Source organism: Gambusia affinis, linkage group LG09 (assembly GCF_019740435.1).
Source record: "Gambusia affinis linkage group LG09, SWU_Gaff_1.0, whole genome shotgun sequence".
Classification (NCBI taxonomy): Eukaryota; Metazoa; Chordata; class Actinopteri; order Cyprinodontiformes; family Poeciliidae; genus Gambusia; species Gambusia affinis.
The window spans coordinates 29178541-29464746 of record NC_057876.1 but is presented as its reverse complement, the minus strand read 5'-3'; the positions used below and the strand labels follow the sequence as shown (position 1 = coordinate 29464746).

The 286206-nt window shown below is 40.6% G+C and overlaps 12 protein-coding genes and 5 long non-coding RNA genes across 39 annotated transcripts in view; 8 read left to right on the top strand and 9 right to left on the bottom strand.

Annotated features, from left to right (window-relative positions):
• Positions 1-17850, bottom strand: part of slit3 (slit homolog 3 (Drosophila)) — a 178945-nt gene extending 161095 nt beyond the window's left edge. The window contains exons 1-2 of the mRNA XM_044127829.1: positions 17423-17850; positions 1285-1356 (exon numbers count right to left, since the gene is read on the bottom strand). Of these exons, the coding sequence (XP_043983764.1) occupies positions 1285-1356; positions 17423-17610 (260 nt within the window). The 5' untranslated portion in view covers positions 17611-17850. The remainder of the gene's footprint in view (positions 1-1284; positions 1357-17422) is intronic.
• Positions 17851-37834: 19984 nt separating this feature from the next.
• LOC122837010 lies at positions 37835-42908 on the bottom strand. The gene is made up of 4 exons (XR_006371678.1): positions 42870-42908; positions 42537-42794; positions 40083-40178; positions 37835-38740 (listed from the first exon to the last, which is right to left on the bottom strand). It is a non-coding gene; the product is annotated as an uncharacterized LOC122837010 (long non-coding RNA).
• Positions 42909-42922: 14 nt separating this feature from the next.
• On the bottom strand, positions 42923-45419 carry LOC122837009. Its single transcript, XR_006371677.1, has 3 exons — positions 45218-45419; positions 44522-44678; positions 42923-42961 (listed from the first exon to the last, which is right to left on the bottom strand). It is a non-coding gene; the product is annotated as an uncharacterized LOC122837009 (long non-coding RNA).
• Positions 45420-54941: 9522 nt separating this feature from the next.
• On the top strand, positions 54942-111681 carry fgfrl1a (fibroblast growth factor receptor like 1a). 5 transcript variants are annotated; one of them, XM_044127313.1, is made up of 8 exons: positions 54944-55249; positions 57085-57183; positions 76380-76652; positions 98576-98653; positions 105012-105305; positions 108158-108330; positions 108401-108581; positions 108837-111681. In XM_044127313.1, exons 2-8 carry the CDS (start codon positions 57120-57122, stop codon positions 109214-109216), a joined length of 1443 nt encoding a protein of 480 aa, XP_043983248.1. In that variant the 5' UTR covers positions 54944-55249; positions 57085-57119; the 3' UTR covers positions 109217-111681. The 5 variants fall into 5 exon arrangements, with proteins under 5 accessions (XP_043983251.1, XP_043983248.1, XP_043983250.1 ...); XM_044127315.1 differs by having other exon boundaries at positions 54945-55068; XM_044127316.1 differs by lacking the exon at positions 98576-98653 and having other exon boundaries at positions 54942-55249.
• A 6417-nt stretch (positions 111682-118098) lies between these two features.
• Positions 118099-125257, bottom strand: LOC122836838 (probable E3 SUMO-protein ligase RNF212). 5 transcript variants are annotated; one of them, XM_044126750.1, is made up of 13 exons: positions 125164-125257; positions 124777-124899; positions 122646-122707; positions 122494-122568; positions 122336-122392; positions 122099-122157; positions 121961-122020; positions 121302-121336; positions 120236-120296; positions 119916-119958; positions 118929-118983; positions 118573-118642; positions 118099-118337 (listed from the first exon to the last, which is right to left on the bottom strand). In XM_044126750.1, exons 2-13 carry the CDS (start codon positions 124883-124885, stop codon positions 118226-118228), a joined length of 798 nt encoding a protein of 265 aa, XP_043982685.1. In that variant the 5' UTR covers positions 124886-124899; positions 125164-125257; the 3' UTR covers positions 118099-118225. The 5 variants fall into 5 exon arrangements, with proteins under 5 accessions (XP_043982685.1, XP_043982684.1, XP_043982687.1 ...); XM_044126749.1 differs by having other exon boundaries at positions 125159-125253; XM_044126752.1 differs by having other exon boundaries at positions 119916-119955; positions 125124-125250.
• A 43-nt stretch (positions 125258-125300) lies between these two features.
• On the top strand, positions 125301-164931 carry LOC122836840. 5 transcript variants are annotated; one of them, XR_006371624.1, is made up of 8 exons: positions 125301-125387; positions 125686-125788; positions 126901-126994; positions 127079-127163; positions 127357-127448; positions 128070-128225; positions 129168-129287; positions 130211-130289. It is a non-coding gene; the product is annotated as an uncharacterized LOC122836840 (long non-coding RNA). The 5 variants fall into 5 exon arrangements; XR_006371625.1 differs by lacking the exons at positions 127079-127163; positions 130211-130289 and adding an exon at positions 162004-164931; XR_006371626.1 differs by lacking the exon at positions 127079-127163 and having other exon boundaries at positions 130276-130335.
• Positions 126919-129236, bottom strand: si:ch211-255i20.3 (transmembrane emp24 domain-containing protein 11). Of its 2 annotated transcripts, none has more exons than XM_044126753.1 (5): positions 129107-129236; positions 128128-128219; positions 127364-127489; positions 127137-127283; positions 126919-127068 (listed from the first exon to the last, which is right to left on the bottom strand). In XM_044126753.1, exons 1-5 carry the CDS (start codon positions 129234-129236, stop codon positions 126919-126921), a joined length of 645 nt encoding a protein of 214 aa, XP_043982688.1. The 2 variants fall into 2 exon arrangements, with proteins under 2 accessions (XP_043982688.1, XP_043982690.1); XM_044126755.1 differs by having other exon boundaries at positions 127137-127280.
• Positions 130463-139216, bottom strand: spon2b (spondin 2b, extracellular matrix protein). The gene is made up of 6 exons (XM_044126743.1): positions 139120-139216; positions 135921-136186; positions 135011-135234; positions 134505-134696; positions 133637-133823; positions 130463-130646 (listed from the first exon to the last, which is right to left on the bottom strand). The coding sequence occupies exons 2-6, from the start codon at positions 136153-136155 to the stop codon at positions 130468-130470; spliced, it is 1017 nt and encodes a 338-aa protein (XP_043982678.1). The 5' UTR covers positions 136156-136186; positions 139120-139216; the 3' UTR covers positions 130463-130467.
• LOC122836832 (C-terminal binding protein 1) lies at positions 163041-177889 on the bottom strand. Of its 3 annotated transcripts, none has more exons than XM_044126739.1 (11): positions 177724-177889; positions 171521-171675; positions 170376-170520; positions 169981-170084; positions 169525-169627; positions 169166-169290; positions 168840-168929; positions 168583-168713; positions 167807-167934; positions 167574-167703; positions 163041-166805 (listed from the first exon to the last, which is right to left on the bottom strand). In XM_044126739.1, exons 1-11 carry the CDS (start codon positions 177761-177763, stop codon positions 166610-166612), a joined length of 1347 nt encoding a protein of 448 aa, XP_043982674.1. In that variant the 5' UTR covers positions 177764-177889; the 3' UTR covers positions 163041-166609. The 3 variants fall into 3 exon arrangements, with proteins under 3 accessions (XP_043982674.1, XP_043982675.1, XP_043982676.1); XM_044126740.1 differs by having other exon boundaries at positions 167592-167703; positions 177724-177886; XM_044126741.1 differs by lacking the exon at positions 177724-177889 and adding an exon at positions 177227-177379.
• Positions 169985-171572, top strand: LOC122836841. Its single transcript, XR_006371628.1, has 3 exons — positions 169985-170107; positions 171247-171341; positions 171483-171572. It is a non-coding gene; the product is annotated as an uncharacterized LOC122836841 (long non-coding RNA).
• Positions 177890-181954: 4065 nt separating the features above from the next.
• Positions 181955-191170, top strand: maea (macrophage erythroblast attacher, E3 ubiquitin ligase). The gene is made up of 9 exons (XM_044126742.1): positions 181955-182124; positions 185320-185502; positions 187272-187475; positions 187558-187680; positions 188312-188388; positions 188485-188593; positions 189741-189874; positions 190121-190316; positions 190803-191170. The coding sequence occupies exons 1-9, from the start codon at positions 182056-182058 to the stop codon at positions 190896-190898; spliced, it is 1191 nt and encodes a 396-aa protein (XP_043982677.1). The 5' UTR covers positions 181955-182055; the 3' UTR covers positions 190899-191170.
• Positions 191171-193151: 1981 nt separating this feature from the next.
• On the top strand, positions 193152-196094 carry LOC122836837 (heterogeneous nuclear ribonucleoprotein A0-like). Of its 2 annotated transcripts, XM_044126747.1 has the most exons (3): positions 193152-194314; positions 195590-195671; positions 195988-196094. In XM_044126747.1, exon 1 carries the CDS (start codon positions 193254-193256, stop codon positions 194157-194159), a length of 906 nt encoding a protein of 301 aa, XP_043982682.1. In that variant the 5' UTR covers positions 193152-193253; the 3' UTR covers positions 194160-194314; positions 195590-195671; positions 195988-196094. The 2 variants fall into 2 exon arrangements, with proteins under 2 accessions (XP_043982682.1, XP_043982681.1); XM_044126746.1 differs by having other exon boundaries at positions 193152-195671.
• Positions 196095-197924: 1830 nt separating this feature from the next.
• LOC122836836 (heterogeneous nuclear ribonucleoprotein A0-like) lies at positions 197925-199513 on the top strand. The gene has a single exon (XM_044126745.1). It carries the CDS (start codon positions 198012-198014, stop codon positions 198924-198926), a length of 915 nt encoding a protein of 304 aa, XP_043982680.1. The 5' UTR covers positions 197925-198011; the 3' UTR covers positions 198927-199513.
• A 2183-nt stretch (positions 199514-201696) lies between these two features.
• Positions 201697-214250, top strand: klhl3 (kelch-like family member 3). Of its 2 annotated transcripts, none has more exons than XM_044126738.1 (15): positions 201697-201830; positions 203384-203524; positions 204231-204337; positions 204406-204527; positions 207603-207765; positions 207876-207985; positions 208401-208517; positions 208828-208977; positions 209046-209163; positions 210109-210306; positions 210723-210824; positions 210969-211097; positions 211858-211998; positions 212152-212295; positions 213253-214250. In XM_044126738.1, the coding sequence occupies exons 1-15, from the start codon at positions 201781-201783 to the stop codon at positions 213279-213281; spliced, it is 1821 nt and encodes a 606-aa protein (XP_043982673.1). In that variant the 5' UTR covers positions 201697-201780; the 3' UTR covers positions 213282-214250. The 2 variants fall into 2 exon arrangements, with proteins under 2 accessions (XP_043982673.1, XP_043982672.1); XM_044126737.1 differs by having other exon boundaries at positions 201719-201830; positions 203360-203524.
• A 1783-nt stretch (positions 214251-216033) lies between these two features.
• fam13b (family with sequence similarity 13 member B) lies at positions 216034-276082 on the bottom strand. 6 transcript variants are annotated; one of them, XM_044126730.1, is made up of 24 exons: positions 275837-276082; positions 261713-261864; positions 260382-260600; positions 256628-256840; positions 255425-255602; positions 255199-255343; positions 237494-237615; positions 229647-229691; positions 227896-227967; positions 227369-227507; positions 224328-224422; positions 223335-223386; positions 222545-222671; positions 221974-222045; positions 221370-221634; positions 221159-221297; positions 220972-221053; positions 219603-219755; positions 218482-218696; positions 217889-217972; positions 217715-217810; positions 217311-217648; positions 216997-217098; positions 216034-216914 (listed from the first exon to the last, which is right to left on the bottom strand). In XM_044126730.1, exons 3-24 carry the CDS (start codon positions 260545-260547, stop codon positions 216791-216793), a joined length of 3024 nt encoding a protein of 1007 aa, XP_043982665.1. In that variant the 5' UTR covers positions 260548-260600; positions 261713-261864; positions 275837-276082; the 3' UTR covers positions 216034-216790. The 6 variants fall into 6 exon arrangements, with proteins under 6 accessions (XP_043982665.1, XP_043982666.1, XP_043982668.1 ...); XM_044126731.1 differs by lacking the exon at positions 275837-276082 and adding an exon at positions 271044-271063; XM_044126733.1 differs by lacking the exon at positions 275837-276082 and adding an exon at positions 264171-264188.
• Positions 249324-253809, top strand: LOC122836831. The gene is made up of 2 exons (XR_006371622.1): positions 249324-250002; positions 250224-253809. It is a non-coding gene; the product is annotated as an uncharacterized LOC122836831 (long non-coding RNA).
• Positions 276083-278415: 2333 nt separating the features above from the next.
• On the bottom strand, positions 278416-283789 carry cxcl14 (chemokine (C-X-C motif) ligand 14). Its single transcript, XM_044126756.1, has 4 exons — positions 283499-283789; positions 282062-282167; positions 280030-280143; positions 278416-279440 (listed from the first exon to the last, which is right to left on the bottom strand). Exons 1-4 carry the CDS (start codon positions 283560-283562, stop codon positions 279425-279427), a joined length of 300 nt encoding a protein of 99 aa, XP_043982691.1. The 5' UTR covers positions 283563-283789; the 3' UTR covers positions 278416-279424.
• Between the last annotated feature and the right edge of the window lie 2417 nt (positions 283790-286206).

Below are 286206 nucleotides of genomic sequence, written 5' to 3'. Positions count from 1 at the left end.
TCATCTGATCACGATCTGAATAAGAACAGGTGGATGAAGCTCCTTGTCCTTGTTTTTATCTGTTGAGCAGCTTTTTATTCAGCTGAATGACCGTTAGCTCTGAATCTTCGCTTGGTGTGAATATTTTTGGTTCCCCGTTTTTCCCAGGACTTCTCCTCCCAGATTGGAGGCGAACGTCGCAGCAGTTTGTCTCTGACCACAAGAAACACACCGCTCGCCTCTCACAAAAACACACAAACACACACTCCCATCACTCGCCCCTCTCTCTCTCTGCACCGACACACACACACACACACACACACACACACACTATTTATTGTGTTTTAGGTAAAAAATTAGATGAAGTGAAATAGTCGTTTTGGAGGAACTCGTTTCTCTCCTCTGTGTATTTTTATCTGTCGCTCTGGTTAAAATGGAGCGCATGCAGCCAGCAGTGATTATAGTTATTAAAGCCCTTCCACACACACACACACACACACACACACACGCACACACACACACACACACACACACACATGTTGGCGTGGCTATCTTTGTGGGGACTTTCCATTGACTTTCATTCATTTCTGCAGCCTAAACTTTACCCTAACCCCCAACCAAAACTCAATTGACACCTTAGTCCTAAATCTGCATGAATGCAGCCAGTCGTCTGGTTGCAGGTCTTCTGGGAATGTCTGCAGACAAATCCAGGTGGGATGGAAAACCAGTTCATGATGCTGCCACCACCATGTTTTACCATGGAGGGGTTCAGGTTTCATTTATGTTTCTTAAAATTCCAAAAGAACAAATTAACAGGAGAAAATGTGCAGAGTCTAAAGGGTGTGAATACTTTTTATGAGAGATTTATTCAGAGCAGAATTTCTGGAAGCTTCAGGATCTTAAACTGGCAGCAAAAGGAGAGCAGAGCAGATATGATGTGAAGTTATTAAATGTATTTCTGCCTGAAGAGTTGTTTGATTTAAAGCAGGAAGATGAAAGATGGCTTCCTAATGGAGAAGCTTTTAGACTGAAAAACAAAATAGAGATAATTGTTTCCTGCAGGTCAATGTTTCCCTTTGGCTTCAAAGCTGCTCAAATAATGTATTCCCACTATTAGATGATTGCTCAGATTATTTAGCTTTTTGAGATCAAACTGGACTTTAAGCATCTTTGAAGGTCTTTAATTCTTCTTTAATCGATCCATAAAAGGTTCATTTCTAATAAACACCAAATCTGCCACCACATTTCCCAGGAGCTATGAACATTTTCTATTTTTAGTTACTGAGAAAAAAGAACCAAACTTACAGAATCCTGAGGTTCTTCAGTCCAGAAAAGTCCACTTTAGTAATTCTGGTGATGTTGTTTCTGTTTAAATCCCTGCAGAGAGAAGCAGAAGGTTATAACTCTCACATGAAACAAAGCAGGTGCTAACGGTAATGCTAAAAACTCAATCAATGTTTTCCATTTTCTCTGAAAAGTGTTTAACTGAAGGCTAAATGTGAAGAAACAGTTTGGTTACATTTATCTTAAAAGAGAAAGGTAAGTTTTCATCAATGTAGACTGACAGAGCAGCATGAAATCAAAAATGTGATTGCTGCACAAACAGGACGTAACATTAGATTTGGGTAATGTGGTTCATTAATATCTTCAAACCTCAAACCCATAGCAGCACAAACAAAATATGTGCAGCACAAATTTTTTTGTCGGGACCGGGAGTCGAACCCGCGAAGTCCGTGTCAAGGACTGAGGCCTCCAAGTGTGGGGCGAGCTAACCCCCTGCACCACCACAGCACGCCCCAAACCAGTAGAACGTCTACAAATGCTTCTAAAATGATAGTGGCAAAAACAAAAAATGTTGCTGCAAAAAAGCTAAATTTTTGGTTATTAAACTAAATATTTAACTTTAAATATTTAGTTAGCTAGCTTAGAGCTAAAAAAATCTTTAGCTAGCTCTGACTTAACTACATATTTAGTTTGAAACTGTAACATTTATGACTGAATTAATAATATTTATAATTGAATGTACGTAATTTTTCTCTCTTATGACTAAATAATCAACTGACTTTCTAACTTCACCATCGAGCCCCATGAACACTTGAGTATTTGAACATTGGTGACGTTTATGGCTTTAAGTTTTCAGCATGTGCATAAAACCCTGGGCTGATTCTGTTCTGGTACCAGTCCGGTTCCGGTTATGTTCCAGTTGTGTTCCGGTGTTTTTCTGCATCTCTCTGAATGCGGCAGCGGAATGAGCGTGAGAACGGCCGGGAGCCCACACACATGCACAGAAGCACACTAACATGCTAACACAAACAGGGTGACGCCAAAGCACACAAACACTCCAACTGCTCTGATGGCAACAACATTTTGGGCAAAACTTCCAAAAACCCGGAGACGTGAACGAGGGAAACAATCATCTTCTCCTTCCATCAACAGATTAAAAGCTTGTCGCGTTTCCTGGATGCCATTGGAGCAACGGACACCGCAACACGAACCTACACCCTGTGAGTGTGTGTGTGTATACTGGCTCCCTGTAAAAGAGTCTGATGTTTATTGAGAGGAAATCAAAACACACACACACACACACAGTCGTGTTTTAGTATCTTGTGGGGGCTTCATATTGACTTCCATTGATTTTCAACAGCCTAAACCTAACCCCTGACCCAAAAACAGCATTTCCCCTCATGGACCAGGATTTGTCCCCACAAGAAGCAGTGGTCCCCGCAACCCGTCAATGCAGCCAAATAATGGGTCCCCACAAAGATATAAAAACCAGGTTCACAGACACACACACACACACACACACACACACACACACACACACACACACACAACATGCTTTCATAACACACCTAAACATTTTGAAATATGATTTAGGACCATATTAGGTTTCAAAATGTGAGCTCTAACAGGAGCCAGGCTGAAACTGGGAGTCGGCCCGGCCCAGTCTGGCCCGGCCCGACCAGAACCGAACCGGAGGAGGTCCTGGATCGGCCCGGGTGCCTCCTGATTCCCACGCTGAGCCAACCAGTGGTCCGGCTCCTGTCTCAGGATTCCTGGCGTGTTTTCCTCTCAACGTGGCGATAAATCAGCAGCGTCACGCTTCGCTCGCGCCGCTTTCATCACCCTGATTTCCAAAGACACATGACGCCATTTCTGTGAGAAACTCGACGATCAGACGTGAATAGGTTCGCAGCCAGATGGGGATCTGGTTCTGGTTTAAACAGCCGAATAGTAAAAAGCTTTCCGATCAACCGGCCTCATGTTTACTGCTGCTGAACGCGACAGCAGGGCAGCTTTCGCGTCTTCTCACAGCCAAAAACATCAGAGCTACACCTTTAATCGCTTTGATTGAGCCCAGCCGGGTCAGAACCAGAACCAGGCCCAGCTGCAGGTCTCTGAGCACCTGCACAGCAGAAGAAACTCAATCAGATCGGTGAAGGTCAGAAACCTCGGCTTTGAAGGAGGCAGTTAGTGATACTTTAGTATATTAGAGGGCGTCAGAGTAAAAGGGGCAGGATGCATGAAATTCGACGGGTCAGGACACTGCCATGCACCACCGTGTCCTGACCCGACTCCAGTCCGCTTTAATCCGACGCCAGTCCGCTTGTTTATAAAGTCCGGTCCGGTTGGTGAGGTGTGAATGCTACATGACCTCTGACCTCTGGTCCTCCAAGCCTCGATCTGGGTTTGGTTTGAATGTGAACACTAAGCGGATCAGAGACCGTTCCTAAAGCAGGAAGTGGACTACAGCACAGGGCATTCTGGGTAAATCCAACCAAAGCTAACATGCTAGCCTAGCGCTAGCAGCAGAAATGTCTCCTGGTCTTCAGCCAAAGACTAAAGAGAAATCCTCCAACACTAAAATTTGACGCCTCCATCTTGTTTCCATCTGGTGAAGAAGGAAGTTGCTCTCAGTGTCTTCAGAGGTTTTTGTGTGGTTTCCTTCAGTGGTTGTTGGTGCAGCGCCCCCACAGGCCAGGAGGGGAACAGTAATCCAGAGTAATACTTGAACAAATAGCAGCCAATCACAACTAGCAAATTTATGCTGAACAAAAATGGTAATTACAAAAACAACAGAACATTTACCTCCATAAATACTTCAGTTTTGTATCCAAAGAGTTTTTAGTAAAGAATAAAGAAATGCTAACTCACCGTTGCCCATTTCAGGTAATATTTATTTTCATTTATTTTACTTTTAAATGTGATTGGCACAGATGGTTTTAAAATATTTAGGATGTAATGTAGGTGCTAACATTTGACGTTTACTTTGCATATTTGTGTTTTCCTTTTTTCAGACTCCAGATGGATAATTTCTTCCAAAGTCAAATATTTATTATTTTTTTTCTCATTTCCTGTCAACTTTTAACATTTTTCACATTAAAACACGGCGGCTCCAGCAGCTGCTGCCAGTTTTCATCCATGATGAACTCCGTCTTTCTCTCCTCTTCCTGTCGCGTCTCGTTCATCCCTCCATCCACTTCCTGTCTGACCTCTCTCTTTCTAGTTCATCTCTTATCGCTCACAGCTTCACAGTTGACCAAACTACTTTTTACGCCTTCCTCTTGTCTTTTATCTCCTTCTCTCCTTTGTTGTAACCGCTGGCTGTTTTCCTTCCTCTCCTCAGTTAATCTCTCCATCTCTCCGTCGCTCGCAGTGGAAACGCCTCCTTCTCCAGAGACGCGTCTGCAGACGGACGCCGTGCAGCACCAGGTGAAGGAATCGGCTCTGTCTGATCCAACCTGTTGCTGATTTAGTGGATTATAAAGTTATGCTGAAGAAATTCGATCTGCAGGCAGGAATGAACAGTTCAGAGTTTTATACAAAGTCTATGAAGAAGAACTGGTTCAATTCATACAGGTTCAGAATGAACCAGTTCATTTTCACAGTTCACTGCTGTGAACAAAGTCATCTGACCGGTTGGGGTGTAACGATGTTTGAAACTCATCAAACTAGACGAGAAACGATACTAAGATTATAAAACTTCAAAGATCTGCAGAAAAATTATTTTATTCGGCATTTTGACCAAAAGTCAACAAACTGACAACTTTCTGATCTGTTTTCTGACCTGCTGTAAATTCCCCTCTGGGATCAATACATTCATCCATCCATTCATCCATCCATTCATCCATCCATTCATCCATTCATAATCTGCCACTCTGTCACTATTTATCGCCCCTACTGGAAACCCAAAATGCTGCCCAACAACTGACTTTAACCAGACTCCAGTCCGTCTGCCCTGGAGGTCCGGTTCCGGTTCAGCAGTGATGAACCTGGAGGTTCGGTTTGTCCAGTAGGGGGCGTGTACTTCAGGACAAACTGTGACTGCTGATTGGTTAGCTGCTTCATCCTCAACATCCTCAGGGTCGGGTCGCCGGTCGGCCTCTGGGAGAGGAGAAATGACGAGTCCAGAGAGTTTAACGCAGTTCAGGTGATCCAGGTGAACCACGGATCCATAGTTTATCTGGATCCAGGTGTTTGGACCCTTCAGGTTTGACTTGTTTCTGTTTTTCTAACCTCTGTTGTCCTTCTACTGCGGCCACAGCAGCAGTTTCCTGTCCTCCTCCCTCCATCGCTCTCTGAGTCCGTATCTCCATCTGACCCGTTTTTATCTTCTCGCCATCCTTTGTAGTTCTCCATCCAACGCCTGGTTTCCAAATGCATCCACTTCCACTGCTAATCTCTTGTTATTTTCCACCGGGCCCTTGTGGAGCCGCGCCGGTCGATAGGTAAGCCCAATTGGGCTTTGAGCCTCCCAGCTGCGCCAGGAATCCTAATTGCCTTCTTCCTTTTCCCTCTGAGCTCCAAAGCGCGGAAACCCCCCGCTTGATGCTCGGACCATCAGCCTGACGGGAACCTGATCGGAAACTTTAACGACAGGAAGCGAGCGCCGACGCTCCAAGACGGAGACACGGCAACCGGTTGACTTGGAACAGATCCGGTTCTAAAACGTACATAATATTCATAACAAAGATGGAAAACTGGTTGTTTAAGGACCAAAGAAACAGAAACAGACGTTTCTAGACTTTAATCAGATATCCAACCATCAGATTCTGATCTGACCGCTCAGCTGACAGCAGTTCGTTCGCTCCGTCATCAAATCCAACAAACTGGGGCCAAACGTTGTGCAGCAAACATTTTAGAGACATCTGTAAATGTCTCCAGAGGTCATGAAAGGTCAACCAGTCCCCACCAAAATCAGACTAAAATTAAGGGGGGGGCTGACCTTTCACCTTTCATGACCTCTGGAAACATTTATTAATATCTCTAAAAAATAACTTTATTTGCTTTATTCTTGCTATATTATTTCTTGTCTTATTTTGAGCAGGTGAACCCTGGTTTACCCCGAATTCGCTCTGGGAGTTTCAGCCAATCAGCATCAAGGATGGGCTGGTGTGTCTGAGTGAGGTCAGGCGGTCACGCCGCCTCCACCGCCAATAAAACACACGAGACACGCATCCAGGTGTGGAGGGGAAAAACTGCAGCGCTGCAACCAGCATTTAATGTGTTGCTTTGGAGACCAAACACAACATGGCTGCCCTCATTAACACACACACACACACACACACACACGCACACACACACACACACACACACACACACACACACACACACACGCACACACTCTCTGCTCCAGCACAACGACACGTCACAGTTTCTGGTCTCATGTTGAATGCAACATCAGCTGTGCTGCAGGTCAGGAGATTTTACATTTCACTGCAAAAACACAAAATCTTACCAACAATTTCTGTTCAGCTTCTGGTGCAAAAACCTTCAAATACTGAAAATAAAACAAAACTAACTAAAGTAACTTTTTAGGAAGATATAAAAGCTTATTTTAAGGCAATAATTTCCTAATGCTGACTTTAAAGGTTCTAGTTATATTGGTAGATTATTTATAATAAGATATTTTTAATCTGCCAGTGAAACTAGAAACTTTAAAAGTCAACATTAAGGAATTCTTTACTTAGAATAACCAGCTTCCTAAAAAGTTACTTGTACGTTACCAACGTTTTATTTCACGTGCCTGAAGATATTTACAGAAATATTTGGTAAGTTTTGGTGCTTTTGCAGTGCTAGAACATGAATAAGCAGTTTTTGGTTGGTGTGTGTGTGTGCGTGTGTGTGTGTGTGTGTGTGTGTGTGTGTGTGTGCGTGTGTGTGTGGCCTCAGTTTAACTCTGTCATGCAGGAAAATTTGGCCGCTCCTCCTGACATCAAAGGTTTGTTTGAAGTTTAAAATAAGATGAGATTTTCCTCCAGCCTGTGTTTATCCGAGTCGTCGTCATCATGCTGATGGTAACCAACAAAACGTCCTACATAAAGGCCCAAACGGGTCACATTTAACTGGTTTGAGCTGCAGAATCACAGAATCTCAGTTGGATTCAGGTCTGGACTTTGACTAGACCAAACCATTGCTTTCCATGCGAATAGTGATCCAATAACACTTAGTCTGGATTCAGGCCAGCCACGTTTAATCAGATTTAATCCAACTCCAGTCCGGTTTGGTTCAGTTGGCATAAATGCTAATCGACCTCTGACCTCTGGCCCTCCAAACCTCAGTCTGGGTTCGATTTGGATGTGAACGCCAAGCGGACTGGAGACCGCTCCAAAACCAGGAAGTGGAGTACAGTGCAGGGCATTCTGGGTAAATACAATGAAGGCTAACATGTTAGCCTAGCGTTAGCAGCAGAAATGTCTCCTGGTCTTCAGCCAAAGACTAAAGAGAAATCCTCCAACACTAATTTCTGACGCCTCCATCTTGTTTCTATCTGGTGAAGAAGGAAGTTGGACGTCCAGCCCGTGGAGAGGATTTCTGGGAAAGTTCAGAGGTTCGGACATGGAGGCCTCAGATTGGCGTTAAACTGGTAAACCCAAGGTAATCTGAGTTTGCTGCAGATTATATGTTAGCATGTTTAACTAACATGCTAACCTTCATGTTAAAGCCTTCTGAAGTTTTCATGTGGTTTCCTTCAGTGGTTCTTGGTGCAGCGCCCCCACAGGCCAGGAGGGGAACAGGTTGGTTTGACTCAGAACCAGCTGGAGGTGAAGCAGATGATGGAGTTCCAGTAGAACCGGGTCGACCGGGCTGAAGGAGGAAAACAATCTAACTCTGTCCTGATGTTTTCATGTAACGTTGCGGGAATGCGGCCACCCTCAGAGGTCATGTAGAGGTCACCCTCTGACCCAGGGCTGCAGCCTAAACTGGTTCCCTGCACAGCGTGACGACAGCAGGACGACATCGTGACGACAGCAGGACAACATCGTGACGACAGCGTGACGACATCGTGACGACATCGTGACGACATCGTGACGTCAGCGGGACGACAGCAGGACGACAGCAGGACGACATCGTGACGACATCGTGACGACATCGTGACGTCAGCGGGACGACATCGGGACATGATAACAGTGATGTGGGGCGACTGTGGCTCTATGGTAGGGTAGTCGTCTTGCAATCGGAAGGCTGTAGGTTCGATTCCAGCTTCCTTCTGCCACTTGATAACAGTGAATGACTCCGCTGGAGGATGGCGCTAATTCAACACGTACCTAAACGTGTGCTAACTGAAGCACATCTGCACGCTAATAAATAGATTCTCAAGAAAAAAAGAGGTAACAGTTGAAGTGTAGCAGGAAGTCTGCTTGTCTGATGGCTTTTCTTCATTTTTCTTAAATAAAATCTGATCCAGAGAAGAGGAAGAAATCTCAGCAGCTACCTGACCTCGGGGATGTTTCATAACCATGTTGACAACTAATGATTTAAGTAATTTTCTGTAATTTACCAACAGTCTACAGAGAGGAAATGTGGTTGTGTGTCTCCAGTAGAGGCTCTCCAGCAGCAGCGGTTTGTTTTGAGGTATTTTGGTTTAATCAGGGAACCTAATCCATCATATTTCATCAGACTCATCAAACACAGATCACAACCAGAATCAGTGGAAACAAGAAATAACATCATATCTGCAAGAAAGTAAGACGGAGCAAATTAAAACGCAGAAGGTTTCTGAGCATTGTCAAGATTATATGTGTTTCATAATAGCAGAAGTGATCTGTGTACGAAACTCAGATTCAGCAGCTTTACGTCCATCCAGATTTCAGCTAACATCCTCTCTTAATTTTGGTTTTAAAAAAGAGACATTTCCATATTTGGCTCTGTTGATGCACAGCCAAATATGGAAATCCATACCAACATCATACAAAACTGATTTTATGAGAAAAAGTGATCAAAGATAGTCCAAATAAGATTAAAACTACTAATGAATGTTATGAAATATTTAATAATGAAGTATGATTGGTGCTTTCAGGTCTTGACACCAAAAATCTCCAATAATACAGAAAAGTTTCTAGATTTGTTGCTTGAAAAACGATGTTAAATGGGCTTCATGTAGCAGAAAGTCGTTAAGCTAGCAACATAAAACACCGACAGCTCCACTCATGGTGCATTCAGGTACATCAGGTACATCTGTATGACTGACCAGCCGTCCACTGGCGATTCCTACTTACACTTTACTAATAAATGAAGTTTTTTCTTGATTGGTTTGTGAACCTAATAACCATAAAATCAATAATCAAAATCAATGACATGATCAACACCAACAGACGATACATTTAATTAAATATTCACTGGTCCAGAACCGCACAGCATTCTGGGAGATGTAGGCAGAGGAAAGATTTTAGCCTCTCAATGTGAGCTAAGCTAGCTGGTAGCATCAACTAATTCACTAATTCTTCGGTTGCCTAGCAACAACCTGCCGGCTAACTTAACACAGCAACAGGTTCACGTTACTCCATTGTGACTCATAAGAGCCAAAAAATAAAAAATCAACGATGTGAAGAAAAAACTGAAGATAAAAAAGGAAATTAGTCCGGAAGGATTTCAGATATTTAAAACAAAAAATAATCATCAATAAAATATGAAATGTCTGCGACAGACTGGCGACCCATCCAGGTGACCCGTCCAGGCGACCCGTCCAGGTGACCCGTCCAGGTGACCCGTCCAGGTGACCCGTCCAGGCGACCCGTCCAGGTGACCCGTCCAGGTGACCCGTCCAGGTGACCCGTCCAGGTGACCCGTCCAGGTGACCCCGCCTCTCGCCCGAAACGTTGGCTGGAGAGACAGCAGAACCTCCGGACCCGCCAGGGACAAGGTGTTAGAAAATGTTTGCATGGTGATCAGTTTTTTAGCCCAACTGGAACGTGTCCTAAAAACATCAGGTCAAAGGTCACAGGAGTGATCGGATGGCTACTGGTTTCTATTCCATCAGCTGCAACTCAGTTTACCAAACTGGATCTGTTAGACACACACACACACACACACACACATTCCAGGAGCACCACAAACCATCGTCCCACAGCAGAGGGTGTGGCGGCTACACCGTCCACTGACCAATCACAACAAAGCTTTGATAAGAGCCAGAAGCAATGGCTGGACCTGCTCGATCCGTTCTCTCCTCTCTCTCTCTCTCTCTCTCACACACACACACACACACACACACACACGCAGGCAGCAGGACCCTACTGCTGTGCGTTCAGCGGTTGGTTGGCACGCGGAGGCGGATGGCGGCTGTGAAAACTCGAGTGGAGATGCTTCTGGCAATCTGAGCAGCTAAGTGCTGGAGACGGAGCTGGAGGTCAGGGGAAGTGGCGCAAATTAGCAAAGAAGAAAAGCAGGAAGAAAAGATGTCAGAACGAGCCATAGGTGACAAAAACAGAAAGTTAATCACAGAAAAGGCCGACGACGGAGAGCAGGAGCAGAGGAGGGGCGCAGCGTCTGGACGGAGATGAAGAGCTGGAAACAAAGCGAGGCAGAAAGAGGCCGGGCGAGGACACAGAAAGCCGAGAAGGTGTTGCTTGTAAAAATCCTGCCAGGAGTTCCACAAAAAGCCATTAATGATGGAACAGAAATTCAAAAACCCAGCTTTCTGTAAGAGTTGGTCCAGGCAGCGTGCCACGTCCCGCAGCGAGGCTGTAGACACACTCCGGACCGGGCCGACGCTCAGACACTCAGGAAGGTTCAGGGAGCCTCTGCAGAGTCACAGTCAAACATTCGCTGCAATAATCTGCAATAATCTGCAATAATCTCACAGGAGGACAAAGTGGAGGCCAAGTTTCACCGCAGTAAAGTCACTGTTTCAAACTAAATATTTAGACAGTTAGCACACTAACTAAATATTTATCTCAGAGATAAAATATTTATATTGGTGCTAATAACTTGCTAACCAACTATTTAATTTCAATTTAATATTTAGTTTCAAACCAAATGCCTGGCTTGATAACTAAATATTTAGTTTGGAGCAAAATACGTAGCTTGAAGCTAACGTTTAGCTCAGAGCTAATTTGTTAGCTCCTAGCTAATTAGTAAGCTAAGAGCTAACTAATTAGCTAAATTAGAGTTAGCTTTATGCTAAACATTTACCTCCCTGAATGGCTTCCCAGGGAAGACGTTAGCTTAATGCTAAACATTTAGCTAGGAAACTAAATATATGTTAGTATTACTATTTAGCTTCTGGTATTCAGTAGATAATAATTCAGCTGCTAGCTAAATATATTTACTTTGGAGCAAAATATTTTGTTTGAAGTTGAACATTTGGTTTGGAGAAACTAAATATTTACCTCACTAACTAAATACTTCGTTAAACCTCTGATTTGAGCCAATTTTTAGTTTGCAGCCAAATAGTTAGATTCATAACTAAATATTCAGGTTGGAAGTTGGTATTCAGTTGGTAAACACTTTACTTGAAACTAAATATTTAATCAAATATTTAGTTTGACACTGTGATAATTATAGATGAATGACTAACATGGTGAAAATATCAGCCTGAATATGAGTGATTTCTGCTCTTATGATGAGCTGAATAACTAAATATTTGGAGTTAGTTTGTGACTTTAGGAGCCTTAAAACAGGAGCGGCTCGGCCCGATCCGAGCGTTCCCTCCGGAGTTCACGGCACCAAGTCCTGACATTTCACAGCAGTTAGCAAACAGTTTGCAGCGCCAGAAAAAAGCACATTAAAGTAAGCACTGCGGGGTGTGTGTGTGTGTGTGTGTGGGTGTGTGTGGGCGTGTGTGTGTGTGTGGGTGTGTGGGTGTGTGTGGGCGTGTGTGTGTGTGTGTGGGCGTGTGTGTGTGTGTGTGTGGGTGTGTGTGCGCGTGTGTGTGTGTGTGTGTGGGCGTGTGTGTGTGCGTGTGTGTGTGTGTGTGTGTGTCCCAGTAGAACAGGTGTGTAGTGAACCCCGGGGAGAAAAGCCGTCCTGTTTTCGCTCCTTAAGGGGCCCTCCACTCAAATTAGATGCAAATGAGGTCTGGAGTGGCTTCCCAGGGAGGACGTTGTGGGATCGACGGGCCTGAGGAAAAGTGGGCGAGCAGCTGAGGTCAGCACTGTTTTTCTCTCATTAACCTCCCCAAATGTTGTTTATAATGGAGCGGGGGAACCGGGCCGGTTCTGACAGCCGCTGCTCAGAGGGTGAAGGAGGATGTTAAATCAGGAACCAGTTTAATGATTTCAGAAGGTCGCTGACGGTTTCCACGGCTGATGCAGCCAGACGTCTCCCTCTCCGCTGATTTCCTGTAGGCCTTTTCGCGTTCTTCTCATGGATTCCAACACTTCAAACCCAATTTCCTTCGACTTGTGTCATGACACTTAACTGCGGTTCTCAGCGACCTTCACAGTCGGCCTGAATTAGTTTGATTCAGTAGAAACGTCTTCAGAGAGCCGTAAAAACCAGCAGCAGGTAAAAACCCCTTCAACACCTGAAGGCTCTTATTATTATTATTAAATCATGTTATTGTTGCCAGTCTGCAGGCTTTGCTCTTCATAAATACAACGCTATGCTACTTTGTGACACAAACATTAACAGGATGCAGGAGGTTACATCTGCTTAATGAAATCTTTGCTGCTGTGTTCAAACTGGACCAGAACCGCTTCTGGTTCTGTTACGACTGCAGTGTAAACCCAACAGGTTGTCCGGTTTACTGCCAGGTTTATGGCCCTTCAATTTAAACCAATCAACTCTGCAGCGCTAAAAGACGTCTGGACCAGGCAGAGAAAAGGTTTTCACTCCTCAGTCCTTCAAAATAAAATCCATAAAAGATAAAAGTTGTTCCGGTTCAAACCGTTAGCAAAGCGCCGCTCCGTCCTTCACAAACTCAGACGGATTTATCAGACCAGATTTAAGCAGCATCCACACCTGATTCCTCTTCGTCCTCCTGCCCCTCATCGGCAAACAAATTGCTCTCACTCAAAAGTTTCCTCTTGATTTGTTTGGTAAAACAGAGTCACATTTTGGACCCGCTGCATGTTGTCGCTAACATCCACAGCAGCGCTGCAGGAAAAACATGAACAACGTGAACCCTGGAGGTGAAGGAGTTAACTCAGCGCCACAGCAGGAAAATAACGCAGAAATGATGCAACATCCTTCCCTTTCCTCACTCTCTGTCAGCTACGCTACACACAGAGCCGTTTCCATAGCAACTGACAACAACAGCACTGTATGTATCAAAAACACGCAAACAGAACATCCAGTCCGTTACGGCTTTATGCTTTTAGGCTTGATGTTTATTTTGCCATTAATAAGTGATCGCTGTGGGAGATTAGCTACTGCTGCTATTAGCTAAGCTAAGCTAACACAGCGGTGGATGTTTAGCTAATTTAAGCAATTACTCTGCTGATGATCTATCAGACTTGATGTGTGGGTCGCTTTTTAAATTATTAACTGAACCAAAACACCAAATTCTGCAGCACATCCACATGTTAAGGTTGTCAAAGTTAAGTTAGCGTAACTGAACTGCTTCCCTCTCCCTGGCTTTTTGTTTTTAATTAAAACTTTTCCCTGACCTTGCTATCTAGTTGTTGATCATTAGCAGTAATCATTTTATATCGGGCGTACATTTAAAATTTCATGTCGACAGCCAGCAGCTAAAGCCAATGCTACTCATCGTTTGCTAGCAGTTGCTTGCGCTCCAGCAGGAAGCTGTGGGCGGGATCTTGTGCACCGGCGCCAGGCGGTGGATATGATTGGGTCTGGAGAAGAAGTTTTTTAGGCTGACATGAAAGCAAACTCATCCGAAACGTTTGGCAAAGGCTGTGCAGAAACGTTAAGAATGATCTGTTGACTAAACGCTGTTCTTTTAAAGCTTTCTGGTTGCTTTGTCTCGTATTTTCAGGCTAAAACACCCGGATGGAGAACCGACCACAGCCAGTCCAGCCCAGTTTCAGGTTCCCCGAGCGAAACGTCACCCAGAAGGAGAGAACTGATTGGCTCACCAGTCAGCGGAACCAGTTAAACCCATCAGAACCTTTGGGAAACATCCCACACCATCACCAGAACCCAAAATGCTGCTCCATCCCTTCAGTCCAGTTATAAAAAAAAATGTTTCTCCAGCATTCATGGAAACTTCCTCCATGTTTGTTTTTCCTTTCAATCGACCACCATCTGTATGTTTTCCCCTAAAATGATGCATACCAGTCTGACCAGTTTAGACCTGACTTCAATAGTTATAAATATCCTGCTGCCAGAAAACTATTTAAACACACATTCCTGACATTTATTCACATGTTCAGCTAAACATAGTTTGTCCAAACGTAGCCGGTCTCTATATAAACTGATATCTACAACGTTTAAAACCAACATGGTACACACCGAATCGCTTTCAGAAAAGGTTTCATCAACAGGAACCTGAACAAATCCACCTCTGAGTGATGTTTTCATGCCAACCCACAGGGGGCAGCGCAGCGCGGAGCTAGAACCTGTCAGCCAATCAGATGGCTCCAAAACGACCATCACTTCCTGTTAGGGATTAAACATGGCTGCCTCCAGGCAGGTTCAGGAACAGCTTTAAACGTTGGAATATAAAGTTACTAAAACAGACATTGATCAGGAATCGTGTCAAAGGCAGAATGTGAATTTATCGGACAGCGTTTTATTCGTAGCTTTATTCATCGTTTTATTTTTTGTTTTATTTTTTGTTTTATTTTTCGTTTTATTCGTCACAAACTGCAATGCGCAAACATAAATACGTCATTTCCTCAAATCTTCACTTTGGTTTGAGTTTTTATAAATATTAATTTTATTGATATTAAACAGTTTATTGTGTCGTTGAAAAGATAAAAAGATTAAAAATATAAGAGTTTTCCCAAATATCAAATTGAAATAAATGTTTCTTCTGCTTTAATTTGTTATTTTGTAAATAAATTATTAATTTCTCCATCTGATGACATCATCAGTTACACATTATTTAAATAAACATTTTATAATACACTATTATAATATATTATACACTTTTTTGGGTACTTTGACCACCTCAGATTATTTTCATAACAGGATAAAAGTTAGATCACACATTGTTTTACTCTGGTAATCAATTCTTCTATTAATTATTCTGATGATTAATCAAATTCTGGGATACAAAATTCTCAGGTTTTTCATTTAATCCCTTTAGCTTTTTTTTATTTTTTAAATAAAACTTTACATTAAATTAAAAGATGCAAATAAACAATTTGACGTACTTTAGAAATTAGTAAATAAACATTTTATTGCCTAAAATACAATAACTTGGCATTATTTCAGTGAACGTTTGATCATCTGTAGATAATTGATTGACTTTTCCATTAACTGATTAATAACTTAAATTGTGATTTATTAAAATGTGATTTATTAAAATGTGATTTATTAAAATGTGATTTATTAAAATGTGATTTATTAAATTGTGATTTATTAAAATGTGATTTATTAAAATGTGATTTATTAAAATGTGATTTATTAAATTGTGATTTATTAAAATGTGATTTATTAAATTGTGATTTATTAAAATGTGATTTATTTTACAGAATGTGAAACAGGTGAAGTTAACAGATTAGTTTATATCTGAAACACTTTGATCATTTGTTTGGTTAATTTCTGCTCTGATTGTTTTGCTCTTTCAGTAAATTAACAATTTTAGAGTTTTAACTCCAGATATCAATTAATCCATTACTAAATTAGTGGATTCCAATTATTGATTAATTGTGATTAATCGTTTGAGCCTTAGTGAAGTCAAATCAAAATATGTGTTCATTTTAAATGAAAAACAAGTTAATAACCCATTTCTAGCCAGAGTGTTTCTGTATGTGAAGCTGATAAATTTGTTTTATTTAATTTGCTGAAGTCCATATTCTCCTTATCTCAGCTCGCAAAGCCAAATCTCTGCCTGGAGCAACGGAGCTCATCTCCTCTAAAAAGTTTCCCATCTGCCCTCACCTTCCAGCGCAGAGCTCATCCATTTTAATGCTTCCCACCTCCGACGCCTCACATTTATCTGCAGAGGGGGATAGAGATGAAGGCCGGCCGGGGGAGGGAGCGAGCAGCTCGGATAAATCAGAGGAGCAGAAACAGACGGGCAAATCTCCCGCCAGGGGGGCAGAGCGACACCCGCCACCACCCTAATTATTTATTTTACTGGGGTGTAAACGTCCTGGGGGGGCGCCGTGTGAACGCCAGCAGGTCCTGGGGGGTCAAACAATCACACAAATCTGCAGAAGGAAAACAATCACCTGAACAAAACACGCTCCGACCTGCAGAGACGCAACCAAACGCAAACACACACAGGTGCTGAACGGCAGATACATCAGACAGAGCTACAGCTGCAACGCATGCAGCTGCAACACATGCAGCTACAGCAGCAGCAACGCATGCAGCTACAGCAGCTGCAACGCATGCAGCTACAGCAGCTGCAACGCATGCAGCTACAGCAGCAGCAACGCATGCAGCTTGAGTTTGTTGTGTCAGAGTTTGTTCTGCTGCTGACCCCCTGCAGGGCTTCAACCACTCCGTTATCAGAAATAATCACTTCCATGATTATTTCCCTCAAGTGTGTGTGTGTGTGTGTGTGTGTGTGTGTGTGTGTGTGTGTGTGTGTGTGTGTGTTAGGAACATGTACACACATCTGTCTGAGGAATGAAATCGCTCTGAAGGGTCAACAGGTTGGATAAAGTCTCAGCTCTCCAGATTTCAGTTAAAACACAAAACTGGATCAGAAACTTTTGGGTCCAGATCTGGTTCTGGTTCTGGTTCTGGTTCTGGCACAGAACCTCAGATACTGGAGGTTCTGATAAATGTTTTGAGTCAATATTTATCTGATTGAAATCAGGTTTGAATTATGTTCCATCCAGCTGGGCTGACCAGAACCGAGCCGGTACCGATATCCAGCCGTCTCTGAGTTTGAATTATTCGAAGATGCATAAAAGAGAAAAATTTTAAGATTTGTTAAGATTATTCACATTTATGCATCAAATCAAACATTCCTCATATTGTTCAGTTAAAAAGTGAATCAAAGTTCACATCTCAGTTTTAATGAATTGATGGGAAAAAACTTTAACAATCGGTGCATCTTTAGTTAAATCTCATGAACTGACTCTATGGTTCTGGTTCCGGTCCATCCGACCCATCCCGGGTCAGGCTGGGCTCTACTTACAGGCGCTCTGCGCTCCGCGGGACTCCTTTGGGTACCGTCTTCAGACCCAGACCCTGGCAGTCCACATGCGACCCGGAGCAGCTGCACTTGTGTGGGCATCCATGCGCCGCGGCGGCCCACAGCAGCGCGGCGAGCAGCGGAGCCCAGACCCGGGGTCCGGCGCGCCTCTCCGACCCGCTCACACACATTCCGGTTTCGACAGGCTGGGTTCACAGCAGCGACTCCGAGGAAGGAGGATCGGTTCGGTTTCCTCCAAGTGAAAACTTTCTCCCGTGGGTTTGGAAGTTTCTCCGCTTTGAAACAGAAAGCTGCGCGTAAAATCTCCCCAAAGCGCCGCGGAGCCACGGAGCCACTCACAGGACGGTCAGAACCCGGTTCGGACCCGAGCCGACCCGGTGGAACCGTTCTGCTGGACTGGGACCTCCGAACTGAACATCCTCCGCTGCTGCAGGAAAAGTTCCGGAGCGCAGCGGCGCGGCAGACTGGAGCGACCTGCGCGGATCATGCGGGTCCCCCGCAGCAGAGCGCCTCCCCCCCGGCTCTCTCTCTCCTGATGTCACCAGAAACGGAGCGGGAGACTTCCCCAAACTTTCACTCGCTGCAGCTTATCAGCAGCAGGAACCGGACCGAGCTCTGGTTCCTCTCCAGCAGGTCGGACTGGACCCAAAAACCCCGAACCAGCCAGCAGAGAAACCGCCACAAACTGAACAAATGCAGCAGTTCTTATAGTTTCAATTAACACGTTCAAACTAAAGATGTTTTCTCTCAAACTCAGGTACTAAACCCTTAGAAGGAGTAGTTTATGGTTTTAATATAAATCATGCAGATTTGATCAGAGTGGCAGAGAGCCGCTCATCCAGACAGAAATGTTTCCAGATTTATGTTTCTGGGGGAACACCAGGACCACCACAGTAGATCAACTTTCTAACTTTGTCACATCTGCAGCAGCCTGGTGGAACAAGCCGCAGACGAGCTGCTGCCCTCTGTTGGTGGAGGAAGGCTGGAGAAAACTCGGTTCAGACTAAAAAGTCTATTTATCTTTAGTTTCAGGTGTTTCCTCTGACGATGAGACGGAAAAACCAACAACTATCTGGATATAAACTTAATATTTCTGATACCGTGCAGCTTCCTGCTCTGCAGTGGAAAACCTGAAACATCCAGCAGAAACATCAACGTCTGGTTCTGAAGTCCAGAACCGGCCTTCTGCAGCGGATCCAGCCTAAATGTTGCAGCAGAGAGCAGAAGACTCCGCTGCTGCTGCGAGGCGTTCACAGTTAGTGGAGTCCCAACGCAGCGCTTTCAAACGATAACAGGAATCACGACGTTTCTGCAGCTGCACCGACTCAGACGTCAACGTTTGTGCATCAACACACAGACGTGGAATAAATTTGTACCTACCCACGATGGCGGTAAAGGAGCAGCTAGTTAGCATTAGCCTCAGCTGCCTTGAGCCAGAACACGATGAAGATGCTTTCACTGGCGACTCAAACTAACAGAACAAGAGATTCTTGACCCGCCATGACATCAGGTCAGAGATGTCAAGAATTATCAAGGCCAACTAAAATCAACACCTTGAAAAAGACATTTTAAGGGCTTGAAGTTGATTCTAAGACTTTTTAAAACATTTTTAGGACCATTATGAATGAAAGTTAAGACCTGTATCACCATTGAAATGTGCAAAAGATGATAAATCGGTGATAAATTTTAGATTACTGGTTTTTTGGCTGAAATCGGTCTGATTTCCTACATCAACATGTGATCAGACAAACCCAATCAAATCTTGTTTTTACTCTCAAATATTGGCTCAACTTCCTAAACATCATTTTTAGTAGCCAAACCTATGTTCATGTAAAAATAAAACCATCCAAATATTAAATCATTTTAATAATCTACACTTTTTAAAGTTGTAGAAAAGGAGAAAATCCAATTATTTTCTCATTTTTAACCTTTTATTATTTAACGCTAATTGTCTTATTGAAGTTGTTTGCACTGAGCTGAGTTTATTCTCCAATTAATCTGGTTTTTATCCGGGATAGAAAACCTTTCCACAGAGCAAAGCCAGCTAACGTAATCAGGCACCATAAACTCTGCTTTTATTTAGATCACTGAACATCTAAATTGGTCATTAGTAATATTTATTTAATCCAAAAGAGTGAGAACATTTTATGATTTGGATTTAAAATGAACAGACTGTTTTTCTTGGAGGACCTGAATATTTCATTTGCTTTATTAAATGCTGTTCAGTTAATGGTCAGATGTTCAGTTCTAGGCTGAAAGCTTTGACTTCATGACCCATTTGGTTCTGTCTAATGCTGTAATCCCCAGAAGTGGATTTGTCTCTGGGGGAATAATCTGAGCGATGCTTTCAGTCTGAAACTGTTACAATTCATGGAGAAAGACTGAAAATGGCAGATAAGCATTAATAATCGATCAGAAGTCAGTTCAGAAAACAACATGGTGAGAACGCTGTAGAAACACAAAATCTTATTTTGGAACAAGTTCTACTGCAAATAGACTTAAAATAAGACAAAACCGACTCATAAATAACTTTCAGCAAGAAACTTTTTTAGGCAAAAATGAAAAAGTGCAGATTGTTTCACTTATAAAAGTTTGGCCTGCTGAATAAATCCCATAATAAATTAAAGGAAGCTCAATTCTTTCCATTTGCATGATTTATTGTTTTTCTCTTTCTACAAAAACTGGATGATAAAGTCGTCAGTTTGGTGTTTTTCTTCTGAAGGATCATTTTGTTTACAGAGACTAAATAATTCATTTTATTTGTTGTTTAGTTATTTTGGATATTTAAAATATCTTCCAGTTCCTGCCTTAAATGTTCACAAGAAATTAAAGTTTATTGACCTTTGAGAATGAGTTCTTGCATTACATTATCTTACTAGAAAATGGTCTCAAAACAACAATATTATCATTTATCATAATTTATGGGATTATTTATCGTCCAGCAGCATTTGCTACTGTAAGGCCAAAAAGACATTTTTCCATAATATAGACCACAAATCCACTAAAGTAGAGAAAAATACTTGGTAAGATTTAGTGTTTTTGCAGTGAAGACCTGAGTTTAGTACTTAGTAAAAATTATTTAAGTCTGACCTCTGAAATGAAGTCTGGAGGAGAGTCTGCCAGCGTCAGGCTGATGGCAGCAGAGGGGAAGTAGAGCAGAACAGCAGCTAATTTCAGGAGCTTCCTGGGGGATTTGCAGGGCCTGGAGTTTCACTAAGGTTTCCTCCACCACCGAGCCAGCAGGTACCTGAAACAAAGCCAAGACCTTCCTTCATGAACCACATTTTATCTCAAAGGTCCTGGCTTTTCACGGAGGGAACGCGCCAAGGGAAGAGCAGAACCGCAGAAAATATCAAAGAAAATGACCAGCAGGATCACAATGTAGGTCTTCACTCCGAAATACAGTCAGAGAATGATTGGGTTGAGACATTAGTGGACCTACTGCCAGCAGAACCAGGACCAGTATGGATCCAGTATGTAGAATGGGACCAGTATGGATCCGGTATGTAGAATGGGACCAGTATGGATCCGGTATGTAGAATGGGACTAGTATGGATCCGGTATGTAGAATGGGACCAGTATGGATCCGGTACGTAGAATGGGACCAGTATGGATCCGGTATGTAGAATGGGACCAGTATGGATCCGGTAGAATGGGACTAGTATGGATCCGGTATGTAGAATGGGACCAGTATGGATCCGGTATGTAGAATGGGACCAGTATGGATCCGGTATGTAGAATGGGACCAGTATGGATCCGGTATGTAGAATGGGACTAGTATGGATCCGGTATGTAGAATGGGACCAGTATGGATCCGGTATGTAGAATGGGACCAGTATGGATCCGGTACGTAGAATGGGACCAGTATGGATCCAGTACGTAGAATGGGACCAGTATGGATCCGGTATGTAGAATGGGACCAGTATGGATCCGGTACGTAGAATGGGACCAGTATGGATCCAGTACATAGAATGGGACCAGTATGGATCCGGTATGTAGAATGGGACCAGTATGGATCCGGTATGTATAATGGGACCAGTATGGATCCGATATATAGAATGGGACCAGTATGGATCCGGTATGTAGAATGGGACCAGTATGGATCCAGTACATAGAATGGGACCAGTATGGATCCGGTATGTAGAATGGGACCAGTATGGGACCAGTATTCGGGACGTGAACTAGAGGCCATAAATGGAGAAGCAGTATTCAGGTTTTCTCTTCTTCAAATCTGGAACAAACTTCCAGAAAACTGGAGAAAACTGAAACACTGAGTTCCTTTAAATCTAGGCCAGTGGTTCCTGACCCGGGTTCTACCGAACCGTAGGGGTTTGAGGAGTCGGTCTCAGGGGTTCGGTGGATCCTCTGCCTCGGAGGTGAAGCCTGTTTAAAGTCGTGACGACGCCCCGCTTGGCCATCGCTTGATGATGATCAGGTTACATCGATCATTGAGTCGGTGCTGCGGGAAGTTAGAGCCCGCAGTATTCAACGGCTGTGTATGTCGTGTGGTTTCTGTCTTAATATCTGAATCCATACTAAATACGTCAAGCAAAAAAAGAAGAGAAGGAACAGACTTTGCTGTGAAGGTGACATGAGAGCAGCTCTTGCCAAGGTGAAGCCACGGCTTTCTGAACGGGTCTCCCTAAAACAACAGAGACTCACTGATTTGCAGGTGTCATTTGGGCAACACTTTGTTCTGTGGATTCAAAACGACAAAAAACTAATACAGTTAAAATAAAAATAATAAATGATTAAAAATGTTAAATTCTTGAGATAAAATCCAAATTTATTTTTAATTAGTAAAATAGTAAAAAAATATTTTTGGGGGCTGAAATCCATTTATGGGGCCTAAATATTTTTGGGGGCCAGAATAAAGTTATACAGTAGTTTGTTGAGTTCAGGCACTGTGTTGGTTTTGTTCTTTGAGCAAAGTGACGATCATCGGCTCATTTTGTGCACCATTAAAAAACATATATCTGTCTTGAATGAGAAAAAAAACAATCATTTTTCATTTATCACTGAAGAAGAGTTCAGTGAATGAAACCGGAGGGTTCGGTACCTCAAAGAACCACTGATGTAGACTAAACCAGGAGCCTACTAGAGTTTCTGTTGAAACTGAAGAAATCAACATATTTGATGAGTAAAGATGATTTTAACAATGATACTCAGCAGAATATAATGTCTTTTAGTGGTTTTCACAACTGCAGACTGTATGATGTGTTTATGTTTTTATGATGTGCAAATAAAGTTGATTGACTGAGTGACTGATAAAGCAAAGTAATTTCCATGGAAACAAACTGCCTGTATTAGCTAGCGTAAGTTCAGCAAAACGACAAGCATCCTGTTAGAAAAAAGCATAAGGAGGACAGAATGGCCTTAAGCTCCAAAACTTGGTTCCCCAACACAACTTTGGGAACTGCTGGTGTCATTTCTACCTCATACCTTCAAAACATTATAGGACTGAATGGTTGTTTTTCACTATAATGGAGCTGACCCAATCAAGGAAATGACCTTTAACAGAAAAAAGAGAAAATAAAAAGACAAAAACAGTCAAAGACAACTCTGAAGTTTGGGCCATTTCACAACACATAATGACTGTAAGTTAGCTCTTCCCTTGGCGCTAGGTAACAGTCTGGGCTTGGCTGAGGTTGCTAGGTAACGGTCTGGGCTTGGCTGAGGTTGCTAGGTAACGGTCTGGGCTTCTGATTTGAAATGTTACATTCTGGAGATGTCAAACAGATCATTTTCCAAGTACCAAAAAACATGAACTTATTGTCAGAAACCCAAATGGGAATACAAAAACATGCTAACTTATACAATTCAGTTACTTCAATCATATTTGAACAATATTGCTATTCTGAACCGTAGAAAACATTTTCTTAATTTATTTGATGAAAATATTTCTAGGGAAAAAACAGAAACTGAAAATATTTAGCATCTGTGATCACAGAAATATTTGACCCCAACTCATTTTTCCATGAGTCGATGCTGAGTTATAGCTCTTAATGTGATTAAGGACTCACACTGACTCAGAAGAACGAAACATAAATAGTTCCCTGGGTAGAAAGTCATGAGGAGCTCTTTGATATTTGTATTGGAGGGAATTTAAAAGAGCTTATAGCTAATCTATTTAATCAGTCCCTCATGCCATTCCAAGGCATACTTCATTTTATTTGCAACAGGAGAATAACTCCTGGTGAACTCCTCATGAACAATAAAATGAATGCAATCCAAATCCATTTCCCCTCATTATTCTCTTTAAAACTTTCTAACTTTAATGTCCTTCATTTCTGCTTCATCACATCACCATCATAAAAACAACAAACTGAAAATAAACGTGATCCTGAAACTTTTAGCTGGATTTCTGGTCCAATCACATGGCTGAACTCCTCATCAACGCTCAGTCAGCAGCCATGTTTCCATCCTACTGTCAACCAAAATATGAGCGAACTTTTCAAACCTCAGAAAAACAAAAATTAAGTCAAATGTAAATTAGTCTTGTTTCCATCCACTGGTTTGGAGCGAATTAACAAGAACAAGCAAAGTGTGTTCATCCTGGAATAAACAGGAAGTAGATGTTGCTAGCTAGCATGAACAACACATCAGGTAAGCTTTAATTGTTTTGTCCTGTTGGCTGTTAAGAGAAAGAAATATTACCTCATTAACGTTTTTTGAGAAAAGCCAGAAACAGCCTCATCCAAACACAAAAATGTTTTTTGCAAAATTTAGGAAGTTATTTGAAACACATTTATCAATTGAGTTCTAATGTAGCAGATGTTCCCATCTGAAAAGGTTCTGTGCCTTACCAGAGGCACAAGACAGAAAGTTTCAGTCAAATCTTCCAGCATGGAGGGAACGGCTCATCAACATCAGATGACTTTACGTTCTGCTTCACTTGTTGACCAGTAAACGAAGCGCCTAATTCACATTTTTGTTCTTTTGCAACATTTTAAAAGTTTGCTCAAAATTCACAACAACTGGATGAAATCATATCTACAGAGTATTTCTGCAGATCAAAACCATTAATTGGACTAATCGTGATGAATCGATTATTGAAATAATTGTCAACTATTTTTAAATTTGTTTCATCTGAAACTTGCCAAGTGAATGTTTTAGCTTCACCCTGTTCAAATTTACTAAAGGAATGCTGTTATTGCATTTTAGGGAATAACTTGTTTATTTTTTTATTAAAAGGCACAATTTTTTCATCCAATTAGATTAATCTTCTGAATAATTGATTGATTGCTAACTAAATGAACAGGAGTCTGTTTTGTAGCTTCAGAGGCACATAAAGATCCGACTTTCTGCTTTTCTTTGCTGATTCTGAGTAAATATGGATTTCTGATGACCGTCAGTTTCATTCATTCCTGACGGTTTCTGGTGTTTCTCTGTAGGTGCGGCTGCCTGGCTGACTCACTGATTACTCATTCCTCTCACGTGAAGCTAATTACCATCAACAGGTTGTGGGAGCTGCTCTGCTTTTCACTCATCACCACTTCATCAGCTCACTTTATGGAGTCTTGTTATCTGTTTGGGTTTCAGTCTCCATTAAAGCAGCTTTCTGGTCACCTTGGAGGCAGATGGCAGCCATTTTTGGCCCCTGGACTGCATTCAATATAATCTAAATTTATTCCTCCTAGCACAGGTGGTTCATGCAGATGGAGACTTTTTATTTTTAATGGGGGCAACATTATTACCAGATCTTGCAATAGAAAATGTTGGTTGCAGCTCAAAGCATTCTTGTATTGCCTTGTGAGGAATGGCAGCTGGATGGAATGATAAAAGCTACTTTTACCAAAACTTAGCTTTATACGTTTCAATAAAAGTTACCTAAATCTTGTTTCTATTGCTTGGAAATGATAAAAACTGATTTATTATTTCTTCTAAAGAGACAAACCTGAAAAACTCTCTTTCTGACAATTCATTCTGATTTGACATGTGGCATAAAGTTAGAGATAAAACTTGAAAACTGAACTTCTTAGATGTTCTCCATGCATCCTGACTGAACTGGAAAGGTTTCAGAAAACCTGCAGGTATAAAAATGACAGAAGCACCCCACACTTTTCAGATTTTAATTGTAAACAACTTAGTATGAATAATTTCAGTTGCACAGCTACTTTGAGTCAGTCTGACCTAAAATCTACATGAATAAAGTGAAGTTTGTTGTGTAACGTGATGCAACATCAGAAAGTTTAAGGGGTGTGAAAACTTTTGTGTGTCAGTGTAAAACCCAACAGATTTCAAATTGAAAAAAAAATCTAATCAAATTTTATTTGTATAGCACATTTCAGCATCAAGGCATCTCAAAGTGCTTTACATCAAATCAAACACAGAAACACAATGAAACAGAGAATCAATAATCAAAACACATCATTAAATCAGATTCCATCAATAAATTTGTAATTGATTATGTTTCTAATAAAACTCTAATCAAGTGGGTTTTTAGTTGAGATTTAAAGGAAGTCAGTGTTTCAGCTGTTTTACAGTTTCCTGGAAGTTTGTTCCAGATTTGTGGTGCATAGATGCTGAATGCTGCTTCTCCTCGTTTGGTTCTGGTTCTGGGGATGCAGAGCAGAACCAGAACCAGAACCTGAGAGGTTCTGGAAGGTTGATACAACAGCAGCAAATCTTTAATGTATTGTGGTGCTAAACCATTCAGTGATTTATAAACTAACAGTATTTTAAAGTCTATTCTTTGAGCGACAGGGAGCCAGTGGAGGGACTTTAAAACTGGTGTTATGTGCTCTATCTTCCTGGTTTTAGTCAGCTGCAGCTGTTTGATTGATTTGTTGGACAGACCTGTGAAGACGCCGTTACAATAATCAATACGACTGAAGATAAACACATGGATGAGTTTCTCTAGATCTGGCTGAGACATTAGTCCTTTAATCCTGGAAATTTTAGAGGCTTTCGAGTCCAAGCAGAGCTTCAATTTAATCTCAATCTGGTTGGAAAATAGTTCACTTTGCTGAATGAAAACATACGCTAACATTAAGGCGCAAACACACACACACACACACACACACACACACACACACACACACACACACACACACCCCTACACATGCACGCAAAGAGGATTCTTAGAGGCGGTTAAATAATGCCATATGTTTCCCCAAAAAGGATATTTCTCTCCTGCTGCTTCTCATGTTGTGCTTGATTGATGGCGTAATTTACCAAAATATCACGCGTACACACACACACACACACACACACACACACACACACACACACACACACACACACACACAACAGCAACACACAAAGCAAACAGTAACACACACACACCCAAATCAGTTGATGGTGCTGTTTCAGGATTATTTTGTCCAGGTAGCTTAAGGCTAAACTAGTTATCTTGCATCCACATTTGCAGTTTAGTGGAAGGAAAAACTCTCGCTTCATTTCAAACCTCCTTCTCCTGTCTTCTTCTTCTCCTACTCCCAAAGCGCTGGAAGCCCTTAGTAAGGCCCGGCAGCACTCTGTGGAGTATTTTCTGTTTGGTTGTGTACTGAACACATCACACATAATGAGTGAGCCGCCATGTGTTCCTGTGATTTAGGGTTCAGTAACAATAACTCATTAACCTCTAACCTCTGTGATTAAACGACTGATTGAGCAGCACACCATCTGCACAGCTGACCCCGAGAGCAGCAGCAAAGCCCTGAGCTATTCACCGCCGACTCCACTTATCTGCAGCAAACCGCTCTGAACCAGCATACAGGGTGGAATTATGCTAATAATGTAGCAATAAAGCTTTTAATCCAGCAGGAAACTGAAATTCCAGGAAGTGCTGGTCATGTCAGCGTGAAACTGCTTAACATCAGGATAAAGTCTGAAACGACACAATTACACATCCAACTGCGATCCAACACCAAGGCTTTAACAAAACATAGTTCAATAAAAAAACAGGTAAATTAAAGAAAACTGTTCAAATTGAAGCTGAAACCACAAATCAGATTAATCACAATCAATCATGATTAATCTGAAATAAAAGTTTGAAACTATCATCAATAATGCGTGTCAAGATAAATTTTGCTGGACGATAAATGACCTCAGAAGTTATTGCGATAAATAATAATGTTGTTTTGAGTCATTTTTTGAAAGACAGTCTTGATCACAGAGACTTTGTAATTCAACTTATTTGTGGTTTATTTATTTTGGATATTTAAAATGTCTTCCAGTTGCGGTGTTAAATACAATTAATATAACTAGTCTGTAAAAGAACTTGAACAAATAATATCTAAAAGAAACAATGAGAAAAAATCTGTCAAAATTTAAACAATAAAAATCTCCTAAAATAATGTAAAAAAGAAAATCTGAAAAATAAAGAAATTTGTAAAAGAATTTAAAAAAAAGTAAAATCTAAAAAATTGAAAAAAGATCTCCATAAATTAAAATAATAAAAATCTGAAAAGAAAATGAAATTGTAGAAGAATTTGAAAAAATAAAATGTGAAACCATTTAGTCTCAAAAATAAAATGTATCTAAAAAAGTAAAAATAAAATCTGACATTTAAAAAAAACATGAATGGATTGAATATTTCTAAAACAAAAAATTTCAATAAATAGCAGACAACATAAATGTAGATTCAACTATTGGATACACATCACAACTTACTCTCAAAACATTTTTAAACCATTTTATTCAAATTTCAGTTTGAAACATGTTCTTTGTTTGCCCCAATACTAAAACAAATTTCTTTCCAGAAAAGATAACAAACATTTTTGAAAGTAAAATTTCAAAAAGGCATCGTTTGTCCACTCAATAAACAAAAGAGAGCAAAACAACAAGAAACACATAAAACCCTTAAATAATGTTTATGTTGAAACAGCAACATGGCTGAATGTGTGTGAGCTTTTTCTAACAGTGGACATTTTAATTCAGGCCAAAAGATGCAATGATGCAAAACCTGGAGGGTCACAGAAATGGCAGCCAATAAGCCATTCACACAACCAATTATCATAAATATGTTTTGTTATCATTAACTTCAAAATACCCAAAATAACTCAGTTATTATGTGTAAATCAGCCTGCTTCATGTTGAGTTAATTAAAGTGAAAATTAATTAATTCTACATTTGTGGGTTAAACTGTAGGAAAATATGTGGGACAATGAAAAAACATGCAGTGGTTCAGTCCAGAGGTTAACCTCTTCCTTTTCCTCCCCAACAAGAAAAGGTCAGAGGTCATGATACAAATGAAGGAGTGTAGGAAAGAGGAATGAAAGGAGAAATAACAAAAAGATGTAAGTAAGGAGGCCGGACTGATTGGAGCCCAGATGTCTAATAAGGTCCATTTATAACCCAGAGACAAGTGAGTGGCTCACTTTCTCTGCAATGTTTTAACGTTAAGTCTAATCTGTCCAAAACAAGTCGTCACAATAGTTTGTATGAATTATCTACATTGAAAGCCTGATTGTTTTCAGCTTTTTCTACTTCAACACTTTTTCTTCTTTCCGTTAGCCTATCTTCTCTGCTGATCCACCATAACAAGGCATTCCTTCCTGCTGTGTTTTACTTCAAGCTATGGAGGCGACGCTAAAGCAGTAACAGAGACCGGCTCTGTTTCTGTAAGGTGCGGGTGTGTGTTTTCACTGATATGACAGTGATGCAGAAATAAGCTCAGAAATGTGTGTGTGCGCTTAGCGGGGGGTGGGGGGGTAAATTCCTCTCCGCCATTTAAACCCGCCTCGCTCTGCCCTGACGGCCAATCAAAACAGGAGTAAATCACTGCAGGATGTAACAGCGGTGCCAAAGAAAAGGAACAGTTTGTGAATTTAAATGTTTTCTGGACATTTTTGGGCTCGGAGATTGATGGAAAATATTATTTAGTTTTTATTTAGCAGCAAGAGATCAAATTAGTTAATTGAAAAAATGGACATCAAACCTTTTTTAGATTTTCTGTTGTCAGGCATCATTTTACTGTAAAGTCCAACCGATACCAAGTCAGAAAACATGAAATGGTTCTGGGACGAAAGCATGTTTTCCTCATGACTATTTTAGTGATGGAGTATTCTATTGATTGTTCTATTGATTATTCTGATGATTAATGGTATCAGCTGCACCAAGCTTTGAGTGTTTTGATTTTTTGCCATAGCTAACCATAGCTAACCACTTTTCTCTGTTAGTTTAAACCCGAGTCAAGACCCGCCCGCTCAGGTGACAACACGTATGGAGGCCTGTAGCGGCCAAAATGCTTCAGACACTCACTGATACACATTACTGAACTGGACATGGCCAAGCCGCTACAGCTACACATTGAGTTCTACTCCATAAGCTAATCTGAGAGATTCTGCATTTTTCTTTATTGGTTAAATTCTGCAATTATGTCTTCTTCTGCATCGTAGAAATCACTACTTCAGTCTAAAAAGTAAAGACATCTTCTGGGTTTTAGCACATAAATAAGTTCTGCATTCATTAGATTCAACAGATATTTAAATCCTACTATTAATCTCAAAAATTTACATCATATATTCATCAATATGCTCATTAGGGTAGTGGAGTGATGACATCAAATATGGAAAACTGAAAAACTAAGTACACCAAATCTCCATCATTTTTAGAGAGTATACTTTCTTTTTTTAATGACTGTATATGGAAGCTGAACAAAGTGAAGTTTTTATGTTTCACATTATAGAGCAGAGCTGCTGAGACAGGAAAGAGATTGTTTCTTTGGGACCTAAATTACCAGAGACCCGGTCTGCTGAGACGGAACCGACCCGTGAAACCCAAATCATTTCAGTCCCACCTTTTAACGTCAGAACCGGTTACCAAATCATAGCACATACGTTCATGACTGATGCACTTCAATATTCTATTACATATATTACGACTTATAGGTAAATAAAAAACCCAAAATAATTGAGTCCTACCAGGTCTTGACTTACTTTATTAACTTTATTTATCCCTTCCTTTAACTATTACCAACACAGGCCTGACAATAATCTTAACCAAAGCTTGATACACAACATGTTTCTAAAAACAGGATCTGTCACAGTCCCCATAAGGTCCATTATTCTTCATTTCCTCAGCATGCAACATAAACAAGTATGCACACACACACAGTAAAAATTTAATTAGACGTGTATTGATGATTTTAACAATGGATCTTGAGAAAATGTGAAGATATACGGTCTTCAATTAAAATGTGATTAATTAAGGGCCCTGAAATAAACTTTAATTTCATTTTAATCGAGTCCCAGCACTAATAGTAGTACGTCTGGAACACTAGCTGGCTCAGAAAGCAGCAGGTCATGCTAATCAGAACTATGAAATACTGTTCTGACACCATAAATGGGTCCAAACACACAATCTGGTTTCCATTTTAACATCTTAAACGTCTATGCCTAAATGATTCTAGTTTTTGATTGATGCTTAATGGAGTGAATGTGAGGCTGACTCGATTTGGAGACGCTGTGGTCCTGACATCAAAGCTGCGGTCCTGCTGGTACCGGGCAGCACCAGCGCACCAGGAGGCTCCCACGCATGCAACACGCTGCGCTCCACGCTGCGAGCTTATCTCTGATCCATCGCCCTTCCTGGAGTTTCAATCTGATCAAAGTTTCAATCCAGCAGTAATGGAAAGCACCTGCATTCATTCAGGTATTTAGACTAAAACAATGAGGAGATGTGGATGAACGGATGAGAAAAAAACAGGAGAATGAAAGAATGAATGAACATTATATCTTTCAGAAGTAGTATTCAGGACAGAATCACTGAAGATCAAATAAAAAGGTCAAATGACGAGATGGAGGTGAAGATAAGGACTGAGGAGAAAATGGCTGAAAAGGTTCATTTCTGCTCAGGAATTAAACAAAACCAAACAGAATTTACTGGAGCAGAACTGCAAAAATTTCAAAAACGGAAAAATGTACCTGCGACAGACTGGCGACCTGTCCAGGGTGACCCCGCCTCTCGCCCAGAACGTAGCTGGAGAGGAACCAGCAACCCTCCCGACCCCATTAGGGACAAGGGTGAACAGAAAATGGATGGATGGATGGCAAAAATGTACAGTTCCAAATAAATGTGAAAGAATACAAATATTTCACAAATGAACATAAATAACTAGATGCAGAGAAAATACAACTATTGATGAAGAAGTCTGGTCCAGTAATGGCTGACTTTGGTTTTTATTAACTCATCTATTTAGGCTACTGTATCAATACCAGAAAGTAGTGTTTGGTTCTCTGTTGGAGCAAAACTCCAACAGAGCCAAAATCCACCCACATTACAGACAAGATTGCATTGAAGCTGCACTCAGCTGAGTAAAGATGTTTTTCCTACTGATAGTCCAGAAAACCCAGTTCGATTGTGAACTAAACTATGACATTTGTCCTATTTTCTGCCAAAGTAAAAAAAAAACCCTCTGAGCAATCTGTTCCCCTCCCGGACTGTGGGGGCACTGCAACAAGAACCACTGCAGGAAACAACACAAACTACTCTGAAGACACCGAGCGCAACTTCCTTCTTCACCAGATGGAAACTAAATGAAGGTTAGCGGTTGGAGGATTTCTCTTTAGTCTTTGGCTAAAGACCAGGAGTTATTTCTGCTGTTAGCGCTAGGCTAGCATGTTAGCTTTGGTTGTATTTTTGGTGGGGTTTCTGGTTCGCTTGGCGTTCACATTTAAATCAAGCCAGAGTTCACTTCAATCAACCCTGTCAAGACCAAAGAACCAAACCGAAAACTTTTATCATCCAGTTTTGGTAGAAAAAGAGAAACAACAAATTATGCAAATGGAAATTATTGATCTTGTTTCAAGTTATCAGGCAATTAATTGATTTATTGCAACACGCCTATGCACTGATAGCAGATTTCTGGCCGATCACAGGTTGCCAATCTTTAAAAAGCCAAACCTGCCGTTTCTAATTTTGGTTGTTACTAACTTTCCTTATCTGAAATGTCGCTAAATACAGCAAAAAATTCACTGAGTTGGTAACAGTGAGGTGACTATTGTTAACTGCAAATGTAAATATCCAAAATAAATAAACAAATCAATAGGAACAACAAATAAAATTAATTATTTGGACTCTCAACAAAGCTGCACTTCAAAAAGAGATTTAGTTGAGATCAAAGCACCAAACTGAAGACGTTTATCCTCCAGTTTTAGGTAGAAAATCAATAAATGATGCAATTGGAAATGATTGAGCTTATTTTGATTTGTCATGTGATTAAATTAATTATTTATTATTGTGACAGGTTGATACTGATGACAACACACCAACAGACTTGGTTAGCAGCTATTCTGGGTCAGGGTCCAGTTGGTTCTGCAACAAGGAGCTGAGAAGTCAAAGTATTTGAGAGAAAAAGACAGAACGCAGAAAGTTTCCTCTGGTTTCCTTTCCCAGGATATTAATGAGGAAATGACACACACACACTTGTAAAGAGAAAAAGAAAGAAAGAGAGGAAGAAGCAGGAGGGAGTGAGGTATGTACGTTTTTGTGATTAATCCCGCATTGAGTTGATTCCGCTGGGATTTCCATCAAAAGAAGGATTTAATTGGCGTTCTGTCCCAAAACGCTAACCTTCCTCCCCCCAACAAGCCGCTTTCGCTCCACCATCCTGCTGGTGGTTGGGGGGTTACCCCTGGAACACACACACACACACACACACACACACACACACACACACACACACACACACACTCTGAGAATTACTTTCAGATGTGCAAGGAAAGCAAAGGAAGGTGAGTTTGCCCCATCCAGTTGCACATTCTTATATAAAACACGTTTTATTGCCAACATAGTTTTTTCTGTCCTAAATATCAACACTTTCAGTTTTGATACTAGGCTTTATAATAACGTTATTGCATTAAACAATAAAACTGTTGTTTTCAGAGTAAAATAACAAAAATGGCATAAGAAGAAAATATTCTCAAAGGTCAGTAAATTTTAAATTCTAATGAACATTTAACTCTGGAACTGGAGGACATTTTAAATATCCAAAATAAAAACGCAAAACAACAGAAACAACAAATAAAATTAATTCTGAAGTTTCTGTAAAAATTGTCCTTAAAAAAAATGTATTGAGACCAAAACATCCAGTTTTTAATTTTACTGTTGACCTTTTTTCTCAGAATTTTGACTTTAAGAATTCTATAAAAATTTATTATTCTAACTTTTTTCTCCTCTTAATTCTGGGTTTCTGTGTTGACTTTGGTGAACTGCGATACCAAGGCGAGCGTGTTCGTTCTCTAGTTTTATTTTAAATTCTACTTTTTTCTCTCCTTTTGTTGAAAAAAAAAAAAACGACCACTAAAAGGGACTGGAACTGGTCCATTGTATTGCATTTTTTGTCAGAATTATATTGTTACAGAACTTCCCCCAGTGCATCAGCCTGGCAGGCGCCAGACTTTACCCCGCCAGGCTAAGTATTGTTTATCTATAATAATTATGTTATAAACTAGTAACAGTGATAAAAAAAGACGGATTAAAGAGTCTTTTTGATTAAATCATTGAAAGTTATTTTCAAATTTCCACAAAAACACACAAGTTTTCTGGTGGAAACCCAATAAGTGTATATGTACAGTAAGAATTATATATTACAATTTGTTTGATTGGCTTTAATAAAATATTAGAAAAAAAATACAGGTTTTTATGTCTTTATGACCTGCAGGCTGTACCTGATTGACCCCCAGAGACGGTTTGGGCATTTTCTGGGAGATTTATTTGCTTTTTTATGGGTAAAACTGCCAGCTGAGAATGTTCCTGCCACATGTGGTGAAGGTGTTTGGTTGCTCTGCTGCGGCGGCGGCGGTCGGACCGGAGCCCAGAGACTCATCCAACATCCTGCAGAGAAGCGCTGGGCTTCCCCAGTAAAAATGAGGAATAGTTTCATCTCACCATTTGTTATTTCACCAACCAGTTAGCTAAATCATCGACTGGACCGGACCGGTACCATGCGGCTGAGGAGCCCACTCCCATCCGTCAGAGAAAATTAACAACGCCAGCAAAAATTTATTGACCTTGCATGCGTACAGTCAAAGGTGGAAGTTACCTATCAGGTTTCTGCTGCATAAATATAACGGAGCAGAGAGCAAAATGCTCCTTCAGCGCAACAAAATGACTTTTTAACCTTTAAACATGTAAAGAAGTTGATGGTGAAAATCGATGCGTCTCCAAAAACAACTCATCAAAATCTGGACCAGTTTACAGCATCCGGCGAAAAGCAATCAGGTACATTCAAATAAAACATCTGACTTCTTTCTGTCGTTTTTTCATGGAGTTCTGACTTTGAACTCAGAAATTTGACTTTTGTCTCAGATTTTTTTTTCTAAGCATTTTGACATTTTTCTGCCACTTTTGTCTCAGATTTCTTAGGGTTTTTGTTCATAATTCAGATATTTTTCTCAGAATTCTGACATTGTACTTGGTATTCTGACTTCTTCCCTCTTAATTATAACTTTTCTTCTAAAACTTTTAACTTGATTTGAGAATTTTGAAATTTTTCACAGAATTTTGACTTAAATTTCAAAATTCTGATTTTTCTCTCTGATTCTTTAGTTGTCTTTCTCATAATTTTGACTTTTTTCTTAGAAATCTGACTAAGAATTCTGGCATTTTTTTTCCTCTTAATTCTGACTTTAAACTTAAAATTTTAACTTTGGACCGCTGAGCAGCAGTCTGGTCCTGGTTCAGCCCGGGTAATCTAGAGGTTCTGACTCCACCCTGTGCCACTCCTTGTGAAATTCCCCCAAATCTTTTTAAAGGATTCTCCTTGGACCAAAGTTATCCATCTTGCAGATGGACCTATTCCTATCACACCTTTTCCATCCACTCAACTTTCAATGAATATTCTCTCTTTATATATAATTTCATATTCTAATTTTTCAGATGACTTACATGAGGACGTTTTGCATTTCTCTTGTAAACCAGTATTTTATGTTTAGATGTAATCTATTCACTCACCTAATCGCCTACTCTCAGAGTACAGTTTCTCTGGTGTTCAGGTGTAAAAATATCAACAAACATAAACCACTAAAATAAATATTTTATAAAGAAATATGAATTTAGCTGTCTAAGACTGTTCCTGGGGTAGCATTGGCATGTTAGCATACAGCAATAAAGCGCGTTTTCTGCTAAAGTCTCCTCGTAAAAGATCGATTCAACAAATTGTTCGGCTACTAACTAAATATCATATTTAAATTTTAAAAGTCTGTAGTGTCCAAACGCTAATAGCTGCTGTTACTGACCTGTGATACGAAGTTTAGATGAGACACACGCCGAAGGCTGTCCTCTTCTTCTACGGCTGTCCTCTTCTTCTACGGCTGTCCTCTGCACCGCCAGGGCGAGAGGCGCCCTCTGGCGGCAGAAACAAGTTCATGGTTTATTCATTTACTTGATTCAAACCCTCTGCAGTGACAGAAGTTGGATTTCAAAACCAGGACCTGTACCAAATAAAGAGCAACTCTGTCATCCAGATAACAGACAGAAATTTTCCACTTGTTCATTTTAAAACCAGCAGTTAATTAACTCTTTAAATTTATTTACAGCAGTGTTTAGCTTATATTTACGTCTGACTTTTGTTTCTGTGTTAAAACAATCTAAATGCAAATTGTGGGAATGTATTATTCATTCCATTGTTTCTACATTATTCTGTGTATTTATTGTTGCTGTATTCTCTGAGCCTCCTGTTCCGTTTTCAACATTTATCCTTCAGGTTCCCATCGGGATTGACTGATTTTGGAACCCCCACACACACACACACACACACACACACACATCTAATAAAGCATATATAATTAAACAATTGCTTTAATAAAATTCTGCAAATGTGGTGCCAAAGCATGTTTTGCTGCATTTTAATAACTTGTAGAATGTTTGCTTTTAAAACATCAGCTTCCATTTATTTTATTTTTTTTCCCTCCCCTCCCTGGTCTTTTTGTGGGCTCTGGTGTCCCTTATTTGAAAGTGGGCTGACAGGAAAGGGGGAAGAAGAGGGGGGAAGACATGTGGTAAATGTTGCTGGGTCCGGGAATCAAACACCTGACGCCTGCATCGTGCTATCCCCTACGCCACTACAGCACACCCCAGCTTCCATTTAGTTTTATCATCATGTATTTTGTTTTAAAACCTTCATCAGATTAAGACTGCAAACACAAAACGATGAATTTAGCGTCTATGGAAGCGTTTCTCATTCTGCATCATGTTTACAGCTGAAACAAACCAAAACTCATTATTGTTGGTTTTATTTAAAGTAAACACAGCCTGGAAACATATTCTTCTTCCTGTTTATGATCACAGTGTAAATATTAACCCAACTAGAGGAAACTTGATCTATAGTCCTGCTTATTAAATGTCTCTTTCTGTTCTTGAAGTGAGAACAAACATTTATTGTTTTCTTTACAAAAGCCAATTAAATGTATAAGCAGCAAAGAATGACAAGAGAGATGTAAATTAAATGTTGCATGAGCAGATCTCTGCAGCATATAAATAACAGTTTTTTTTTCACCTTATGTCACATAATCTAAATCAATGTTAGGGAATAATTAAAACTTTTTAAGTTTTACAATATCTTGGCTGGCATTCATAGTGGGGACTGAACCCCTGTGTTACATCAAGCACTATAGCTAATATTAGCTGGCATTTTGTCGGTGGACATAAATACAGTATAGTAATATTCTATTCACAAAATATAAAGAGTCCATCTTTCTTGTGAAACGTTTTCCCTCCGATATCTCACGTCAATATTCCATCGTTCTGAACAAAAATATCTGGCATTGTTGAGGCTTCTGCTACATTCAATAGTAGCCACACAGGCACACCCACTAGAAGGAAACAAACGCACCCAGCACAACGCTTTCATTCTATTGGCTGAGAGGTTGCTAGGTGACTCTGCCAAAATGGCAGTTCCATGTTTTGTAAGCGAGCAGAGAGTCCGAGCAGAGACTAAGTGTGAGCTCAAGGAGAAGTTTAAGAAGAAAGACATGAAAATGAAAATGTGTACTCTTGGATTATGACTGATTGTTACAGTTTTATGCTTTGAGGCTTGTTGTGTATTTTGTGGTTATTAATAAGTGTTCATCTGGACTCAACTAATTTCCTAATTTAAACACCTGATTTACTAATGATCAATCAATTGGTGTGTGGGTCACCTTTTTAGGATTTTCAACTGAAACACACCAAATTCTGCAGCTCATCTACATGTTACGGTTGTCAAACTCCAGCTAGCATAAATGATCTGACCGTTCGTTACGTCTTGTATTTGTTTATGAAAACCTTTTCTGATTTTATTATCTAGTTTATGTAGTGTTGACAATCAGTAGCAAAGCACTGGGTCTCTTTATATTTTATATAGCAGCACACATACATTTAAGATTTAGCATGTTATGTTGACAACTTGACAGATAAAACCAATGCTACTTGGCTAGCAATTTTTTGGATGGTTGCAATGTGCCTATTCTGGCAGAAAAAAATAGACTTGGAAACATGATCTCTTCGTTCAATACTTCCATCCCTCATTTCTGGTCCAATGAAGTAGTTATAAAGAGTCAATAGAAAGACCTGCACTATCTGCCCAGTAGGTGGCAGTATGTGGAGGGACAGAAAAAGGTTTGAGGATGCTAATGTGTGTTAAGCTAACTGGTTTGCTTGTGGTGTCATTAAGAAAATGATTTGTTCTGAGTGACTGCAGGTAACCTTCGTCATCTTCCTCATCTTCAGAAACCTCTCACACAATAGCAACCCCCGTGGTTCGTATTTTACAGCTAACTGCTGTTTTGTGCAAACAGCAATGCCAACATGCGATGCGCAGGAACATTTTATAGAACTCTGTGCGCACAAACACTCACAGCCACACAGGCAAACACACAATAATAGTCCATAAAAGCCTTTTAGGATGCTCAGGAGAGCCCAGCTTTAAGACCTGCTTCCTGTTTTCTCCCTAACACTTAACATTTCAGGACTATTGCTCTCTCTCTATGTGTGTGTAGCGTGAGTTTCCTCCAATATAGAGCACAATTAACGAGCTCTGCTCCTTGGTAGCTGCCAGCCTGACTGGAATGGTTTGAGTTAAGAGGAAAAACGGTGTGAAAACAAAGCAAGTCCAAGAGCTGACAGCAGGAGCCAAACTACTGAATAAGCATCATTTCCACCACAGTAACACGCTGTATTTAATGCAACACTTGCGCTACAATGTAAATCCTTTCTTTCATTGAATACTCTGATTTGGTAACTTTCAGAGCAGGAAAAACCCGCCGGGCTCTTGTTGCTGTTGGTTCATGATTCAGTCAGACTTTTGATGCGTCTTCTGCCTTGTTCTGGAAACATGGCCGACGGGTCAGCGAGGAAAGAGGAAGAAGAAATGTCCTGATGACCGGTGAGGAGACACAACACAAGGTTAGAGTTTTAACTGAGCTCCAGAGTGATTCATGACATTTTCATCATTAGTTATCATAAGAGACTATTCAGCCACAGCTCATGATCATTTACTGTAACATGTTGGTTAAATCAACAGTCAGGTGTTATTAGGTTTACTCTCAGGGTGGCCTGAGAAATGAGTGAACTTTGCAAACTAATAGTAAAATGTAACAAATGATAATGTTTCCAGTAAGTTCAACTAAAGTCATGTCACTCAGTCAAATCAATCCAAAAAAATACTTTTGTGTAAATATGGCAAGTAAAGCCCATAATTATCATAACCAAAACTAAAATGAAAGAAGACGCCGACATAAATGAGTAAAAACTATTCCTACGTCTCACCTCATTCCCACCAGGCCTGGGTTTAATCCAACTCCATTCCGCTTTAACCCGACTCCAGTCCATTTTAACCTAACTCCATTCCACTTTAACCTGACTCCATTCCATTTTAACCTGACTCCATTCCACTTTAACCTGACTCCATTCCATTTTAACCTGACTCCATTCCACTTTAACCTGACTCCATTCCACTTTAACCTGACTCCATTTCACTTTAACCTGACTCCATTCCATTTTAACCTGACTCCATTCCACTTTAACCTGACTCCATTCCACTTTAACCTGACTCCATTCCACTTTAACCTGACTCCATTCCATTTTAACCTGACTCCATTCCACTTTAACCTGACTCCATTCCACTTTAACCTGACTCCAGTCCATTTTAACCTGACTCCATTCCACTTTAACCTGACTCCATTCCACTTTAACCTGACTCCAGTCCATTTTAACCTGACTCCATTCCACTTTAACCTGACTCCATTCCACTTTAACCTGACTCCATTCCATTTTAACCTGACTCCATTCCACTTTAACCTGACTCCATTCCATTTTAACCTGACTCCATTCCATTTTAACCTGACTCCATTCCACTTTAACCTGACTCCATTCCATTTTAACCTGACTCCATTCCACTTTAACCTGACTCCATTCCACTTTAACCTGACTCCATTCCATTTTAACCTGACTCCATTCCACTTTAACCTGACTCCAGTCCACTTTAACCTGACTCCATTCCACTTTAACCTGACTCCATTCTGCTTTAATCTGACTCCATTCCTACAGCGCAGGGCATTCTGGGTAAATACAACCAACACAAATGTGCTAGCCTAATGCTAGCAGGAGAAATGGATTGTGGTCTTTAGCTAGAAACAAAAGAAAAATGTTCCAACCGCTAAAATCTAACGCTTCTCCATTTTTATTTCCATTTGGTGAAGAAGGAAGTTGCGCTCACTGTCTGCTTCAGAGGTTTTGGTTCTTGATGCAGCGCCCCCACAGGCAAGGAGGGGAACAAGTTGCTCAGAGGGTTTGGTTGGTTTGACCGCAGCAGCTGGAAGTGGAACAAATGTTGAAGTTTTGGTCCCAATAGAACCGAATCTACCAGATTATCAGATGGAAAACATCCTAAATGTGTTCTGTGTGTCCGTCACATAAAGTCCAATAGAATACTTTGTAGAGTAACAAAAAGTTTAAAGGGTAGAACTAGTTTTTCAAAGTGAACTAGATGTCAAATCCAAACATTTAGAAGACGAGGTCAGTCTTGCAGCCAAACAGAACCTCAGATCAGGTTCTCCCATCTATGGAGAGAAAAAAACATGCAGATAACGGTTCAAATAATGGCAAATAATGCAAAATGCAGAGTAGTAGGAGAAGAAAGTGACTTAAAGGGTCAGCCTCCAGGTGACCTTTGGAGTCTGGTGGAGTTTCATAAACCTTCATCATTCCTTCTTCTCTCTGTGTTTCCTCCTGTTTCTCTCTCTGACCTCTGACCTCCATCATGTGATGACTCTCAGAAAACCCAGCAGTGTTTAAACACAGAGGCTGCCTGGCTGGCCTTCAGTAGCTCTTCAGCTTGGGGCCATGAATGAAACCGCCGGCCACATAATGACGCCAAGGAATGTAATCTTCCACTAAATCCTCTCCTATAAATTCACTTAAACAATACGTGACGTGTTTTTAGCATCGGGGCATTATCTGTTTTTCTGAGCTGCTCCTGTTGCCAAATGGAAGAAGAAAGCGGCGCATGGGGACGCGCTGTTTGGCTAACCGCTGTTTGTTTGTCTTTCTAGGCACCGTCCTCGGCTCTAAATGATTTATTTGACTGCTTCACAGCGTTCAGCTCCGGTTTCTGGAGGCTCGGCCAACATAAACCTTGTCACAACTCTGAATTCCTGACTGAACTACAGCTTCCAGGCAGAGCAGCACCGGATCAGCGCCGCATAAATACACGACAAAAAACGAGCCCAGAGCGGCCAAAGCTTCGCCTGTTTACTTGTACACTTTGCTGAATCATCTGAGTGCATGTAGCGACAGTGGAGAGGAAAAACTACCACCAGTAGTAATCCTCCAAAAGTTATGAAACTTGACACATCTGTTGTAAAAAAGCACATATATTAATGTAACATCTGTCTCTGTGATAAAGTGGAGTAAACTGGGATTTAAATAAAATCAGACCAGCAGCGATGTTTGAGTTTGAGCAGTCCTTTAAAAAGTCCAGAGACATTTTAAAGAAATTTCTGTTTTGTGCTGCTGGTAAGGCAGAGACCCACCAGTAGATGGCAGCGTTTGGTTTGTGAGCCCTTATTCATCTGGTGTCTTTCTATTTCCTCTTTAGCTCGTCAATTTTTTCTCTGAAAAATGTAAAACTACCTGAAGTGAAGGTAAAAACTTATTTTTTTGCAAAATTGAGGAAATTATTTCACATTTTTCTGTTTCCACCAACTTTTTCTAATGCAATACTTTGAAATATGCATAAAAACATCGATATAAACACGGCTAATGAAATAAAATTAATTTATGGTGATGCTGCAGGAGTGAGAACCAACTAATAATTAGGTACACATTAAATTACTTAATATACATTAAGTTTGCATTTGAAGACATATTTAATAAATTGGCAAATAAATAAAACGTATTTAAAAATTTCAGATTTATTTATATGGTACATGTAATTCGTGATTTAGTAAAATACCTAATAAATTAATATTCTAGAAAGCAAAAAATAAACATTTATTTCATGGTATATGTAATTAATAATGTTTTTAATGATTTTGTCCCTTTTGGCCCTCCGTACACAGAGATGCGGCTCATCCTTAATCACTAGACAACGGTGATAAACCCATCACTCTCAGATTATAAAATTATAGCTCGTGTTTATGCCGATGGCTTAAACAGTAGATTATTATGATTATTAATGAATGCCAATCAGCGTTTTTAAAGGGAAGAAATATCCATCACCACATATGACTGATTATCGTAGCTTTATTGATCGTGACAGTTTCATTTTATTTCTGGATTTCTTTGAGGCTTTTGGCTCACTGAAACGCTGCTTTATAATAAAAACCTTAAAATATTTTGACTTTGGGGAGAAATTTTGTAATATAATCAGATTATTTTATAGCGATATAAGTAGCTCCGTTTCCATGGGAACCAGTTTGACCCCTAGTTTCCTTATGGAAAGAGGAATCAGGCAGGGCTGCCCAGTTTCACTTAAATTATTTATATTAAACTATGAAGAGACATTAAAAATTATTGTAAAATTAAATATTGTCTTTTGGATTTTTTTCATGAACAATTTAAACTGTATTACATTTGAAATCTGTTTACACACAAAAAAAAGTAACTGCCAGTATTTCTGCTTTTCCTTTGTTTTAAATTTTGCTGTTTTGATTCATTTTCCTACTGTTACCTGTTAGTCTTTAGTATCAGCTCCATGCTTTGTTTCTTTTCTTCCTGAATATGTTGCAATGTTCTTTGTACCTCAACCAGTGTTTCATACTGTTTGTTGAATAAACAAAGACGTTCAGACTGATCAGGCTGACTGTGCTCCATTGTTCAGGTCTGGATCCTTAACTCTCTGTGACTGATTGCTTCTTGCTCCAGATTTACAGGTAATCCTTCAGATTATCTTTTATTTTCTCAACCTGAACACAGGAAGTCAGGAACCCTGCAGCCAGAAACACACGTTAAAAAGACGTTTACTCGGGCGTGCTGAGGTGGCGTAGCGGATGGCGCGACCCACGTTTGGAGGCCGTCGCGGGTTCGACTCCCGGACCCGACGATATTTGCCGCATGTCTTCCCCCTTTCCTGTCAGCCTGCTTTCATAAGGGACACTAGAACCAGAAAATACCCCGTGGAGGGGTAAAAAAAAAAAAAGACATTTACTCATTTATTGAACAATTTCTCCTTGAAGAAGCATAAAGTTGAGTTGAAGAAGTTCCTGAACTGATTCCTGCGGGCCTCTTGCCATGGCAGCTGATTAGCACAAGTGACACTGTACTTAGCTAACAGGAAGCGTGTGTGTGTGTGTGTGTGTGTGTGTGTGTGTCTGTGAGAGAGAGAGAGAGAGAGAGAGAGAGAAAAAGAGAGAGAGAGAGAGAGACGGCCACGCACGTGACCACGTAGAATGGGCATCAGCCAATGAAAAGAGGCCCCTGTGGTAAGGTCCGTTTCCTCATTAAGTGTCGCGGAGATGCTACAAGCTAGCAGCTAACCGGGACCAGACTGGTTCTGGTTCCTCCTCAGGCTAACCGCTAACTTACAAACCTAAACGTTTTAACTCAGAGACTCAAGCTGAGTGTGAAATGAAAGCAGAGTAAATATTCAGGCCAAATCAACTCCGCAGACTCTCCAGTTTTAAAACTATGGAGAAAAATGAAGCGGTTGTCATAACATCTGCAGAAGGAAACATGTTTCTAAATGATTCTGGCTGCTCTTATCACACGCTGCTGTTTACCGTGATGTCAGGATGAAGAGCAGACTGCATGGAGATATGAAACATGTTTCCGGACGTTAATAAACTGAAAACATCATTCTTCCCAGTATAAACTGGTTTCTCCCCTTTAGTGCGTACTTCTGCCCCGCGTCCTCCTTTTCTGTGCCTTTCTATTAAATTTATATTAGTGTAATTTTCCAGCTCACATCATTTTATTGGGTTGTATCTGGCTCTAAGTGAAACCATCGTTTTTTTTATCACTGCATGACGTAAAGTTTAAACAAGTTTGAAAACTGGAACTATGATTAATTCTGGCTCACAGACGGTTTTTATACATTTTCCAGACAGAGAAGAACAAAATAAACATGTGTAACATTACAACGTCACTGTTTTAAACACTCTGTTGAGAGACGTTTTTTCTGCATAATTAGGCAACTTCTTATGATTTCTGCTGCTTTTTGGCTCGTTTAAAAGAAAATATGTTCATCGCAGATTGTTATTGCAACCAGAAAATCCTGCTGTCCACAAAAAAATCAAGAGATCTGATCAGATCTGCTGTTTGCTCAGTTTTAATTTCAGAAATTGTACGTAGTTTGTTGTCCTTAACGCACAAATATACAAACAGTTTTATGAAATGATGATACTCCATTGCACATTCCTTAGAATGTGCATAATATTTCATATCGGGCTGAAACAACCAGATTAATCTGTTACTTAAATACGTATAAACTAAATTACTAATCAGCTAACTGTTAACTGGCAGGAGTTCATGAATAAATATGTAGTTAGAAAACTAAATATGTAGTTAGCAGGACCTCTATTTAATTAATAAATATTTAGCTGACAGGCTAACTAAAATATTTAGTTTAAACTGTCACGATCCGTGTTTTTCTGTGTGTTTATTTGGAGTTTTCTGAGTCTCCGTGTTGTCTCCAGGTGTGTCTCGTTCCCTGATTACCTCCCGTGTATTTAGTGTCTGTTGAAGTCAGTCGAGTGTCACAGGTTAGTGGAGCCGGTCCGTCTCTTCTGTCCAATGTTCGACCTGTTTCCACCAGTGCTGAGTTCTGGCTTTCCGCTCTGCTGTGCCGCCGGGTTTTGGACCTTTGTTGGACGGCCTGTTATTTGGATCATTTTGTCATTAAATATCCTCATGTCCCTTTGCCTGGGTCTGCTGCGTCCTGCCTCACCTCCTCACGCCGCAATTCATGACAGAAATGGGACTTTTATAAATGAATTGAAATGAACTAACAGAAAATCACAGAAATTTTGAGATTAATCTCAGAAAGATTTCAGAAGAAACTTGTAAATTTTCAAAGCTCGTAAAGTAGAATTTTTTTTACCTTGTAAATTTTCTGACATTTAAAAGCTGAAATGAGACGCAGCTGGAATAGAAATGTGAATAAAGGAGAACGTTTCTGCCAAAACTCAATTCTAAAAAAAAAAAACTAAATTGGACTTTTTTGAGCTTCCAAAATTTGCAAAAATATAAAAATACAATTAGATTAGAATGAAAGATACAAAATTTGTTGACTTTTGTACATTTTGAATTTTATAGTTTTGATACAATAATTGTAAACTTTCGATCTCAGAAATTTACAGGTTTTTTTCTAGAAAATTTCTGAGATTAATCTTCAAATTTCTGAGTTTTTCTCACATTTTTAACCTCTTGAATTCAGAGTTGTCCTGTTTTTGTATTCGTGGCCCACAGTGATGTTCTCTTGCTTTAACCGGCTGGGGGAACATGAGCAGCTGCTGCTGGTTCAGATTTCATCTCTAATCTTCAGATCTGCCACGTCTGTTCCTGATCTACGTTCCTCTTTCTGCCCCCATGAGATCAACAGCAAAATGTTACAAATCTGATTTCGCTCGCGTAAACCTCACATTCTGTCCACTTGCATTTGTCTTTTAACTGCCATGTAACCGAATCTGAGTACAAACAACATGAAACCAACAGAAAGACCAGCAAACGTCTCAGTTTGAAGATGTTCAAACCCCAAAACACCAGGGATCCAATGGTGCTGAATACAAATTCACACCACACTTTTCAGATTTTTAAAGACCTCTGACACGTTTCCTTTTACTTCACAGTCTTTACCGCTCTCTGTCACAATCCAAGCTTTTTATCGATAATTGTGGATTAAATTTTAGTTTGAAATAAATGAAATCCTCCCTGCTGGTGAGGTGACATGTCCTGTTTTATCCTGTTTTCTCTTCACGCCGTTATTTTTAAGTTTTAAGCAGTTATGAGGAAGAAACTTGGAACTGCTGCCGGCCAGGTCACCCAGCAGGCCGTTGCTAAGCAACCAAAGAAAGTTTGTTGGTTGATTCCATCAAGCTAGCTCAGCTAGCTGTGAGCGGCTAAAGCCGTTCCTCTGCCTACATTTCACCGATATTAAATATTGAACGAATTATCTATGGATATCGATTAATTATTGATTGATTTTCCAGCTTTACTCTCGCCTGATAAACATTTAACAGATGCAACATGTTAAAGATTTTAATCAGAATCTTTTCTGCTCCCTGATTTTGACCTTCAAAGAAAAATGATCAATCAGCCGCTGGAGGAACCGGAGCTGGACGGACCCGACCCGAACTGGACCCGACCCGAACTGGACCCAGTTACAGACACAGCAGGAGCGTAAACCCAGGCTGATGTCACAGTTCTGATCGGGAACTGAGCGGTCCAATTGGGGGTGCAGCCCGGTCCGATCCGACCGGAGTAACGCTTCATGACGGAGCGGACCGGACCGGAACCTCCTGGTTCTGTTGGACCGTTGATGAATCCCTGCAGAGCGGCTCAGAAGAATCTCAGCTCTGCTCTTCTTTCCTCCCCAAATATCACAAAAACAAACATGGAGAATAATCTGTAAGATTAAAGACAAAATAATATTTTTGTCTGTGAATCACAGCGTGACTCACCTGGATTTTTGATCCGGTCTCCGTCTTTTCCTCGGCAGCAGGTTTGTGTTTCTGCTCCGTAGTTTGTTTGTCTAAATGCCTCCAGTGTTTCCTTGGTTACCAAACGTTTCCGTCTCCAAGGAAACGAAAAGTTTTAGCTGCTGCTGGGAAACGATCAGAGGGCGAAGAGAGAAGCTGATCCCCGAGAAACACGGTTCTGATAGAGGCGCTGGTCGGGTCGGGTCCTGGGCCTGACCCGGTCCGAGATTCGACCCGGTCCGAGATTCGACCCAACCCGGGTCTCTGAGGTTCGATGCGCCTTTACTGGATTCTTCTTCTTCTCTGCTTGTTTGTTTGTTTTGCAGAGATGAGAATCAGAATCAGAGAATCAGAAAGGGGGCGGGGTCATAAAGGGGGCGGGGTCAAACAGAAGGAGGATCGAGGGAAACAGCAGCAGGTCAAAGGTCAGGAAGTTTCACCTGAATGTTTAAAACTCAGGTGATTAAAGTTAAAACTGCAGCGATTTAAAGTTTTACTCTTCCTGTCACTAGATGATGAGATGTTTTTGCTATAGATATTAATGTTGTTTTGAGATCATTATTATGTTATGATGAAAATATAATAATGCAGAAACACTGGGAACCATTTTCAATATCCAGAATGAAACAATAAATAAAATAAATGATAAAGTCTCTGTTAACAAAATCATCCTTCAGATAAAGGTTTAGTTGAGACCAAAACTCAGACTGAAGTTTTCATCGTCCAGTTTCAGTTAATTGACTCAAACAGAAACGACGGAGTTTATTTTAATGAACCTGATTTAATCTCTGCTACGCTGCAGCTAGCATTATGTGTCATAAATGCTAAGGCTAGTTAGCACAGATGACAGCGGATTAACAGTCTTCCTGTAGCAGTGAGTTGTTTCTCCATCAGGAGCTCATTTAGCAGTGAGTACATGAGGATGATTGACAGCGCTAAGCTGGCTCTGATTGGTTGATTTGGTGGAGGAGGAGATCAATCTGGTTACAAAACAACTGTTTGAACAAAGATCACATTTCTTTTAAAAGTTTCATTCTGCAGCTTCAATTTTTTACTTAAAACCCAAAAACTCCTCAACCAGCAGAAAAACGTATTTCAGAAAGTTATTAAGAATTTTGCAGTTTGCATCAATGTTTTCTGACGTGACAATTCAAAATACGCATCAAAAGAAAACGGAAACTGAAACTGATTTAAACCGAGGAAACAAAGAAACAGTGAGAAATGAAATAAAAATGTATTTGGATTTAATAAAGAAACCATCAAAGCAGAAACAGAAATCAAACTAAACGTCCAAACAGCAACCAATCAAAAATGACACTAAATTCTCCCAACAGACGGAAAAAACTCGACTTTGTGCCTGAAATAAGTCAAATATTGTGTCTTCAGTTCTCGGCTGTCGTCAGGGAAATAATCAGGGATCAAAACTTTAATATTAAATAAATAAATTAAACCAGAGAGTCGTGACCCAAAACTCTAATAAAGATCAACTTTGGGTTTATTACAGAGTTTCTGTTTCTGTGTTTGGTTACTGAACGTCCCTGATGACCTGTATTTTTTATTTTTTTGATCTTTTAACTTATTGATTCATCATCCTGAGTGAGTTTATTATTTTGGCTTTCTGACTCGGGTTTAATGTAAACTGATACAGTGAGTCAGAGAACAGACTGTTTCCTACTTATCAAAATGAAAACAGCTCAGCGTCCAAATTAGCCCATAAAAGCAAAACGCAGCAGAAAGTATGAGAGGAGAAATCGGGCCGCCGCGGCACAAACAGCATAAAATTAACAGCTTTCCATACGGGAACATGCGCATACCTGCAGGACTTCCTGTGGACCTGCAGGCCGATAAATTCAGCACCAAGAAACTGAAGCTGAGCGTGAAAATAACAGATAAAACTGAATTTACTGTTCGATAAACAGAGCAGATCCAGAAACCACGAAAACATCGACTCGGCTTCTGGAACCAAGAAGAAACAGATTTTATTTGGTGAAGATCAAACCTCAGTTTGAAAAGGTGAAGAACAGAAGTAAACAGGAAGTTGGAGGCGATGAAGTGATGCGGCCAGAGGTCGTGACCCCGGGAACGTTTGGAGGATGAGAAGCTTATAAAACCGTTTTCCTCTCATTACCTCAGGAAAAACCATCACAACGCTGCAAAAAGTTCTGAATGAAAATTAGAAAAACACACACACACACACACACACACACACACACACACACACACACACACACACACACACACACACACACACACACACACACACACACACACACACACACACACACACACACACACACACACACACCCACACACACAGCGCTGTAAATACTTTGACTATGCAGGAACAACTCAAACAGTGAAAACTCATCGAATCAGAAAGAAAAACTTCTTCAGTGGTTAAAATCCGACTTTAACTTTAAACTCCAATAAAAATATTTCTGTTCAACAAAAACTGAACTTTAAATCTGAGGTTGATCAGATGAACCAGGCAGGAAAATCAACTTCTGGTGACCTCTGACCTGGAAGAGGAGCCTCATTACTGGTTACTCTTTGAAATAGAAACTGATTACTTGAATTTTGTAAAGTAACTAAGTTACATTACATGTTACTTTATTGGCAACTTTTCCAACTTGCTGGTTAGAAAAAAACTCAAATTTTTCCAAAATGTTTGAGAAAAAAACTCAAACATTCTGAGATTAATCTTGAAAATGTTCTAAAAATACATCATAAAAACATTTAAAACAGAAAACAAACATTAAAAATATAAAACTCAGAAACTTTCAATACAAAACATGGAAATTTCTGAAGTTAAAAAGTTCAAAACTTTCAAGAAAAAAATCTCTGAAATCTTAAGTTTAATGTCATAAAGTTTTTAGAAAGGTCAAGGAAATTTCTGAAAAGCTGAAAGTTTGTCAGAAAACATCTCAATTTTTCAGAAAAAAGCTTGTAGATTTCTGAGCTTGAAATTTTTGGAAATTTCAAAAGTTGAAAATGATCTACTGCTGGAATTTGAAAGGTATTTTATAGAAATTTTCTAAGATTATTTTCAAAATTTCAGTTTTTTCTAATAAGGTTCTGACTTTTGAAGATTGAAGATTAATCAGAAATTTTCTAGAAACGAACATGGAAATTTCTGGTTTGGAAAAGTTAAAAATCTGAGGAAATTGACGTAAAAAACTTTTAGATTAATCAACATTTCAGTTTTTTGGTAGAATTTTATTCCTGGTTTTTTCCGGGTTTTGGACTGCAGGAATCTACATTTTTATGATTCTTCACTGAATCACTCCAAAAACGGTCCAACGGCTAAAAACTGCCGGACGGAAACGTCACGCCGCCGTCTGCAGAAAGGTGGCGCTCTCTCCAGATTTATTCGGGATGTTTCATTCTAAGTTCATCATTTCTGTCTGTTTCTGCTGCTGGAGCTTCAGACATTTAACCGAACAAATGAATCGATGTAATTCGCTCTGATTTCTAGTCGATAAAGTCACATGATCGTCTCCCATTAAATGTGTCATTCGGTTCTGATTCTGTTCGCTGAACACGGCCTGCCTTCATGCCTGTGTGTGTCTGGGATGAGAGAGAAGCTGCTGGAAATAACGCTCTCAGAGAAAACTGCAGAAAGCTGCGTGTCGCTCCGCAGCCGTTTCCCATTATCAGCGCCAAAAGCAGCTTGTTAAAAACAACCAAACTCAAACCGCAGTTTTCAAAATTACAGAATTCCTTCATAAATCGGCCGCTCCGCGTTCAGGCTGGAGGAGAGACAGAAAGCAGCACAGCAAGCAGGCGTCACGATGAGATACAGGAAAACTCACATTTATGCTCCAAAAACAAAAACATGCATTTATACTCTGTAAAATGTACATTTACCCTGAGAAATGGGGGAAAACGTTGCTAAACCGTCATCAGAAGTAGAAAACTCAAACTGAAGGTGTTGATGGGAGGAACATGAAGGCCACTGTAACCTGGTTGTATTTCTCTTTTGCTATAATTACACAAAATGTCTTTTTGTGGTTCTTTGTGTTGTTTCTTACGTCTAAAAATCTCTTTGTTTGAACTGTGTTACTTTAAGAGCGGAAGCCCCGCCTTTTTATTTCTTCTTCTGTGGTAGAACATTTCACTTTAAAGTAAATGGATTATTTGAATTAAAGATGAATAATTATTATATTCCTATAACGTCGGGTTTCACTTTCCTTAATTTGGAATTCAGAAAGTTTCTGAGATAAAACTTTGTTTTAAATCCTGCAGATTTCCTCTGATTATTCACGTCACTAGAGGGCGCCGTCGGTCACTAGAAAACGGCAACAATCTGCATTTATGCTGTTGTGTCAGAAATATTTATTATGGAGCTTCAGCAGCTCCTTTTTCACCCCATGGACCCAGTTTACCGTCAGGATTCAGACCAGCAGACGGATTGGGATTACTGGTTCACAGAAACACGCAGCGACTTTACCGATAATCCGTCTGTTCTCAGATTAACGACACAACTTGGAGAAAAAATCAGAAATTTTAAAAAAAAGTCTAAATGTTCAGGAAAAAATCTCAGATAAAGAGAAAATGATATGTATTTTAATTGTCTGTAATCCTCTTAAAATATTCATTAATATCAACGATAAAAATAAATCAGATTTCAGCAAAAACAGAGAAATGAGCCTGAAGAGCTGCTGGTTCAATTCCCCACAGCGAGAGAGAGAGAGCTGTGTGTGTGTGTGTGTGTGTGTGTGTGTGTGTGTGTGTGTGTAAACTGTAATCACTGTCAGCTGCTGCAGCCAGGCAACATTTACTGTTTAATACGAAGACAAAGCAACTGAGGCCGGTCCAGAGCAGAACGACCAAAACCACAGACACACACACATACACAGAGACACACACACACACACACACACACACACACACACACACACACACACACACACACACACACGCACACACACACACACACACACTCTGCTGCTCTCCATGAATAATTCTGTTTTGCTTTGTGGGGAAATTGCTGCTCTTTGGCCATAATTGTTTGAAAACTGGCAGCTAATTCTGACCTTTAGAAAACAAAGTCTGCAGATTAAATGTGACGTTTTGCTGCGCCTGCAGAATATAAACGCCTCCAAATCTAATCCAGAAAACGATCCGTGTCCGACCGGGAGCGCCGCGTCTGCCCTGTGACCCCAAGAATGAAACGTTTTGCTTTTGATTTCAGCAAACAGAGCAGGAAAATCTGAGAAAACACTCAGAGTTTTGGACATTTCTGAGCTCCAAAAGTCAAAAATCTGCAATAAAGAAACTCAAAAATGTTGAGATTAAAGATGGACATTTTCCAGAAAAAAACTTTGAATTTTCTGATTTCAAAAAGTCTAAAATTTGTGGGAAAAAACTGAACAATATTTATGTTTAATGCAAAATGTATTATTATGAAACATGTTGGTGGCAGCATCATGATGTGGGAAAGACAGATGGAGCAAAGTCCAGGATCCTAGAAGAGAGTTTTGGGTGAGAGGATGCCCGTGCACACCACACTATTCAGATTATTTTAAAACGTTTCTATTCTTTCTACTTTGTGAATTTGTTCTATTTTCTGTCCATAAAATTTGAATAAATTCCTTTAAAGAGTCTTAAAAAGTTGGAGGCTGGAGTTTCTGCCCTGCTGCAGCATAATTAGAGTTTAATTAAACAGAAATACAAAAAAGTATTTAGTATTTTTATAAAAGTATTCAGTATTTTCAGCAGTCATTTGATGCGGTCCTCTGCTGCCATCTGGTGGTGGAAGTGGAGTTTGACATGACTTCAGTTGAATCCAAATCGCCCGATTTTTAAAAAAATCCCAAATAAGTTTTTCAATTAGAGAAAAGGTACAAAAATTTCTTCATAAACTAAAAAAGAAATAATTTTGGTAATTCTATCTGAGATAAAACAAGGAAGAAATTGGTTTGATTTAACTTCAGACATTGAGAAAAAAAATCTCACTGTAAATATCTGGCTTCAACTGTAAATAAAACCCATTTAGAGTTTAAAAACTTCACCAAACCTTATTAAAAACGGGTTATAATTCTTTATAAATATCTACTAAGATATTTTTTTAAATTATTTTTATAGAAGAAACATTATATTTCTGCAAAAAGAGGACAATTTATGTTCCTAAAATGAAAGCAAATAGTTTCAAATTAAATGGGAAAATAGATTAATAATACTGGTTCTTTGAATGTTTTTCTGATGTGGAATTTTACTCTATTTTTTCTAAATAAACTGAAAATCTGAATTTAGTATTATATCGGAAGCATAATTTGATTATTTTATTCAGAGGGCTGCTGGTGCCTGTCTCTAAGGTTCGAGAGGCCGGGTCACCCTGGACAGGTCACAGGGCAGCACAGAAACAGACAAAACACACAACCATTCACACACACCTTTGAACATGCAAACTCCATGCAGAAAGGCCCCGGGCCGGGAATCGAACCCAGGACCTTCTTGCTGTAAGGCAACAGCTCTACCAACTGCACCACTGTGCAGCCCCCAATAAGTTAAATTAAATTAAATTAAATTAAATGTAAAAGAAAATATTTTCTATTTACATTTTCTTTAAAAAATACAAAAAGATTTATTAAAATGCTTATCTTTTAATACCTAATTATTCTCTTTATCATACACATAAAGGAAACTACATGAAGGTTTGTGCAAAATTTATGAGCCAAATATTTCAAAAATGAGTCTAAATTCAAATGAATGGATTAGTTTCAGTTTAAAATTGAATTATTTGGATGGGAAAATAAGGATTTTGTGATTTTTACAGTTACTCAAACAGTTACTGCTTTTTTTGCGAAGACACGTTGTAGCTGCACGTCATCAGTGACGTGCGGTCAGGGGAGGCTGGTGAGGCAGTGCCTCATCAGCCATCATGGAAAGAAAGAAAATATATAATCATAAAGTAATTTAAATTGTTATATTCATCCGGTGGTTTGTACTAAAAAATATTTATTTTTCATGTAGCTTCACCAATTTCGATTTTTATTTGTTCAAAATCGCTGAATTTTCTTATTTTCCCATTCAAATGCTTGGAAGCGATGCCGGTGAGGCAGCAGCGAGCTCTGCCTCACCTTGGATTGCGCAACCCCTGGCTCTGCGCTGGCTGCTAAGCGGAGAGAGCATGTTGCTGTACGGCGTCAATAAAATGGTTTAAACAAATTTAATATGTGAACTTATTTCCAATAATTTAGCTTATGTATATAATGTACAGTGCTTTTTGTCACCAACTGTGTTTGTGTAACGTGTTTCGTGTAATGAGCGATTATAAACGGCAGAGAACAGGTTCGAGGTGAGGCAGGCAGTTCTCTTGCCTCATGGCAGGGGGCGCTCAAGATCCCAGACGTTCGTCTTGTTCACTCCTCAACTGCCGAGTAAGTGACAGCGAGCTAGGCTAAACGATTCGGGAAGCAAGTCAAGTGCAGCGGTAGATTATAATAGAGATAGTGATTTTTTTCCTCTCGCTTATCCCGACTTTCGACATGGATGACTACATTACAACACTAAAAAGTTTTCTCAAGTGGACTTTCAATCGAAGCAGGAGATGACATGTGTGTTTTGTGAGCTACAGTTTGTATGTGTAAGGATGCAGAAGTGAAACATAACCTGTAAACTGCTGTCAATCTATGCATCTATTTGCAAATCTGATTCTGATGACGTCAGTGCCTCACCAGCTATGAACCTCACCGCACGTCACTGCACGTCATGTAACAGCTAGTAACCACCACCAGGTGGCGGTGTTGCTCTGTGTTACCTGGAAGTACCGTGCGCTTTTACCATAGAAACAAAGAAAGGAAGGAAGGAAGAAGGAATAATTTTAAGCATTTATTTCTCTTAACTTTGATTTTCTGCTTACATCCAATGAAAACACATTTAAGATTTAAATATTACACCAATGAAAAATCAGTAAACCAAAAAACAATAGAAAACAGGCGCATATTAGTGCAAAAATAGCAATTTTCTATCGGTATATTGAAAGTATCAAAAGTATGGAAAAATGTAAAAGTATTTACAATTATGAATAAAAAATGTTAGGAAAACAATTATGGAATTAATTTTCAGTATCAAAGATCACCAATAAATAAACATAACGTAGCCTAATAATTAAACCCACTAAATAGCATTAATTTTCACAGAAGTTAAATTGTTTTTCTTAATTTAGCTAATAAAATAATAAAAATGATTTTAATGAATAATTTTATATTAAATGCCTTTAATTTAATAACAGAATATCCGTTTAATAACTCATGTTTGAAGTACTCGTATCTAATTTATTAATTTTAGTCTTGGTTCATTTTTTCCTCCCGAACCGCTCCAAATTCGTCCTCCACCTTCCTGCTCTCTGATTGGTCGGCTCGCTGATTGAACCGCTCTCTGATTGGCGGAAAGTTCCGGGCTGAGGCGGGTCTCTCCACGGACTTTTGTTTTCTCGCCTGCGGCTGAAATTTGGACGGTGCGGATCTGCTGGAGGCGGTTTGGACTCTTGGTTCCGCTGTTTGGTTGTGGACTTATGAGGCGTTCGGTTCCGTTCTGGTTCCGTTCTGGTTCCGTTCTGGTTCTGTGAGTGTTTCTGGGCCTCTGCCTGCTCTCTGTGAGCGCTTTCCTCTCGGACTGTCATTGAGAAAGTCCACATGTTGGCTGGCTGGAGACACTTTCTGCATCTTTTTCCATCTGGAAATCTGATTTTTTTTAAGGAATTTGTTAGAGGTCAAAATTTTTGCGCTGCTTGGATAAATTTACAGTAAGTCTGACTTTATTTAAAATATATTAAGCAGATTAAACCTCATTTTTGTGTATAATTTCCCTGAAAGCAACTTTGTTTGTTGTAAATAAAGATTGTACACATTTGTCCTAATTAAATTCTCATTTGAAAAGTTTCCCAGACACCTAAAGGTCCTCTATAACCTGTCAGACCAATAAAGAAACTCGAATCTAAACGGTTATTTAATCCTGATTGAAAATAACAGTGAGACAACCTGGACAACAGGCTGGTAAAAATCGGTACCGACACCGGATCTCCTCTAAGTTATGGCTGAGAATTTATGTTGCATAAAGACTAAAAGTGTCTGCTGTAAGGAGAGCCATATGGACGGGATAAATCTGCTACTTCCAGAACATCTGGGCGATTTATCTCCGTAATAAACCCATCAGCCTCTTCTGACCGGGAATTTTAAAACTCTTTAGAACCTTTAACTTCGGAAGCTTTACTTTTTACTCTTTATACTTTTACTATTACACAAAGAAAGAAGCTAAAACGTGACATAACTGATAAACCTTTATTTATTTAAAACGGTGGGTGGAAAAAATGTACTTTTATTACAGTTATGCTATAAAATTTAGCTACACAGAAAACATTTAATTGTTGGCCATCAGGAAACATGTTTATTGTTCATAATTTATTGTTTATTCAATATATTCTGCTTCTATCCTATTATTAGCTGCACTAGCCTGCAGGCTGCTGCTTTACAAAAATGATTTAAAAAATTAATCAAACATGTCAGCATCTTTTCACAGCGTCCGCTGCAGGAAATCTGCTTTTAACAAACATTTTACTTTAGTTTTAAGGGAAAGGAAATTATGAAAACAATAAATATGTTCTACAGTACAAAAGATAAATTTTGATAGAAGTTATGCTAAAAAAGCACAAAAAATGACTCCATAACAAAATAATGTTCTTCAAAGGTTGCTGATGTTATTCCTTGTAGAAATGAAAAGAGAAAAAACATTTTTAGTAAGCTAAGCAATAATGTTAGCTCTGCTAATGCTAAACTGCTAAATCATAGAGATATGAGCAGAAGCTAAGATTTAAGTGCTAGACATGTAAAAATTAGCAGAATCAAATGATAAACCGATAAACACCTTAAAAAATTACTCAACACAAAAAGTACATAAAAATTTAGCCGAAGCTAACACTAAACTCTTAGCAAAGAAATTAGCTGAATCTAGCGTTAAACTGCTAAACATGTAAAAAAAACCCGCTAACGCTAATGCTATACCGTCACATATAAAGTATCATGTGCTCGCATCAAACCTCAAAACACGTAAAAAAAAAATAAGCAAAACAAACAGACACGTTAAAAAAAATTAGCGGAAGCTAACGCTAACCAGGAAGACATCTGTCTCTCATCTTTGTGTGTGAAACTCGCTAACAGCAAAGTCCTCAGATTCCTATTATTACTTTAACGTCATATTCACAGATGACAAACATTTAATGTCACATAAAGTCTCATGAAAATGAAGAACATTTTTATGGCAACAACTGGTTAAAAATGGAGGCCGAATGTCTAAATGTCTGTTGTGCACAGAAAACATCCAAACGGAGGGGTTAGCATATATTAGATGATTTTATTCAGACTTGGTAGATTTTACAGTAACGTGCTGCAGTCTTTAGGAAGAGGAACAGTGTGAAGGTTTTACCTGGTTCAGTTTGTAAAGGGCAGCGGCTCTGAAGGTTTTAGTTCTGTTTCTCTGACTTCGGGTCAAAGTCCGGAGGTCAACGCGGAAGATGACCTTTTCTTGGATCAAGATGTTGTTTCTCTGCATCAGTATGAACTTCTGCGTCTTCCTGCCGTCCAGGTCACCTCACCTCGCCGCTTCTCCGTAAAAACAAAATGGAGGTTCTGTGGATTGGTCTGCTGCTGCTGGAGGTGATCATGATGTCATCGGCGGCCAGAGGTGAGTCCGCCACAGGACATGAACACGGAGATACTTCACCGGGAAGACAGACGGTCTGCATAGTTATGCTGACTAACCTGATTACTTCTTACAACTTGAGCCAGTGGGAGCATGTAGACAGTTAAAGGGCCGGTATCAGATTTACCTCATATTATAAAGTTTTTCCCTCATCAAAAACAAACCTGGAGTTTTGCTGTGATTCTTTCATGTTTGAGAAATTCTTTAATCTCCATGGTAACCATTCACCTGCTAAACGTCTGGTTGGACCTAACCCCACCATAAAGGCGCAACTCCTCCCCCACTGAGCTCCTTCAGACTAGCCAGCAGGAATTATCAAGCAGCTAATTGCTGTTTGTTTTTCTGCCTCCTGCGTGATCTGCAGCTGAAACAGAGGAAAGCAGCGTCAGGTGGAGCGTCAGGCAGAGGGTCAGGTGGACGGTCAGGGTCAGGCGGAGCATCAGGGTCAGTTGGAGCGTCAGGGTCAGTTGGAGCGTCAGGGTCAGTTGGAGCGTCAGGGTCAGTTGGAGCGTCAGGGTCAGGCGGAGCATCAGGGTCAGGCAGAGCGTCAGGGTCAGGTGGAGCGTCAGGCGGAGGGTCAGGGTTAGTTGGAGCATCAGGCAGAGGGTCAGGGTTAGTTGGAGCATCAGGCAGAGGGTCAGGGTTAGTTGGAGCATCAGGCAGAGGGTCAGGCGGAGGGTCAGTTGGAGCGTCATGGTCAGTTGGAGTGTCAGGGTCAGGCGGAGCGTCAGGGTCAGGCGGAGCGTCAGGGTCAGTTGGAGCGTCAGGGTCAGTTGGAGCGTCAGGGTCAGTTGGAGCGTCAGGGTCAGGCGGAGCGTCAGGGTCAGGCGGAGCGTCAGGGTTAGTTGGAGCATCAGGCAGAGGGTCAGGGTTAGTTGGAGCATCAGGCAGAGGGTCAGGCGGAGGGTCAGGCGGAGGGTCAGGGTCAGTTGGAGCGTCAGGGTCAGTTGAGCGTCAGGGTCAGTTGGAGCGTCAGGGTCAGTTGGAGCGTCAGGGTCAGTTGGAGCGTCAGGGTCAGTTGAGCGTCAGGGTCAGTTGGAGCGTCAGGGTCAGTTGGAGCGTCAGGGTCAGTTGGAGCGTCAGGGTCAGTTGGAGCGTCAGGGTCAGGGTCAGGCGGACTTTTGAGAAATGTGCCTTTCAGCAATCTGAAACTGAAGGCAGCACTAGTTGTGCATCTTAGTTTGTTTTGCGCTGATACAGATTTCAGCCGTTTCTGATTTCTCATCATGTTGGTTTTTATTTCCGTGTTTCTTTCTTTCACTCTGTTATATTCTTCATCTGTTTCTTCTGTTGTTTATCTTTGCTGATAAAGAAAATATGGAGAAAAATTAATACAAACCATCAGATTCCTGCAGATTTTAGCTGCTTTTATCCAGATTTAACGTTGCGTTCAGGATCAGCGCGTCCAATTGAGTTTAATTCATGAAGCCAAACTAAAAGTTAGAAATTTAGAAAATGTATTTTTGAAAAATTTGTTTTGTAGTGATTCTGATTCCAGTCGCTTCTCTGTTTGTGTTTGTGCTTTTACACTCTGCATATCAGTAGATTTAGCCAGCCGGTTGAACTCGAGCAGCTCTTATTTCTCACACATAATGTAAAATTATTGTTACTGCAATACTCAGAAATATTTTTATTTCACAATAAAATGTTGATTTTGTTTTTAAAATAGTTACTGAGCTCCACAATAAATTCTGTTTTTACCCAAATAAAGATATTAATCTCTTTGAAGTACAGATTTAAAATCTCTCTCTTAGATGATTAATTATTGATTGATGAATTGGAAAGTTTGAGTTTTCTGTCTGGAGGTCAGTGGAGGACATGTTGACTCGGCGAACCGCAGACCGAACGAACAAACAACAAACAAACGACGAACAAACAACGTATGAACATCGAATGAACAAATGAACGAATGAACGAACGAATGAACGCATGAACAATGAACGAATGAACGAATGAACAATGAACGAATGAACAATGAACAATGAACGAATGAACAATGAACGAATGAACAATGAACGAATGAACAATGAACAATGAACGAACGACTTCATGGCAAACGTCAGGAAACGTCTTCTGCTGTAAATTCCCTCCGACACGCCGGAGGTGTCGCTCTGCTGCTGTCACAGGGGTCAGAGGTCATTTTAGCTAACCTATATCTCCTCCCGTCAGCGGGTTGGGTTAGGGTTAGGTGGACCGGAGCCGGGTCGAGGCGGTCTCTGATTGGTTCTGTTCTGTTTCACTCGTACCGGGTCATAAATTCAGTCGGATCCAGTTCGACTTGTTGAATCCGGTTCGTCTGGGCCCAACATGGCCGCCCTGAACGGGACGCTGCGTGGGACGGAGCGGTCCGTCTTCATGCCGTCGGATGTCCAGGTGTGTCCGAACCGGACGGTTCTGCTGCTGCTGCCTTCCTCTGTTTTACGGTTCTGCTAACGCTGCCTCCTATTAGACCCGTTTAGGCCGAGACTCTGTTTGCTTTGGCTCCAGTAATGGGGCCGTCAGGGTCCGTCTGGCTCTGCGGGGGGCCGCCGATGTTTGCACAGCAGGAAGAAAAGGAGATAACACCACCGATGACTTTAACCTCTTCAGCTCAGAGAATCTTCAGAGATGTTAACAGACCGGCTGCTGAAAACTTTCTTTCCTGACTTTGATTGAACCCATCATCACTAAAATCAAGATGAACAAATTATTGACTCAAAATCAACTCCTATATTTTGCTGAAAAGTTACTTTTAAGTTAGTTTTGTTAGATTTGAAGTGTACTAAGATATTTGTAATAGTAAAGAGAGAAATTTGTTCCAACATTTTTAGAGCAAAGAATGTGTTCAAATAATTTTAATTAGAAAAAAGAAGCATTTCACACTGACCAATAGAAATGCATCTTCTGGCTGGGACTTCAGAGGAAGTCCCGCCCCCAAAAGTGTGAAACAGTATCAGGAAAATGCAATTAAAAAAATAAAAATCCATTAGTAAAACCTTAAATTTTTAAAAGTTTTGAAATAAATAAAAAAACAAAAAAAATAATTAGAAAAAAATAAATTAGAAAAAATAGCAAACTGCATAAATGAGGTTCAAGTACTGCCCAAACATTGTAAAATACTAAATATATTTTTTTTTAATCAAAAAATTTTCAAAGTTTCATTGTTACAATGTATTTCTTTCCACCTGTCCGTTGCTTACAATAATATTGGCACCAATTTTTCTCCATACTAATAAATCAGACGCCAGTATTTGGTAAGATTTTGTGTTTTTTGCAGTGTTGCTCCTCCATTTCATGAACCTGCAGCACATTTAATCCTTAAAACGGAGTTACAGATTTCAAACGTCCATATTTAGTCAGCAGGAATATTAAAGGAGGTTTGGACGTAATTCCTCCGTATCTCGTTTCTCAGCCTCCGCCCCGACATGTTCAGAATATTCTGATGCATTTTTCCGTTTACTGTTTTTCAGAACCAAACCTGAGATTCATCAGAGTCTCATCATGATGAGAAATGTGACTTTTTGTTGATTTCAATAAAATACATCTTTCAGTTGATTATTGAGCAGAGAAAATGAAAATGCATCAACAAACAGTTTTATTCATGGCTAAAAATCAATCAGTCAACTCCTTCATTTCCCATTTCAGTCTAAAATCTAATCCTGCAGCTGGTTTATTTTCCCTTTTCCTGAATTATTGGAATTATTGCTGGACAAACCGGATCAAACGTGTTATTTTATAATTAATTACTTTAAATTAATTACTTGAAGCTGCTACCCCCGCGACCCGACCCCGGATAAGCAGAAGAAGATGGATGGATGGATGGATGGATGGATGGATGGATGGATGGATGGATGGATGGATGGATGGATGGATCTCAGAGGCCTGAAGGTCCAGAGATGAAATCCTGGAAGAAGCAGAAAAACCCAAATAAAAGTCAACAGAACCAAATCAGAACCAGAGGAACAGAACCAAATGAAAAGAACCAGATCAGCAGAACCAGAGGCCGTGGGTCCGGCAGCTGTCCGTCTTGGTGTTGTGTGAGAGTTCTGTGAGAAATGTGAGTTGGGTCCAACGAACTAAAACTGAATCTGTTCTGTGAACCAGCTGCTAACTTTTCCCTTCATTTAAGTTTCTCCTTTAACATTTAAGTTTTAGAAAATCTACTTTTTTAACCCCTTTGAATAACAGAAACAGGATTTCTGTAGTTCAAATTGATGTAAAAACAGTTTTTCAAAATATTTTCTATCGTCTGTAATTTATGTTTAAGAAAACTGGATTTGTTATGAAGAAATGTATGATTTTAATTTTCTGACTTTCCCCAACGTCAAGAAGCTGTTTGGTTGTGAAAGTCTCTGATTTCATGAATTTATGAAATAATTCCCAGTCTGAGGAGCGGACCCACAGGGACCCACAGGGGACCACAGGGGACCAACCGGGATCCACAGGGGACCACAGCGGACCAACAGGGGACGAACAGGGACCAACAGGGGACGAACAGGGACCAACAGGGGACCATCAGGGACCAACAGGGGACCACAGCGGACCAACAGCGACCCACAGGGGACCAACAGGGGACCACAGGGACCAACAGGGGACCACAGGGACCCACAGGGACCAACAGGGGACCACAGGGGACCAACAGGGACCCACAGGGACCACAGGGACCCACAGGGACCACAGCGGACCAACAGGGGACCACAGGGACCAACAGGGGACCACAGGGACCCACAGGGACCCACAGGGGACCACAGGGGACCACAGGGGACCAACCGGGATCCACAGGGGACCACAGCGGACCAACAGGGTCCCACAGGGACCAACAGGGACCCACAGGGGACGAACAGGGACCAACAGGGGACCATCAGGGACCAACAGGGGACCACAGCGGACCAACAGCGACCCACAGGGGACCAACAGGGGACCAACAGCGGACCAACAGGGGACCACAGGGACCAACAGGGGACCACAGGGACCCACAGGGACCAACAGGGGACCACAGGGGACCAACAGGGACCCACAGGGACCACAGGGACCCACAGCGGACCAACAGGGGACCACAGGGACCAACAGGGGACCACAGGGACCCACAGGGACCAACAGTGACCCACAGGGACCAACAGGGGACCACAGGGACCAACAGGGGCCCACAGGGACCACAGCGGACCAACAGTGACCCACAGGGACCAACAGGGGACCACAGTGACCCACAGGGACCAACAGGGGACCACAGGGACCCACAGGGACCAACAGGGGACCAACAGGGACCCACAGGGGACCAACAGGGACTCATAGGGGACCATCAGGGACCAACAGGGGACCACAGCGGACCAACAGCGACCCACAGGGGACCAACAGGGGACCACAGGGACCAACAGGGGACCACAGGGACCAACAGGGGACCCACAGGGGACCAACAGGGACTCATAGGGACCCACAGCGGACCAACAGGGACCCACAGGGGACCAACAGGGACCCACAGGGGACCATCAGGGACCAACAGGGGACCACAGCGGACCAACAGCGACCCACAGGGGACCAACAGGGGACCACAGGGGACCACAGGGACCAACAGGGGACCACAGGGACCCACAGGGACCAACAGGGGACCACAGGGGACCAACAGGGACCCACAGGGGACCAACAGGGGACCACAGCGGACCACAAGGACTCACAGCGGACCAACAGGGACCCACAGGGGACCAACAGGGACCCACAGGGGACCATCAGGGACCAACAGGGGACCACAGCGGACCAACAGCGACCCACAGGGGACCAACAGGGGACCACAGGGACCAACAGGGGACCACAGGGACCAACAGGGGACCCACAGGGGACCAACAGGGACTCATAGGGACCCACAGCGGACCAACAGGGACCCACAGGGGACCAACAGGGACCCACAGGGGACCATCAGGGACCAACAGGGGACCACAGCGGACCAACAGCGACCCACAGGGGACCAACAGGGGACCACAGGGGACCACAGGGACCAACAGGGGACCACAGGGACCCACAGGGACCAACAGGGGACCACAGGGGACCAACAGGGACCCACAGGGGACCAACAGGGGACCACAGCGGACCACAAGGACTCACAGCGGACCAACAGGGACCAACAGGGGACAACAGGGGACCAACAGGGACCAACAGGGGACCAACAGGGGACCACAGGGGACCAACAGGGGACCAACAGGGACCCACAGGGGACCAACAGGGACCCACAGGGGACCAACAGGGACCCACAGGGGACCAACAGGGGACCAACAGGGACTCACAGCGGACCAACAGGGACCCACAGGGGACCAACAGGGGACCACAGGGACCCACAGGGAACCACAGGGAACCACAGCGGACCCACAGGGGACCAACGGGGGACCCACAGGGAACCACAGCGGACCCACAGGGACCCACAGGGGACCAACAGGGACCCACAGGGGACCAACAGGGACCCACAGGGGACCAACAGGGGACCACAGGGACCCACAGGGAACCACAGCGGACCCACAGGGAACCACAGCGGACTCACAGGGAACCACAGGGGACCAACGGGGGACCCACAGGGAACCACAGTGTACCCACAGGGACCCACAGTGTACCCACAGGGACTCACAGCGGACCAACAGGGACCAACAGGGGACCACAGGGGGCCAACAGGGACCCACAGGGGACCAACAGGGGACCACAGGGACCCACAGGGAACCACAGCGGACCCACAGGGAACCACAGGGGACCAACGGGGGACCCACAGGGAACCACAGGGGACCAACAGGGACCCACAGTGTACCCACAGGGACCCACAACGGAACGACAGGGAACCACAGTGGACCCACAGCGGACCCATAGGGAACCACAGGGAACCACAGCGGACCCACAGGGAACCACAGTGGATCGACAGTGGACCCACAGTGGACACTACGAAGTGTTGCCCTGACTTTATTACTGTAAATAAATCGAAGAGCAACAGAGGAAAACATGGCCGACATTTCTGGCATTTTTTCCCAAAGCGAGAGGCCAAACATTGACCAGATCTGTAAAAGATTATAAAAACAGATACTGGGTCCGGTCTCCAGTGAAAGCGGGGGAGGCTAATCCCTTGCTATGCTAACGTCTAGCTGTAAGGCCAGCAGACCAGTAAGCTGCGTTAATCATTCTTGCTGCTCGACCCTTCACACCGCCGGCTCAGTGTTCTGATTATCAGAGTAATCCCAGAGTTGTGCTGGCACCGTCGTCACGCTGGGACACAACAGGCCTTTTCTCTGCATGTAATTAGCATCGCTACTTACAAGGCTAATGCTTTCTGCTAATACTCTTTGCTAATGCTTTCTGCTAATACTCTCTGGGATTTAACCGCTCAGCTGCAGGGAGGGACAGAAATCTTGAGAAGAGTCTGAATTGATTCAGTTTCAGGGGAGAAACTGGATCGATTCAGACTATCGAGAATCGTTTAAACTGGACCAGATTGATCTCGTCTCTGATTGGTTGAGCTTCCATGATGTCACCCAACAAGGAGGTGAGCTACAGGTGAAACAATAAAATTTATTCATTGGTCTTCTATCCATCTGTTCATCAATCAATCAATCAATCATGGATTCACATGTTGATTTAAAGTCTTTCATCTTTAAATCCCTCCCAGCGTTTCTCGTCAGACGGTGAAATTCTTATTATTTATTATCTGCTGGAAGTCTTGCTCTCTCTCACTCTCCGGCAGCCTGAATTTCTCTGACTTCTTTTCTAAACACAGCAAGTCTTCTTCTCTCGGTAGCAGCTTCTGCACTGTAGAGGGTCGACAGCGCTGCCCGGTGGCCAGACAGTGTAGTTCAATCACAGGTCATTCTGTCTGTGTTTGATTTAGTGTGAAATAAATCACTGGAAAGTATTTCTGAACATTTTCTGAGTATTTTACAAAAACACTAAATATCACGAGGTAGTTTTGGTCTGCTGTCTCATTCACATATCACATATCACATGAAAAACTTAACTTAACAACAACTTTTCTACCAGAAAAAGGAGCTTATTTTATGCAAATTATTATTTGGATCTTATTGTAATAAGGTATTTGCAGTAGAAACCCGACCAAAAATACTTTAGTGTTTTTGCAGAGTTGGAGTAGAAATGTTGTCCATCAGATTTTACTGCAGAGGAATAAATGAAGGTAGTAAAACAGAAGCTGATTCCTCGGTTATTTCCGGAGCGTTCAGGTCGGAGTGAACGATAAACAAGGTCATTCAAGGTCACATCTGCTTAAAAACTACCCAAGTTTCTTTTGGTTTCTGTGTTAGCATGTGATAGAGGAGCTGCTGTTGCCCCATTCAGGCTCAGAGACGCTGATGACAGGAAATGAAGAAAAGTGACAGGAAGTTCCTGCCGTACCTGAGCCTGAAGCTGATTGGTTATTATTCAGCTGTTTTACGGTTTTCCTGTAAATAACATGTGGAAACAAACGAGCATTAGCATGCTAACCACTCAGGTTGGAGGTTTTCATATTTCCCAACAGCCACTTGAATTTCAGGAGGACTGACATTTCTCAAGATGGCCGCCGTTTTGAGCCTTTTAAGTCAGTCACTGGTGTGAAATGTTCCCCATTTTTATGAATTAATGAATTTATGTCTCATCATGTTTTCCTCTTCGCTCGTCATGTTCATAAAACTTTAAAGTGATGAAATGCAACAGAATCGGAAACTGAAGTTTTGACTGCTAGCGAGTCTCAGACCAGGAAGGAGATGAAGATGAGAAACGGTCGACTTAATGGTTAGCGTTAGCTTCCATTTATTGTTTTATGTGTTTAACAGTTTAGCGTTAGCTTCTGCTAATGTTTTTTTGGTTTAGTGGTTTAATGTTAGCATCTGTTGATTTTTTTTATGGGAGTTTTGCATCATTTGTTATGTTTATTGCTTTAGCATTAGCTTTACATAGTTTCTTGTCTGGCTAGTGGTTTAGCAATAGCTTCTGGTAATCTTTTTATGTGTTTTGCCATTTAGTGTTAGCTTTTGCTAATTTTTTGTCTATTTTGTGTTCTAGTGCTAACTTCTGTTAATATTTTTATGTATTTAGTGTTTTAGCGTTAGCATAGCAGAAAGGACATATTCATGAAGCATTTCTCTGCTTCTTCATTGGGAGATATTTGAGATTAAATGAGCATGTAAAGGTCTGGATTAGCATGTCACACACACACACACACACACACCCACGTGCGCGCGCACATACACACACACAGAGTAGACTAAGACAGTGACCAGAGCTGAACAAATGGACTTAGTCACGGCTGAAGATTGGTGTGGAATGTGGGAGGGGGGCACGTGTGTGTGTGTGTGTGTGTGTGTGTGTGTGTGTGTGTGTGTGTGCATGCCTGGAATGTTTGACTCCCCACCCAGTGAACCAGAAAACTCACTGGTGGAGGAGAAGGAAGTACAGGAGGAGGAGGATTGAGACGGAGATTTTATTTTTGTTTCAGGTTTGACTTTTTTTCTCAGCATCAGTTAAAGAGGAAACGGGATTAAAACCAATTAAATAAAAAATGTATCAGCTTCAGGTAGGAATATTTTTAATACAGGCTGATAAAGTAGATTTCTGATGAATTAGTCAAATAGGTGAAATAAATTAATCTTACAGCTTTTCTCTTTAAGCTTTAACATTAAAAGTGACAATTAATCATATTTTACAAAACCCAACCGGAAGAAATGGGAACAAACTCCCAGTTTCCTCTGGTGGGAATCAACAGAAACATATTTGGAAGAAACCAGTTTAAATCTAATCCTGAAGTAAAAACTTGATATGGTAAACCAAAATGGTTCAACATTTTATTGATTTATATTTAGGGTTTCTTGTGAACGCTCTGCTAAATGTGCCAATGGCAGAGAAATGACTTACAGTTACAAAAAAACCATTTGTCCACCATCGGTGGCTATGCTAACTAACCTTAGCATTCAAAACACTACACTGGCTGCAGCCGAAGGACCCGCCTCCTTGCTCTGATTGGTTGTTTCTGGTTATCCTTTGGGAGAAGGTAAAGGAATCAGATTTCTCAGATTTTCATTCTGGTACCAAACTGCCACAGTTTGAACAAATCATTTTTATTAAAGCTACAAACTTAAAAAAAACGTTAGAATGGGAATAAACATGAGCTGATGTCATCATGACAATCTGATCTCTGATTAGTGCGTCTCTATAATCCGCCTCATGCATGTGGCAGTGTTGCAGTTAAATATTCCTCTGGAAACGATTATCGCTTCCTCATCTGTATCAGTGACTCCCAAACACCAAATATCCTCCTCTGTGTGTGTGTGTGTGTTATCAGTGTTAATGAGTAGCAGCGTTGGCTGCTTATCTAAACATTTCTGCTGCGGCCACTTTGACTGGAAACCAGTGGAACCACAGAACCCGGTGGTGTGTGGTTCAGTGGGTTCCTGCTGAGACGGATCCACAGCTGGTGACTGAAAACCAAATCTGACCCGGCTCAGGTTTCCTCTGCACCTGCTGCTCCACATGCAGCCGGACCAGAAGCGGCTGGGTTGCTGCAGACAGCAGCATGCTAGCAGCGCTAGTCCTTTAGCTAGCTATTTAAGCTAATACCAGTTTAGCTTCAGATGCTTTGATTCGATTTCTGCATCTTTGCTTCTTGTTTTTTTCCTAATCAGTCAGGATTTTCAGAAGTTGGAAAAAAAAATTTTTCGTCTGAAACCGTCAAACATTTATTTTTCTAAGTGTTCCAAGGTATTGCAAAAAGAGATAAACATTTATTTGGCTTCCAGGCCGGAATAATAAACTAAATCCTTCATAGCAGCCTGTTTAGAAAAGTAAGAAAAGTTTAACATATAAATCGAACAGAGGAAATGAAGAATAATAAAAATACAAACAAATACAAAAAATTAAAACTAATAAAATTCTCACAATGGTAATGCAAAAATATAAAACATATAAAAATAAATTCTTACTGTAAATTTAGAAAAAAAAAGGAAAATAGGAAACATAATCTTGTAAGAAAAGAAAAATGCACAAAATCCTAATAAAGAATGATAATGAAAAGAAAAAGAGGAAAAAAGAAAAAGGAAAAAGAAAAAATTCCTTTTACAGAAAAATAAATAAAAATAAAATTAATTTAGAAAATTCTCAGTCTAAAAATCAAATAAATAACTTGAAAGATATTTGGTTTTTCAAAAGAAAGCAGAAACAAATAATTCTAGAGATGAAGGAAAAAAGTAAAACTTTTTTACAGAAAATAAAAAATAGTAAAAAATACATTGTGTACAAATAAAATGAAAAGAAATTTAAAAATATATAAACTGAGAGACAAAAAGAAAATAAAATTTTAAACATAAAATCTTAAAAGCTTGTTGGTCTTGTTGGTTCTTGATGGTTCTTGTTGGTCTAGTTGGGTCTTGTTGGGTCTTGTTGGTTCTTGTTGGTCTAGTTGGGTCTTGTTGGGTCTTGTTGGTTCTTGATGGTTCTTGTTGGTCTAGTTGGGTCTTGTTGGGTCTTGTTGGGTCTTGTTGGTCTTGTTGGCTCTTTTTGGGTCTTGTTGGTCTTGTTGGTCTTGTTGGGTCTTGTTGGGTCTTGTTGGTTCTTGTTGGTCTGGTTGGGTCTTTTTGGGTCTTGTTGGTCTTGTTGGTCTTGTTGGCTCTTTTTGGGTCTTGTTGGTCTTGTTGGTCTTGTTGGGTCTTGTTGGGTCTTGTTGGTCTTGTTGGGTTTTGTTGGTTCTTGTTGGTCTGGTTGGGTCTTGTTGGGTCTTGTTGGTTCTTGTTGGTCTGGTTGGGTCTTGTTGGGTCTTGTTGGTTCTTGATGGTTCTTGTTGGTCTAGTTGGGTCTTGTTGGGTCTTGTTGGGTCTTGTTGGTTCTTGTTGGTCTAGTTGGGTCTTGTTGGGTCTTGTTGGTTCTTGATGGTTCTTGTTGGTCTAGTTGGGTCTTGTTGGGTCTTGTTGGTCTTGTTGGCTCTTTTTGGGTCTTGTTGGTCTTGTTGGTTCTTGATGGTTCTTGTTGGTCTAGTTGGGTCTGGTTGGGTCTTGTTGGCTCTTTTTGGGTCTTGTTGGTCTTGTTGGGTCTTGTTGGGTCTTGTTGGCTCTTTTTGGGTCTTGTTGGTCTTGTTGGGTCTTGTTGGGTCTTGTTGGTTCTTGTTGGTCTTGTTGGGTCTAGTTGGGTCTTGTTGGGTCTTGTTGGCTCTTGTTGGGTCTAGTTGGGTCTTGTTGGCTCTTTTTGGGTCTTGTTGGTCTTGTTGGTCTTGTTGGGTCTTGTTGGGTCTTGTTGGTTCTTGTTGGTCTTGTTGGGTCTAGTTGGGTCTTGTTGGGTCTTGTTGACTCTTTTTGGGTCTTGTTGGTCTTGTTGGTTTTTGATGGTTCTTGTTGGTCTTGTTGGGTCTTATTGGGTCTTGTTGGGTCTTGTTGGGTCTTGTTGGCTCTTTTTGGGTCTTGTTGGTCTTGTTGGTTTTTGATGGTTCTTTTTCGGTCTTGTTGTTCTCGTTGGGTCTTGTTGGCTCTTTTTGGGTCTTGTTGGTTCTTGATGGTTCTTGTTGGCTGTTGTTGGGTCTTGTTGGTTCTTGTTGGCTCTTTTTGGGTCTTGTTGGTCTTGTTGGTTCTTGACGGTTCTTGTTGGTCTAGTTGGGTCTTGTTGGCTGTTGTTGGATCTTGTTGGTCTTGTTGGTTCTTGATGGTTCTTGTTTGTCTCGTTGGGTCTTGTCGGCTCTTTTTGGGTCTTGTTGGTTCTTGATGGTTCTTGTTGGTCTAGTTGGGTCTTGTTGGGTCTTGTTGGTCTTGTTGGTTTTTGTTGGTCTTGTTGGGTCTTGTTGGGTCTTGTTGGTCGAGTTGTGTCTTGTTGGTCTTGTTGGTTCTTGATGGTTCTTGTTGGCTCTTGTTGGGTCTTGTTGGTTCTTGTTGGTTCTTGTTGGCTCTTGTTGGGTCTTGTTGGGTCTAGTTGGTCTTGTTGGGTCTTGTTGGTCTAGTTGGTCTTGTTGGGTCTTGTTGGTTCTTGATGGTTCTTGTTGGTCTATTTGGGTCTTGTTGGTCTAGTTGGTCTTGTTGGGTCTTGTTGGTCTAGTTGGTCTTGTTGGTTCTTGATGGTTCTTGTTGGTCTATTTGGGTCTTGTTAGTCTTGTTGGGTTTTGTTGGTTCTTGTTGGTCGAGTTGGGTCTTGTTGGTCTAATTGGTCTTGTTGGTCTTGTTGGGTTTTGTTGGTTCTTGTTGGTCTGGTTGGGTCTTGTTGGGTCTTGTTGGTTCTTGATGGTTCTTGTTGGTCTATTTGGGTCTTGTTGGGTCTTGTTGGTCTAGTTGGTCTTGTTGGGTCTTGTTAGTCTTGTTGGGTCTTGTTGGTTCTTGTTGGTCGAGTTGGGTCTTGTTGGTCTAATTGGTCTTGTTGGTCTAGTTGGTCTTGTTGGTTCTTGTTGGTTCTTGATGGTTCTTGTTGGTCTATTTGGGTCTTGTTGGTCTAATTGGTCTTGTTGGTCTAGTTGGTTTTGTTGGTTCTTGTTGGTCGAGTTGGGTCTTGTTGGTCTAATTGGTCTTGTTGGTCTAGTTGGTCTTGTTGGTTCTTGATGGTTCTTGTTGGTCTATTTGGGTCTTGTTAGTCTTGTTGGGTCTTGTTGGTTCTTGTTGGTCGAGTTGGGTCTTGTTGGTCTAATTGGTCTTGTTGGTCTTGTTGGGTTTTGTTGGTTCTTGTTGGTCTGGTTGGGTCTTGTTGGGTCTTGTTGGTTCTTGATGGTTCTTGTTGGTCTATTTGGGTCTTGTTGGTCTTGTTGGCTGTTGTTGGATCTTGTTGGTCTTGTTGGTTCTTGATGGTTCTTGTTTGTCTCGTTGGGTCTTGTCGGCTCTTTTTGGGTCTTGTTGGTTCTTGATGGTTCTTGTTGGTGTAGTTGGGTCTTGTTGGTCTAGTTGGTCTTGTTGGGTCTTGTTGGTCTTGTTGGTTTTTGTTGGTCTTGTTGGGTCTTGTTGGGTCTTGTTGGTCGAGTTGGGTCTTGTTGGTCTTGTTGGTTCTTGATGGTTCTTGTTGGCTCTTGTTGGGTCTTGTTGGTCTATTTGGGTCTTGTTGGTCTTGTTGGGTCTTGTTGGTCTAGTTGGTCTTGTTGGGTCTTGTTAGTCTTGTTGGGTCTTGTTGGTTCTTGTTGGTCGAGTTGGGTCTTGTTGGTTCTTGATGGTTTTTGTTGGTCTATTTGGGTCTTGTTGGTCTAGTTGGTCTTGTTGGGTCTTGTTGGTCTAGTTGGTCTTGTTGGGTCTTGTTAGTCTTGTTGGGTCTTGTTGGTTCTTGTTGGTCGAGTTGGGTCTTGTTGGTCTAATTGGTCTTGTTGGTCTAGTTGGTCTTGTTGGTTCTTGTTGGTCTTGTTAGGTCTTGTTGGTCTTGTTGGTTTTTGTTAGTCTTGTTGGTTCTTGTTGGTCTTGTTGGTTTTTGTTAGTCTTGTTGGGTCTTGTTGGTCTTGTTGGTTCTTGATGGTTCTTGTTGGTCTAGTTGGGTCTTGTTGGTCTGGTTTGGGCCGTCGGGGATTTTTCCTCCAGGGAGATGCCGGCAGGTGCAGCAGAGAGAAGAAAAGAAACGTCAAACAATGAAACCAGTAATTACAGTTGCTGCAGAAGAGAACATTCACATTTCTCCCCCAGTGTTTTCCTGAAACATGGTGACCAGGGTTTGCATGTTGATGAGAGTTCTCAGAACCGAGCGGTCCGGGCTGCACGGGTCGGGTTGCAGAACCAGCCACTCAGCAGATTCCTCCAAGTTTTTCTGGCCTCTGTGTATTTTTCTTTTCTGAGTGCTTGAGAAGAAAGAGAGAAAGTGAGACAAGTGTGTGTGTGTGTGTGTGTGTGTGTGTGTTGCAGCCTCAGGTTCAGTGTAAAGTGTTGGAGGAACAAGCAGCAGTTGACCTGCTGACAGACTGGAAGTGAGAGGTCAGGGTTACAAAGTGTAGGAGTCGGCCTGATGGTGGCACTGCAGCCGGCGGCCGTCTCACTGCAACTGTCGCCTCCGGCTGCAGGAAGGAAGTGCTGGTTCTGGAGACGAACCCGAACCGCTCAGTGAACAAAAACACGAGAAACTGAAACTGTCTTTAATCATGGGACGATTTAATAAACCTTGGGATTACAACTCACAAACACTGCAAAGAAAAAAAATTCCAGCCAAGTATTTTTCTCTGGTTTCTGGTGCAAATATTTTGGTAAAGTTGAAATAAAACAAAACTAACTTGCAAATAACTTTTCAGGACGATATAGGAACTTGTTTTCATGCACATCGGGGGCAGTTCCCCTGGATTGGCAGACCGGGGTGGTGGTCCCCCTGTTCAAAAAGGGGGACCGGAGGGTGTGTTCCAATTACAGGGGGGTCACACTCTTAAGCCTCCCTGGCAAGGTCTATTCGGGGGTTCTGGAGAGGAGGGTCCGTCGGATTGTCGAACCTTGGATTCAGGAAGAGCAGTGTGGTTCTGGTTCTGGTTGTGGAACACTGGACCAGCTCTACACCCTCAGCAGGTCCGGGAGGGTTCTGGGAGTTCACCCAACCAGTCTACATATGTTTTGTGGACTTGGGACACAAAACACATGTAGACAAGGGACACTTCGACTGTGTCCCTTGGGGAGCCCCGTGGGGGGTTCTCCAGGAGTACGGGGCTGTCAGGTCCCTGTAGGACCGGTGTCAGAGTCTGGTCCACATTGCCGGCAGTAAGTCGGGCTCGTTTCCAGTAAGAGTTGGACTCTGCCAGGGCTGCCCTTTGTCACCAATTCTGTTCATTACTTTTATGGACAGAATCTCTGGACCAGCCAAGGTGTTGAGGGGATCCGTTTTGGTGGCCTTAGGATCAAATCTCTGCTTTTTGTGGATGATGTGATCCTTTTGGCTTCATCGGGATGTGATCTGCAGCTCTCACTGGAGCAAGTGTGAAGCAGTCGATCTACGTTCCCACCCTCATCTATGGTCATGAGCTTTGGATCATGACCGAAAGAACAAGATCACGGATACAAGCGGCCGAAATGGGTTTTCTCCGCAGGGTGTCTGGGCTCTCCCTTAGAGAGAGAAGCTCAGTCATCCAGGAGGGACTAGGAGTAGAGCCGCTGCTCCTTCACATCGAGAGGAGCCAGTTGAGGAGCTTCTGGTCAGGACGCCTCCTGGACAATCACTGAACAGATGCTTAGAACAGATAAATGTGTGGATGTGCCAAAACTTCCTCCAGCTGAACAGAAACAAAACTGAAGTTATTATTTTTGGACCTAAAGAGGAACAATCTAGAGTTATAGTTATAGATCTAGAGCTATAGATCTAGAGTCAGTGCACAGCTTCAGTTATTACAACTAAAAACCAGCGATCAGCCCAAAACCTGGGAGTAGTGATGGACTCTGACCTGAACCTTCAGAGCCACATAAAGACGGTTACAAAGTCGGCCTTCTATCACCTGAAGAACATTTCCAGGATTAAAGGACTAATGTCTCAGCCAGATCTAGAGAAACTCATCATCGTTTATCTTCAGTCGTATTGATTAATGTAACAGCGTCTTCACAGGTCTGTCCAACAAATCAATCAAACAGCTGCAGCTGATCCAGAATGCTGCTGCTGGAGTTCTGACTAAAACCAGGAAGATAGAGCACATAACACCAGTTTTAAAGTCTCTCCACTGGCTCCCTGTAGCTCAAAGAATAGACTTTAAAATACTGTTGTTAGTTTATAAATCACTGAATGGTTTAGCACCACAACACATTAAAGATTTGCTGCTGTTGTATCAACCTTCCAGAACTCTCAGGTTCTGGTTCTGGTTCTGCTCTGCATCCCCAGAACCAAATGAGGAGAAGCAGCATTCAGCATCTATGCACCAAAAATCTGGAACAAACTTCCAGAAAACTGTAAAACAGCTGAAACACTGACTTCCTTTAAATCTCTACTAAAAACCCACTTGATTAGAGTTTTATTAGAAACGTGATCAATTATAAATTTATTGACGGAATCTGACTATGTTGTGTTTTTAATGTTGATTCTATGTTGCATTGTGTTTCTGTGTTAGATTTGATGTGAAGCACTTTGAAATGCCTTGATGCTGAAATGTGCTATACAAATAAAGTTTGATTGATTGATTGATTGATTGATTGATTGATTGATTGATTGATTGATTGATTGATTGATTGAAGAAATTCTGGCAGATTCTGCTGGTTTTTCATTAAACCTTCAGCCTTTTTATGCAATATTAGAAACACATTCAAAATGTAAATAAACAAATAATTTATTTGAAAAATAAACATTTTACTGACTAAATTTCAATGACATTGATTCTTTTGTCAACTTTAACGTTTTGTAGTAAAAGATGTGTCTGCAGCTAAATGTGTGAAAAACTGAAACTGATCAGTAGTTGGATGGATTGCCACTCTGTCCTCTTTCAGCAAGTTTGAGTCCGTTTAATTGATCAATTGTCAATTAATTGATGACTAAATCGGTTGACAATTATTTTAACAAACAATTAATCTCGATTAATCGTCTCAGCCCCAAACTAAAATCTCAACAGAAACTCAGAACCTTCTTCAAACTATTTCAGATCACTTTAATAATGACACACACACACACACACACACACACACACACACACACACACACACACACACACACACACACACACCGTCAGCCTCCATCCCAGCTATGTCCCGCTGTTAGCTCCTCTCCATCAAAAGCATTCCTCGGCTCTCCCCTCGCGCTCCGTCTGGCCCTGATGCCAACAGCAACACCGGGCCAGGCGGGCCAGGCCTCCAGAACCAGAACCAGCCGATTGAAGGAGCGGAGGAACGTTTGGATCTTTAAAAACCTTCAGGGTTTCTCTGCTCTCCCAAAATGCCAAAAAACATAAAATAACTAACGGGTTTTCAGCTTTAATCACCGTCTGAAGGACAAGGGAGCTCCAGGTTTCTGCTGGCTTATGACATCATACTTGGTATGACATCATACTTGGTATGACATCATACTTGGTATGACATCATAAACTAACAGAGCTCAAGGGGAAACTGGCCCAGAGCATGACAGATCCTCCAGATCAGCAACTGGTTTTACGCATCAGGTTTGTTTTCCATGCGGGACCAGACAGATGTTCTGTGATTGGTCAGAAATGGGAAGTGGGAGTGGCTTATGCATAAAGGAATGGCACAGTGAGTTTTGACAAGGGGTCGGTTCTGACCAGTGGGTCGGTTCGGACCTGCACTGGGATTTGAACTGGGATTTCCCTTCAGCTGTCTTTTGTTTCGTTCTTTTCCTCCCGTGACCTCGGTATTGTTCCAAGCTGAGCCGCCTTAACGGGTCAGGCTGCCCGGTCCGGCAGCCAGCGGACTGCCGGTTCCGTCTCGCCTCCCTCCGGTTTCCTCCCTCGTTGTTTCCCATCATTTCCTCCCAACTTTCCAGTCCAGCCGCCCGCTTTGTTTCTACAGTCCCACAGTCCGGCCGGTATGACGTCATATTTGGTATGACATCATAAACTCGAACAGAGCTCAAGGGGAAACTGGCCCAGAGCATGACGGATCCTTTTTTGAAAAGAAATTTTTTCTTTTAAAAAACAATCAATAGTTTCTTAAAGGAAAAAAAGCACGTTTGAAAATGTACTTTGTTTTTTTACTCTGACTGTAATATTTGAACGTCTATAACAATCTAAGTTTTTCAGACTCATTTTAATAGTGAATTGAACTCAGGTGGCACAGAGGGACTGTTGGAAAGTTGTGGGTTTGATTCCAGCGTCCTGCTGACACATATTGATGATCTCATGAGCAAGGCACTCAACCTCCAACCGATCTGTGTTTGCATGCAGTTTGATGAGCTCAAAGCAGAGGTGCGGATGTGTGGCTAATGGTTAGCGTTAGCTTCTGCTGTTTCTAAAACGTGTTTAGCATTAGCTCCCACTAATTGTTGAGAATAGCTTCTATTTGTTTTTAGCCTTCACTTCTGGTGAAACTGTTATGAATCAAGAGGTTTAGAGTTAGCTTCCAGTAAATTTTGTGCATTTACGGGTTTAGCGTTATCGGAGGTAATATTTTGTGTTTATTGTTAGCTGGTGATTTGAGAGCAAAAATTAATTTGTTACCTAGACAACCACAGTGGCCATCTTGAAATATCCAAAAATAATCTGTGAACATGATTTCTGCGGGTCCAGTTATGAATTTACAACAAATATATTCCTCGGTGATAAATAATTTTTTTTTTATGACCATTTTTTAAATTAGCGTCCATCTTGAATTTCCCTCAGCGGCTAAGGTCTTTTTGTTCTTCTTCTGCTGCAGGTCCTCCCAGGGTGGCGGGGAAGGTGGCCCATCGTCAAAGCGTCCGTCTGGGTCGCACGGCCAAACTGGCGTGCCCCGTGGAGGGCGACCCGCCGCCGCTCATGATGTGGACCAAAGATGGCCGACACATCCACAGCGGCTGGACACGGTTCCGTGTGCTGCAGCACGGCCTGCGCATCAAGGAAGTGGAGACGGAGGACGCCGGCACCTACGTCTGCAAGGCCACCAACGGCTTTGGCAGCGTCAACATCAACTACACGCTGATTGTCATCGGTGAGTGCAATGCCAGTTATGATTTCAGATGAAACGGAGGAGCTGGTTTACGTTTTCATCGACGAATCGTTGAGATTGTTGAGACGTTTTAATAATTTTATTCTTTGGCGTTTGACTAATGGCAGCTCATTGTTTTGTTTTAACTTTTCCTTTAAATATATTTTTCTTGCCTCACATTTATTGAGTCCTGCAGAATTTGGTCTGTTGTTTTCTGGGTGAGTTTGAGATCATTTCAATCAGTAGCAGCTGGTCTTCAGGGTTCTCCTCCGATTTGCACAACTCACCAGCATCTGGCTCACAGCATGATGCTGCCACCACCAGGCTGGACACTGAGGTCTGAAAGCCTCACAGCGACTCCTCCAAACAGCTCAGTGATATTAAAAATAAAACCTCAGATCTTTTCATACCAGATCTGATTTCTGATTTTAATCTATTTTTTTCTTGCTTTGTTTTTTAAACATTTAATTACAAATGCCAAAAATATTTTCCAAAAAGAGGATTTTATTTTGATCATCCTGTCTTTCCGTTTCGTGACTGAGGCTTCGAGAATTTACATTTAATCACGAGAAAATTGTCATAAAACAGGGAGAATAAAGACAGAAAAAGTGTCAGAAAAAAAGTCATTTTAATGAGAAAAGTTTTCAGAATCTGATGTAACTTAATGCTGATGTTAAAGATGAAACATTTATATTAAAATATTAAAGCCGAGACCAAAGTATAACTTCACAAGATGCTCAACATTTCTTATTTTAATTTGTTGTGATTTTTTGTTGGAGTTCTCATAAAATTACGTCTTGATTCCTGCATCATTTCGACCTACAGAGTAAAAATAATTTCTGAAGGTTTTCATCATCCAGTTTTTGGTAGAAAGAGAAAAATAGCAAATCAAACTACTGGAAATGATTGAGCTCATTTTAATTGATCATAATTAATTGATTATTAAAGCTGTAAAGAGGCTAAGCTAACACTGTAAAGACGCTAAGCTAACACTGTAAAGAGGCTAAGCTAACACTGTAAAGACGCTAAGCTAACACTTTAAAGAGGCTAAGCTAACACTGTAAAGAGGCTAAGCTAACACTGTAAAGAGGCTAAGCTAACACTGTAAAGACGCTAAGCTAACACTGTAAAGAGGCTAAGCTAACACTGTAAAGAGGCTAAGCTAACGCTGTAAAGAGGCTAAGCACAGTTTGGGGGCTGTTGCATGTTTTGGCTAACAGCCTGGACTCGTCTCTGTAGTTCTGTAGACTTCTGGTCCGGCCCGTTGCCGTGTCGACAGCTCCGGCACAGGTGTGTTTTCTTTTCTTTCGCTGCCTTAAATAGCCGCTTCCCTCAACCCGCGTCCATGTAAACAAAATACCTGCAGAAGGACATTGTGTCAGCAGACTGCCACAGTGTGTGTGTGTGTGTGTGTAGGTGTGCCGGTGTCGGTGTGTGTGTGTCAGGTTTCAGCCAGCAGAGAGATTAGAGCTGTGAAGCGTCCCCCAGAATCAGAGTGAAGCATCTCCGGCGGTGCTTCAAATGCAGCAGGAAAACGCTGCGGCAGGAAGACGTTCGGCCGCCATTCCTCTGTTCTCCAGGCTTTATTTGACCTGACGGCCGTGTGACGAACTTTATGTTTCAGTGTGAGACAGAATGATTGAGGTGATGAACATGTAGACGTTTGGAGCAGAGTGGTGAGGTGGCGCGGCGCCAGCAGATGATCTGCTTTCATGCAGGGCAGTAATCAGAATCGGTATGTGATTCAAAGCTTCATCGGCGCTGAACTGAACTTCAAAGCCACGCTGCCACACAGAGGAGGGGGGGGAACAGCTGCCGCTGAGGTCATCCAGGCAGCTGCCACCCCCCCACAGCCTCGTTCACTGTCCCTTTCATTCACACACACACCCCAACACACGTACACCCATACACACACCCTGCTGTGTGTATGGGTGATCACACAGCAGTCGGTGTCGGTGGGCGGAGCCTGAAACGAGTAGCAGGTTTTATTAAACGGAAATATTCACAACAGAAACAAAAATGTATCACCTGTTGGATACCAACAGCCACAGAGATGAAGACGCAACCCGAGTTTTCATCGTCTGTCATTTTAACCAACATGGCCGAAAAAAATGCTGACAAAAAAAATCCAAACGACTTTCAGCCGTCAGTATTTAAAGGGCCGGTACCTCAGAAAAATATCTGGTTAAAAATGTTTCCCTCATCAGAAACAAACCTGCAGCATTGCTTTGACTTTTTCATGTTTGAGAAATCCTTCAGTCTCCATGGCAACCATCCAACTGCAAAACGCCTGGTTGGACCTAGCCCCGCCTTCAGTCGCAGCTCCTCCCCCGTTGGTAAAAATGTTAAAGGGTTAAATAGGAGCCATGTTGGGATGACTTCCTGGAGGCGGATCTTCAGAAAGAGCAGGCACTTCTTAAAGAGACAGAGGCCCAATTTGAAGGCTTTAAATCAGGAAGTTAAACTTTTTTCAATGTCAATGTCAAATTTATTTATATAGCACTTTAAAAACAGGCACAGAGCTGCACCAAAGTGCTGTACAAGAATGACAACAACACAAATTAATAAAAACAAAGTATCAAAACACGAGTTCAATTAAATGCCAAGGAATAAAAATGAGTTTTAAGAAGCGATTTAAAATGATCCAGGCTGTGGGCAGATCTAATTTGGAGAGGTAGATTGTACCATAGAAAAGGAGCAACAGCAGAAAAAGCCCGATCTCCTTTCCTCTTAAGTCGGGTCCGAGGAACTGTCAGTAAAAGCTGATTATTAGAACGTAGGGTTCTGGACACGGACTGAGATTTTAAAAGTTCCCGAAGATAAGGGGGAGCTAATCCATTTAAAACTTTATAAGTTAATAAGAGAATCTTAAAATCTATTCGATAAAAAACAGGCAGCCAATGTAAAGAGGCCAGTATGGGCCTTATATGGTCACGCTTCCTGGTTCCTGTAAGAAGTCATATAATATTTATATTACTTTTTATAACTACTTTTATTATAGGATTGTTTTATAAAATGACTATATGCCAGGAAAACACAGAATCCTCCCTCTTTAAAATAACAATATAGACATTTTCAGTTTCGTCCACAGTGATATGAACCACTTCCTGTGGCAACAGAAACTACAGAAACCTGAGAACTTCCTCCTGGTTGGACGGACCCGAATGATTCTCCTTCCTGAGATTTAATGAAATAACTTCTGATGAATCACTGCAGTTAAAAACGCCTCTGCAGATAAAAGTTTTAAACTGAACCACCAGCAGAGTCAAGATACCAAATCAGGTTTCCTCCTCCTGATATTATTTAATGTTGTTATGGTTACTGAACATCCAGACTTGTTGGAGCCGATACCTGTAGGAAGGGAGTGTCTAAACTTTTTTAAATATTATTTTTAAAACTAAAATCACCAAAAATGTGATTGTTTTTTAAGCTGTAAACAAATATAAACAATTTGATTATGCATAAATGTTAATGCAAACATAAACATTTGGGGTTTTTAACATAAACAAACTATGACCTATTTTAACAAAATAATCAGATTTTTTTCAAAGGAACATCATCATAGATGCAAAAGTAAAAAATAAAAATAAATAAAAATCCTCCAGTTTGCAAGGAAACCAGATCATCATTTTGTGTTGCGCCTGACATTTTTATAAGAAGATTTTAGTGATATTTTTGTCCTATGTATTCTTGAATTGTGGTTTGGAGACCGTGCAGAACCAGTCTGTATGCCATAAATGGCCCCCGCGCCTCACTTTGAACACCTTTATTCCAGAGTATAGGGAAATTTCGTGTAAAAAGCAGCTTCTTGGAGCTGTTTATAGGCCTAAAGATGCAGCTTTATGAGTAATTTCTCCCTGTAACGTGGAACATCCGGGTTGGAAAATTAAAAGGCAAACATGCTAGAGCCCCAGTTAGGATCCAATATGGCCGCCATTCTCATAAAATATCTCCAACATTAATCAGAACAACAGCTGTTGAAAATTAAAAATCTGCTCTTATTTGCTTTTATTGGTCATAGTGGTTAATTTGGTTATAAACCACAACAATCACCAAATCCCAGTTGTTTAATGAAACTAAAAGCTCAACACAGTTAAAACGTCTCAGATCTGAAGTTTATGACTTTAATTGTTCATTTACTTCTCTATGAGACGGATTCAAGGTCACTAACTCTGTTTCAGTATACCTGACAGTTCATGTGCACCAGGTAATCCTCAAAAGCAGGAAGTGGACTACAGCGCAGGGCATTCTGGGTAAATTGAACAAAAACACACTAGCATTAGCAGGAGAAATAACTTGTGATTTTTAAAATTTATTTTTTATCAAAGACTCAAGAAAAATCCTTCAACACTAAAATCTGACGCCTCCATCTTGTTTCCATCTGGTGAAGAAGGAAGTTGCTCTCAGTGTCTTCAGAGGTTTTTGTGTGGTTTCCTTCAGTGGTTGTTGGTGCAGCGCCCCCACAGGCCAGGAGGGGAACAGGTTGGTTTGACTCAGAACCAGCTGGAGGTGGAGCAGCTGATGGAGTTCTGGTTCCAGTAGAACCGGGTCGACTGGATCACGAGATGAAAAAACACTTTAAGTTTCTCACTGATTGAGAGCAAAACGATCTGATTCCAGGAACAAACCGATTTATTTGTTTTACAACAAACCTACGTTGGCATTTGTTGAAAATTCACCAATTTTGTCATCTTTCTGTAGAAATATATGAAATATTTGATAGAAATGCTAGCTAACACACTATTGGCTAGCGTTTGCAAAGCAGCCAATCCAGGAGCAGCAATCATTTCTCTTTGTGCCCATAAACTGAACATAAGCTGAATTATGTGTTTTGTAGTGAGTGAGTCCAGAATCTACACATTAAGAGATTAAATGTTTAAATCATGCTAACACCCTGAAGTAACACAGCTCAGGTTAGCATGCTGTTAGCATTATGTTATGTGCTTGCTAAATAATTAGCTTTGCTTTTGTTTTAGAGCTGGTGGGTTGCAGACCATGCTCCTCTTTATGCTAGTTTTCTTCTGCTTGTGTGGAGCTGCAGCTGTCTTCCTGCCAGCAGTGCAGCATCGGCTCAGGTTGCAGCGCCGCGCCGCGCTGCTCTGCGGCCGGCCGGCCGTCCCTGCGCTCCTCCCGGTTCCTCCGCTGCTCTGCAGGTTTTAATTGAGATGTCTACCGCCTCAACTGGGAGGATGTGGAGGTGGCCCAGGGTTTTAGCTCACACACACACACACACACACACACACTCACAGAGCATGAATATCAAATAAGCCGCTGTCAGTCAGCCTCACATGCGAGCACCGGCCGCCTGCTCAGGTTTCGCTCTGCAGCTCTCGCTAATCGTAGAAAAATGCGTGCAGAGAACATGGAGGTCGGAGTCATTTTATAAGTATTTACACATTATGAAAGTTTTAGTCCAATGCAAATAAAGAAAGTTGCTCTTTAGCAAAGTGTTAAAAAGCATTAGCATCATTTTAGGGCTATTTGTAATTTAGAAGCAGAATGAAAGAAAAACAGGTTCGAGTTACTTTGGCAGAAACAAAAATCCTCTTAAATATAAAAATAATCTATCCATTTCTAGCTATTTTATTTATCTATTGTATTTAGTTTAATTGGATTAAATAAAAACAAAAGCTGTTGACGTGTGAGCAGAGCATTATAAGCACGCAGTCGTAAAAAACAAAGAACAGTTCCCACTAACTGACTCGTTCAAAGGAATCAAATCTCTTGATCCTTTTCTTTCCACCGGTTCTTCAGTTTTTTCCGGTTTAACCCACTTATCCATTATTATTTTTTAAACACAAGCGTTTGATAAACTAATTAAACTCGTCAAACTTTTAGCCCACGTTTTGGTAAATTAACGGTTGCTTACATGCAGTACCTTGTGGGCCAGTAGGGGGCGCCTGACCGCAGCCTGCCCATTCTCTTTATTCGGATCTCAGGAAATTCCCCAGATCTGAAGTTCAGTTCTCCTCCGATTCTGGGCCAAATTTATCACTTGTGGACATTTGACTCAAAGGTTGGAAAAGATTTTAGTGAGAAACATTTATCTAACGTTACAATTTTATTCTTGTAATTAAGCCAAAATTTGTAATTATTTCTCATAGCAAAAATTATCATAGCATCACAGCCACTTTGTGAAAATATTTCCTGTATTGATTAAAATGGGATATTATTTTTTAGCCGTCTTATTTTTATTTTTGGGTATGAAAATAAAGAAAGATGAGCACAAATCCAAGCCACACTTTTCAGATTTTACTTGTCTTATAATAGTAAATACTTAAAGCGGGTGTGAATATTTTAGCTGCTTTTGGCCACTTTGTTTCATGTTGACGCTGGATGTAAATGTGTGTGTGCGTGTGTGTGTGTGTGTGTGTGTGTGTGTTTGTTTCTAATACCTTGTGGGGACCATTGTCCTGACATATACCACATTTTGGGGACCAACTGCTCCTTGTGGGACCGAAGCCTGGGCCCCACAAGAGGAAACGCTGTTTTTGGGTCAGGGGTCAGATTTAGGACTAAGGTGTGAATTGAGTTTTGGTTGGTTAGGGTTAGGTATGTAATGGATAGGGTTAGGATAAGGGTAAGGTTTAGACTGTAGAAATGAATGGAAGTCAATGGAAAGTCCCTGCAAAGATAGCTGCGCAAATGTGTGTGTGTGTGTGTGTGTGTGTGTGAACATGGAGGTCCAGATGGGAGAGACAGAATCGGAGTCAGATTTCCATAGTTGTTTTCTGGCTGATAAACACACAGATGTGTATGTGTTTTGCTTTTTCATATCAACAAAAAGGACAAGAAAATATGTGTCCTTTTGCTCACAAACACACACACACACACACCCTCTGTCTGTCCCACATCCTCTTGTTCTGCCTGGTTTCACCTGCAGCAGGGAGGAAGACAATAAACGATAAACGAAGGAGGATTTAGTTTTTCTCCCTGCAGTTGCAGATCCAGAATAAAACTTGGCAGGCAGAAAGTTGCAGCGTCTGAACAAAGGAGCGATTCTTACCTGACACACAGGTGGTCTCTGGAAAACCATCAGATTTTTTTCACCTTTTTTTTTTCAGATTTCTTCGTCTTTCATTTTGTTTTTTAGTTTTGTGCCTCATCATCTTTCAGCTCCTCATTTTTCCCTCCTGTTTGCCTTCATGCTTCACTGGTTGTGTGTGTGTGTTTTCTGTGTGTGTGTGTTTTTTATGGATTGCGTAGCGAGTTGAGCTCTAGCAGACCCTAATGGCTCTTAAATACCCGCGGCTCGCTGGCTGCCATCTGTCAGTCAGCAGGCCGTCCTCCGGAGGCCGCTCCGCTGCACTGCCGCGCGCCGCACCGCGCCGCTGCACTGTCAACAGGAAGTTTACCCCCAACAGACCTTTGGCGCCACTTCTACCATCAGACAAACTTTCGCCACTTTCCACCTCCAAAGTCAAGACACAGCAACTTTTAATGCAACATCATCCAGGCTTTAATTGAGCTTTTTCAAAATAAACGTCTGAAAATGCGGCATGCTTTTTTATTAAAGCCCCCTTGAGGTCAAGTTCAGTCATACTGGGTCAGTTTTCAAGTTTTTCTTGGTCTGAACTTTGACTAGGCCAGGACTTGTCAACCTTTAACCAAACCAAACCAAAACACATTTTGCCACCAGTCCAGAAAAATAAACCAGCGGCCGACCGAGCGCTCCAACGCAGCTCTGCTGTTCATGTCTGGAAGTGATGAACTTTAAAAACTAAATACACCCTGAGTGAAAACTAAACCCTCCTGGCTTCTTGCTGAAGGAGTTTCTCATTCGGGTTGGGATTTGTCGCCCCACCGGCTGCATTGTCCCTCTGTAACGCCCTCCCCTGCCCCACCTGTTGCTGAATGGACCCGAGTGCGGCGGAGGGCAGAACCGGGCCCAGCAATTAGTGAAGACATGTTTGAAGAGAGCAGAAAGTTCTCTTTTGAAGTTTTAGAAACTTTTGTTTTGCTGCGGCTCCATCATCAAAGCCGACGGCCGGTCCTTCAGCACACAGCGCCCCTCCTCATCCTCCTCTTCCTCGCTCTCCGTCCTGTCGTCTTTTCATGTCTCTCCCCATTCGCTGCTCTCCTCCACAGCGGGGCAATCGAGCGTAAAAAGCCCAGAATCTTCTACAGATGCTTTGATGAGGAAACTTTTCTCAGTCACAGAAATGCTGCAGGTTTTGATCCGAGTTTCATAAAAACTTTATTTTTTGTTGAAGGCACTGCTGTTGCTCCATATCTCAGCTGTGCTTTGATGACTGACTTTCTCACCTGAACCCCTTTGCAGAAATATTCACTTGTTTTGATATTTTACAGAGCCGATAATTGAAAACATTTTCACTAAAACCAAATAAAAGGTGCAGCATCTGTCTGTTAATCTGCTCAGAGTCAGAACTCTGCAGAAACATCTACAGCTCACTCATCTGATAGCATCACTTCACTGCAGGATTCAGGTCTGAACTTTGACTAGGCCATTCCAAACCTGCTCTGTCCAAACTTTTTGTCACGTTTGCCAAAATAATTGAATCAAAAAGACCTGAGAGACAAAATGTCCTCAACTAATAAGTGCAACATTTAATTTTTCTCAGTTGAAGATTCAACAACTTTTCTTTTTTTAAAATCATTTTTTAGTGGATAAAAAGGAATTAAATGATTTCTGATCCAGAAGATCAAGATTTTCCTTGATGTTTCCTGTATTTAGTTAATTTATCAAATTAATTAAAAGCAGATTTGGGTGCCAAAAAGTCTTATTTTGAAAGTTTCTGATTGAGAAAATAGAAACTCTGTTTACATCAAATGATGCATTGGAGCCATTATAGATGGAAAAAATTAGACATTTCTATCTAACAACTCAGAAATACTGAAATTAATCTCATAAATAAAATTTTAAAAAACGTGGAAATTTCCAATGCCAGAAAATTCAGTTTTTTGTTTTAGAAATCTTTCTGAATTATTACTAGAAAAGTTTTATTGTCTGAAACTTTCCACGTTTATTTTTCTGGAAAATTACAAATTTTTCAAACTCAAAAATATCTTTGTAGCCTAATTTCATAATAGGGACACAAAAGACCCGTTGGAGGGGTAAAACAATAATAAATAAATAAAATGTCTTTGTTTTTCCTAGAAAAGTTCAGAGATTAATCTTAAAGTTGTTTTATTTAGTTCAGACGTTTCTGAGTTTTTCTAGGAAATCTTTTAAATCAGGGGAATCAAACTCCAGTCCTGCAGGTTTTAGATGAACCTCTGGAATGAAACGGTTTAATTTCCTCCTCCTGGTGTGGATCGGTTCTCCAGAACCTTCATGACCCAATTATTCTGTTCAGGTGAAGCAGCAGAGGCTCATCTAAAGGTTTCAGGGCAGCGGGCCTCCAGGTCTGGAGTTTGACTCTCCAGTTTTAAATAGCTTGGCAGAAAATTATTCCAGTTTTTTTTCTCTCTGCAGTGAACATAATATCAACACTGCAAAACTTACATCTGTCTTGAACTGAAGCAAAGGGCCACGTTCAGCGCAGGGGCCACCAATGGACCCCCCTGACCTAAAACATCTCAATGTTCTCCACCAGTCTTTCTGCAGCCTCCAGCAGGTTTTCCTTCTGCATCTTCCCATAGTATGATGCTGCCACCACCATGCTGCAGCATCAGAACCAGTAACAAATATCCAGTGTTGGTTTGTCTAATTTAAAACCAAAAAATGTTTATAAAAGCATTTTATTGTGAAGCATCAAGTGTGTGTGTGTGTGTGTGTGTGTGTGTGTGTGTGTTTGTGTGCGTGTGTGTGTGTGTGTGTGTTTGTGCTTGTACTCACATGCAGAATGTTGCTACATTCCTGCGCGTTATGTTTCACATAAGTGTATTCATGGTATGTTATGGTGTGTTTCAAGGTAAAGTGTGTGTGTGTGTGTGTGTGTGTGTGTGTGTGTGTGTGTGTGTGTGTGTGTGTGTGTGTGTGTGTGTGTGTGTGTGTGTGTGTGTGTGTGTGTGTGAGTTTCTTGTGCAAACAGAACGATGGTTTTGTGGTGCCTCTAGCAGGCTGAAGTTTGATCACAGTGACAGCTCGCTGAAAACCAATATATGTGCAGAAACCCCCACCACACACACACACACATTGCTGTCTTATTTGTCTTTTTAACACTTTTCTTTTCTCCATTTAGACACTTTTTGTGCTTAAGACATAAACTCCTCTGCGGGTTTCAAACATGTGGGATCAGCTGATCGTTCTCAACGTTTTCCATCCAACAGAAACGTTTCAGATTGTTTCTCTGAAGCAGAAACGACCAACGTCTGGCTGGAAGCCGCTGAGGATACAACAGCTGGCCCACATCTTAGCAGACAGGAGCTGAGCTCTGATCGGCCAATCAGAAAGAAACTGAGCTCTGATTGGCTGAGCAGAGGTTTGACTGTTTAGAGTGTTTGAGGTGGTTTGTATTTCACAAATCAGTAACAGAAAGTCTTTTTTGCATTACACCAGTCGTGACCATCTACAGGAAGTTACTACTGACGGAAACACTGAAACACGACAGGAAGTGGTAGGAGGATTATTCACATGGAGGATTTTAATTGCATTTCTAATTTAGTGTAAACACAAGTTGTTTTTGCCACATTAGTGAAATATTGACAACGTTTTGCTCATATTTGTAAAGGAAATAAATTCCAAAGGAAGTCATGGACAGAGATATTTCAGTTTTTATTTTATATTAGTTTATTAGTTTTACAGCCTGGATAATCCAGTTAACGATTACTTGATTACTAAACTACCTGATAATTATTTTGGATTAATCAAAATTAATCTGATTAACCATTTCAGCCTAACTGTAAATAAAAAGCAGATGTGAATTTGTTGCATGTCGCAGAGTGTAAACCTGCGCGGTAAAGTTGTGACCTGCACGCGTGAGCTGCAGCCGCCATGTTTCTGAGGGAAAGATGGCTGCCGTCGGGCTGAAGCGGCACAGCTGTGCGGTGTGATGAGCTGTTTTACTTTGCTGTAAATTGTCGTTCATCAAAGGGAGTCTGTCCGCGGGATGCGCCCTTCGCCACGCGCCCTTCGCCACGCGCCCTTCGCCACGCGCCCGGCCGCGTCCGCCACACGCTGCATCTTTGAACCTCAGCAGACAAACACAGACATGCAGCAAGTAAACTTGAGGAGCTCACACCAACAGGTTGAAGAAACAACTTGGAGAGCAGAACAACTTTATGAAAAAGTTCCTTCCTGCTGCAAAAACTGAATGAAACCCATCAGATGGTAACGGGGTCAAATGGGGTCAAACGGGGTCAAACGGGATCTGAATCAGTAGACATTTAACCGGAGGATCTTTTGGTACGCGGAGCCATGATGGAGAGTTGAAAGTGGGAGCCGAGGCCAGCGGTTTGTGTTTCAAAGGCGGCACGTGGCGATGAATGTGAGAGATTTGTCAGTTCAGCGAAGTGAGCCGGCGCCTTGATGTTAGCTAGAGTTACAGCAACGCCGCATGCTCAGGTGGAAAGGCTCCGAGACACACACCCCTCCAGGCAGCTACATGACATTTAATGTTTCACTTTCTGTCACATTAAGTCTAGGGGGAGGACTTCAGCACATTCATTTAGATTGACTACTGACGTGTTAATCATTTTTAAATAAATACATTTGGGGGTTGTTGTTTTGTTTTTTAAATAAAACTATTTGAAGTGGGTCAAATGTCTCTGTCTGCATTACAAACTTCTGCGGTTTGAAATTAAGACTAATTCAGTACAAAGTTGACATTTTAAAGCACTTTGGCTCCTTACGTTAGCTGTTAGCACTGATAGTGTAGCTGTCACAGTAATAAATCAGGAGTTTCTGTATTTGTAATATTCTGTTCCTTCCCCCTGAGATGTTAAACAGAGAATTACTTCACCCTAAATGGAGCCAGAGCGAATCAGAGAGTTACTTCAGAGCGAATCACGCTGCTGCGTTGGCAGGTTGTCTGCAGCGTGTCAGAATGTAGCTTTGTTTTCCTCAGCCTTCCTGTTAGTTGCTGTAACTCTCGCTCTCTCCAGCCCTGAATGAGCCACAGTCCAGCTTCTCATGCTCGCTGCAGCTTCTTGTGCCTCTCTGCTTCGTCTGACTTCATCTTAAACAGGAAGCAGCCGAATCTTCAGTCAGCAGCAACTTTCTCACCGATCCGTGTTATAAACCTAGCCTGCTAAGTGTTTTGCTTTCACCGATTGGGAAAAGGTTGGATTCCTGAGTTCATGAGCTTCAATTGCCAATCGAGCTGAAAACCACCTGAGTCTGGTTAACAAATGATTTCCTGCCGTTTCTCAGTTGAAAACAACCTCAGGATGAGTCAACAGCCTCTGAAACTCGGCGGAAACGTCGAGTCGTGCTGTGAGACGTTGGCTGCGTGACATGAAGTCTTTCTTTAGCAGCCTGTTTGCAGCGTTGGCCTCGCAGCGCCCCACCTGCACGGCTGAACACTGCAGACGACCTGCGAACGCAGCAGCGTGATTCGCTCTGAAGTAACTCTCTGATTCCTCTGGATCATTTCTGACCTGGACTCGCCTCCTGATGGTCGTCGCCTGACCCATCCAGGATGGAAAACCGCCAGCGTAGCTCAGCTTCTGGCATTTATCTTCTTTTATTCTCTGTCTCTTATCAAAATATTCCTGTGGATTAATAATAAGGAAAAGAGAATAATAATAATGCAAATGAGATTTCTGTACGTTGCACGACGTTATGAGAGGAAGAGACTTTTTGAGCATGAAACAAAAAGTTTTTAAAAATCTGAACTTGTCAGTGTGAACTCAACCTGCTTCACTCTCAGGTTTCTTAAATGTCCTTATAAGGATTCCTGGCTGCAGCGAGACGAGTTTCATACCTGGTAAAAAAAACCCAGATCTGAAGAAGGACGGAGAGAAACTCTCATCTTCCTCCTCAGTGTGACGCCGCATCGTTCATTTCCCGAAAACGTGTGTAAAAGCCGGTGTGTGTACGGAGTAAAAACAGCAGGTTGCTTTTGTTCATGACTGTACAGTCAGCCTCCGCCCTCATGCCTCACACACACACACACACACACACACACACAGACACACACACACACGCACACACACAGACACACACACGCAGACACACACACCCACACACACACCCACACACACACAGACACACACACAGGTGGCTGTAATTAGCGTATAAAGCCCATTCATGGCTGAGGATCAAACCTGCGTGCCGCTCGGCTTCAGGAAACACAAAGCTCTGTTCAACGTTGGATTCACACACTCGCTCGCTTTCAGCTGCTTCGCTCTTTATTTCTCTTTCTTTGTTTTGGTTGCAATGATTGCATGAAGAAAGGTTTCCCCGTAAACGTTTTTTTGTTTAGTCTGTGAGTGAAACGGGCCTCTGTTCTTCTGCCCTGCAGGAACTAAAGAGTGCTCCATGTTTATTCCTGAGAGTGGAGAGAAAACACGGGATTATGGGTTAAAACCCTCAGCTTATCCAATCACACAGCTTGTATTTTTGCAGCCGTGTGCAGATTTGTTTCTGTTGAAAACACTGAACTGTTCAGTGCAGCAGGTTACTCTACAAATCTGACTTGATTCAGTTTCAGAATGGCAGATATTTTTCAACATGGCTGCCTTTTTTTAAACCAGTTATTGTCAGAAAATGTTCCCTATTTTTCATGACTTGGAGAAAATAAATGTCACATCATATTTATTTGGTATCACTGGACTTTACTGGTTTCAGACCAGTTGTCAGCTAGGTGGAGATGAGAGAGACAGTTGTGTTAATGGTTAGCATTAGCTTCTGCTAATTTGTTATGTTCTGTGGTTTAATGTTAACTTACACTAATTTTCTATTTGTTTAGTGTGTTAGCTTTAGCTTCTGCTAATATGTTTATGTTTTAGCATCAGCTTCCTCTCATTTTCTATGTGGTTAGCTTAGCATTAGCAGAACTACAATTCTTGTTTAGTGAGATAGTGGTTAGTAAACTTAACATTTTGGTTAGCTGCTCCCACAGCTGACAATAAATGCAGCTGATTTTAGTGCAAACATACATTCCCCAGTACAGACATGGCGGCCATCTTGAAAAAGGTCCACCGGAAACAGAAAAGAAGAAATTAAGAAAATAGATATAATTTCTATAATTCAAAAATATGTAGGCTATGATTTCAAACCAAACACATTCGTCTAATTTAGCTAAGTTTTTTATTCCACAACAGCCTTGGCGGCCATCTTGAATTTATTGGTTGTTGCTGATCAGTGCTGGTCAGCTGGCTGAAAGAAGGCTCCTATATGTTTCCCAAACATTCAGCTGCTTGGAAATGACTCTGCTTTGGAGAAACGTGGAAATAACAGCAGTTGGCTCCGTTCAGGGAAAACTTTCACATTTAGACGATTTTCCACATCAAACATTTGACTTTTGAGGATTTCTTAAATCGGTGTGGGTAGAGCATGATTTAATTAAGCCACTTAGTCATACAGAAATCAAAGAGCTCTGTTTTATTCAGCTGTTCTAAACTCAACATTTCTAAATGTCAGTAGAAGGTTTTGTATTTGTTTTGTTTAAATATCGTCGCCTCTGTTTAAAGAGACTTTTAGAAAAGTCAGGATTTATTCCTTAGAAAGTTTAAGAACGAAATGATTTCTTTCTTTTCAGAAGTTATTAGAGTTAATACAATTATATTTGTCTCTTTATTGTTATATTTGTTGAATTTTCTCAGTATTTTATTTAGAAAAATTCAAACGTCTCTTTGAAGTCATGGATTCTCAAACATTGGAAATGAATCAGTTTTTCTCTTTTTGGTGAAAAATTTTCTGACATGAATAAAATAATGTCCATAAAACTTAGAATTTCTTGAGATTCATTATCATAATTTGTAATTAAAGAACAAACATTGTTAAGAGGTGAAGCACAACTCACACATGGAGGCCTTTGTCCCGACGCAGGTTCGAATCCCGGCCTGGTGACCTTCATCGCGTGTCTTCCTCATCCTCTCATTACGGTAATCCTACTCATTACCGTTTTCCTGTCAATCAAATAAAGTTCCACTGAGCCAATAAAACCTTAAAGAAAACAAAAACATTGTTTAGAGTTGACTTTAACGTAGAAATATTCTTTCACTGCTGTGACAAAAGCCCAGGTTAAATAAGCTTAATAATAATCAGTGCTGATTAATTCTTAGTTTTAAATATATAATTGTTCAAGCCTGTCCATTTCAATCAATTAAAATGTATGAAATTATCTGATTTTAGCCATTTTAATGGTTTAGCATTAGCATCTGCTAATTTGTTACATATTTAGTGGTTTATTAGCTTCCACTCATTTTTGTGTTTGGTGGTTTGAATTAAGTTCTGGTATTTTATTTTATACGTTTAGCAGTTTAGCGTTAGCTTCTGTGTGTTTAGCATTAACTTATTTTTGTATGCGTTTAGTGGTTTTGTGTTAGTAGAGCTAAGATTATAGCTTAGCAAATTAGTGTTTACTGAAAAATCACTTTTTCAGCTATTACAAAAATGTATGTTAAATAAGATTAATAATATAAAAACCTAATTAAATAAGTTGGGGCAGCATGTTGTTTTAGTTTCTCAACTTATTCTTAGTTTAATATAGTTGCTAAAGACAGTTAAGTCAACTTCGAGTTGTTATAATCTGACAGTCAGCAGATTATAATCCTGTATTTTTCAGTGTAATCCTGCTTTTGGAGAATTTTAGCGTTGGATCCTCTCTGACTGAGAAGTGATGCATCGTCTTGTTTTCCCATCCCAGCGCACCTTGAAGCTCTCGCAGAGAGGAACTCTGGGTAATCAGTCGCATGTGATTCACCGTGTGTGCGTGCATGAGTGCGATTTGCTCATTCTGTCGATTTTCTTGACCAAATAAGCCGGAAAGCTGGAAGCGCCCCGGGCCGAGCGTTGCCGTGTGTTCATCATATTTCAGAGCCGGAGCCCAGAACGGCACGTCGTGTAATCACATTTGTAAATAGCATCGTAAAGTTGTCCTCGTAAATGCTTGTTGTTTTCCTGGCGCTCCTCAGGGCGGTGGGCGGGGCTACAGGTGTGTGTGTGTGTGTGTGTGTGTGTGTGTGTGTGTGTTTGTGTGTGTGTGTGTAAGACGTGTTAATGAGCTCACATGTTCCACAAAGCGGGTTGAGCGTTTTTCACTCGGAAACAGTTTCTGTGTGACGGATTCCTGTTCAAATGGAGCTGGAAGATGTCATCGCCTGACTCGCCTCTTTAACACGTCCAGTCAGTAAACCTGCAGCGCTCGCCGCTCCGGGCGGCCGCCGCTAGTAAATCTCTGGCCCTGTTTCCAGTCCAGCGCCGCGTTTTTACCGCCGCCGCCTCTTGACCTCTCTAAAAACGCCGTCACATCCCGACTTGTTCGCTCTTTCTCTCTGTCGCCGGCGCTTTCAGCGTCTCTCCCTCACGCTGCTAATGGCGGTCTGTGCAGCGGCTCGGCCGGTAATGGCTTCCATACGGCGGGCGGGAGGCCGGCCCACGGGACCCGGGGGTCCAGATGTGGACCGCGCTCCAACACGGGTCCGGACAATCTGACGGCTTTAGGGAATGCGAACTTTTCCATGTGGAGCTCGTTTGGGAACAGATGGTGTTTACATTTTTATTGAGAAGGTTGTTTAGATGTTGTGTAATTGTTTACAGAAAGGAAATCTGTTGGATTGGAGATTAAGGGGGATTTATACCCCAGATTTCCTTCAAAAAATCCCAATACTTCTTCATAATGTTCAGTTATCAGGTGGAAAGCCAGAAACATCTGATGTTGATGAAGGAGAATGTTTCTCTTTGTTTTACTGTCGATGTAGGAGGAAAACAAAGGAGTAAATTTCCTCCAAATAGTTGGAAAAGTACAAACTTTACTAGAAAAACTGTGAGACTTTGAGGTTAATCTAAGAAATTTTATAGAAATGGATTTGATTTTGAGTTTGGAAAATCAAAAAATTTCCTAGCGAAACATTTTCTTAAAAAAAAAAAAAAACCTGCATATTTCTGAGTTTGAAAAGTTAAAATTTAGCTGGAAAACTAAAAATTTTGAGATTGATCATGGAAATCTTTGAGAAAAAAGAACATTTATCAGATTACTAATAATCTGAGGTTTTTTGGGGTAAGTTTACTCGTCTGATACACCGTCGTAGAAAACAACATATTTAAAGCAGTTTTTTAATCAACTTTTACTGTAATTTCACCCTTTTGATTTTCTGACTATCCAAACTTTCTGCTGATTCTTTTATTTTGAAAATTTCTACATCCCAGACAGACGTAATAAACTGAGAATAATCCAAGTTAAGACAGAAATTAAGGCAGAACTCTGCAAAATAAGTTTAAAAATCTTTCTTGTGTAAATCAGATCTCCATGTTAGCAGCTTTAGCTTCACCACAACTAAGGTTGATTGTAATACAGCAGGATCCTCAAACATCTTTCATATTTATAGTTTTCAAGCTTAAATTAGTTGAAAAAGTCTTAAATTTGAGCTGTAAAACCTGCAGACAGCTTTTTGTAAAATTAACTTCAACTTTAAGCGACGGTTGATTCTGGTCATGAGAATATATCTGTAACGTTTACTAGCTCAGGTTTTGAGGGTTTTTATTTTAACCTTTATTTCACCAGGATAAAAAGTGGCTCAGATTAAAAGCCTTTTCTCTGAGGGGGTCCTGGCCAACAGGCAGCAACAAAACACAACACAGAAAATACACAGTTAAAAGAAAATGTTAAGCTACAAAAACAAGTAGGTGTCATTGAATTTGCCTCAAGAGCTTTTAGTTTGGATGTAAAAGCATCAAATGAGATCATTTCATTCAGTCCCAGTGTCTTTAAGCAAGTTCCAAAAAGAGGGCGTTCTCATAGATCTACAGCACATAGACATAACAAGAAACCAACTGATTTATCTTCATATCTGAGCTTAGCAGTTTGGTGGAGCTACGGCTGGAAAATAAATCAATAACGATATATACTGCAATAATCACGTGACCCGTATCAATAGGTAGTGTGTCTCATAGGATATTCAATATATGGAATATTCAGTGAAGCCCGAGCCAGAACCGCACAGCATTCTGGGAGATGTAGGCAGAGGAAAAACGATCAATGTGAGGTAAGCTAGCTGGTAGCATCAACTGACTCACTAATGCCTCGGTTGCCTAGCAACAACCTGCTGAGTAACAAGGAGTTTCAAGTTCCTCTCTAATTTTGGTAACCTAGCAACGACTTGTTGAGTAGCTTGCACAGTAGCAGTTTCAGGTTTTGGAAAAGAGCCTGATAACTTTTTAAAATTAAATATAAAAAACAACACCGTGAAGAGAAAGATATAAAAAGCCCTGAATCAATAATTATCAATATGCACTGATATAAAACATGGCAGTAGTGATAAGTTTTTCAGCCATATTGTCCAGCCGTAGCCGGAGCTGCTGGCCGTTTATGACCGCCGCGCTGTGTGTGATGATCCAAGCCTTGCTGAACGGACTCGGGGAGGAAAGCAGGAAACGCCGCGTCGCCCTGCAGCGCAGAAACATTCTGGATCTTTCCAGATCCCACAATAACAGAAACCACACAGAACGGCTTTCATTGTTTCTACGCTGTAATTGGATGATGGAGTTATAATGATAGTGTGTGTTCTGGTGGGGGGTCGCTGCTCTGACAGGCCGAGCCGCTGCTGAAGGACAAATGGTGTTTACTCTGCTGGTCAGGCTGGAGGATGGCTTCCAGAGGAGCGATCTGCCTCTCTGCTGCAGGAGTTCAGGTTTTAACGCTTTATTCTCCCCAAACGTCAGCGGTTCATCAAACCTGGACCAATTTTTACCCCAAAATAAAAACCAGCATGAGTCAAGTCTCTGTTGATGAAAAAGAAACTTTTAAAGCCTGAATGAACAGGGAAGAAGCTGATTGGTGGTTGGGGTTGATCAAACGTCCAATCAGGTTTGGTTTTTATCATCGTTGTTAAAGTTTCCTTTAAACTGAAAAAACCTTAAATAGCCTTGAACAGATCTTTGGCTACATTCACAAAAAAGGTGAATGCGACACGAATCTGACTTTTTCACAGCAAGATCAACCAAGTTCTGATCTTTTCACCCCCAAACAGCCGATCTGCTTCTCGTCCATAAGTCAGACCAAATCGTATTCAAAATTTTTAAAAGCGTTGCAGTTAGTCCGACATTCACGTCATTTACGTGAAACGTGCGTCATAATTCTGCATCAGAGGGAGCCAGGCGCTAAATCTGCATGTAAACAATATTTTAAAAGCTTCCAGGCCACGTTTTGGTCTCAACTGGCCTTTTTCAATTACTGAGACTTTAGAATTTATTTCATTTGTTGTTTTGTTTTATTTTGAATATTTAAAATGTCTTCCACTTCCTGTGACAAATGTTAGTTATAATTTAAAGTTTTTAGACATGTTGCATGGAAATTTCGTGGATGTGCACATGCGGCTATGCAGACTCGTTGCCATAGCAACAACAATGGCACTATTTCAGGATTCAGAGCAGAACATTCAATCCATTCATACAGTTTTATGTTTTCAGGCTGGATGTTTATTTTGGGATTATTAATAAGTGATCACTGTGGTACATTAGCTACCAGTGCTACTAGCTAATCTAACACTGGCGGTCAATCAGCTCATTTAAACACTGACATTGATGATATGTCAGAATTGTTTAGGTCGCCTTTTTTCATTTTTTTGCTCAACTGAAACACATCAAATTTGACATCACATCTACATGTTACAGTTGTCAAAGTCAAGCTAGCGTACCTGCGCTACTTCCCTCACCCTCACTATTTTTTCTTGACCTTGTCATCTAGTTGTCTTACTGTTGTCAATTAGTAGCAAAGCACTGTGTCCCTTTTTCTTTTATATATCGCATGTGAATTTAAGCTTTAATAAGTTATGTTGACACGTTGACAACACCAATGCTAGTTATTGTCAGTTAGCAGTTTTTTGCCCTCCAGCAGGAAGCTGAAGGTTTGGCCTCTCACTGCAGGGGCTCTATTCATCTTTGAGAATCTCACATTATTGTTACTTAAAAACAGCCCCAAAACAACAATATCATCGTTTATTGCTGTAACCTCTGGGATGATTTATCGTCCAGAAATATTTGTGACAGTGACAGAACTGCGCACAGATCTGGTTCTGATCCCGGTAAAAACTTGTGCATCTTTTTCAGCCGCAGTCATGTATATCTTGTGTGTCTGTGTTAAACCTTGGAGGAACCGGAGCCTCTTTGGATCCAAACGGACTCCTATGAACGGGACAGCTGGGACTCGTATTTCTGGCTTCTCTCTGCAGACCTGAAAGCAAATATAAGAAGAGGTTACACAAACACGCTGCCTTCCACATGTGGCCGTGAATCTGTGAGCCGGAAAGCCGGTTAGGAGAGAGGAAGGCGAAGGACGCTAGAACGAGGCAGAAACCGAGAAAGATGGAAAGCCCCAACAAAGCGTTAAAATCTGGAGCTAAACGCCACAAACTGAACTTGGAGCCGGGCAAGCCGTGCTGCCAACACCCGGAAACGTCTCAACTTAGAGATTTCTGGAGTTTGTTCCGAATTCTCGCTGAAGCAAAACCAGCAACCATTTGTTGTATTAATGAATGTGGATGCTATTACTGAGAGTTTATGAGAAATTTATTAAAAACAGCTGGGAGGAGGAAGAAATCTCTGCTCTGTGAAGCTGAGCCTCAAACCCAACTGTCAGGTTTTATCCCAACAACCAAACCTTTGGGAAGAGTCAGCAGAGCTGGAAGACATGTTGAAGTCCAACCGTTCATCCATTGGCATCTTATTATTAAACTTTTACATTGTCATCATTTTTGCTGTTTTCTCTGTAATCTGAATCATTTTCTTCTCTGTGTGGAGGATCTCTGGCTGATCTGGTTTACAGTCGATCCTGAGGGGAGGGGTTCGCTAGAGGGGATTTCATTTCTACAGCCTAACCCTTATCCTAACCCTAACCAAAACTCAATTCACTCCTAAATCTGACCCCTGACCCAAAAACAGCATTTCCCCTTGTGGGTCCAGGCTTTGGTCCCACAAGGAGCAGTGGGTCCCCACAGCGTGGTATATGTCTGGACGATGGTCCCCACGAGGTAGTAGAAACAAACGCACTCACACACACACACACACACACACACACACTGCGGGGCTTCAAACAGCGGCCCTCCTCCGTTCGTGCGGCGGTACTGAGGGAAAAAAAAGGTAGAGAAGATGGCGGTGTGCCGGGAATGCTGAGACCTCAAGTTACGTCGGAGTGGAGCGATGCAGGACACATGCAGCCCCTCATGTGACGCCGCGCCCTGCAGTAACTTATAGCGGCCCTGCTGGCAGGACGGGAGCCATGCAGGCTGCAGGATGCTATTAATATTGGTCCTCATGAACCAACAGAGCTCCTTCAATACGTCAGATTAGCTCACTTCATGTCTGTTTGGAGCTGAAATGGAGAAAATTCAGTGGAAAGAAGACCCAACGCTCCTGTGGCGAGTGAAAGGTTGGTGGGGACACTTTGCATTCATTTCAAGGCTTTCATCACAGAAACGCTGCAGGAGGTTTGATCTGGTTTAAAGGTCAGAAGAGAAGTACCTGACCTGACCTGACTTGACCTCACCTGACCCTACAGCTGAGCTCCCCTCTCCTCCAAATCTTCTGCTTTTTAAACACAGCCGATGATGTAACAAGATTTCTGATCCAAATGAGAATTTCTTTGGTTGAACCAATAAAAATGCAGCTTTCAAAGATCACATTTGTCAAGATGGCTGCTGATTTGATTCTTTCAAGCCAATAAAATTTTCCGATGTTACTGGAAGGGGACTTAATGGTTAGTGTTAGCACTGCTAATTTTTTATGCTTTTAGCAGTTTAGTTTTTTGGTTTGGCATAAATAAAGCAAATTTTTTTGCATTTTGTTTAATTTTATGTGGATTTTACCGTATGAAAGTTAAAAATTAGAGAATATTTAGTCGCTTCTGTCTTTCTGCCACCAGATGACTCCAGTTTGAGGAACGGAGAAGGCAAACCTGCCGGCGGCTCCATGCAGCCCCCAGACCTGGCTGGGAAACCGGGTAAAAACTCATTAATTATTCATATTAATGTAGGAACATTGTAAAAACTCATATTCATATTGACAGCATCGGGATTCTGAGTCTGAGGAAATGTTAAGTTTTGCACAAAAACTTCAAAACTGATCAAAGTAATAAATTATTGGACTTTCTCTGCTGACTCTGCAGATTCTAATAGTTTTGAGTTTTTAATTCTTGTTTAGTTTTGATTTGTTGTGACTTTTGTTAATTCAGTTTGTTTTAATTAGTTTTTACAGTGCGTTTGCTAGTTTTTATTAGTTAAATATTTTTTGGTGTTAAATAAAGACAATAAAGTTACATTAGACCTATTTAATTAATTTGTACGGAATCTTTTGACAAATTCAAATTTAGTAAACTAGAAAAAATCACGTTGATTTAAGAAGTTTATTAGCTGATTTAAGGCAAATTTTAGCTGTTAAAGTAAAAAAAATTGTTTATGTTGAATAAAAAAGCAAAGTAAGTTCAGAAATTGTCAGACTAACATAAAGTAACTTTTTAATCCAAAGTGATTTGGGTTAATTTATTAATGTTATTTTAGTTAAAAGTCATAAATTTCTTTTTTACTTTCCATTAACAAAATAAAGTCATGTTGTAAGTTTTTGAGTGTAGTTTCAGTTTTTAGTTTTTTCATAGTTTGGTTCATTTTAGGTGCAGAATTGATAAAGGTCAGCGAATTGTGATCATGTTTCCATCGATTGGTCAAACAGAAGATACTCATTTTGAAAAATTGTATTTAATATTTCTTGGCCAACTGGCTGATTCTGGGGTTTTATTCTGACTTTTACTGTTTTATTTTCAACACATCAGTTCGAAAGGCTAATAAATAGACTCAGAAATGAAGGACATTATCCATAAAGTCAGTATGTTTTAGTTTCATAAACGTCCAGTTAGTCTCTTTCTTTCCTTCGGTTAAAACATTTTGCTCCGTTTGGGGATTTAGTTTCAGTTCGCTGTAACCTCTGGGCTCAGGTTGAGGTTTTGGAGCGTCTCCAGCTGACGCTCTCCTCCTGATGGATGATGCCGTAGCTGAAGGTCCAACAGGAACAGAACCAGAGCCAACTTTCTCTCTGCAGCTACCTGGAGGAACCCAGGCTTACATAAGCTCTCAGCTCCTATTAACACAGGAATCACTTCTAACTGGAGCGCCGAGGTCCAGGTTCTGTTGGGCTGGAGTCTGGATCTTTTCCTGCAGCGTTGGGAATAACGTCACGGTTCCTTCCTGACTGAAACATGAAACCTTCGCTTACTTCACATTACCTTTAGATGCAAAATGAAACGAGGAAATGTAAATCTGTGAAACGATTAATCGGATTAAGAACAATTAATCGTTTTTTTTAAAACATATGAAAAATATATAAAAAAATAATCAGAATTGATTAAGAGTTAATTGACTCAAAAATGTGGTACACACACATTTTTGAGTCAACACAATATATATATATATGTGTGTGTGTGTGTGTGTGTGTGTGTGTGTGTGGGTGTGTGTGTGCGTGTGTGTGTGTGTGTTCCTGGTACAAATTCAGTGAAAAAAATCTGTTGAGCAACTTTTGCATCCAATTATTTACCCGTTGTATTGATGTAAAGTGCAGCAGCATCAGGTCATTATTTTTTAGCTGCAGATGCATTTTATGCTACAAATATTTTGCATTCCATATATCCATTTTCTTTACACCCTTGTTCCCTAATGGGGTCGGGAGGGTTGCTGGTTCCTCTCCAGCTGCGTCCCGGGCGAGAGGCGGGGTCACCCTGGACAGGTCGCCAGTCTGTCGCAGGGCAACACAGAAAACAGACAGGACAAACAACCACACACACACTCACACCTAGGGAGAATTTAGAGAAACCAATTAACCTGACAGTCATGTTTTTGGACTGTGGGAGGAAGCCGGAGAACCCGGAGAGAACCCACGCATGCACAGGGAGAACATGCAAACTCCATGCAGAAAGACCCCGGGCCGGGAATCGAACCCAGGACCTTCTTGCTGCAAGGCAACAGCTCTACCAACTGCGCCACTGTGCAGCCCCATATTTTGCATTCACTGAAGGAATTTAAGTTTTTATTTAAAAAAAATGAATGGAGTAATTTATTTGCATCTTTTTTGTTATTTAGTTGCTTTATTATTTTGTACAATGTTGTTCTAACGTTGTACAAAATAAGCTTAAGTGCAGAAAGTGGCATTCTATATGATCTATTCTTTTGATGATTAATCATCAGAATAATTGATTATTCATGAGAATAATCGATTAATCGTCAGGAAAAATCAGCTGAATACTTGATTAGGAATATCTTCCATCTAACAGATGCATCTCCATCAGCTCCTCTGTGATTTAATTTAATTGCTTCATTCTGCAGATTTTGAGGATTATTTATGGGTTCTGCAGCAGAGATCGGACTTCTTGCTGCCTGGCTCTGTCAGAAACTCTGCTGGGTCTCGGACCTCTTCTCCATCCCAGCATGTTCTCGTCCGTCAGTGATGTGTTCCAGCCTGGCCTTCCCCCTGGAGACGCTCTGAATAGTTTCTGTCCTCCTGGGTTTTTTTCCTCTGAAATGAGCTCACATCCAGGAAACCCAGCAGTCTTTCTGCACCGACTTGCTTTATAGCTTCCTGCTTTTCTAAAACAGCTTCAGGTTTCGTTCCTCCGTGTTTCGTGGCTGACAGCGGCTCTCTAAGGAACCGTCAAACCGTCCGCCGGGCCCGTTTGGACCGCGGAGCAGCCTGAGGTCGTCTGCGTCCAGCAGGAAAACTTGGAGCGGCGCGGATGTTTCAACAAACCGAAAAATAAAACCAAGAGCCACAAACCGTTCACTCTGGATAAAACTGAACCGTTGGTTGTTCCCAGTCTGGACTTTGACTAGACAAACCTCCAATAGGTTTAGATTTTTCTTTGCACAACATTTCAGACCCAGGTTGGATGGAGAGCATCTGAGATTCTCATCTGGACTTTGACTAGGCCATGGATCTTGAGGGTTATCAGTAGCAGGAGTTTGAAACAATCATGCAAACAATTTTCATTTCAAAGCCTGAGCTGCTCACATCAACTCAAAGCTTCTTTCCCATTAAAACAACTTTTTTCTTTTAGGATGTTGTTTTGGTTAAAATGCGTCTTTATTCTGACCATTTTACGACTATTTTCTCATAATTTAACAAGATTCTCATAGCCTGACCCTGATATTCTCTTGTAAACCTCAGAGGAGATCCTTTCTGAAATAAAACGATTTGAAAATATTTCATTGACAATAAAAAAATTAAAAAAAATCAGTTACAATCAGAAATTGAATCTGGTGTGAAAAAAATCTGAAATTTTCCTATTCATCCTATTCATCTTTCCAACCCTAAAATGTGTTTAATTGCATTTTAAAATTTAAGTGCTGGTCGTGTTATTGTGTGGAGTGAAAGCTGAACTTCAGGAGACTCTCTCTCTTTCTTTTTCTCTCTCTGTCTCTCTTTCTCTCTCGCCCGCACTCCCCCCAGCCAGTAGGGGGCAGCAGTATTTTTATCCTGTGATGTGTGCCGTTGAAGTGACCCCTGAGCCCCAGGACAAGCTGCCCTTTGGCTCGCTCTGCCTCTCACCTTGCCTCTCTCTGTTTCTCATCACCTTCACATTTTACATTTTATTGTTTTTTTCAGTCTTTTTCTTCTGTGTTTGGATTTAAATGTGTTTTACCCTCAAAATGAACTTTATTCATGTTTTTCCTGAAGTTGTTTGTTTCCTTGGTTTATTATTTCTCCCTCTCTCTGCAGTAATTTCCAGTTTTCACTAGAGTCTTGCATCTCTTCCTCTGGTTCTGCAGGATTTATTGACTCAGGCTGGTCACAGTTCAGTTCTGCTCCAGTAGCTTTTCCCAGACAAAGGCGAAACTTAAAAGCCCTCCCTGCATGTTTGCTTTGTCGTCCTGCCCGGTTCCGAGTCGCTCGTCGGAGGCCGAACTCCGCTGAGTAATCTCCGTCACATAACTCTTGTCCGGGTTTGTTTACCTTGTGCTGCAGCAACAGCAGCGTCTGCAGAGAGAGACGCAGCAGTTTGTGCTGATTTATTCTCCCGGCCGATGGCTATCTGCTGCGGTTGGGACGTGAGGGCCATAAAATCAAGCGCTCCTGTGAGTGATTTCCTCTCCTCCCGGCCTACTGGATCGTTTTCCGCTTTGATCTGGTTTTACTGATGGCTTTTCACTGAGGACGTTTTGTGTTCAACAGATCCTGGGGTTCAGATACGACCAGGTCGCAGTTCAACCGTTTCACCTTTTTATTTACATACAAAACGATCCCAGCTTGTCATTCTGTGCTTTAAAAGCACGAATTCATGTTTATTTGAAGCTAAATGATGCAAATTACAGTCAGTTAGATAAAGTGAGAAATGATTCTGTGACTTTGAATTCAAGATTTCTGACCCAGGAATGTTTTTTCAAACGTTGAACATTATTTTTGGCTCTTTTGAGGTTCCGTAGGGAACAACCAGCACCATGAACATTCATTCAGTTTGAAGTGAAAGTTGGTTCTGGAAACGCAGATGGATCCCACACTTTGTGTTTTTACCGTTTTTATTTCTTTCTTTCCTTTTTTGTCTTCACATTTTTATTGCTATTACTTTTATTTTTTTAAATAATATCCTGTGTATTCCTTTTTTGATTTTTTAATTTTCTTTTTAACCTCATTTTTCTTTTTATATTTTTTTCCACTTTTTTCCTAATTTCTTTCATTTTGCTTTTTTTCTTCATTTCTATTTTATTTCTTTATCTTATTCCTTTACTTTCTTCTTTAAATTCTGTTTTTATTAATTTTTTCTCATTTTTTTATTGAAATTAGAAAAATTTTAATAAAAGAATACATTTCTTTTTAAATTTTACTTAATATATTTAGTTTTCTCCATTTTTCTTTTTCCTTAAATTTTTCCCTTCTTTTTAAATGTTCCTTTTTCTTTATTTGTTCAATTGATTGATTTTTGTTTTTTCTCCTGTTTTATAAATTATTTTATTCCTTTTCCTCCCGCCTCTCTCTCTCTTCATGGTGTTTGTCAGAGGAAGTCTCGCCGGTCTCTCGTCCTTCGTTGCATCATTTCATCCTAACATCTCGATGGTTTGATGCCGTCAGTAATTCATTTGTCATGTTGTCATATTTTCATGGAGTCACGCGTCAGGATGATGCAACCGAACCCTTTTTGACTCCAGCGATGTCTGCTGATGTTTTTGGACTCGGATTGAAATTAACTTCAAATCGGCGCACAAAGACGAGCTCACGCAACAGCAGCGGCTCTTCCAGAGCGGAAAATGAGTTTCTGATCGCAGCAGCTGCAGAAACAAAAGCTCCAAAGAAAACAAGACGAGGAGTCAGAAAATCTGACTGATGGACGTTTTTCCTCCCAGTTGCAGCAGCTTCTGCAGCTGGAAACCAACCCGTTGTTCTTCTTCCATGTCTGTTTGCTGACAGAGTTATTAGTTTGGATGAAATCTGCGATGTAGTGACATTCCACCAACTTCCTTTCCGATCCAATATGGGGTAACATTCAAGCGATATCAATCCGATGCTTTGTGCAAAAACACCAAATGTGCTTTTTAAATAACTAAAATAATGTTGTAATTCAAATGATGGCTTCATAAAGAACAAATCACTGTAGCATTTTCATTTTACAGCCAGAGTAAGTTAACAACAAACAATCATACGAAATCTGACAAAATGCTATGCAAACTAAAAAACAAAGAAAATCAATAAAGTAATAATCTACTGGAATGTTGAATTATTAAGACTTACAGTAAAATGAAATTGTGACTTTTTCTGCATCTGCATTTGATTTACAAATGTTTGCAAAACTTTGATTTTCTGTTCATGTAAAACAAAATTAATTTTGCAGCTGCGGTGTTTGAATATATCTGTTCACTCAATAAGTCATTAAAATCATCCTCCAGCTACTTCCTGCCGTCTTCTTTGTCATTTCTGCCAGCAGTAACATCCCGTTGTTGATGCAGTTCAGCTGAAAAAGAAAAGAGCCTCACCCTCAAAAATGTTAGTGAGTTTTTTTTAAATCGGTGTGTATCCATTAAGCAAATTTATTTTGTATTTCCACTTTCTGCAGTTTTATGGTGAATGGAAACGCGAGCAGCGGCATGAGCGCCATTACTCACTTTACCAGGCGGAAGAAAAAGTAGTTCCCTTCAGCCTGTCTTGTTTTGGAAAAATCTCTATAATTTGACATTATTTTGCTTAGATACATCATTTCAAATGACTGAAGTGTTGAAAGTATTGATATGGATTTGAGAATTGATTTTAAATGTAGCAGATGTATTGATTAAGCCGCTCTTCCCTACTGTGAGGTTAAAATTTGTCCTCTTGTCTCGTTTTGTCTGCAGTCCGTCCTCGTTTCACCGAGCCGGCGAAGATGAGGCGGCGCGTCATCGAGCGGCCGGTGGGCAGCTCGGTGCGGCTGAAGTGCACGGCGAGCGGAAACCCGCACCCGGACATCGTGTGGCTGAAGGACAGCAAGCCGCTGGCGGAGGAGGACGGCGGCGCCGGCGGAGAGAAGAAGAAGAAGAGATGGACGCTGAGCCTGAAGAACCTGGCGCCGGAGCACAGCGGGAAGTACACCTGCCACGTCTCCAACCGCGCCGGACAGATCAACGCCACCTACAAGGTGGAGGTCATACGTAAGTCCGGCGCTCACAGTTAAAGGGGCGGGCCAGAGTCATTAGAGGTCATGCTAACGCTAACATTTGTTATTTTATCGGGGTTTGTGTCTCATTGCAACAGTTTCATGTTTTAAAAAGAAACTTTCTTGCTATAACGAGACATAAAACTAGTATCAGAAACGTTTTGCATCATAATCAGATCCTGAATTTGTTTCGATCACGTCATTTCCTGCTGTGGAGACGGCTGAATTAGTCCTGCTGCAATAAGCAATAAATCAATTAATGATGAATTGAAACCAGCCTAATTATTTATATTTGCATGATTTATCATTTTTCTCTTTCTTCCAAAAACTGGATGATAAAAATCCACAGTCTGGTGTTTTGGTCTCCACTAAACATTTTTTAAGGATAATTTTGTTTACAGAAACTTCAGAATTCATTTTATTTGTTGTTTCAGTTATTTTGTTTAATTATTTTGGGTATTTAAATGGTCTTAAATATTCAATAGAATTTAAGTTTATTGATCTTCTTGCTTTATAATACCATTTCCACTATATGACTGCAAAATGTTCTCAAACCAACAATATTATCATTTATCGCAATAACTTCTGGGACAATTAATTGTCCAGAAACGTCTTTTACCATGACGGGTCCAGTCATGCTTCCTTCAGTTGTCACTTTTTATATCAATATTACTTGAATCCACCTTTAAATTGGGCCTCTGTCTCTTTAAAAGCTCCTGCTCTTCCTTTATTCTCGTGAAAAATCTAAAAATTGTTGCCTGTTGTCAATATTCCATCATACAGCTGACCTGAATTCAAAGTCCAAATAATTAGTTACATAAAGTTTAATGGGTTTTTACGTCAGAGAAGATCAAGAGGCGTGAATACTTTCCCATGATAGTGAATGTTTCTTTGAGCCGTTTTTGTTAAATGGAAATTTAACAAATGGTTTTTGTTAAAGCAGAGGACAGGAGGTTTTAAATGTGTTTTTCTTCCAGTGTTGGTTGGAATGCTCTGCAGAGGTTTGTCTAAAAAAGGTTGTGTTGTAATGTTCTCAGTGAAGGCGATGAGTCGAGCTCGTTGATGCATTAGCTTTTGTTGGACGGCTGCAGGAGCCGGCGATGATTTACCGTCGCTCAGTCCGCTCAACGTGTGTCTGTGTCAAACCAAAGGTTACAGCTCTGTTGAGACTTTCGCTTCACTTCGAGCATCTGCTCTGCATTACACTACAGCTGTAGGCTTCCTCACACACACACACAATAAAGAGGACATAAATCAATCGGCTGCTTGCTGATGTCAGATGAGACATTTCGTCCTTCAGACGGCCGTCTGTCATGAACCAGAACTTCCACCAGATCGAGAAAAAAAACAAGAGAAACTTTCTGCAAGTGGAGTCGGCATTAAGACAGCATAAAACGGACCCGACTCCGGTCCGTTTTAACTCGACTCCAGTCCACTTCAACCCAACTCCAGTCCACTTCAACCCGACTCCAGTCCACTTCAACCCGACTCCAGTCCACTTCAACCCAAGTCCAGTCCACTTCAACCCGACTCCGGTCCGCTTCAACACAACTCCGGTTCACTTCAACCCGACTCCAGTCCACTTCAACCCGACTCCAGTCCACTTCAACCCAAGTCCAGTCCACTTCAACCCGACTCCGGTCCGCTTCAACCCGACTCCGGTCCGCTTCAACCCGACTCCGGTCCGCTTCAACACTACTCCGGTCCGCTTTAATTCGACTCCAGTCCATTTTAATTCGAGTCCAGTCCGCTTTAGCCCAACTCCAGGAGGACTACAGTGCAGGGCATTCTGCATAAATACTACCAAAACAAATGCTAGCATTGGCTTAGCGCTAATAGCAGAAATGGCTTGGGGTATTTAGAGAAATCCTCCAACACTAAAATCTGACGCCTCCATCTTGTTTCCATCTGGTGAAGAAGGAAGTTGCTCTCAGGGGTTTTTGTGTGGTTTCCTTCAGTGGTTGTTGGTGCAGCGCCCCCACAGGCCAGGAGGGGAACAGATTGGTTTGACTCAGAACCACAGCAGCTCGAAGTGGAGCAGATGATGGAGTTCTGGTTCTAATAGAACCTGTTCTACTGGACCATCAAGAAGGAAACAACCTTAGTTTTCCATCTGAGTCGTTTTATTTGAATCTTTAACAGTAATGGCCAAAATGGCTCACACCAAAGAACAAAGAGTCATGATGAATAAGGTTTTAGTAGTTTATCATTTTTAATCCTGTTTTTGTTGTCCTCCTCAGTCAGCCTTGTTTTGTTTATCAATAAGTAATAGGATTGATAGAATATTCAATATTCAGTGTATAGAATTTTCACTGAACTTCAATCCAGAACTGCACAGGATTCTGGGAGATGTAGGCAGAGGAAACACTTTAGCAGCTCAACCTCTCAGTGTGAGCTAAGCTAGCTGGTAGCATTAACTAACTCACAGATTATATGGTTGCCTAGCAACAACCTGCCAGGTAACAGGCAGTTTTGACCCCCCTACTCTCTCTTCGGTTACCTAGCAACAGCCTGTTGCTAGGTAACTTGCACAGCAGCATTTTCAAGTTTCCAAAATTAAAACTGATTAAAAATAAAGAAAGGTGTAAAGTTTTCTACCAAAAACTGATGTTTTGGTCTCAATGTAACCTTTTGATGAAAGAGACAAAATAAGTCATTATATTTGTTGTTTCTGTTTTTTGTTTATTTATTTTTAGATATCTAAAATGTCTTCTGCTTCCAGTGTTAAATATTTATTAGAATTTAAAGTTTAATGATCTCTGAGAATATGATTATGTCATAACCATTATATTACTGGTAAATAGTCAAAGCCCGGTGGTGTTGCTAACGGTCTCGGTGTGTCTCCAGAGCGGACCATCTCCAAGCCGGTTCTGACCGGAACCCACCCGGTCAACACCACCGTGGATTACGGCGGAACCACGTCCTTCCAGTGTAAGGTCCGCAGCGACGTGAAGCCGGTCATCCAGTGGCTGAAACGGGTCGAACCCGGAGACGAGGCCCGCTTCAACTCCACCATCGAGGTCAGAGGTCACGCCGCGCACACACAGGGCTCTGGTTCTGGATCTGACCCCTCCTCCTCACCCCCTGCAGGCCGGTGACCAGCGCTTCGTGGTTCTGCCCACCGGGGAGGTCTGGTCCCGACCCGACGGGTCGTACCTGAACAAGCTGCTGATCAGCCGGGCCCAGCAGGACGACGCCGGCATGTACATCTGCCTGGGAGCCAACAGCAAGGGCTACAGCTTCAGGAGCGCCTACCTCACCGTGCTGCCAGGTCAGAGGTCAGGGGTCAGAGAGGCGGGATGGATGAACTGTTTGCCCATCCGTCCACTCATCCATCCTGCTGACCTCTGACCTCTGGTAGTTTCATACTTTAAGGTTTTCTTAGTTTTAAAGGATTTTAATCATTTTTTATGTAAATTCTGAGTCATTTAAAGGAAAACCAAGAATTTTCTTAGTTTAAAACTTTTGCACGGTTCTGTCCAGTTTCCCGTTTATTAAAATAAATTTCCGTGTTTCTGCCCTGCAGACAGGAAGTCCCAGCCCAGCTCCGTTCCCATGGTAACGCCCCCCGGCCTGCCCTGGCCCGTCATCATCGGCATCCCGGCGGGCGTGGCCTTCATCCTGGGCACCGCCCTCCTCTGGTTCTACCAATCGAAACGCAGCTGCGGCGGCTCCGCCTCCTCCGCGCCGCCCTCCGCACCGCGCCGGGACCGGGCCGGCCCGCCGCCCGCCGCGCCGCCCACGGGTTCCGACAAAGACTCGCTGACATACGAGGAATACGCGGCGGCGCATCAGCAGCTGCTGCTGGCGCCGAAGCTCTACCCCAAAGTCTACACGGACATACACACACACACACACTCGCACGTCAACGGCAAGGTGCACCAGCACATTCACTACCAGTGTTAGCAGACGCAGCTAACAGCACGCCACGAACTGCAGCAGGTAGAGACAGGAAGTCCTACGCTTCAACCAAAGTCTGACCCAGTTCATACAAGCTTCCAGAACCGGGTCGCAGTGACTGCAGCAGCAGCATCAGCAGCAGCATCATCAGCAGCAACAGCATCAGCAGCAGCAGCAGCATCATCATCAGCATCAGCAGCATCATCATCATCAGCAGCAGCAGCAGCAGCAGCATCATCATCATCATCATCATCATCAGCAGCAGCAGCAGCAGCATCATCATCATCAGCAGCAGCAGCATCAGCAGCAGCAGCAGCATCAGCAGGAGCAGCAGCGTTGGTGCTGCTTCGTCCTTCGCCAACATCAACCCGACTGGAGCCTCAAACTCTAAAAGTGTTTTCAGTTCATTAACTTTAAAAAGATAAAAAGTGTTTCACTTCTTCTGGACTTATTCTTTGTGAATTGAAAACATATAAATGCCACACTTTTCAGATTTTTAAACTGTAAAACTGGTGAGATAATTTTATTCCTATTTTCTGTTGATTTTTCTCATAAAAACTTAATAAAAGAGTTTTTCACATTGCAAAGTGAAGATTGAGTCCAAAAGGTGTGAAAAGTTTTACCAGATTGTTAATCTGAGTTTAAAGTTAAATCTAATCTTTATAGTAGTTGACTTTTACAACACCGATAAAAAGAATCAACAGAAAAAAGCAATAAATTGATATAAACTGAAGATTTGATCTCTTCACTTTTCAGATCCTGATGTGTGAAAAATGTTTCCTTTTAATTTGGCGGTCATCTTCCACTTCCTGTGGCTCTGGAGACGATTGGGGGAAAACTTTTTTTTGTGATCATAATGGATTCATTTCTCAGGCGAAACGGAGCTGAGCCAAAACAAACCGATGAGTGATGTCACTTCCTGCTCCCGTTGAGCTGAGGTGATGATGTCATCTGTTACATTTAAATAGGGAAACGTTTTAGCGTCTTTAGCTAACTTTGTTTAAAGTTAAATTAAATCTTAAAATTCTGCTTCAGTGAAAACAAATAATTTATACTGTATTAAAAATAAAACAGGTTTAAACGTTTCGTTTCGTCTCGCTTGGTGCCAAAATAATCAAAAACCAATAAATAAACATTTATATGAACAAAAGACAATAAAATTTGTCAAAATATTCCTGTTGTGCAAAACATCGTGTAATAAGTTAAAGGTCCCATAGTTCATTAAAAAATATAAACAAATATCCAAATATTTATTTAATGTTTTAATATTACTGTTTTAAACTAAATTCAAATACATGCATAAAAAACTAATTTTAGGATTCAATATTTTCCAGAATAATAAAAATGTATTAACTGAAATAATCAGTTATTGTAAATCAATTTGAACGTAAATGTTGCTCATTTGATCAATCCTAAAGTTTGATTGGTTACCGCAGGCAACGGCTGAACTGCCGCCCAATCAGCTTCTCTAAAGCAGCGTTAGCCCCGCCCACTGAAACAAAATGCTGAAAACCTGAAACAATTCAGTGTTTTTAAAGTATTTTTCAGTCACGTATGTTTTTATTAAACCCCTAAAATAAACATGTATTTATGTACATTATTTTATTGTTTTTGGCTCTTAATGATAATAATAATAACTTTACATTTTAAACGATGCAACCGGCTTTGATTCAGAAAAATCTGAAAAATGTTTTGCTGTGAACCTCAGAGGAAATTGTCTGGTACCTTCAGGTTTTTGCACAAATCTTCACAATAAAGAAGGATAATGTAAAAATATATATTTTTATAAATAATGCATATAGTGCTGTTTGTTTGTATGTTATCCCTAATATGTTATCAGCGTCTCTGCAGTCGCTGTGAATTAATTTATCCGTCTCTGCTGCCATTTAAACCCATTTAGTGAATAATAAACGCTTTGACTGCATCTAAACGTTACGTTTCTTCTCCTGTGGGACGTTTCTGATTTTATTTAAAGAAAAATAGATTATCAGAATCATTTTCATTGAAAATGTTTTTATTTTCTTTTAGCGAATAGTTGTCCAAAAACAATAATTAGTTTTTCCATCTTGTTGCAAACCAAGTTTATGTGAACCGACCACTAATGTACATGAAATATTATTAATATTATACATTACTTTATATTTCTTTAAACTGTTCAGAAGTTTTAGCATCGGGATAAAAAATACTGAAAAAAGGAAAGTGTGTTTTTAATTTATTTCCTGTTATTTTCCATATAACTGGGCATTATTACTGCATGAATGGATTTCTGTTAGTCATAATGGAAGCTATGTAGCAAAAGCTACAATCATAATATTGTAAGATATTGTATATGTGCTGAGAAAATATACAAGTTTTATTGATTCTCATTATAACGACAATCCTGTACAGATGTTGGTAGTTTAGATTAAAAACTGTTTCCTGTATCGTTGTAATCATGTTGTTGCTGCCATAAAACATGAAATCTGGCTCCACTTCTTTATTCAGATGCATTTTTTAAAACTGCATGAATTATTTTAGGATGTTTTTGTCTCAAATCTGATCCAACAAATTCAGCTAAAAAAAATCTGAATATTCCAGTTTTTATTGAAAATGTTCAACAAAATGAGAGACAGGCTGGAAAAACCGACTGGAAGGAAAAAAGACTTTCTCCAGATGTGAAACGTGAATACGACACGGAGCGAGTTGATCTGGAAACAGGAGAGAAAAACAGGAATGAAATGAAAAGAGGAGAGGAAAACTGGAAAAAATGAGAGAAAAGAGAAAAAACAGGTTGGGAAAGGGCAAGAGGAAAAAGAGAAACCATTTCAAAAAAGAGAAGAAAGAGAAGAAAGGAAAAATTAGAGAGGGGGAAAAACTAAAAATGAAAAAGGAGGAAAATTGGAAGAAAAAAAAAGAAAATTTGTTTTCAGTCTGGTTGGTTTTTGTTTCTTGATTCTCAGTGTCTGACTGAGGATGATGAGGAAAACCAGGAGGAAGAGGCGAGGCGCTGAAAGATGTGATGAGTTCACCGCTCGTCTGGCTGGAGAGCAGAACATGGGCAGAGGTCAGAGGTCAACAGGGTGAACGTGTCAGAGACAAACGGGGAGCAGACATTTCCTGTTCTGTCATGACCTTCAGTTCCTAAAGTTTTCAGGGAAAAAAATAAAGTATTCTGATTTCTGACCCGGGTCTCAGTGGTACCGGTCCAACACCTGACGATGTTAAATCTAAACAGCAGCGCTTTAAAGAATATTAATATAGCCAGGCTGTTTTAGCGGACAATCGTATGAAATGACAAAATGGTGTTGCAAACTACAAAAATAATAATAGTAACTACTGAAACTGTTTAATTAAAAATGTTTTTTTTAAAAATCTGCATTTTTTTTACAAATGTGCGAAAACTTTGATATTCCAATAGTGTAAAAAAAATTTGCTTTGTCTTCATTAAATAAGAAATGTAATTAAAATCACACGTGAATAAGTTTGTTCACACGATAAGTCACTAAAATCCATTAAAATACTACTTCCTTCATTTCCGCCAGCAGTAACATCCTGTTTTTGACCACATGACTTCTGTGATGCGGAAAAAAGTTTCTATCACTAATTTCTATACAGTCAAAGGAAACGCATCATCCTGGCACAAAACGTGAGTTTTTTTAATTGGCGTGTTTTTATGAAACGAATTTATTTTTGTAATTCCAATCTGCGCAATTTTTACGGTGAGCGGCACACTCCCTTAACCAGGCGGAAGAAAAAGTAGTTCCCACCAAACCTTTTAGGAAATATCTTAATAATTTAACGTACATTATGTCAGATGACTGAAGTATTGAAAGTATTGATCCCTGTATTTGAGAATCAATTTTAAAGCATAAATTGATATTTAAGTGTCTGGATGAAGATTCCAGATTCCTGCGCGCCTCAGTCAACAGCAGCTGCGATGAGCGACGAGGGGAAGAAAAAACCTTTTAACTTCAACGAAAAGGAGCGCCCAGGTGAAAGGAGTCAATGACCATGAAAGACACACACACACACACACACACACACACACACACCTGCTCAGAAACCAGAGAGACGCCGACGCACGCTCACCTGCAGCACACATGCAGATGAGAACAAGCGGACACCTGGCTGCTGTGTTTGCATTCCTTTCCCTCTAATCATCCTCCACTCCGCTGCCACAAAACCTCCATTAAAACCGGCAAAACAAAAACACAAAGAGAGGCAGCGGGCGGGATGAGGAGAAACAAAGAGATGCGGCTGAGAGGAAGGAAGCCCCGGCCTTTAAAGCCCGCAACGCCCGCAGCAGAACCGCGACAGGAGCCTCCTAATCTGCGGCTGTCTTCTCCCGCCACATCCTGCCAGGTTTGGGTCTGGGTGAGAGGAAGTAGCGGCCATGCTAGCTCAGCCAGGGAGCCCAAACTTTAAAAATTATAGATCTAAAATTGTTTTGTTTGATCTGTATAGTTTAGATATTTCAGCACATTCTTATTTATTAGCTAGGTTTATCATACTGGATAAAGTCAAAATAAGTAAGCATGCTGATGATTCCATACATAAATAGCTAACGTTAACATTTTGGATAATCTTAGTTTATACGTCATTTGTCTAGTAAATGGATCAAGTAAATAAATATGCTAGTAAGAACCCACATCTTATTAGCAGTGTCACCATGCTAGTCGCTCTTACATGCCAATGATAGCCCCCATGCTAATGTTAACACAACACTTGTAATTAGCACTTGAGCTAACGTTTGATATATTAGCCAAATTTTGCACAATGAGTGGATTAGGCCAATGTAAGTGAACATGCTTGTGATACTGCACAATCTGGTAACTATATTTTAGCTAACCACAGCATTGATGCTAATTTTCAGTATCATGACACTGGATTTCAACTGACATGCACACTTTGGCAGGCAACGTTTAAAGTCTTTAAGAAATTTTCTAGTTTTGTATTTAAAATGTCATCCAGTGTTAAATGTTCATTAGAATTTAAAGTTTGGTCTCAAAACAACATTATCGTTTAGCACAGGGGTGTCCAAAGTTTTTGCCGCATTAGCCAAAACTGAAGTCTCAACAGTCTGTTGTGTCATCTAATAAATAATTTTGATTTAGTATCTGTGTTTAAACTGCTCAATGAATGAAGTCAATATAAATAAACATGCTGTTTTTTTGACACATTTATTGTAACTTTAGCATTTTGGCTAATTTTAGTTTATACCGTAATGTTTCCTCCTGAGGGGAGTAAGTCTCTGTTGCCTCCGTCACGTCCCACTGACAGTGGCAACATGCTAGCAATAGTCCCTAAAAGCTGCAGTGCGTAACGTTTATAATGAAATGTTTTTTACACATTTGTTAAAATTATTGTTGTGACACTTTGAATACTCTTCATCATCCTCCACCACAGCATGATGCTGCCACCATCAAGTTTCCTAAAGTTGCTGTTTGTTCTCTGAGCCTTCACAGAAGCGCTGCAGTTAAAGTCAAATTAAACTGCAGCTGCATCCTCTTTTTGTAGTCAATAGTTTTATTACTTTGACTTGGACTTGTTAAGTGTGAACACAAAGTGTTTCTGCTAGAGCTAATTAACTTTATTTGCTCTTTTCACATAGAAATAATTCTGCCAGTGGATAAATGGGAACACAGAGTTCCAGTTTGAAATGACTGGAAAGAAAAAGAAAATCTCAGGTTGAAGCTCTGTTATCTTTAAACATGTTGAGCAAAATTATCTGTTTGTTCTGTTAACAATAAGATGTAAACAAACGTTTCCCTCTTTCTCAAGTTGTTTCGGTTTATTGGATGTAGAAAATGAAGCTTAGATAAAAAGTTGTTTTTATGTAGGTTTTGTCTTAAAGTGTACTAAGATACTTCCACTAGAAACTAGACCAAAATACTCAGTAGGATTTTGTGTTTTTGCAGTGTAAATTAAGCGTCTTAATGTATTCAGCTGTTGTGATTTAACTAGAACTGTAGAAATGTCACTAATGTTCACATAAGAAGATCCTCATTTCATTGGAAATCTATTTTAAAAACAGAACAGATCCGTCTGTCCGCCTCCATTTTGTAACTTCACCAAGGCAACGTCAGGTTGTCGTTGCCATGGTGACGCTATTGGAACATGCGAAAAATAAGAGATTTAACAGTTTTTTCTGCAAGGTCGGAAATTGTAAGATTAATGTCAAGATTAAATGTTGGATGCAGATTGAGGCTTTTTATTTGTAATCAGTCAAATTATTTCCAAAATAATTTTCTTACAATGGAAAATATTCAGCCTGTTGCTGGCTAGTCTGAAGGAGCTGAGTGGGGGAGGAGCTGCGCCTCGAAGGCGGGGCTAAACCGCAGGGTTGTTTTTAGAACATGATGGAAGGCTAGAAACAGTTAATTTCACATAATACCGGCCCTTTAAGAAGACTCGAGCAGATCAGGAGGATCCTTCGCTCACCGATGGATCGAAACTGAAATCATGGTAAAGAACTGACATTATTTTAATGGTTTATTTTAAACTAACATTATGAAGTAAATCTGACCTTCATTGGCTGCAGTTTAAACATCATCATCACTCTGAGTGTTGTTACGTGATGAAGATCCCAGATGACGCCGTCGGCTCGGGCTGCAGCCGCTAACAGACAAATAGCTCCAGTGTGAAATCATTTAGTTCGTGTCGTGTCCTGCCTGAAGGGATTACACCTCCAAAGGTACCAGGCTGAAACGCAGAGCGACAAAGTGTGAAGTCTGGATCAGATTAAGAGGGAGGCTTCTTTCTCCCCTCACACACACACACACACACACACACACACACACGCTGTGATGGCGCTGCAGAGGCGAACAGCAGAGGACAGTCTGTGGGAACACGCTGCTGAATAATTACGACTGACATCAGAACAGTTTGCTTTAGCTCTCTGAAGTAGCAGAGCTCATTTGTATGGCCTGCAGCGACTCGTGAGGCTGCAGGAGAGAAAGTTTAAAAACTCGTTATTCCTTATTACCAACATGAGGAAAAGATTACGCTGATTTAAAGGTCTCTACTCGGTGTGACACATTAGCAGTGGGTTTTTATTCTTCATAAATGTGAACAAAACTGACAATATTCAGCTAATGTGGAAAAAACACAATTTCACAATTGCAGTGTTTCCATTAAATAAGAAATGCAATTAAAATCACGTTTGTTCACACAGTAAGTCATTAAAAACACGCTGCGCCATCTTCCTCTAACCACTTCCTGCCATCTCTTCTTCGTGGTTTCTGCCAGTAGTAACTTCCTGTAGCTGATCACATAATTTGTGTGGCGCAAAAAGTTGCTTCCATTATAGTTTTACAAAATAAGCCAGAGCGTGTTGTGTCCATTAAGTGACTTTATTGTTGTAATTTTACGGTCAGTGGAAACGCAGATCTGACCGCTCGGCCGCCTTTCTCTCAGAAAACAGGAAACGGCTTCAGATCTCACTGGAGCGTTGAAGAGGGTCAGCTCCAGAGACTCGGCACAAAAACCTCCCAAACTGAGTGCAGTAAAAGGCTGAGAGTTGCGTGCGCCGGTCCAGAACACACACACCGCCACACCTGAGCCGCCTTCAATAGGCGTTATTCAGCAGCCTGACAGCCGGGACAATGGCGCCGACCGCGGCGGTCCGCTGAGGAGGAACCGACCTGCCTGAACACATCGGGCCGCCGAGGCTTTCCGTGCCGCCATGACTTCAGGTGATATCCGGTTTCTGAGTGGATACACTCCCTTTGTCTTCACTTGCAGCTGTTTTGTAACAGGTTTGAGGTGAAATAACAAGTTGGCGAAATGCATCCGGCACGCCTGGACTCCGGCTGACGGATTCCTTCAGACAGGATGAGGGAATGTTATTGCAGCATCTTTCAGCCAAACGTTTACATGTCATCGTCTTTTGTGCGCCAACTAATTCCAGCTCAGCTTTGCAGATGAAACGGTTCCGACTGCAGTGCAGGAAGCACCACGTATCTAAACCCCAGCATCCCACAAACATGAAGCAAAAACTGTTTTTCAGTAAACCATTTAAAAAGTTTTCAGAAATAAAAAGAGCTCTAAGGGCCACAGCCACAAATCCAGTTTAAAAGTCACTGAACAATTCAAGATGGCGGCCGTGGTCATCAAGGAAAATGTTTCTTTGCATTAAATTTATCAATATTTCTCATTGATGAATACTTCTGGTGACAAATTGGTCTCACAGAAATCATATTTACTGATTATTTCTAAAGTTTTCATGATGGCCACCGTGGTTGTTGTGAATTTGTCTGGTGTCACTTCAATCACACGTTTCCTTTTCCGGGTGCACATTTTTAGAAATGGCTGCTTTGGTTGTAATAGAGGTTAAATGTTAGCACTAAGATCAACATTAGTTATTTCCAGTCATGGGCACAGCTAACTAAAAAATTAGCTTCACTAACTCTAGTTTGCTAAACAAGAATATTAGCTCCACAAACGTCAAATCTCTGAAAATAAATGCTAGTGGAAACAGATGCTAAATGTCTAAAAAACCTACTAAGCACATCAAAAAAATTACTAGAAGCTAATGCTAAACTGCTAGGCTTAAAATAATTCAGCTAACAATTAGCACATACAAAAAAATTTGCTGAAGCTAACACTAGACCGCTAAAATAACAAAAAATATCAGAATCTAAGCACATTAAAAATTAGCAGAAGCTAACACTAAACCACTATTTTATTGGAGGCTAACGCTAAACATAAAAACTTACTTTGAAAATGCTAATGCTAGACTGATCCGCACATAAAATAATCAGCAGAAGCTAATGCTAACGGTCTCACTCTGCGTTCATCTTCATTTCCTCCAGTTGACGACGGATGAGTTTGTTTAGTTTGCAGAATATTTAAAGTCAGACAGCAGAAACAAAAGAGCTGCTTCAGCCATTTCACTCAGAGACGCTGAACTCGTTTTCCAATTTATTTCATTTACAGTTTGACAGTAAAGAGCAGTTTGTCTCTCACTGCATGTTGGGTTTAAGCTGCACATTTAACACCTTCATGTGCATCATCAGTGGTATCCAACCAGAAGCGTTAAGGAGGGGGAAACCCCAGGAAGGACGCAGAGCGGCTGAAGGACGACGGAGCTTTGAACTTCCAGGCTGAACTCTGGCCGTACGACTCTGGAGTGGAGGGAGAAAAACGGCTGGAAAACAACAGAAACGATCCTGTTACTCTCAATTTACAACAAATTCCTCATTTTTCAGAAGCACAAAGAATTAATACCAGATGCAAGATGTAACTTCAGAAAAATATCAGTTCATCTGCTAAAATGTCTTCTAAGGCTCAAAAAGCAGTTTTAAATAGTTAGACCTTAAACATACGGACAGATTTTGTGTTTATCTGAAGTGATAACTGTGGAGATGAGAGGAGCGTTTCACCTGACGGTGGCCGAGTGTGCAGAGTGGGAGGTCAGTGGGTTCTGGCTGTAGGACCAGTGGGTGGCGGGTCCTGAACAAAACCAGAGGAACCCACAGTTCATGAATGAAAAACAACAGATGGAGGTTCTGCAGTCGACTGAAACATCGACCCCAGGAAGGAGCGGATGGAGTTGATTTACTGATTTATAGTCAGAAATTAATATTAATGCTTTTAGGAAGAGAGGCCTTAAAACCTAAAAATCCCTCCACTAAACTTTCCATTGAATTTTGGAGAAGTGCTAACTCAGCAGAGTTCTGTGGTTGTGTTGGACTTGACCCAGAACCTGTTGAGCTGTTCGGGTCTGAACCCGACTCACCTGGTCGTCCCTCTGGCAGCGCCTTCATCACCGACGGTCTGGGCGCAGAAACGGGCTGAAGCAGAGTCACAGAATCGTTACCTCACTTCCTGCTTCCTTCATGTGAACTTCAGGGCAACATTCAACCTAAAGCAGGGCTGTCCAAAGAGCGGCCCGGGGCCATTTGTGGCCCTCGGACTGATTCTGTGCGGCCCCCATCCGCAATTCAAAACTGGTGCAAATTTGGCCCCTGGCTGCAGATGGAGACTTTTAATTTGTAATCAGGGAGAAAATTGTAAAAACAAATTATGCAGGAAAATGTAAAGTACAATAGAAAGTATTCATGGTTTTATAACCAGATTTTAACAAAACATAAAACCAAGTTTATCCAGAGACTTTTACTGGAAATCCAACTTTGCTGCAACAAAATCAGCTTTTATTCTTTCTGAAACTTTGATAAATGGCAAATGTTTGGAAACCACTGAGAATAAATGTATTTGGTGAAGGCCAGAAGAAACTGACAACCAGATGTTTTTCTTTGAATACAGCAAACATGAAAAATCTGCTGCTGCGTCTCGGGGCCAATCCAGGAAAAGAAAAGTACATTTCTGCCAAAAAAGGTAGAAATTTTGAGCTTTTCTCATAAACTTTGCAGGAAAAATAAGGAAATTTGTTGAAAAAAAAATCCTAATTTTAAATTAATATCAGAAACTTTCTAGAAAAAACATCGAAATGCCAGAGTTTTCAAATGTTGAAGGTTTTCTTTTGAAAATGTAAAAGTTTTCTATAAAGTTTCTAATGAAGCTCAAATGTCTGAATTTTTGATGAAAAGTCCCTGATGAGCCGTTTTGGATCTACAGAAAATATCAGCATCATTTATTTGCTCTGTTTTATGTTGGTTTTTCTGGCCTGCGATTGGTTTTGAGTTTACAATTTTTTAACCATAAAGTTTGGACACCCTGCCCTCAGAGATGGGCTTTCCCAGTGAAGTAAAGTAAAGACACCCACTTTCCTGAACAGACTGCTGTCCTCCAGCTCCAGGCTTTGGCTGCTGCCACACAGGAAGGGACACTTCATTAGTTGAGCGGCTGAACGCCGCGCCGCTGTCATCACCGCTTCCTTTAACCACAAGCTTTCAGCAAAAGCAACATTTATTCTGCCCAAAGTGAGAAACCCTGAAACTCAAAGCTGGATGAGTGGAGCGAAGCAGAACGCTGTTCACACTGAAACTTTAGTTTGACATGTGAGAAATGATTCTTGTTCTACTGACTCTAATTAAACACCAGTTCTAATCATCAGACATGAAACATGGAGACAAAAACACTCACATGTTGGTGGCTGAAGCGTGACGCGGGAGGAACACGGGAGACTCGTATGGAATCTGAAGCACTAAATACAAACAGAAAATAAAAATAAGAAAATAGAAAACTTCTGAAGAAGATTAAAATCAGAGGTTTTGAGAATTAAAGTGTAAATAATTCAAACTAAAGAATTTAAATTTACATCTGTCATGTTATGGTTCCCAAAAGTATTTCATATTTAGAAAAATGTTAAAGTTAAGATGCTAATGTTAGCTTAACATGTGAGCTAGCACTAGCATGTTGCTTAACACTGACCTTATCAATTCAGTTTAAGTTTAGCTTATAAATCAAATTGGGATAAATTGCTAAGTTTAGCTGTAAAGCTAACATTAGCAATGAACGCTAACACTAGCATGTTGACCCAAAGTCTGTGTTGTATGGAAATAATAGTGTAAAAGCTAAAATGCTAATCTTAGCCCCTGTGCTAAGAGTAGCATCAGTACGCTGGTGCATGCTAACATTGAGCTCGTGTCAAGAGAGTCGGATTAATAAATAATGAAGCCGTGGAGAATAACAACCTGTTTGGGTTTCTTCAGCCTTTCCTCATTTATATCCGTTTATGTCTTGCCATACTGTGTTCAGTATTTATTGTTTCTTTCTCCATTTGGCTGGTTTTCAAACCCCAACAGGCCAATTAAAATGAAAAACTATTCACACACCTTAAACTTCAGTGAATGTTCTTTTATTTGGGTTGTTTCGATCATTTTCAGGTGAAAATAAATTTGGTTTCTCTTGTAAATGTTGAGTTTTCCTCCTCTAAGCACAGAGTTCTGCCCGGTCGGTAAGGAGAAAATGATTAAATCTGTTTATGCTGTTTCATTTCATTTTTTCCAAACACATTCACTCATCTTTAAATGACTGAATGACATCAGAACCAGATGATAACTTCATGCAGAACATCATAATCCTGGCACTTTTATAGAATAAAGACTCATAACTGATAGCATGGATGGAATATCTTCTGTTTTTCTTTTACGACGTTGAATTATTAAACATTTAATGGATTTTAGTGTTTTGGTGTCGCAATGTTCACCTGATTTGCTTCCATGCGGGGTGTGAGTACTGCTGCTGCAGAAAAAACAAAACATTCATTTTATTAAACCACCAAATTATTGATTAGAATCCAACAATAAAAGGCAATTTAGATTTAAACTTTCCACTGCAAAATGTAGTTTGTACTTTAAAAACTGTCTAAAACTTTGAAACTATAATTAGACCTTTCTTTTATTTGCAGCTTAAAGTATTTCTGTATGATCCAGTTTTTGTTGATGCCTGTTGACTGAAACAGTTCAGGCATTAGTGAATCAGGGGCGCCACCTAGTGGAGAGTGAAGCGTATTTCACTGCATTTATGTTTCTGCAGAATCTCAGGAAAATCCAGATTTTAGATTAAAAGTAATTATCTTTGTAAACTCTGAAAATCAGGTTTATGAAACTTTGCTTATTTTATGTTGTTGCTGAGAATCTAATCTTTTTTTAATGAGGTAAACCTACAGAATCCTTTTTAAATTTCACATCTGTAATGATTGACACACTTCTGTCTTACTTTCAAAAAGCCTATTTGTTGCTGAAACATAAATAAACTAAAGTATAAATTTGACTTTGACCATTTTAACTTTGCTTCTGCTGACTGAGAATTGACGGTAATGTTGATAATCTGCAAAATGACTCTGGATTAAACGAGCCGGCTGACCTGTGGTGCTGGAGGGAGTTTTCCAGCTTAGCAATGTAAGCCCTCTGATCATTCAGCTTCCTGTAAAGACAAAACAAAACAGGAAATTAAACATCTGAAAACTTCACTCTGGTCCAGGAAGCTACAGTTTTTACTCACTTCCCCATCTGCTGCATTTCTTGCTTTATAGAGACCAACATGTCTTCTAGCTTATGATTCTGTAAAAACGGGCAAATTATCGGTTTTTCATCATCACAAGAAAAAATAAAGTATGTAAATATTTAAAGCTGGTGGGAAGAGCCTGAAAACAAATGCACACCACACTTTTCAGAAATTAAACAGTGGGTTATTTACCTAACAACTATCTGTTGGCTGTAAAGTGAAAACGTCTCTCACCTTTTGCTTGTAGTAATTGAGCAACCTCTTCTGATGTCGGGCCTGAAACGCCACAACCTGGAAGAAAACAAGGTGAAAATAACCTGAAATAATTTCATTAAACAATCTGGGGACAGATATCACAGGATAGTTTGTAATAAATGTGGAACTGTGCAAACTTTGCTGATCTCTGCCAGATGTCTGGTTGCCACAACGCCGATGTCAGAAAACAAAGCCTTCACGTCTGAACTGCTCTGAAAACATGAACACAAGAAACCTGAAGGTGAAAACAGCAGAAACCCGAATCTGTGTGGGAATGAAAACTTCTTACTTTGTCAGAAAGAGGAGAAACCTGGCACTGGCTGCTGCATATCAAACACCGGCCATGGCTGCCTGGAAGGGAACATTAATCACACCGCAACGTTTTCATTCTGCACAAAAACCCAACTGACAGGAAGAGTCCTGAGGTTTACTGCAGGTCCAACACTGGAAGGACTTTTATCAGGGCTTTTGCAGGTAGAAAACAAAGGAGCACGTTTCCACCAAAAAGTTTTCAACATTTAAAATTCAGAAATGTTCAAGTTTTTATAGAAAATATCAGTCTAAAAATGTTATTTATTTCCTAGAAAATTTCCAAGTTTTTTTCTATTTCCTCTAAAACATTTTTTTGGAAGAAATGTCCTACTTTTCTTATAATGGCTTTAATACGCCGCAGAAGATTCTAGTCTTCAGTGTCTTTTGGGTTCGATTGAGTAAATTTATTTTCAGTAATAATTTGTGTCACTTTGTTTCCAAATGTTTACTATATTTAGCCAAGTTTCAGAGACAATAACAGCTGAATTTGTTGCAGCAAAGTTGGTTTTTCAGTAAAAGTCTCTGGATAAACTTGGTTTTATCGTTTCTTAAAACTTTGTTATAAAACCATGAATACTTTCTGCTGTAACAATTTTCACCCTGACTGCAAATTAAAAGTCTCCATTTGCATCTACAGGCCAAATTGGTATCAGTTTGATTTGTAGTTGGGGGCCGCATGAATCAGTCCAACGGCCACAAATGGCCCCCGAGCCGCACTTTGGACACCCCTGCGTTAAGATAAAGTGATGCTGAGGAAGACACCCAGAGAAAAAAAGATTAATAATTTGGGTTTATCAGATTGAATAAAGCAGAAGCTCCATCAATGATTCCTGTTTTTAGACGTTTCATGAAAAAAACTGAAATATTTCTTCTCCTAAATAAATAAATGATGTTTGATAAGATGTGTTTATTAAGTAAGAGACATAAACAAAGAACAGATCTCAAGTAGAAAATGTGTTTCTGCAGTTCCCCTGTGTGACCAGCAGATGTCGCTGTCCACTCTGTAAAGATTCAGGACTTTACTGAATCATTTAGGCTTCTTAGTAAAAATTTAGGGACAAAATAATACCATACAAAACCCAAACTTTGATTTTCTGTGGATTTTCTCCAGTTTATAAAGATAAAATGATGCATATATATTTAAAATCTTTAGCAGAGAGAACTACGCTGTCTGTAGAAACTACCAAGCCTCATTCAGGATTTCTCAAACTGTGGTTCCCGGACCACTGGCGGTCCGCAAGTAAACAACAGTTAACTTGCTAAAGTTAGCTTAGCAAAGGATTGCATTTTTTAAAAAAAAGAATAAGAGGCTGAAGATCAAGAAAGAAAACAGCCAGGACTACTGATGATCAGAGGAATTCATGTCTGCAGGAAAACAGAATAATTTTGTTTATAGAGACTAAATAATTCATTATATTTTTTGTTTTCTTTATTTATTTTGAATATTTAAAATGTCTTCCAGTTACAGTGTTAAATGTTAAAATTTAAAGTCTATTGTTCTTTGAGAATGTGTCATTATTATGGCATTACTATTGTAAAACTTGAACATGGTCTAAAAGCAACAATATTATTGTTTATAAATTGTTTATAACTTCTTTATCGTCCAACCTGTTATTGTGACAGCCCTTTTCATTAGGATGAAGAAAGAAGACAACAATAATAAGTGTGTTAAGAGACTAATATTTTTATTCAAAGTTGTATATATTGGGATGTTGTGTTATTGTGGAGGTCTGTGTGTTAAATGGCTGGAAAAGTTTGAAAACATGTTAAAAATGGATATGTGAACCATTTTAACAGTCTGGAAAAGTGTTTTTGATTGTATTTTCAGATGTAAGATTTATTGATCATCTTCAGCATGATGCATCCACCACCATGTTTCACACTAGGTAACTGTTCTGAGGTCTGAAAACTTCAAATTAACTCATCTAAACTTTGACTCTGTGACCAAACTGCCTAATTATCTTCATCCTAATCCAGTCAGAATTACAGTAAGTATGCCTCAATCATTTTGGTGTTTAATTCTACATTAAATCATTAAAAGCCTGAAAGGGGATGCAAACTTTTAACCAGACTGGCAGGTCATGAAAAGTATTGAAGGCGTTTTCTACCTTTGTGATAGCAGGCACTACAGATGACATGGCCGCAGGACGTCACTGCCAGTTTGCGCTCAGGACTTGGGCAAAGAAAGCAGGAATTGCAGCAGACCCAGTAGGACATTTGAAGACCTGTTACTGAATAAAATTAACGAAAAATAATTTTCGTTGTTATTGCTTTTATTTGTTGTCGCACTTATTGTTTCAGGCTACGATAATGAGAGCGGAACATTTAAAAATACTCAGCTAATGTTCAGATTGTTTCTAGGTGAAGCTAAATGCTAGGTTAGCATAACGCTGGTTAACATAACAACATAATACAACAAAAATAATTATCAGTAAATATATTTAAGACTAATTACCAGTCAGGTGTTTATCAGTTTGTGATATAAAATACCCTACTGGATCCTTCAGTTAAACTGTTCCATCCTTCCTGTTTTAAGTTTCATTCAACAGGAAGTTCGTCTGCTTCTTCTTCTTCTTCTTCTTCTTCTTCTTCTTCTTCTCCTTCTTCTTCTTCAGTGAAGCTAATTAGCATAGTTAGCATAATTAGGAAGTCCGTTAGTAGCTAGCTCATTAAAACTGTTACAATTCTTATCGTAAAACGCTTTTATTCCCACCTTTGGGTGAGTAACTAAGTAATATTAGATAAAATGTGTTCAATTAACGTGTATTTTATGTTTAGCGGGTATTTCGCTGTTAAATGTGTAAATTTGGTCTCGGTGTAAATTAGATGTATTAGCTCACCGTTGGCCGCAGCAGTGTGGATTCAACTAGATGGTTATGTGGCTGTTTAAATGACTGTTGCAGTTCTGTTCAGACGGTTGCATGTAACCAACACGAATTTAATGTATATTGTTTATTTTTTACCATGTTATTATAAATTCTGGGCTTATAAATTTCAAATTATTTGTGTTTGAACAGTTCTTTTTCATGACGGTCTGATCTGGTGATACGACTTCAAGGCATTTTAAGAACGAGTTTGAATTACTACTGGCATTTCACTTCATCAGCGACTCCTGGTGAGGTAAGCAAACCTAGCTGGCAAGCATGGTAGTGGCTGCATTATGCTGTGCGTTTCTTTTCCTACAAGCGATCCTGGTGCTTTGGACAAAGTGTGTTTAATACTAAAGGTGGAGGACAACTTCTTAATTCACTAATTTTTACTCACATCAAGTATGAGATGGTGAAATTAAGAAAGGAACCTTTTTTCAATCTCAGCAACGCTAAAGTAGGGGTGTCCAAAGTGTGACCCAGGGGCCATTTGTGGCCCTTGGGATGATTCTGTGTGGCCCCCTACTTCTGTTAAAAAAATGATTCAAATTTGGCCGGTAGATGCAGGTGGAGACTTTTAATTTGTAATGAAGGTAAAAATTGTTACCAACATAACTTTCTTACACAGAAGAATGTAAAGTACAACAGAAAGTATTTGTGTTTTTATAACCAAGTTTATCCAGAGACTTTTACTGAAATACTAATGTTGCTTTTATCCTTTCTGAAATGTAGCTAAATATAGCAAATGCTTGGAAACAAAGTGAAACAAATTCTGTTTTTATCACTGAAGATGAATTTATTCAGTTGAGCCCAAAAACAACAGAAAACTAGATGGTTTTCTAAGAATACAGCAAACATGCAGAATCTGCCACAGCGAATGAGGACCATTGGAGAAAAAAAGTACGGTAGTAAACTTCTGCCTAAAAATCTCAGAAACTTTCCAGGAAAACAATAACATTTTTAAATCAATAGCAGAAATCTGTCTACAATTATTCAGGTAATTTCTGAGTTTCAAATGTCCAGAAATTTCTTTTGAAAATTTCAAAGTTTTCTGGAAAATTTCTGAGTTTTTCTCAAAGTTTTTGGCAGAAATGTACTTCTATTTTTCTATCTGCAAAAGCCGTCATAAACTGTTGTAAAACTCCCTTTAATTTTGGGATCTATGATAAACACCAGAATACTTTATTTACTTGATTTTCTGTTGGGTTTTTGTCCTGCGGTTAGCCACATGGCAAAAAGTTTGAAAAAAGAGAAACATTTAATTTGTTAAACCTTCCTTTATTTTTCTGGCCATGCAGAGTTGTGAATCCGGTCAGATGTTTGATTGTTGTTTCCCAGTCCTGACATGCTGTTGGTGCCGTACAGATCGGGGAGAAGGCGACATCAGACCAGTTTCTTGGCGATGAAGAAGTCTTTGAGTCGTTTGATCTGCCAGAAACCAACAGAGAGCAGGATGCAGGTTTGGATCACTGCCCACCACAACACCTTGCTGTTGGTTTCCTCACTGATCTGACGGAAAATCTCCTCTTTTTCCTGAACAAAGACAAAGACCCAGTTTAGGTGTTTGTTTATCATGCCTGGTGAATGTGAGGCAGATGTACCCGGTTGTACTCCTGCTGCCTGGTGATGTACGTCATCTGGCTGGTCAGGTGTTGCAGATTGCTCTCCAGAATCTGCAGGTTGTCTTTGGTCCGGTCCATGTTGGGATCTACCGAGTGCTCTCCCATCTGAACGTCCAAATGCAGCTTCTGTGGAACAAAGTGGTGAAAACCCCCAGAGTGCATTGCTCTTCTGTTTGGTTTGTGGTTATTGTCTCCGCAGGTCTCACCAGCCTTTCTCCAGCGAACACAGAGAACCTGGTGGTGTTGGTTTGGAAGCACAGGTGGTGCTGGCCGGAGGCGTGAGCTGTGAAGGTGAATTTTCCAAATTTTCCGTAGCGTTTGGACAACTGAACCTGAAAAGGGAAGAAAAATGTCCAAACTTTTTGCAATACGGGCCAAAATTGTAGATTCAAAAGTAATCACAGTCCAAAAAATCCAACCTGAAGTCAAGTAAATAAAGTATCCTGATATTTACTGTAGACCCAAAACTGAAAATGGATTTTTATGACAGTCTGTCAGAGCTTTGTAGATGGAAGAAACGGAGTAAATTTAAACCAAAAAACTCTGACATTTTGTGATTAATCTCAGAAATCTTTTAGAAAAATTTTCAACATTTCAAATTCAAAAAGTTTGAAGGTTTTTTGTAGAATATTTCTGAGATCATTTTAAAAATTTCTGATTTTTTTTTTTTGCCAGAAATTGACTACGGTACTTTTTTTTCTCCATGTTCCTAAGACGTCATAGCAGATTTTTGCTGTATTAGAAGAAAACCATCTAGTTTTCAGGTTCTTTTGGGCTCAACTGAATAAATTTATATTCAGTGATAAAAACAGGATTTGTGTCACTTTGTTTCCAAACGTTTACTTTATTTAGCCAAGTTTCAGGAAGGATAAAGGCTGATTTTTCCTCTGGAAATGTTCTGTGGTTGTTCAGATTCAGATCTAGCCGCTGTTATTTGTGTTTCAACACGGGAAGAAGATTTCCGACGTACTTCCTGGTTTGGGTCTCTGACGGTAACCGTGACGCCCAGGTGAGGCGAGTGGCTGAACGACGTGACGTCCCACGGCTCCAAGAAGAAGTTTCCTGCAGGTGGGAAACACAAAGCAGCTCAGCTTCATCCGGCCAGAAACCTGTCTGGGTTTTACAGATTTAAAGTCGCTGCTTGGACTTTAAATATGTCTGGATAGAAGGATACATTTGTGCTGCAGATGTGAAAAAATAAAACCAAAATGTATATTTTTATTTACAGAATTTAGAGAAACCTGCTTTTGATCGCTGTATTAAAACTCATTTCAAACGTAAACGGACCTGGACTCTGTTTTTAATCCTCAGAAGACGTTAAATATTTTTTCCATCAAAAACAATAAACAAAATTAAATCTTAAATCTTAAATTTTAATTTTAAAATCCTGTTCCTACAGAAAATCTGATTACTTTTATTTGATTAATTAAATCTGTTTATTGTTGAGTAGAGAAAATAAATCACATTCTTGATCATTTTCGTTTCTGAAAGTATTTTTGTGGCCCAGATTTTGTTGTAAATCATTAATTTGTCAGAATTATTGTGGATGATGATGGTTGTTGGCAGGAAAGATCTGCTGTAGCAGTCTGTATTACAGTGAATTTGAAGAAGCCTCTGACTGAAGATGCTTGTTTTTCTAAAACGTCCAGGGTTGTCCGTGGTTTTCTTGAGTTCATGTAAAACATAAACCCTTATTTAGTTCCTCTCCTCTGATTTAGGATTTCAGTGAAAGCGAGTGATTTCACTCTGAAGAACTAAATATTGTTTCTCTGTAGATGTCAGTGTGGGGTTGAATGTGTTATTTCTTTCAAGGAAATGATTGCTAGGATGATTTTTGAAGCAGAAACAGCTGAAAATCTTGTTTTAATGTCAGATGTGATAAAAACGTGATTAAAGCGACCAGGTGACCTGAGGAGTCCGGGTTGGAGGATTTGCTGTGCGCGTCTCACCTGTCACCAAGGTGTCCTCAGGAATCTCCTCTATGATGCATTTTTGCTCCTGCTCTCCCAGATCGAAGTACATGGCAGCGGCCAGCGGCAGGAAGCCCAGGAGCAGGAGAACCACCCGGAGGAAATCCATCCTGAATTCTCCAGAGTTTCACCGTTCAGACTGAAGAACGTCGTCGGTGTGGTGAGTTTACAGCCCACAGGCGGTTTGAGCCTGAGAAACCTGCAGCTGCTGCGCGATGTGACCTGTCTTTATCGCTGCCTGTGATTGGTTGAGCTGAGAGCCAATAGAAAAGCTGCAGCACAAATTCAAATGTCTGAAGCTCATCAGGGTTCCTGGGGCTAAAACAAATTATTATTTAGCAGCGCATACACTTTATGATGCACGACTCTGAGAGACTTTGATCTAGTTTTTCTCTGGACTCATTTATAGATTTATTCATAGATTAACATGTTTCCATGTGCACACTTCATATTTTATGTATTTATTCAGCCATTTATTTACATTTAATCATATTTAAATTATATGTAATTGCATATATATATATTTTAGATTGCTTTTGGTTATATTTGTATTTGTTAATATTTCTGCAGTAGTTTTCTCTTAGGGATCAATAAAGTATATTCTATTTTCTATTCAGACTGTAGAGTCAGAAATAAATAATATTACTGAGGTCATTTTACTGAATTTGACTCTAATTACATGAACTTCTCTGTTTCATGTCATCTTTATGTTCAGTTGATTATTTACTTGTATTTTTCCAAACTGAAGCAGTTAACTTATAGTTCAGCAACAAATCAATCACAATGAATAACAATAAAAACTCATTTCATGTGGTACTTTCCCACTTTATTAACTTTAGTAACTGCATCTGTTACAATGTTTTACTGTGTCATATAAAACTGTTTCAGATTTGTCTCAGTAACGTAGAGGAATACAGTTTCTATCGTTCAGATTCGTTATGCTGTACAGAACAGGTTAAAATCCTGTCAATAAATATAAACAACAGAAACACAGAATGTCTGTAAAACATGGCAGCTCTGTCTGGACTCACTTTGGGTCAAATGTAATTTAACAGGGTTTAAATTTGTGTAAAATGTTTCCAGTTTGTCTTCCAGTCGGCCGGTTTGATCATGAAAACTGAAGCGGTGTCTACTGGCTTGTTTGCCAGAACTACATCCGTTTGGAGCTGGAACCGATCTCAAACCTGACTCGGATCCGACCCGGTTGATCCACGGGATTAAACCGCGGACCGTTTGTGGTTCTTGGAGCGTCTGTGCCCGGTCCTGCCTTTCCTGGTTTTCTTCTCCTTCCTCCTCCTCCTCTCCTTCCTGTTCTTCCTCTCCTTCCTGTCCTGGCCTAGTCATAAGCAGTTGTCCGGGAAGCACTTCCTCTCCTCGTCCAGCAGGGGGCAGGCCGCTCCGTTGTTGGCCGGGTGCATGATGACGTAGCGGGTGCGGTGCTGCACACCTGAGTCGCCACACTTCCCTTTGCACAAACCCCAGGGCGACCAGGGGGAGACTTCGCAGTCCAGAGGGGTATCTGCAGAGGCAGAGGGGCAATAAACAGATAAAACACCCCAAACGTCGTCCCCACAGCGCGGCCACTCAAAATAAAGGAACAATGTCTGAGAAAACAGCAACCTTACAGCTGATACTGGAGTGAGAAAAGCAAATGAAACAACAAAATGTTGTTGCAGAATCAAACTTTGCTGGATGATAAACGATAATATTGTTTTTAGACAATTTTGAAATAACGGCATAATAATGTAAGAACAACAATATATAACAATATATGTAAACAAATGTTACTGGACGATAAATTGCACCAGAAATTATTGCGATAAACGATACTATTTTTATTTTCAGACAATTTTCAAATAAAAGTAAGAACAGATCAGAGATCAATAAATTTAAATTCTAAAGAACATTTAACACTAGACCTGGAAGATTTTAAATAAACAAAACATTAATTAAGAAATAAAAATTAATTATGAATCTCTGTAAACAAAATGATTCCTCAGAAAGGATTTGGTTGAGACCAAAGCACCAGACTGAAACTTTATCCTCCGCTTTTTGGTTGATAGAAAAAACGCTAAATTATGTAAATTATTGAGTTTGTTTTAATTGATTGTGTGATTAATTGATTTATTGCTTGTTGTGACAGGCCAATGCACCGATTGCAGTTTTCTGGCCGATCGCCGATTACCAATCTTTAAAAAGCCGGACCGTCTCCGATTTTGGACGATAACTGATTTCTTTATCTGAAATGTTTCTAATTTTGGCAGGAAAGTTGCTGAGTTGGCAGCAGTGGAGGAATGTCGTTAACTACGACCAATAAAACGAATCATAAACTAAATCATCCTTCCAAACAAGGTTCGGTTGAGACCGAAGACTTTGACCATCCTGTTTTTGGTAGAAAGAGAGAAACGATAAATGGAGATAATCAGTTTTAATTTATGGTGCGTTGAACTGATTTTACTGCGACAATCCCCGGCCTCTTGTGACTGGCAGTGATCGAGCTGCTTGATTTCACCTGCATCCGTTGATGAAAGTGATGGAAAAACGTCTGTTTTTGTCATTTCTTCTGCCTGTAAACTGGAGGAAAGGCCTCACATGGAGCCTGCTTTTGGTTTGGTGCTCCGCTCTGCTGCCTGATGCGACCAGGTTTCCAGCTGATTCGTATCGCAGTCGTGGGTTAGAGTGGAAAAGCAGAAGGCCTGGAGGCGGGCGGAAGCTGCTGAGTTTAACGTTTCCTTTATGCGTTAATGGGAAGCAGCAAGATGAGCTGATAAAATACTGCAGAGATGCAAACCGACGGGCTCTATGTCTCTGATGAAGCCGGTGCAGGTCAAAGGTCATGTTTTAGAAAAGACGTTAGCAGAGATGCTACGGACGAGTGGAAATGAAGGACAAACAGAAGGATGGAGCCCTGGGAATCGGGGCAGGAAACCCCAACAGCTTCTGAGGCGCAGTATTGTTTGTTGTGGTGTTGTCATGGGAACCGGCTTGTATTTAGTGATGCTGACTAAAACTGGTTCAGGTCCATTTAGAGGTTCTGAGTTTGGTTTCAGATGTTTTAACTCTTCTTACCAGCTTGTTCCTTTATAATTGACTCTTAATGGCCGCCATGTGTCAGCAGAGCAGATGGCGACTGGTCCGGTTCAACCCGGGCACCGTCATCTCTGCTGGGAATAATTGGACCAGCCGTCGTTTTTATCCGCCGGAGAGCAGATGTGGCCGCAATGCCCCGCAATGCTCAGGTTTCTGCTGGCATCTAATTGAGTTTAAGAGCCTGAAATGTTTTCCAAATGCTAGCATGAGTCAGAACCGCCAGGAACCGAGGCCAGGCTTGTGTTTTTACATTTTTGTTTATTTGAGTTTAAAATATTTCTATGCTAATCCCTCAAGTTGCATTTTTTTTATATTTCCCATCAGCCACTTAAAATTTAGGATTACGGACATTTTTCAAGATGGCCGCCCTTTTAAAACTTTTTATAACCAATTTATTCCATAAAATGTTACAAATTTTCATGACTTTGATTAACTTTTTGTCACATCATCTTCTTTCAACTTTAGTTATCCCATTTCTGCAACGTTACAGTAATAATATGTAGCAAAATCAGAAAGAGAGAGCATTAATGTTAGCATTAATGGTTAGTGTTAATGGTTAGCTTTAGCGTTAATGTTAGCATTAATGGTTAGTGTTAATGGTTAGCTTTAGCGTTAATGTTAGCATTAATGGTTAGTGTTAATGGTTAGCTTTAGCGTTAATGTTAGCATTAATGGTTAGTGTTAATGGTTAGCTTTAGCGTTAATGTTAGCATTAATGGTTAGTGTTAATGGTTAGCTTTAGCGTTAATGTTAGCATTAATGGTTAATGTTAATGGTTAGCTTTAGCGTTAATGTTAGCATTAATGGTTAGTGTTAATGGTTAGCTTTAGCGTTAATGTTAGCATTAATGGTTAGTGTTAATGGTTAGCTTTAGCGTTAATGTTAGCATTAATGGTTAATGTTAATGGTTAGCTTTAGCGTTAATGTTAGCATTAATGGTTAGTGTTAATGGTTAGCTTTAGCGTTAATGTTAGCATTAATGGTTAGTGTTAATGGTTAGCTTTAGCGTTAATGTTAGCATTAATGGTTAGTGTTAATGGTTAGCTTTAGCGTTAATGTTAGCATTAATGGTTAGTGTTAATGGTTAGCTTTAGCGTTAATGTTAGCATTAATGGTTAATGTTAATGGTTAGCGTTAGCTTCTGTTTTTTATGTGTTTAGTGGTTTAGCTTTAGCTTCTAGTCATTTTTGATCTACTTTGTTGTTTAGTGTTAGCATCTGCTAATTTTTGAGTTTAGTTGTTTAGCATCAGCTAAGATTCTTGTTTAGCAAAATAGTGGTTATAATATAATATAAATAATTTAACAGTGTTGCTTTGTTGGTTTATATTTTGACCATATGCAGAAATGGCTTCCACTGCATTTTACCTAATTAATCTCCATAAATGTGTTTAAAGCATCAGAGGAATATTCGGTCTTACTGATCAGCTTGTCTTTGATCTCGTTCCCCGTTGGCAGCAGGTTGGACTGCGTGGGCTCCAGCGGCAGGCTGATGATTTGATTCGTTTTCTTGATTTTTGTCAGTGTTACCTTGGCGATCGACGGTAAATGCTTCAGGCGGGGATAGAAGAAGGAGTTGGCCGGGTGGCTCGGGAAGGACGAGGTGATCTGGGGAAAATGACACAGTATGAATCCCAGAGCCGTTTCCATCACTTGGGCCAAAACTGTACATTCAAAAGTAATCACAGGCCAAAACAACCCACTTAAAATCAAGCAAATAAATTCCCCAGGTATGTATAGCAGATCCAAAAGATTCTTTCAAGAAGAAAATTTCCATCAAAAACTCAGAAATTTTGTGATTAATCTCAGAAATGTTATAGAAAAATGTTCAAACTAAATTTTTAGCATTGTAATTTTTCAGAATTTTCCAAATTATTCTGAATAATTCAGAATTTAAAGCTGATTTTGTTGCAGTGAAGTTGGCTTTTCAGTAAAAGTCTCTGGATAAACTTGGTTTGAGTTTTTCTTAAAACTTGGTTATAAAACATTAATGGTTCCTGTGTCAAAAAATTATGTTGTAACAATTTTTACCTTCATTACAAATTAAAAGTCTCCAAATTTCTATCAGTTTTGAAGTGCAGCTGGGGACCACACAGAGTCACTTCAAGGGCCACAAATGGCCCCGGGCCGCTCTTTGGACTCCCCGGCCCTTTCCTGATCTTTTGGTCTGTAGTTTTCACCAGAGCAGAATAAGGAGCAGCAGGAAGTTAAGTGAGACGGCGTCTGATTTGGTGAAAACCTGTTCTGGCTCAGAAGGTTTGTGGGTTTCTGCTGCTGCGCTCGGCTCACCGGCGTGATTCTGTCCTGCGGGATCGTCTCAAAGTTTGGGGAGGAGAAGGTGAATCCGCTGTCCGTTCCCGCGTCGTACGGGAACAGCTCCAGCGTCACTTTGTCCTTCCAGCGGTCGCCGTCACACAGATCCACGCCGTCCACGCCCACGAACCAGTCCGGGCTCGGCACCAGCCGCACCATGAACGACAGCTGCCACAGAAAGAGATGAGGGCGCAAAGTGGATCAACGAGACAACGACCGACATCACAGCGTGCAAACAGCTGGACAAGAACAGCGCTGGGAAGAGATTTATAACTGGAAGACACTTTAGAGGAATCTCAGTCCTTTTTTTGTTTCTGTTGAACAAAGCAGGAATCAGGATGTTATATTTAGTATTTCCCCGGTAAATGTTTGCTGTGACATTCTTGGCCGCCGCTAAAGTCATCCTGACACCAGCTTGCTGTGTTTGCCGACCCGTCGGGTGAAGGGTTCTCACACACTGTGTGACCAGTGGGGAGACTTACATAGGAGTGCCTGGCAAACACCTCAAACTCGGCGTCCATCTGGCCGGAGCCGCCCACAGCAGCAGGAGCAGAGAGGATCCCATAAACGCCCTGGATCTGCTCGCCGGCCGTCTCCACTTCCTTCATGATCGTCCAGGCCTCGCCTTTTTCCGCAAACTCCCTCACTCCGTTGCTGGCAAACTCATTACTTTGCCACATGTGGTAGTTGGAGCTGTGGGTCACCCCTGGAGCGCAGAGAGGAGGAAACTGAGGATTTCTATAATTGTTGCAACAAGGTTAGACTTTACGTGCATCCATAAAGGTCAATGAATAAACTGTTTCTGCTGTTTTAATGATCAATCAATGCTTAAAAATCAATCAAATTTTATTTGTATAGCACATTTCAGCAACAAGGCATTTCAAAGAGCTTTACATCATAAACACAAAGTCATGCAACATAGAATCAACAATCAAAACATTACATTAAGTCGTTAAATTCGTAATTGATTATGTTTCAAGTACGACTCTAAACGGGTGGGTGTTTAGTCGAGATTTAAAGGAAGTCAGTGTTTCAGCTGCTTTGCAGTTATCTGGGAGTTTGTTCCAGATTTGTGGCGCATAGATGCTGAATGCTGCTTCAGGCCTTAAAAAGTCTTTCCATTAGTTTTAAAAAATGTAATTTGGCCTTAAATACGTTCTTCTCAGGACTTTTGTTTGGCTAAGGCTAACGTTTGAGTTACTGCTAACTAGCTGCTAATTTACCTTTGCTAGCTAATTAGCTCAAATTTCTTGTCAGCTGGCTGGATGACGTTTATCTTTGCAACTGTCTGTCTCTGTTGCCAAACCAAACGAATTCAAATGATTTTCTTCTGGACTTGTCAGTTTTCATATTTAATGCCAGGAATCATCAGAGTGTGGCGTATGTTTTTACCGATCAGGTTGGACCACTGAGCAGGCGGGCGGTAGACAGGATACTGCTTAGGAAAAGCTGCCTGGGTCCATTTCCCTGTGAACGTGAGGCTGTAGTGGGCTGTTTCTGACGCCGTGCACACAGGGACGTCCGTTGGGACCGGCATCGACCCAGCGGCGGGGAGGAGAGTTAGCATCAGGACAAGCAGGTGACGGAGGGCGTCAGAGAAGGAGGGAGTCTTCCTGCTGGCTTCCATGATTGGTTCAGGTTGGAGAAGAAGTGAGGGTCTGAAAAATACAAAACACTTAGTGGAGAAAACGCCTTTCAGTCTAACTCAGACTCATTGGCTCTTATTGCTGTTTCTCAAATTCAGTGGCACCTAAAGAGAAGGGATTTTGTTTTTGATGTTGATTTTGTGTTTTTATGGGTTCTGTGAATTGAACCAGTGCCTTTCAGTTCTTACTAAACCAATCAAAGCATTTCCTACTCAATGTAGACAGGTGAAGAACTGTACACACACCTCCACATTTCTACCTTTTACTGCTTTATTTTACCTCCATAAACAAAACACTTTATAAACATGTACTCAAACTGTCACACGTCAGCTTGTTGTTCTTTCTATAGTTAAGTATTTCCCTGAATTATGACTGCAAATAATCCTACAAACATTCAGATTTCATGTTTAATTTAATCTTGTATACACTATCTTGTTTTTGTTCTGATTCTGACTCTTAAACCTGAGTAACTCAGCGACCGCCTGCTGGTGGATATTCTTCACTGGAGTCACATAAATCTCTTTCCTTACAGCAGACTGAATAGTTTCTAGAAAGTGACTGTAAATAACCATCAACGTGGGAACAAAATGTTTCCAATAAGTGATGTAAGTACCAAACATCACAAACGAAGAATCATCCGTTTTCTATCTGTACTCGCCAGTTTCACGTCAGACTGAATGATCCGATTCCGATTTTTCACCAAACCCAATCCAGTCGTATCTGATAGTTGTCAAAGTGTCTGCAGTCAAAGCTAGTTGCTGTTAGCTGGGATTTATCAGCTTCCTTCGTCTGCTGACCATCTGGTGACCGCGGCGGCAGCCATCTTTACTGCTGTAAACGGAGCACTGCGGGTGACGTCTACGTTTTTTGTGTTGGGGTCGTAAACCGTCCACACAGATGTCTGTTTGCGGTTGCTTTTAATTAGTGGTAGGACAAAAATCAGATTTCAGCAAGAAATCGTGGCCTGCAAAGAGACCATAGCTCATGGTAAACATGAAGCATCAACTATAAACAGAGGAAGAAGCCTCTGGTTTCATCTTTCTAACACCGACTCTGCATTTCTGACTCGTTTCTCCTGCTGGTTTTACAGCACTTAGCAATTTGGAACATGATCAAAGTAACTTGCCTGACATTGCTGGGGACATGGACCCAAACATTGAGCTGAACAGATTGACTCACGTGTCCCAACTGCCCCATTAGCGACTTTAACTGCCCTGGTAGGGTAATTGCTCTGACTAAAGCTTATAAACGTGGTAGCTTTGACCTGCTGCATATAATCATAGCTACATTTCAGAAATTAGTTTTAAACGGAATTAATATCTACACTGAAATAAAACTCTTATCAGCAATCTGTACTGCCGTGAGGCGATAGCTACCGTGACAGACGGGTAGGCGATAGCTACCATGATAGATGGGTAGGCGATAGCTACCATGATAGACGGTTAGGCGATAGCTACCGTGATAAACAGGTAGGCGATAGCTACCGTGATAAACAGGTAGGCGATAGCTACCGTGATAAACGGGTAGGCGATAGCTATCGTGAGAGACGGGTAGGCGATAGCTATCGTGAGAGACGGGTAGGCGATAGCTATCGTGAGAGACGGGTAGGCGATAGCTACCGTGACAGACGGGTAGGCGATAGCTATCGTGAGAGACGGGTAGGCGATAGCTACCGTGATAAACAGGTAGGCGATAGCTATCGTGAGAGACGGGTAGGCGATAGCTACCGTGACAGACGGGTAGGCGATAGCTATCGTGAGAGACGGGTAGGCGATAGCTACCGTGACAGACGGGTAGGCGATAGCTATCGTGACAGACGGGTAGGCGATAGCTACCGTGACAGACGGGTAGGTGATAGCTATCGTGACAGATGGGTAGGCGATAGCTACCGTGACAGACGGGTAGGCGATAGCTATCGTGAGAGACGGGTAGGCGATAGCTACCGTGACAGACGGGTAGGCGATAGCTATCGTGAGAGACGGGTAGGCGATAGCTACCGTGATAAACAGGTAGGCGATAGCTATCGTGAGAGACGGGTAGGCGATAGCTACCGTGACAGACGGGTAGGCGATAGCTATCGTGACAGACGGGTAGGCGATAGCTACCGTGACAGACGGGTAGGCGATAGCTATCGTGAGAGACGGGTAGGCGATAGCTACCGTGATAAACAGGTAGGCGATAGCTACCGTGATAAACGGGTAGGCGATAGCTACCGTGACAGACGGGTAGGCGATAGCTACCGTGATAAACGGGTAGGCGATAGCTACCGTGTCAAACGGTTAGGCGATAGCTACCGTGACAGACGGGTAGGCGATAGCTAACGTGAGAAACGGGTAGGCGATAGCTACCGTGAGAAACGGGTAGGCGATAGCTACCGTGACAGACGGGTAGGCGATAGCTACCGTGACAGACGGGTAGGCGATAGCTACCGTGAGAAACGGGTAGGCGATAGCTACCTTGATAAACGGGTAGGCGATAGCTACTGTGATAAACGGGTAGGCGATAGCTACGGTTCCTATTCCTGCTATGGGAGGTTACAGTGGTTGGAAGAGAAATTTGAGTCTTCCTTCTGAACCATGAAGGCAGTGGAGAACTTTTCAGAGTGTAGTCCTCAGCTGTAATCACCTGTCAGTTTGAGAGTTCATGCGTTCAGCTAGACACAGATACATAATTACACCTTGATTCATAAAACTGTAAAGACTTTTTATCAACCCAGCAGTTTAATTTGCAACACCCATGATTTTCCTCTGATTATCTGGTTGCTTTCTGCCTCTTCTCTTACTTGGTAACCACAGAGAATCGTCCATCTCCGTTTGCTTTCTGTCTCTCTCTGTCCACTTTAAGTATGTCTGCATGCAGGTCTAACAGCCTCCCATCAGTAACAGACCCAGTCTTTAGTTTGATTAGGCCGTGTTAGCACCAGGTGAAGGTGAGGAGATACTCACTGGTTCCAGCAGCGGATGATTGGAGAGGAAAGCTGGATGAGGGGTGGGGGAGCAGCGGTCCTGGCTGTCGGGATGAGTGACTGCAAGGATCCAAACTCCTTTCTCGCCTATTTATGTCTTCCAGGAGGTTCGCCCCCTCCTGCTCCCTCCCTCCTCTCCCCTCTGTTCCTCAGTGACGTCCCTTCATGCTCCCTGACTTTGGCTCTGTCTCTTGCTCTCTGCTGCTTCGTATAATTGGACATTTTAATGGATAATGTGCCCAGCAGATTGGGGAATGTCAGCCAGTTTGCTTTGAGGCTTTTTGAGTCATTTCACAGTTTGATTCGGTCTCTGAACCACAAGATAAGATCGATGAGGCTGAAATTCTCTCATGGTCCGTTTTAGACGGGACTTCAGCAGAGGCTGTTTGGTGTTTTCTATTCTGGAGATATTTGAACATAAAGTCTTTTAAGGTTTCCGTTGGTACCTGATTGCCAGTGTCAGAAACCTTGATTCAGAACAATAAAGTAACTATTTATGAAGGCCTTTGAAAAGCCTCTTTGATTGTCTCCTTGTGGTTTTGGAGCCTCGTTGACCTGGAGATGCAACTGTTTGCTGCCATTTTCCAGCACTGAGCTTTGGAGATGTTTCTGTCTCTATTACCATCGTCCTTACTGGTGGTGACAAACTGGTGGCCGTCCAGTTGCCAGTGCACGCCATTTTTACAGTTAAATGGGATTTCATAGGCGACTGTCTTCACATTCCTAGAAACTCTTGTTGACCTAAAAAAGCAAAGAAAAAATGTAAAAATGTTTTAGTCTCTGGAGGTACCAACAATGACACTGATTGTAAATGACATCACTGTTGCCTGGATGTTCAGACAAGGAAAAGCAGAAACACCTGAAGCGCGTGTAACGCCCCTTTCATTTCAGTTTTCTTCTGTCAGTGTGGAGCAACTCGAACGTTGGCTGAGCTGCAGCCTTGGCTGAAAGGTTTTGTTTTTATTTTTTACTGACGGTGTGGTAGCTAGCCTTTGCTAGCACTAAGTTATCTGGGCCTCCATTGCCAAACTCCTGTAAAAATATTGATTCATCAATGCTTTGCGGATCATTTTTCAAGTTAAATATTGATTTGTAAAAGCCTGTGAATCGATTAGCTCTCCTGTCTTGCCAAGGTGATAAACACTGTCACTTTACCAGCTGGGTGTCTTAAAACACTTCTTCATCTGGAGTGTGAATCAACTGTTAGTGGTCCTTTCAGTAACCTAAACCAGCTGTTTCCCCAACACAAAGCGTACCGCTCCTGTTCGTCCAAAACTAAAATGGCCGCAGTGCGCTGCTTTACATTTAGCAGTTTGATGTCAGTTGCGATCAGTGCCATTGAGCTTTTGGTAGTTTGTTGTTAGAGTGACGGATGCTTTTGCTGTAGTTTGGGTCTTAATCCTGTGTCATATGTTCATATAATCTGGGTCACTTGTTTTGATCACACAGCTGTTACCAACAGTCAGGGTTTCCTTTGACTAGACCACACAAACCAGTCACACAGTGAGAGATAATAACATTTACATTAAAGTCTGGAAATACGTTGATACATAAAGTATGTGTTCTCCCTCAATAAGAATCTGTAGTTTGGGAGGAAGGAAGTATGTTTTGTTTCTCGTTAGTTTTGTTGATCCTACTGTTTACTGCAAACTTAGGGATTACAACCAGTTTTGGAAAACTTCACTGCCCATTTACACGCTCTGATTCGTGTCAGAAAGACAAACCTAGCCGCAAATCATAATATGACGAACATTTCAGCGGTTTTCTTCAAATCTGCTTCACAACTGGATTGAATTAAGTGACTGTAAGTGATTGTAGAACGCTGCGGTGTCCTTTTGTTGTCAGGCATTACAAGGCCGCCTGAGGGGAATGAAACATACCAAAGTCTCTGGTTGTGCCGTACGCTTTGGTACGCCCAAAAAGTGGCGCGTTTGAGTCAGACGGCTTTTCTCCTGAAACTTGATAGGTTTGTTTCAGACAATATAGAAGAGATTTACAGTTGGTGAAGCAGAACTAGGAGCTTCTCCTCAACACACAGCTGTTACCAATAGTCAGGGTTTCCTTTGACTAGACCACACAAACCAGTCACACAGTGAGAGATAATAACATTTACATTAAAGTCTGGAAATACGTTGATACATAAAGTATGTGTTCTGCCTCAATAAGAATCTGTAGTTTGGTTTCTGTTGGTTCTGTCAAGATGCAAGAGAGGACTAAGTAAATTTCTCTTTATATTACAGTGGCTGCATTACGCCACAGGAAAGGGAAAATAATGCCAATAAATCAATATCATGATAGACATGTGATCAATATCAATAGATAATACATCTGATTGAATATTCAATATATATAATACTCACTGAAAGGAAAGAGTTTAGCTGCTCTGTCTCTCATGACTAGCTACATAGGCAAGCTCATTCCTTGGTTACCTAGCAACTCACTCATTCTATGGTTACCTAGCAACAACTTGTTGAGTAAATTGTGCAGCAGCGGTTTAAGGTTTCTCGTTGAGTGAAAGCTGTGGATAAAACAGGAAAAGATCTGGCCTCCAGTTTGGCTGGATTTCAAATATTTAAAAAAAATCAATAATTATTGATATCGATTGATAGGAAACGTTTATATTGTGATAAGTTTTTCCAATCCTGTAAAATATCAATCAGCCAAGTTTATTTATGTGGCGCATTTCAGGAACACAGTTCAAAGTGCTTTACATCAACTCAGAAAACCAGTAAACATTACAGTTTGTCTTTGTTACACATTAAATATGTTGTTAAATGTTTCATTCATCATGGTTCAAATCAACTCTAAGCAGGTGAGATTTTAGTCTAACTTTAAATAAATATTGATCGTTGTATGTTAACTTATTATGACGTCATCATCTGGAATTTCCCAAATTGATTAAAGATGCACAGTCATCTTGGTGTATGTAAACTTCTGACATTTGGCAAAATGAAATAATTTAGTTCATCCTAACTGAGCTAAACGTTCATTCTGAGTTAGCATCAGCCTGGGGCTGGCATGTTTCTGTAAATGTCTGTTTCTGTTTGTGGGGCCTAGTCAAAGGAAACCCTGACTGTTGGTAACAGCTGTGGGCTGCTGGAGGTGACGAGCCGCCCTCCCCTCATGTAAACACCAATATGTCATCAGGCTGAATCAGCTAATGGCCGCCACATGGCCGCGCTCCCCACACAAACAAACCCAAACGCCTCCAGTCAGCCTGTCTTCACTCGCCTGCCCTTCCTTCCCAACATTAATTGCTGCTCTCTGCATATTCCAGCCAGGAGGAGGGAAATTAACTCATCACCGCCGCCTTTGCGGAACAGAGGTGCACTGTGTTCAGTTTTATCGAGGGGAATAAATCTGTGTTCCTGAACACCTGGTTTACACACTGCTTCAGAGTTATCCTGCAACCGTCACTCTTTTACTGTCGCAACCTTTTAATTCATTCTGCAGGAAACGGATGAAATCCAGTTTTTATTCCGTCCTGGAAAAAACAAGAACCCGTTTTTTATGACTAAGACTAGCTTTGTTAGATTAGAGGCCTTTCCTGCATTTTAGATCAGATTTGTGATCAATCTAAATCTTCCATCTGACAGTTTCTCACCGATGAAACAACCACAGCTGGACAGAGAACCCAGAAATTAGACTCAACTCAGAGCAGCAGGACTACGACATATCTTTTAAAGTCTACTCAAGTACTAACTGATCAAATTATCAATCATTAAATTTTAAATCATTACACAATCAGGTGGACCAAAATATCAAGTTAAGTGGGAATGCTGGTATTTTAATGATAATAATTCATATAAGCAAAAAAAATAAGAAAATCAGGCAAAAGAAACTTTTTCCAAATCAGTTTCTTTAAATAAAAAACTTGTGAAACTTTAACAAAAGCTGCAGGTGTGTGTCTGTGTCTGGTGAAATTTTACTCAAATAAGAGAAGAAATACTTCACAATAAAATCACTCCAGTAAAAATAAAAAGTACAACTTAGTAAAAATATTTTTTTTAAAACGTCACTGAAGTTGATGCAATTGAGTAAATGTAAGTTAATACCCAAAACACACCATTCACTTTTCAGTCTGCTGCGCTGTTCTGTTATAACTTATATGAAATTTACTTTTCTGCTCCTTACAAATGAATATTTCCATCCTTCAGTAACTTTTGGTCAAATCTGTTCTTTAATCAGCCTCTTCCTTCATTAGAGTATATTTTTATTTCTAAAGACACAGCAGCATCTTTGCCATATGTGAGAAACCCACTTATAGCAATAAAACCCCAAAACAACTTTTCTTTTGCAGATAAACTGATTACATAATTTTTAAAGGGGCCATTTTCTATGCAAATTGTGACTTTTTTATTTAAAATTGTTCTGCAGAATTTGGCCTAAAACTGTCTCTGTGCTGCCCAAAATTATTCTAACTTGTGGAAAATTGGGGTTTAATTGCACCAACATGTGATATTAATGTTCCAACCTGAAAGACTCAGAAGATAAGTTGTGAAAATGTCAGTGAAAAAAAAGTAAAACCATGGTCTTCGTGTTCGAATGTCCTAGTCAAAGTTAAGGCCTGAACATTAGTGTCCAATCTGACTGAGCTGGAGTTAATCTGTAAGGAAAAAAGGTCAGTGCAGGTGGAGATATGTTGCATGTTGTTTACATCTGGGAATTTCACACAGGAGCAAAATGTTTGGAGGCAAAAAGACGATTCTTTTACTTCCAGTATAGCCGTGCTTCTGCGGTGGACCGCTGACAAAACGAGACTTGGAGACGTAGAAATCCTTAATTCAGTGCAGCAAAGGAAAAAAACGTAGAAAACCACTGAAATGACTCAAAACCACTCCTGCCTTTCTCTTGGTGTTCGCTGCGCTACATACAGGCCCTGTTACCATAGCGACTGGCTGACAACAACCCCACTAATGTGTCTGGGTTCAACACCAAAAAGCACACAAACGTTTCCCACAAAAGAGCAGAACATCCAGTCCGTTCCAGTTCCGTGTTTTCAGGCTTGATGTTGATTTTGGGATTACCAATAAGTGATCGCTGTGATAGATTAGCTACCCCTGCTATTAGCTAACCAGGGTTTGGGTCGCCTTGACTGTCTGAACCAAAACACACCAAATTCTGCATCACATCAGGATGTTAAGGTTCTCAAAGTCAAGCTAGCATAGCTGAGTTACTTTCCTCCGTCGTTATTTTTTTAAGTGAAAACTTTTTCCTGACCTTGTTATCTAGTTGTCATAGTGTTGAGTATTAGTAGCAAAGCACTGCATCCCTTTCTCGTTTAGATAATTTAAAGATTTATATTGACAACTTTGCAGCTAAAACCAATGCTAGTCGTCGTCGGCTAGCAGCTTTTAGCGTGTTTTTTACTTTGTGTTGGTTTGTCACCAAGGAACCCCATAAGATGCACTGAAGCTGGTGGTTGGATACACAAAGGAGCAAAACTCAACTGTAATGTAGAATTAATTAATTTGTGGTTGTTTTGATCTTTAATGCGATGTATTCAGTTTTATTAGTAAAATGTACATTTTGTTCCTATGTAAAGCGATTTAAATACCTGAGGAATGTGAAGTAAAAGATAAAACTGCAGAGAGCGTGTCATGTGTCTGCCGCGGCGCCGTGGGCGCGGAGGATGTGGCAACGCGCTGCGGTTCGGAGGTTTGAGGTCCGTTTACCTTTAATATGCCTCTGAAAACAAAAGTAGGAGTTTGAGACAGAGTATACTGCCATCCTGAACCAGAAGTACATTTCTGACATTATTATTCTTTTGTCATCATTAGGCAAAGCTGATTTATCTCTATAGCATAATAAAGTGATTTAAAGCGTTTTTAAAGATAAAGCAGCAGAGAAAGACATTAAAAACACAAATACTATAAAACAAATACTTCAGCATCACAACAAAGTAGAAATAATCTCATTTAAAAAGAATAAATAGACTGTAATTTGTTTAGTCCTGATTTAAGCCAGCTGTTTCTGCTCATCTTGGGTTTCCAGGGAGTTGCTTTAAAAGTTAAAGAGCCCAGAAACTAGAAACTTTCCATTCCAGATAGAAATAATGTCGATAAAACGCATTTTCCTTTTTCCTTTTCCGTTACATAAGAAATGCAGTTACAGTCACACATGAATACGCTTGTTCAGGTTAAAAGTAATTCAGATTTACAGCAGCGACTTTTAAACGAGAATAATTCGGCCAATCAAAGGAGGCGTCTGCGTCTTATTCAGGGTCGGAGCGACAAGCCCCGCCTACCTGGGAGTGGTTTCCTGCTTTGGGGAAACAGCAGTTGGTTGGTTTTCCGAATGGCAGCTTAACTTTGTGTGAGCTGAAGGAGGTTGGGAGACCCCTGGTGGAGGCAGCCGGTACTGCCAAGCTGCTGGGTGCGAGGCTAGCATGATGGGAAAATACTGTTTCTGCTGCAGCTTGTGAAAAGTATCAATTTTGATACGGCTAGCACAAAAATGTATCAAGAAACGTGTTTTGTTTTTTTTCAAATCTGTGTGTTTCTCTTTATGTTTATTATTCCAGTTTTTTTATTTATTTTTTATTTTTTATTTTGTTTATTAAACCAGTCCGCAGTTTTCACAGCGGACTGGTTTGAGCCGCTCCGTTTTCCTGGTGTAGGTCAGGACTGCAGCTGCAGCATCTTCAATGAGTTGATGTTTCAAAAACACCAGTCAAAGTTCAAGCCTCCAGTTTGTCTTTATATTTTATTTTGAAGGTTTCAAACTGGTCGTCTGTGCAGCAGCTTTTCTGTCTTTATGTCTGTTTAGCAGCTGGATGGAATAAAACATGATCAGATCAGCAGGTTCTGCAGAACAATCACATCATCTGATGTCAATCAGTTTGACTTAAACCTATCAGGCTGCTAAACATGTCAAACATATCTGTTTGTACGGTTGTCCAGGCCTGTATTGTCCATTTTACATGTGATTTTTCTCATTCAGAGGAAGAGTTGAAGTTTATATTTAGGTGATTAAAGTCTCAGTATTAACTCTGGCCTGCAGTTTAACCCAACTTGCTGTTTTCAACTCATCGTCTACAGAGGAAATAGTTTTTATTGATGCATTTAAACAATATCTAGAGGTCATTTAGAGTCACTTTGTTTGATCAGAGGTTCTGATTTCTATTATTTTACAGGAGCTGTGTGGCCCAAAGCCGATCAAAGTAATAAAAATCTAATTCCTCCTGAGATTTGAACCGTTTTCACCACATATCTCCTTAAAGCTGCAATATGTAACTATTACAAATATGTTTTTCCATATTTACTCAAACTGTCGCTATGCTGTGACAGTTTGATACAAGACAGATAATCAGGCTTCCTCCTCTCTGAGTTACTGTTGCTGTCTGCAAAAATGCATCACTCCTGGTTACAAACAACCAATCAGAGCCAGGAGGAGGGTCTTGGTGCTGTCAATCATCCTTGTGTATACTACTCTATGTGCAAATGGAAAAGCGACTCACAATCACAGGAAAACCGGTCATAGGCTGTCACTTTGCAGAGACTTAATAAAACTTAGAATACATTTCTGAGAAATTAGTTTGGTGGCTAACCCCGTCTGGACCCGGTTGGTTTCTGCTGAACCTTGAAAATGAGTTCAGTCTTTTAATGAGGAACAGTGTGTCATGGCCAGGCGATATTATTCGAAGCAGATTTACAGCTTGGAGTCTTCATTGTTATCCTGCTGCAAAGCTTTAAAAGAGAAGCGACGAACACGGCTGAACCCGCTGCTTTCTGCTGCCGCGCCTTTCTGCCCATTTAATAAACATGTCTGCTGCTGTCACAGAGATGAATTCATGGACAGAAGGGGTCTTTGATAAACAGGCCGGCCTTTTCTGGCCGGTCTTCCTGCCCGCCCACCATCAGCAGCTCCCCACGGGCGACTTACAACCATTTCCCCTGATTTCCGGACTGATTCCCTGCGCTGTGTGGGAGCGCGCCGGCAGCACGTGCCTCATTTGCACATTTCTGTGTGTTGGTGTTGAAACTGTAGTCCAGCTGCTGGTTTGGCTCAAGCTCCGCTCGGGGTAATAATGGGCCAGTCCAGAGATTGAAACGTTAGACTGCCATTCTAACGTCTATATATCTTAGGTCTGTCAGCTTTAATGCACGCGATTAATCTGAAATGACAAAGTTTAAAACAAAATGGCTTCCTTTAAACCTTCCTGAAAGTAAAAACCTGGAAAACTGAGAATCTATATGTTTGAGACAATTTAACCATGTTAAAAGATTTTTTGAAAACGTAAATACAGTGGAGGTTTTTGATATGGGCAGTCACCCAGGGCAGCATCAAGAGGTGCGGGACAAACTTAAAAACTAGAAAATTAAATTTATCCGTCAGCTTCCCCAAAACAAGTTTGCTTCTACGTATGAAAGAACTTCAGCTGTGTGCAAATTTAGACTTCAAGTTTATTTGTAATAAAAAGTTAAAAAAAATGTATTAGCTTTTTTTATTTTTCAATTTTATAAAACTTTGTGCAAAAATTGGATGGAAACATAAGTAGAGGGTAAGAGTGGCTAAACTCCAAATCAGGTTGTTTTCCACTTAAACTGTTCAGGTCGGACTTTATCTTCTGTTGCTGTGCATTTTGTAACATTTCTGTGGAAACTTGTTTAAATCTACAGTAGTTAGCCTAAAACCATCTCAGTGCTGCTCTCTTTGGGTTGAACGGTGGAAATGCAGGTGAATTTTCTTATTGGTTCCAGCGACGTGGTTTGTGTAAAAGCTCCTCCCTCTGTGTTTCCAGGCTCCGCCCACTTTGGTCTAATTTATAAACCAAGTCTGTGGGCGGGGCTTTGCTTTCACATCGGGTTTATTTCCACTTCAGTCATATTGATCAACATGGACTCGGTTCAGTTTTGGTTTTGAAGAGACGCTAACTGGACAGGAAGTGCAGGAGAATTGAGTCTGAGCTTCCTGAGTGAGTCATTATTTCAGGCCTCCTGTTTGACCTCCAGAAAACTGAGAACTGCTGGAACTGCCTGAGTTGGATGAGTGAGCCATCGATCATCCAAACCCACCACAGTCCGACCAGCGAATATGAGACGTCACGGCCGAAGCAGTTAATCTGAGATTTATGGATCCGCTGCTGAGTCGGCTGTTCTGCCTCCGACCCGGTTCCCCGAACCCGGTTCAGTTCAGACCTCAGAGTTTCAGCTCAGCCTGGCTGTGTGGGCGGAGAGGCGGTCTGTGTAGATCCATTCAGTTTCTTCGTGCTGACATCAGCAGAATAAAGCGTCACCAACGCCAAGCTGCTGTAACCTGTTTGTTTTCTGGAACTGGAGGAAAGTCCAGCAGCTTTGACTCGTTTCTGTTCAGTCAAAATGGAAATAAAACCTTACAAAAACCCAAATCAAAATAAACTATTCAAAATAATAAAGTAAAACCAACAGATATTAAGCTAAATATTTCATTTTTTCTCTGAATTTAGGTTTAAAATGTTTAGTTTTTAAATCTAATTAGTAAAGTTATGGTCACATTTAATGGAAGAACCAGACTTATTAAAAGAAAATATATTTCTGCTCTATTAGTGCAGCATAGTACCTTTATCTATCAGTTTAGCATTAGCTTCCATATTGTTTGTATCCATCAGTTTAGCATTAGCTTCCATATTGTTTGTATCCATTAGTTTAGCATTAGCTTCCATATTGTTTGTATCCATTAGTTTAGCATTAGCGTAGCTCAGATTTCGTTGAGCGAATTTGTGGTTTGAGAAGCTAATTTTTTGGGCATCTGTGCCCACCACCGGTTACAACATTTTGGAAAATGTCCACCAGAAAAAGGAAAGATGTAGAAAATATTTATGGTTCCTATGTTTCAATATATGTAGACTATATTTGATGGCAAACACGTTCATCAAATTGAATTTTTCTGCACCAAATTCTTGATTATCTCTAAATATTAAATTATTTTTGACTGTTTATGTCAAATCAACTCCAGTGTCACCTCCGATGCACCCAGTCGTTTTCTTTTTGCCTTTTTCTTTAAAGCCTCTGTTCGTCTCTGACCCAGTGCAGCGAGCTCCCCTCCTGTTTTTCCCATCATGCTCTCCTCCCACCCTGTGGTAAGGCGGTGAACCCCCGGCCGGAGGAATAAAGGACATGATTTACAAGGCTTCTTTGTAAAAAGAAAGAACTTTTCCAGCGAAGTGGTCCTTCTCTACAGTGTAGATTCAACTCTTTACATTCTGTCTAGAAATATAGAGGTCACAGAACGCTGCGGTCCAATTTTGTCAGGTTGCAAAAGTGCCAAAATTTATTTGAGCTGGAGAGGAAGGCGGTGATAAAGCTGGTTCTGGTTTCCTCCACATGTGTTGGGCTGAGGCGTCTGGACCGAGTCTGACGGATCAGAACCAGGGAGGAAGTGGGTGCAACTGTTCAGCATTAAAGCTCAAGGCTGATACATTGTAACGCTGCTTTAAGAGAAACTATGGGAAACGAAGGCTGAGTTTCTGTTAGCCAGGACTTTAGGCTGCCAGAAGCACAATCATTTTGACTGACAATTTTAGAAAATCCATCATTGTCATTTTATCTAAATGTTTTTTATTTTGACGTTAAAAGTTTGAATAGAGCTGTTGCCTTGCAGCAAGAAGGTCCCGGGTTCGATTCCCGGCCCGGGGTCTTTCTGCATGGAGTTTGCATGTTCTCCCTGTGCATGGTGGGTTCTCTCCGGGTTCTCTGGCTTCCTCCCACAGTCCAAAAACATGACTGACAGGTTAATTGGTTTCTCTAAATTCTCCCTAGGTGTGAGTGTGTGTGTGTGTGTGTGAGTGTGTGTGTGTGTGTGTGTGTGTGAATGGTTGTATGTCTTGTGTGTCTCTGTGTTGCCCAGCGACAGACTGGCGACCTGTCCAGGGTGAACCCGTGACCCCGCCTCTCACCCGGGACGCAGCTGGAGTGGAACCAGCAACCCTCCTGACCCCATTAGGGAAGAAGGGTGTTCAGATAATGGATGGATGGATGGAAGTTTGAATATTTTTTTTTTTACTTTTGTCTCCATAAATCATGAAAATGAAAAACAAAATGAAGATATATAAGGTTCATGTAAACAGGTATGAAACATGAGCTGGAAAAGCAGAAATTTCAGCACATGGGTATGGATCTGGCCAACGGTCCATTTGACCTGCGGTTATTTGGTTCTGTGTGTATGGTGCGATATTAGTGCCAATATTAAGCTTCTTCCTGTCTGTAGAGGCTACATCTGTTCTGACGCTACTGATCTCATTAATGATAGACCAACAACTGAGCGGCCGGCGCTGGCAAATGGAGGAGAGTACTAGCTAGCGTTAGCATTGGAGAGGATGGTGATTAGCATGTCTATGCTGGTCATCCATCGGATTGTCTACTTCTTCTGCTGTCCATTAGCACCAATAAGGTTAGCCTTTAATAAGCTACCTGCTAGCATGCCTTGGATAGTCACCCACTGGATTTTCTACTTTGTCTGTTGTCCATTAGCTTAGATAGGCTAGCTACTAGCATGCCTGGGCTGGTCCCCCAGGACATGGAGATTTTCTGTTTTTGTTTTATTTTAGTCATATTTAAATATTTCAGGCAGAAATGTTAACATTACACAAAGATGACCTGAATAAAAACAAAAGTCAGTTTTCAGCACATTAATTAATTTATCAAAGGAAATAATTTGTTCAACCCAATCTGGTCCCTGTGAAAAACTAATCAGACCTAAATCTGATTAATTGATGAGCTCTTCAGGATGTATTGGTTTATGGAATATTGAATCAAGAGTCCAACAGTCAAAGAATGGATGTAGGAGTCGCCTTTCTAGTGTTACTTTGCTGCGTTGTGAGAAATACAGACGCTGCTACCGAGTCAAAGTACTGTCAGACATTATCCGAGCCGGGCTCATAAAACTCGCTGCTGGAATCACGAGGCTTTATCTGCGCCTTGGTGTCAAAACAAACCCCAAACAGCCGTAAACTTTATTCCACTCGCCTCACCGCAACACAGAGTGGAGCTGTAGGTTGAAAACAGGATTCAAAGCACATCTGACTGAATATTCAGATCCATTATCGTCTTTCACCGTCTGCTAACAGTGGAAATTTAACCGCGTCAAAAACCCACTAGGTTCATTAAAGTGTTTCAAGCTCGGTTACCACTGGAGCACACAAACCAGTCCAGGACACATCCTGACGATGCTAGGCTACACTTAGCAACGCTTGGCGAAATACAACAGCTTGTTAGAGTTTAGCAGCCTGTCTGGTTTTTCAATTGCCTTTAATTGGCATTTTACTGCAGAACTGCAGCTTTCATCATAGTGATGTCATAGTTTTACCATCTTTCATAAAAAACATTGGATTGTTTAGGTTACCGGTGGATTACTTAATCAAATCAATTCAGTTTATTTATCTAGTAGTGGTGCGACTCAAAGATTTAGTCAAATTAACTGCAGGGTCTCTAATTAATCAAAATTATATATCAAAATATAATCATTTGATAGTGATGCTAAATTATTGAGTAAATGGACATGAAGATACAGTTTGTAAACTAAAACCAAGGTAAGAAAATCCAGTTCCTGGCGTGTTTATTCCAAGTTGGTAATAAAAAGTGGCTGCGTTTCTATTACAAATCGGCTCAATTTTGCAATTTCTGTGTTTCCATTAAATAAAATGTTAAATTAGAGTCACAGGTGGATAAGATTCTTCAGACAATAAGTCATTAAAATCACAGCGTTGGATGTAAACAGCTGCCCCAGTCAGGCAGTGACGGCTGCAACGTTTTGTTTGGTGATTTTCCAGATTTGAATTCAACATTTTGTGGTGAAAGCTCTGGTGGAGCAGCTGCACAAGAAACAAACGGTTGTAGTTTCCATCAGATCGGACGCAGAAATTAACCCCCAATGGACCGAGAGCTGCTGCGTCATCATCCACCACTGTTGTTCCCTGATTTACAGGCGTACCAGAAACACACAAATACAAAGGTTCCTACGCTGTACTTTGGGTAGAAAGGAAAAAAAGTGATTAATTGCATTAAAATCTATGTAATTAATCCAAATCAAATGATTAAAAGACACAAAAACATCATTTTTCATTAAGACCAGAAAGTGAGAAAAATCTCATTTTAAACTATAATCTGAGTGGTGGGACGCTGGAGAGCAGTAGGAGAACGTAGCAGAGAATCAGAATAACTATGTTTCACTCATTAAATAACTTACATGAATTAATTTTACCTGCATTTATTTATTATCTGGTCATTTAGTTCCTTTACTTTGTTTTGGATACTATAGAATCACCAGAGTTGTAAAAATGTATAAAATATTGCAAGTAAAATGTGTTGAAAACACAACAGAGTAACAGTTTGCTCCCCAAACTGTATTTCTCTTCTAACTCGTCAAATTAGGATTTTTAATTTCATCAGAAGAGTAAAAGTAGGTTTATCTTTCCTCTTTTCTTTCTTACAGTCGGCTAAGCACTGAGCCGCTGAGCGTAATGAGAACAAGGACTTTATCCGACCTGCTGCTTTAGTGGTTTTACTACGTCTTCCTGGAAAGGTTCACGTTGGCTTTTAACAGATTCAGAGGATTCCAGCAACCCGTCAGTTATTTAACAGAATGTGGTAAAATAATCAGTCCTGCACACACAGTGGCCTCCGTCTGGCTCCACTGACACTTTTACAGCTGGTTTCAGGAGTCAAGATGATTATTACCAAGGCTGCAGCAAAAACGCAAAGTACAGAGATTCTTCTGACTACATGCAGACTGATCGACTAAATACTTTAAACTTTCAGTTTTTCATCCTGTAATCTGAATTTACTGATAGTCCAATAGACCCGGTTCTACTGGAACCAGAACTCCATCAGCTGCTCCACCTCCAGCTGGTTCTGAGTCAAACCAACCTGTTCCCCTCCTGGCCTGTGGGGGCGCTGCACCAACAACCACTGAAGGAAACCACACAAAAACCTCTGAAGACACTGAGAGCAACTTCCTTCTTCACCAGATGGAAACAAGATGGAGGCGTCAGATTTTAGTTGGAGGATTTCTCTTTAGTCTTTGGCTGAAGACCAGGAGACATTTCTGCTGCTAGCGCTAGGCTAGCATGTTAGCTTTGGTTGGATTTACCCAGAATGCCCTGCGCTGTAGTCCACTTCCTGCTTTTGGAGCGGTCTCTGGTCCGCTTGGTGTTCACATTCAAACAGGACCAGAGTTCACTTCAACCAAACCAGACAGAGGTTTGGAGGTCCAGAGGTCAGAGGTCACCAACCAAACCAGACAGAGGTTTGGTTTTTATGTAAAGCGCTTCTTATTGCCTTGTTGCTGAAAATGTGCTTTATAAATGAAACTACCGTATCTTTCCTGTATTCCCTCTGAATCTTGGAGGATCTCACTCTGTCCTCACCTTATTAAAATAACTACCCAACAGCAAAATAAAATCCCCACCTCTTTCTTTCCAAAAGATGTTTTGTGCAAAAATCATTGAGCAAAACGTTTTTTATTTTTGGCCATTATTAGAGGCCAGTTCAGGAAGGTGATGATGGGAGTTTCTGAAATGAGGGACAGAAAATGTTGGATTTTAAATGTGCGTGTGTCAGGAAGACCTTTATAATTTATAGTTGTGCTTCGTGTTTGGCAGCGTTTTGATTCTGTTTCGCTGCTCAGTGAGGATTGCTCAGTTTTTCCATCTTTTTAGATGAGCCTGTTGCTAAGCTGTCATGTTTTCATTTGAAACCATCAATGAAAGCTTTAGCAGGTCTTTCCTCACCTCCTCCTTTAGGACGCTTACGTAACGACGCAGATTTATTATCACCGTCGATAATTATGACTCTACCTTCCACAACAGGGATTTAGTCTCAATAAATATCACAAACATATTTATTTAATGTTTTCAAGGTCTGACAGTTTCTAAAAATCTCATAATTGAGCTGCTAACAAAGAACTGATAAATGTTCTTTGAAAACTGACATAAAATTGCATTTCTATTACAAATGTGCAGAAAACTTTATCAATGTTTTGCTAATGTTGCAAAATCATCTTTTCATAATTACAGTGTTTCCATTAAATAAGAAACGCCATTAAAGTAATCTGTGAATATGTTTGTTCACACAATGAGTCATTACAAATATTACCCTCCAACCACTTCCTGTTGTTGTCGTCTTCGGTGTCTCCGTCAGTAGTAACTTCCTGTAGTTGATCACATGACTCAGGATGTCAGAAAAGTGTTTCTACTGATTATTTTGATGCAGCAATTTTATAATCAGTGGAAACGCAGCTGATGCCGACAGTCGCTGCGTTTTCATTACAAAAACACAATTTTACAACTGCAGTGTTTCCAAAACTTGCTGCTCCATCATCCTCCAACTACTTCCTGTTGTCGTCTTCTTCTGCATTTCTGTCAGAAGTAATCATCACATGTTTTTGATCACTTGACTTTTGTAATGTGAAGAAAAAGGTTTCCACTTTATCAGCTAAATACACAAATTGTAATTAAGTCAGAAACAAAAAATGTGAGTTTTTTTGAAATTGGTTTGTTTCCATTGGGCAAATTTATGTTCATAATTTTAATTTTATGGTCAATGGAGATGCAGCAGGATTCCCGTCAGAGCAGATCTTTGCTCATTTGAACTTTTCCTGTTTTAACAAACGGACGGATCGAATCGAAGGGAGAAGATTCTGTGGAAAAGCTTCAAACTGAAGCGATGTCCCTGTCTGTCCTGCTCTGTGATTGTTGGAGCGTCCCTGACTCTGGAAGAGAAATCTGCTGCTCTTAAATCCATCCAGTTGTCCGGCTTTGATTCACATGAGTTACAGGACATGAAGCGACGGCGGAGGATGTGAGATTGCCATGAAAACCTTAAATCCTGAACCTCAGAGGGAGAAAACGACACGTTACATCACAGGTCACAGAGGGAAAACAGTAAACATGAGACTGTCGCATAACAACAGTCGCATAGCAGCAGTCTTCAGTCAGAGTCCTCTTCAGGTCTGATGCAAGACTGACTGCTGCTGGAGCTGCCATCCATAATAATTTTAAACGTAAATCAGCTTCTTTCCCATGTGACATGGTGTCGATTTTCTTCCTTTATGCTTTGCACATATTCCTCAGTTTGGGAAATAAAAGTCTGTAAAACTACAGTCAGCAAGTAGTTTGAACAGGTCTGGAAACAAAAGGTTTGCCCTTTATTTTCTCCCCTCCAGGGGGTCTTTCTGTGGGCTCTAGTGTTCCTTATATGACAATAGGCTGATATTGGCAAATATCGCCGGGTCCAGGAATCGAACCCGCGACAGCCGACTGGAGGACTAAAGGCCTCCAAACGTGGGTCGCGCTGTTCCCTACGCCACCACAGCACGCCCTACTTTTAATTTTTAACCCACACAAACCTTTGAAAGCAGGGTTGATACGTCTTATTTACAGGATTTAAAGTATTTCTACAAAAGATTTCTAATCGTGAACGCTACCTTTATTTCAATATCCTGTCAAATATAATATCAGATATTCTTTTTCTACAAATTGTGCTCTCTTCAAAATAAATGAGCAGTTGAAAAGATTAATTTTTGGGATGCAAATGGCCCCAATCCTTTGACAGATTGTGATTTTTCTGAATAAAAATATGAGGCTCAACGCTGCAGATTGCCAAAGCAGATATATCTTGTAATACAGTAGAAAGAGAAAGCCAGATATTTCCAAGAACGGACAGCTGGTTTTTTATTTTTCTGCTGCGGCGGGCTTTGACTGGTCCCTGCAGACCTAAACGTCATATTAATTTGCTTGCAGGTTCAGAATGATGTCAGAATTAAAATGTGATGAAAAGTTGAAAAACAGGCGAAGCTGCAGCAGATTTCCTCACAGCGTAAGAGTTGCATAACAACACATGCAGAGGAATAACCTAAATCCCCGGGAGGATTTAGGTAAACGACGTTTCGTTAATTCTTGAAATGAAGCGTCGGCCACAGAAACGATCAACAGCGGTGAAAACACAAAACATGTTGCAGTGATTCAATACAGTAAGGACACATTACTGTTATTTAAAACTCTGATTAAAAGAAATGTCCAACTGAGTACCGTAATTTAAAACATGTACAAGATGTGCATAAATAAACTATTCATTATAGTGTCTTTTATTCATGTTTGGATGATAAACAAGCCTCCGGTCACTAGGTGGCAGCAGTGCTCAAACTCTTCAACATCAGAAGAAGTGGCCTCAGATGGAAACGTTTGTGACGGTGAAAGAAAGATAGCGGCAGAAAAGATCAGGAAATATCATAAAACCTAAATAATTCACTGTGAACGCAGAACTTTAGCTGGTTTCGTCTCTAATGCTAAGCTAACATATCGGTGCAAATGTTGCACCAAAAAATTACAAAGTGATGTACTGTTTTCAGAAGGAATAAGCATGTAAACAAAGCTTAAAGAAGTTTTACATCCTATTTTCACTTCTGATTTTGAGCAGAATGAGTTTTGAGGATAGATGTCAGAACACGGCGTCGTCGTGAGAGACGGTCCGGTCCAGATCTCAGCTTTGGTTCAGATGACAGTCAGTTTGCCAGACACTGTCTGCCACTTTATTTTTTCACTGACATCATAATGGATAGAAAGAGCTCTATTTCTTTGATTATCTGAACATGTTTGGAAAAAATATATTTAAAAGCATTTTCTTTTTTTAACTTGACACATATATGATGCATTATTTAATAGAAAAACAAATTAATATCCTAGATGGACAAATCTAAAAATAAATGTCTGCAGTAACGTGATTGTAAATTTTTACACTTTAATCCAACTTCAGTCCATTTGCTAGAAAGTCTGGTTCGTTTGGGGAGATATGAATGCTAATCGAACTCTGATGCTAACCAAAAACCAAACTCTGGCCCACCAAGCCTCTGTCTGGGTTCGAATGAACTCTGGTTCGATTCGATGCATAGGGCAGGGCATTCTGGGTAAATTGAACCAAAACAAACACAAGCTTTAGCCTAGCGCTAGCAGCAGAAATGTCTCCTGGTCTTTAGTTGCTCTCTGTGTCCTCAGAGGTTTTTGTGTTGTTTCCTTCAGTGGTTCGTGGTGCAGCGCCCCCACAGGCCAGGAGGGGAACAGGTTGCTCAGAGGCTTCGGTTGGTTTGACTGAAAATAGGACAAATGTTGTAGTTTTGTTCCCAATTGAACCGCGTCTACTGGACTATCAGGTGAGAAATCACAAAGTGTCTGTCTTTGTTGATTAAATCGGATCTAACAATCCTGAAATGAAGTTCAGCAAAACAGAGAAGTTCTGGTCATTCCGGTACCGTCTTTGGGTCTTCATTAAATGGACTTTAAACCAAAGGAGCAATATGACGGAAACTGACTGGATTAAAATCTGGTGTACTTTGATTCAGGCAGCTGGTTGCACCTGGTGTCGGTATCAGTTCAGTAAAAAAATACATTCCTGCCTGATGTGCAAATATTTGATATCAAATAAGTTTTGCATTGGTGGTTTTGGTGTGAAACGATGAGTGAAGTTGATTCAAAATGTCACATCCTGGTTTAAATCCAGCTGATTTAAACCAGAGGTCAACACTACATGAAACTGGATTTAAATTAATCTAACCAACACAGTGGAGAAAGCACCAAAGTAGAAGCTAGCAGCTAGAAGTAGCTTTCATTAAAGTCACCCAAATAATTAGCTATTTTATTTTTTAAGTGTATTATTTAAATTCAGATTGATGGCGATCCAGAGGCTCTAAGCCTTACATCACGGAGCGGGAGACACGGCGTACCGACGGGCTTCCAGCGACTGAACCGGAGAGAAACAGAAAAATAGATGCATAAATGAAACAACTTCCTGATTCAGCAACTGGAAAAAAGGGCTGATGTTAATCTATGATGAAATTAAGCACTGCAAAATGGTCTGGATTTCCTCTCAAGGTATTCCTAGAAAAGGTCTGGGGAACTCTGGAGTTTTTCAGCGCGATGCGGGACACAGGAGCAGACGGTGAAATGTTTTGTGGAAATGAGCTCCGTGTGGCTTTTCTTTGGCAAGACTGCAACCTGTCTGTCAAACACGAATCAATTACGTGAAAGTAGGCGAGGCTGTTTCTATAACAACAGAATTAACCGAGTTGAAACCTGTGAGACCAGAGGTGTAATTTCAATCCTCAGACAGACCTGGAGTGATCGCAGTTTAAAAAAACACATCTTTAGCAGAAACTCTTGTCGTTGCTGTTCTTCCATTACCGTCGTCTGCGTCTCCTCAAGTCGGCCTCGTGGCAGTGGCAGCTGTAGCTAAGTGCACATTTCAAACCAAATAAAACCAGCCGAAGTGTGAAACCTCTGGTACTTTCCAGCTGAGTCCGGCACCCGGACAGCTCTGGCTGAAACCTGCAGCCGTGGAGAAGAATCGAAGAACAACTCAAAACCTCTCATATTCTGCCCTTTTCTGGCTCTCTGTCGGCTACGCTACACACAGAACCGTTGCCGTAGCAACCGACTGACAGCAGCCCCAATAATGCATCTGGATTGAACACCAAAATTACGCAAACATTTCCCAGACAAAGAACAGAACATTCAGTTCGTTACAGTTTTATGCTGTCAGGCTTGACATTTATTTTATGATTATTAATAAGTGATCGCTGTGGTAGATTAGCTACCACTGTTATTAGCCAGTGCTGCTATTAGCTACCGCTGCTATTAGCTACCACTGTTATTAGCCAGTGCTGCTATTAGCTATCGCTGCTATTAGCTACCACTGTTATTAGCCAGTGCTGCTATTAGCTACCGCTGCTATTAGCTACCACTGCTTTTAGCCAGTGCTACTATTAGCTACTGCTGCTATTAGCTACCGCTGCTATTAGCTACTGCTGCTACTATCTACCACACTGCTATTAGCTACCACTGTTATTAGCCAGTGCTACTATTAGCTACTGATGCTATTAGCTACCGCTGCTATTAGCTACCGCTGATATTAACTACCACTGCTATTAGCTACTGCTGCTATTAGCTACCGCTGCTATTAGCTACTGCTGCTACTATCTACTACACTGCTATTAGCTACCACTGTTATTAGCCAGTGCTACTATTAGCTACTGCTGCTATTAGCTACCACTGCTATTAGCTACTACTGCTTTTAGCTACCGCTGCTATTAGTTACCACTGCTATTAGCTACCACTGCTATTAGCTACTACTGCTTTTAGCTACCACTGCTATTAGCTACCACTGCTATTAGCTACTACTGCTTTTAGCTACCACTGCTATTAGCTACCACTGCTATTAGCTACCACTGCTAAGTCAAGCTAGCATAACTGACCTATTTTCCCTCTCTATTCTTAATTAAAACATTTTCCTGACCTTGTTATCTAGTTGTCTTAGTGTTGATAATTAGTAGCAAAGCACTGAGTTCCTTTTTATTTTATAGTATATCAGACGTTAATTTATGATTTACTGGATTATACTGAAATCTTGTCAGCTAAAACCAATGCTAGTCGTTGTCGACCAGCAGTTTTTTTGCACTCGTGATGTTTGGTTGTTCATTGTGTGGCGTTGAGCCGCAGTTGAACAGATTTCACTCACCCACATTCAGATGTCAGACAGTATTCTGCCCTTTTCTCTCTCTCTCTATGTCGAAGCCGACTTCTCAAGACCAAACGTGAGTTAAGAAGAAACAAACATGGCCGACTGGGTAGAAGAAATGGCGATGGACTTTATAAAGATGTCTGCACCGTCTTTCTGGTGGTTATTTTGGTTTCCTGTCTCTGGAAGAAGCAGCTTCTGATAGGCTGCCGTCCCTCGTACTGGGTTAGCCTGTCGTTGAGAACTAGCTAACGTTCAGGTCCAGACAGGTGTTTCAGCAGGCAGGTAACCTGACAGAATCTGGTTCAGGTCTGTTTGTGCTGTTGGGAATCAGACAGCTTCGGTCACAGACGAGCGAGTCCGTCTCAGACAGGAAACACAAAAAACATCGAAACCTGGCGGGAGAAACTGGGTCACGTCTCTGTCAGGGGTTCTGGGGGAACAAGTAAACACTGCTGATGGTGGGAAAATAAACAGACTTTATGGTGAAACTGGGCGGAATATTTGGAAAAAGAGGATTTTCAAATGTTTTTTATTCATTTTATGTAGCTATTCTCCAGCAGTGGAGCCGTTCATGGGTCTAAGAAAACCCACAGAGCCAAAGATAACATTTTGTACTTTAACAGACCCTGGAGCTGAATCACAGCCAGGACTTTTGACTGTTAAACCTGCGTGGATTGAAGAGGAAGTCTCCAACACTTGTATATCAATAAAACCTTTACTTCTGCAAAAATTAAGAACTAGCAGTTTGAACTAATCAGGCGTCACCTGCAGAAGCTGCACGTTTCAGGCAGCAGCCAGCCTCCTGCAGCACGTGTCTGCTGTTCACTGAGCTCCAGACGTTTTCCTTGGCAGGCCGGAGCCGCCCGTTAAACCAGACACTTAAACTGGACAGTTAAACTCTCCATAGAAACCGCCGGACACGTGGAGTCAGGGGCGATCTGAGCTCGTAACCCCAGCTTGTCGGGGTTAGGGCAGCCACCGTGTTCCCCGTCTCGTTTTGCACAGTGACTCCCTGTCGGTGTCGGTCTGCATGACGCTCCGTCAGCTGGAGAACAGCAGCAAGTCGACGTCTGCAGGAGAAACCGCAGGGAAGGGAGAGGGTTCGTGAAAAGAGCTGAGAGGGTGAAACAGGAGAACGTGTAAAAAGTCATCCTTTTTATTTTGTTAATGTGTAAAAACCACAACTATCACAAAGAAAGACACAGTTATTTGATGTTTTCTGCATCTGCTTGGTAAAATATGACTCAGTGAATCAAGTGAAGTCTGCCTTTCATCGGATGGAGGCGGAAATCACAGCTGCCTTTTCAGTTAATCACCAAGTGGAGGAGTGGCAGGTGCAAACTGCTTCCTCTGCTCTTTAAAGTTTCTGAATCATGTTAAGATCGTGGAACGTTTCATACAGAGATGTGAAAAAGTTTTAACCTGGATGAAAACAGAGATTTACCAAGAACGGGGGATCCACAGAGGAGACAAATATCCACCGGGTCGGGCCCCGGGTCGGGCCCCGGGTCGGGCCTCTGATGGCTGTAGGGACAAGCAGTGGTCAAAAACAGGCAGCATCAGAAAAGCAGAAACTCCTTGGACATGTCCAGATGGTTTATTTAGGGAGCAGCACAGAGCAGGTGAGGATGAAGAGCAATCAGGGTGAAGGTAGAGCTGAAATCACGGCATTCTGGAGACAAAATGGCGCCATAACCGTTCTGCTGGTGGACCAACACGTCTGCTCCTGTTCTGACCAGCATTCTCACGCTGATGCAGCTCTGCCAGGTCTTACTTTTCTACAATATGGTTGCAAGTCACTGATTCCTGCAGAATAATGTAACCTAAAGCTGGTCAGAGTCGGCTGATTGAAGGTGAAAACATTAACAGACCTGAGATTTGAAGTCTCTTCCAGCTGCCATCTCTTTGTTTTTCTTGGTGATTTATGAAAGTTATTCCTGGATAAAGTCAGTTAGTTTCAAATGAAGCCTCATGATGTCCAAAGTTTGGTCAAATTGAACGTGTTCAAAATGAAATGGAGCAACATGCAGCTCTGAAAAGCAAATGGTGAGGATCAGCTGCAGTTATCTACAGAAACTTTTCTAAAAACATTTCAATAAAATACGCAAAACGTTCTAGTTATAAAAAATAAATGTTCATCTTTTACATGAATAGAGATTTTATAAAATACTGAAACGTTCCAGTTTTATTCTCACCAACTCTCATTTAGCCAAATGTGAAAATATAATTAGTAAAAGTACAGATATTTATCTTAAAAGTAGAAAGTCCTAAGAAGGATAAATATTTAACTACAATGTAAGGCAGTAGTTTTATCTGTGACTTTATTTACTCTGTCCAAATCCAACTGGTTTCCTGTTTTCCATCTTTTCTCCCTGCAGAAACATCAGATTTATTTCTGTGGAAATGAATCAGATTCAGATCCGATGTGCAGTCATGAACGGCCGACGTTCCCGACTGTCGCATGTTTAAAGGAAGTTTCTGCCAAATAAACTGGAAATCTGGGTATAAATCCACCAAACTGCCTCCAGTCTGATTAATAAATGCCTTTTTCTGTCTGATGGTAATTTTTTCATTTATTGTTCTGGATATGAAAATAAAAAAAACAAATAAAACACTTTCTGACTTCTTCATGATTTGATTTTTGGCTGTGATTTGAAAAAGGAAAGTTTTAATTCAGACCTTTAATGTTGGGTTGGAGTTTAAAAGTGACTTCCAGGAAATTTGTTGTTTTTTAAACCATCAAAACAGAAAATATAAACTTTTAAATGAGTAGAATGTCCAATCATCTGTTGGTTTGATACATTTATTATGCTGTTAATAAGAACATAAAATCTGATCACTTATTAATATGTTTTAAATTGTTTTGTGTTGTTTATAAGATCAATAATCAGAAGTTTTATCTGCAGTTGTGCTGCGTGGAAACGGCGCCCCCTGGTGGAGACACAGAGCTAACGAGGGGAAACTGGACAGGTTTACATTTAATGAGGATTTATTACGATTTAAAACGTTATTGGATCAATTATTCCTCAAACGATTCAACTCAAACTCGGTTCTGCTGTGCACAACAAATTAAAATATTATCTAAAAAAATTTATGTTTCCAGTAAATTAATTAAAAAATGTGAGTTCTGAAATTATTTTTCCAGATCCAACCGTTGGACAGAAATCTGTTGGTATGTAAATTATTGGCTCTAATTTAGCACCAGAATAAGGAAACAAAGATTGAAATTTATTTTGATCCAAACAGTTTCATCTCTAGAGCTTCACAAATGTTCTGTTTCTTTTTACTTTAATTTACTTTGAACAGCAGAAAAATGAAAATCCTTGACAGTGGAGATGCATTTTAATAAAGTTTTTCTGATGATTTAACTAAATGATGCTAACAGCTAAACGCAGAAACAGAAACCCAGCCGTCACCTTCCACAGTTTATTTCCTTTTAAAATAATTCATACAAATGCATACAGTCACAAACATCTTTTTCAGTTGTTGTCGTTTGACCAAAAATAAGGATATTTACTGTAGAATATAGATTAATATGTGTACTGAATATTGCTACGCCTACTACGTCACCATGAAGGCCGGCAGCAGGGGGCGCTCCCGCCAGGGACGGCATTTCAGGGGAACCGCCGGATCCGTCGGTTTGGACCAGGAATGTTTGCAGTTTGTGTGGGAAGAACCAGAACCTTCAGTCTGCGGCGGCGCGGAGCTGTAGGTTCTTTTCATTTTATTCAGAATTACGAGGATGAAGTCAGAAAATTATGAGAATAAAGACACAAAAATACCAGAAGAAAGATGGAAAGTTTTTAGACAAAAGCAAAACTTTGATAGTTATTAAAATCACAAGGTTTCCTGGTGTTGTTTTTAATCCTTTTTGAGGTAAAATAGCTTCTTTATTCTGCTGATATTATGATTATTTAATGACTTTAGTCTCATAATTTCATTGATTTTATTATCACATCATGACTGACATGCAGTTTTGTTCTCGTATTTCTACTTCCTGTCTGAACGGTTTTGTTCTTACATTATTTTGACTTTATTCTCGTAATCCAACATTTTGGGCCCTAACAGCCTGAAACGCTCTGCGGTGGAAATGTCCATCCCTGACCGCGACGCTCGCTGCCTCACCATGAAGAAGACCAGGTAGGCAACAGGAAACTGTTTTTACTACGCAGCTGCAGTAGGGGGAGCAGAAAGGGATTCTGGGTAATTTACTGCCCCCCCTACTGGCGCCGCTTTTAGACACAGAAACAACCAAGTCACATAGACACAGGCAAGCAGAACACTGTATGTACACATGAAGAGAGCAGGTGGTTAAATGGTAGCAACAGGAAGGGCTTGATGTCAGAGGGACTCCAGGAAACCTCAGGCCGCTCGGGGAAACAAACGCCGCCGCTTCTCTGTGCTCATGTCTGTTTGTGGAAAGCAGGCAGGCGTTTCTTCTTGAGATGTTAAAACAATCTTCAGAGATCATCCGAGTCTCATCTTTACCCAAGTTTAACCGTTTTTACTGTCGTAACATCCCGGGACCTGGAAGGTGGAAGAATCAACTTAAAGTGCATAACAGAGTCGTAGTTTAGAGCCAGGAAACCCGAAAATACAAAATAAAAGACGTGAAATAAATCACAACTGGCCTTTTCTGTTTAAAAAAGTATAAAAGTAATTTAAAAAAACGACACCTATCGCTTTGTGTAAAACAGGAAGCACTTCCATATATGGATGATGTTGTTTTCTGTTGTAGACAGAAAACCAAACTATTTAAGGCGAATATGCTAAGCTAGGTGTGGGGTGAGGATGTAAACGAGCCAGGAAGGCAGATTTTAGTCCTCAGAAAAAGTTTTATTGTTTGAAACATTTTCTGCTTCCGAATTCAAGAGAAAAACTAACTGAAAGCTAAAGAGAGAAAACGAAATGCTGTTCATGACGCAGCTTGGACAGAAATCTGGAAAAGGAGTTTGTGAGCATAAAGTCAATCAAATAGCAAAAAGCTTTCTTAAGAGTTTCTGTTCGCTCCAAACTGTCAGCTGCAGCTTCGACTTTGTGTTTTTCTCTTTGTGTCTGAGCCAAATGACGAATGTTCGCCTTCGTCTGAGTGTCTACCTTCATCTTTATTAGCTTGTAGTGAAAGTTGAAGCTAAGCTAAGTGTTGTTGTGTGGAAACTGATTCAGAGTTTGATTTGTGATGGAGTTAAACCCTCAGGGGTAAAACATGGATCCATTATGTGGAACAAAATGAGACCTGTACAGGTCGCCATGGCAACGTTCTCTCAGCAGGTCTCAATCTCAATCTGACTTTTTTTTTGCATGATCATTCTACTAATTAAAAGTGACCGAAGTTGGACTCTTTTTGTGCTTGATAATCCAAATGCACAGGAGAAGAAGACAGATGTCGCCCAGCAGCGCTCTATTTACCGCAGTAAAGATGGCCGCCACAACGCTCTATTTACCGCAGTAAAGATGGCCGCCACAACGCTCTGTTTACTGCAGTAAAGATGGCCGCCACAACGCTCTATTTACTGCAGTAAAGATGGCCGCCACAACGCTCTGTTTACCACAGTAAAGATGGCCGCCACAACGCTCTATTTACCGCAGTAAAGATGGCCGCCACAACGCTCTATTTACTGCAGTAAAGATGGCCGCCACAACGCTCTGTTTACCACAGTAAAGATGGCCGCCACAACGCTCTGTTTACCGCAGTAAAGATGGCCGCCACAACGCTCTATTTACCGCAGTAAAGATGGCCGCCACAACGCTCTGTTTACCGCAGTAAAGATGGCCGCCACAACGCTCTGTTTACCGCAGTAAAGATGGCCGCCACAACGCTCTGTTTACCGCAGTAAAGATGGCCGCCACAACGCTCTGTTTACCACAGTAAAGATGGCCGCCACAACGCTCTGTTTAGGGCACTAAAGATGGCCGCCGCTGTGCTCTGTTTAGGGCACTAAAGATGGCCGCCGCTGTGCTCTGTTTACGGTAGTAAAGATTTATCCAAATGTGTAAGTGGAACAAATTGTATTTTTGGGGTGAAAGTTTGGGGTGTTTTGGTTGCATCTGCCTGCTGTGTGAACGTAGCCTAGCATAGTGTTGGTCATTTTGGTCAACAGAAATGTCATTCCTGCATCAAAGTTATAATGCTGGTCTGAACAGGAGCAGAAATTCCAGCCAGAATAGGTGAATTATTAAAAACAAACCATGTTTTTAGTCTGTCTCAGTCTGTCGCCTCGTCAGCTCATGAATGAAAACATCAGAATCAACAGGTCACAGCATGTTCACCATTTCACCACCTCTCCTAAACGTTCCTCCCGTTACGCCTTCGGTTCGAACATTTACACAATCCCAGAGCAAAGTGACATGCTCCTTAAACAAAACCAACAGAAACAAGCATTAGATCAACTTTATATGTCACTAAAGTTTTCTAACGCAGCGGGACACAGGAAGGCAAGCAGGTAGAAAAACAAAAGCACTGAGTGGCATAAAAACTATTTAGAAAAGAAAAATGTTAGAAAAACCTAGATTACCAATTGTGGAAACGTAGGTTCCTGAGATGGTGTGCAAAAAGCTGCCTCTTTTTGGGGCCTTGCTAATTTAGGGACAAATAAAAAGAAAACGAGATATTGTATTTTTAAACCAGTTTGTGTTCAGACTGGAATACGAATATCATCATGTTCTAAAATCTGTTCACAGGCTGCTTACATTCATTTCAAACCCAATAACTTTGATGTCACATCAAACTAAGGAAAAGACACACAACACATGAAACCCTCTAACTTTGGACACCAACAGCCTAAAGATTTTCTTAATTCTTTTTTCCCCCCAAATCAATTTAAAAGTGTTTTAATTTTTTTCTGTTGAGGAACCAACGATCAGATGTTGGTTTAGAGGAACTTTCTGGGTTGTTGAGTAAAGCGTCAGTCCTGCTCCCGCTGGGAGTGAGACCTGTCTGTTGGGAAGCAGGTGGCACCTGAACGGCGGTCGGTGTGGGAGGGGCTACAGCTGGTCACTGGGGTGCTGCTCTCTGTCGCCCTCTGGTGGCTTCACCGTGTTCTGTCCGGGAGACGGCGCGTGAGGCGGGTGTGCGGCAGCGGGCGGGAGGGTGTGCGTGATGGGCACGGCGCTCGGGACGATGCCTTCAACTGGCGGAGGGAGGCCGCCGGCCGGCAAGCTCACCACCCCGGGGGGGTACCTGAGGGGCAGGAGGGGCAAAACTGTTGACACTGCTCAGTGGGTTTTACAGAGAGCTGACAGAGCAGGAGGAAGCTAAACTAACTCAGCTAACGGTCTGGAGAACTTTAGATTGAGATAAACCAGAAAACCTTCCAGCAGGACAGACACCTTAAACACGCAGCCAGAGGTATTATGGGATGGCTCCCAAGAGACCAACATGTGTCTCTACTGCCTGCAAAGGATCAAGTCAAGTTTTTAGTAACTCACGTCACATTTCCTGCTTTTATTTATAAAAACTGTAAAACCATGTGTCTGTTTCCTTCCACTTCACATATATGTACTAAGAATGGATTCACACCGGTCCTGTTCAGTCCGCTTTTACCCAAATCTGGTCCGGTTGCCTGGAAACTCCAGTCCGGTTGATGAGGTGTGAATGCTAATTGACCTCTGACCTCTGGTCCTCCAAAACTCTTTCTGGGTTCAGTTGAAGTGAACTCTGGTTCATTTCGAATGCAGACCGGAGACCGCTCCAAAAGCAGGAAGTGGACTATAGCACAGGGCATTCTGGGTAAATACAACCAAAGCTAACCTGCTAGCAGCAGGAAAGTCTCCTGGTCTTTATCCAAAGACTAAAGAGAAATCCTCCAACACTAAAACCTGACGCCTCAGGCCAGGAGGGTCACATAAAACACAGTAAAGTGTATAAATACATTAGCAAAGCACCCAGCCTGGCAGCTACATGTGTTGATAAGCTAAATGTTGGATCATCTCTAATCGTTGCTGATACCTCAGCGCCGGCCGGTACCTGTAGGCGCCGTTGAGCTCAGGGTGGACCGCCGCCGGGTCGACGGCCCAGTGGTTGTTGGGTGAGAGAAACTCCTTATTCACACAATTCTTCAGACTGTCTGGGATCCGACCTGAAAATGAACAAATGAGGATCAACAAAACAAATCTGTTTGTGTCTGTCTGGTAAGGGAACTCCTAAAATGTCTCCTTTGGTTACCGACTCTGTTCACCAACCTGTCACAGCCCTCCGGATTTCCCTCGCCGCCTCTTCTCTCATCTCCAGTGATGCCTGTTCGCTGTACCAGGCGGCGTGCGGCGTGCAGATCAGGTTGGGAGCATCCTTCAGCGGACCCTGACTGAAGCTGCCACAGCAACAAACGAAAGGCTTCAGCTCAGCTGGAGGAAATTACTCTGTCCAGTGACTTTATTATTTAACTCAAACAGAAAGAAAACCGTCATCAGCAACAGGTGTGATACTGATCTGGGACTTTTGATGATAATACTTTTAAAGCAAAAATTAAATGCAACAATTTGTTGTAGGTTTTCTCTAATCCACAGGGTCAAAACTTTACATACACTCAGCCCTACTAACATTGGATAAATGTCCCAAAAGTTTCAGAGAAACCAACAAGCGTCGGCCATCTTTCTGGACAGAAACGGTTCAGTCTAATTAAATCAGATGGTTTCTTGGTGCTGGCCCGGCGGCTCAGTGTTGGCCTTGGTTATCCAGGATGGATGTTTGTTTTGGATCATGGTTCTGTTCCAACCCCCAAACCTCTGACCCAAACCGTCACCCTCAGATAGTTTAGGAAGTTCAAGAACAACCAAAGGATCAAGTTCATCAGAAACTGGAACACACTTTCACTGAGATGATACCAACCAAAGAAGCTGGGCTGCAGTTTGCTGTTGGATAGATGGAAAACCCAAACGTCTTCTGCAGAATGGTTTGGTGGTCAACGAAGCCAGTTCTCTTACAGCTTGATGAAGCATTTGCTCAGCAGGTGTAATACCTGAAAGGTTCTGTCTCATGGACATCCAGGGCCGCCCCGCGTATCCTGCCCTCCTTCAGAGCCTGAGCCAGAGCCTTCTCATCCACCAGGCCCCCCCTGGCCGTGTTCACCAGGAACGCCCCCTGCCGCATCTTTAACACGCGGTCACACACACACACACACACATACGCACACACGCACACACACAGCGTTCAGCTGAGGCTTGATGTGACTTTACGAGCGTACTTGGTGGCTTTGCCAGCGTCTGTCCAGCGTACCTGTTTGATGGTGAAGTCGTTGATCAGGTGGTGGTTGTGCTCGTTGAGGCTGCAGTGCAGAGAGACACAGTCAGAGTGGAAGAGAAGGTCCTGAGGAGGAAGATGAAAGATCCCGGTCAGAATGTCGTCTAGTTCTGCTTTCATCACTCAATAATAGATGGAAACGTTTCCGCTGCAGGACCTGCTGCCTGCAGGCCTTCCACATGTTTCTAAAGCTTTCTGACCAAAAGTGTAAATGAGGTTTAATTTCTGTTTCCAGAGTGAAATCCTCCATTTAATTGATCTGAAGGCACTGAAAGGTAGACATGAAGGCCAGCTGGGTTTACCTGTAGGGTGGTGACCCGTTGGAGCCCCAGGGATCTTTCTACGCCGTCGGCCAAATACGGGTCGTAGAAAACCACGTTGAAGCCGAAGGCCTTGGCTCGCAGGGCGACGGCCTGGCCGACCCGGCCTACAAACACACCGAGTTTGTTACGTCTAGACTGCATGTAGTCTTACACAGGATTGTCTTGCTGAGCAACAAGCTTTTTAGCAGGTAGGTAAAAAGTTTGATTTCGCTCTCCTCCCAATCTTCTCATGACTTTTCTTCAGCGACGCCTTTCTGCTCGGTCAGATGATTTGTCCTGTATGAAATGAGAGGACCTGGACCGATGTGGACCAGTTTGACACCAGTTTGGATTCTCACCGAGCCCAATGAGTCCCAGCGTCTCTCCTCTGATCCTGGCCGCGCCGGACGCCACCTCTCGGATCTGCTCCACGCTCTGAACCCGCGTCCCTTCCCGGAGAGCCTGGCAGGAGTGAAGACGGACCGTCAGACGGAGCGGACAGCGCAGACACACGGTGATCCAGCTGTAATTCACTCTGCAGCACAGCTAATCCTGTCAGACTACAACACATGAGTCTAAGCAATGATTTGAGGAACAAATCATTTTACTGTACCTTCTACACTTTACATCAACGTCTTTCAAATACAGCCACATTCTAAAGAAAATGAAATGTTTCAATTTTGCTTATATGTCAGTTGGCAGAGATTATTTGTTAGTTACAGTGTAAATAATGATGGCGGTGAGCAGATGCACACCTCCAACAAACCAGAGTGTGTTGGTTCCCTGCCTGCTGTCTGGGCTGCAGAGCTACAAACCTGGTGCAGCCAGGTGATGCGTCGGTACAGGGTGAGGATGTGGCACAGCGTGGAGTCGGCCGTCTCCTCCACCGACGCTGCCGGCATGTTGCACACGGCTATACCTGTCGGAGCAGAAAGCAGAAAGGTGAGGTCTGAGGGAGACCCAGCTGACGTCTGCAGAGTTTCCCGCTGCAGACGCTGAGCTGCTGGCAGGAAGACGAGCTTCAGCCAGACTTCTCTGGAAAGTCCTCTTTGTTTGTTTTTCTGTTTCCTTTCCTCTCTTTCTGTTTCTGTTTATTTTAGTTCAGGCTTTCTTAGTGATTCTGTTTGACTTCTGGCTGCTCTACGCTGTTGGGTCAACTTGTTCCCTAGGATTAGAGTTGTGGTTAGTTGAGGGTGTTTGTGGTTTGTACCAAGCTCCCCGGCGGATTTGATGTCTATGTTGTCGTAGCCGCTGCCGATGCGAACGATGATGCGCAACGCCTTGAACTTCTCCAGGTCTTCCCTCATCAGGGTGATGGTGTGGTACATCAACGCCCCCACGGCTTCGTTTAGCACCTGCACACACAGAACGAGCATCCGTCCTGAAAATGCAACTTAAATCAGAGAAAACAGCAGCAGGTGCAGCGAAATCAACACATTATTTGCTGCATTCAAAGCAGACTTATTTTTCTAATGCTGACCCCGTTGCTAGGTGTGTTTGACCCCGTTGCTAGGCGTGTTTGACCCCGTTGCTAGGCGTGTTTGACCCCGTTGCTAGGCGTGTTTGACCCCGTTGCTAGGTGTGTTTGACCCCGTTGCTAGGTGTGTTTGGCCCCGTTGCTAGGCGTGTTTGGCCCCGTTGCTAGGCGTGTTTGACCCCGTTGCTAGGCGTGTTTGACCCTGTTGCTAGGGAGACGGTGTCACAGTGGTTTCTCTTTGTCTTTTGTTTAATGGAGATTGTCAAACAGTTTAATGGAACATTATCGCCACCAACTGGTGAGGAGTGAGGATCAAATTTTGCCCAGGAACCAAAATATCCTGATAACTTGTCGTAATCATGTCCTAGTAGATTTTTTTCTTGAGTCCTTCAATACATTTGAGTTACTAAAGGAATCTGTTTGACTAACAACGCATCAGTAGCTAAAGAACAGTGGGTAAAAAGAAAAGCTGGATACAAGTGGAAACAATCCCAGGATTTCTTGATCAGAAGAATTTGTTTCTGCAGGAACATTTTTCAGTTTCTCAGGGTGAGTTGCAGAATTTGCTTTTAGATAAAATATGTAATATAAGTTCATAATGCAGGTCTGCAGCTGTGCTGAATGATGGCCAGGAGGCGGCGAGCAGCATGGCGCCCCCTGCTGACTAACTGCATCTTTACGTCTCGTTTTCTTCAGGCTGTAAGAAATTTTTTGTTCCATTTATTATGCAAATAGCAAATAGCGCTAAAATGTTATTAATGAACACAACAGTAAACTTTTTTCTCAAAGGAACGAACAAATAGACAACAATAAAGTAAGACATTAATATTTTCTCTGCAGGTTGTACAGATTAAGATGTGGAGTTGGTTAGACGTTACCTTCTCGTGGATCTCCTGCGTGGACTGAGCGTCGCAGAACGCCACGGTTGCGACGTCCTTCAGGATGGGCATCTCCACGGTGCAGTCTCTGCCGTCCAGCAGCGCCACCAGGGGGCGCGGGTGCATCGGCCCGTTCATGATGGGAGGTCTGATGCCTAAAAACAGAAGGAAAGAAGAAGTCGGGTCACTCAGGACGTTTGTGCATCCTGGGCGCACAAAGGAGCGTAACCACAGATCCTTCCTCCCAGCAGCTGGTCGACTCTACAAACATCACTGCTCCCAAAAAACTCCATGTTACACTGCAAAAACACAAAACCTTAACAAGGATTTCAGGCTGTAGTTTGTACTGCAAATATCCCAGCAGACCTGAAATAAACTAAAACTAACTTTCAACAAACACTGAGGAGGAAGAGGAGGAGGAAGATCTCTGAATGCATGAAGGCCACCTTTCACCTGGCTAACAATAAGGAAAAAGTCTGGACTATTTTTCAGACAGTCCAGATTTCTGGACCAGAACCTTTTGATCAAATTGATCTTTTATCCCTGGAAGAAAAGTGACTTGTTAGTTTTGTCTTATTTCAAGTGGAATAAAATATTTGTGCCAGAAACGAGTTTAGAAAAACTTTCCATCACTCACAGTCGTTTTAGACAAACAAAATTAAATTTCCACTAAAACAACAGAGAAATATTTAGATTCATATTTTTGTTTTTGTTTTTTAGAAAAATTTTGGAAATTTCAGATTTTCAAAAGTCAACATTTTTCTACTTTTGAAACTTTTACGGAAAATTTAAGACATTAATCTAAAACGTTTTTGTTTCTTCCAGCAGTTTTTTATAATAAAATTTAGACTTTTCAAAATGAAGCTTTTCTGATGGTTTTATGAGATTTAAATTTAAATAAATTAATTCCTTCAAAAGCAAATCCACTCAGTAGCTTTGAAATCCACCGTTGGAGCTGAAACACACATAACTAATCATTTCACAATGTTTATTATTAAAATCACTAATTATTATTAAAAATGATTAAAAATCATTATTATTAATGTCTTTCTGCACGTCTGTGCAGCTCGTAAACATAATAATAGATAAAATATGCATTAAAAGTAGAAACTTTTTACAGTGCACACCTTTTGGCTGTTTCAACGTGATGTTGACTCTTCCTGCCGCAGCATCACAGAAACCTGTCAATAATAACTCCATAATCCTGGGTTTTATAAAACTACAGATTATTTCACTCTTAATCTGAAACTATGAAATGTTACAAGGAAAATAATCTGGAACTGGTGCTTTTTAAAATACATTTTAGGGAATTATTTATTTAAAACAAGTTTCTGAAAAGTTAATTGTCAGTTTTTGTCTTAATTCAAGTGTAATAAAATATTTGCATTAAAACTAAACAGAAATTCTTGGTAAGATTTTGTGTTTGAACCATGAAACAAAAGCAGAAATTTGAAAGTGATTACAGGAAATAATATTCATAAAAAGTTATTTTTAAAGATGATTTTTTAAAGCAGCAAAGCAGAACAACCAGGAAGTGACGTCTTAGTCAGATATTTTCTGAAGTATTGATCTCTAGCCGATCAGAAATCAGAACCTATTGGGTCAGTAATCAGGTAGGAGTGAGACCTCCTGTCACTTTTACGTCTGAGGTTTCAGTTTCTGCAGGAACGTTTCCTGGTTTCCCTCCAGGTTGAACTGTTTCTGCTGAGTCATCTGCTGACTCAGCTCCTCTCTGACATGCAGCCTGACACAAGCGGCTCTTTCTGTCACTTCGCTCTGAGTTTCTCCCTGGAGGATCCAGAGGATCCATCCGGAGCCGCTTGGTGTCAGAAACAGCCCAGAGGCGCCGCAGCCAGAATGCATCATGGGATTCGGACGTCGCATAAAGAGATGCAGCGACGGTAAGACAGCGTTGCAAAAGGCTCCAATAATAAAGAGTCAATTTTCACCAAAAAGCACAGAATTTTTGAGAAATTACTAGAAAAAAATAAGAAATTTGCGAGTTTTAAATGTGGAACAATTTGCTCCAAAATCTATTTCATTTTGATATTACTATCTGAAATTTTCTGGACAGAAATTTGGAAATTTCTGAGTTGAAAATGTTGAAAATTAACTAAAAAGAAACAGAAATTTCTAGTAAGTTTCCATAAAAAGCATTAAAGTTCTGGCTTTTCCATGTTTGTTTCTAGAAAATTTTATTTACTGTTCCTTTTTTAAAATATCTACAATGACCCAAATCGTACAACGGAAAGTCATTTTTGTCTAGTTTCTGATGCAAATATCTGGGTAGACCTGAAATAAGATGAAACCAACAACGTTTCAGCGAGAGTTTTGGCTCTAAGTCAATAATTCCTACATTTAAATAAAAGTTAAAGTGAAATCGCATTTGTTCATGATTTCAACCTCTTGTTGAGAGGCGGGTTGAAGACGTTCTCTCTGTTACTTTATTGGACTTCCTTCTTCATTTCTCGGCTCCGTTTGCAGCAGAACCGGACTTTAATCACAGAACCGGGTTTTGGTCCGGATCTGTTGACAAACGCATTTTCTGTTTCCAACGTGGATCAAGCTCAACTCCCTGCTCTGTGTTGCAGAACTGAGTCTGCTTTAAGCTGCAGATTTCTGCAGAACCAGAACCAGGCTGGGAGCAACTGGAACCAGCAGGAGGCCCAGTTTGAGCTCCGCGGTTTGCTGGAAACTCTGGACCTGGATTCCAGGCATTTCTGAGGGAGGAAGTAACTGTCATTCCAGCGTCTGGTGACCTTGGAGGACCCGCTCCACTTCACACGCCTCTGCAGCTCTCCACTTCTAGAGCCATGTGTCAAACTCAAGGCCCGGGGGCCAAACCCGGTCCGCTTTAAGTCCTTATGTGGCCCTCAGAGAAATCAAGCTAGCCGCTGCAAAAATTTTAGACGCTCACAATGCTGGAGCAGAAGAAGACGATTCTTTTACTTGCCATCTGGAGCGGCGCTGCTGCAACCATTAATTAAATGAAACCTGGAGATGAAGGTGTTATTTATTTAATAGCTGTTAATTTAAAACCAGAAAAACCACCAAAGAATAACTGAAACTACTCATATTATCCTTTTTTCTCACTCTTTTTTGGCTATGCTACACGCAGACCCGTTGCCATAGCAACTGACTGACAACAGCTCCCCTAACACATCAAGATTCAACAACACAAACATTTCCCACACAAAGAGCAGAAACTCATTCAGGCTTGATGTTTATTTATTTTTTTAATAAGTGGTCTCTGTTGTGGATTAGCTCCTGCTGCTGTTAGCTTAGCTGACACGCCGCTGGTTGATTAGCTCATTTGAAATCCCGCTCTACTGATGATCTGTCAGAGTTGGTGTGTGGGTTGCTGTTTTTTTTAGCTGAATTGAAACACCATGTTCTGCAGCACATCTACAGGTTCAGGTTGTAATAGTCAAGCTAGCATAGCTGACATAGCACCTTCACCATTTTACATTAAAACTTTTTCCTGACCTGGTTGTCTGTTGATAATTTGTAGCAAAGCACTGCGTCCCTTTTTATTGTATTTATATCGTTTAAGATCGAATGCATTGTATTGACAACTTAGTAGCTAAAACCAATGCTAGTTATCGTCTGCTAGCGGTTTTGCCCTCCAGCAGGAAGTCGGGGGTGTGATGTCAGAAACGCTGTGAAGGTGAAGCAGCTCAGTGATTCTGTAGCTTCATGAATCAATGAAACCAACCGGCAGCAGGTCTGGTTTCAAAATGGCGGATCTTTACTTCCTCCTGTCTGGTCACAACCCGTAGCGTCCAATACACATACTCACTTCTACACACAGTGGAGAGTTTTTAATTTATTAATGAAGACCACCACTATTCAGATTGACACAAAATACAAATACATGGAACTGAAATTAAAATTCACTAATGTATTTTATGTAATCATATAAATTTATGAATAAGTTCATAGTTTAAGCTATTAAAATTTTTTAAAAGTTTAGTTAAACTTTTAAAATAGTTTAAAATAGTACTATTACAACTATAAAGCTATTAAAATAGTTTAAGGATTTTAAAAGAATTAAGCTATTTTGATGATTTTATATATTTTTTACAATATGAAATATATATTTATATATAATGGTTAAAAATGTGTGGCCCACTATTGTCTGGAAAAATTAAAACTAAAAATGTAAATATTTAAAATGTTATTGAAACAAAGTTTTTCTTATCTTGTTGCTATTTTTACGTTTTAAAGAACGTAGAAGAAAAAAGTCCAAGAAATCATTCAAGCAAAACTGTATTTTGTAACTAAAATGATTAATTTAACAATTTAAAACGACATCATCAGATTGAATATAAAGATTTGCACAAATTCTGGTATTTTAAAAACAAAAATTACAAATAAATATTATATTTAGAAAAGAAAACATTTGGCCAGAAGGATCAACAGGCTAGTTCATATATATAGATATACATCTATAGATAGATAGATAGATAGATAGATAGATAGATAGATAGATAGATAGATAGATAGACAGACAGACAGACAGACAGACAGACAGACAGACAGACAGACAGACAGACAGACAGACAGACAGACAGACAGACAGACAGACAGACAGACAGACAGACAGACAGACAGACAGACAGACAGACAGACAGACAGACAGACAGACAGACAGACAGACAGACAGACAGACAGACAGATAGATAGATAGATAGATAGATAGATATCAGGGTAAAATACTTCCAGTGTTTAAATTACTGGCAGAGCACAGCTGGTGTAGAAACAGGAGGTCTCACTTCAACATAAATTGAAGATCTGTATCTCATCTAATTTATTCTTCATCCAGGGTCCAGAAATGTTACTTTTCAGTAAATGTGGTGACACTTTCTGACGATATTACTGTAGTAAAAGTAAAAGATGCTGCGTTGTAACGAGACTGTGATTAGCAGCGTGTTTCTGTCATTAAATGACGGTTTATATTACTGCCATCCATGGAAATAATCTGTTTTAAAACAGTGGTTACGTCATAACTGAAGGTTTTACCTGCTTCCTCCGACTCACCTGCAGTAAATTAGCAGCAGCTCAGACTCAGGTAATCTGTCTGCGGTGGGAATGAGAAACGTTTCTGTCTCAGCAGACAGCGACGTTTCTGTTCCCGTTTCAGGAAACCATTTCTGACTAAACAGATCATCCAACAGGCCAGCATCGCTCTACGGTTACCACGGTTACCACAGTTCCCAGGTTTCTAAGGTTAGCATGCAGACAATCTATGGAAAAACCTGGAAAACTCTGGAATTTGATTAAAGTTTTGGAGTTAAGAAAAACTAAGATTATGGAAAATATAAATTTACAGATTTGATCTAATTAGCCATCCAACCCACCACGAAGCATCCAACCATCCAACCAACCATCCAACCAATCATCCATCCAACCAACCAACCACTAAGCATCCAACCATCCAACCAGCCATCCAACCAACCAATCATCCAACCAATCATCCATCCAACCAACCAACCACTAAGCATCCAACCAATCATCCAACCAGCCGTCCATCCATCCATTACTCCGTCTGTCTGTCCATCCATGACTCCCATTAGAACCAGATCAGAACTTCTCCAGTCAGAAGATGTGACTCTGACCTCTGATAAAAGCTCTTCTCATTCTTTTCACAATAAAAGCCTTCTTCCTCTTCATCTTCCTCCTCCTCTTCCTCCCCAGCAGCCCTACCTTGATCCAAGGATTTCTAGAATCGTCTTTTCCAGCCACCATCACAAGGTGCATCCATCACTCGTGTGTAAACACGTCCACACACCACCGCTGTGTGTGTGTGTGTGTGTGTGTGTGTGAGTACGCTTCATGAAAGACGTACAACGAGAGAGAAATATGTGTCATGTCCTTGCTCGCCCTCGAAGAAGAGAGGGAGAGAGAGAGATCTATTTCTGTCGAAGTGTTCGAGCCGAGATTTTCCCCTAACACACACACACACACACACACACACACACACACGCACACACACACGCACACACACACACTGCTTCAGAGAAAAGGCCAACGGTTCCCCTTCTGAGCAATAAAATAGATAATAGTGTGAGGAAGACTTGTGAGGAGGAGGAGACAGAAGAAGAGAGGAAGAGAGCGAAGGGGGAGGGGAGTCTGAAGGTAGAATAATGTTCACACACACACACACACACACACACAGAGCCAGATAAAAGCAGGGTGTTTACCTAGAGGCATGCCTTTGTTGAGGAGATGTGAGCTTCCCATGGCGTGTTCCCGGCCGGCCAGCGCTCTGCACACAGGAACAGGAATCCAGTCAGCATATGGCGGCCTCCCTCCGTCCTCCCAGACCCTCAGTGACAAGCATACACATGTGCTCCCCCTTTTTCTCTCCCGTCCCCTCCCTTCGCCGCGCTCTCTCACCCCTCCCTCTTTACCTCCCGCCCCTTCCTTCCTCCCTTCCTTCCTGCTACAGAGAATCGTCCTCCGTCTCACATGCAGAAGAAGAGGAGAAAAGTGAAGAGTTTAGGAAGTGCTGCATTCATGGGAATGGGAAGGCAGGAGAGAGAAAGAGACGCTTTCACTCTCTAGAGTCTGTGCTAAATAATTAGCAGTCACAGAGTGTGTGTGTGTGTGTGTGTGTGTGTGTGTGTGTGTGTGTAGGGAGGGGAGGAGCCGAAGTTGGCCAAAATTCATCTTTTGTTTCCTGGAAACCGACAAGGAGGGAAAAAAAAGTCAAGTTATGCAAGAAGCCGACGAAGAGGAAAAACCGGTTCTGCTGATATAAGCTGTTAAAAAAACAACTGTAACTGTGAAGATCCAGTCAGAAAGTAATATTTAATACAGAATATTTACTGCACTGTAAAAACACAAAATCATAACCAAATATTTTATTCTGGTTTCCACTTCAAATAGTTTCGTTTTCTCAATTTTTCTTGTGTGCTAACTTACAAGAAACTTTCCAGGAAGATGAAGAAGCTTGTTTTTAGTAAATAATTCCTGTGATTGATTAAAAAAACTAGTTCTACTGACAGATTATTTTACTCATAACATTAGAAAAAATCAGCCAGTGAAAAGCTTTTTATCATTTGTCTTACTAAAGGTGAGGTGGGCACAGCTCACCAAAACTTTACATTCTGCTCAATAAGATGTTAAACATAAAAATTTAACAGAAACTAACATTAGACACATAAATAATTAGCATGAGCTAATGTGTTAGCATAAAATAATTCTCACATAATAATGTGTTTAGCGTTATGTGTTCATTAGCGGTAGCTGACAATAAACACAGATATCAGCAGAAACTCATTTCAAACTGCTAAACGCATGAAAAATAGAAGTAGCTAACGCTAAACACGTAAAATTATCAGCAGCTAACGCTAATATGCTAAACACATATATGGCATATATATTGAATACTGAACACAGTTTCTAAAATCAGTCAGTCAGTGATGCCATGCAGCTCGTTAAGTTGCTGTTACTGGAAGAAAAACTCTTCATGATATTGGTTGAAAAGTTTCACAACTCCAACATGCTGCTTAGTTCCTCCTGTGTCTGTTTTTAGCAAAGCTGAATAAAGTGTAGCTGCAGCTGGTTTCTTCCCTGTAGCTAAAACAATAACACACACACACACACACACACACACACACACACTGACACAGAGCAGTAGAAATGGGCTTCTTTGAATCTGTCAGTATCTCTTACATCACGACTCTGACCAGCAGCCAGAGAGTTTCTTCACACGACTAGCTCAAAAACAACAACTTATCGTCTGTGATAATAAATATCTACTGCAGGAAATCTGTTGTCATTTTTGACAAGAAACGATTTTATTTCTGATTTTAGGTTTTAAAGCTGCAGTATGTAACTCTGCCTTCTCCCAGTGTTATCTAGAAACAGCTAATCAGAGCCAGGAGGCGGGTCTTAGCGCTGCCAATCACAACCTCTTATGGCTGCAGCTAGCATAGCATGTCGTGAATGCTGAGGCTAGTTAGCATAGCTACTGATGATGGTAGAGAAACAACTTTTTGTAACAGTAAGTCATTTATTCACCATGAGCACATTTAGCAGCATGTACATTAGGATGGTTGACAGCACTAAGCCCCTCCTTCTCCTGGCTATGATTGGTTGTTGAAATAAACGACATGGTGGCCGTTTTAACAAGTTTATAAAGGATTTTCCTTAGTAAGTTACAGACTGCAGCTTCAAAATAAGACATTTTCATACAGAGGATGTTGATACCCTAATAAAAAAATGCATGTAAACGCTGAAAAAATAGCTAAAACCTGCATTTATTTCTGTATTTATTACTAAATCTTCATCAGTTTCTTCATAATTCTTTAGGTTTTTCAGAGCCAGTTGAAGTTCCCCTCCCTCCCAGTCTGATTTTCTCTCCTCTTCTTCCTCCATCTCCACTGCAGCATGTCTAATGGTTCTGCTGCAGATCCGATCAGCGCCGGCCGTAGCAGAAACCGTTCTCACAACCTGCAGCTGCTGCACAAGAAGCATGCAGGAGAGGCCCGAACGTCAGAGACAAACAGGAATCCGTGAGCTGCAGAGCAGAGAGGCTGCTGCAGCGCCGATGGGCCGCGCTGCAGCAGCTCCTCCGGATGGAGCCGTTTGGAGATGAAGATGAAGAGAGGAGCAGGATTAATGTCCGCTGTCACAGAGGGAGATTTCACTCTGGAACGTTTTCTTCCATTTTCTTGTTCATGCAGTGAGAAGAAAGTGTAAAAATGTGACAAATATTCAATATATATACATTTAAATTAGAGCAAACATTGCTGATTAAAATGTTTCAATCAGCAAAATAATAATTTTGATTCAAATTCCAACTAATGATTATTTTATTAATAGATTGATTAATTGATTAGTCGGATTTTTAAAATGCCACAGTCTGGATATTTTTCATTTAACTCTTTTTTTGGGTAATATTAGAAATAAGAAAATAAGAAAATATTCCCATTTCAGGTCTTATCACGTTTTGCCAAGTTATTGCATTTTATTGTCTAGAATTCATGTAATTAAATAATTAATTGTCTACAGAAAAAAGGATTTTTACTTTCCTTTGCTGCCAAAATGACTTTTCTCATTCAGAAAATATAATACAGAAAAATATTTAAAACATGTTCCTACTATTCATGCATTGAGTGATAATTAATTATTAATTAATGCCATAAATTCTGCAACTATATCAAAAGAAAGACTAATTTATGGCCATTTCAACATTGAAGGCTCAACTTGAAAGAAAAAAGGGAAAATTTCAGTGGCGCAGTTGGTAGAGCTGTGGCCTTGCAGCAAGAAGGTCCTGGGTTCGATTCCTGTTCCGGGGTCTTTCTGCATGGAGTTTGCATGTTCTCCCTGTGCATGGTGGGTTCTCTCCGGGTTCTCCGGCTTCCTCCCACAGTCCAAAAACATGACTGTCAGGTTAATTGGTTTCTCTAAATTCTCCCTAGGTGTGTGTGTGTGTGTGTGTGTGTGTGTGTGTGTGTGTGTGTGTGTGTGTGTGTGTGTGTGTGTGAGTGTGTGTGTGAATGGTTGTATGTCTTGTGTGTCTCTGTGTTGCCCTGCGACAGACTGGCGACCTGTCCAGGGTGACCCCGCCTCTCGCCCGGAACGCAGCTGGAGAGGAACCAGCAACCCTCCTGACCCCATTAGGGATAAAGGGTGAATAGAAAATGGATGGATGGATGGATGGATGGATGGATGGATAAAACTGAACTGTAAAACATTCAGCCTTCCTGTTAGTTGCTAAAAATCTTCTTCTTTCCCTCAATCTGAGTGAAATGTTCAAACAATTTGGAATTTGCTTCGTACATCTCCAAGCCTCCCTGACATTTCTTTCACACCAAAGAGTGTTGCTACCATAAACAGGAAAGTAAAGGCTGACTGTTACCAGAAACCTTTTCTAATCGTAAAGTCAGAATTCTGATTTAATCTAAATTTTTTCTACTTCATAAAAGTCAGAAACTTAAAACCTTAAAGAACCTTCAGGTCAGAATTGCTTTTCTCCGTGGCCATGATCCTTTTCCGTAGTTAAGGAGTCAAGAAAAAGGGGAAGAAGAGTTGTGGTGCGTTCAGGTTACGTCAGAAGTAACAGTGTTCAAACTGAGTTCGGATTTCAACATGGCGACGCTCGTCGACATTATTTGCAGCATCTTTGACTAACATATGTTTAAGCTGTACTTCCCATAAGAAAAAAAACCCCCATTTTATTTATTTTTGTAAGTTTGAGGCGTTACAAATTACATTGACATTAGACATACTCTTACATATTTGTCTTGTAAAATAATGCGAGAAGAGGCCATAATGAAACGCGTCGGCCTGACAAGTTCTAACTGGGGGTAATCGGAACTGCTCCAGCATTCCCAGTGAAAAATCCAACTTCCGTTCGCCTTTCAATTGATTTTCCCAGTTTCGATTACAACTGAAACGTAACATCAGAATCTGCGTCAGTATCGGCACCGTGTCGATAGGTGGCGGTAGTGAACACTGAGGCGATTCTGAGCTGTTGGGGAAAAAAACAACAAAAACAGCCAGCAGAAAAGCACAGAACCAAGATGGCGGTGCAGGAGACAGCAGCCCAGCTGTCCATGGCTCTGAAGGTCCAGGAATATCCCACCCTGAAGGTAAACACGGCACACACCGGTACACGTCCCTGGTTCCGGGTGCTTCAGGTTCCCGGGGGGTTCGGTTCTGTTTTAAAGAGGTTGGTTGGTGGTAAATTTGAGAGTGGCTAAGATTAGCTAAGCTAGCATGGCCAGAACATCAGCCTGATGGGTTTAAAGGCAAGAATCAGAACCGTTTACACTTTTAACGGGTTCGGTGCTGATCTGCTTTGCTCGCGGTTCGGGTTGTTGGGCCTGAATTCCTCCAAAGGTCAAATTCTGGCTCAGTTTTAGGCAAACTGAACCCGCTGCGGTGTAGTTCGGTCCCGTTACCCTCAAAATCTGAGTTCTTTGGTAAAAGGTGAAAAGTTCTGACTGCTGCCCGAACCGTTTCGGGTTAAACGGACGAGTTCGGATCCCCAATAGAGACTGAAACAACATGGTTGCTCTTCCTTTCTGGAGCAGACGTGATTCGCCTGCTAAGAGTGAAAACCAGCCGAACCTAAACCCAGCAGCCGACCCGGTCCGTGGAGCTGGTTCGGTGTGGTTCTGGGCGGTTGGGGGTTCGGGAAAGCGGTTCGGCGTGTTAGCGCAGTGTCATCAGATTCCTGCCGCCTCTGTGCGCTTCAAAATGGCCAGCAGAAGAAACCGCCGCCGGCTGCCGCACACACGCACCGCTCCTCCATCCCACGGAGCGGGACTGCGACACCGGCGGACCCGGTCCAATGACAGCGCCTCCACACCCACACCCGCGGTGAGTACCGGTTCAGTGAAACCGAGCTGGAATGGACCGCTGTGGTTCCGCTGCAGGGAGATGATGGGCTCCATTTTGGGGCCAGGCTGATGCTCTAATTGGCATCAGAAGAGGCTTTTTGTGCGGCGCAGCAGTGATGCTGCTGCAGAAAACCCCAGATGTCTCAGAATAACCTCCATCACCAGCTAAACGCATCAAACTGGATCTGATCTCCCTGCTCTAGGTGTGGCAGCAGATTCTCCTCATGAAGAAGCATTAAGAAACGTTTCTAATGAAACTGAGGTCATATCTTTACGTTTCTATCCAAAAATCACAAAGAAAATGCAAACATTTCTCCATGTTTAGCTTTTATTAGAACCAGAATAAATATCAGTTAATTCATCCCAGAGGTTATGCTTGTTACAGTGTAATAGAGCCATCAAAATTAATCCAGTAATCTGATCAAAATTATGACATTTTTCAGTGAACCACTTCAGCTTGTTTTTGTACACTATAAAAAAATACAAATGCATAATTCAATTTCTTTTTATTTCCTAAAATGCAATAGCAGCATTCTTTGAATGAACCGCTTGATTATTTGTAGTAAAAGATGCATCTGCAGCTAAAAGCAGGTGAAGGTTGATCCAGTGTTTAATATTTGGATCAATTATTTGATGCCAAAGGAGTTAAGAGATTTTTTATGCAGAATTTAAATCAGGTGAAACTAGAAGTGCCAGTTGAGGATTTCTGGGTTTGATGTACAGACGGGGAGGATTTTTTAAAAATCACTTATTGTAAAATGTTGGTTTAATTTTGGCTCCAACTGTGTTGTTCCTTCAGCTAATGTTTTATTTTGACTCTATGTACTCCAGTTAGTGATTAATTGATTACTATATTAATCGATGATTATTTCAATAATCAGATTAATCGTTTCAGGCTGACAGCAGAATAAGATTCTCTCCTAATTAAAAACTGTAACAGAATATTCTGCCTCGAAACTGTCACTGAGATTTGATTTGATTTTAAATAAAATACTCCTGTTTAATTCCCATTTTTCATAATTTTATTACCTTACAAAAACCATCTGTCGTCTTTTCTGTTTAAATTTGTGGATTAAAGGAATAAAACAATAATTAAATTTTGTGTATAACACTCTTGTGACTTATTAATACTTTTTATTATTTCAGCAGCAATTGGATTAATATTTTTTCTGTATTCATTTAAAGTAATTAGATCAGGTTTTTCATCATTTACATTTTTTGTGCAGAAACAAGGAGACTGAGGGGTTAATAAACTATTAGACTTTCCTACCAGTTCATTCTGTTTGCCACTTTTCTATTTGGCCAGTTGGATGATGGAGGAAAAATCTCGATTTTTCTGACGTCTTGCAGTCCAGTTATCCAGAGCTCATCTCATTAAAGCGACTTTTTTCTCATAATTTTAAGATGTTTTTCTAGTAAAAGTGCATCTTTTTTGTTATTATGACTATATTTATAATGATAAATTATCGTAGTCTACATATGTTTTGCCTTGTTAAAGGAGCAGCATCATGTTAGTTATTCTCATCAAAACCAAAAATGGAGTTCCATCTTAATTCTTCCATACATGTTTGAGAAATTATTTAACCTTCATGGCAACCATTCAGTTGTGCAGTTGTTGACCTAACTCCGCCTTCGAGGCGCAGCTCCTCCCCACTCAGCTCCTCTAGACTAGCCAGCAGTAAATAGCAAACACCTGCTGAGCTCATTGTCGGAGCTGCTGCTTAGAGCGACACTGGTTAAAAACGTTAAAGGATATTAAAACTGATGGAAACATAGTTGATTGTGCTGTAAATGGCACTATGTGGAAACCTTCTGGATCTAAATGAAGCAATAAACAGACGGGCGGACATGAAGCTGGATGACTGTTACAGAACCAACACACGTCTCAGCAGATGTCTGTGAGGACAAACAGGCGCTTCATGGCTGAAGCTCCCTCTCTGCTGGCGGACTTCAACAGATTTCTGAATGGGATCCATTAGTTCCTGCTGGAGCGTTGGCACAAGTTTCCTGTGAAATTAACCGAAGAGGAAGGATTCATTCATTCAGTGAATCAGCGCCGTCCGCTGCATGCATTTATGGACAAATCTATCTTCCACTCTTAAAATGTTCTTAAAATTATTTCAACATAATATTTTCTCTTGTATTGAATGTTAACAGAAGGAGCAGTAACATCTGGTGACTTTTACTAGAAATACAGCTGCAGTATGAAACTTTTATAATAAAAATGTTTTTTACTTTAAAATTATCATTTGGTTGACAAATAATCTGTGGAAAAGAATTGAGCTCCTTTTAATTTGATTTCCTGCAGATAATATATTTTTTAATTTATTGTCAATGTATCGGTAAATTTGCTGAGCTACCTGTTTATGCTTGTTTTTAAATGAACGATCTGAACCGGTTCTTTGGCCTTTTAGCCGTGACGTAAGGCTGCTGCGTTTCCAGGTTCCGTATGAGACCCTGAACAAACGGTTCCGAGCGGCCCAGAAGAACATCGACCGGGAGACTAGTCACGTGACCATGGTGGTGGCGGAGTTGGAGAAGACGCTCAGCAGCTTCCCGGTGGTTGACTCCGTGGTGTCGCTGCTGGACGGAGTGGTGGAGAAACTCAGCGCCCTGAAGAGGAAGGTGAGGGATCCGGTCGAGTTGAAATGACCGAACCGAACCGAACCGGATCTATGGAGGGTTGATTTTATGAGACTGTAAAAAAGTCGCTCTATGTGATTTCTAGATTCAGCATCAAAAACATTTTTAAAAGGCAAATCGCCAATTAAAGGTGGTGGTTGTCATGGCAACCAGCCGGTCGCTTTGTTCGAACTCCAGTTGTTTTTTTCCAGAAGGTTCGGTTCGTTTAGTTAGGTCTGAACGCCTAATAGAAACTTTTGTCCGCCTGCAAACCTTGGTATCGGTTCGGTTGAAGTCGACTCTGGCGCGGTACAAAACCCGGAGACCACTCTAGAAGTGGACTACAGCGCAGGGCATTCTGGGTAAATACAGCTAAAACAAAAGCTTAAGCCCAGCGCTAGCGGGAGAAATGGCTCGCGGTCTTAGTCAAAGACAAACGATGAATCCTTCGACCGCCACTCTAGTTTTGATTTTGTGCGCTAAGTGACTCCGGAAGTTTTTGTATCGTTTCCTTCAGTGGTTCTAGGTGCAGCGCCCCCACATGTGAGGAGGGAAACGGGCTGCGTTTGACGCAGTGCAGTGTGAAAATCTAACCAAATGTTGCAGTTTTGCTCCCAATCGAACCGAGTCCACCGGAATATCAGGTATGAAAACACGCTTAGCATTTTTGACGTCATTTGTGTCCAGTGTGAATTTTTACTGCCGTGAGATTTTGTCCTACTGGCCAAATTTAGCATTAGTTTTACAACTACGACTTCAGGACCCCGAACACGGTAAAGCTCATGTTCAACCGCTGTCTTTCCGGGAGATGTTTAGAAACCAAAATTAGTCCATATGTTTTCCTTATAAACGAAGACCGAGTGGGTTGAATTTCTCCTTTTCAGTTGTGTAGTTTTTTTCCCCCTCTTTATTGTAGTGCTTCCTGCGCATGCGTACGTTCCACTACCGTCTCCATGGCGACGTCAGAACGTCCTGCGCTAAATGACGGCGGTTTTGTTCGTTCGTTAAATGTTATTGTTTTTGTTTGCTACTAATTAGAAATCATTATGCCGAATAAATGAAATATCTCCCTATTTAATAACTCAAATAGGGAGATATTAAAATGACTCTCCATGTCTTTTTGTACTGCTTTGACTTAGCCAGGTAAAATCAGGTATTTCTCAATGTTTTTTCTGTTTCTATTTATTTTTTAGCTTTTTATAAACTTTCACTATTCTTGAGTTGGAGAAACATTCAAGTACTCTGTTGTGGTTGTACTATAACGAATCTTAACAAATTCTATTGTGATTAGCTTCCAAAAAGACCAGAAAGCAATTTTTTTCATCCTTATTACCCTTTTTTCCCTCCTCTTGTGAAGTATTGTTAGAAGCTTTCTTATGATGTCTTGATTGTGTTTAATAATCACAATCAAGTGATTGGTTATCAGAGATCGGCCTCATGGATGATCAGTATCGGAATCGGCAGCAACAAAACCTGATGGGAGCGTCCCCATCACTTCAGGCTTCCTTCACTAGCCTCAAGTTGTGAAGAATCTTAAAGTTTAAACCCAGTAAACTGCATTAGCTAAGTTGAGTGCATTAATTCCCTGTTACAGACCTTACATGAATGTTCTGTTTAACACATCAGATTCATTTTTCCTCAACATATTAGAACACTTTTAGATTTGTGTGTCCTGTGGAATAGGAAACCATCCTTCAGCTCAGCTAGTGATGTCAGAAAACAGGCTGCATTTTGTTGTAATTCACTGTAAGCTTCCTGTCTGTTTTCTGAAGGCTGCTGAGTCGATTCAAGCGGAGGATGAGAGCGCCAAGCTGTGTAAGCGTCGCATTGAGCACCTGAAGGAGCACAGCAGCGACCAGCCAGGTTCGGTCAACCTGTGGAAGAAGAAACGCATGGACCGCATGATGGTGGAGCACCTGCTGCGCTGCGGCTACTACAACACCGCCGTCAAGCTGGCCAGGCAGAGCGGCATAGAGGTTCTGCATTTGCTCACGAAACAAACTTCATTTTCCTCATCCTGACTTTAATCTGAAAGGATCAACTCTGCCACCTTTCCAGGATCTGGTGAACATCGAGATGTTCCTCACAGCAAAGGAGGTGGAGGAGTCTTTGGAGAGGCAGGAAACGGCCACCTGCCTCGCCTGGTGCCATGACAACAAGTCCCGCCTCCGCAAGATGAAGGTACCTAGCATGCAGCATTTAACTGCAAAACTCAGAAACCTTTATGTTGAGATCTGCTGCAGGGTGGAAGTGAGGATGCTTTAGTTTTCTCTCAAAAAGGAAGAAAAACATCAAAATAAACACTCAGACTTTGCTTCAAGTTTCTCCTCAAGATGTCCGTTGCTATCAAAAAAATTAAATAGTAATTATGTTTTTAAACATGGAAATGGACACAAAGTGGAGCCTTGAAGGGACCAGAGGTCTATGGAGTCTCATTAGAGACGAAACTGTTACAGTAAGGTTGGGATCTTAATGATTTATTCAGGATCTACTGATGAAAATGTTAAAATTTAATAAGAACTGGGTTTGAATTTATGTTTGAGATTTCTCAAATCCTCACAGGGTCAAATATTTACATACACATAAATGTTTTGTAGCCATCAGCAAACTTCTGGCTTCTATCAGGGTTGAAGGTCTGGACCGGTCCAGAAGAAAGACGCTGTTTACTCTGTAGAACCTGGAACCAAGCAGCAGTGGGTTGAATGACCCAGTTAATCTGTTCCTTATGTTTATGTAATGATTTTTGAAACTTGGGGAACTTTTTAAAACTGTTTTATGTCTCTAATGATAATAGTAGTTTTTGGTTTTGCAGAGCTGTCTGGAGTTTAGTCTGAGAATTCAGGAGTTTATTGAGCTCATCAGGCAGAACAAGCGCATGGATGCAGTGCGGTAACTCCCACACTATCACCACATACCATGATTGATGGGCTGTTTTCATGTTTTTCAAACTGTCCCTCTTATGTTTACTCTCTGTGTTTATATCAGACATGCAAGGAAGCATTTCAGTCAGGCAGAAGGAGGGCAGCTGGATGAGGTCCGGCAGGTGATGGGAATGCTGGCCTTCCCATCAGATACACACATCTCCCCCTATAAGGTAGCAGTCCTGTGCTTCATCTCAGATTACCAACTGATAAACACACTGCAGCTTCAACAGAGGGGCAAAAATGTAAAGCAAATGACTGTAGTACCAGTTCTTGCCACCAGTGGGCGCCTGTTGTCTCTTAATAAGATTAAACTGCATTTAAGGACTGCAGATTAACTTTAATTTGCTCTGGTTTTAAATCAAATGAGCTTTTTATTATTTTATAATTATAACAGAATCAATTAGGTGCAGTTTGTCAAACTTTTTTTATTAAATTAGTGAAAATGGTAAACAGTTGTTACAGCTTCCTTCAAAGACCTGATATGAGTCCAGTTTTATTCTACAGTAAATGACAGATTAGAGTAAACACAGTTTAGAGTTTAAGAAATCTGTTTGTAAAAATTTACAATTTAAAAAAAGGATTAACATTTTAATGATCTGTTTTTATGGAGGACCAAAAGGGCCAAATTAAATGAATACATAGTTAAATCATCTTCAGTTCAAGCTTTTATTAAAAAAACAGCGGCAATGAAAAAATAAATACAATAAATAGAGAAAGAAAAATAAATAAATGTTCAAATAAATAATTTTGGTCGAAAATTATTCTATTAAATATCACTAAAATGCAAATGTATAATGGATGATGCAGATAATTTATGTATGGAAGCCCAGGGGCTAAAACTGATCTGTTGAACTCCAGTAGTTTAGCCTAATTCTTTTTTTTACACTTTAATTATCAGCTTCATCTATTATGATTTACATTTTAATGATTTCCTGACGTATTTAAGAAATTAAATTTCTATTAACTTTATTTGATTTTGTCTCTTCTGGCCCTCCATAGTTGTTGGTGTTGAAACATTTTATCAGGTTTGTCTTGTTTTCAGGTCAAACATCATAAAGTTGTTAAAAATCTACTTTCATCTGGACCCACATCCAGTTTGAGATCAACAGTAGAAAAAAAATCACATCATTTTAAAATATTTTATTATCTGATCTCTTTTTGTTTATCCTGGTTCTGGTCCGTGATCGGTGAGGATGAAGTAGAACCTCGTCTCCTTGCAGCAGCCTGAGCTATGATCGCTGCCTCTCCCCTCACTGAGAGCACGTCTGAGTTTTGGTAACTTCAGGGGAAACTTTGTCTTGGTTCTGCTCCCTTCAGGATCTTCTGGATCCGGCTCGCTGGAAGATGCTGATCCAGCAGTTCAGATACGACAACTACAGACTCCACCAGCTGGGAAACAACTCTGTGTTCACCATCACCCTGCAGGCCGGCCTGTCCGCCATCAAGACTCCGTATCCTTCACTCCCACTGGCTTCCTGCAAACTTCCACACTAATCCACTCCGATTATCAGTTCACTCGACTGGGAACGGCTCGTTTCTCACTGATCAAAATAATACTTACTAAGACGTTGCAACATGAAAAACAGATTCTTTAAAGGACAGTTTGATGTTTATTTAGTAAATGCTTTGTTATCTAATCCAGAACCAGTTTAATCCTCTTCACACCACAACTCGTCGTCCTTAACTCGTCGTTTCAGTCAATGCTACAAGGAGGACGGCTCCTCTAAAAACCCAGACTGCCCCGTTTGCAGCAAATCTCTGAACAAGTTGGCACAGCCGCTGCCGATGGCTCACTGCGCCAACTCCAGGCTGGTGTGTAAGATCTCTGGGGAGGTGATGAACGAGAACAACCCGCCCATGATGCTGCCCAACGGATACGTCTACGGCTACAACGTGAGTCCAGTCACAGCTGGCCGACCTGGAGGCAAAACTTAGTTTGAGATATTAATAAAAAAGTTTCCAGAAGTCATCAAAGCAGCACAAACAAAAATGTTTTGCTGTACAAACGTAGCTGAGTTGATTAACAACAAATTCTTTGGTGTGGTTGACCTCTGATGACCTTTGGAAATGTTGTTTCTAATATCTTTAAAATGATAGCAGCACAAACAGGCCAGTCACAATAAATTAATCTCATGATAAATTAAAATGAGCTCCATTTGCATCTTCGTTCTTTTTCTACCAAAAACTGCATGATAAAATATTCAGTCTCAACTACATCCTTTGTTTGGAGAACAATTGTTTTTCACAGAGACTAAATAAGTTGTTTTATTTGTTGATTTGTGTATTTTATGATATTTAAAATGTCTTCCAGTTCCAGTGTTTCAATCAGAACTGAGAGTTTATTGATCTTTAAGAATGTGTTGTCCTGCTGTCCTCCAGTCCCTGCTGTCCATCCGCCAGGACGACAAAGTGGTCTGTCCCAGAACCAAAGAGGTGTTCAGCTTCTCTCAGGCAGAGAAGGTCTACATCATGTGATCACATCCTCCACCGTGACCACTCAGTGGAGCTGTGACCTTTCACCCCAGTAGATTACTTCCTCTTCCTGACACAGCTGGGCTCTTCTTCTTTCAGACTGTTTAGATGTGACTAGGAGTTGTTCGACCTGATCCATTCAAGCACACGGACATTTTCATTATCTTAAAGGCCTTTACTCTGAATATTAGAGTCTAGAGGAAAAAGGACTGAGTGAAACTGTTAGTTAGATGTTTGATTTTACTACAACAAATAAAAAAAGAACTTGTAAAGGATCACTCTTGAGTTTTTCCTTTTTACTAACTTTTTTTAATTTTTTTTATAAATGTGATTGGCTGCATCGCTGGTCTCCAGCCGTTCTTCCTTTTTTTATGATGGCTGAGGAACTTGTTTTGACTGAAACCTTCGGTTGTCCAGCAGCACATCCCATAATATGTCATCATTACCTTGCAATAACTCCTCACTTCAGAGGAGGCGCTGTTTCAGGTGGTCCTGCTAAATTCTGGGTCATCTGTTTTTGCTTTTTCCGATTAAATAAACTTTTTATTTAACTGATTTTCATTTTGTTCCACCTTTCTGGATTCATTAGAATTAAATACCTGATGATGCATTTCTAGTTTAAATTTTGGATGAAATCCTTCACCTTCTGTTGGCACCTTCAGTTTAACCCATGTTTTAATATTGTTCACATGTAAACTAACTCAGTAGGAGCTGATTTAATGCAGATTTTATTCTCCCATCTGTTGATCGGCTCATGTGAAATCATCCCATTTGTGTCTGTTGGTGATCTGGACGTGTATTTGTGACGATGCCTCTGTTCTGTGTGTTTGTGTTGGTAGAATTAGAAATGGGGAGTGTTTCATTAGCTGTGTGCCTCATAAAGATCTCAATGAAACTTTGATTTTACTCTTTATTTGAAGCGTCTCGTTTTGTCGGAACGGGTCGCTGCGGTTCTGATGGCATGAAAATTCACCAAAGTGCTCCGTCGTTTCCCATGAAACTCAATTACCATGTGTGGTAGTTTTGGGCCAGACGATGAGAAACTGGAGGCAGATTTAAAGGAATTCAAGGGGCAACATGATTGTCCATATGCATCATTTACATTTTATCAGCAGATTTCATGTGATAGACCAACAGAGGGTAACTTAGCAATGAGAATTAGAACTAAAATAGATGGTTTCATTAGTTTTTACATCACACTATAAAATTCAGCTGCTTTTCACTCATATTTCTGTGTTATTGGCCTTACAGAAAACTGTAAAGATCTATTTTAAAAAATTAAGATGTATTACCAAGCTGATAGTTATTGTGACCAGGTTTAATATACAGAAGTGTAAATTCAGAGTTACTAAACCAAACATCACTGCATTAAAAACAAATTCAAGCAGTGAATTAAATCTGTTCAACTTTCAGAAAACCCAAAAGCGCCAGGTTTAATTTGTCTATGTAGTCTGTTAAAGAAATTAAACAGTCTTGTTCTGAATGGTTCTTGCTTTGCCCAGATTTAAAGAAGATGCTTATATTAGAGGAGGGCTGGCTCCTTCACTGTTTGTGGAAGTCGGTTGTTGAGAATTCATCTGTTGGGGTGGCAGCATCAGAACCAAGGATTCTAAAAGGCTCAAGCTGACAGAAGGCTGGTTCTGGTTCTGTTCTGGGGACGACTGGAACCTGTGCAGATGAAAGAAGGATTACAGGCAACTCTGAGGTTCCTCTTCGCAAGATTTTCCTCAAGCGTGTCTTAAGTCAGAGGTTTCTTCAGATTTGCTGTAATACAGACTGCTACAGGAGATCATTCTTGCCATTAGCATCAAATGTGAAGGAACTTGGGTGATGAATTGCAGCATTTAATTTTCTTTGGGATCAATAAGTCACTTTTGAACTGAATTTATATTGAATAATTCATTTATTTTTATAATTTCTACATCGCTTGATCCCTGAGCATCACCAAAAATTGCATTTTTTGTTAAATATTTTGTTATATACATTTAGTCCACTGACATTCATTTCTGTAATGTTCTGTGATCGAAATAAAGCTGGTTTTGAAAAAAAAAGATTAGAATTTAGAGCTGCTTTATTCTTTACATTAAAAGGTCTGGTTGAAGAATGACATTAAAGATTGTGATAATTCTATGCAACTCATGGTTAAAACGATGCAAATGATTTTTAATACGTTGTCAACGTTGTACGTCTTTTCAAGATGTCCGTTGTCCCGCAAAGAAACCGGAAAAGGCGTTATAAATGTGACGTCACTGCTATTCGTTTATAAAAAGGCCCGCTCTTCCTCCTCCGCCATCTTGAGATCAACGCGTCGTTGAATTCAAGCTGCTCCTGCTCGCCATTTTTACTCCCTTTTTGAAAATGAGTGACCAGCTCTGTAAGCTCTTCGTCGGCGGCCTGAACGTGGACACCGACGACGATGGCCTCCGCAAGCACTTCGAGCAGTACGGGGCCCTGACCGACTGCGTGGTCGTTGTGAACAAGCAGCTGCAGCGCTCCCGCTGCTTCGGCTTTGTTACCTACTCCACACCGGAGGAGGCCGACGCCGCCATGGCTGCTAGGCCGCACACCGTCGACGGCAACTCGGTAGAGGTAAAGCGAGCAGTGGCCAGAGAAGACGCAAACAAGCCCGAAGCTTTGGCCAAAGTGAAGAAAATCTTTATCGGTGGGCTGAAAGACGACATCGAAGAGCAGCATTTGACCGACTACTTCTCGCAGTACGGCCAGGTGGAGAAGTCTGAAGTCATCTCCGAGAAGGAGACGGGGAAGAAGAGGGGCTTCGGATTCGTGTACTTCACCGACCATGACTCGGCAGATAAGGCCGTGGTGGTGAAGTTTCACACTGTTAATGGACACAAAGTGGAAGTGAAGAAAGCCCTGACTAAACAAGAGATGCAGGCTGCGAGTAGGAACACAATGGCGCCGAGGGGCAGACCGGGCCGCGGCATGAGAGGAAATCAAAATGGCTACGGAGGCAGGGAATATGGCGGAAGCTACAACTACGGAAATGGCGGCGGTGGCGGCTACAACTGTGGCGGCTACGGAGGGTACGGTGGACCGTACGGAGGCGGCTATGGCGACCAGGGAAGCGGCTACGGTGGCGGCAACGGCTACAACGACTTTGGCAGCGGCTACGGCCAGCAGTCCTCTGGCTACGGTCCCATGAAGGGGCCGCCTTTCGGGGGCCAGCGGAGCGCGGCTCCCTACGCCAGAGGCGGCGGTGGCGGCGGATACCCCAGGGGGGGCTACGGCGGCGGCGGCTACTGAAAGGCACCCTGAAACAAGAACCCCCCCACTCCCCGCTACTCGTTTCTCCCAGGCATTTGGACGCAAAACTCAGTCACTAATGGGGCGTCTGCCGTGAATCCCATCCATGGCAGAGCCGCAGAGACACCCCTCCCCCACCTGAACCCCCCAAACAGGTAGGAAGGTCACTTCCCTGAACACCTGCTTAACCCGAACAGCACTTCTTGCTGTTCACCTAGGACACATAATTGAAGAATTACACGTTCAATGATCCCTTTTTTAATGTACCCACGCCACCAGTGTGAGGTTGTCTTTAGAGTTGGATTTTTTTTTTTATATATATTTGCGTTCCTCGTTGTGTTTGGAAAAAATGATGTAGGATTATTTTCCTGATAAGTTCTTATTTTTTTAATATTTGCATTTTAAGCAGTTGGATTCGATTTTGTTAAATTTAGAGAAAAGTTTAGTGTATTTTCTTTTCAATGTGAGGATGAGAATGTTTTTCTGGTTCATAGATGTCATTACTATAAATTTTTGTATAATTTTCCGGGTCATCCAAGGAAATTTACTACTGCAGGACTCTAGTCTCCCTCCCCATATTGTACTTTAAATTCCTCTGAGCATATTGCTAGATTCAGTCTAAATACTGTTCATTTTTTCCTGTAGCAATATCTATTGTATATTGTGTACTTTCATGTGTTGAGAACAAAAACTTATTGTTGAAACATTTTGGTATGCTCATGTATGTTCATTTTAAATAAAACGTTATACCACTTAGCTTAGTTATCTTACTTATTTAACCAGGCTTCCAGTTTATCCACAGGTTTATGACATCATCTTAGTTACATCTTTTACTCAGGTGGGTGAAATGGATGCAGTCTACCCACAGCCAAAGCATGTAGGCTTTGTAGGGTGAGACCTTGTCTTAACTGTGGTTTTAAGATTTGACTTTACTTTCATATTTACTACATGTGGACCTGAGGGCTCTGATAATTATCTTTGATTATTCCTACATTTAGGTGTTCTTACTCGTATTCCTGTAGGCTATCCCAGCCAAAATAGCCGTAGCAGTTTGTTTGTAGGCTACGTCAGGACCCTGTTGATTACCTGGGGTCGGTTGTGATAGGAGTCTGAAATATCTCTTTAGGATATCCACATCCAGCCAACTAGGTATGTAAATCAACCTGTCTTCACTCTGTGTTGGTCAAAAATGTATGGAATATATTTAAGATGGTGCACAAGTGTACCACTGTTTAATCTTACCAGATTACTGCGTCTTTTTATGTAGCTAAACATAAGTAAAACTGGGGAGTTTTGTTGCTTAATTTTGGTTTTGTGGGTGAAAGGAGACGCGGGTTTGTTCCACTGAACGGTGGAACAACTAACTGGTGTCTCCTGGAATAATCCTGCGTTGCTCTGTTTCTCATTGCTGTGTTTTCCTCCGTCTCCAGGTTGCCTCTGTAACCTGGCCTGTAGGGCTTCACCTGGAAGCTGACAGGGAACCGAGGAGGGCCGAACCTTCTTCCTCTTCAGGTGACATTACTGCAGAAAAATACTGGCCACTTCTGTTGGCTGCTTTTAGGTTGGATATTAAAGTATTCATTACCACAAAGACACTAAATGGATGAAAAATGAATCTTTTAAGCAGGGTTTTGTGTAACTTAAATGGGTGAGTTATTAAACGGTTAGCTTGAAATCGTAAAGAATTGTATGGCAGTGTTCTTGAGAAACCTTTCGTTTTAAATCTGAATACATAATTTAACTTAAAACTGTTCCTACAGTGGATCCAGTAGGATGTCTGGATTTAGAAACTAAACTGTTTTACCGATTTATATTCTCTTACTTATAGGTTATTTTACATGCTTGCCGGTTTCAGATCATCTGAGGATGAGGAGCTTCTCTACTGATGGCTGTATATATTTTTATGAATGCACAATAAATATTTATTTTGATATACCACAAGACTTGTTACTTTTCTATATTTTCTGGAGGTAAAGTTTCAATTTTTAATGTGGGGTTCAGATGAATGTCAGAATCCAAAGCTGCTGAAAACTTCTCCACTGCACAAAATTTCTCTGTAAATATACATAAAATATTACCTGACTGACTTTCAATAAAGTAAACTTAATTTTCAATACAGTGAAGGAAAATTAAAAATGTAAAAACAATTCTGGGCAATTTATCAAATGTTTCACTTCAGTTATTGATCAGTTGGATATAACTTCAGCTCATGTTTAAAAATGTTCATAAATGGAGGGCTGTGTCTATTTACAGGTCATTAAATCTGCATTAATGACCTGCAGTCTACATTTCAAAATGCAAAGTTTGAACTTTGATGGGATTATTAGTTGCTGATGGGCTCAGAGAAAGTGACTAGATTAAGAACTTCACCTTTAAAAACTCGTTTGAGTGATTACCATTGATTTAGTGACAATGGGGCAAAAAGACTAATATTTAAACTTAAGTAAGATGCAACTAAAATTTTATACCAAACTTTCATAAATTATGCTACTAATATTAGCACATTTATATTACTGGAGTATCACTTAAGAATCTGTCTAAACTGTTAAATGGGAAATGTGTTTGGCTAATTTAGCAGTTTTGTGAAATGGTCACAATAACAATCTGACTTTATGCTGATTGTTAAAGCTATCAGCTAGCAACCTTTCTGTAAAATCAGTCATTTTACAGAAATGCAACTGATTTCTGCAGTGTTTAGATAGTTTGCTGCATGTGAAGATAAATGTACAGATAAGGCAGATTTTAACGATCCATTTTCAAAACATCCGAGTCTCGTGCAGCTTTGCAGGAAACCTGAGCAACAAAACGAGCAGATTGACAAAAACTGGAAGGGAATAGATCAAATTAATCTAATTGACAGGGATTATGATTAAAAACATGTTTTAGTCATCTGTAGCACATAAGGAAAACAAAACTATTGGATTTTTTTGTAGTACCACATTTTTTTTTTTAGTTAAAAAAAAAACAAAACTTTGAAAAATTGTGCCAAAAGAAATGTACAAAACTTTCACAACATTCAGAGGAAAAGAAAAAAAACAGAACCTAAGTAAGTTAATGTAAACCGAAGTGGACGATGTAAGAGCAGAAAAGGACAATTTAACCACTTCCAGACGATTGAGGTCAGAGAGTTACTATCTAATGTTCTCAGGTTTTACAGTGCTGCATTTTCACACCTTTTAGCTTACGTCATGTTGTCAGACAGGTTCTGTTTGGGTGATTAAAATCATAAATTTATAATGAAGCATGAAATTAAATTCAATAATGTCATTCTTGAATAAGTATTAAAATTCAACCATTATCAGTTGCTTAGTTTGCTAATGCATTGGGCCGTCTCTGGCGACTGTATAAAAATGTGAATATTATAGTTAGTTTGTAATTTAAGGGCCAGGATTAAATGACGTCAAAAATTTTAGAAATTATCTGAACTGTAATCATTAACCTAAAATACACAGCTAAATTAGTCGTGTTTATCTTATGGGGCTTTGATGAAATCCCGCGGTGAAGCTGGATTTTTATTGTTACATTTGTCTTTGCAAGTATCTCGGGATTCCTCACGTCAAGGTCAGGGAAGAAATTGGGCTAATGGCGTGTAGTTTTTAAATAGTTTAAATCTGTTTTCTTATTATCGTGTTAGAAAGGGGGACAAAACTACAAACGGCAACAAAGGTGAAGAATTTTGGCTTAAATCTCAACAGAACGGAAGATTTTCAAAGCCGTGTGGGTGGTGATTCTTTTTTTTAAACTGAAGATGGACCAATCAGAGTGCGCTACGTCGCACGCCCCGCCCAGACCTTGTTCATTGAAGAAGGACAGGGAAAGTCTCCATTTCCCATCCTCCAGACGAAACCCAACATGACGGACAAATTGTGCAAGCTTTTTGTTGGAGGGCTGAACGTGGAGACCACCAGCGATGGCCTCCGTTCGTATTTCGAGCAGTACGGCTCCCTGACGGACTGTGTCGTGGTAATGAACCAGCAGCTCGGAAGGTCCCGCTGCTTCGGTTTCATCACCTACTCTGAGCCCGGGGAGGCCGACGCTGCAATGGCGGCTAAGCCACATGTCGTCGAAGGCAACAACGTGGAGCTGAAGAGGGCCATAGCCCGAGAGGACGCCAACAACCCGGACATCCTCGCTAACGTCAAGAAAATCTTTGTCGGCGGAGTGAAGGACCACATCGAGGCGGAGAACCTGACCGAGTACTTCTCTCAGTTTGGCGCAGTGGAGAAGTCTGAGATCATCTCCGACAAGCAGACCGGCAGGAAGAGAGGCTTCGGCTTCGTCTACTTCACGGACACCGACTCGGCCACCAAAGCTGCGCTGACCAAATACCACACCATCAACGGGAACAAGGTGGAGGTGAAGAAAGCCCTCAGCAAGCAGGAGATCACCACCGGTGGCCGCGGAGGAAGAGGCCGGGGGAGAGGAATGCAGAACTTCGGCGGCGGGAGAGGAGGAGGATATGGAGGCGGTTATGGCGGCGGCTACGGCGGGGGTTACGGCGGGAATTACGGAAGTGGCTACGGCTACGGCGGCGGCTACAACAACGATAGCGGCGGCGGCTACGGCGGCTATGGTGGCTACAACGAGTACGACAGCCAGATGGGGGGAGGCTACAGCAACGGGGACTTCGGGGAGGGCTACGGACAGCAGCAGTCGAGCTACGGCGCGATGAAGGGGGGCAGCTACTCCTACCGGAGCGGGGCTCCGTACCGGGGCGGTGGAGGAGGCGGCGCCGGCAGAGGCGGCGGCTTCGGAGGAGGTTATTAGGCCATTGGAAAGCCGAGATGTTCATGGGGACATTAGAAACGAACTTTACATTTACAGCACCGTCACAGGTGGGGGGCTGCGCGCTCTTTGTCCGGTTAAAGCGAGCCCATCACCCACTCTGAATGAATGAAACCCGCCTCCTCCACTCGGATCCCATCTGTCCTTTTTGTTCCACTCATTCTGGACTCTAAACATACCGATTGTGAATATATTTTGTTGTCGTGTATTGAACCATTTGTTAAAAAAAAGTGAGATCTGTATAATTCCCTTGCTTCTCAAGTCAAAAAATTGAGTTTGTCTTGCAAAACCAGTCGGATGTAACTCCTTTCTTTTGCATCATAAACTCAGGGTTTTATGGAGCTGGTGTTGGCAGCATGGGGCTCTATTCGAGCCTCCTGGATCTTAAAATGTGTTCCTATTGAACGTGTCACGGACTATTTTCACCTAAAATTACATCTTTTGCCGTCCGTTTCAGGCTTTTTTTTCTTTTTCTTTTTTTTTAAGAATAAATACTGTTGAGTGTATGTGTTCATTTCATCCCTATGTTGTATTCTGCTTTTATTATTAAAAGTTTTTAATGACTTGAATCCATTTATGCTTTTCGTCTTTTTATCTTTCTTTCATAAAATTTTATTCCTAAAACTTCCACTAGGGGGCAATATATACAGGTAGAAAATTGTCATTTTTAAAATTCTCCAGCCCATTTAAACTATAGAATATTTATTACTGAGATTTAAATTTTTTTAAGCTTTAGCCGTTTTAAAATGGCAGCTAACATGGAGAATGTTTAACAGTCAGGACTTCAACTTTTATTAAGTTAAAAGCAGTAGCTGAGGTTATAGTTAAATGTGGTCTCTTGTTTCTATAATAAATTTTGACACTTTTACTTCAAAATATTCAGCAAACTAAAGAGCTTTAAAAGAAACCGCTGGAGAAGCTCCTAATTCCTGCTTTAGTGTCCAGTTAGAAATTAAATTTCCTGGTAAGCAGGCTTTTCCTGAAGGTTTGGCTACAACTTTCTTCAGACTGAGCTGTTTATTCTTGAACAAGATATGCAATATTATTCATGCTTTCCAGATACAGTAAAGAGTATTAATTTAAAAATAGTTTAATTCAAATTTTAAATTGAAATGTCTAAAACCCCAAAAGTTATTGTCTTGTAAAACAGGAACATTTTGATGATCTGATCAGATGTCCTAAAGTCAGTTCATAAAGAAACATGTCATGTTCATATTTTCTGCTTGTTTTGTGGTAAAATGTTAATTATTTAAGATCAAATCTAACTTCCTAAAAACACACCCTGTGATATCACAAAAGCCATTTAATTCTCCTCTTATTATTCATTTTTGGCTTATTTAGGTGCATTTCTGTTAAATCCAAACAGTTTTTCTTTCCATCTGAGAAGTGTGTAAGAAAATACCTGAAAACAGGTGAGATTAAAACTGTGATTAACGTGCTTCTCTTTGACAAAGGCTGTGAATATGTCTGATTCTATCTGAAGTTTGCAAAAATTTCTAAAAGATTAAATTAAATCATGATATGGTATAGTAATTGTGTAATTTAAAGAAAAACGTGAATGTAAACAATTTTTCCACATTTTAAGTTATATCTTTTACCATAAAATGTGGAAAGTCTTTCCAGTTGCTCTCTACAGTTTACACTGTAAATATTTACACCTGCATGGTTATGGTTTTCATTCCTGCCAACAATTTAGTTCATTTTGTTGAACAAACATACATTTTGTTCAGTAAGGAGTGAACATTTAAACTACATACAAGGTTTTTGTTAAAAGTTCCCATGATGTGGGATGTGCTGTGGTGGCACAAGGGTTAAGCACAGCCCACATAAGGAGGCCTTGGTCCTCGACGCGGCCGTTGCGGGTTCGATTCCCGGCCTTGCGACCTTTGCCGCATGTCTTCCCCCTTCTCTCATTGCCCACTTTCCTGTCAACTAACTATCAAATATAAATAAATAAAACCAATAAAACCTTAAAAAAAGTTCCCATTATGTGACTGACAATAAAAAGAGAAGATAGATGAAAAATAATTACAATGCACCGTAGGAAAATCAGAATGATTAAATGAAGCTAATTTTAATAGCTTAGCACATCAGACAAACATTATGTTACAGTGGCATAATAAAGAAAGATAACGGAAATCTGGAAATCAGATGGAAATTAATTAAGTTGTAGTTAATTACCAGAGGAATAGAAAACTGGATAAAAGGGAATTCAGACATTTAATCCCAGAATTCTGATTATAATCTCAGAATTTCGACTTAAATCCAAATGGACATCTGAGTTGTGCCAGAGACGAACATATTTTCCAGAACATGTCAAGTTTATTGATATTTTACGTGGCAGATTAAAGTCGAAATTCTGAAAATAATAATCCAAATTACTTACTTACTTATTAGAAATAAGTAAGAATGATTTTTTTCAGTGTCCCTAATCTTCTTTTGCAATTAATAAAGAGCGACTCTAAACAAATAGTTTCCAGTCTCAATGTAAAGATTCTTAAAATTATTACATTCTTACTGTTTCATAATTTTTGCAGTTTTGTGTAAGAAATTTCCAGAATGCTGCTTCTTCCTGTTTGGGTCTGATTCTGATCAGTAGTTTCTAGCTGTAACAGCCAGAGCTGTGTGCCGCTGAGCGTTTCAAATTATTTTCCGTTAAAAAACTGGAACCTTTACTACCAAACGATGCGGCCTGATCACAAAGGCCCTCGTTGTTTCGCTTTTTTGACAGATTGAGTGACCCATCTTACAAATATACGAGCTTTGCGTGAAAAGCCGCAGCGGTGTTGTAAGAGTGGCTCCTCTCGCCTGTAGACGATCTGCGCTGGATGCTCTCATGCCTGCTGTGCTGTCTGACTCCGGGAGGATGGACGGTGTGTCGTTAGGGTGAGTTGGCTCATCGCTGGGGGATTATTTAGCAAAGCTGCGTTTCACGCTGCTTCTACATCTGCTGGAGAACATTTTAGTCCACATGACCCACAAATCCACCGCAGCCTGGCCCCACGGCTCGTCTTCAGGAAGGGAGCTACAGGCTAGCCGTGGCTAGCCTCGGTTAGTTTGTTAGCATCGCTGACAGTTTGCAGTTACATTTCAACCAAAGTAACCTCACTGACATCCGGAAAATTTGACATTTCGACTGCAAACAACCCTTAAACAAAGCTATCTAAATCATATAACCAGTTAAAATGAAGGTTTTTGACGATTAATAGCTGGTAAAATTCCCCGTTATGTTGAAATGATAAGCGATGCTAGGCGCTAGCCAGCCTGTTACACACTGGAAACATTTTATTTCAACATTCTTACTGTTTGTTTTATTAATAACTTACATTTGCTGACCAGGTTCAGGTCAACAGAACTTTTTAATCCCAAACTATAGTTAGTTGTTTGTAAAAACAATCATTGGAGCTTTAAAATGTCAGAAAAATACAGTATTCATATCCAAGTGTTTAATATTATTATTGAAGTGAACTATTTGTGATGCAACAATTGTTTGTTATTATGTTTCAAGTGTTAAAATGCTTGACATACTCATGATAGATATAGTCTGTCGGACGGAGTTCAACCACACTAGATGCATACATTACAAACTTTTTAGATTAATTAAATTTCATTTTTAAGTAATTGTAGGCATCTAATTTCCCCCTAATGTCTGGATTTATCTCTAGTTGTATGGGAATGATTATTACAGGTGTTTGTTTTTGTTTCAATCAGACGTTAACTTAATGAGATTATAAATCAGAACATTTTACCTACCGTTAGCGTAAATTTAGCTATGATGCTAATTAGATCCTGTAGACACTTGAAGAATGTAATGTTGCTTTTTCATAATTACAATGTTTTAAATACATGAATAGTGAAAGATCCCTTTACTGTTCTGTCCTACAAGCTTTTACCCTATTTCATCCTAAAAATTACTGCTTTAGGGTAAGTCCTCATTAATGAAATATTTATCACAATTAATTGTCCTTCTGTAATCAACAGTGTTCTACTGAGCACTGTGGGTCGGACTAGAACATCTGGAGAACCAGATATACAAGATCAGCTAGGAAATAAAAGAAATGTAATGAAAATAGTTTTCAATAATTGGGACACAAAGAAAATGAAACGATTCAGCTCTGAACTGACAAAACGTGAAAATCTCTTCTTAATGTAATTAAAATTTGACTTTTTGTTGCTTCAGACATTTAATCAGTGTGCCATTAATTTCAGAAGACGATCCATATGATTAATATGTAAATATGTCAGAATTAGCTACAGTTTCATCCTTACAAACAACATAAATACAATAAATTACAGTGCAATCCAGACATAAAAAAACCTTTTAATAAAGGGAATAATAGTAATAATGTTAAATAAGAAGTTGATTTGAAGGATAACGAGCCGTTTGTCTGGCCTGTGTGTCTCCGCTGATCCAGACACTGCCTCTCATGTCTCACCAGTCTGGTGGCGGCGCCGGCGCCGGCCTCGCCGCGTCTCAACTGCACCGCAGATTCAGAGGAGGACGCGGCGAACGGCGGGATTCACACCTTCAACCAGACGCATATGAGGAAGGCCTTCCAGCTCATGAACGACCTGCGCAGGTTTTAAACTCTTCAGCTTCTTCAGATCATTGTTCTTCAAATGTTTTTTAAACATTTTTTGTAACAATATTGCTCACTTTCCAACTTGTCAGAAGAAATAAAACGTGCATAACATTTTGCACTAGCAGTTTCGTCTTTTTCCTGGCCTTTTTCTCAAGCTGTTTTAATTTTGCTTCTTTGTTTTAAATGAAAGTAAAGTTGTAATTTTATGAGAACTCAACACCACACTGCAGTAAAATGAGGAATTCTGAGCATCTTGTGAAATTGGCATTGGTTTTACAAATAAAGAAATACTTTGTAACTTGATTCTGATGTGTTAAAACATTATTTAAAACAATTGTTTCAACGTTTATTTCCAAAAAGAACCAGAGTGTCACAGATAACATTACCACAGCTTTTTTCTTATTAAAATGTTTTTTGTTTTTGTAATTTAAGGACATTATAGTATAACTACTCTCGTAATATGCCTTCTCCTAATATTACAACTTTATTCTTATAGTTTAAAAAAATATCTTGGTCTGATCCGACTTGTTTTTGAACACTGCTGCCACCTAGTGACTGGAGGCTTGTTTATCAGTCAAGAACAAATACAGATAATTATAAAGTCCTGCTGTAAATGATGCTACGCTAACTCTGCCATGCTATCAATGCCACGCTAATGGTGCTAAGCTAACTCTGCCATGCTAACGATCGGCCTCTCTGTCAGTAAGCAGATGCTGTGTGACGTCCAGCTGGTGGCGGGCAGCGTGGAAGTGCCGGCTCACCGGGTGGTCCTGGCGGCCTGCAGCCCGTACTTCTGTGCCATGTTCACAGGTACTGGTTCTGACCCGTTTGGGCCTGAATGAGGCTGCTGCCAGGCGGTAAACTGTGTCTGTGTGCAGGAGATATGAGCGAGAGCAAAGCGCAGCAGGTGGAGATCAGAGAGGTTGACGGTCAGACGCTGAGGAAGCTGGTGGATTACATTTACACCGCAGAGATAGAGGTGACGGAGGACAACGTCCAGGTGAGTGGGAATAATCCAGATTACCACCACCTGCTTAGGGTTTCAGCTCTGGTTTTACTGAACTTTTATAAAAAGATATACTTTTACTCCTTTGCTCAATCTGTCATTAAGCATGGAATGAGACAGAAAACCTTCTCCTCTGCCTTCTCCCAGAGCTAACTAACAACCAATCACAGATTGAATCGATTTTTAAATAAGTGGAAACAGAACCGCTAATAAACTCTTTAAAATGCAAAAGAAAAACAAATAAAATTCATTTCTAATGAGACATAAATAATCATCAAGTGTTTGTATTTATTTAGTTTGAATTAAATGTTATCGGGACATTAACACATTTAATGGGTTAAACATTGTTTTTACATACAAATGTTCCGGCTGGAACCGTTTCCGGTACAACCGTAAATCTGACGCACAAACTACAGTAGATGATGAAGTCGCTTCTAAATTGATCTGATTGGATGCTGGAGAAACTAATGTGCTAAAAGGAGTTAGCCTGTCAGACGCTATGCTAGCCTAAGTAGCATCTCAGTGCTAATCATGTAGCAGCTGATGCTAATGTCAGCGTCCACATTTCCAAAGAAGAATCCGATCTGATTTTTGAAGAACCTGAATAAAAGATTAGAAACAATAATGTTGTTCAATTTGTTGAACAACATCATTGTTTCTAATCTTTATTTTCTCAATTAAAACGTAATTAACTACAAACCCTGCAGTCCAGTCTCACCATTAATAACATCTAGAGTTCTGGACTCGGGTCTCTGTTTTCTTTGGTTTTCCTTATTTCCGGTGTGATGAGGTCAGGAATGCCTCTGGGTCAGTCAGAACAGGAAGCCAGAACCGCTGCCCGGACCTTTCCTTTTGTCTGCCTCTTTGTTTTGTTCAGCACTTTTGGTCAGAGCGACCAGCAGGTATTAACGACTCCAACCACTTTTCTGAACTGTTGATCGATTTCAGACGGATGATTATTGATTCTTTTTATGCTCATTAGTTTTAAATAACATATAATTAACAGCTTTCTGGCAAATTTTCAATCCGTTTTATCCGCTGGTTTTAACGTTTGTCATTTTAAGTTTGTCTTTAAAAACTGACATGAAGATAAGATGTATTTTTGTAAGACAGGTGACGTCACACTGTGTGAGAGAGCAGTGACTGTTTCCACTTTAAGATGAAAACATTCTGATTCTCTTTGAAACTGCATTCAGTAGAACTAGGAATCTTTTACTAGTTTCCATATTTATTGTGGTGATTTTAATGCAGTACATTGTAGCGCCGTTTCCATGGCGACATCAGTTACAAAAAGGACAACAGACAACAGATTTGTTTTATTTTCACGTTTTAGAATTGACTTTAATTGATTCTGAGTGTAGTGATTCTAATGTTAGCATATTTAGCATATTTACATTAGCTGTTAGCATGGCTAGCTGTTTCTGTACAACTTTCAGCAGAGTTTAACTCTGAAGTTTCAAATCAAACAGATTAATGTCGTTGTACGTTAGCCTTCCTGTTATCTGTGGAAAGGCCCGCTCTCTTTCTTGCTGCCTGAAAGAAGTTCAGAAGTTTTATTTTATTTCTCTGACTTATCTTGTGGTTGTAGGTTTAAACATTTTGACCACAGAACGGATTTAGTGATCCGTTTTATCGTTTTCATCAGAAATGACTGGCTGTGATTCAGGATTGAAGGCAGTTGCTCCTGAAGCAGAGACTGGCTGGTTTTAACTCAGTTGTTTTTTAACTCCAGAGCTGCGCGGTTCTGCTCAAAGCCCGGTTTCCTCTTATTCTGAGCTCAGGAAGCACAGAGAGAGGAAATCCTCCGGGTGTCTGCAGGGAGCCGCTCTCTGTTTCTCTCCTTAATGTTTCTGTGCGACCATCCAGCCGCTGCTGCAGTCTGAAAATATAAAGATTTAGGATTTTAATTTAGGACTCTTTGCCTTTTAGTTCCCACATTCAGCTGGTAAAGAGATTAAAATTGGGATTTTTTTCTGGATTAGATCCTGTCCATCTTTCTTTCTGTGTTTCTTTGTTTTTTCTTCTTTCCTTCTGAACGGCTGAACTAACTTTGGAAGAAGAAGCTGCTCACAGAGCTGCAGCGTGTTTTTGTTCATCATGCCAGCTGCCTGTGTTATGGTTATGCTGGACTCATATGGATGCAAATTGCACTGAAGGAAGATTTAGATTCTACTGTTACTATTAACTACTATCTATTCTTTGCTTCTTTTGTCTTTTTTTAGTTTATTTCTCAGACTCATCCAGAATTACAGATAATTAGTTTGTGGACGATAAAATGTTGGGGGACTTTTTATCTCGTCTTTTAATGAGATCAAACTCACAACAGAACCTGTTTAGATGAAAACATTTTTCTATTTTACGTGAAGAAAATGCATCTTTTTACAGATCTTGAGCTTCATTTAATGGTTTTCTGGATTTTTGGAAAAGTGTCAGAGAAGGAAATGAGTTTGATTTCTCATCCTGTTGTCTGAGAGACTCATCTGTCTGGGAAGTTTAATTTTGCTGTATTTCATTCTGACTTTAATAATGTGATGATCATCTTACGTCTTTAAGTGTTAGGTTCTGTCTGGGCTGCAAATCCAAGGTTAGATGTTGTTTACTGCAGCTGCTCCGGAGTCACACTGCCTCTCCAGTGTCTCCTTATCGTTGGTGTAAACCTGTGATGCTCTGCCTGCAGCTTTCATCTGACTGAGTAGCAGAGTTGACGCTAAACCTTAAATGCATGAAAAAATTTGTGAAAGCCAATGCTAAACTGTTAATTACACAAAACATTAGCCACAGCTAACGCTAACTGCATAAAAAATAGTGGAAACTAGTGTTAAACACTGAACACACAAACAATAGCAGAAGCTAATGCTAAACCACAAAATGCATGAAAAATTTAGTGGGAGCCAACACTAAGTTTTGAAATCCATAATACAATTAACGAAAGCTAAACATAAAAATATTATTCTAAGCTAATGCTAAACCGCTGAACTGGATTTACCTGCAGTTAGTCGGGAAACATGTGAAAACTAGACAGGCTCTGCTTCATCCCAGTCAAACCAGTCTGTGGTTCCCTGGTTCCAGGTTCTCCTGCCAGCAGCCAGCCTGCTGCAGCTGATGGACGTTCGTCAGGTCTGCTGCGACTTCCTGCAGTCTCAGCTTCATCCCACCAACTGCCTGGGCATCAGAGCCTTCGCTGACCTGCACACCTGCACGCAGCTCCTCAGTCAGGCCCACGCGTACGCCGGTAAGCCTCTCACTCGGTCACCAGCTACCGGGTCAGACGCGTGGTATGGATGAGCTAGCGGCTAGTGAGCTAGCTAGCCGTCTGTGACCTGGGCGGTCTCTGTGTCTCAGAGCAGCATTTCTCCGAGGTGGTGCAGAGTGAGGAGTTCCTGGGTCTGTCTCTGCAGCAGGTGTCCAGCCTGATATCCAGCGACCGGCTCACCGTCTCCACTGAGGAAAAGGTTTGCTTACCGCCTCGTTTCTGGTCCAAATATTCTGCCAACGTGTTGAAGAACCAACAAGATGGCCGCCGTGGTCATCAAAGAATTTCCTAAATTTGCCAAAATCTATTCAAGACTCGTATTTTTGTCAGATTATACATAATTAGATCCATAAAAATTATATTTACTGACATTTTTTAATCTTTCTAAATGGCCGCCATAGTTGTTACAGAAAATAAATTTTTACTCTAAAATCTCCAATTAGATGAATGTGAATTAGAATGAATGGCGGCTATGGAGAATACATGCTAAACCCGTAATCACAAAACATTAGCAGTTGCTAGTGCTAAACATAAACAATTAGCAGAAGCTAACACTAAATGCATGAAAACATTAGCAGAAGCTAATGCTAAGCCGCTCCCTCTGCTCTGCTCAGGTGTTTGAAGCGATGATATCTTGGATCAAATACGACAAACCGACTCGTCTGGAGTTTATGCCCAAACTGATGGAGCACGTCAGGCTGCCGCTGCTGTCCAGGGATTACCTGGTCAAGGTACGACCGCGTCCTGCTGGCCGCGCTCAGCAGGAACTGAGCAAAGAAATATCCACTTCATCAGTTCTGGACTTTTTCTACAAACTGTTGGTGATAATGGGTTATAATAATAACATTAAGCATCAGTTTTCATTCCTCAGCACAATTAAACACGACTTTGTCTGGGTTTTCATAAAACATGATATAATTGGTGTTTCTAATGCATAAAATGAAGATGAATGCAAGCAAAGACTTCATTAGATTCATTTATTTCAGTTTTCAGGATTAAATTATATAAGGTGTTAAAAACAAAATGGCCGCTGGTTTTCAGATCGTTGAGGAAGAAGCTCTGATAAAGAACAACAACACCTGTAAGGACTTCCTGATTGAAGCCATGAAGTACCACCTGCTGCCGGCGGACCAGCGCCACCTCATCAAGACGGACCGGACCCGACCCCGGACCCCCGTCAGCATCCCCAAGGTGCAGAGCCGGGCCGGGCCGGGCGCAGAGCCGCGGGTTCTGCCGGTTCTGAGTGTCGCTCTGTGCAGGTGATGATGGTGGTGGGGGGGCAGGCCCCCAAGGCCATCCGGAGCGTGGAGTGCTACGACTTCCAGGAGGACCGGTGGTACCAGGTGGCGGACCTCCCCTCCAGACGCTGCCGGGCCGGTCAGTGTTCGGACCAGAACCCGGGACGCTAAGCTAGCATGAGTCCGGTTCTGGTCCGTTTACATGAATGATGAATTAATGTTCTGATGGGTCCAAATGGGCCAAAGATTCAATCATCCTTCATTATTCCAGTGCGACTGGCAGCTAATTATCCCCCAGCATAATGCTGCCACCACCATGCTGGGCACAGAGCTCATTTTATTCCATATTATTTCAGTTTTTGTTGATTTTCTGTTTTTCTTCCTGACTTTTTGTTTTCTGTCTTTCACTTTTTACACGATTCTATTTTCATTTCAGCAAATCAGTTACTGGAAGAAAAAGTAAAATATTTTGTAAAACAAAACTAAAGTTGTGTGAAAAATGAGCAGGAAGAAGCAGAAACGGGTCCAGTTCTGTCCTACAGATGAACTAATATGACCCGGGATAAACGATACAATATGACACCCGATATCTTTCTCACGATACGTTATATATCACGATATTCAACAAACAGCACGATTTGATACGTTGGTGAGATTCTCTGACAGATTTGAGCGGGACGGAGTGATCTGTGATCAAACCTGGATTAAATCAGTGGAACTGATGATGTAAAACTGTAACAAATGTTGTTTTATTGACTTATAAAACCAAACTTTTAGAAGATTTCATGATTTGATTAGCTGATGTTTTTCATTTCATTGTTTTAATTTTAGCTGGTTGTTTCTTTACATGTCAGTTTTTCTGTGCAAGTTGGAACTCAAGAGATTTGAGTCGATTTAAAACCGATACTTTATCAGGAAGAAAAATATCAATAAATATCACAGCATCGATAAAATTCGTCAGCCCCACAGTGACCGTGGTCAACAGGAAGTCAGTAAACTCTGACTTCCTGTTTTAACCGGTTTCCTTTCATCAGACGGTTGAACCTTTAGCTCCGTCCTCAGCCGGTGTCTCCGTCTCCTCCAGGCGTCGTCTCCATGGCGGGCCGGGTCTACGCCGTCGGCGGCTTCAACAGCTCGCTGCGGGAGCGGACGGTGGACGTTTACGACGGCGCCAGGGACCAGTGGAGCGCAGCGGCGAGCATGCAGGAGAGGCGCAGCACGCTGGGGGCGGCGGTGCTGGGCGAGCTGCTGTACGCCGTCGGAGGCTTCAACGGGAGCATCGGTACGCCGGACGGATCGTCCAGAACCTGTTGATGTCGACGTTCCAGAAACTTTTCTGTTGTTTTTATTTTGAAGCAGTTTTAACAAACTGAGGGCAAACTTAAAACTGCTGCTGCTTGTTACCAGCAGGCTGTTGCTAGGCAACCATAGAATTAGTGAGTTGGTTGATGCTACCAGCTAGCTTAGCTCACATTGACAGGCTGAGCATCTGCCTGTGTTTCCCAGAATGCTGTGCGGTTGAGTGAATATTTCATCAGATTGATTATCTATCGATATTGATCACGTATCCATAGTGATAGAAATCGTTTTTGATTTATTGTCTTTCTATCAAACATTAACGTCCATCTGTAGTTCAAACATGAAGTGAAGAACAGCAGGAATCGGTTCTGCTCTGACCGGCTGCTGTTTCCGCTGCAGGTCTGTCCACCGTGGAGGTTTACAGCCCCAAGACCAACCAGTGGAGCGTCGTGGCGCCCATGAACACCCGGCGCAGCAGCGTGGGCGTGGGCGTGGTCGACGGTAAGACCGCCGGGACGGAGACCAAAAGATCACCGCTAAACACGACTTATTGGACCCACTGTGTGTGTGTGTGTGTGTGTGTGTGTGTGTGTGTGTGTGTGTGTGTGTGTGTGTGTGTGTGTGTGTGTGTGTGTGTGTGTGTAGGGAAGCTGTACGCTGTGGGAGGTTATGATGGAGCGTCTCGTCAGTGTCTCAGCACGGTGGAAGAATACGACCCCGTCTCTGATCAGTGGTGCTACGTGGCCGACATGAGCACACGGAGAAGTGGAGCAGGTACATACACACACACACACACACACACAAGTGTGTAATGCTACAAGAATAAAGTCTTAATAATATGAGAGTATAACATATGTAGTTTAGACAAAGTTGTAATAACATGAGAAAAAAAAGATATAATATACAAATAAAATTATTTGTTTATATGAATGTTTGTAACAGAAGAAAAAAGTCACAATAATTTGAGAAAAATATGAGAATTTGTAATAAAACAAGAAAAGCAAAGCCTTAATATTAAAAAGAGGTAATAATAATAAAACCAGGATAAATTTGTACAACAAATAAATTGAAGAATAAAGATGTAACAATTCAACAATAAAGTCTAAATAATGTTACTAAAGGAAAGTTGTAATATTAGGAGAATAAAATAATAACTTTATAAAAATATAATGAGGAAAGTTGAGCACCTTGAGAAGTAAAATAAGTAAATATTTTATACTTTATGACTTTATCCAGGTTTTACTCTCATTAAAACAAAGTTTTTATTGTAAATTTACATCTTTCTCCTATTAATATTGCATCTATATTCTACTAACATTCTGACTTCACTGTCATCTTTTAAAAACACCAACATGTTGTGAAAACGTGTAAAAATCTTCTTCTCATCATTAAACTTTATTTCATGTTGAGCAACAGCGCCCCCCGATGGACACCGAGTGAAACAGCAACACAGACGTTTTTCTCAACCATTCAATACTATTAAATACTGATAACTAAAGTGCATCTGTGATGAACACATGATGTTTCCCTGCAGGCGTCGGGGTTCTGGGCGGCCTGCTGTACGCGGCGGGCGGCCATGACGGTCCTCTGGTGAGGAAGAGCGTTGAGGTGTTCGAGCCTCAGAGCAACACGTGGCGTCTGGTCAGCGACATGAACATGTGTCGCAGGAACGCAGGTCGGCACGTCACAAATAAGATACATGAAATCCTCCTCACTTCCTGGTTCCAAGCTGGACAATGTGGATTTTAAAATCAGCATTTAAGTGTTTCTTTACAGATGACATGGAAACGTCTGCTGACTGTAATAATGTTGTTTTTGCTTCCTGCAGGCGTTTGTGCCATAAACGGGCTGCTGTACGTGATCGGCGGAGACGACGGCTCCTGCAACCTGTCGTCTGTGGAGTTTTACAACCCGATGACGGACAAGTGGAGCCTGATTCCCACCAACATGAGCAACGGCCGCAGCTACGCCGGTGAGATCAGCAGAGCCTGCAGACGTTTCAGTTCAAAAACCGTTTCCTACCCAGACGGACCAGAGATCCTGTTGAAATGATGAGACACACATGGTGTAAACAAACAGAACATTTAAAACCACAAGGTTCCAGGTTACACCACACGCAGACTCGTTGCCATAGCAACGCCACTAAAGGTTTCAGCATTCAACAGCAAAAACCTCTCAAACTTTTCACACGTAAAGAGCAGAACGTGCAGTGGAACAGTTTATGTTTTTAAGCTTCATGTTTATTTTGCAATTAAGCGAGTGCTGTGCTAGATTAGCTACCGCTGCTATTAGCTAAGCTAGCACTGCGGCGGTTGATTAGCTAATTTGGACGCCTTATTTAATATAAATGAAATATTAAAAATTATGTTGGCTTAGCTCAGGGTGGTCAAACTTTTTGCCAAAATCAACGGGTAAAAAATACTTGAGGGCTAAAAAATGTTTTATTTTTAAATAATTATAATAGAAAAATAAAATCAAGAAGTTAAAGTTGTCTGATTTTGTTGTTTTTTGTGGCAAAAGGATGTTATTCATTATCAATTTAAAACTTTAAAGTGACAGAAATTGTATATAGTTTTCAAAATCTTTTCAGCTTGATTGAACAAATTTAAGAAAAAATCATTAACTTTCTTTGAAAATGTTTGCCATATTTAGCCAAATCTAGCAAATTAAGTAAAATCTTGATCATAAAAAGACAAATAATTTTTTTTACTCTCATTAAAAATAAAAAGTTCTGTATTTGCATTCAGAGGCCCCACAAAGTCACTCCAAGGGCTACAAATGGCCCCCGTGCCACACTTTGGACACCCTGGCTTTTCCTTACATAAAACAAAATGAAATAATTATTAAAAAATAATTTCTGAGCATTTGAATCACTTTTAGATTTCCCAGTAACAGGAACTGCTGAACTAATCGGACCTGTTCTTTTCAGGAGTGGCAGTGATCGACAAGCCGCTATGACCCGGGCAGAACCCAGAACCAGAACTTTATGGGCCACTGAGAGCCTCCATGTTTGGTTCTGATCCGCTTCCTTTGAGGTTCCAGGATAAACGGATGTAAATCCACCAAACCGAGCCGCCGGTTCTGTTGGCTTGATGGACGGACTCCAAGGAGCCGGTTGCAATAATTGGAGCGGTGACACCTGGTGGTGGCCACCGGTACTCCTCCTGGACCCGAACGCCCAAAACCGGAGCGCCGCAACATGAAGAATGTTAAAATTATATGCAACAAAAACAGCAGATTTAGTATTTTTGAGAGCTGATTTTTAAAGTTTGGGATCAGTTTTGCTGTTTCGGTTCTGGGACTAAACACTACTGATGTTCTGCACTGAACGCTGCTGCTCATTCTGAAGCTGCCAGCCGCACACATCAGATCAGAAACACTGGAGCTGAAAATGATGCACTGTAAAAAATGAGCTGGAAAGACATCATGACTTTATTTATTGACTCATTTGCCACTGCGTTCAGGAACAGGATCCTGAAACAGAACCATGTTTTCCGGACTGGATCTTAGTTTATTCTATAAAAGCACATAAAGTTTAAATATAACCTTCCTGTTTTATACGTCATGTGATTTTCATTTCATCTGGTTGGATTTAATGTTCTGTTGTGTTACAGAAAACTGGGAGCAGTCTTCTTCAGGTGGAAACACCTGCAAGTAGGTAAGACTCTCCAGCACCACCTGTGGTGGGAAACAGGAACTGCCTGAAAATAAGAGGAATAATCATTAAGATAAAATAACTCTACTATTCAGGCACATCAGTAACAGTTTAATGTTTATTATTACAGAACTTGTAAAGATGTTTAAAATGAATCTGTGATGAAACACTAAATGAAATATATCATGTGATTGTTTAAAGTGACCAGATGGACATTTTTCTCACTGCAGTTGCTATATTTTTTATATAAATGATGAATATTGTGAACAAAATGTTGAATTTGGTTCGTTTTTCACAGCAAAAATGTAGAGAAAGATTAACATAACTTTCTCCTGTCAGCTTTTATTTCCATTTCTCCAAAGGTAAATATATACTTACTTGAAAATGTCTCCAAACGTTTGGTGCTGTACGGTTAAACAATTTAAAGAAACAACAAAAATTTCTAAAAGTATAAAACAGTCTTCTTTTTTAATCAAAAACATTGTTAGTTTGTTTTAGAAAAATAAAGAGCAGTACCTCAGCCGGTGGGCGTGGCCTTCATCAGGGTAATTAGCCTAATTAGCAGCTGCTGAAAAAACCCTCCAACCATTACAAACAACTCCAGGTGAGTTTCGTCCTGTTTATTTCCTTATAAATCTTATTTTAGTTATCAAAATGCCACATTAGCAGCAGCACATGAGATTGCTTCCTGATTAATATTAACATTGTCTCATTTTGCTAATGTTTTAATCTTTTGGGGGGGAACAGCTTTCTGCTTTTCCAATGATCCGTTCAAATGTTGGCGGGTGAATCGGAACTTAAAGTTCAGCAGAAATTTAAAGATAAAAGGACTGTTTTTAAAAAAAACGTTTCAGCAGTTATTCAATCGAGTTGCCAGATTAATGAAGCAGCGGTTTATTTCGTTATCCTGTTTTAAGCTTGTTTTAAAAATCCACTTCCGTTAGAAATATAACTGCGGACAGGAACGATTGAAACAATGAAGTTAAATGAAAATGACAAAGTGAAATGAAAATGCTCACTGTGTTTATTTGTCAGTGAACTATCATTTTTATGCTGACTGCTTTAGCCACAAAGTTAAACGTAGCTTTTATTTTTGTTAAACAATAACCGGAAGCTACCAAATTCACGGGGATGTCCGAATCGTACGTCAACGTCGCGGCCATTTTGTGAGAGGCAGTCAGTTCTCAACAGGGTTTCAGGTCGAGCTGAAAGGCTTTAACGCGACTTTCCTGTTCCACATTCATTATAATTGTAAGATATAAATAAATGAAATCATTCAGATCTAGTAAATCCCCGTTGATACATTTAAATATTTTGTGTATTTAAATGTTTTTTCGTAGTTTTTAACCCGCCATGTTTGCAGAAGTGGCAATAGATTTATACAATAGTTTTAAACGGACTCTTTTCAGACAAAAACGGATATTTTAGTCGAAACATCTCCCAGGTCTTCTCAACTTCTGTATCGCATTTTTTGTGCTCCGTCTTGGTCAGCAAAATTAAGAAATTCCCTATTTAAAAAAACAGTTAAAGTACTGAAGCATGAAATTACAAAAATATAACTGATCCACATTTGTAGAACCTTTCAACTTTATGTTCAGTAAAATAGTAAGTAATGTTGCATGACTCAAAGGAACATTTGAAACTTTCTAGCATTTCTTAAAAGTATTAGTCTTTCCATATGCAGTACTTTGTTTGTCCACCAGAGGGCAATAACACTAGTATAAAATGTTAAACAGTTCTGAGGTAAAAAAGAAAGCAGCAGAACTTCAGTAGCAAGTTAGCATGTTGTATTTCCAAAAATGAAACCTTTATTGATATGAAAAAATGTGAGCGCTAAACAAAAAGTAAAGTATCGGATATTAACAGCTAAATAAATGTGTTTACTTGTACTTGTGACAGTGCAATGAGAGTAAAGTTGAATTCTATTCTATTCTTTTCTAATCTTTGCAGAGAAATATTTGCTGTGGATTCCTGGAGAAACCGGTGAGTGTGAAACAGCGTGGGAGTTTCTCCACTCTGCTGTGGTGAGAAAGAAACATTTAAGAGACCAGAATGTTTTCTGACGAGTCAAAAACACTTTTTAATGTTGGAAAATATTGACACGGAGCTGAAACCTGTTAAAATATGTCTGATGCAAACTTTTATTATTGCTGCTTCTTCATGGCACAAATAATGAGAAGAGTTGGTGTTGGATAAGATCTGTGCTGCCATGCAAGCCGACTACAGTACTGCTATATTAGCTTATATTACACAGAGCGACGACATGTTGGGGTTACATACAAAAGGTTAATGTAGGAACATTAGCAGTATGGATAATAAAAAAACATCACATATAAACCTAAAAGGGGCCAACTGTGAAATAATTTAAACATGTCTGACATTCATTTTTTCTGGTTTTATGTACAGTATATTGATATTTGTATAGAAGTAGTGCTTAATTTCTAGAAATACAAATGGAAACAACAGAGGGGCTGCATTCTGGGAATGCTGTGCAAATAACATTTTTTACATCGGACCCTTCCTGCCCCTCCCAGCACTCTGAAACTCGGAGACGTTCCTCCAGCCTCCTGCGTGTCGTTCGACCTGCCAGCAGGAAGTCGCTCCCCTCCCCGCTACGCCGGCAGTGTGATGAAGCAAACCCAACAAAACACAAACAAACAGGAAGATTTCCCAAAGTTTCTCTGCAAACCATAAAATAACGTCTGAAAAATGTTTTTTTTCCCTCAACATGTGAAGTGTTGTTGATGAAGAGTTCATAGCGGCGTCCTGCAGGTGGCGCCGTGTGCGATGACAGCGGTTATCCGACAGAAACCTAGATGGACTTGGAGGAATCCTGTTTGCTGATGAGGACCTCCAGGAGGCGGAGCTTGGCCTTGATCCGTTTGTACTCGCGGTATTTCTCCAGCATCGGCACCCGGTCCTCCTTCTGGACGTTCCTGCAGGATGGAGGAAAACAAGATGGCGGCGCTCAGCTCTTCCTCTGGTGCGGGCGATGAACAGATGCGTCGCTGCACTTACCTCCCGTTATGCTGATAGAAATCTTCCTCGAATTCTCGGATCGTCTTTCTCAGTTTCTTCTTCTCTGATCTGGCCTTCCACAGCTGTTCCAGCAGCTCTGGCCTGGAGGATCATGGGAAATGGAGTCAACAGTTTCTAAGTAATTCAGACTATTTTAGTATTTGAAAAGTTTTTCTCATATTTGTAGAAAAAATAGCATGTGGTAACGCTGAGGCTAGTTAACTGACAGCGCTAAGCCCCGCCCCCTGGCTCTGATTGGCTGGAGGATTTCATAGTAAAGGTGAAAACCATTCTTGTAACAGGTCGGTCCTTACATGGACGAGGCGTTGGAGCTGGACAGGCGCAGGTCCAGCGCCAGCCGCCCGGACCCTTCCTCCATCTTGTCGCTCAGCCCATCCGGTTGGCTCCTCACCGACCCGCCGCTCGGGGTCACGGCCTCCAAGGCCATGATGACCTCGGAGCTCTGCATCTCTCCGCCGCTGCTCTCGCCCTCTTCCTCCTCGTCTTCCTCTTCCTCCCGCTCCTCCTTTTCCTCCTCCTCGCCACCTTTCTGCTCCTCCTCTTCCTCCTCTTTGATTTCCCAGAAGTGAGCGGTTTCTCCCTCGATGATTGGCTGGAGGGTTTGGCTGCGCCTCTTGCTGGAGGGCGACACCTGGAGCAGAGGACGGACGTTAGCCGCGGAGTGCAGACGGGCGTTGGCGGTCGGAGGCGGCCTTACCGTTACTGGACTGATGCTGACTCTCGCCAGCATCTGCTTGACCAGCCTGTAGCGGTCGTAGAGAGGCTTCACCACCAGCCGCTCCTCTCTGGTCACCTGATCACAGAAACATGGCGTCATGCAGCAGCAGCCGGCGGCGCGGCGCGGCGCAGCGCAGCGTGCAGCAGGACTTACTGGTCGACCATGGAGGCCTTCGTAGTGCAGCAAGTTCTTCTGAAGGACCATCTTCTCACAGGACAGCTGCTCTTTGGTCATCTTCTGCAGAAACATGATTTAAACCAGGGCTCTTCCACTCATTATTTATTTACAATCATCCCAGATTATTAGTTTATTAATAATCTATTTATTTACACTAATCTTGGATTGGTGCTACTTGTACGTCTCTTTATCTCACATTCAATGTCAAATTTATGTCTACAGCATTTTAGAAACAGGTATAAAATTTACAACATGATAAAAACACAGCATCACAAATCCATTTAAAACTTTATAAATTATTAAAAGAATCTTAATTCCTGTTTGACATGATGCCTCTGCTGTGAACAAGCTGTTATTTTAACATAATGAACTGATTTTCTCACTGAATGTGTTAATTTCTGCAAGAAGACATCATTTATTTGAAGCGCCGCCACCCGGTGGTGTGACTCGGTACTACACCTTATTTAATGTATTTTCAGCCTTTATTTCTGTAAAATGAACAAAACTCAGAGATCCCACCGCTAACCGCTATCATGTTCATATGAAGTAAAGCGTGTTGAGCCGGTTACCTTGATGTCGTCCGGCCAGCCGTCCTCCTGCCGCTTCCCTTTGACGCGGCACTGGATCAGCTCCAGTGTTTCTTCTTTGGTGGGGCGCGGGCCCCGGACTTCCCCCGCCGCGTCGTGGCCGCCCTGCTCCAGCGTGGAGCCGAAGCTCTTGGGGAGGGTGTTGCTACGGGGACGGGTCTGCGGGCCCAGCTCGCTCTCCGCACAGTGTTTGGCGTCTGGAGGACGAGAACACAGGAAGAGGAGGAGTCAGGGTCCAATGGAACCGTTCTGGACCGGCTGGACGGGATCCCATGTCACTCTAACAATTATGACCTGTTTCATTCTAAATGTAAAAGAAAAATCTGAAAAGTGTGGAGAGAGATCAGCTAACGATTATTTTAAGTTCATTTTATTATTGGTACAAAAATGATGTGAAAATAAAAACTTTTTAATTCTGAACTTTGTTACTGAATTCCTTTAGTAAAAGTTTGATTATTTATTTGTAGAGCTGATCACATAAATGATCTTTAAATCACCCAAATCACCTTTTACTCCAATTATTAAGTTATTAATAATTGGAGTAAAAGGTGATCAATAAACTTTTTTTCCCAGATTGTGAATCTGGGTGAAGCTAACATGTAAACGCTACAGCAGTTTATGCTAAAACAGATGTACAAAGTTTTTCTAGCTTAAATGCAAAATGTTTATATTTCTAATAACTAATCTGTTAATATCTTCTTCTTTCTATCATCAGCCAACGATTATTGATTATTGATTATTAAATTAGCTGGAAGTTGTTCCACATGGAAGCAGATCTTTTGTCAGGGCGGCCTAGTTAAAGTCCAGCTGTTCTCCATCCATCCTGACTGAACTAGATAAACTCAGTTCCGACTCAAAGTGGGGCTGAAAGAAAAAGCAAGCCACACTTTTCAGATTTTAAAAACAGAAACTGAAGCGTTTTTCCTCGGTCACAGAGAAGGTTTCGTTTAAGGTTTATTAAATATTCATCTCTCCATTCGTCACTCAAGTCAACATGCTGGTTGGACGGCAAACACACCAGTAACACCAGTAACACCAGTAACACCAGGCCCTGACTATGGGAAGTATTCAGAACGTCTACTTACTGGGGGGGTTGTACTTACTGAGGTGACACGGTCTAGAGGCTGAGGCGGGGTGGAGCGGGAGGGGGGGAGTGAGGTGGGGGGGTGAGGAAGAGGAGGGGGGGGCAGCGTGGCGTGAATGGAGCAAAGCCTGGTGCCTCAGCGAGCTTCTGGGGGAAAGGAGGTGCTGGCGTCCTGGCGGGCCAATCAATCAATCAATCGGTCGTTGGGCAATGGAAGGAGGAAAGTGGAGAGCGGGTGCTCGAGTTATTGATCGATTTATTGATTTATTGGTTTGAAACAGAGAAACGCTTTGAGCCTCTGCGCCCTCCGTCATCGGAGGAGCGGCGTGGGGGGATCCTGGGATCTGATCAGCCCGGCGAAAGCAACAAAACGATCAATATTCAGTCAATGAGACCAGGGGTGCTCAAACCGGGGGGCCGGGGACATTTGGGGACGTTGGACAGAGTTTTTGCGGTCCCCTCCCGACCGCAATTTAAGAATAAATTAGGACAAAACTACAACTTTTAAATTAAAATCTGCTTAGAAAATCGTTAGATGCCACACAAAGCGTTGTCATGGTAACTAGGACTCGCTGACCCTGGTGAAAACAGGAAGTGTTGACCTGGATCCGGTTTCATGGCCAAGAAAAGATGAACTATTTATTCAGTCGAACCCAAAACAACAGCAGGATTTAAACACTTTAAAACTTTGGATTAAAACTAAACTCAACGGTTTTTACTGTTAAAAACGTCCTGAGAGATTTTTCTACATCCTTCAAGGACAAAATCAAATCAAATCAAACAAAATTTATGTTTGAAATGTTTCTTACACTCAACCTGGAAGTTAAAAAATAAAGTTCTCACCAACATTTCTAACATTTCTGTCAATAATTCTGGTGATTGTAGATTAAAGTCGAAACTCAGATTAAAGTTTTTTCAGTAACTAAATTATTTCTGTTTTTTCTTTCTTGGCCCGTTGGCTCATTTTGAGCTGATGATGTTGGTTTGGACACCCCGGGTCCAGACTGCGTGGGGTCGTTGCTTCGCCGCGCTGAGGTCACCCAGAGTTCACCCAGAGGTCACCCAGAGGTCACGGGTTCACAAGGACGCACTGGCACACTGAAGGGTGGGAGCCATGGCAACGCCAACATGTCTGCTGCTGTTAGAGGGACGAACCCGACACAGACACACACACACACACACACAGACACACACAGACAGACACACACACACACAGACACACACACACACACAGACAGACACACAGACACACACACACACACACACACACACAGACACATACACACAGACACACACAGACACACACAGACACACACACAGACACACACACACACACACAGACACACACACACACACACATACACACACACACACACACGCCGTTCTACCTTTAATCTGTCGGCGGATCTTCGTCAGGTCGGTCATCCACTTCAGGACTTTGGGGTTCGCTGCCTTGTCTGCGTGAGACGGCTGCAGAGAAAGGTCAAGAGGTCACGTCAGGAGCAGTAAGGCGGTTCTGTTTGTGTTTCTGGACCGGGTCCGGCCAGCGCAGAGGAAAGGTCAAGCTAACGCTACCTTGTAGTTCCTCTCCTTCTCAAATTGCTCCTCAAACTGTTTGATTTTCTTCTTCAGATGCTGCAGCTTCTTGGTGAGCTGATGGGTCACCGAATCTCCCCTCATGGTCTCCCTGGAGCCGAACGAGGCGCGCCGCGGCCTGAAGAGACAGGTTTGGGTCAGCGCCGCCATGTTTGACGGGTCCAAACAGGAGCGCCGGTTCGGGTCGTACCGCTGCGCCTTGCAGGGCGAGGCGGCGTCCGCGTCCTGCTGCAGGAAGCGCTGGGTGCTGTGCGCTCCGAAGTCCAGGAAGCGGCGGGCCAGGATGTGCGGGTGCGAGCGCGAAGAGGACGGCGAGTCGTCCTGCAGTCCGTCGCCGTCGTCCTCCTCGCCGTTGCCCACCAGCGGCAGCGGAACCAGGCGTCCGGCGAGCGGCGACAGCTGCGCCTCGCCGCTGTCCGTGTCATCCTGCCAGGATTTGAACGCCGGAACCGGGTCTGAAAGAGAATCCGGGTCAACGTCAGAAGCGTTTATGGAAACAGAAAACCTGTAACTCCTACAGCAACCAGCGTGGCGAGCTACATCTGAAGCTCCTCCTCAGAGACGTGCAGGTTGACGCTAAGCCCACCTAGCGGTTAGCGCTAAGCTAACAAGCTGCGCCGGAGAGGAAGAGGAGGCCGTTAAAGTGTCAGCTGCAGGCAGAGTGGAGCCCGGCGTTATCTCAACCGTCAGAAAGGCTCTGAACATGCTTCCTGTGCGGTCGCCATGGCAACCGTTGAGAGGCGGTGAAGGGGAGGGTGGTGGGTGAATCGGTGGACATGAAGCAGCTAACTTACCTTGGCCTTCTTTCTGCAGGTGCATACATGAGAAGTCGATGGGAGGGAGGTGGAGATGGGAAAGAGGTGACGCTGTTCGGACGGGAAGAAGAAGAGGAAGAGGAGGAGGAAGAGGAGGAGGAAGAGAGATGGAGCCATGAGATCATCACACAGCGACAATCATTCAACAAACTGAAGATTTCGTTTCCTAACGAAGGAAAACTTCGTTAGGAAACAAAATGTCAGGTTCACACCTTTCTAACAAGAAAATGGTCCAAAAGCTCAACGTAGAAAATAATTTCTGAAAATAACTTTTGTTCCATGAAGACGAAGCAAAGCAGCAGAAATCAGCTCAAATCTTTACCTACTGATTCAGAAAATGCAATAAAACCGAATCAGAGTTTCAGAAAGCTGCGTTTTGAAGGAGGCGTCCCTCAGGGCTCTGAGCTCAGTCTGTCTGGACTTTCATGAGCAAAGTGGACGCAGAGCGACGCCGAATGCAAGAGGATCAGAACTAAAACCACTTCATGATAATCAAACCGGATTCAAATCTGGTTTAGATTAATAATCCGGGACGTTTCTGGGAACCTACCCTCCCACCGGTCATCTGGGAACAGCTGGAGGTCGGGGCTGTGGGGGGCGGAGCGTGGTTGGCACGGCGACAGGCGGTTCCTGTTGGCCTCGCTGGTGTTGGCGTTCTGATCGCAGCCAAACAAATCCTGAGAGGAGAGACGGACCAATCAGAACCAAGGACACAGAGCCAATCAGGAAACAGAATAGATCAATAAATAAATCAATAAATATAGGAAATGTTTAACTGCCGAAGCCTGGAAATCAATTCAGGAGCAGCAAAACAGCAACAGAGGTTTTCAAAGTGGGGGTGGTGGGCCTCTCAGTGGGCATGGCAGAACCTGACCGGGGTCATGAGGTTAATAAGGCATCAAGCCCCAACCGTTACCTAGCAACCCCAGCCAAGCCCCGACCGTTACCTAGCAACCCCAGCCAAGCCCCGACCGTTACCTAGCAACCCCAGCCAAGCCCCGACCGTTACCTAGCAACCCCATTGTTTCACTTCCAGCAAACTGAGATTTAAAAGTACTTTATTTATCCCAAATTGAAATGAAACCACATTACAAGAAAAAAATCTGCCACTGGAACTAAGACTTTTTAAAAAATGACTAAAGGAATTATCGACATAAAAGAAGCTAAAATGTATTTATAAGTTAGTTTCGCACTAGAAACTGAAATACTTGGTAGAATCTCCTGCTAAACCTGCTGCTGTTTTTCTAACATCTCTGGTTTCATAAATCCAGTTTTAGCGTCGATCTCCCAGCCCTGGAAGTGAAACGTCCCAGAAACTCGAACGTCTTCCTGATACTTACACAGCTGATGGTGACCATCTGCTCCATCGCGTCCAGCGGCTGATTGTCCTGCCTGACGGGTGACACCAAACAAATAATCAAAACCAAACTTCAGCTGTGATTTCTGTTCCTCCGTGTGACCAGCGTCACATGGTGCCTTCAGACCGAAGGACCAGCTGAGGAAGAGTCACACGTTAAAAACAAACAGCAGGTGGAAAACGCTGCACAGATTTAGTTCAGAGAGAAATTAACTACATTTGGTGGCATTTTTAATATTTTGCTTTAATTTTCATTTAATTCATCAGTAAAATTGATCATAAACATCCAGTGAGTTTTACTAAAATGCAAACGTTTAATAAACTTTTCAAAATGATGCAAGAATGAACCACATCCTGTTTTTGGCAGAATAAGCAATAAATCAATAGATCAATAAATCACATGATCAATTAAAGCACAATAACTTACATTTTCTTCCATAAACTGGATGATAAAGTCTTCAGTTCGGTCTCAATAAATGCTTTTTGAAGGACAACTTGGTTTACAGATTCTTCATAATTCATTTTATTTGTTGCTTTTGTTTCTTAATTTTGGAAATTTTAAAAGTTTTCCAGTTTCAGTTCCTCCTGTGGATTTAAAGTTTATTGATCTTTGAGAATATGTTCTCATATTTACTGTTATAATATTACTTGAAAATGGTGTCAAAACAAATATATTATTGTTTATTGCAATAACTGATTGATCAGAACACAATTTTTGTTGCTAAAAAGAAAAACAAATCTAGAAAAATACGATCAAAATGAAAAATGTAGGATATTGTTTATTGGTGTTTTGATCATTTTTCCTGTAAAATCTGTTTATTTTTTAAATCTACAATAATTCACAGATCACGTCTAGAGAAATGTGTCTGTTGATCAGGTAAAAATGAAAACAGTTTTTAATTCTAATTAAAAACTTAAATTTTGAGACGTTTGGTGCTTTAAAGCAGCAACAGGAAGTAAAACTTGATCTGGTCACCTGGCAGTGTTGAAGTTCTTCCCAGCATCTTTGGCAGCTTCTGGATCCAGATCCATTCCTGAGCTCTCCTCCACGCCGCCGGCCCCCAATGAATTCTGGGAGAGAAAACAACAAACAGCGGCGGTTTGATCACAAAGCTTTCCAGAAGCAGAAGAGGCGAGAAGTGAAGAACAGAAAGCAAACTCTGCTGGGAGTCCACCATCGCTGGGTGAATCCCAATCCAGACGTTTCACTTCCTCCTGACCGGAGCGGGACAAACTGAAACAAACCGAAACACTGATCAACTGGAAACAAACCGAAACAAACCGAAACACTGATCAACTACAAACAAACCGAAACAAACCGAAACACTGATCATCTGGAAACAAACCGAAACAAACCGAAACACTGATCAACTGGAAACAAACCGAAACAAACCGAAACACTGATCATCTGGAAACAAACCGAAACAAACCGAAACACTGATCATCTGGAAACAAACCGAAACACTGATCAACTGGAAACAAACCGAAACAAACTGAAACACTGATCATATGGAAACAAACCGAAACAAACCGAAACACTGATCAACTAGAAACAAACCGAAACAAACCGAAACACTGATCAACTAGAAACAAACCGAAACACTGATCAACTAGAAACAAACCGAAACAAACCGAAACACTGATCAACTAGAAACAAACCGAAACACTGATCATCTGGAAACAAACTGAAACAAACCGAAACACCGATCAACTAGAAACAAACCGAAACAAACCGAAACACTGATCAACTAGAAACAAACCGAAACACTGATCATCTGGAAACAAACTGAAACAAACCGAAACACTGATCAACTAGAAACAAACCGAAACACTGATCAACTGGAAACAAACCGAAACAAACTGAAACACTGATCATCTGGAAACAGACCGAAACACTGATCAACTAGAAACAAACCGAAACAAACCGAAACACTGATCAACTAGAAACAAACCGAAACAAACCGAAACACTGATCAACTAGAAACAAACCGAAACAAACCCAAACACTGATCATCTGGAAACAAACCGAAACAGACCGAAACACTGATCAACTAGAAACAAACCGAAACACTGATCAACTGGAAACAAACCAAAACAAACCGAAACACTGATCAACTAGAAACAAACCGAAACAAACCCAAACACTGATCATCTGGAAACAAACCGAAACAGACCGAAACACTGATCAACTAGAAACAAACCGAAACACTGATCAACTGGAAACAAACCAAAACAAACCGAAACACTGATCAACTAGAAACAAACCGAAACAAACCCAAACACTGATCATCTGGAAACAAACTGAAACAAACCGAAACCCTGATCAACTAGAAACAAACCGAAACAAACCGAAACACTGATCAACTGGAAACAAACCGAAACAAACCGAAACACTGATCAACTAGAAACAAACCGAAACACTGATCAACTAGAAACAAACCGAAACAAACCGAAACACTGATCAACTAGAAACAAACCGAAACACTGATCAACTGGAAACAAACCAAAACAAACCGAAACACTGATCAACTAGAAACAGACCGAAACACTGATCAACTAGAAACAAACCGAAACAAACCGAAACACTGATCAACTAGAAACAAACCGAAACACTGATCAACTGGAAACAAACCAAAACAAACCGAAACACTGATCAACTGGAAACAAACCGAAACAAACCGAAACACTGATCAACTAGAAACAAACCGAAACACTGATCAACTGGAAACAAACCAAAACAAACCGAAACACTGATCAACTAGAAACAAACCGAAACAAACCCAAACACTGATCATCTGGAAACAAACTGAAACAAACCGAAACACTGATCAACTAGAAACAAACCGAAACACTGATCAACTGGAAACAATCAAGTAAAACACAAAGATGTCTGCTGTGATTTAAACTTTAGCTGTTCTTTAAAACCCGTCAGCCAGTAATCATCTGTTCTGCTGGCAAATAAAACCGGGGGTCGCGGGCCGCTGGTGGGTCGCGCGATGCTAGCTGAGGGGTCGACAGATGATTCTGACAATCATCCAAAACAGAAAAAGCTAAACGTAGCTTTATCATGAGATAATCAAATCCAAATGTTTTATGAAATTAATGAACCAATAAATTTAATCAAATAAAATTTAAAAACATTCATTTAAAAATGTATGTGATTGTGTACTGTATTTATTATTTAAATAAAATAATTAATAATGATTTTGTGTATTTTATATGGATTAAGAATTAAAACTCTTTATATCAGATTCAATTTTTTAATCTATTTTTTCTTGCTTTCTTTTCTGAAAAAAATAAATTACAAATATTTTCCAAAGTGGCTTTTATTTCAATAATCTGTTCTCTGAGCTGCAAGATAAGTATAAAGTAGCAACATTAGCAGAATAAATACACAATTTTACCAGAAAAATGTCTTCAAATTAAAAGAAAAAAAATCATTTTAATAAGAAATGTTATTTCAGTTATTTCTTCTGAATAACAGTTTCAGAGTCGGCCCACTGGTCACACTGAGTCACTGATGGGCTAAAAGATTAAATATTTTCTTATCTCTGGTAGATAAACTGTAACTTCACAAGATGCTCAACATTCCTCACTTTCATTTTTGCTGGTTTTCATGTAGGAGTTCTTGTCAAATTACTTTATTCTCCTAAAATTGCAACTGTAATTTTGTAACATCAGTAAGAAATAAAAACGGTAGATGGGGATTTAAAGGGCCAGCAGCGCAGAAAAGCTGGTCAGAGAAACGTTTCAATGTGCGAGAGGACGAGACGTCCAGGCAGCGGAGACACGCCGTCCTCTAAATTTATCTACAAACCGTCTGAACGGTGGAGTCAAGGACTGGAGGAGAACCGGCGGAGTCTGGAGTAACACTGTGGTGTCCGAGTGTGTGTGTGTGTGTGTGTGCGCGTGTGTGTGTGTGTGTGTGCGCGTGTGTGTGTGTGTGTGTGTGTGTGTTTTCTGTAATTTCCAGAGGACATTTTCTGTTTTTCGTGTCAAACTGAAAATGATGCTGACCTCTGCGTCGCTCTCGCTCGGTTCGAGCGGGGTCTCCCTCTTTGCATCGCAGGGACTGTCCTCGGGGTCAGTTTGTTGTTCTTCCTCTTCCTCCTCGTCGTCATGGCAACCCTGCTCTTCAGGCTCGGAGGGACTCATCCTGGGAGTAAAAACAATAAAAAATGTTGACCTGGAAACAAAAGTTAGTTATGAGGCAAATAAAACTTTAATCATCGTTTACTTGGCCAAACAGCATGATGCTGCCACCACCATGCTTCACAGCTGATAGTGCTCAAAGTCTAGCTTTTCTTTTTTAAATCGTTTTAAGCCGATTTCTGTCTCATCTGATGCCAGAGCTTTTCTCCAGTCGTGGTGTCCTGGTGTTTCCAGGAGCTTCTTTCTGTTTCTCTGCATCTTTTAATGTTTTTCTAATATTGTGCAAAAACAACTGAGGAGCTTCAATAAAGAATCTGCAGAATGTGGCATTTTTGAAACAGAATAATGACATAATAATGAATTAGTGAAATAATGGAGTGTTTGCCTGGTACCTCCTGCTGATGTTGGTTTTCAGCTCAAAGAAGTGCTGCTCCACTGCAGCCCTGATGCTCCTCTGAATTATCCTGAAACACAGAAATAAAAACACATTTATTAAAAACATTTTCAGGGACTTAAACTGCATGAATGTTGAATTACATTTGACAGATGGAAGCAGAGTTGTAGTTTCATCTGAAGTTTCTCTCGTTTTCTCTGATGAGACGATGTGAACAGGACTGCAGGTCAGGAGGCTTCATGTGAGCTTACTTTAACTATGCCACACTGAGGGCTGTGGTGGCGTAGGGCCAACAGCACGACCCACGTATTGAGGCCTCAGTCCTGGCGGCGGTGGTCACAGGTTCGATTCCTGGCCTGGTGACATTTGCTGCGTGTCTTCCCCCTCTCTCATTACCTGGTTTCCTGTCATTCTACTTTCAGAAAAAGGGCCAGTAGAGCCAAGAAAACCTTTAAAGAACCGAGGCAGACGTCTCCGATGGGAGGAAACTGAAACGGCTGAATCAACCTGAAACTGCTGGAGTTCACTGGTAAACACCAAACCTCAACGAGTGTTTCTGTTTAGTTTCCACTAAAAACAGTTTATTACTCTTGAAAACAGACAAAGTTCATTTCCAGTGACGTTTTAGGAAGATGTGGAAACTCGTTTCCAGTCAAAAATCCCTCAATGTTGACCAAGAAGTACAAGTTTGACTGGCAGATTATTTCACATTCAACTGGCGCTGAACCGTAACCTAGCAACCCCCGTTACCTAGCAACCCCTGCCAAGCCCAGCCCGTTACCTAGCAACCCAGTTCTACTGGCAGATTATTTCACTTTTGACAAATTCAAATATATTTTATTGAACCCAAAGGGGAAATTAAATAAAAATATATTTTTCCATGTTCTAACGGAAACAATCTGCCAGTGGAACTAATAATTATTAATCAATATTAGGAAATTATTGACTTAAAACAAGTTCCTATTTCTTGATGAAAAGTTACTTGTAACTCTGGAAAAACACAAAATCTTACCAAATGTGTTTGTCTAGTTTCTACTAATAAGACCCTAGTGCTAGTTCCACCGACAGATTAATTTACTTATAATGTAGGAAAAATGTCTTGTTATAAGTGAGAAAATGGAACAAGTAATTATTGACTTAAACAAACCACAATATCTTGCTGAAAAGTTACTTGTAAGTTAGTTTTGTTGTATTTCAGACAAAGACACGCTGTAAGGTTTTGTGTTTTTGCTATCAGGCACGGTGGTTGCAGCATCATGCTGTGGGGCCAAATATCCAACCAGAAAGATACCAGAAGCTTGTTGATGGCTCCACTTCCCTGTAACACTTAACCCAATATGATAGGACGCAGAAAGCTCTTCTAATAACTCTGTTATTATTATTATTGAATAATTTCTGTAAGTTTGGATCATTAAAATAATATCCCACAATGTGAGCTTGTTTCGTCACAGAAAATGTTTCCCAGAATCCCATGCAGTGAAGAATCTGTCATGTGATTCTGTCGCCCCGAGGCTCCAAAACTAACAAGCTGTGCAAAACACTTTAGTTTGGCTTTGGGAAGGAAACACAAAGCCGGCAGCCAGCAGCCTCCTCAGCTCATCTCATCTCATCTCTCCTCCTCTTCACATCCTCCCGCCTGCCTTCATTCATCACTCAGAGGACATTCACCAACATTTTGACCCGGTCAGAGCTCTGGAGGTGAGAACGCCAGGTTGCAGAGAAAAGTGTGAGTGTGGAGAGCGGACTTACTCAGCAGAGTCAGCAGGCAGGATGGACATGGGGGAGAGGTGGGAGCTGCAGAGGAGGAAGGACAGAGAGGTTAGGACAGGAAGTTCCTCTGGAGAATCTGCAGCAGCCGCGGACCCAACGAGTCCAAACAGAAACTTTCACTAATAAATCTGGTGAGAATCGGGTCAGAAACGGATCCGACTGGGACCGAGTGAAGGCAACAGAAAGGAGACGGCGCCGCCGCTCTGGGTTATTTAGACTGGACGTCTGCTGGATCTGATACGAGAGAGAGAGTGTGTGTGTGAGTGTGTGTGTGTGTGTGTGTGAGAGAAGCTGTAAGACACAATCACACACTTCAAGGGCAGCAGACAGATCAATAATGTGAATTATTAAAAAGTGGAGAACAATAATAACTTTTATGTTTATTCTTCTCGACTGTTTTTCATCTAAATCTCAAAAATGTTACAAAAATAAAAGCAAAACAATTTCAACAGAATTTTACTCAAGAGTAAAAATACTTCATAGTAAAATTACTCAGGTAAAAGTAAAAGGTACAGCGTAGAAAAAGTTTTTTGTTTTTTTAAAAACGTTACTGATGAAAATGTAATTGAGTAAACTAGTTAGAACTTTGACTAGACCGAGCGTCCATCGTGTGTGTCTGTCTTCCTGCTGGTCACCGCGCTGACCCGTCCTTCAGACAGAACCAGCTGTCCCTGCGACGGGCCGACAGCAGCTGACTGAGACGCCCTGAGGGACTCCGCCTCCAACAACAGATCTTTGACAGGCCCTCCAGGATGTTGCATAAATGTTCTGAGATAGGACCTAATCTTACACCATCGTGTCCCTGGGAGCCTGAATAAGGCGGCTGTTCCTGCCGCTCCCACCAAACGCCGCCGCCGGCGCTGCGTTCTTACGCAACACGGACTCCGTGTTCTCGGACACCAGAGACCTTTCTGCAGGACGGTGAAGGGCAGATAAGGTCACGCAGAAACGGCTGGAGAGATTAAAGTGGAATCATGAAGAGACGACCTTTTGCAGAACTTAAATCACCAACATAAAGAGGAGACTTTCTCAGGATCGGTCCTGAACTCTGGGAGAAACTAACGCTGCGCCACAGGAGGTCTGACTGTGCTGCTCTCCAAACTCCTCAGATACCGACTGTTACTGTTGGTTTCTAGAACTGCTTCAAACCTTCTGCACAACATTTAGGAAACAGATAAAATTTTGATTTTGATCTGAATGTTTTGTTCCTGCGGGAAAAGAAAAGCTTCATGCCTGGATGCAGCAGAAAGCTGAGGTGGAGGAGAACGAAGCGGTTTTACTGGATGTTCTCATCAGTCGTCACATGAACCTGCTGGACGTCCAGAACGTTACATGAACCCAGAACTATTCACCACCAGCTGCAGAAACCTGATTTACTCCAACTTCACTGGGTTTCGTTAATACGTTCAGCAACAATCCTCCACAGACTCCTTCCTGTTGCCGGGTCTGAGGTTCCTGTCTCGATTGGCAGAAGTTTGACTTGGTTTTCCAGCAGCTCTCAGTTTGGTTTCAGCTTCAGCCTGGATGGCTCTCTGGCTGCCTTTGAGCCAGTTTCTGTCCATCTGGTTGGTCAAACCTGCATCCAGGTGTTGCCACATCCTTAAGCTCATTCGGTGGTAAATGCCCCTTCAGGGCACATTTATTATTATTAAGCAGATAAAATTTTAAAAGGCACCAAAAACAGTTTTTGTATGTTATTAGTAAAATGTTACATTTTCCATCAAGGCAAAACATTTGGTTCATATCATCTGTCTGGACAGTATGAATGATCGATCAAATAATCAATTTAACAATGAATCAGCCAGTTTTCCCTCGATCGGCTCTGATCAGGGATCTTTAGGTTCCTCCGGCCCAATAAATGCATCAGAACCACAAACCTGCACCATGTTCGGTCCAAACACATAACTAACCAAACTAAAGTGGATTAATAGGAAACAACATTTAGGACGCGTCAAGTAGCTGCAGCAGCAGCAGAAACAGCAGCTGCTGCAGCTGCACCAGGTTGGTCAGAAAAACATCAATAAAAACACAAATTATTGAAACGGGAAACACCTGAAGAGGATTTTAGTTCCTTCAGAAACATTTAGAAAAGAGGAGAGTTACTGTTTCAATGGATGGACAGAAGGAGCAGCATGAAAGAGAGAGAGAGAGAGAGAGCGTGTGTGTGTGTGTGCGTGTGTGTGTATGTGTGTGTGTGTGTGTGCGTGCGCGGTAGCAGGAAGTTTAATTTGTGATTCTGCAGAAGTGCTGCTGTCAGCACAACATCTGCCTGTTGAGATCAGGCTGGACGGGAACAAACTGCAGCACTTCACCCACAAACACGGCCAGGCTGCAGCCCAGGAAACACAGCGGCTCGTTTTCACAGCTCGCTCGGGTCGGTCTCCGTTCAACCCAACAAACATGAACCCAGCAGCTCTTGGGGCAGATTTAGCCTGAAACGCGGCTTGGTTATCCCATCTGCTCATCCAACCTCCTTCAAACCACATTTAACAAAATGTCTTTCCTGTTCTCTCCTAAACTCCTGCAGTTGACAAAAACTCAAACTTGCTTGCACCGTTATCGTCAGCAGAACTTAATGTTTCCATAAACAGCTACAAACCTTGAAGTCTGTTCCCAGAAACAAGGAAAAATCCATCTAAACAATCCACAAGCTGGATCTGAAAGGAGGAAATGATATGAACACAATCCAAACCAAGAATGTAAGAAACTGTCTGCTTCTGTGTCTGGTGATGATTTAGCTTTTTATTTCAGCAGATTCTGGAGCTGATTAGAGATTTATTCAGTTTGTCTAACATGAAAACATTAAATAATGAATGATGCATCTCAGACGGTTTTACATAACATGGAGCTGCTGAGTGAAGAAGCGCCTCAATGGAGCAACGATCACAACCGGCTCACTTCCTGTGGTTCTGCTTCAAATTCCTTTTTATCCGGATGAATCAACAAACCGACTTTCTGTGAGCCAGTCTGTCCGTCCATCCATGCATCCATCCATGCATCCAACCCAGAGGAGTTACGTAAAGCTGCTGTTTACCTCTGCAGCAGGATGTCACAGGCCATCCTCATGTTTCCAGCCGGGTTTCCTCTCAGGCTGATCTACCCTTTTATTCCAGAACCGGGTCCACCCTGTAGGTGTGTCAATGTCAAGACTCGGCTTGTTTCTCGAAGTTTCTTTGTCCCTGTTGTTGTTGTTTTTTTTTTTTTTTTTTTTTGCTGACCGGGTTAGAAAAAAATCGTCTGTTTTTATTCTTCTGGAGTCGAACCCGATCCGACCCGACTTCTGGTTTCTTCTGTTCGGTTATCCCAGCTGAGCGCTTTGCGGCGCCAGAGTCAGAACCAGCAGGTCCAGCAGCAGAGCCACAGCATCACCTGGGTGCATAATGTGGCCCGAGTGTGTGTGTGTGTGTGTGTGTGTGAGGGAGAGCGGTCGTCTCAGTCTGCTCTCTGAAAAGTGCTGCAGCAAACAGCCGGAGCTCCTGATGTAACCATGCAACAGCCTGAGGAGGGCCAATGGGGCGGCGGAGGCTGGGGCCAGCAGCCAATAGGGAAGAGGGAGAGGCAGAGGGGGAGGGGCTTCCTGTCAGTCAGCGGTTCCTGCAGGGTCCGCTGTAGAGCCGCTTTAAAATGCACATTAAACCAGAACCCGACCGCCTTCATCCTCTAACCGGCGACTGATCATCAAATGCATTAAGAGATTTAATAAAATACAGAGACAGACGCAGCAACAAGAGATCACCGAGACAAAGAGAGGGAGGGAGATGCAAACAGAAACAATCATTTAAAAAACTCTTTGTTCAGTAAATCTGACTCTTCTCCAGCTCAAATCTACGGGGTTTTATTTTTAGAGCGATTTGTGTTCAGACGTGAGTTATAGTTTAATTATATGCCTCATTAAAAGAACTAAACATCTATTAAATACAGACTAATTCAACATGTAAATGGGGACATTCAGCATGTTGTGTGCAGCTGAAAAACTTTGCTCTGGACTGCTTATACAGTTAATGTCGACCTAAATTCCTCTTCTGCACATTTAAAACTTCTCACGATATTATTTTATTTGCATTAAGGGTTTTATTTCTCTTTTCCGAAGAGTTTTTGCGGCGTAAGTGGCTCGTATTTTTGCGACAGTAGTCAGACAGGAAGGAGGGCGAGGGCAAAGGTCACCGGGAGTCGAACCCCCGACGTCGGCAGCTTCCAGACGTGGGGCGTGCTAACCCGCTGCACCACCACAGCACTCATTCGAACTTTAAATGTTAGCTATGTTATAATTCTGTTAAGGTTATAGCAGCAATTTTAACTCTTCTATGAAATCATGTCATGGAGAAAACAAATAATACAATTTGTAACTTTGAAAGCATTTTTTTTTAATTGCAAAAAAGTTTTTAAAAAATCAGTAAATCCAGGCAGAAAAAAATCACAAGAAACAGCAGGAAGAGAAACGAGTAAAAAATAATCAGTTATAGTTTTTTATAGTAGCATCTCCTTTTTGGCCACCAAGAGACTCATTAATATCAGGAGAAATGTACATAAAATAATTCACAACAGGAACACCAAGTGGTTTTTGATATGTTAAAGCTGCTATTTGTACAAATCCAGCATTTAATCTTTTTTATTTACACCTAAACAAAAGGTAAAAAGAAAAACATGAATGTGAGTTTCTGTGTGGGAATCATGAAGCTTATTTAGAAAAATCAAATCACCAAAGTTATCAAAACATGACAGTAATTAAACCATCACAACCACAGAATGTCAGCTGCAGTTTAGTAATCTGAGCTTCATTCAGTCTGCAGTAAAACTTTTAAATGTTGTGATTTTGAGCCGAGCTCAGCCTGCAGACTCCTTTCTCTGGGTGAGTTCAGGATCTGGCTGTTTTCTAAGAGCCTGAAGCTGAAGGAAAGTTACGGTGCGCTGCTTCCTCTGCTTCCACTGTCCAGTTTCTGCTTCCACAGGCCACAAAGTTTATCTGCAATTTTTACGATTCTCCACCAAATAACCACAAAAACTGTCAAAAAAAACTCCTGGATGGAAACGTCAACGCTGCTGTCTGCAGACAGGTGGCGCTCTCTCTGGGACCACTTCATAAAAACAAAAGGTAAGATGCAGGGAGGGAGTGGAGAAGACTCTCTGACGTCTCCATTTATCGTTCGGACTGGGACAGATCAGGAGGATCATTTAAACACTGAGAGGCTGAAGCAGAAACCATCCTGAGTAATCGCTCTGAATCGAAAACATTCCCCTTCAATCTGTTTCTAGAAACTATAAACGACCATAATTCATAACTAATGAGGGTCATAAGCTACAAAAAGCTAATGTGTCCTTAGCTCCGTCTCGTTTAGAGAGCCAGCTGTTGCTGCTTTGACAGGAATAACGAGGATGTGTGAAAGGGAGGCAGGAACAGGTGAATCCTGGGACGCCAGCCTGTTTGTTCCTGTTTAGTCCAGCGGACGTACGGACCAATAAACAAACACCACATAAAAATAAGGTGCAGATTATCTCAGATCAAGAGACTTTACCAGCTGCATGATGGGTAATATCTGCCTGGTGAGACAGTTTACTGGCGCGCCTCCTCCACTCACCCTGCAAATCAATAAACTGATGGCTAGCTTCATACGCTCCTCTTCCTCACTGGGAGTTTTGTTTCTCCTGTGCTTGGGATTCTTCCTCAACAATACTTTCCACAGACAGCGACACTTCCAGGCCGGTCACCAGAGAAGAAATACCAGCACTTATATATAGATGTAAAAGGAGCGAAGGCCTTCAGGCGCTAACGCGTGTGTTAGCTGTCAGAGGCTATTACTGCAGGCGATGAAGAGGACAGCCGCTGCTGTCCGTCAAACAGTCAACAAACAACATGTTGAGTCACTGGAGGACGACTTCATCTGAGATGAAGGTCAGCCACTCCAAGGCTCAACGATCACTTAAAGGAAAAAGACTCCAAATTTAAAATATTAAACTTATTGCCCTTCCTCTCATCACACCAACATTTCAAACCAATTTAGAGACTAAAACAAAAAACTTCATACCAGATCATTAGAGAATCAAACACCACGCAGCTCAGAGAATTAAGCTGTTATTTATTTTAAAAACATAAATAAATAAAGTCTTGAGTGTTAATTTAATCTTTTACAGAAGAATTAATGTTTGTTCTACAATTATTTATTATAAGGTCTCATTCTGCACTGAAATAAATTGTGTTTCAAAGCAGACATGAATTTTGGGTTAAGCTAATGCTTGTAGCATTAGCCAACTAATGGATCTGGTCCATGCGGATGTATTCAGATGTACAACTTTTCTCTACTGATCACCTGCAGCAGCAGGTAGGATGCTCTGGTTTGTGTTGCTGCTTCATTATTTAGTAGCCAACTGATTAGCGTTTCATAGCGTAACAGAAAGGAGTGGAGTGAATTTCTGTGGGGAGTTCAGACCGTCAAACTCTTTGTGTCCATCAAGCTAACACGTAAACAGTTAGCGTTAGCTTATGTCATCCAGGAAGTATTGTGCTTCACCTCTGCAGATTCAGGAGTTTCTAAGTTTTTTAAGTTGATTTAAACCTCAGAGTTGTAGCTTTAGGTTGTAGCGTTAGCACAGCTAGCATGCAGCATCCTGTCAGAAATCTCATACTAAATCTGAATTTTTCTGGGGTGTTTATAAATCAGGGCCTAACTGTACATGCTGCTGACTCACTAGTGTTCTTGCAGGTCCAGCCGTCAGCGGGTCACATTTATTTCCTTCCACCTGCAGCTCATTTTTTTGCTGCCTGGTGAAAGTCGGTCCTCTGGTGTCGTTAGATAATCTGCCGGCTGACGTAACCTCTGAACTGAGTTTCTCTGGCGGGGAATTCAGACATCTGTTCGATTCATCAGACAAGTCAGTGTTTGATGAATCGACACTTTCTGCTGCTTTTCCACCTCTCATCTAAAAAAAACTGTGATTTTGGTTAAAAAAAGCTTAAAAAGTAAATAGATGTTTTTAAATTAAAGATTTAAATAAGATTAAACAAAGTGTTGTTAATGGCAATATCATCGCCACCTACAGGTCAAATATGAGCGCTACAACTTCTCAAATATTCAAAAAGTGGGGCCGCTGTGGTGGCGCAGGGGAAAAGCACAACCCACATATTGAGGCCTCAGTCCTGGTGGTCGCAGGTTCGATTCCCAGCCTGGCAACATTCTTCTCTCTCTCTCTCATTACCCTGTTTCCTGTCAAACTACTTTCAAATAAAGGCCACTAGAGCAAACAAAACCTTTAAAAAAAGATTGTAAAATTGACTTATAACCAAACATCTTTTTAGCTTTTCTGTGTTGGCATGGAGACAGAAATTAAATATTTCCTCAGAACTTAAAGAGCTTAAGGAAATAAACAAGAACCTCAAAATAAAAGATTTGATATTAAACAACATACACAAAAGGTAAATATTAACTAATTTTTGGTTAATTAATTAACAGCCAGTCAGAATTAAAAAAAGCAGCCTGTTATACAAATCTAGGGCTTGTGGGGTGTATTTGTCATTTTACATAAAGCATCTATTTTTATGTGATCTTGGATTTAAAGAATTTCAGAACTTGGTAAGGAACACGTTGTTTAAGGTTTAAAAACCCAGAAATTGATCAGAGGTCACCTTTTTTACCTTAACTATGCAATTAAACATTAGGAATAAAAATATTATTTTATAGAGATGAAGGTCAAGTTTGGATGATTTGTTTGTAGTTTAAATCATACCAGACCAAAAAAGCTTTCCCAGGATGAAGCGCTCTGTTCTGAGGCTTCACTCAGCTGTGGCGTCCCTCAGGGTTTGATGCTCGGCTCTTTGTCAGATTCAGTCTCACCTGGCTGTGCGGCCGTCGTCGGTGTGGCTGTGTGAGTCGGAGGCGGCGGGTCCTTCCTCCCCGTCCTGCGGCAGTTCTTCACATTCTGCTTCGCACTTCTCATCGTCCAACAACTCCGTGATCTGAGGAACAAGAGAAAAGATTCAAGACCGAATCCAACCAAAGCAAAGGATTTCACTGTAACACAACATAAATGCAGAGACAATAAGATTCATCAGCATATTTTGTGGTGCAGCTGTAAAGAAATAGTGTGAAATAAAAAAAATTGGTAGCAAAAAAGAAAGAAAAAGAACTGAAAATGCTAACACTTCTTTCCACCCTTTTAATTGCAACATTTGTTTTTCAAAAATGAAAGTTGATGTTTTTAATAGAAGCGTTGATACTTCTGTAAGACAACATGTCTGTTTGTTCTACCAGTCATTTAAATATAGATTGGTGTCATGTAACAGTGCAGCAACGCGACAGAGACAAACTAAATTAAGGATTAATTTCAAGAGGACAGATGATAGGGAGTCAGGAAATGTTGGTCTGAAGTGGTGACAGCCGGGTTCTGTCAGATATCATTTTCAGGTTGACTTAGCAATGTTCCAAAAGTCATCTTAAAAAACCTGCTCCACCATAACACAGCAAACTGTGGTTAAATAATATCACCTTATTTAACCACATGATATGAGAAGCAATTATTATTTTACTTTGGGTTCCACGTCTGTGAAAAACACGACAATCCAGTTCAACAACCTCCTAACCTTTCCATGACCTAAATACCATGTTGGTTTAACACTTTGTTAGCTTCTGCTAAATATCATGTTGGTTTAGCATTTTATTGTTAGCTTCTGCTAAATATTATGTAGGTTTAACACCTTATTGTTAGCTTCTGCTAAATATCGTGTTGGTTTAGCACCTTATTGTTAGCTTCTGCTAAATATTATGTAGGTTTAACACCTTATTGTTAGCTTCTGCTAAATATCGTGTTGGTTTAGCATTTTATTGTTAGCTTCTGCTAAATACCATGTTGGTTTAGCATTTTATTGTTAGCTTCTGCTAAATATCATGTTGGTTTAGCATTTTATTGTTAGCTTCTGCTAAATACCATGTTGGTTTAGAAGTTTATTGTTAGCTTCTGCTAAATATATGTTGGTTTAACACTTTGTTAGCTTCTGCTAAATATCATGTTGGTTTAGCAGTTTATTGTTAGCCTCTGCTAAATACCATGTTGGTTTATAACTTTATTATTAGCTTCTGCTAAATATAATGTTGGAATAGCCCTTTATTGTCAGGGCAGCTGTGGCTACTACACAGTAGCTTGCCACCATCATGAGCCTGTGCATGAATGAGTGAATGACTGACTGTTACTGTTATGTTGGTATCAATGTATTTAGCTTCCGCTAAATACATTGATAGAGCACGTTGCTAGTTTCTGCTAAATTTCATGTTGGTAAGTTGCTTAAACATTAGCTTCTGCAGAATATTATGTTGGTAAAGCGCTTTAGAGCTAGCAGAACTATAGTTTATGATTAGTGCTTTAGAGGTAGTATAGCTAACTTGCTAGCTAGCGGTGCCAACCAGTGCAAGGAATGTTTGAGGCTGTGATGATGATCTTTAGCTCCAGTTGGAGAATCGGAGACGGAGTTGACGGCAGGACTTTGAGCTGACAGAAAAATCTAGTAATGAAGCTGCCAGATATCTGAGAACCTAGAAACGACGACTCATCTTCTGTTTGAACAGTTTTTACATCGACTTCGCTGAGTCACCGTTTCTAATAGAAGCTTCTGAGTTGGTTTGATCTAAACAGAGGGGTTAAAGGTTAAACTGGCCACACCAGTGTGTCTCTTCTCTCCTCCATTTCTCTCCTTCACAGCAACAGCTCCATCTGCTGCTGTCACTGTCGCGTCGCTATGGGAACGACTGCTTTAGAAGCTTCTGATTGGCTGTTGGGGAATTCTTGCATCGTCACATGAGCGGATCAGGGAGGATGAGTCATGAAACTGAGAACGAGCGTGTGAGAGACGCCGAATAAAGACGTCCGCTGTCTGGACAGGCTCCGTCTTATTCCACCAAACATTTACTCAAAAGCTGTTTGGCTGATCTGGATCAACTTTCATTAAAACTTTTTAAAGTGGAGTTAGAGGGTTTTATTCAACCAGAAACAGAATCAGGAGCTGAGATTTAGTTGATGTGAAAAAGACAATAAAATTCAAGAAGTTGTGAATTTTTCTTAAGATTTCAAACAAAACGATTCAGACCTCTAACTTCACATTCAGAGTATTTTATTGGGATTTTTTGTGACAGAAATCAAGTAGAGAATTAAGCAGAAAGAAAATAATATGTGGATCAACATTTTTATGGTGGTGGCAGCATCATGCTGTGGGATGATGGAGCTAAATCCAGGAGAAGCCTGGAAGAAAACTTCAGAAGACATGAAACTGGGATCCATCAAGCAATGGTCTAGTCAAAGTACAGACCCAAATATAACTGATCTCTGTCTATTTTTCTACAGGGTTTTTTTTTTTGCATCAATTTAATTTTGTCCAGATGAATTGCACTCAGCTATTTTGTCCAATGTTATTATTTTTACACTTCTGTTTTATTCTACACTGAATTTTTCTAAATAAATCAGATTATCTTATCCAATATTACTGTTATAATTATTAAATACTTAATTGAATTTCATTCAGATTTGCATCAACTTAATTTTTCCACATGAATCAGACTCGGTTATTTCGTCCAACATTAATAAAATATTTCTATTCACCAACTAGAGCATATAAAACAAGTATTACAGACTATTCTCTTAATCTACTAAATACCAAACAAATAACCAATTAGATAAGAGAATAAACAACAGCAGCAGCAGGAAACAAAAGAAGAAAGTTTTGTGTTATATAAAGAATATTTCAGGCTGCAGCTGCTCAAAGTTTATGCTCCACTTGTTCTTTTCACTTTACTGAAACACCCAAAAACTGTTTAATCCTCTGTTATATAATTAAATGTAAGCATGAGTCACTTCAGTGTCAGGAAGGTTAATGGATGAGGGGCGGAGCTACGTTACAGTGATAACATTATTCCAGAACCGGCAGAATGAATCTTGGATTACTGCCGTTCTGCTCAGTGACATGGAAAAACCACTGAATGTGTCTTTAAACAGAAACATGTCCTTGTTTTTCTGCACTGCTCTCCAGCGGCTGACATAATGAACAATGAAGCCCGGTTGTGTAAGCGCTCCGTGGCTAACGGAGTTAGCCCAAACTGACTTATGAGCGCCATGGCAGCTGTGCTGAGTAAGTCATTAGAAAGCCTCTGAGCTGACGTAACAACATTAGAGGATAGCAGCAGCTAAATCCCCCGTCAGGTTGACCTTGCAAGTTCGTTCATGTGGATGAAAATATTATCCCCCTTCACTAAAGACTCTGGGAAATCTTAACGACATTGACTCACAAATCCGTTTAAAAACAGACGCCGAAGCCGGTGTTGTGTGTGTGGGTTTTCAGAGCATAAATACCAGGCTCTAAGTTTTACACACAAGAAGCGCTGTGTTCGCGTTGCGTCTGCCTGAATGGGCAAAAAGACGAGCCGGAGAGCGCGGTGGAACAAAAGGTCGGGATCTTGGCCCTCGTTTGGCAGCGCTGACATCATTAACTTGGCTATTGACCCGATTGTGGGCCAAGAACAGAGAACAATACCGGCTGACTGGCACCGCCGGCGCCATCCAAACCGATCCAAACCGAACCGATTCACTCCCAGGCATTTTTTCACGGCTGATTTCACTCAACTGGAAAACACCAATAAAGTTTAATAAGCTGCTGTTGTAATAAATATCCAACATTTTCAGCAGTGGGAGAATTTTTCCATTTATGGGAAGAAAAAGAAAAGATAAAAATGCAAGTTTGACTGTCGCACAATAATAAAAAAAACAAAAACGATTTAACAATTTAATTTGCTGTTTAGATAATATCTGATAAACAATAAAAACAAGAAAATCTTGCAGCTTTTTCTAAGAGTGCATTGCATGCTTCTTTCAGCCAGCTGACCAGCAGATATTGCAGAGATAATTTAAGCTTGGACGACTTTCATAAAATATTTCCACTGCACTGATTTCAGTTTTGACACCATTTTTCTTCCTTACAGAAATCCTAAACCAAACAAACATGTTTTGTGACTTTACTCCATCGTGCCACGTAAAGAAGCGGCTCTCTAGCGCCACCAGGTTTTGTCATGAAGGTTCAGATTTTATTTTGTTCCACTGAAAAACACTCCTGACTTTAGCGGACATGATGCCTGGTGTGAAACAGACCAGCATTAACAAAGACAGCTTGACTTTCACAGCGCCATCTGCTGGCCGAATGCGGCACAGCAAGGAAAAACTACAACTGGACTCCAAAGTAACAAGATTAAAGTTAACAGTCTCACTTAGTTGTTTTGCAAAGTTTCTCTTTTTTCAATTAACAAGAATGTTTTATCACTTCTAGATGTTGTTAATTTGTTAGTAAACTAATTAATAAACTTGGAGAAACCTGAAGGTTTATTCAGTTATTTACTCCGTTTCTTTTTACAGGTAGAAAACAATTATTTAATCTCTTAAAGGATTTATTTGGCCTTCATTTGAGAATGAGTTCAATTGTCCCAAAAGTTTTTTAATAAAAATAGCCCTGTTATAAAATATTCAGGAAATCTGCTCTATTGAAGGAAATCAAATAAGGACAATTTTAGCTCAAAATGTCAAAAACCTTATATGTTTATCTAATCTGAAATGAAAACCATGTAGCATTGGAAAGACTTCGTGCCGGTGTGAGCCGTCTTTATAAACAGAAAAAGACAGAAGATTCTGACAGGTTTGACGAACCGGAGCCCCTCTGTGCAGCGAGTGGGAGCCGATTCGCTGCATCACGCTTGGCTCCTGCAGACTTCAACCCCCAGTGCAGTCTAGCGTCTGATGCAGCTGGGAGATGATCGGTTATGTCATCACAAGCTCCTCATCTCTTCCTCTGGACATTTCTCCCCCTGCCTTCCTCACTGCTTCCTCTCCCCATCCTCTTCCTCCTCCAAACCTCCCACTTTTCTGCCCTCTTACATAAGACACGTGGATCAGTGTAGATGTATGCTTACAGATCGCTCTGCTCTTCTATTTAAAAAAAACTCCAAGACAAGATAAAGGAGATCAAATCTCAGAAAGAGTTACTTCTGTTTTGGCTGTAATTAAACCAAAATTGTATAAAATATGTATACATTTTGCATTTTGGATTAAGAAAAATTCTTCTTTGTCTGTAAATCTGTTCTGCTCAGAAGTCAAGTGGCAGTTTTAGCTTCACCTGGTAAACAAACACTTCTATTAAGCTACTTTGGTTTCCAATTATTAATCAGTTTATCCAAAAAATAGTCAACAGATCAGCCCTGCAAGTGAAAAATCTGCAGAATTTGTTATGCAATTAACAAATTCAATTAATCAATTAGTCATCAAAATAATTGATCACTAAAACAATTGTTATGCAGAGCTCTAATGCTTTGTTCTATAGAGTGAAGGGAAAGTTGTCCAGCTGACACAAGACACAAAAAGTCAATGCTAAGAGGCTGATACATTGATGGAAAGTTCAGTGGAAGGAAAAAGTGTGGTAGGTAACAGAAAATTTAAGGGAAAGTGCTGAGTCCAAACCCACATGTGAATATTAGAAATAATTTTTACTGGTCTGTTACTGGGGACAAGTGTTATATCACTATGTGTGGATCAAATCTACTTAATATGACTAATGTCTTGGAACAAATCCATTTTATAATAAATTACTTTTGTAATGAAAAAGTCAACTCTAAGAGGCTGACATAAAGACAACATAGATCATAAATCACCCCAGAAGTTATTGCGATAAATAATAATATTGTTGTTTTCAGACCATTTTCCAGTAATATGGTGACATAACGCAAGAACATATTCTCAAAAATCAATAACCTTTCAACTCCAATGAACATTTAACACTGAAACTGGAGGATGTTTATTTTGGATATTTAAAATGAACAGATAATTGCAGTTTTTTCTAGAATAAAACTGATGTCCAAACTACATATTAAAAACAAACTAAAGTAGAAAAAGTAAGCGATAAAAAGGGAAAAACTTTACCCACAATAAGTAGAAAAAACAGTTTGTGTTCCTTACCGTATTTCAACAGGAAGTGACTTCATCGGTCTAATCACTGGTTAGGTTGTTTATTCATAAAGCAGTGCAAATGATCGAACAGTGGCTACCAGGAAAGTTAAAAGTTAACCGTCCTTTGGGGAACCAGTAAGTGGAAAGCAGTAGCAGTGTGTGTGTGTGTGTGTGTGTGTGTGTGTGTGTGTGTGCGGGCGTTTGTTTCTAATACCTTGTGGGAACACTTTTTCTGACATATACTACGTTGTGGGGTCCAGGTTCCGGTCCCCACAAGGGGAAACGCTGTTTTTGGGTCAGAGGTCAGATTTAGGTCTAAGGTGTGAATTGAGTTTTGGTTGGTTAGAGTTAGGATAAGTTTGAGGGTGAGGCTGTAGAAATGAAGAGAAGTCAATGGAATGTCCCTGCAAAGATAGCTGCGCAAACATGTGTGTGTGTCTGTCAGGGTGCATGTGTGTGTGTATGTGTGTGTGTGTATGTCTGTGTGTGTCAGGGTGCATGTGTGTGTGTGTGGGTGTGTCAGGGTGTGTGTGTGTGTGTCAGGGTGTGTCTGTGTGTGTCAGGGTGTGTGTGTGTGTGTCTGTGTGTGTGTGTGTGTCTGTCAGGGTGCATGTGTGTGTGTGTGTGTGTGTCAGGGTGTGTGTGTGTGTGTGCGAGGCTCGTCTACATTCTCAGAAGATGTTTGGGTGGCGCGGCTTCCTGATTGTTTCACGGTGCGTTTCTGTGTTCAGGACAGAGTGGGTAAGTAGCAACTCTGGAGGATCAGATCCTTTTGTTCCCAGGTAGAGAACAAAAGGATTTATGTGTTTATGTGTTTAATAAACAAGGAGAAGGTTATTTCTGTTGGGGCTGAGCATTTACTGTCAAGTTACTGATTAATGAGGGGAACTCGGGCCAGGGCTGGTTAATCAATGCTGTAAACAATCAAAATAAAACAGTCTGGTTTCTGATAAACCCAAGAATGCAAAGTTAGCAGCAATGTTGGCACGCATTAGGAAGGTTGTGGGTTTGAATCCCAGCCTGAGGGGATTCTGCATGGGGAAACCTGTGAACCTGTTTACTGTCTTCCTCCATCGAAAACTCGACTGTCAGGTTTATTCATTCCTCTAAGCTGACTTTAGGTCATGGGTGTGTGTGTGTGTGTGTGTGTGTGTGTGTGTGTGGTGTGTGTGCGTGCGTGCGTGTGTGTGTGGTTTATTTAGGATTGTTCTTCTGTGCTTGTTCAAACACACTAATATGACACGAGTCAACAGGTACCAGGGTCAAAAACAAATAGGAGAATAAAGTCGACATAATGCAAGAATAAAGTTGTTTGGTAGTGTTGAGACGCTTATCCAGGGTTGCACGTGTACTCATGCACATACAGCTGTATTTCACACATAGTATGTTTCATTTATGCACAGAGAGCTTTTGGAGGAATGGAACTTGACCTTGCATGTTTCACTTTCAAACAAAAGGCTTTCAGTAGAAGTGAAACTTAAGCTGACACCATGATATCATGGCATTCCTTAGCTGACGTAGTTCATCAGACGACCAATAAGGCGTGTCTTAGATATAAAGAATGGATCGTCCGTTTTTGATCAGATGCTGTTTAGTCCCGGTGTATTCACGTCACAACAAATTAGCCTGTGAGGGTAAGCGTCTCTTTCTTTTTAGCGCTAAAAAGAATAAAATAAGTAAAGTCTGATTATTTGTGTCGGCTGATTTTCTGCACGTGTGATCACATGCTTCCGATTCATCGATAATACATATAGATCAACAACTTGGTAGCGTAGAGGATGGTTGCATGTTGACACACGTGCAGAGTTGTGCAGATTTGGCCAGCCGTTTGGGCTGCTGCGGCCCGGCCGGACAGTGTAACAGCGTTGGGCCCAAAAAATCTAGTAAGGAAACTTTTTCCTTGAACGCATTTGCACTGTCTGTTGTGGGGCTGCCTAAAGTTAAATATCAGACGTAGTAGTTTCTGTGGGGTTAACGGAGTAAGCTGATTTGTCGGTGTGTGTGTGTGCGTTCGTACTGGCGTTTGTTGTGCTTCCGTTTGTTAGTCAAAGTCTCTCATATTCATAGGAAGTTAATTAAAAACAAAATCAAATAAAAATATAAAAATAATAAAATATAACAAAAAAAGTTTGGCGACTGGCTGTCCGCGAGAAGTGGCGATCTCACCTTTTCGTCGGACGCGGCGGAAGGTAAACGCTGGGTTTTGTCGGTTTTAGCCCTGAGATTTAGCGAATCTCTAAAAAGAACGCGTAGCCAGTCTGTGCCCGTTAAAGAAACACAAAAAGTGGTGATAACTGGCCATCATAGGAACAGAGAAAATTAAGGTTTAAAGTGATCGCGATCTGTTCCTGGGACGAAATATAAGTGAAAAGAGAATAAGAGATTTCTTCTGTGTGGGAAGACGATAAAAGAGTTCTTTTGTGTGGAAAGAACCTAGAACGTCCAGGGCTAAAATAGGAGCTGAAAAGCGGGGATCCTTTTATGTGTACTTCTCTGTTTGTTTGTTAGCTCCGCCGCCGAGCGGAGTGTGTGTGTGTCAGCTGTGTGTGTGAGAGCTGCAGACATTTTTGCTCTCATGTGTTGCTTCTTTGCTTGTTTAATGTTGTGATGTGTTCTGGTGTTTGTGAACTGTAATTTAAACATGAAACAACAGATCGTGTTTGGGTTATCAATTGTGTGTCGTCCCGCCGCCGTGCGGACAGTAAAAGGGGTTTGACTTTGTCTGTGGTGTTGTCTCGTCGCCGTACGAGCAGGTGCCGCCGTGCCCACTAAACAAAACATAAGGTGATTTCTGAATTTGCAAAATGGATAGTGACTCCAGGGATGAGGGTTACGACTCAAAGTGGGGCACAGGCCCTTGGGTGACTCTCGGGGAACAAATAGACGGACTAATGACTTATCTGGCGGAACATGATGAATTTCAAAATAAAAGGGGAAGAACAAAAATAAAAACAGAGACACAGAGGCTCTCCGCCGTGTGTGTGAGTAATAAATTATAACAAAAAAAAAAGGCAGGGAGGAGAGAAGAGGTGATTCTTGCTCCAGGCATGGCAGACGAGGTCGACAGGAAGAAATTTGATTTAAAAGGGGGTATAGGACCTTTGTTTATGGTTGGTGAGCAAATAGAGGGAATAACTAGCATAACTAGAAGAAAATCTACAATCACTAAAATTTCAGCAAAAGATCTAACAAAATTTATGCTACTAAATTTCACCAACTTAAAATTATCAGAGTCTAAGCTAATAATGATTTGTAAAACTTTCTCTCCTTTATTAAAAAAGAAAAGAAGGAATATTCCGGTAATACATGCTAGTTTGAAATTAAATTGAACAGTTTTAAGGGCTGAAAATAATTGAGACTGAAGTGTTTATATACCATAAAGTATTTGTTGCATTTAAACTGAACAGTTAATTTAGAATTTCATTCTATAAATGAATTTACATTTTATTACAATGGGTGAAGTGCTCTAGCAGCAGGTAGTTCAGTTACTGCTGGATTCTAACATATGTCTGACATAGTTTTAATAACAATAAATAAATACATGAATGAATAAATAATAAATAAAAATGTAGCATTACCTAAAAACAGGAACCTGACAACTAAAGATAATATTAACATATTAAATATGTTAACTAATATTGGAAATTTCATGAAGCTTCAATAAAATTGATAATTTGAGCATAGGACAACAAGAAAAGCAGACTGAAAATTTGTGACTAACTGAAAATCAGATAAATATTTATGTTTCTGTTTGTGCCGCTTTGGTTGATGAAAATTATTGTGATTATGAGAACAAACAAACTGTACTCAAGCACTGAGTAACTGATGAAGTTATTAATTATTTAATAAATAATAATTATAAAAAGATGTCTACTGCTATAAAATAAAAGATTAAAGGAAACTTTGATTTAAATAACTGGTTACTTCAAACTGATGATTGTGAATATAAATAACATTTTCTAGACTAAAGTTTAAACTAGGTTTGACTGATTGATTGATGATTATTAAATTCATAAAGACATATTGAATTAGAGGATTTTAGATTTGGTTTAATTTTAGGACGGTAATTTTTGTTTAAAAAGTGTAAAAACCCAAGAAAAAAAATGTTCTGCAGAGGAGCGAACTTTGGGTTGTGTCATCTGTCAGGAATCAGACAGAAGTGTTCCACCTTGATGAATTTGACAACATCTACATGTAAGATTTCTGATTAATTGCCTCTTTGCTAACAAGTCTCCTACAAACAATGTCACTACCAGGTAAAACTAATAATTTTTAAGCGTGCCATGCACACCACAGGACAGGATGAAGCTCTATAAGGGACATAGGTCAGCTGATCAAATGTTAAATAACAAAAGCAGCAACAGGACAACATAAAACTGGAATCCTCTTAAATTAAGATAAAAAAGAGCAAACAATAGATAAAATTGTTCTAGCTGACATGCAGGCAAATGCTCCAATAGCAAGATCACAAATGAGAATAATTAAAAAAGGCAACACTGAATGATAATAAAATTTTTCAATTAAAAACAAAAACAGAAAGAGGCAGGAGTTTTCACTAAAAGAGGCTGAAGACAAAACAGGCAGATTGCAGAGACAGAACTCAGGCAAAAAGAAAACTATTGGGTTCCTGACAGGGACAATAACATAAAAAGAAAATTAAAAAAAGGGTCATTGCCACCAGCTCTGAACACACTAGCATAAAAATACAGACTTGACTATTTTCGTTTTGGGCAAAATCAAGAACATGACTGCTCTTAAAGGGCCAGTTGTACCAGAATGTATTGATAAAAGCCATTCACAAACTGTTAAAATATCAAGCATTTCTTAAATATCATTGAATTTCTGTGATTTTTTGTAATAGAAAGTGTTTGTGGTAGTTATTTGGAAATATTTGCACTTATTTATAACGGTAAATTTGACTTTTTATTACTCGCTGTACAGGTCATATAATGTGACATCAATTAGGTTTGAGGCAGCTGTTTAGTTCAAGTAAGGAAGTTTCACATTTTTTTATTTGCTCAGAAAAGTGCAGGGATTTGTTGATTTTGGTGAATTTCCCTGATAATTCTAAAAGAAACTGGAGCGACTGATTGATATAATTTGGCAGTAAACGGATAGAACTGCATTAATTTGATTGATAGCATAATATTTAAGCACACTTGGTGTTTAGTTTAGAATCTGGAGGGCCGCACAAACCCACAGCGGCCCGGATTTGGCCCACGGGCCTTCAGTTTGACACGTGCTCTAAGGGGATATATCCCGTAATAATTAAATATCACAGAAGGAACTTTGACAGTCAAGGGGGAACTGCTACCCCACAAAACTTCAGGAGTCCACACTGGGAATAGAACCCCGACTTGGACTGTATGAGATCAAACCCCATCCTCACCAAATCCCATGTTTGGTCCCAGCTAAATGACATTATATCTAGAAACCTGGCTCAGACAAACTACAGTTAATCTTAAAGGTCCATACACAAACTTAATTGAAATGCTTAAAGAAGCAGTTTTAAAAGGCGTCCCTGAATATGTTATGCAGTCTATAAAACACACTCAAGATCTTGCAGGGTGTGAACATGTGAGATGGAAAAGATACCTGCTTCATCACCTCTTAAAGGCGCAGGACGAATAAAATAATAATAAAAAAAAACAGTTTTAAGGGCTTAGACACTCAGACGCTGAAACTCCAATTGCAGGAAGCAAAACAAAATTACATTAATTAAATAAAAAGTAAACAAGAACATGTGTTGGTTGCAGCAGCATCTTCTCAAAATAAATCTACACAGGGTAAAATTCCAAATTACTGGCAAAACTCTAATCATACTGGGGGGGGAACTGGTTCCTCCTCCTGCTTTTTCTTTTTTATATCCTCAAACAGATACAGAGCGTTTCCTCGTGGACGGGGATGGCGTTTGGCTGGATGTGGATGGGAGCCATGGGGCAAGGTCACGGAGCACGAGGCCAAGGGCCAAAGGACCGTGACACGTGCTACCAGTGCTGACATTTTGGACACTGGGTCAAACACTGTGTGAACATACCAAAGACTGCCAGGTATGATGCCCAACAATCCTTATGTGATTCCTGGACATTGCTTTCAGGGGAATACTGAGGCCACACAGAACATCTACTGAAACACTGCTGAGGACCCCGGAGACAATGTGGGTACAGCAGACCCCATGTTGTCTGCAACAGTGGAAGGAAAGCACACAGACTTCCTGGTTGACACTGGAGCCACACATTCCACTCTGAACTCTGCTTCACCTTTTCTCTGACATCAAGAACTGTGTCTTTAACAGGGTTCTCAGGGACTGAACAGTCTGCTATTCACGATGCCTCTGACCTTCACCTTGGGTAATCAGAATATGAAACATTCTTTTGTAAGTTTTCCTACGACTCCCATGAATTTGCTTGGGCGACACTTGCTGATAAAGATGGGAGCAACAATCATGTGCTCGGCTGATGGACTAATTGTTGCATTTCCTGATGGCACCTCCCTTCGTTGTGGAAATTTCCAAACAGAAGGACAGTATCTGATCCAGCCAGTGGTGTCTGAGTTTGCTGACATCTATTGGGGACTTTTAGCAAATTTACCCTACAGCAGCCTAATGTCAACGTTCTTGGCCTGGAAGCCCTGGCTCCTGTGTCTGCGCTTCTGTGTTCCTCCTCCGGATCCACCATGCGCGGCCCTGTTCTGCGACAGAGACGTATCTGAATGGTACCAGGAACCTTTCCTTTCCACTTTGGAGGAAACAACCTGGCAGGTAAAAGTCTCGGACATTTATGTAGCTCCTGTTGGTGTAGCTGCTGCTGTCTCTCTCACAGAAAAACAATCAGAATGGTATTAAATGTCTCACATTTCTCTCTGTTTGCACCCTGAGCACCAAGTGAAAAAATTGGGCGTGATGATGAAACGTTCCCTGGCAGCCACAGATTCGATTGCCACAGCAGCACTAGGTTTGTTTTCCTCCCATACTCTTTACACATGTAATATCTGTCATTCAGGGTCTGATCACATAATAAGTCTTAAAGGAAAATGTACTGCAATTTTCCATAAATCAGTGACCTTAGACATTCTGATGAGGCTCCTTGGTTTGTAAAAGTAACAATCTTCAAACATATTTGTCAGCATATCTACATTTCTTAATTAAATGGTTTTCTTTATATTGTTTGGTAAGATATTCCGATTTAATCTGTCATATTTCCATTAACTGTAAGCATAAAATTATTGTCATTACTAGACTTAAAGACTTTAGTTATGTGTTTCACTTTTTGAACTGATTTACTAAAATAAATTAACATTTAATATGCAATGCATAAAAATATTTTTAACGTTGAATGTTCCCTCATAATGGAATCGATTTTAGTTTAACCAGGTTTTGCAAGATATTTTGCAGGACTGCCCACTAGACCTTTTGCTTGCTGCACCAGTAACAGAGACCTGCGTTAAAGCCACCTCTCTGGTTTTGCAGTGCCTGCGTCAAACAGATTTTAAGGTCAGTAAAAGCAGATTGCTCGAAAACAGGCTAAGTTTCTGGGTAGAATAATTTCAGCAGGAACGACTGGCATGTCCCCATGGAACAAGCTTTTGTCTCTCTCAAACAACACATGGCGTCGGCTGCAGAGCTGTCCATCCCTGAATACACTTTACAGTTCTTTGAGGATATTTCTGGAACAAAACTGACTGTTTTGTTTCAGAAAAAGGGGGAGGAAAAGGGCATCACCCTTGTACACAACAGGCAGCTGGGATACCTGCTGCCTGATACAAAAACTGAACACATAGTCATGGGACATTCACTGAGTTTCACCATGACAGCGTTGAGGCAACAAACACTTTCCAAAGTCCTGAAAGCTCCAAACATTTCATTCACACACCAAGACATAAATATGGCAGACTGTTTTTCAGAAGGAGAACCACATGTGTGTGCAGACCTGGTGGCAAAGACAGACAAGGTAACACCAGGACTTCAGCAGCTCCTCTGCTGGGACCAGAGGTGAGACAGTTCTTTACAGATGGTTGTTGTTTCAGAAACAACACACAAGGGTTAAGAGCCTGGAAGAGGTGGTGAGATGTCAAAAGGGGGCGTCACCTGAAGAGAAAAACGTGAAACAAATGGGTGCTGGAGGGGCCCAGATGGCAGGTTAATTCTGCCTCCTGGGAAAATAGGAGAGCTGCTCCAAGAAGCTCACAGGGTTGGATATGTTGGGACGAAGCAGATGATGCACAATCTTAAAGAGTGGTGGCACCCCCAAATGATCCACATGGTGAAACATTTTGTTAAGAATTGTTCGGTGTGCGGACAGTTCAACCCTAAGAAAACTTTGAACCCACATCAGGGACAGTTTCCTCCAGTCACATGTCCAGGGAAAGAAATTGTGTTGGATTTTACTGACATGATAAACCCGGTGCAAGACAAAAATATTTGCTGATTTGTGTTGATGCTTTCACAGGATGGCCTGAAGCCTGGCCAGCAACAGCAGAAGATAGTAAAATCATCATAAAATGTCTAATCAATCATTACCTCCCAAGGCAAAGCAGAATGAATGAATCAAAATTTAAAACAAAATTGGCTAAGGTTTGTGCACAAACAAAATTAAATTGGGTCGATACATTACACAGGAACCAACTTGTGGTTAGACTGATTAACTGCAACAGCACGATAATATCAAATGTCTAACTGTGTGACCTGCACAGCTGGACGACCCAGAATCTATACTGAACCTGCTTCTTTGATTCCATCTGACATTTGGGGTTTTAACTGCATGTTTAATATGACTAAGTTTAAACAGCCCTCTGGATGTGACACTTTAACAGCTTTATTTCCAGTAATCAACAGCGGAGCCCGGATGGTGCCGCTATTCCAGTTAAAGATAACTATGTCTATTTCAATTTTACAACAGGTAACCGCAGTGTGGGCCGGATCCCTGAAAGTTGGTGTAACATCACATTCCCACAGCACTTAATAGGCTAGAGATGGGATATTTTATCTATGCAGGGGTAATAAACTAATTGAGAGAATATAGACTGGTGTGACAGGTGTCTGTGCTATGGTGAGACTTAGAGCCTGTGTCATCATGGTAGGTGAACAACAACCTCTGAATCACAGCATCTTTTCACAGGTCAAGTGCAGCGCAACTGTGGAGCTGCAACTTTCCAGATTTTAAATGTAAAAGTCCAATCCTTTCTCGGTGTGCCTGGATGAAAATGAGGCATCTGGACACACGTAGAAACTGGTTGACATTAACAGATACTAGACGACAAAATTTTGAATTAAGTTTGCAGATCTCATTAAAATAAATTAATCCTGTTGACTTCTTAAGATTTGGCCAGTATCATTACATTGTGTTAAGACTGAATTTTTATCTAAAACATTGATTGCCAAGTTTAAAATGTGTTTTCATTTTGTTCACTAAACATATTTCTTTTCAGATGATAAGTTTGTATCCCTTTATGACCACTAACTACTTTCATATTTTGAACTTAAAGATTTCACCTCTCGAGTACTAAAAGGGATCTTAACAATACTTTGTTTAGGATTTTATTTGTCAGTATTATATCTAACATTTAATCATTTATCCTATTTTCATTAAGTTTTGACTTATTGAAGCTTGCATATTGACTAACATTTTATTCATTTTGCATTATTCAATTTATAGTTTACCGGCATTCACAGTATTAACCTCACATTGTATTCTATTTACATTTTATTGTTTGTTCACGTTTCACTAATTAAAAAAAAAAATTAATAATAATAATATAAGAAACGGATTTCAAATGCCGGCTTCACTTTCTAACATTTATTTTTAAATTTACTCTTTTAACTCATTAATTTCACTTTATTCATTCAAATTGCACATTTGAATGCAAGTGTGCAATTCAAACCGGTTCGACATTGATAGGGTTTGCTAGAAGACATTGCCTTGATTAAACTTTGTAGATCGCATTACAACTCAATACTACTGAATTCTAATGAATCTTCTAGAATAATTACATTGTACTTCTACTGAATTTTTGAAAATAACATTGATTTGCATATTTCAAATGTGCTTGTCTCTTATTCTGTGCATTGCACATGGTTTTCATCTAAAAAAAGGGATCTGAAAATTTCTTTGTTTACGTTTAAAATTTTTAAGCATCATCTAACAATTATTCATTTTAAGGTTTATCTTCTTGACTTTTGGTTTAATAAATCAAAATTTTCACTAATGTTTATTCATTTCTCATTTTAAATGTATTTTTAAATAAAATCTAATGTTTTATTATTTTCTTCATTTTGCATTTCTTTTCAGGTATTAAATAACATTTTATTCATTTTACATTTCAGTTACCATTTATCCATAAATTTTTTAAATAATATTTATTTATTTTTTGTTGAATGTTCTTTGTTAGCCTGTAAGAGGAACACTGTGGTTTCTTCCCGCCGCCCAGGGCCAGGGGGCGCTCTGTTCGATTTTTACCCCATAAGAATGAAATGAAATGACAACAACAAACATCGTAATGGGCCCGGGGAGTTTTCCGAACAGTGGGCAGTGTTTCCTCAGGATGTGTGATGCTCCCCAAGCTGTTTGATGTTCTATTTGTGGTCTCTTAGAGACCAAAAGGGGGAGTTGTTGAGACGCTTATCCAGGGTTGCACGTGTACTCATGCACATACAGCTGTATTTCACACATAGTATGTTTCATTTATGCACAGAGAGCTTTTGGAGGAATGGAACTTGACCTTGCATGTTTCACTTTCAAACAAAAGGCTTTCAGTAGAAGTGAAACTTAAGCTGACACCATGATATCATGGCATTCCTTAGCTGACGTAGTTCATCAGACGACCAATAAGGCGTGTCTTAGATATAAAGAATGGATCGTCCGTTTTTGATCAGATGCTGTTTAGTCCCGGTGTATTCACGTCACAACAAATTAGCCTGTGAGGGTAAGCGTCTCTTTCTTTTTAGCGCTAAAAAGAATAAAATAAGTAAAGTCTGATTATTTGTGTCGGCTGATTTTCTGCACGTGTGATCACATGCTTCCGATTCATCGATAATACATATAGATCAACAGTAGGATTTTTTTTCTGGTAATATTATAATTTTCTTCCATGTTGTTGCGACTTTGTTCAGGTACTTCACCACTTTATTCTTGTACTGTTACGACTTTATTCGCCTAATTTGGCAAGTTACTTTACTCTTGTAATATTCCAATTTATTGGCACATAATTACAGATTTATTCTCAATATCTTATAAATTTATTCTTTTAATATAACTCATTTTAATCATAATTTTTTTTTCTAAAAAAATCTAAAAAGCAAATTAAAGCATAATAAAAATCTCAGACAACTTCTTGAATAAATTATTGGGGATACAATGATACAAATATTCAGGATGATATTGATATGCTATATTAGTAATGATGTTATGTTCGATAACCGATATTTACCTACACTATTTATATTTCACTACCGTTTTGACACTTGGAAAAAGTGTCAGAGATGCAGATGTTGGTGCTGATATATCGTGCATCCCTATAAATTATGACCCACATGCAGGACACTCTAATAAAGAAGGCGAGGTGAGAAGAAGCCAACCTGTTCGTTGATGGAGCTGTAGTCGTTGGTGGTGGACACGTCATCATCCTCCGAGTCGAACAGTCCCTCCTGGTTGTCCAGCAGCTCAGCCAGGACTCTGCTAACCGACTCCTGGTCCTGAATGTCCTCCCTCTCAGCGGACAGACTGAAAACAGACGACAAGACAAGACATTTCAGTCAGGTTTCCTAATTCTGGCCGCTGGTTAGCATGTCAGAGGCTTCTTACTGAAAGATGTCGGGTCCAAAGACGGCGGCCAGCGCCCCGACGGTCCAGCTGTCCGGCTGGAGGGAAGCCACGCTGGCCAGGAAGCGGCACAGGAAGCGGAGCAGCCCGTAGTTCACATGGGGCAGCTGCTGCAGCAGGTACTTCAGGTTTCTGCACAGCTCCTCCTCATTGCTGTAATCTGCATTCAATAGACCAGAGATCCCTGCAAATGTTCACTGTGCAACAGAAACTAGCAGGAGTTCTGGAAAAAAGTATTCACACACAGATTTATGACCCAAAACAGCCCGCAGGCAATGATCTGCATGACGACAAAATGAACTAAAAAAGGATTAGAGGAGATTATCTCTGCCAGAAACAGCAGCAAAAAGGACACTGCACAGAGGTAAACCATAAATGGAAACAGAGCAAATCTGAAAATGGAGGATTTGATCCTTTAAATCTAAACAAATGAACCTTAATGAGCATTAAAGATGCATTAAACCATTCAGAAAAATCACATGGTTAAGTTTCAGTTTTATCATAATTCATCACAAATGGAAACTTTAACATTTTGGTTGAGGACAGTCACTGAACGTATCGTTGGCTCAATCCAGGCTTATTCTTAAACCGTACATCAGAAAAGTGTAACATATTTATTTATATTAGTTAATAGGACCTATTTTCTTAGACAATGTTATAATTATTTTAATGTATAATTGTAATGATTTTGTTTGCTGAAGTCAGTAGGAAATTGCATATTGGGCCCTCTTAGCTACTGTCAATGTTCCTTCTGTTGGACTCATACCAGATAAGGAAAGACCTTTATTTTTATAATAATCACATCTTCTATGAGATTAACTAATGGTTTATCAGACTGGTTTGTGGGAAACTCAACTTTATTATCCTCTATCCTTTCCTAATGCTTGATTCTTATACATGGGCAAAAGCATTAATTTAGCAGCAGCAATCTAGCAAAATGTGCTCAAACTGTTTTTATCTCTATTTCTTGATATTCTTGTTAAATCATATATTACATTTATAATTGCAATGACATACAAAAAGAACAGAAATAAAAATACCCTCCCCAGAAGTATTTATATTAGCACATGTGCAAATTAGCTGATGGGACGGATCGTGCTGTGACAAGGGTCAACAATTTTTCACTTTAGGTTAGGTAACCGAGAGGCAAACTATCTGATCGGACGCTGCGTCCCTGAAGCGCACCTTGGTAGAGCTGCAGGATGTGTCCTTGCAGAGCCGTTGGTATGACAGGTTCAGGAAGCTCCTGCAGGAAGAGGCGGAGCAAACTAACCGCTGATGCCAGATCAGCCTCCTTTTCCAGCTCCACCTCCTCGCCGCTGTCGTAGCGCTGACGCAGCCAGTCTACTCGCTCCGCGTTGCCGTTAACCAGGAAGAGCCCCTCCAAGTCCAGCTGACCTGATGACGCAGACAGACAGACAGACAGACGGCAGCCGTTTACCGGGACTTCATCTGCGTGACCTTCCAAAGAGAGGCCATGTTTAAGGTTGAGGTTCATTACAAACATTAAAGTTGAGAGTTTGGACTGTCCCTTTGCAGATATACCACCTTCTCTTTGGTTCTAGACTGTAAAGCTGCTGCAGAATCAAACAAAATTACCAAAATTATTAAATATAATCCCTGTATCCAGATTCTGAGCACAGAAACTCTGAAATACATAAAAGTATGGACTTGGAAACTTGCTGGCTCTGTAAAGTTCAGGGCCAGCAGGTTATAAGGAACAGCAGAAAAAATAAATTCAGCAAAAATTGCCATTTTGGAAAATGAAAAGTATAAAGCCGTTTACTTTGGACTTTTATTTTATTTTTTACAAAATCCTAACTGGCAGATTTGCCTGTTTTCCCAGTATGAGCATAATTAATATTTTTAGAAGTGTAATTTTGTTTTGCTTAAATTTCATAGTTTTTGTTTTGGTTGTTTCATTTATTTTGGATATCTAAATTGTCTTCCAGTTCCAGTGTTAAATATTCTTTGGAAATTAAAGTTTATTGTATTATATCTTTGAGAGGGTGACTTGCATTAGGATGGCATTATCATTTTATTGATAATGGTCTTAAAATCTTAATAGGGATACTTTCTCTTAAGTTAAATATTTGATTCTTAGTTTTGCACAATGTTTGAGTTCTTCAATAAAAATGAGGGGAAATGTTCTGTTGAAGTGAAACAGTAAATGTTGACCTCCAGCTATTTTCCATACTTTTTGAGTTAATATATGTTGTTAAATTGAAAAAGTGTAACTCAGAAAGATAAAAGAAAGAAAAGTCAAATTTGGGAAATAATGAGACAGATATCTTGTAGCTCTAGAGCTGTGTCAAATTTATAAAAGTAGATACAATGCATATAGTCACTATTTTGTAACATGAGGATTATGAAACAGCTTCTTTTCTGCTGTTTGCCCCCTGGTGTCTGATCCATTAGTGAGCCTTGAACCCACTGTTCAAGCCCAGAAGACTAAAAGGAATCCCGTGGACCAGATTCCCGTTTCTGGCTCCACACGGCCGACCACATGAATCACAGCGGCTCAGACGACAATAAGGGAGCACTGTTTAAAAAATAAACTGTTTCTGTGACAGAGGTTCATTATAAGATTCATAAGTTACCCGCAACATAGAATGAAAATGTACCAAATCAAAAGGAGACTTTTCATCTTTCTTTTCCATTAACTGAAATGACAAATGTAAGTAACAGCCAGTAAAACCTGAGGTATCCCTCACAAAGCAGGAGAGATTAAAGCTGATGACTAATTAACGCTCCAGCTGAGACTCCTTACATAACTTCACACGGCTGAACAGCTACTGGGTCACCAACCTGCTCTGCACCTTAGTAGGCCTGGACACTTTGTTCCAGTCTTTACATCAACTCAACACATTTTGCAATAAACTCTGTATTCCCATTGACACTTCCTACTGGACAGACACAGTAAGGCTGTCACAAAAGGGAATAAATGATAATGACTGCATGATAAACTGAAATGAGCATGATGACTTTCATTTACATGCTTGATTTTGTTTTGTAGTTTGCTTATTCTTTAAAGAGATGTTGCACTTGAATATTGTTGAAAAGCCCCCATTTTGAAACATTAAAATGCAAAGTAGTTAGTTTGCACTTCTATTTTTTTTTAAAAAGTCAGAACTGCCAGTTTTGCCTGTTTCCCCTGCTTTAGCTGAATGATTAATATGTTTAAAACCTGATAATTTTTGTTTTTGTTTTGTTTATTTATTTTGGATATGTAAATTGTCATCCAGTTCCATTGTGAAATGTTCTCTAGAAATTAAAGATTTTTCAAGAGGTTGTACTTACATTAATATGCCAATATCATTATGTTGGTTGGAAGTGGTTTCAAAACGACAATATTATTGTTTATCGCAATACTTTCTGGGACAATTCATATTTCAAACATTTTCTCATTTTGCTCAACTTCCACAGCAGAAATGTTTTGACCCCTCATCCTGGATTTAGAGCAGAACCGCCCATCCATTGTTTTCTTTCATAAGGAGATCAAAATGTCATCTTCACAAAGAGCTTGGGACATCTTGGATAATGGACCACAGATTATTAATTAATTTTAAATTCCTGCAGGCCTCACACAGACTCTTGTCTCTCTGTACTTGTGCAGTCTTTCACTGACTTCCATCCCCAACCTTTCCACTAAACCTGATAAAGGTAAAGGTATAGTTACTTTTACAGGTACCTTTACCTTTATGAGTGATAATAGAATACAGTCATAGTCAATAAATTAGAATGTGTTCCATGAGGCTCATTTGTCAGATTAAGTACCTTTTGAAAAATTTACAACTTTTATCAGTTGTAAAAATATGTTTTAACAAAAACATATTTTTGTTAAACCCTCATTTCTGTTTTAAAAGAATAGGTTTTTGTAAAATTAGTCTAATGTAATGTTCTAACTTTAATTATGTTTTCACTAACTCTCTGTGGAAAATCATCACAATTAAATACAAAGGCTTTAAAGCAACCACTTAGTGAAAAAGCTTCTGAAATAAATGGATTTCTCAATAATATTTGAATTTTTTTGAATGGGTCTGTATACCCAACCTAAATTCACACCTTAGATCAAATATTGTTTTTATATTGTGTGGACATGACAAAATGTCCTCACAACTACAAATGTCCTCACATTGTTGGTGATTTGTCAAGTTCCCAGAATGATAGGTAAACAAATATATAGACACACACAAACATACAAAATGTGGATGTTTTGGTTTGGATCCAACGAGAAACCAAACCTATACTGGGAGAACATGCAAACCACATGACAAAGGCACCAACGAGGATTCGAACCAGGCACCATTTGTTTTTTTGCTGTTGTTTTACACATTTCAATAGCTAGAAATTAAAACAGTTTTAACTCAGGTAGTTGCAGTTAGAAGTTAGAAGAAAAACAACGTGGGCATTAAAAGGTGGCTGCAGAAAAACCTCAACCTGCTGCTCTCCTTATCGCCCAGGACTTTGATGGATCTGAAGTTAGCAGAACTGTTATGCAATAAAAAAGGAAGCCAAGGGTGGAGCTGTTATCAGAGTTCATCTTACAGTCTGGATCTCCACAACATTCCAGAGCACAGGTCACCGAGGTCAACAGGAACCTTGATCCTGAAAACATCTGAGACCTGTTGACCTGTTGTGTGTTTAATGCCAATGCTAATGCTAACAGTACCTCATATTATGTCACTGTGATTACTGAATGAATTTACAGCACTTATTTTTATGAAAAATATTTCTCATTTATTCATAGATTAACTTCTTCACTTAATTTAGTCAATTTGTTGTGTTTGAGTTTGTCATAAAGTAATTGATAAAATCCAAAACAAAACTTATTTGCAGAAACCAAGAATGCGAAAATGTTTGAACTGCCCCAACAGAAAAATAAAAAATTGTTTTAGATTTCTCCCACAAAGAGAAATAAATCATCTGCGTCTCTCACCGTGCTCCTCGATGTAGTCAACGATGTGTTTGACCAGTGCAGGAACCTCATGGCCGCTGACTGTGTGCGCGCGCGTCACTTCCTCCAAAGGAACGCCAAAAACCCGAGCGGTGCTGGCTGAGCCCTCGCCCTCGTTGCCTGGCAACGGAGACACGCTCTTCCTCATGGCCTCTTCCTCCGCCACCTCCTCCTCACCACAATTCCGCTGAAACCTTACGTCTTTCCAAAGACAAAAAAACATTTTAATGAAGGAAAAAATTAACAAGCGAGTTGTCAAAAAAAACACAAAAGCAGTTTACATTAAATGATTTTAGAATACTGGTAGGGTGAATCTGAAATAATATCGGCTCTTTACAACGTTTTAAAATCTATTTATTAACATGTAAAAATGTTACATTTTCTGATCCAAGATAATCCACAGAGACTCCAAGTAGTTAATTTGTGTCTTGCTTGTAAATTGTTAAAACAAGGAGCCTTGTTTATTATTTATAGATAAATAATCATATATGCGATTCTTCAAACAAAACTAGAAATACATAATATTACATTTATTTATCTTTAATTATTTATGATTAATAATTTCTAAAATAGATAATTAAAATGTAGAAATAATCTAAAATTGGATTTTATGATGAAATTATTTAGGTCTGTATGGCAACACATTATGAATTTATTTGAACTGTCAGTCGTTTAACATTAACCAAACTATCTGACAGTTAAATTATTTATGATAAAACATAGCACAAACAAAATATGATATGATAAAAATACCCAAATAATTATATATTTAACTAAATTTAATTACGCAATTACTTAACTGTGTAGTAAATACTAATGCAGGGATTTAAATATTAGATTGTTGAATTTATTAAATTAGCAGTGCAGACATTTGTAATGAAACAAAATTAAAACCTAAATTTTTTTTACTTTAATAGAAACTTCAGTAACCCCCCCCCCCAAACAAACACTCATAAATTGTGGAGACTGCACTGCAATTAATGATCTTAAACCTTAAAAAAATAATAATAAAGATATCTGTTTAAGAAATATATTTCCTACATTATGGTATTTTCAAACTATAAGCAAACATCAGGACATATCAATTGAAAACAAAAAGAAATTGAAAGAGGATGGAGAATTATTATTAGTGGCATTATTACAGTATTTATTTATCAGGTTGTTTACAGGAGCATTGTTGCTGATGCGTTTTTATATAAAAAGGTAAATATGAAGTTTTGAGGTCATAGTAATAAAATAATCATTCTAGTCTGTGAAGAACAGAGGACAGAACAGCGTCGTAAATAATTAAAATTGTGTGTGTGTGTGTGTACCGTGTAGCAGTGACAGTGTGTCCTATCCTCTCCTCCTCTGGCCAGTGAACCACTGGACCATCTATGGCTGCTTCAGGTTGTGGCAGAAGATGAGCCGGTAGTTCCTCATTGACAGACCGCTGATCCTCTAGCAGGATTCCCTTCTAGCTTCACTGCGAACACACATTCAAAAGAAAACTAAAAAATTCAGTCCAACAACATACTTATCACATTTAACATTTCCTGCTCTGGATTTTCACAGAGAAACAATGTTCTATGTTAACAGATTTGATGTTGGCAGCCTTGCAGGTCTGTTTCTATCCAGAAGGGAGAATTTTATTTAAATGAAATATAAAATAATCGGCCTGTCACGATAACAAATTTTGCTGAGCAATTAATTATCTAAAAAATTATGGCGATAAACGATAATATTGTTTGAAGACCTTTTTACACTGATTTAATGGAAATTACGTAATAAAGCATGCAATTTCCTACCAAAAATGGATACACTTTATTTTCAAAAGAAAATGAAACACTGGAACTGTACTGTGAACAACATGTTAATAAAGATATCCACTGTTTTTCCAATCTAGAGATGTAGAAAGTTATTATATCCTAAAACTCTAGGAATAAAAAGAGTGTCAAGGGCAGTTCAGTGTTTTCTGAGTGGTTCTTGTTTCTCCTAAAGCTTATAAACCAACCTGTGGTTCCAGGAGTTTGGAGTTCGCTCATAATGACTTCTGACTAAAACGCATTCTTCAGCCTCTTTTCCTCCTAAAAGCAGCTAAACTGGCACCTTTAAAGAGGCGTGTAAGCCTCTTTAAAAGCTAAGGAAAATCCCTCTGTTCCTGAAGAAACATTTGTTCTGGATCAAAGCTCTTACTAGCAGAACTTAAAGGTGTTTCTCAAGCCAAATCCTTCTGTTCTAAGCAAACTAAGCTGATATGAAACTCCAACACATGTTGAATAGTGCAAGTAGATTATAACTCCCACACATTGAACAGCTGTATACTCCATCGTTTCTGTGTTATATTTAAATATCCATGCGCTGAGAGGGTGTCAAACTGGAGTCAAAATGCTTGAAATATTTGCCAATAGAGCTGATTCTGGTTCTGATTCTGCTACTTTAGGAGTAAATAGCCCAAGGTTTTCCCTTTCCAAACACATTTGAGCTCCAAGAAGACCCAAGTGTTTCTGAAATTGAGGCTGAGAAACAGCACAACTCCACTCCCAAGACAAATTTTCTAAAAATTCAGAAGTGGGCGAAGCCGACAGACTGAGGGGCGTGGCCAAGAGTAGGTGAATGGAGAGGTCAGGTGGGAGTTGGGTCGGGATAATAAAGCACTACTGTCAACTTTGTCAATATGTTTAAGTGACTTTGCAGACCCTCTGAGGAATCTTTCAAGAAATCAACAAGCGACAAATCTGGCAAGTTTTAAAAAAAAATGTAAATAGTGATCAATCTACTGATTTTATTTTATTTCCTTTAGTTTTTTTTCCAAAAAAAGCGGCTAGCAGCAAAAAAGCGATTTAAAAAACTAGCAACAAATCTTAAATATTTTTTAAAAAAGCAACAAAAATAGCAAGCTTTTTCTCCAAAAAAGCAACTGAGAAGCAAATTAGCAAATTTTTCTTCAGAAAATGACCAGCGATACGTCTGTTTGTTGGACTTTAATATCAGCTTAGTTTGCTTAGAACTTTAAAAAATAAAAAAAACGACCAGCGACAAATTGTACCACTTCTGGAAAAAAAGCAACTAGTGACAAATTTGGCAACTTTTGTTTTTCAAAATTAAAAAAATTGTAACATACTTTTTATATGAAAATGTCTAGAAATAAATCTAGCTACTTTTACAAAAGTTACTAGTGACATACATGGCGACTTTGTTTCACAAAAATGACTAGCAACAAATCTAGCAACTTTTTTTTCTAAAAAAAAAAAAACCCTACAGATTAATTTTATGACTTAACCAACTGCTGACAAATCTTGGAACTTTAAATAATAAAATCAAATATTTGCACCCTTAAAGTCCATTTTATCTTCAAAACTCACTTTCTCACTCCAGATGTTTTCCATTAATAAAATGCAACCTGATTTAATCTGTGAATAAAACCTAGAGATTAGGATGAGATTATGATGATAGTAGAAGACAAATAGAGTCAAAAATATTGAAAACAAGAGCACAAAAAAATCAGAATACTGAGTTTTCCTTCAGCAAAAAGCATGGTTAACATTTTCACAGCTGAACCAACTCTAAATATCTTTACTGGTTAATTCTTTGTATGGTTTCGGGTTTGATAACAGCTCACTTCCTCCTGACATCTCAACCAAACAATTAGTTATTCGTTCTGTACTTCCATCTAAAGATAACCGCCTTCAGTCTACTTTTATCAGCCAATTAGAGAAGCTATGATCTGTTGTGACGAACAAGTAATCGTCTCTGAACTGTAACAAGCTAAAAGTCAGCCATCACACCTACCTTGATTCAGTTAGTTTCCATTAACTGCCCACTGCAGACTGGTAGAGGCAGTAAATTTAAATGAGCCAAGTCGATATCAGGTTTCAGCTCGTTTCTAAAAGCAGCACCTGCCCACATTCAGATGTGAAGCCTCAGCAGCGCTCTGCAGGGAGCGGCTTTCCACACAAAGGTCACGAGTTCAATACCTGCAAAACAGCGACTGCACACCTGACCCAAAAAGTCTGCGCATCGGTGAGGTGGTCACCTTCCTGCAAACGGCCAAATCCTTTCAGAACCAGTGAAAACAGAGTCGGAAAATCCCGCTATGGTTAATCTGAAGCAGCATTTTCCTTCAGAACAAGCTTTAGAAACTAATTTTATCCAGCTACTTAAAATGGATTAAAGCTGTTAAACTAAATATTAATGAACAGCAAAACGACAGGAAATGACATTTCCAGCAGCAGAATTACTCAACTTACTGCGCTGGTCCAAATTAAAGCCATAAACATTATTAACATTAGTTTTTTGTTTTATTTGATTATGAAGAATTTATAGGATGTACATTGGCAAGGAGCTGGTAATCATTGTGATGCTGTATGTCCAGTTGTTATTTATAATTGTCATAATTATTATTAAGGGGTCGTAGATTTTCTAGTCTTGTTATGAAAGTCAGTTTGTAATCATTTTGTTTGTCATAAAAAGTGTTTGCTGGTTCTTTAACGCAGGGTTATTAATACTATAACATGGTTTCAATTAGAAATGTTTTGAGTCAGTAAGTGATATTAAGTTGAGATAAGTGTTCACTTCTTTTTACTTTTCAAACAGAAACGTAATCTAATTATTTTGTTCTTGGTTACTTGTGTTCTTGCTTTTTAAAAAGCCTGTTTGAAATAAACAAATACATTAAATTAAAGTATTAATGAATCTGAATAATAAGTCAGGTGAAACACAGGAGCACCGTCAGGGTGAGAGTGACGGAGGTATTTCTGCTGCGTGTCAGGCATCCTTACACTTCCCTGTTTTCAGCAGAGCAAGGTTGACTTTTCACACACAAACCACCGCACACCCTGAATCACATGACCAGGAAGGCATGCCGATCCGAGTCTCTGCCGCCGACACGCAGCATGTGACGGAGAGCTGCCGTGTCACAGGAGGAGCGAAAACATCGCCATGTCAGCGGCAGCCTCCTTCAACCGTCAGGGAGCCGAAAGGATCCAGTTTGGCTCAACAAAACTACAATCATGTCACAAATATGAATGCTTTGCAACACGTCAGATTGACATCAGTCTGCAGTAAGCTACACAACAGGAAGTCCATCGTTAATCAGCTTAAGCTCAACCTGCGCTCACTCGGTTTATCAGTCCGCGGTGACCCAAACATTGAGCAATGAGGACTCAAACTGTCAATTTTCTGTTGCCACAACAAAACAAAGAGAGGAAATGCAACACCTGTTCAGCGTTCACACTGGTTGGAGCGATTCCCCTCGTTAAATCACAGCAGCCCGCCGTCTGGACTTTACACCCAACAGGGTGATAAAAGTATTCAATCCTTCACATTTATTCTGCTTTTACTTTTCCTATCACAATAAATTGTCCCATAAGTTATTGCGATAAACGATAACATTGTTGCTTTGAGGTAACGGCATAATAATGCAAGAACATATTGATCAATAAACTTTAAATTCTAATCAACATTTAACTCTGGAACTGGAAGACATTTTAAATATCCAAAATACATAAACAACAGAAACAACAAATAAAATTAATTATCATGTCTGTATAAACAGACCAGGCTTTCCCCCAGTGTATTATAATACTGGCGGGCCACCAGGCTTTACGTGTTCCCCACCAGGCTTAGCATTGCTTATTTATTTAATTATTTTTTAATGTTTGCATCTTTAAGACTTCATAGTTGGTGTTCAGATATCAAACTTCCAATAATACATAATTATCAAGTGATATTTTCACATTCCCTGTCAACTTTAAACATTTTTAACTCAAAAATGTTTAAAGTTAGCTCGGCCGAGCTAAGCAAGTTTTCTGAGGGAAACCTTGCAGTCCTTCAAAATAAACAGCTGGTTGAGGCCAAAGCACCAGACTGAAGACTTGTTGAGTCCAGTTTTTGGTAGAAAAAACAAAAAATCATGAAGAAGGAAATGATGCTAACTAGGTAATTAAATCAGCTGTTGGCTTCAATGTTGTTTTTTATACTCAACAAATAAACATAAATAGTTTCCACAGAAGCTGATGTTTTTTGTCCAATTATTAGACAGAAATATAAGTAGAGTATTTGGTTACTAAATTAATCGTTAGCTGCAGCTCCACCAAAACTTTTGATGATCCTGAAGACTTCTGGGAAAAAGATGCTAAAGACTCATCACCAGATATGGTTCACCAGGTCGCAGCGTAGGGGTAATTACTTTCTTAATTGGTGAACTTCCTTATTGGTACAGTAGAACAGAAGAGGACCTAACGCTAAAATAACTTTTTCTCCAGTGAACTAACAACGTGACCCATTTAATGCTGCGTCATTTTCTGACAAACCAGATAAAGAAGTGTTAGGATGCATTTAAGTTTTTATCAGAGAGTCAGACTGATGCAGCAAAGACAATAACCTTTATTACTTTATTAAAGTAAATCGGAGCTAACAAAATGTTAGTTTATGTCAAAGTAAAATCAGGTTACCAGTGGATACCAGGATCAGATGTTTAGTCTGTATGACTGTGGTTCTACTTTAAACAGAAAGAATGCAGCAAACCTTATTAGTTGGGCTGCAAAAAAATAAGAAAAGCAATTTTATGCAAAGACTGGAGGAGAAACGAGCGGCAGGACAAACAGACATGTCAGGAAGATGAGGAGAGGCCGGTAAGAAGACGGCAGCAGGAAGAAAAATACGTCTGAGGTTGGCTGCTCTAACCTACTTTACCGTCTCCTGCCGGCCCGTCTGATGAATTAATAACCGGCTGCTGCTTCCAGTGCTTTGCTCTTGCACAAATATGCATCATATTTCCCTCATTCATTTTAAAGATGAAGAGAACGTGTAGCAAAGTTCATCTTTCTTGTCAAATGTTTGTCCTGCATAAACCAAGCAGCTAATTAAAGGAAGTCCTGCAGGATAAAAAAAAAACAGGGTCCAACATCCTGCAGACCTTCATAAGTAGTTAAAAACCATTCCACTGAATTTCATAATAAATGACACTGGAAGTACCAGTAATACTTTATTAGAGTTGAGGATGTGCAAAGCTTTTCCCAGAATTTTACACAAATATCAATGAGTGAAAGCAGAAAATGTATCCATCTTCCTTTTGTTTTAAGGTTTCCAATAAGAAGACAAGTTTTATTTAGCTAGGCTGCGCATAAAACAGGTCTTTGGATTGTGAGGTTTGCAGACCTCTACTCTAGATCTACATCATGTTGCTGAATTTATTAATCTCAGAGAAATATTTAATATTTAATACAGAGAAGAAGAAAAACATCTGAATGTCACATTTCTAGACCTTCCTGTTAGAAACATTTGTTGAAACATTTTTAGTCGCTTTGGTCAAGCCAGTAAAATGCTGAAGCATTCTGTGCAAAAAGAGCCTGAAACGCCCACAGCTGAAACATAAACGCAGCTCTATGTTCACTCTGTGGGAGTGGAGGAAAACCAGCTCTCTGTTTGCAGCATTTGCATCAACTTTGGTTTGATGTCACTGAGAGGAAAGAAGGCCTGCAAAGTTCAGGTTTGGGCTGCAGCGCTTTAACTTTACAGACGGACATAAAAACTAAAACATTCACAAAAACCTTATTTTCTCTGTCACATCTTAAAATATCTTCACACTATTTGAAGAGGAACTAGATTTTAATTTCCTCTTACAAACATCAGCTCATAGCTGATTGATTTGAAGATAAAATATTTTTAGGTATGAGGCAGTTTATGCATCATTAGCTTCAATCAAAGCAGAAAATAAACTTAGACTGTAATGATAAAATTAGGACCAGGGCTTTAGTGCGTTCATTTTTATTTATTAGATTTTAACATGTTAACCAGTAAAAAACACAGAAAAGCAATTAATTGCATTTATTTTTTAAATACAAACCTTCTGGTCAGGAACCTTTGCATTGCGTTTCTGGTACGCACATAAATCTGACGCACATCTACTAACAGCAGTGATGGAGGAAAGAGCTGCTTCCTTTTTCCAACGGGGTTAATTCTGCTTCCAAACAGACCTGACTGATGCAGCGACAAACTAGTGTGGTGCTCAGGTTGTGCTGAAAGGAGTTAGTCTATCGGCTACACCACTGGTCCCCAAGCCCCGGACCGGTCCGTGGACCAACTGGTACCAGGCCATGCAAGAAATAATTAAATATTTCCCTTTGATGTATATTCGAGTCTGGAGGATCTTTTATTTTGAAAATTAGATTCTTTGTAAAGTTTCTTTATGAAGGGAAAAGGCCCAGAGAAGAGACAGGAGGATGGATTTATCCCAGTAGGTGATTCCCACAGTCCAAGCTCTGCATGATATGGTGACCGGATGTTAATGAGGCCATGAAGCTTCAAACTGTTTCTCCACTAGAGACCAAGAACCCTGAGCATCAGCAACACTTCTGGTGTCTCTCATCTCTCCCAGATGGACCGTCTGGTTGCAGAGAAACAAGATCAGTTCTCCATTAGTCCTTATCCTGAGGTCAAATGTTTGTTTTTGTGGAGCATCTGTATCTTATTTTGAAGGGACATGTAGACGTTACCATAGCGACCAGAGTCAGAGCGTTAGGGCAGCAGAGAGACGAGATGACAGGAGTAGAGCTGAGAGTTTTAGGTCTGGTTCACAGGATTTAAGGATTGTGGGCCGATTCTCCAAACCTCTGTGACCACAGAGCCATAAAAGTCCAACAGGTTCTGGTCGGTTCCTGAGTCCAGACACACGGCTGGAGCAACACACCACACAAGAACCGGTTCCACTCAGAACATCCTGGTTCCTGAAGAAAATCCAGTAAAACCAGTAAATTGTGAATTTAGAATAGTCAAACAGGATGACGATGTAGAAGCAGTAGTGATAGTTTGTGGCTCATTTTAAGCGATAAAAGACGTAAAACAAAAAGTCGTTTGATAAAAGACGGCGGGAGCAGCCGCTCTGTCTGCTGCTCTATGATTTGAAGGTGAGTTATGTTTTTTAACTGAATAAACATAACCACATATATTACACATATATAAAAATGACCTTTTCATGTAATAATAAACATTTACACATATCACCTCCGATGGACTCTCTGCTGCCATGTCAACTGTTTGGGATCCCCTCCGTTCTTACATCACCGCACTTTCTGATTGGCTACCTGTCATATTCAACAGGCTGCGTTTCGCTCACAGTCAGGAAAAACCCCACAGGCTGCAATAATCGGGCAAAGACAATGTTGCATATTCTGATTTTAGGTCGGGCATATTTCCCTCCCCCAGTTGGAGTTATTTAGATCATCATGTTCTCAAATTTATTATGAAAGAATAAAGAATGAAAATAGAAAATAGTGCAGAAGTCTGTGATGAATAGTAATAGTTGCAGTCCTGATAGAACCAGGCTAGCTCCGAGTTAAAACTGTGGAGGAGCTGACCAAGCAGCATTCCTGCAGGAAGTGGGACTCAAAACAGAAAACATCAAAATGTGGCCGAACAATGACTCTGGAATAAGGAAACACTGAAGCCAGAGCGGAGAGCTTCAGCTGAACAGAAAAACTCTACAGTCTGTGTCTTTGTTGCTGTAAACAATGGACGAAAACAAGCTGTGAAGCAGACGGAGCAGCAAGCAAACCATGACGCTGTAGTTTCATCGTCTCACAGGACGACAGGAAGCCGTTTAGTCGCCGTCATTAACACACACACACACACACACACATGTTTGCGCAGCTATCTTTGCAGGGACTTTCCATTGACTTCCATTAATTTCTACAGAATAAAACCTTACCCTTATCCTAACCAAAACACAATTCACACCTTAGTCCTAAATCTGACCCGACCCAAAAACAGCGTTTCCCCTTGTTGGGACTGGGCTTCGGTCCCAACAAGTGGCAGTGGGTCCCCACAACGTGGTATATGTCAGGAAGATGATCCCCACAAGGTATTAGAGACAAACGCATGCACACACACACACACACGCACACACACACAGCCTCAGAATAAACACATCGGGCTCCATGTTTGCGGATTGTTTGAAACATTCCTCTAACTTTTCAGGACAAGGAGAGCCAGAGTTGAGCCTCAGTAATTGATCTGAATACACAGCGACTCGGATCTAAACGTCTGCAGGATCTGAACCTTCGATCTGCTGCCAGAAAGCCGACTTAGCGGCTCGTTGGTCTGATCCCAGTTCAGCCTGATCCATTGGGTCGGGCTGGAATCAGTGTCAGCGCGGGCAACGAGGAAATCAGTCACCAGGAAGAAACAGCAGGCAGCTTTTACGCCGCGGTCAAACTATTTCAGTCACACAGAAACCCTTGTCCTGGGTCTAAAAATGAAAATACAGCACAACATGAGAGGAAATATTTCATAAATGGACTTTCCAAAAACAGTCGGAACAAAGCAACAATCTGAATGTTTCGGTCTAATTTATAAACATCCTCCTGCTATTCTGAAATCACTTAAAATGCAACAGAAATGTGGATTCCTGTGAGTGTTTTAGAGGAAACTGACAAATAATTACATTAAAAATAAGAAAAATCTTTCCAGCTACATAGCTTGCCAAAAATGACACGAATGATGCAGAATTTTTACTCAAATTGATGAGATAAAACCCAGTTTGTGATAAAATATAATTTTTTAATAAGGTAAAGCGGTATTAAACGACTCTAACTCATGAGTTTTAAAGGTAATTCATGTGACGTCTGTAACTGCAGACGCTGAGCGCCTTAAACGCGTTCTCACCCCAGATTACTCAATCCAGCCATCTGCTCAGGAACGCAAGCCATCAGATGAAACTCACACCAAAACGTAGAGAGGATCCAGATGCTGCATCCAAACCTGTTCCCACTGTAAAACAGAAAAAAGCTGCTGTTTCATAGAAACATCTCCTCATCTGAAAGGTTTAAAGCTTCATGGTTTTAAAGCCAGCAGCTCTCCTGCTACAGAACATCCTTCAGTTATCAAGCCGAACATATCAACAGAAACTCTGATGATGTTTGCAAACCCAGAGATGTTCTTAGATTTGGAAACTTTAGTTTTAGTTCCAAGAAATCATCAATATCAATTAGAAACATTTGAGATGTTTTGCAATAAACTGCTGTGGAAAAAATACTTTGAGATTATTCTAATATGGTTACTTACACTCTGTTACAAAAGTGACTAGTGACAAATCTAGCAACTTTTCTTTTTTTTTAAGCGAATAGTAAAAAAAATCCAATAATCTAGCAACTTTTCTTTTTTAATAAAAGCAAGTAGTAGAAAATCAAACTTGTTTTTTTAAAAAGTGAAAATATCAAAAAATTTCTTTGAACAAAAAAGTGACTAGCAACAAATCTAGCAACTTTTTAAAGCTACTAGGAAGACAAAGGAGGCGACGTTTTAAACAGCGACTAGCGGCAGGTTTTCTCCTCCATCTGGACCCATCAGTGACTCTTGTCCAAAACCGTTTTATTTGAGGAAAACTAAAAAACTAAGAGGTTTGCTCCCAAAACATGAACTTCAGATAATTATTCATGTCTTCCTCTAAATAAGACGATTGTTATTCATGTTTAGGATGAATTATTAAAACAAGCTCTCAGCCGCCTTAAATCCTGATGTTAATGTTTATGGTCATAAATGCTCCAGCCAGTCCCTTTAAAACTGAGTAAATAAAGCTACTTACTTCTACTGAAGGCTCAGATCAGTAACCGCTCGCGGTCTCAAGGACCAAATAAAAATGTCCCAGACAGAATGAGATTCCTTTGGTTCATCGCTGCCTTGCGTCTCCAAAAGCTCACTTTCAGGGGAGGAAAAGGACATTTAAACCCTTCTCTAATATGTACAGGTAAAAATGTCCGAATGTGAGTAAAAGAAGAGTATTTTCTCCTCCAGTGGAAGCCTGCGTTATATCAACAGCCTGACAGCCCATCTCCATTTACACAATCCCTGGCCCGGTCAGCGCCGCGCGGCGGGAAGCCGCCTGCGGATGGTTTTGGCAGGAATCTGGATTCCTACAGCTTCTTTCTCAGTATCAAAATATCTCCATCTTTACTGTGGTTCCCATCAGTGGATTTCCATGCGTGGATGATTTTTAAAAGATTTCTGGGTAATAAATGTACATTAGGTGTGTAATCCTAGATCCATGTTTAACACCTAAAGACAAATGATGCTTTATGGGGATAAAAATGAAGTTACAAAGTTATTTTAGGTCCCGGGCCCAATGTAGCAGGCAGGGATTAAATGTGGTGACTTCCTGTTTATGGGTTAGCTTGAGGCTAAATCAACCACAGATTGACCAACCAACTGTTGAGAACGGCCGGCCGGCCGGCAGCTGTGGGATTACTGCGCCGCTGCAGTTTTCCTTCCACATAAAAGCCGTTTCTCATCTTACACATCTTATCTCACATGGTGGGTGGCTGCAGCGCTTCCCCACTGTGGCTTTCTGCATACGTGAGATTGTTCACATAAAGGCCAGCAAGTTCGACTTAGACACACTCAGAGTGTGAAGGTCAGTCGCTCTAATGGCGCCGCATTTCATGTGTTACAATGCTATCGAACACAAACACCAGCGGCTTCCTGTACGCTTTTACTGAGCTTTAAATTAAAGACATTTAGGCTTTTATTTAATAGAAACGCTTAAACTGGAAGTAAAAAAAAAAGATTTTCCAAATCTGATACAAGATTTATATTTCTGATCAAACATGGAGTTGAAATAATATTTAAACCACTTTATTCTGTTTATATTTGAACTTCAGTTTCCAACCTTTAGAAAAACAGACGAGTGAATTTTAAAGGTTGATGGAAGTGAAATTCCTTTACAAAAGTCTAAATTTAACAACTTTGATTTTGGTTATTTTATACAAGTTAGAATTTATAAAACTAATAATTATTTTACAGGACTCATTAAATATTCATCTGTGAGTTACATAAGACGCGTCGGTGAATTCTTCTGGAAATGTTACATGAGCATAAGAAGAAATCATTACAATGCTCATATTACGCTTCTAATAATTTCTTCTTATGCTCATGTTCAGGGTTCCTCTACATGGAAAGAAAAAGAAGAAGGAAGGAAAAAGAGAGAAAAAAGGAAGAAAAAAAGAGGAAGAAAAGAAAAAAAAGATGAATAAAGACAAAAAAGAAAAGAGAAAACAAAGAAAAAACAGACAGAAAAAATGAGAAAAGAGAAATCAATGAGGGGAAGAAAGAAAATAAAAATATAAAGAAATAAACAAAGAAAGAAAGAAAAAGTTCACATCATTAAAACAACAAAGATCAGCTCCAACATTTATGGTTCAGTTTACAGCTCTGATTAGATAAAAAGATCATTTCATCTAAAGCGCTGTTAACTTTGTCTTCAAGAAAACTAATTATTTACAGCCACAGTTAGTCTGGATATCTTTACTGGAGCAACACAGAAACTCTTCTGCTGATGTTTTTCCATTTTTCAGCCATTATTTTCCTTCTCCTGAAATGATCGACTGGCATCAACTTTTCATTTTCTAACCGTCGGATGGATTTAGATCCAGATGAAACACATTCAGTTGGTCCGTTCTTCTGCTGGCGCACCAATAAAATGTGTTGGATGATAAATCATCCCAGAAGTTATCACAATAAACAATAATATTGTTCTTTTAAGACCATTTTAAGTCTGTGTAAACAAAAAAGCACCAGATTGAAGAGTTTTATCATCCAGATTTTGGTAGAAAGAGACAAAAGACCAAAAAGATCAACATTGCAAATGAAAATTATTGAGTTTGTTTGAATTTATTGGGCCATTAACTGAATTTCCACAATCGATTCTGGCTTTTAAGGTCTTAATTTTAGCATTAGCACAATTAGCATTAAGTAGCACCAACAGAGCCCAGTCTCTGCGTGTATTCCCTACAAAATACAAACCTCACTTTGACTCAAAACATTCAGAAGTTTTAAACTCCAGGATGTTCCATGAGTCTTGAGTACTTTGACGTTCTCCGTTAATCATTCCTGGTTTTCTGTATCCTGAATGAACCAGACGCGTCTCTGCAGGCCTCAACATGTCCTGACATGTTGCTTACTTCATCAATATGTGGCTTTCCACTGAAATCTCATTAACTGCAATTAATTAATTACAGTAATTAACTTGATAAAAGTTTTAACTGGGTCCCACCACTATCTGGAGGACATATTTTACAAGAACAAATCAGACCATTTGGATTAATATAATGTATATTACAATCAGTGATTTTAACCAACAAAAAGGCAAAACAAGTATCAAGGCAATCTAAACTTTCAGTCACGTGGGCCAAGATTGTTGAGTCAAAATGAGTCGGAAGGATAAAAATAAAATCAAGTAAATAAAGTATTCAGAGTTTTGTTTTTCTTCAAAATGGATATTATAGATCCAGAACTTTCACAATAATTAGAGCCATAGTAGATTTAAAAAGAGTAGTACATTTCTGCCAAAAACTCAAAAGAAGAAATTACTCTCAGAAATTCACCAGAAAAAAGTCACATTTTAACTCTGAAATTTCCCAGTTTTTTATAGAAAATTTCTCAGATTAAGTTAAAAAAAATTCAGTTTTCTGGTGGAAATTTACTACTTAATATACATACAGATATAAACACACTATTGTCCTAATGCACCGCACTTTGAACACCCCTGTCCGATGGCTTCCTCCCACAGTCCAATCTCTCCGAAGATAATCCTTATGTGTGTTTTTTAATAATACAGGATTTTTTAATCATTTAAGTTATTCCGTCAATTCAATCCGTGTGTTATAAAATGTTAACATCACTAGAAGAAATGCGGTTTTAAAAACAAACAGATAAAACTATAGAAATAATTCAGTGGAGGCGTGTAAAGTGTCTGTGTGGCATTAAAAAGCAGAATCTAAACGTTTCACCTCCAGCGGAGCCACTCGGAACCAGAACATTCCAGCGCAGACAGAGAAACATCCGTTCAGGAAGCATCTACAGCGGAGATGAAGCTCTCCAGAAACGGAACAGAAAACGAAACCAGCAGCTAGTTGCTGCACATACCAGTTTAAATATGATATTTCAAGAAGATTATTACTCAGCATTTTAACACAACCAAACACCTGAGCAAAGACAGGTGATTCTGACCTGCCCTCTGCATCTTCCTCTAATTAAGACACAACAGTTCAGCGGAGAAGATCCCACAAAATACCGATAATAACTCTGAATATGTGACGCTCAGAGCCTCCTGTTGTTCTGGTCATGATTTCATGTTGTTCTCTTTATTTTCTCTTCCTGTTAGCTTCGAGGAGTCACAGATGTGACAGAACTGCCTCTCTGCTGCTGCTAGCCGCTAGCGGTTAGCTCCCAGTCAACACAAATAAACGATAGGAACTGTTTAAAACTCAAGAGTCTTTCGGTGTCAGAATTTAAACTGAAGAACAAACACAGCTGGAAAAATATTAAAAACATGCAAGAACGTTTTACATATCAAGAAAAAATGGTTTAAGACAGTTAGCCTAGCCTGCTAACACCAGTTAGCGTCTGAGATGCTGAGAAGCAGAAGAAGAGCAGTTAGCAGGGAAGCTAATCGGGTTTCTTACCAGGTCAAAACAAACAGCACCGCGGAGCAACACGCATCAATTTCCGCGGTTCTTTATGTGGCTGGCGTCCGAACAGACGGAGACTTCGACGGGATCAAAGCAGACGACGAAGAAATGTCGTCGAGAACATCGCAAAAAAGGCTCGAAATTACAGCGGTTCCTGGTTTTCCTTTTTCTGCTCGGACTGGCTGAGATGCCCGTTTGCAAGTCGATGCCTAGAGAGACTCGCCTCCTCTCGCACACACCCTCCGGGGCCGAACCTGCCAAATACTGACCCCGCCCCTCTCACTGGGAGCACGGCGGGAGGCGGCTGCCAAATAATGACCCCGCCTTTGGAGACACCCCCAGACAGATCATATTTTAATATTTTCATCTACAACTATTTTATCGGTGTTTTATTCAAGTGCAGTAATCTCTCATAATTCTTCAGAATAGAATAGAATAGATTTGGGGTCAAAGGTCAATCTAATGAGCTGCTGCCTACAGTTACACATCAGAACTGTCCAAACTGAGCCATCCCAAGGTTTTTAGGGGCCCTTACCAGGTTTTAATTTGGGGCCCCTCATACCAACATGACAACACCAGATGCTTTATCATTCCTAAGTGTGTAACTATAATTAGCATCATTTGTAATTAATAATATCGGTGCTATTATTGCTGTTTATTTTAACATTACAGGAGTAGAAAACTGAAAAAAATATTTAGGTGTTGAAATACAGAGTGGTATTTAACTGTGTCATATTTTTTAATTATTTGAAAGTAACATTTGAGTCTTTTTTATTCCATGATAAACGTTTAACTGATTTAATTTTTAGATAATCCACAAATGTATTGCTTTGAAGAAAAAAATCCCTGCGCATTGGAGATCTAAATTACATAAAATTCATTATTATTGCAAAAATGCTCAAGAACAGTTTGAATGCAGTTTTTGTCGTTCTACTTTTATTGTACCAAACATTCAAATGGTGATTTCATTACAGTTCCTTACTATTTTCAGTCAAAATGTATGCAGAAAAATATGTGAATCACATTAATACTGTAAAAGCATGTTTTCATTATATAATGCAAACCCTCAGTATATGACACACTGATGCTTTGTGCTCATTTTTATATAAAAGTCACGAAATGTGGTTAATTACATAGGAAGATATTTATAACAGCACTTAAATTACACAATTAGTCATTTTCCAGGAGCTGTTTATGTTTTACACACACACAAATGTAATGCCTGCACATTTTACTGGTGTTATTTTATCCACTTATCTTTAATTCCCTTCAGAAATATTTCCCTGCTTGTTGGCACATTAATATTCCCAAGACAGAAAATGCCTAACAGAGCTCAGTTTTTCATCTCCGTCTTACTGTCCTCATTAGCAGACAGAGTTTGCACAGTTGCCATGGAGATTTCGAGTCAATGAATAATTAATATAACGAAAGTGACAGTCAGTCACAAGAAGCGCAGTAGAAATGGTGCCATATGCATATATGTGATGTGAAACATTTGATAATAATTAATGAGTGACACTGTTTATATTTATCTTTATTTTCTACGCAGTTTTTAGGTTCATGCATAGAGAATGTTTATACATGTTTCCCTATCGGTGTGAAACTTTAACTGGAATATTTAATGATCAGAAAACTGTTCTTCATGATGGTGAGGTTGGTGAATTTAGTAAAGTGCGCCACCTGCTGGAAATACTCTGGTACAGCACTGAAACGGCCTCATTCTACACAACTCCACTTCTTTTACCAGACTTTATGGTTTTATTATTAAAGATTGTAGATGTTTATTATTTACATATAAAACACTAATTACTGTTGCATGTTTGATTTATACAGAGAGAGTTTATAAAATAGGCACCACTTTACAATAATCATTAATTCATCTCTAAAACACTTTATAAATCATCAATAATTGTTTATTGTGCATTAATTAAGGATGAGGAGAAAAGCTACTGTTTTTTGCCAAATAGTGAGCCAAGTATGTTCACCTCTTGTTAAGCATTTAAGTCCCCCTTATAAGAATACTGTTGTTTTATTTCTCCTTCTCTCCTGTAATTAATGCATAATAAACAGCTATTAATGATTTACTAAGTAAATATGGATAACATGTCCTTGAACTATTTAATAGCCATCTATAAGGGGAGCCTTATTGTAAAGAAGTACCAAAAATATATATTGAAAGTGTTTATCAGCTAGTCTTCTAGTCAGAAAACAAAAAATGGGACTTTTTTCTGTTTTTCATAAAAGCTGAACAATGTGTTGCTAAAACCTGATTCTGCATAATCAATCAAAATGTTGCCATGTTCATGCAGCGCCTTGCAATTTTGCTTTATTCAGAGTTTAAACAGGACAGGCCAACATACAGTAGTGCATAACTGAAGAAAGGGAAATAATTAAACATTTTCCATTTTTATTTACAAAGACAAAATCTGAAATGTGTAAAATTATACTCACCTCCCTTTTACCCAGACTGTACTCTAATAAACTGAATATACATCCACACCACACTTTTCAGAAAATGATTCATTTTCTTCCACTACTTTGTGTTGGTTTATGACATTAAACTCCAGATAAAACACATGAAAGTCTGTGGCTTTAATGGAAGGGGCAACAATCCATGAAAAAACAAAATAATACAAACTCTCATCTAGATTTCATTTTAGATCGTAAAGATTTTATTTCACCTCTTCAATGATTTATAAGAATAATACAGACAGGATGAAGATTGAAGAAGAGGTTTTATCTGTGGTTAAAGGAACAAAACCAGTAGAGCGAAGCCTAACTGATGCTTTGAACAAATAGTTATAAAAATAGTATGAAATAATGCATCATTACACAAATCTTAAACTGACAGACGTATATAACAGGTATGATCGTATACTTTATATAAACACACCAGAATGGCACTAACATTGTTTCACCTACGACCTGCAGATTAAACCAGAGAATATTTTACAAACCAGATGGTGGAAAGTCTTGTGCTAGTTGGACACATGCACACACACACACATTTTCATTGACTTCCATTCATTTCTTAGTCCTAAATCTGACCCCTGACCCGAAAACAGCGTTTCCCCTTGTGGGGATCAGGCTTCGGTCCCCACAACGCGCAGTGGGTCCCCACAACGTGGTATGTGTCAGGAAAAGGTACCCCACAAGGTATTAGAAACAAACACACACACACACACTCTTCCAGAATGTCAGTATCTTTTCTAGAAAAAGAATCTAATTTATTTTATGACAGTGAAGAAACGTTTCTCCTCATGCTACATGTGTACATGTTCTTGGTTTCCGTGTTTCTTCAGAACCTGAACCGCCTCGCGTTGGTAGAATCCTAAGAGGTAAAATAACCGAGACGGTTCCTTAAATAAAACCTGACGAATGTCGCCGTGGAGGCCGGGAATGTGAGTAATGGAACTACCTGGACGGGAGACTAAAACAATCCCGTCAGATGATTTACAGACTACAGATGCAATTTTAATGTTCGCAACAGGTCTCTGGTCATTTCTTCACAGAACAGTTCTGGTTCTGTCCGGGTCTGGCTCTGTCTTAGTGGATCCCTGTTGTTCTGGAGAGACGGACAGCTTAGGCTTCGTAAACCCTGCAGAGGAAAGCAAAGAATGGTCAACAGGGGGCGCCGTTTGTAAAGTTACTGTCAAAACTAACAGCAATAATTTTGGTGTTATAAGAGAAAAAAATGGGGGTTTGGTTTTAGTCAGTCATATTTTCACCATGTAATTCATTCATTTATAAAATGCAGTTTCAAATTTAATACTTAGTAAGCTAAATATTTAGTTAATCAATTAAATGACAAAACAAAATATTTAACTAAATATACCAGCTCAGCAGTAAATATTTAGCTTGCTAACTAAATAAATCAGATTTCTTTTCAATTATTTTGTTTGTATTGATGAGAACCATTCAAATATTTTTCTTTCCCCTTATAGTTACAGACGTCTTTCAGAACAATAACTGATAAAAATGACAATCATTATGGCTGAAGCCTTTAAATATAATTGCGCAAGGATATTCACAGACATGTTGAATATTTATTAATTGCAAAACTATTGATTAGATTCTGTCCAATGAATATCCTCCATTTCTTATATGCATGTAAAATGACAAATTATTCCATTTGAAATGAAACTTTAGGACAGAAGTGAAAGCCTCCACTGCTGCTGCCTCGCTACCTGTGCTTGTCCTTCCAGATGCGGAACCATTTGACCAGGTTCTTGGTGCTCTGAAGGTTGGGGTGCAGGCAGTACTCCTGACCTTTGAACCGAGAGATGTTCTCCATGGTTACGCTGCAGGGAGGAAAGGGAAGGACAGAAACATGTCAGCCTCCTGAAGAGCAGTTGAATAAATACGGCGACGGATCAGGGCCAGGATTAGACATTAAACTATGAGAATCATGAATATTAAAAAAATTAAGGCATAATAGCAGAAAAAAAACACATGAAATTTGCAAAGAAAAAAACTGTTTTAATGAGAAAAAAGCTTCAGTATTTATTAAAATCTGACGTAATCAGCTCAGCTAGTCGGTGGAAATAGATTCTATCGATTGTTTCAAAGTCCTGGTAATAATTACAATTTGATGTTCATTTTTTTAAAAGATTCAATATTTCCTTATTTGTAAAATTTATTAAAAAAAGATGCTCAACATTCTCATTTTAATTTTCAAATATTTTTCAGGTAGGATCATAAAATTACAACTAAATATTACAACTTTATTCTTGTGACATTATGACTGTATTCCCACTATATTATGACTTTATTCACACTTTGACCTTATTTTGGTAATATTGCGACTTTATTCTTGTATTATTGTGATTTATTTCATATTATTCCAACTTTATTTCTGTAAAATTATGACTTTAATCTGGAATTATTATTCTTGTGATTAAATCATTTTCTTAGCCTCTCCGTTGTGAATTAATAACCTTTAATGAAAACAGAAACAGGAAGTGAATCTGCATTTCTTCCTGTTATTTAATGAAAATGTTTATGTGACAAATCCGTTGCAGAGAAAACCCGGGTTCAGCTGGAGTCCTGAGGCGTTCGCGGTACTTTGACCAGATTTCACACAGGAGCTGAAAACACCGTTTGAAAGCCATTGAAGCCGTTTGAATGGTTCCACTTGAGGACCACTTGACATGTTATTGCCCCAGATTTCTGAATATTCTTCAACATTCCCACAGTTAAAAGCGCCTCGTCTTCCAGCAGCATTATGGAGCTGACAGTTAAAATGTCACATGAGCTCAGTGAATGCAGCGGTGTGTCTGCAGGCGTCTAATCGGCGGTAATGACGCAGACAGTCGGCCTGCATGTGGTTTATTGAGTCCAACACAGACTGCAGGCCAGAGCCTGAATGCTAAATGACCGCAGGATAAAGGAGCTGGCTCTTAAAGTCAGAGATGCGTCTGCTGCCCCACGCTTTCAGTCCTCACTGAGGCTTGTTTTATCTGCAGAAACTCAGAGTGACAAGAAGAAAGGAGGGGGACGCGAAGGCTTCAAAACGGGAAGGAAACGGAGAAACCCAGGAATCAGGAGGAACAGGGACATTTGGAGTTTGGAGTGTGTGTTTGTGCTTTGGAGTCGCCACTCAGCATGCCAAGCTGAGCGCCGCGAGCCAAGCGCCCAGAGAGGAGAGACTCCCTCGTTTCTGTCCCTTTCATTCCTCCCGTAGCTTTCCAGAGCCGGAGGCTCGTTTTTCACCGGTTTAGTCACTTTCTGTTTTTATTCAGTTTCTCTGTTTTTAGTCGGTTTCTGTGTTTTTAGTCGGTTTCTCTGTTTTTAGTCGGTTTCTGTGTTTCTAGTCAGCTTTTCGTCGGGAGGTTCAGGCTCCGGTTGAACTTAATAACCGTCTGTTTGCTTCAGCTGTGCTTTAACTTGGGTTAATAGTTTGTAAAATCACAGTTTTACTCATAATTATATCTTTCAGTCCTAATATGAGAAAAAAATCACCATGTCTTTTATCAATGTGATCTTGAAAGACATTTTTTTTATATTTCTTTGCACATACAATGAAATATTAATCTGTTTTCTACAAAAAGAACAACAAAAACCAAACATTTTAAATATAGAATGTTTCTGGCCCCAGCTGCTTTCAGCTTATTCATTTTGGTCGTTATAGCACAAGGTGTGGACACCAGATGAAGGAGGCAGGGAGAAGAATAAGAAGAAAGAATGAAATAGTGTTAGTAAATTTACTAAATAACTCACAATATCATCTTCTCTTGGCAGAAGGGATGTTTGGGTTTCATCTCCAGCTTCTGCACATCCTTATATCTGATCTTTGGTCCTTTTCTGGTGCATCTGCACTTATAGGCTGAGGAGAAATGTAAGAAATGTCAGAACGAGTTCTGTTGTCTGCAAACACATTTAAACACAGAGACACGTTGACAGGAAAGGTAAAGTTTATAAACTGTTATTGCTTCAGTTCTGCATCCGTTCAGCAGGTTTCTATCTTTCTGTCTAAGACACATTGTGTTTCCGAGGCTCTGACCCAGATAACACGCTGATACTTATTGACACGTTTCTTGAGTAACTCCACATTCATCTTCCCTCCAGCTCCAGCTGCCCGCCGGTCACGGCTCTGCTGCCGGCAAAGAAAGAGCCGGAGAAAATTGGTTTTGCTGGGCTGTATATCTGGGATGACCCGGATAGTCCAAGGTTTCCCTTCATCCATCACCTGCTATCAGCGCCGACCTGCGGGCCGTTAAATCTGCCAGAAGCTGAGGCTGCAGAGCTGCACGCTCACACAGGACAATAAATGCCAGAAAACACACACAAGTTAATACTGACTGGAGAGAAGCGGGATGTTTCCATGGCTCTGGAGAAATACGGCAGGTTAACTTTGCTTTAAAAGCCCTGAGAGACGGCAGGCGGAAACAACAAAACCAACCAGAGTAAAAGGAACAGATATTAACTCCGACTCTGACTCAAATCATTCCTGTAAGCCGGGTAAGAATCTAAAAGGATTTTAGATTAATTTCATCCGACTTCTCAAAAAAATAATCTTAAAATGTTCTACAAATACCAGTAATACTAGATTAGCTGCAGAGATTAAGATATTTTTTAAATCTAACAGAGACATGCACCTTGATGTGATCAGGTCTGCCACGGTAACAAATGTTTCTGGATGATAAATTGTCTCAGAAGTTATTGCAATAAACAAAAATATTCCTCTATTGAAACCATTTTCAGGTCACACAATGCAAGAGACATTTTAAATATCCAACATAAATCAATAGAACAGAAACAACAAATAAAATGAATTATTTAGTCTCTATAAGCAAAATTAGCCTTCAAAAATATCTAGTTGAGACCAAAACAGCAGACTGAAGACTTTTATCATCCAGTGTTTGGTAGAAGGAGAAAAACGATAAATGGAAGTTATTGAGCTGGTTTTAATTTATTGTGGGATTAATTGATTATTGCTTATTGCCAGAGGCATAATCTGATCTGATTCCTGCATGCAGCAGGTGTTACTGAAGTCCGCTCAGAAACGCTGAACCTGATTCTGGATTCCGGTGAAGGCTGGAGTTTTCTCTAGATTTCCTTCCAGGAACACAGAGTCAAGTAAACAGAGCAGGAAACTGTTACATCACCACAGTTTGGGCGCCAAGCCGACATTTTTTCAATAAATGAAGGTTTTACCTTCTGCGCTCAGGAAGTGCAGGATGACCACCAGCAGCAGAAGCACCACTTTGCACCGATGCATGGCTTAAAATACTGTTTCTTTAAAAATGAAATTCCACAAACTGGATTCCTCGGCAGTCAGGAGAAAATGCGAACTGGACGGAGTGTTGGTGGCTGCAGATTAAGTCCACTTGAAGGGAAGGAAGGTTTATTTCTTGCCTGCTTGGAGTCGCTTTGAACTCCGTCTGTGCGTCCTGCGCGCTTTGGATGCGTCTCCAACTCTCCTGCCGCTCCGTCTGAGCCAGCTTTAAAAAGCTCCACGCTGCCTCTGCTCATTAATATGTACGGCCAGGCAGCGAATCAAGCACTTGTGGCTTGCGAGGAGAGGAGGTCTGAAACCGGGAGGGAGGGCGAGCAGAGCCGGGCTCAGATCATGAATGTTCTCTCTGCTGGCTGGAAAATAACCTAAAACCTCCGAATCAGAGGTTACTTATATACTTCCACATCCTGGGGTAAAGCTTTCATGACAGATTTAAGCAAATAAAGATGTCGAAGGATCCAGCTGCGTGCATATTGATAAAACTAGCAACACTTAAAATGTTACGGCTTTCTCTGGATTTTATTAGTATGGGCCGTTTGTAAAGTCACACAGTCAAACACAGGAATAATTTAGGTTATTTAGCATGTCATTTAAGGGAAAAAAGTCATATTTTCACCATACCGTTGATACATTTGTAAATGTCGCAGTTCCAAGACAAATATTTAGCTAGCAAGCTAAATACTTCATTAGCTAGCTAAATATTTATGTCCGAGCTAAATATTTAGGTCCTAGCTAAATATTTAGCTCAGAAAATATTTTATAAAGCAAATATTTACTCTGGAACTAAAACTAAATATCTAGCTAGCACGCTAGCCTGCGAACAAAAAATGTAGGGTTCTAGCTGAATGCTTTGTTAGCAAGCTAAATATCTAGATCCGAGCTAATCCGACGTCTAAACTAAAGTTGGATTTTAGCTTAGACACATTTTTTTGAGGAACATAAATACTAATACTGGAATTTAAGATAAAAATTTTGCAAGCAAGCTAGTCTGCTAAATTCCTTGATTGCAAAGAAAGCTATAATATTTTAACAGCTTTATAACAGGCAATTTTTCAATGCATAATAAATGGAAGAAATTGTGAAATATTTTGTTTAGTCTAAACATTCACAAACTCAATATTTGGCTTGAACATGAAATATATTGTTTACTGATGCTGTATAGAGCAACTAAAGTTGTATAAAATATTACTTCAGATCCCTCAAGCTACATTTCATTCCTAGAAAGCAGCTTGTTAAAAAGAAAATCTCCCACAAACGTCTCTGTGTGATGAAAAATGGCTGCCATGACTCGTGATGTAATGTTTGCAACTGCAGGCTTTCATGTTGCATCCAAAATAAATGCAGTCATTGTGTGAGGCGATGCCAAAAGGTTGAACATTTCTGTAAACGATAGCCCTGAGAAGGAGCGCTGACCCTCCCACCTGGGATCCCCGATCACAGGATTAAGCTGCAGCCATCAAAACTGCATCAGCAGGGATTTCTCTCTCTGTGTGTGTGTGTGTGTGTGTGTGTGTGTGTGTGCGCGCGTTCACCTACAGCCCTGAGCATCGGCCCAATCAGCTCCTGTCATCACCATGGCGTTCTGTCCCTGGATGAATGTGACTCTAGTGTGAAGCGCTTTGAGTGGTCAAAATGACTGGAAAAGCACTAAATAAGTTCAGTCCATTTAACATTTCCATTCTCCAGAGAAATTAATTAATTCATCTCCTTTCTTTCACTGATATCGACCTTTTCAAATTTCCAAACTTGGACAAAATGTTTTAGTTTTTTTTTCTGGTGTTGCATGATGGATTAAACTGTTTAATGTAAAACAGTTTATTGTTTTCATATCAGGAGGATCTCATGATTAAACCAGAACATTAGTGATAAAAGGAGCCGGTTCCTGCTGACGGAGCCGGTCCGGTCCGGTCCGGTCCGGTCCGGTCCGGTTCAACATGTAAACGCTTGTCAAACCGTCATGTTCCTTTATTTTCATCAGATTACAACCAGCAGGAAATAAACACGCCAGCGCGTCTGAAGTGAAGGAATGACAGAAACGTGTTGCTCCAATTTGCCAGGAACTGAAATATTTCCAGCTGAAAGATTCAGCAGAAATTTCTTTATGTGCTTCAGATTGAGTGAAAAACTGCAGTAATGCACAATAAATATTTTCACAACGCCGCCTGAACTCACAACAAATTAAAGGTTTAACATCTTAGAGAAACACAAGGAAATAAGAAAAGTTAAGTTTTTCAAACTTTTTCAATTGATATTTTCTATTTTGTTGGTTTCCAAAATGTTTTTTGTCCAAGATTAATGACTGAATGGACCAAGTTTATTCTGATTAAAATGAAAACAAGAAAATGTCGTGTTGCTAACATTTTACATTTTAATGAAGCACAAATATATGAGCTTGTAAGTGAAAAATCTCTTCCTAAGACATTCAAATAAAAATTTCTGCATCAGACCCGTCGGCTGGAGCAGATTTGGATCGATCATGAGCTGCAGTCGGGGCCACAGGCTTTTATTTCACGGCCTGAAAATGGCCCCCGCTCCACAGTTTGGACACCGCTGGTGGCTTACCATGAAATTAGGAGGAAGTTGTTTTTTTCTTTGCAACAAACTGATTTTCAAACCAAAGATGCTT

What these genes read in the sequence shown, in the direction of transcription:
- fgfrl1a (XM_044127313.1), top strand. Translation starts at nt 57,120, where the DNA reads ATGGAGGTTCTGTGGATTGGTCTGCTGCTGCTGGAGGTGATCATGATG. An exon ending in CTACACGCTGATTGTCATCG is followed by an intron (nt 76,653 to 98,575) that starts GTGAGTGCAATG and finishes TTCTGCCACCAG; the next exon opens with ATGACTCCAGTTTGAGGAAC. An exon ending in CTACAAGGTGGAGGTCATAC is followed by an intron (nt 105,306 to 108,157) that starts GTAAGTCCGGCG and finishes GTGTGTCTCCAG; the next exon opens with AGCGGACCATCTCCAAGCCG.
- LOC122836838 (XM_044126750.1), bottom strand. Translation starts at nt 124,885, where the DNA reads ATGTCCTACTGGGTCTGCTGCAATTCCTGCTTTCTTTGCCCAAGTCCT. An exon ending in ATCTGGCAGAGATCAGCAAA is followed by an intron (nt 122,393 to 122,493) that starts GTTTGCACAGTT and finishes GTTTTCTTCCAG; the next exon opens with GTTGTGGCGTTTCAGGCCCG. An exon ending in CACGCTTCAGCCACCAACAT is followed by an intron (nt 119,959 to 120,235) that starts GTGAGTGTTTTT and finishes CCTGTGTGGCAG; the next exon opens with CAGCCAAAGCCTGGAGCTGG.
- si:ch211-255i20.3 (XM_044126753.1), bottom strand. Translation starts at nt 129,236, where the DNA reads ATGGATTTCCTCCGGGTGGTTCTCCTGCTCCTGGGCTTCCTGCCGCTG. An exon ending in TGAGGACACCTTGGTGACAG is followed by an intron (nt 128,220 to 129,106) that starts GTGAGACGCGCA and finishes TCCCACCTGCAG; the next exon opens with GAAACTTCTTCTTGGAGCCG. An exon ending in TCAGAGACCCAAACCAGGAA is followed by an intron (nt 127,490 to 128,127) that starts GTACGTCGGAAA and finishes TTCCCTTTTCAG; the next exon opens with GTTCAGTTGTCCAAACGCTA.
- spon2b (XM_044126743.1), bottom strand. Translation starts at nt 136,155, where the DNA reads ATGGAAGCCAGCAGGAAGACTCCCTCCTTCTCTGACGCCCTCCGTCAC. An exon ending in TCAGTGGTCCAACCTGATCG is followed by an intron (nt 135,235 to 135,920) that starts GTAAAAACATAC and finishes TCTGCGCTCCAG; the next exon opens with GGGTGACCCACAGCTCCAAC. An exon ending in TGTTTGCCAGGCACTCCTAT is followed by an intron (nt 134,697 to 135,010) that starts GTAAGTCTCCCC and finishes TTTCTGTGGCAG; the next exon opens with CTGTCGTTCATGGTGCGGCT.
- LOC122836832 (XM_044126739.1), bottom strand. Translation starts at nt 177,763, where the DNA reads ATGGGAAGCTCACATCTCCTCAACAAAGGCATGCCTCTAG. An exon ending in ACGACTTCACCATCAAACAG is followed by an intron (nt 168,714 to 168,839) that starts GTACGCTGGACA and finishes CGCGTGTTAAAG; the next exon opens with ATGCGGCAGGGGGCGTTCCT. An exon ending in CATGAGACAGAACCTTTCAG is followed by an intron (nt 167,935 to 168,582) that starts GTATTACACCTG and finishes TTGCTGTGGCAG; the next exon opens with CTTCAGTCAGGGTCCGCTGA.
- maea (XM_044126742.1), top strand. Translation starts at nt 182,056, where the DNA reads ATGGCGGTGCAGGAGACAGCAGCCCAGCTGTCCATGGCTCTGAAGGTC. An exon ending in AGGAATATCCCACCCTGAAG is followed by an intron (nt 182,125 to 185,319) that starts GTAAACACGGCA and finishes CTGCGTTTCCAG; the next exon opens with GTTCCGTATGAGACCCTGAA. An exon ending in CCCGCCTCCGCAAGATGAAG is followed by an intron (nt 187,681 to 188,311) that starts GTACCTAGCATG and finishes TTGGTTTTGCAG; the next exon opens with AGCTGTCTGGAGTTTAGTCT.
- LOC122836837 (XM_044126747.1), top strand. Translation starts at nt 193,254, where the DNA reads ATGAGTGACCAGCTCTGTAAGCTCTTCGTCGGCGGCCTGAACGTGGAC.
- LOC122836836 (XM_044126745.1), top strand. Translation starts at nt 198,012, where the DNA reads ATGACGGACAAATTGTGCAAGCTTTTTGTTGGAGGGCTGAACGTGGAG.
- klhl3 (XM_044126737.1), top strand. Translation starts at nt 201,781, where the DNA reads ATGCCTGCTGTGCTGTCTGACTCCGGGAGGATGGACGGTGTGTCGTTA. An exon ending in CTCATGAACGACCTGCGCAG is followed by an intron (nt 203,525 to 204,230) that starts GTTTTAAACTCT and finishes CCTCTCTGTCAG; the next exon opens with TAAGCAGATGCTGTGTGACG. An exon ending in CCAGGGATTACCTGGTCAAG is followed by an intron (nt 208,518 to 208,827) that starts GTACGACCGCGT and finishes GCTGGTTTTCAG; the next exon opens with ATCGTTGAGGAAGAAGCTCT.
- fam13b (XM_044126730.1), bottom strand. Translation starts at nt 260,547, where the DNA reads ATGAGGAAGAGCGTGTCTCCGTTGCCAGGCAACGAGGGCGAGGGCTCA. An exon ending in TTTGGACCCGACATCTTTCA is followed by an intron (nt 255,344 to 255,424) that starts GTAAGAAGCCTC and finishes GTCTGTTTTCAG; the next exon opens with TCTGTCCGCTGAGAGGGAGG. An exon ending in GCTGGCCGGACGACATCAAG is followed by an intron (nt 217,973 to 218,481) that starts GTAACCGGCTCA and finishes ATGTTTCTGCAG; the next exon opens with AAGATGACCAAAGAGCAGCT.
- cxcl14 (XM_044126756.1), bottom strand. Translation starts at nt 283,562, where the DNA reads ATGCATCGGTGCAAAGTGGTGCTTCTGCTGCTGGTGGTCATCCTGCAC. An exon ending in GCACTTCCTGAGCGCAGAAG is followed by an intron (nt 282,168 to 283,498) that starts GTAAAACCTTCA and finishes ATTTCTCCTCAG; the next exon opens with CCTATAAGTGCAGATGCACC. An exon ending in TGCCAAGAGAAGATGATATT is followed by an intron (nt 280,144 to 282,061) that starts GTGAGTTATTTA and finishes TCCTCCCTGCAG; the next exon opens with CGTAACCATGGAGAACATCT.